The sequence below is a fragment of the Biomphalaria glabrata genome, chromosome 2 (genome assembly GCF_947242115.1).
Source record: "Biomphalaria glabrata chromosome 2, xgBioGlab47.1, whole genome shotgun sequence".
NCBI classification, from domain to species: Eukaryota; Metazoa; Mollusca; class Gastropoda; family Planorbidae; genus Biomphalaria; species Biomphalaria glabrata.
This window is the reverse complement of record NC_074712.1, coordinates 47,090,351-47,294,535: the sequence shown is the minus strand read 5'-3', so window position 1 is coordinate 47,294,535 and position 204,185 is coordinate 47,090,351. Positions and strand designations below refer to the sequence as shown.

Sequence of the window (204,185 nt, the reverse complement as noted above, 5' to 3'; positions counted from 1 at the left end):
TACAAATACTCCTTCTTCCTTAGTGCTATCAGAGCATGGAATGGGTTGCCTGAGCTAGCCAGGAAAACCAGTGTCTTGGCAGAGTTTATGTCATTGGTTAACGCATGACTAAATGAATGACGCGTAGGACGTAATCATCTTCTTTTTTTTGAAGTAACGTCTGTATTATATAAGATAAGATAATTAAGTCCAATCGCTGTTTGTCACTGAGCGCAATTTCTAGTTTTAAAAAAATATTTTTTTTTGTTTCCTTTTATAATGAACTTTTTTACATTTCATTTGTTATAGACCGGAACTTACGTCAACTGACTCTAGAGGAAATTCGGTGTAGTTGTGCTGTAGAAGGCTAGTCTATTATCTTATCTTATATATGAAATCTAAATCGTTGGATCAATGCAAATACACAATAATACTGATATGAAGTTCTACATCAAACACAATTAATTATAAACACATTTCACTAGGATAACTGTACAAACAATAAAAATTGTGACAAATGTACTTAAAACTAAATAGTTGATTCAGATCTATTATTTCTTTTAGGTAAGTTACTAAGTAAATAGGTAAATAATAATATATATTAGACCTAGATCTAGAATTCTAAATAATCTAGATTAGAATCAGAGTCTACTTTTTATACAGTTTACTTCGTCGTTTGGCAAGGAAGGAAGTAGCGAAAAACGAAACATGTCTTTCACACCAAGAGGATCAGACGGTAGAAAGAGCGGGATATTTGACCCAAGGTTTCCTCCGATGGACGACTGCTGCGTCTTCAATGATAGAAGGTGTGCAAGCATCCCTTTTCTTTTGCAAGTTGAAGATCCACCATGGTAAGACCTACCGTACCACGAATTAGATAACTTTCATAACGCCTTTTTGTCGTGTGCAAACCTAACTAAATAAATAAAAATACAAATAGAGTTTGTGTTTTCACATAAACTCGAATGCGGCCCAACGCAGGGTCCACCCTTGCGTCATGTATTTGGTAAGCAACGTAGGTAAATTTCAGGTATATTAAAAAGTATGAACTTTGCCACAGCTAACTTCCTACCTCCTTTAATACAAAATAGCCGAAAGTTTTTATGATAATCTGGTAATATTGTATTGGTAATGTTGTATTAGGGTTAGGTTTAAATTGGGAATGTGGTCATTGTGTTTTGAAACAAATAAACATAGGCATATATGGTAACTTATTAGTAATACTTACACAGAAAATACACCATTTAGAAATCTCTCTCTCTCTCTCTCTCGCTCGTCTTTCTTAGATAGATAGATAGATAGATAGATAGATAGATAGATAGATAGATAGATAGATAGATAGATAGATTGATAGATAGATAGATAGATAGATAGATAGATAGATAGATACGGTCCGCCTGTGAGATACGGCCAGCGGACGTGGTTCTATCAGGCCCGCCGAAAAGTTGGCACAAAGTGTAGTTACCCCCCCCCCCCCCCCAAATCCCTTACCCTTTAAAAAAACAGTTTATCTTTCAACTACGTTAGGGCCCTCACTATTTCTCTGATGGATTGGTACCATGACCTTTAACATTTTTGTTCTTATGAAATGGTACTCTGAATGTAGAATTTACTAGGAAAAGTGAACGGATCTTTAAGTTTGTTTGTGGAACATGATAATAAGCCAGCATATTTGTTTGAAAAAAGAAAGTGTAGCTGTTTAAAAACAAACAAACAATATATGAATGGCATGGGCGTAGCTAGGATTTTTTTTTCGGGGGGGGGGGCGGTTTGGGGGGGTGGAATTCCCGCGAATTTTTTTTTATATGTATTTATGTGTGTGTGTGTGTGTGTACATATTCTTTATTGCATTCTGACCCTTCATTCTTTCGGAAGACGTTTATTGTGCCCTAGAATAGGTTCTTCATGAGTTAGTGGGAAAATTGTAGATTCCCCGCCATTACTAGCAAGGGCCCCGCCGCCAAGCACTATTTCTGGTATTGAAAGCCAATAAAATGCATATTCTGAGGTATCTACACTGCATTTTCCTGCTATTAAAAAGTTTTATTTCAAAAACCTAATGTGCTATTCTTACTGACTTAGACCCTCCCGCGCCGTTCGGAGCATTTGACGTCAAGCTGTTTCCATAAAAATCTGTCACTGGTAATGTCTAAAGCCTCTTCCCACCTGTCATGAGGACCTCAATGAATGAGTGGCGTCAAGTTGTACTAGGATATTATTGCAACTCTTCTTATGCGTAATTCATTTTGTCGGAGAACATGTCCCGCAAACCTCATGCGTCGCTCTCTCACAATCTTACTATGGGGTCGACTCCCAGTTCGGCATGGGATTTCCTTGATTTAACCCCGATCTCTATAACTGACTCCTAAAATCTGTCTTAGCCATCTTTGTTGAGCCACATTTAGTGTTTTTCAATTTCGGCAGATGACTATTCACTGCAGTTTATTAAGGGAGCCCTGCCACTGGTAAAAATGTGTAACCTCTCTTGAATACGCTCTTGGAATTAAGTGACTGTAGTTTGCTTTAGATTTTATATCGAAAAGAGAAGTGTTATCGTCAAAATCATCTAAAGGGGTTTTAAAAAAACGCCATCTGTAGAAGAGGGGTTTAAACTCAAAACCCCCGATAGTATTGGCTACGCTCAAATAATTTTAGTGTGTAATTTGCTTTTTTTATATATATTGAAGAGGTCTTTTTTAGCATCAAACCCCTCTGAATGGGGGTTTAAACTCAAAACCCCTTTTGGCAACGCTCATAGCATTTTGAGTGCGTAATTTGCTTTTTTCTTACACTGAAGATTTTTTTTTAGCCTCAAACCCCCCTGGCGGGGGGTTTAAACTCAAAACACCTTTGGCTACGCTCATAGATTTTAGAGTGAGTAATTTGCTTTTATTTATATTGAAGAGGTACTTTTTAGCTTCAAATTCCACTGGAGGGAGTTTAAACTCAAAACCCCTTTGACTACACTCGTAACATTTTGAATGTATAATTTGCTTTGTTTTTATTATTAAAGAGGTATTTTTTACCTTCGAACCCCGCTGAAGTGGGGTTTAAACTCAAAACTACGCTCATAACATTTTGAGTGCGTAATTAGCTTTTTTTTATATTGAAGAGGGGGTTTATCGTAAATTTTGGAGGGGGTTTTAAAATCAAAATCTTTCTTAACTGTGCTCTTGGAATTAGGGGATTTTCGTTTGCATTTTTTTTTTATTTTGTTTTATAGTAGAGGGGGAGTTAACTGCAAAAACCCCAAGTAGGGGGTTTAAAACTCAAAACCCCTGGTAGGGGTTTTTAAACTCGAACCCCCCTGGTAGGGGGTTTTAAACTCAAAACCCCATTGGTTGTGCTGGGGCAAGTGATGGTTTAGTATTAAAATCTCACCTAAAATAAACAAAATCAAAGCAAAAAATCATTCACTAAATTCCGATCCCCCCCAGGGGGGGGGATTCATTTTGGGCTACGCCCATGATGAATGGTGTTATGTAATGTGTGTGTGTGTGTGTTTATGTGGTGACGGTGGTACGAGATTAGCGACTGGTTGTGAATGATGCAACATAGGTGGCAGTGTCGTCATTTCGCCTTTGTTAGGGGAGACGACTCTAGAACGTAAGACTGAAAGGTTGTGTTATTGTAATGATTTCGATTTTGTTAAAAGATATTCCATAAGCCTACTAGTTATTTAATCTCATTTCAACTTGATTTTGTTATAAATAAAGTGTTATATAGTTTCTCACATTATAGAAATTATTCAAGTTATTTGAAGTTTTATTACTTAAAATAGATTACGCCTAATTGCCTACTAGCAGTTTGGTGCTACAAGTCAACAACCTGTACAACAAATGACATTCCGAAACAAATATGGCGGCATTCTTGATTGAAGTCGAGAATAAAAGATTGTTAAACTACGCCTAGACATTGGAGGATTTATGAGACATCCACTTTCAGTAGAACACTTAATCCGACGCATAAAAAAAAAAATCTTCCAATATTGTGATAATCTAAGGTGTTTCTAATTAAGTAGTTTCAGGTTAATTAAATTTCTTTTTTGTACCTTTTCGTTGGTGTGGCCCGCGAAAGGAGTGTCGGAAATTAAAAAGCCCTCAGGTCAAATTAGGTTGGGAATCACTGCTATAAACTATTATTTCCCTTCCGGAGAATACATTTGTCAATTTGAGAGAGAGAATAGCAATTGTATCTTTTTTTTTTTAATTGGCGCGTAAACAAGGTCAAGGAATATTCAATAGAAGTTGATTATATTGGCGACGCAATGCCAATATTGCCATGTTCCCACACACACACACACAAATGTGTCACACTTAACCCCTAAAACGCGTGTGGTACTTTAGCCTCTAAACATCAGCATTGTAATTCCATTTTGTAGGCACTCATTGTAAAGCAGCTCAGCACTTTAAGGGTTAAAGGAAGGCAATAGACTAAGTTCAACTAAGCAGGGCACAGAGGTTGCATTTTTAGAACTTAAAGTGTCAGCACTCTCATCTCTTGAAAACCAAAAAGTGTCAAGAAAGTAGTTCACATTTCACGACAACTAGTTTCTGTTTTACGACTACAATAACAAAACAAGGAACACAAAAAGGTCTGACCTGAAATACCAAAGTGACAGTGTACAGTTGTTGTCCTGGTGTTTTATTGGAAGGACTTACGTATCTAACACGACCTAAGGTACCAAATGTTCTGTCACGTGATAACTCATTTCTTGTTGGCATCTAAGTTCGAGTAAATTAAAACTGAAACTCACCCAAGAGGACTCTCAAGTGTAAGCCCTCCAAGCATTCATCCAAAAGGACTATCCAGTGCAAGCGCACCAAACATTCACCCAAATTCACACTCAACCAGTCCGACTCAATTTTTTAAAATAAAGTACTACTGCATGCTTTGCATATCACGTGACTGTAGTATGCCAATTTTTGTTGAAGTTCTCTGGTTCTCACACTTAACCTAGTTTCCCAGTTTACATGTTGCAGGTTAACAACGAGTTTTTAAATGTACCGCCAGGTGGCATTAAATATGGAGACAGTGGCCAATCAGACAACTCACTGACTTAGATTATAAAAAAAATACACTCACCTTTTTTTTGTTGAGGGCTTATCCATTTATGACGTCTGTACGTAAACTTTGCGTAAATATTGGCCTGACCAAAGATCTACTTTCCTAACTAAATTAGAAAAAAATAGAATAGACTTCCAAACTAGGTTTCCCCAGCCATTTGTTTTCTTTTTCCCTCTGTATTCATGCATTTCTTGGTACCCTCTCATCATTTCCGAGCAGACGTCATAACTGGATGGTCCATTAAGTGAGCTGTAGTTCTGATTTACTCGGTCGTTAGAAGTCGTTCAACTGCTAGCATTGCTAAGTATTTGAAACAACAACTCTAAGAATTACTGCTGCAAAGAATTATCCTCCTTGCTGAAACCCGTGGGTGCTAACATTCAAGGCACTTGCTCAAAGGACTGATGGTAAACATGGCAGTTAACTCAATTCTTTAATAGTTTCGAGGTTTCTTTTCAAAATAGAGACTTTTTGCGAAGGCTCTCGAAATAACAATTTATTTCGGGGAAAATATTTGGCTAAATATATTAGGAATGTGTGATTTATATGATAGTACTATTTTCAAATAGTTTAAACTTTTATCTTTGCATAAACTCAACTACGTCTAAAAGCGCTAAGGAATTTTGTTATTGGGCTATTAGGTTTAGATCGCATCTTCTGCTAAGTATGCGACAGTATGAGTTGTCATTTTTTTTTGTTTCTCTGTTGAGAAATAGGGGAGGTTTTGGGGCTACCTTAAAGCACTCAGTCAACACAATTCAACTCAAGCTAAATCTCAGATTCAAAACTTCAAGGATTTGAACTCATGCCCTTCAGCCACACTCCCCATAATAGTCATATGCTACTTATACTACTAAATTCCCTTTTCTGCGCTCAGTTGGTAAGTAGTTTTAAATAAAGTAGGAAATACAGATCAATTTATTAAGTTGGGTTGATGTCTTGGCATAGGCTAGTACAGGTCTGGGCCACAGAAGTTGGGTTGATGTCTTGGCATAGGTTAGTACAGGTCTGGGCCACAGAAGTTGGGTTGATGTCTTGGCATAGGTTAGTACAGGTCTGGGCCACAGAAGTTGGGTTGATGTCTTGGCATAGGTTGTACAGGTCTGGGCCACAGAAGTTGGGTTGATGTCTTGGCATAGGTTAGTACAGGTCTGGGCCACAGAAGTTGTGTTGATGTCTTGGCATAGGCTAGTACAGGTCTGGGCCACAGAAGTTGGGTTGATGTCTTGGCATAGGCTAGTACAGGTCTGGGCCACAGAAGTTGGGTTGATGTCTTGGCATGGGATAGTACAGGTTTGGGCCACAGAAGTTGGGTTGATGTCTTGGCATAGGTTAGTACAGGTCTGGGCCACAGAAGTTGTGTTGATGTCTTGGCATAGGCTAGTACAGGTCTGGGCCACAGAAGTTGGGTTGATGTCTTGGCATAGGCTAGTACAGGTCTGGGCCACAGAAGTTGGGTTGATGTCTTGGCATAGGTTAGTACAGGTCTGGGCCACAGAAGTTGGGTTAATGTCTTGGCATAGGCTAGTACAGGTCTGGGCCACAGAAGTTGGGTTGATGTCTTGGCATAGGCTAGTACAGGTCTGGGCCACAGAAGTTGGGTTGATGTCTTGGCATAGGCTAGTACAGGTCTGGGCCACAGAAGTTGGGTTGATGTCTTGGCATAGGCTAGTACAGGTCTGGGCCACAGAAGTTGGGTTAATGTCTTGGCATAGGCTAGTACAGGTCTGGGCCACAGAAAAGAAAAAGCGCAAACTTAAGATTTCCAAAGGCCCCTTGACCCGCAGTTAAACATCTTTTGAATCAAGCTCCATTCCTTTGTCAGATATCAACTTGTAACAAGAGGGCGAGACTTAGATTATTCAATAGGATTAAAGTTTGCTTACTGTGCGATCTGCACAATGAGCTGAACTCTCAAAAACGAAACAAATAATAATTCCGAATCTTCGTATGACGGTTTCGTGTTAAACAAGAAAGACGTCCTCTTAGGGGGGGGGGGGTCCACGCAAACAGAACAATCTACGACAGTCGGAAATTCGATCGTTCAAAAAATAGTAATTCGAGAAATCGCGTTAGAGGGGATGTCTTGAAAATGTCTTGGAAAAACTCGCGAAAACGGTACATTCTAGACGCTCCAATCTAGAAAATTAAATGGCAATTTTATAAAGCGTGAATCAACTCACTCTGTCTGTCTGGTAAAAAGTTTGTATGCGTTATTTCTCGCACACGCCATCTCGGATCACGATGATATTTTGCACAATTATTTCTTGTACCTGACAAAACAAGAATTAAAAAATACCTTTTAGGTAATTAAGAATAGGTAATTAGTTATTTTCTTTGGCATCGAACAAGGGAAAGAAATTGTATTTGACAGATGTTGTGGTATACGATGGATGAGTCCCCTTGAGGAGGCTTGAGCCCTAGAGTTCAAATTCAAGTCGTACAACTTTTTTGTTTACTGCCTTTAAAAAGCGATCACGGTACCGTACACCCAAAATACCCACTTCTTGATAGACCCCCTCCTTTTTTCCCCACCTGATCCAGCCTAGCATTGAGAACGATAAAAACTTGAACTAGTGCTAAACAAAAACCATTTGGTAGAAATATTTCTAATCGCACAGATGTATTATTGCTAGTCTAGATCATGACTAGATCTATTACAAATTTAATTACATTTCTGATTCTAAATATTTGATACTATTAAACTTAATATGAGCTTTGTTTTTTTTTGTCTTTTAAAGTATTTTTATGTTTTTCTTGTAAAAATTTTAAGTTTTGAAACATCTCTAATATTGTCACATGTACTGTTTATTATGTACAAATTTAAAAACTACAAGGCAAATAAATCAGACTCTTTTTTATTTTTCATTAAAAATAAATTTAATGCCTTCGCATCCCCTTGTCAGAACAGTATAAAGTTAATAATGTTACATATCTTCCGTTCATAAGATTTTATCTTATTGCAGGCTTACATATTGCCTGTGTTTACATTCTTCAGGTATTGCTGCCCGCCAAAGTGTCCCCCATTCAGGAAGCCGTTAATAAAGCGAGCCGAGTACACCAATTTGTTAAGGTGAGATTTCATTTCTTTCCTGAATGTCCCAAGTGTTTTAAAAAATGACTCCGAGAGGGCGTCGTGCTTATCGCCCCAGGCGCGGGCAGACACGACCCAACGTTCATTCTTTACCTTCTGACATGTATCTCACCAATGCACGCGACCGCTTCCCGTCATGAATGGTAGACTTAAGTAGGTCAAGCATGCCAGTCTCAGCATCCTATCTTTTTTTTTTTCTTAAAGGAAGAAATTTACAGACGACGAGTCTCGCTTCAGTGAACTATAACAGGAAGCTGGTGGAATTTTAAAATAATGAATGTTAGGAGAAAGTTCTAGACTGTAGTAATACAACATTACAATATCCGGAAGTTGTTACTATAAGTAAGAGAGTCTTTTTTGTGTCATCAACTAATTTCAGTCAGAAACCTAATTCCTCTATTTAATCTGTGTCATTATAACATAGCTTAAAATTTTGTCTTTTTTTTTTAAAAAATGACTTATAAGTCTATGTAATGGTATCTATACTATAAAGTATAAAGTAAGGCGTATGTATGTATGTATGTATGTATGTATGTATGTATGTGACGAATAGAAATCAAAACCGCTTGATAAAACTTGGCAGGAATGTTCCTTGGGTACTAACTTAGACCGTAGTGTATGTATTGTAGCCCTAAAACAAACTTAAGACCCTAAAAAAAAATAAAGTTGTCCGACTCTATTACAGCTATAGTATTTATATGGATCTAGGCCATGTTTACAATGTTGACATAAGAAAAGATCGGAAGGATTTAAATCTAGATCTAATTTTAAGAAATACACTTTGCGCAGATAGTTTTTTACTTTGACACATGAAAATACAAAAGAAGGTCCACTGATTTCATTATATAATAAAAATAACCTTCAAATTTGTGTTTCAAAACCATTTTTACATCAATTAGTTCCTTATATCTGTGACTACAGATTTCCTGACGAACATACTTCCATTAGACAATACCGTAATGAATCGCGTACTAAAAATTAATTCGTTTAATTGTTTACTTTATAATCCCATCCCTAGATCTAAAACTCTAATTCAACTCTAAGATGATAAAACTTCTCTTCGCACAGATAGTTTTATACTTTAACACATGAACATACTAATTATAGTCCATTCATTTCATATTTTGATCAAATTAACATTCCAATTTGGTTTTCTAAAGCATTTTTAATACACTACATTCGTTTACGAAAGCTGCGAAGCCGAGTTGAAATAGGCCTATATATTCATTCATGAAAGGCGTACTAAAAATTATTTCGTTTAATTGTTTACTTTATAATCCCATTCATTTAACAAAGCTATCGCTCTTTTCGTTTTTAATAGATATGAATGTATCGTCCTCGGGTAAACCCATTTTCGCAAAACTAATTTTATTTTCGTAGCGAAAGAGAAAAAACTTGAAAGGATCATTAGCTACGTTTAACATAAATCTAAATCCAATCCACTAGATTAGAAAACACAAACTTAGACCCGCAGGCCGCGGGAAATGTCAGGCTAGTGTAATTATAAATTAAAGAGTTTGAACTTCATGTTTGACTACTAGCCTACTATTTATCATACTATGGGTTTGCTATAAAACTTGCGGGGTTCTCTATAGAAAAAGATAGAAAAAAAAGGTGTTTACATAGCGACTGAAATTCATTCACGAAGTCAATTGTCTTCTATCTTTGCATTTTGTTTTTTATTTGTGTTCTCTCGACGTACATTAAGTGTTACAACTTATACAATTCTTCTAATAAGCTTGCAAATTCATGGGAGGACGAAAACTGCCTGGAATCTGGACATGGATTTCAAATACGACTCTAACGATTTTCCTATAAAAGTGACAGTTTATGTTCTATATCTTTGTGAAAAGGGGGAAAAAATTAGCTAATTGGCCAATCAAGGAAATCTCTGGTTTGACCGTAATATTTTTTTCAATACTGGATCCTAATCTCTCGCTAGATCAATTATTCTAGTCTAGACTAATATTTTCAAATCTGGATCTATAAATTGTCTATGAGTAAATTTATACATCAGCGTAAACAGGATTTTTCCGGGAGGAGGGGGATTAGGTTGGGGTTTTAAACAATTCATTTTTCATTTAATCTATTAGTTATGAACAGTGAAACAAATAGTCATCAGTTTCATGAAAGAGGAATTGTTGATTTATGTTACTTGTTTGTAAATGAACTTTTCACTAGAGAACATTTGTCAAGTTACCGCTCTTGTTTCATTGCTATGGATATTTCAACAGATGTAATGACGCAGCTGCTCTTGTTTCATTGCTATGGATATTTGAAAATATTTTTGCTTAAATAGTACCAAATCTAATCCTCCGAGTTCCTGGACATTTCAGATGTGATAGTAATTACTTTTTAAAAGTTAACTTTTGTTTTGAAGTATTTCCGAGGACAATGACCGAGAAAAACAAAATAGTTTCCTTGTTTGTCAACTTTTTTTTTTATTTTTTTTATTTTTTTTTTTTACAAATATTTACAATGTTATCTACACTACAATCGTGCAAATAAAGAGGTCTCCATTTTTTTCTACAAGCGACGTTAGAAAATTGTGTTTGACACAACATGTGGACAGAGTGAATGTAGATCACAATTATGAGTATCGTTCAAATCTAAAAATGATAATTAAATCATAATAAAGGTTTAAAAAGCTTTGAGTTTGAATTACATCTTTCTTTTTTATTTTCTCCAAACAATTAGTATGCCACAATTTGAGAACCCCTGATCGAAAACTTAAGTGTGTGGTAACATTACGTAAACATGGAATGTCACATGACGTCATTAAAACTAAAGGTCGTGCAGGTGAAGACCGTCACACGACAGAGAAAAAATATCAGTCAGTTATGATTTAAGAGCTATGTACTAATGAACCGAGTTGACAGATTTTTTAAATTGTGTAGTTTGTTCTAGTATACAATGATTGATAAATACAGATATCTTCTAAATGTCAAAAAAAAAAAAATTCAACAAATGGGGATCTTGTGTTAGGAAGTATCGCAAGTAACTTATAAGATAAGAGCTGTGTTGATGACGTAACAGCGAGCGTGACATTGATATGGAGATGTGTTGACAACTAGAAAGATGTTTTATAGTGTTGTGGCCATCGCGTTCGTGTGTTTTTTTTTAAATATATTTACAATGTGAATACTTTAACGTTGTAAATGTCATGATACAATTTAAGTCTTGCCAACTTTAATAACGAGATACTTTATATCCGTTGATTCCTAGCTCACGTTCATTCGCCGATAGGCCTGGTAATTTGATACTGAATGATGTATTAAAAGGGTCATAGTCAAATGGTATAATGAGACGTCTAAGGCATCTTTTCTTGTGTTAGTTAATAAAAATATTGTTAGGATTCTCTATCAACCCTTGACAAAACAATGTGGCTAATTCAAGAACCAGACAACTTGGGCTCTGATATAACAAGGCACTTTAATGGGTGAAATAAATAATGAAGAGAAATCAAATACTTTACAAATGGGCAGAAGTCAATGTCTGAATAGAACAGCTAGACACAACTTGTCAAAACAAAATATCGTTCTTGTTTCTCTCTCAGTCCGACTGACTTGACCCAAAGTCTTTTAAAAACACCCTATAGTTCATAGTCCTATCGAGATAGTACCATATAGTTCACAGTCCTATCGAGATAGTACCATATAGTTCATAGTCCTATCGAGACAGTACCATATAGTTCATAGTCCTATCGAGATAGTACCATATAGTTCATAGTCCTATCGAGATAGTACGAAACAAGTGACAGAGTCAATGCTCCAACTTAAAAGATGATTGATACAATGTGACCTCTGTGGAGAGACAGACTTGCACAGTGAGAGATTATTGATAGGGCTTGACCGCTAGTCGGTCACATCAGCTGGTCACACCATTCGGTCACACTAGTCAGTTTTCATTTTTTAAAAACATTTACAGCAAATGACATCAATAAATTGTGGGATATTTAGATACGGCACGGAGGAATCTCGTCCAATGTGAAAGATACAACAACACGGTACAAAAATGTTCCGATTTATTTTTTAGACGTACGATCAAAACAAAATAGTGTGCAAGCAGCCTGATGGCGTGAACGCTTTGGAGAGCCAGTCTTCTACCCTGAGGTCTGATAATCTGTAAAGATAAAAATGGGACATGGTGTTAAAATATATTGTTAAAAAAGGAAATCCCTGAGAGTCAAAGTAACTAAAACTAACTAACTAGGTAAAACAAAAAATGAAGACACCTTTTTTAGTGCTTTGTTAATAATACACAGATCTAGTGAGAACTACCTAGTGATTGTGACACTGCTAGGCTTGCTGAGTTAATCTTTACTTAGCCTAACTTTCTTACATATCCTTTAAAAAATATTGTTTCAATATATGAAATAAAGATTAAAAACCACGTGATCACCAACTTATGTCTTTGACCTTTCAGCTATGACAATCAATATGAGTATCTAGCTCCACATCTAGAAGACATGGTCCTGCCATCGATGGCTTTCTGGTTGTAAGTAGAAATAGAGGTTTCAAAAATCAAAATAGCTTTAAAAAATAAACGGTGGCCAAGTGGTTAGGCGCTTGGCTTCCGAAGCTGGGGTCCTGGGTTCGAATCTCGGTGAAGACTGGGATTTCGAATTTCGGGATTTTTAGGGCGCCCCTGAGTCCACCCAACTCTAATGGGTACCTGACTTAAGTTGGAGAAAAGTAAAGGCGGTTGGTCGTTGTGCTGGCCACCCTCGTCAACCGTGGGCCACAGAAACAGATGACCCTAACATCAAATGCCCCATAGATTGCAAGGGAAGGGAAACTTTCTATAATGTTTTCGCAAGAATACTATAAGAACTACAAAAGAGAAATCTCAGTAAAAAAACTTAGGTAAAGAAATGGAAGGATTGTCACAGGTATGCAATATGTTCAAAGATTAAAATACACCAGCTTAAGAGGCTTATTTTAATTGCTGACACCAAACTGTATTGGCGTTTGCTGTTCCTTTGTGTACATCAGTTGTATAGAGAGGGGGGGGCTGCTGTGTGTGACGATGATACAGTAGTTTGAAGGTCAGGGTTGCATTGGTTGACAGCCTTCATGGAATGACTCCGAAATGTGCACTGGCTGACATCCTTAATGGAATAATGACACAGAAATGTGCACTGGGTGACACCCTTCATGGAATGACACCGAAATGTGCACTGGGTGACACCCTTTATGGAATGACACCAAAATGTGCACTGGTTGAGACCCTTCATAGAATGACACCAAAATGTGCACTGGGTGACACCCTTCATGGAATGACACCGAAATGTGCACTGGTTGAGACCCTTTATGGAATGACACCGAAATGTGCACTGGGTGACACCCTTCATGGAATGACACCAAAATGTGCACTGGTTGACATCCTTAATGGAATGACAACAAAATTTGCACTGGGTGACACCCTTCATGGAATGACACCGAAATGTGCACTGGTTGACACCCTTTATGGAATGACACCGAAATGTGCACTGGTTGACACCCATCATGGAAGACACCGAAATGTGCACTGGGTGACACCCTTCATGGAATGACACCAAAATGTGCACTGGGTGAGATCCTTAATGGAATGACACCGAAATATGCACTGGGTGACACCCTTCATGGAATGACAACAAAATATGCATTGGGTGACACCCTTTATGGAATGACACCAAAATGTGCAGTGGTTGACATCCTTAATGGAATAATGACACCGAAATGTGCACTGGGTGACACCCTTCATGGAATGACACCAAAATGTGCACTGGTTGACATCCTTAATGGAATGACACCAAAATTTGCACTGGGTGACACCCTTCATGGAATGACACCGAAATGTGCACTGGTTGACACCCTTTATGGAATGACACCGAAATGTGCACTGGTTGACACCCATCATGGAAGACACCGAAATGTGCACTGGGTGACACCCTTCATGGAATGACACCAAAATGTGCACTGGGTGAGATCCTTAATGGAATGATACCGAAATATGCACTGGGTGACACCCTTCATGGAATGACAACAAAATATGCATTGGGTGACACCCTTTATGGAATGACACCAAAATGTGCAGTGGTTGACATCCTTAATGGAATAATGACACCGAAATTTGCACTGGTTGACATCCTTCATGGAATGACACCAAAATGTGCACTGGGTGACACCCTTCATGGAATGACACCGAAATGTGCACTGGTTGACATCCTTCATGGAATGACACCAAAATGTGCACTCGGTGACACCCTTCATGGAATGACACCGAAATGTGCACTGGTTGACACCCTTCATGGAATGACACCGAAATGTGCACTGGGTGACACCCTTCATGGAATGACACCGAAATGTGCACTGGGTGACACCCTTCATGGAATGACACAGAAATGTGCACTGGGTGACACCCTTCATGGAATGACAACGAAATGTGCTCTGGGTGACACCCTTCATGGAATGACACCGAAATGTGCACTGGTTGACACCCTTCATGGAATGACAACAAAATGTGCACTGGTTGACACCCTTCATGGAATGACAACGAAATGTGCACTGGTTGACACCCTTCATGGAATGACAACGAAATGTACACTGGGTGACATACTTGGTCTTGATGGCATGACACCAAAATGTGCACTGGGTGACACCCTTCATGGAATGACACCGAAATGTGCACTCGTTGACACCCATCATGGAAGATTTCAGCTGACACCATTAGTTAATGGCTCAGGGTGACACCAGCCTTAGTCACGCCTCTGCTAGAGACTAAGTAAATATGTAAATATAATTATTTACACGATTTAACGTCCATCTTCTCTCGTGTAGCGGCGCTGTTGTCTCTCTTTACCCCTTTACAAATCTCCTATATCGAGGTAGCTTCCCCTTCCGTTCACAGCATAGGACACACACACACACATACACAAAGTACAAGGTCTGTTGCAATTATATCTTTCACAAACGGAGGGGGAGTGACTGTAACCGTTTGTAACCCTAACATAGCAGGGCATTACGTCTGCCTTCTATGGTCCCTAACACTGAAAGAACAGAGCTAATTCGTTTCTTTCGACGATACAAGACACAATCTTTGGCCATTTTTAGACATTGCTTAAGTGAAAAAAAGAAAGTTAACTATGTAGACATTCAAGTACGTGTCTCTTACCTCCCTTTAAATCTCTAATAAATGTAACAGATCAATATCATCATCATGTCCTCCTCAGTTACTGTGACCACGTGCCCGACCTCCATGACACGGGCGTGAAGTACAGTAGGATACTTACAAGAGGTAACCAAACACTGGCCTTGAATTCCGTCTGTTCCTCTCCTCTCCCAATACTAATACACAAACATTGAAGGTGTTCATAGATAATCTAGGAGTCCTATACGCCGGAAGTGTTGGTAACTTGGTATCTAGAAGATTGATCTTATAATGTCAATTAAATTATCTTGTGATTTTATTTTTCCCTTTAATATTTGAGACACAGCACGGGATGGTCTGGTCATAAAGTATGCACTGGAACTGTCATCACGCCCTGCTGAAGGTTTGGACTAGGGCGTAATAATCTGTAGGACTGACCGAACCTAGTGGCAAATAACTCAACAAATTAGTTGACATCTCCATAACACCCCATAGCCGCCACCACTAATACTGTCCACTCACAAATGGCGTGTTTGAATGCACGCATTGAGTGAGCAATGTCTTGATTTCTATTTACTTGTACTGACAGTTAACGAGCAGGCGTGAAATAAGTCACTACCTGGTTATTGGTAAATCTGCACCTGCCCACTGAGCGGCCACTGCCCTCATAAATTTGCTCTGATCGGGCGCAGTCAGACACATAATCTGCCAGTCAACACGCATTAATCATTGGTTGATCATCGCTGGCCAAGTTAAGCTTCGGGGGCTGCAGTAACTATATGTGCCCTTTAGTCACTCGCTGTCATTGATTAGCATAAAGAGATAGTATTTGTGTGTAGCATTAAGTCTCAAAACAGAGACTATGTTCTGACATACCTGACATACATAGTAAGAAAATGTGTGGGGAAAATGTAATTAGTCAATTAATTACTGATAATATTTTGTTGAAACCTAAAAGGGAAATTTATCTAGTCCATATATGTGTGAGCCATCAAACTCTACAAAAGTTCTTCAAGTTTCAATGTTGTTTGTAAAGAATCTGGTGGACAATTTAATGCATTTGCTTTTCTGTCGATTTTCTTTAACTACTTTAAAATTTAAAGTTTGTTTTTATTTGCGTACATTTTGTGGAACATTTATTGTTTAGCGAATTTTTTGTCATGTAATTATGCTAATTTACAAATTAAAATCTAAGTGACACAATGGTAGAAAAATTGAAACAATTATTTTTACCACAACAAAAAATACGAAAATAATACAAATAATTCTACAGTGGAAAAATAATATCAGCTTTTAAAGAGGATCATTTACATTCTAAGAATTAAGGTTTAATTTCTGCTATAATTATTTGGCAGTATAAATGCGATTCTTTTTCTGTTTTTCTCGTTTTGAAGTTGTCTGGTCTCCTGTTATAAACTGTTTATTGAAAAGAAAAAACAAATAGTAAAAAATGTCATGTTTTTTGTTTTACTGAAACATCAACAGAAGTAGCACAAAAACAGCCATCACGAAAAGGGCCGTCTGAAAACGTTGTGCACCTGGAGTGGGTACCCCACTTACAACTTTATTCGCTACACCTCTGTACATAGTGATCTTCAATTTTGTATCATACTGCATGCTGAATAAATATTGAGGATTTTTTGGGGGTTTAATTTGAGAAAATATAGAGATCATACATAACTAGTGTCCAGTGTTACGATGTATTAAACTCGAGATTATTATTAATTGGTAAATTATGATGTAATTATCTGGTTCAACAAAAGTTTTGCTATTTCATGTGTTACTTCCACTTCAGTGGAGTGTGCGTGCTTTGTTGTAGTTCTGTTTTTTAACAGTGAATAAATTTTTTTTTGTAATTTCATGTTTTAAAAATACTTTATAGGCAACCGATGAATTTCTTTATCTGAACTCAGATGCAGCTAAATTCTTTTATTTGCTTTAATCCGGAATGAAAGGAATCAAGACGAAGTAGAAGAATGTGTATGTGTTATTGGTTATATATATTGGTTATCGTTCTTTTGTTGTTGTTTGTTGTTTTCCAATTAAGTAATGTCCCACGTATCCGTGTAAATATGTATTAAACTATAGAGTCAATTATATACTTTATAAATTTTATAAACTTGTACACATGATTTATTTATAATCATAATTAGTTTTACTTTGTGTAAAGGACTGCTTGAGAAATTAGATGAAGTAGTTTGTAAGTCACATTCAAACACAAAGGCTTTGTTACTTACCTAAGACTTACACATAGATCCTTCCGCACTATTGGTGCATGACATATGAGACTGTCTCTATAGAGATCTGTCACTGGCCACGTCTGAAGCCTCTTTCCACCTGGTGTCCACTGCTCTGAAGTCCTCCATAAAAATGTGGCGCCTAGTTGCACGAGGACATCCCTGTTTGTGCTTCCCTTGTATTGGCGTCCATGTCATTGCAGCTCTTGGTATGCGTAATTCATTCTGTCGGAGGACATGTCCAGCAAACCTCATGAGTCGCATGAGTTAACACATTTACTCTAGTCTCTAGCAGATGCATGACTTGGGCTGATGCCAACCGGAGCTCATGAAGTGTTCGAGTCCCTGTTCGGCTTTAGATTTCTTTTTTGTGACCCGATCTCTGTAACTGATTCCTGAAATCCGTCTTAGCCATTTTTTGCTAAGCCACATTTAGTCTTTTCTCCATGTTGGCAGATGACTTCCTTGTCTCGCATGGTTACATCTTGTGTTTCATCTAAATCTGTATTCCAAACCAAAGTCCATGCTTCCACATAGTCATAGTCTCTATTATCTCTTTTCATCCTCTAAATCTCTCTCTCTCTCTCTCATGTTCATAATATAAACTGAGACAATCATTCAATTTTCGGTTCTCAAACTAAGAACAAGCTAAAATAAAAATTAACTAAAATTTTTTAAAAATACCTTAACTGATTCAAATAATAATGATTATAATAAATAAATGAAACTATTTCCAAACGTCTCTAACAAGCGACTCTTGTTTACTCTCGTGACCATCTATGTCAGTGATATCCAGCCTTTTAAGATTTGGGGCCAAATACATTTCCAACACGCGTGTCTCTAGCCAAATCATCGCAAAAAAATTGTTTCCAGTGGAAGCAAGTCTCTGGGCTGAACTTTCGATGGCCGCATCACGTATTGGCCCGCGGGCAGTTCGTTAGTCATCATTTGTCTAGTCCATCTTGCTCACTAACTTATAGTAATTCATACTTGTGTAATCGCACATGGTCCTTGGTCCTAGATGATTATCAAGAACTGCACACTACACTTTCAAATGTTTAACTAGAAGCAGGGATACGTCTATTCAATTTTAGTAGAGAAAAGAGAAATTTTACTAGCGACACAAAGGCGACATTATCCATTAGGCCAGGGATCGCGGTGTGGGTCTAGATTTCTTTCTACTTAATGATAAAACATACAAGACTTTCTAGGCATTTTGTTTTCTTAAAGTTTGCCAAGAAAAACTTTTCTTTCAATTATTTTGTTTGTTTGTTTTCTTAATTTGTAAAGTGCATAGCTCAATAATGTTTGTAAGGAAGAGTGCAAAGTTGAACTTACTACCCACTCCCCTGCCCTTGTAGAATGGGCCAGACGGAGATAACTAGCTTGGACAGTTTATATATGTATAGAATACTCATGTTTTATTGTTTTCTAAAACTGGCAGACAATTTTAAAGTTATGTTTTTGCTGTGTATTCGTTTCCTTGCAGAATCTGAAAGACCACTTCACACTTGGCCTCCCTTAGCTGCCAATGTCTGCCCCCCACCCAGAGAATGTGAGCCCTGTGGCCCAGGTCCATGGGCCAACCCTGCGCTAAGACGTTTCTTCTACATGGATTGTCAATGATCAAAAACTGATTGCGATGCCAACGTATGGTGTCGGAAAACACGAGGACACTAACTCCATCAAGTGATATGTATTCGAGGTTTAGTTTAGAATTAAAAGCAACTAAATTGTTTCTCAAGAGTTCTCTATGACTTTATAATGAAAGTATTACGACAGGGGAAAAAAAGCGAAACACAAAACTATATTTACAGGTGCATATGTTGATGTATAGGCCTACGTCAAATTGAAATGTACATCCCATATGTTACTTGTAAGATTGTATCATTTGATGTATGAAATCATATCACGAGAAACATTATGGGAGTTATTTTATATAGTTTAATAGACATGAAATAAAAAGGTGACCGTATTATTACATAATTATCCTTGCCGTATTTAAGTGAAACATTGTCGTGATGTAGGAAGTAAATTCTTTAAATAGAATGAAATAGCTAAAGAGACATAACTCGTTATATAAAGACTAACTTTTTGTAACAATATATTCTCATTACTTCCCTTGTTTATTATAACTGTAAAGAGACATAATCCGATGCATTATTAATTTTTTACCTTTCTAATATCTCATTACATCCCTTATCTTCTAATAAAGGTAAATCTATTTTTAGAAATAGTTCTACTCAACCGAATGTGTAATTTAATTTATTTGGTCTGTTTAACACAGAAGATTTGTAATTCATTTAGATATAAATGTCTTAAATTATGCACATGAAGTCAAATAACATTATGTACAAGAGATATTTTGATGGAAATGGAATCCAACTGTCTATAAATAAGGCGCTGTCCCCGCCACAGTCCGGAATAAATACGGTAAATCTTATATGGAAGCCTCTCTTGTATACATATGATGGATTTTTAACTCCATTTAATTGATAAATCACACTCAGCCAGATCATTCTTTAAATTTTCGACTAATTCAGGTGTCAGGTCGACTACAGGCAGACGAACAGGTCCAAGTGGAAGACCTAGACATTTCATCACGGCCTTCCCAAAGGCAGGACTTGTCCCTGTGGAAACAGTGGGGAAATGTTTGCAGATTTTCATTTCAAACAAACAAACAAATGTTTATTTTGGTTAGAGGTTTACATGTACATGCGCAAGTAAACAAATGTCCACTCAATCACATGACTAGTCACATGACATGATTAAATGAGATTAAATATCAAGAATACACACCCTCTGAAGAGATAGGAGGAAATAAGAAAGTGATAAAAGAGAATTGTAGAAGAAAGAAGGAAGTGATAGAAAAGAATTGTAGAAGAAAGAAAGAAGAGAACCTGTTCATCAGATAGTCGCCTCACACCTAGTAGTTGAACGTAACGTTTAGTGCTACTAGATAAATACTGAGTGCTATAGCGAAGTTTTAAAGTGTTTGCGGATGATTAAACGAATTCTTATTGTATTTTTGTTCGCCTAATGAGAACTTTTAAAATGTCTATAATAGACAGTTGTCATTTAGAAAATTTCTTATCATTATAAAATTCATTATAAATGCTAAGATTCAAAAAGTGTATATCCTATAAGGGTAAAAAATAGTAAAAAAAAGTAAAGCATAACACAAGATAAGCAACACTATATACTAAACCTAATTATCTAGATACTTAAAAGAAGCACTGCCATAGAAAATGCAATGAAGCGGTCCCAAAAAATAAGATATTTCAGAAAGCCATTCTAAAAAGCACATTGTGCGAGCCTACATTGCACCGTCCAGGTAGCGGGTGACTGGAATGTCCCTTGACACTATAACAGTACAAGGATGCTGTTCAGCCAACACAATGGCCAGTTAAACGTTTACTTCCACCAACATATTACAACGATACAATTTCTCTGTGGCATTCATTTTCGTTCAAAGTATTATGAGTATTAACATAGGAAAGCTGTGACACTAGCATTGCAACAGTTATGTTGGTCAAATATAAATTACCATATTTATGGCTAATCAACATGATCTTCCTGGCCAAAGTCTGTTCAGTTCTAGCTGTTTCCCAGTCTCCAACATCAAATGCTTCCCGCAGTCTTTGAACTATGTTTCCCATGTAACTGCTGACTATTGGAGTTCGTACACCCAGTACAACGGAGGTCAACAGTTGCTGTAATAAAATCAAGACATGTTGAAACTAAGGAATATTTAATGTGTCTTGTTGAGATAGTTGACCACTTAATTATGTGCACTCTCAGGGGAGCATAGGGCCGCAACCACACTTGTCCACCTAACTCGGCTCTGAGCAGCTTTCTTCATCTGCTCCCTTGTCATTCCAATATCCTCAGCTTCACTGATGACTGACCTCTTCCAAGTTTGCTTGCGTCTGCCTACTTTCCTCTTTCCGTGAGATAACTGTGGTGGAATAAGTCCGCCGATCGGTCCGTTTGCACTTCCCGATGGGGACGATGGCCTGCGACTCCTAGGGGTAAAGTCTTAGAGCCACAACGTGGTAAATATTTTGTTGGTATTATATAGGCACATAGACAGGCACAAGCAAAACGTAAAGCTTAATGATTTCGTAAAGGAACAAATATTTAATAAAGATTAATTGAGAGGAAATACAATCAGTGAGTGAGGGGGGGGGGATGTACAGGAAGATTTATGATAACGTTTAAGATAATATCATCACTGGGATATTGCTCATAAAGATTCGTGTATGGTTTGCTTATTCGGCTGTCTCTCACTTATCTGCTATGCAAGGTTCTCCTTCGGGGTGGGGTAAGTTGAAGCTCCGTTGTGTTGTAGCCAGTTGCTGGTGCCCTGCAGGTAGGCAGGCGCTAGTGTGAGGAATATGAGGATGCCACGCGGTGGGCTTACTCCTGCGGTAGTTGCAGACCGGTCCTGGGACGTCAGCCTGGAATGCCTTCGGTTCGGTTTGAGGGTGATGAGTGACTCACCCTCAACGGGAATGTGTGGAGAGCTGCTGAGGTCTGCCTTCAGGCAACAAAACACGCCAGCCCTGGTGTAGGAGGCTATGAAACGAGACATGAGAGGAGCCTGAATTATTAAACCATACAGGCTGGTTGGCGAGGGGCGCATCCTTGATAGGAGCGTCTCCCTCAGACTAACTAAGATACATGTTAATGGCAGTTCACAAGGACTGATAATAATTGCTATACAAATGATATAATAACAATGTTACGGATACACATATAAATGTACAAGGCAGGGGCATAAATGAGGAGGGAAACAGGGAGACCATATTACAGGGTTGTAGCCCCTGTGACCTCATTGACCCACAGGTAAACAAATCCGCGGTCACTCGTGACCAGAGGACCGTGACAAGAAGAAAGGGGGAGGGGGTAGAAAAGGGCACATAATTATGCAGGTCGACAAGCTGAAAATAGTGGGGTAGACACGCGAGACTGATTCTCGGGCCTAAGGATGCATGGTGACAGCACAGTATGTGCATAACCAAAACAAACATAATCGTAATGTATATATATGTGCACATATACAGGTACATATGCACAGGTAAGAAAATGATCTAGACGCGAGTAGGTCCAGATGAATATGGATATGAATAAGTAACAAATGCATAAATAAATATTAGGATTAACTAAATTGTAAGGTGGATGTCCACCGTTGGGAATACAGTCAACATTGACGAGTTATTAAGGAACACATGTTCATAGAGATTTACAAATATAATATTTGGAAGCAAACAAGTATTAACATGGTAATGATACATGAACCTAAATGTTACAGGCGAAGACACACTAAATAATAATGATAAAGTTTTTCCAACTCACCCGCTTTGCCTTACACAAGTTCCCAAGTGAATCGTTGACTTGAGAGTCTTCTGACTTCTCAGTGATTCTGATCTAGAATGGCATTAACCTGAAACTTTCGTCTCCGGCTTTTATAGGTTACCGAACGGTATGTTAAGAGTAGTGATGATCCTATGGCCAGCGAGTCTTTTGAGTTTAGAATTGTTAAATTGGACCAATCTTTTCATTTGGGGCTCATTCACCTGACTTCTTTAACCCGCGACCCGGGGGGGGGGGGGCGAAGGAGGATGAAAGCGGAACCATACCATAATTATCGGGCTGGACAATTGCTCGACGGTACAGCGGACGGAAACGATTTGAATAGCCCTGGGCGTTAGGATTGTCGACTCAAAGGGATGTACGTGGACACCAAATTTTAATGTCCCTGGACTTTACGGTTGCGTGCTTTTGTTTCGGCGTTTGGGGCGTAACTTTCAATTTTAATGTTCCTGAACTTAACGGCTGCGTACGTTTGTTTCGACGTCTGGGTGTAACTTGGGATGTGTGTTTATGGCCTATAATTTGGGGGTTGGATCTAACCTTGGTGTAATAGATTGTTTGTGTTCTACCCTGGTCAGTTTAGTGTAAAAAGGGCTATACAATGCTAACTAGTGGTTAAGAGGGGGGGGTTAGTTCCGCACTGGTCAGTTCTGTATTGAGAAGGGACGCGTTTCGTCACACACCCCTCCGCCAAAGATAATGCATTGTAAAGGCATTATTAATTTCGAAATTCTGAACTGACCTGTGAGAGGTTGCCTAGATGATAGAGGGACAAGCGGGGCCCCTACGTAGGAGCGTGCATTCATTGATCACGTCATCAAGTCCAGCGTGAGCTGGGATGCTATGGTGGACATCAAACTCCACCACAGGATCTGGGGTTGATGTATTTGCAGATACACTTGTGCACCAATCAAGGAAGGCGGGAGTTACTCCCTCTTTGTGACTGCCATTACGGGCAAGAGAGTGGCTAAATAGTAGTAGCCGGGACTGGGTGTTCAGCTTGTTTTCATTGTGTTGAAGCTGCGGAAGGCCCTTCGAGAACTTAGGCGTGGTGAGAAATACCTTACGCCGGCTGCAAAAGTGTGGCCACCCTATTCTATCAGACAGATAGCCTAGCAAGAATGTAGTGAGCATAAGTGTTACCACCAGTACTGGTTTGGGAAGCACATGGAGAGTTGAACCATCGTGTGAGGGCCCTTGTGATGCTTTAGGGTTGAACCAGTAGTATTGCGCAAGAAACATCAACGAGACTACTAGACATAGAAACTTTAGACATATTTTGCGGTCTTCTCGTTTATTAGCCGAGCTAACTTGCAAGTTGGATAGTCGGCTGGGTGGCGGGTCGCTTTCACTTAGAATGACCTCAGCGTAGTTAGAGGGTAGCTCATCTATGTGGCTTAAGGGCGGATGCGGTTTTAGGCCCTCGGCGTTGAGGAGGGGTGCAGAAATGTGTAAAGTGGGGGACAGAGATGCCTTACCAGGCGGCTCGAGGGGGAGACATTGTCTTGTCTCATAACTGTTTGTACAGGCGCTTCTCGTGTTGAGTGGCCTGGGGTGGGTTTCGGTGGACCGTGAGTTGAAGGCGGCACCAAGGGGTTTGATGCCTCGCACGATATCAGGAGCAATCATGGTGGCGCTGGATGCGATGTCCATTACGCTGTCGATGCCAGTGTCCTGCAGAAGGACGATGGCGGCAGTGCCGGTGCCCTGTGCATTGATGGGTGCGCTGGCAGAATGGGTGCTTCGCTCGATGGCGAGAGCGTTGAGATTGGCGGCCTGCATGACAACATTCGTGCCGCTAGAGTCAGCGTTCTTCGTGATAGAACTGCTGGTGGGATTCTCGGCCTTTACTCCTCGGCTCTGTTTAGAGTTCTGGGAGTTGGGTTGGCCAGTTTGCTGGGTTTGAGGGCCGAAGCGCTGGGATCGGGCCGCGTGACTTCGTGCGCCTCCCTCCCCGCCCGAATGGTGCTGTGGGAGGCCCGGTTTGTGAGCTATTGGGCGCCTATGGATTTTCGACTTATCCCTTTTCACAGGAACGAAAATCTTTGCAGACGATAGGTAGCTTCGTGGGTATTCCTTGTATCCTCTGCGGAGAGAGTTAAGGGTTTCCCTTGCGCCATCCTGTGGAGCCTGGGCTCCAGTAATCACAGGGAATGCGCTGATGTGGTCCGTTTCAGGGACCGAGGGGTTATTTGTATTGGGGTTCACCGGAGTGACCTCTGAGGTAGTGAACCTTGGGCCTGTAGGAGTTCCCAGGAACACGTATTTATCACCAAGCGTTAGATCAAAGCATGGATTGTCCATGACGGCCGCCTCTATCCTACCGTTGACATATCTAGATCTCACCTTTATTCGGGCGATCGGAAGGGTGAATGGGGGAGAGTTCAAGTCTGCGCCTTGTATGGTGACCCATTTGTTGCTAATGTAGCGGGGCTTTACCAATGATTTCCTGACGATTGCCGAAAAGGAACACCCGGAATCGTATAGACAATTAGAGGATATTCCGTTCACTAATACCTTTTCGACCGTAGGGGGATGGTTACTCGGTGATGAGTCTAGGACGGGAGTTGCTTGCGTTATCACCATCAGTGGTTGGGCTGAGTAAGGGCGACTTCTATTGTGACACTCGCTGGAGTCATGGGTAGGAGAGTTATGGAAGCTGCACCACTTCTTTTGCGGCCTCGGCGGGTTGGGAGGAATGGGGTGGCGGGGTGCTTGGTTGTTGGGCTGGCGTGTTTGTTTGTTGTTATTGTTATTGCTGCTACTTGGAGGGTCGGGCTGCTTATCTACCTTCGCTATCGATGGGCTTTGGTCTGATGTTTTAGTTTTCTGCTCCCTGTGGGCTGCTAGAAATCTATCAGAGTAACTGACTATTTCTTGTGGTGTAGTGACACCGCTTTCATCTATGAAGATGCGAAGGTCAGGGGTCATACATTCGCGGAGCTGTTCTACCAGAATAAGGTCTTTTAGACCTTCATAATTTTGAGTGAAGGGACTTAAGGATAACCATTTATCCAAGTATTTCTCTAGTCTAGTAAAGAGACTGGAATACATCTCGCGTCTCTCAAGGCGAGAGTTCCTAAATTTCTTGTGGTAGGAGCTGGCGGTCAAGTCGAACTGGACTAGCAGTGCGTTCTTGAGCGCTGAGTAGTCGTTTTGACTAGATGAGGGGAGCTTAGCATACACCTCGTAGGCCTTACCCCGAAGAGCTTGTGACACTCTAAATGACCATTTGCCCATTGGTAACTGGTTGTTGGTAGCCACGTCTTGAAACCTTTCTAAGAAAGTCTCTATACTTTCTTTGGTTTCATCGAAAGGTTCTAAGTTGAAGTGAGGGGTTTGACAATTAAGGGAGTTTTGATCGGCAGCAATTGTGATGCGGGATTCGTCGTTAGCTTTTAATTTTTCTAACTCTATTTCCTTTTCTTTCATACGGAACGCGTGAGCTTCCTTTTCCCTCTCTCTATCTATTTTTTCTTTTTCCCTCTCTCTATCTATTTTTTCTTTTTCCCTCTCTCTATTTTCCCACTCCTCGAACTTAGCCAGGACGAACGTTGGTCGATCATCAGGTCTGATACCTATTTGCTCTGCTAGCTCGTTGAGCTCGCGAATTTTGATAGATTTAGCTGATTCGGCTTTTGATCTAGTGCCTTCAGCCATGTTTGTGGGATAGAAGTGATGGGGAAGTATGCTCAGAAGCTGAAGCGGGTGAGAGGCTAACTGAGTATTTATTTAATTATGTCTTCACCTGTGTTATTATCTAAATATGATACAACAAGTATATAATTAATATAATATACTATACAGCATTGACATAATCAAACCATACTGAGCAATATGTGGTTATATGTTATCAATATATATATGTATATAGGGTCTAGTGGGTGGAAATTTTTAAACGTTCTGCTTATTGCCTTGTGCCTATACTGAATGAGTTAGGGTTTTGTGATCCCGGACTAGGCGTCACAGTTTACCCCCGTTGTGGTGGAATAAGTCCGCCGATCGGTCCGTTTGCACTTCCCGATGGGGACGATGGCCTGCGACTCCTAGGGGTAAAGTCTTAGAGCCACAACGTGGTAAATATTTTGTTGGTATTATATAGGCACATAGACAGGCACAAGCAAAACGTAAAGCTTAATGATTTCGTAAAGGAACAAATATTTAATAAAGATTAATTGAGAGGAAATACAATCAGTGAGTGAGGGGGGGGGGGATGTACAGGAAGATTTATGATAACGTTTAAGATAATATCATCACTGGGATATTGCTCATAAAGATTCGTGTATGGTTTGCTTATTCGGCTGTCTCTCACTTATCTGCTATGCAAGGTTCTCCTTCGGGGTGGGGTAAGTTGAAGCTCCGTTGTGTTGTAGCCAGTTGCTGGTGCCCTGCAGGTAGGCAGGCGCTAGTGTGAGGAATATGAGGATGCCACGCGGTGGGCTTACTCCTGCGGTAGTTGCAGACCGGTCCTGGGACGTCAGCCTGGAATGCCTTCGGTTCGGTTTGAGGGTGATGAGTGACTCACCCTCAACGGGAATGTGTGGAGAGCTGCTGAGGTCTGCCTTCAGGCAACAAAACACGCCAGCCCTGGTGTAGGAGGCTATGAAACGAGACATGAGAGGAGCCTGAATTATTAAACCATACAGGCTGGTTGGCGAGGGGCGCATCCTTGATAGGAGCGTCTCCCTCAGACTAACTAAGATACATGTTAATGGCAGTTCACAAGGACTGATAATAATTGCTATACAAATGATATAATAACAATGTTACGGATACACATATAAATGTACAAGGCAGGGGCATAAATGAGGAGGGAAACAGGGAGACCATATTACAGGGTTGTAGCCCCTGTGACCTCATTGACCCACAGGTAAACAAATCCGCGGTCACTCGTGACCAGAGGACCGTGACAAGAAGAAAGGGGGAGGGGGTAGAAAAGGGCACATAATTATGCAGGTCGACAAGCTGAAAATAGTGGGGTAGACACGCGAGACTGATTCTCGGGCCTAAGGATGCATGGTGACAGCACAGTATGTGCATAACCAAAACAAACATAATCGTAATGTATATATATGTGCACATATACAGGTACATATGCACAGGTAAGAAAATGATCTAGACGCGAGTAGGTCCAGATGAATATGGATATGAATAAGTAACAAATGCATAAATAAATATTAGGATTAACTAAATTGTAAGGTGGATGTCCACCGTTGGGAATACAGTCAACATTGACGAGTTATTAAGGAACACATGTTCATAGAGATTTACAAATATAATATTTGGAAGCAAACAAGTATTAACATGGTAATGATACATGAACCTAAATGTTACAGGCGAAGACACACTAAATAATAATGATAAAGTTTTTCCAACTCACCCGCTTTGCCTTACACAAGTTCCCAAGTGAATCGTTGACTTGAGAGTCTTCTGACTTCTCAGTGATTCTGATCTAGAATGGCATTAACCTGAAACTTTCGTCTCCGGCTTTTATAGGTTACCGAACGGTATGTTAAGAGTAGTGATGATCCTATGGCCAGCGAGTCTTTTGAGTTTAGAATTGTTAAATTGGACCAATCTTTTCATTTGGGGCTCATTCACCTGACTTCTTTAACCCGCGACCCGGGGGGGGGGGGGGCGAAGGAGGATGAAAGCGGAACCATACCATAATTATCGGGCTGGACAATTGCTCGACGGTACAGCGGACGGAAACGATTTGAATAGCCCTGGGCGTTAGGATTGTCGACTCAAAGGGATGTACGTGGACACCAAATTTTAATGTCCCTGGACTTTACGGTTGCGTGCTTTTGTTTCGGCGTTTGGGGCGTAACTTTCAATTTTAATGTTCCTGAACTTAACGGCTGCGTACGTTTGTTTCGACGTCTGGGTGTAACTTGGGATGTGTGTTTATGGCCTATAATTTGGGGGTTGGATCTAACCTTGGTGTAATAGATTGTTTGTGTTCTACCCTGGTCAGTTTAGTGTAAAAAGGGCTATACAATGCTAACTAGTGGTTAAGAGGGGGGGGTTAGTTCCGCACTGGTCAGTTCTGTATTGAGAAGGGACGCGTTTCGTCACAATAACTAGACATAGGATTTTAATTATTGTGCATTTGTATGTTAAGTGTCTAAAGATACGTGGGAGCTGGAGTTGTCTTTAAAATATTATTACTGCGAGTGGTTTTACATCTGAGAGCAGGGCCGGCTTAGGCATAGGCAAACTAGGCAGCCGCCTATGGCCTACGATTGGTGGGAGACCTCGCACAGGACTCCAGATCTACATTTTTAGAGAAGAAATAGCGAAGCTTGTGTCCACTGTTATTTTTGGAGTACACTAGGTTTTAAATAAATTGTATTATTTTATTTTTTCTCTGTTTATTTTTTTATTTCTGTTTCATTTGGGGCCACCAAATTCACTAGGGCCTCCAGTTATCTAAGGCCGGCATTGCTGAGAGCAGTGAAGCTCATCTATGATTTCGTAAGAAATTGTGCGTCTAGCATGAAAATTGACATGGCTTAAGAAAAGAAATAGTTGGGCACTTTACAGTCAGTTTTACTTTTATGCGCTTAATTCAGAACAATTGGCTTAAAATGCGGCACTTCTACACTCTGTAAAAATGTCTATACAACGTGCAGGCACACTATCTGAACTTATCAGAATGCAATGACAATGCCTCTGAACCACTCAGAAAGCAAAGACGATGCCCCTGAACCTATCAAAATGCATGCACTTCCCTCTTGTTGAGCCTATCACAGCTGTCTGGACTGAGTTCTGGTCAGCCTGGGTCTCCTGTTTACTGTAGAGGAGAAGGGGGGGCAATTCAGGTTGTTGACTTCAAAACTGTTATTGTTTTGGGTTGTTTTTACTTGGTGAGATGTTTTTGTTGAATATAATGTAACTCATAATAAGGTAGTGTGGTTTTGTTCCTAGTCCAGGACAGTTGGACTTTTGGATATAGATAGAGTCGAAGTGTAGACTCTAATCATTTTTCTGTGTTGTCACTAATCAGTCTATGGAATATTAAGCTGGTCTATTTTTAATCGATACTGGATATTTCAAATGTCTGAACTGATTCTGTATTATAGTGCAGATAATGTAATAAACATGTTATATGTCGGTGAATTGGCATTCTGAATCTTATTTTGTCGTTGTATGTGTCGTTATGGTATTGCCCAGGACTTGGGTACATTTTGTATTACACATACGTATATTAGAGAAGAAATGAGTAGTGACAACAGCACAGACTCTTACCTCGTCAGAACCAATCATGACGTCAAATTTTCCGCCACAAACACTTGTGCAATCCAACAGTGACGGAAGTTCTCTAGAGGACATTTTGACGCCTCGTAAATGTGGAATTCTCCCATCCGCTAGTTCGAGTATTTTAGCGGTGTTTACTGAAATGGAGTTGCAAATGATTTCAAATACTAGGAAAGATAACTCTTTTCTAGCTAACGTTACATTGATGAAAGACTATCTCCCTTTATTGCGGAGGACACATTAATGTTGTTTCAAACATCATTAAGTGCCTCTATAAGTTGACCATCCAACAATCATCACAGCCACCAGCTGCAGCATACATTATAGGTCTCTATCTCATAAGAAAAGAAGTATCGAATCTATTGAAATGTGTGATTATAGACCTATATCTTACTTAAGCTGGGGAAGATCAGAAAACGAAATGTATGGCCCATAAACCTACATATATATTATAAGTCTATGGTATGGCCTACTATCGAGAGGTTTGAGACATGTATTTAAAGACAAAAGAAGCCAACTACTTCTGACAGATACCCCATGAATGTCCAAAGATGTTAAGTGAAGCATTAAGCAAGCTTTAAATATAAACATATAAAGCAAAACAAAACTATTTATCATCGCAGTTCTAAGCCTCTAAATGTTTTGCTTTGGTTGGAATGATAAGTCAACGAGTTGGCTAAACAGATGCTCTTCAGTTTGAGTCCCCAATGAGGGTAAACTTTCATTTTGAGGGCAGTGGTTGTACAACATGTCATTTTCGTTAGTAGTAGTCGGTCGTAAACTGTAGTCAACAAATACAGAAATACGAGAATATGTTCATGCTGTAATGATGGTTTGTATGTACACAATAATTAACTGATTTAATGCAGGCCTAAGATGATACTCTATTATACGACATGCAATAGAAAAAGAATACTTTTTAAAACTAAAGCTTATCTAAGGGGAAATAACCGATAATTACAATCAGTTATCTGAAAATTTCGGGGTTTAGCTCCTTTTGCTATATAAAATAAAATAATTTAATTAGTACTAAATGATTAACTAATATGGTTTGTTGCTGAACATAAAAATTATATATGTGTCAGACGCAAGAAATTACAAAAGTCATTTCTCTATAGAAGAAGTTACGAAGGCTATATAAAATACAACCACAGACCTATATATACTACAATAAATATAGGTTTTTTATTGCTAGTTACGATTTATTTAGGTAGGTGCTGTTTTACTATTACATACCAAGTATTAGAGTTTAGAAAAACCTAGGTTTGTTTCTTGTGCAACGCTATTAGCTAACACCTCATATCATCTCTCCATTAGTATATTTAGATCTATAATCTAAATCTAGTCTAGATCTATATATAAAAATCGAATAGATCTAGTAATAGTATAGATTCTATCTTGAGACTAGATTGCCGAGTCTAGCCTATGCTATGCCTATAGTCAGTTTTTATTAGAAAAAAGTCTAGATATTAATAAAGACTAAAGTTTTTTAATTATTAGATATAGACATAAGACATAGATCTAATAATACTGTTATACGTTTACTATACTCTATACTTAATCTACTAAACTAGAGATCTATCTATAGATCTATCTCTAATCTAGTCAATCTAGATCTATACAATATTCATTATAATACTTCTACTTAAAATGACTTATTTAATAAGTTAGTACTTAGACTTAGATATATTATAGTTTATTAATAGATTTACTTTTCAATGCATGGACCTAATAATAAAATTGCGAATGATATCTATAATGAATGATTTTTTTTATATAGTAATAGGCCTACTAGATCTAGGTCTAGACTCTACTTAAATCTAGTCTAAAATAATGACTGTCTAAAACTCTAGATGATTGAGAAGTTCACATAGAGGTGTTTTTAATAATACGGCATGTCGGCTGAAGGTATATAAAGTGCTTTTTTTTTTTTTTTTGTAAAAATAAAAAAGAAGCTCCGGTACTCAGTGATAGATTGCCTAACTTTCAACTAATAATAAATTAACAATTAACGTTGAATTACAAGAAAAGTAATCATTTTTCCCGACATTGAAAAAAGGTGCCGGTACCCCGTACCTGTGCGTACCGTCACAAATATATATATATATATCTCAATCTTCTTTCATTTAATTTTTTTGCGGGGTTATTGCTACTTAATACATTGATACCGGATCGATTTAAATAGGGCCTAAGTATACAAGCAGGATTTCGAGCATTGGATAAATTTATTTTGTAAGTACAAAGTTTTATGGAAGAGGCAATATATTAGTTGTTTGAAGTTTGTAACTTCTTAAATTCAGGCTAAAAATATTGAAGCCTACATTTTTACACTCATTTCTAAAAAATTGGAAGAGATGGACTGACTCATAGTGTAGCTTGTGTACATCTGCAAAAACACAAACTCAGACTTTCAAAACTATTAAAAGAAAAACTTAGTGATTATTTTTACTGTATAATTCTATTATTATTCCTTTTTAGAATTAGGATATAAACAAAAATTTGCCATATGACTTTATCTAACAGAAAAAAAAATAAACTTACGTCTATTTATGCGGTTATTTATAGTTACCTAGTAATATAGAATATTGAACTAACACGTACATTCATCATAATGCAGCCATCGATTTTTCGTTTATAAACATAGCATTATTTAGGACCAATATTTTACAAAGGCTGCTTGGAGAAATCAAGTATACCCACTAGGAGAAAAACGACCCCTTTACTCAAGCAAAATTTAAGAACAGACACAAAATAAATAGTGACATTCATAACAAAATAATATTCAAAATTGATTAGAGTAACACCTTTTTAAGTAATCATTTAAAGTTTAAAATCACTACAATTTTTTCAACAATTATTTTGTGTATAAAATTGTGTATCGGAAAATGCCGGGTACTTGAAATAAGCTAGTCCTAAAAAAACAACACAGATCTTGGGTAAAATACTCATCAAATAAAGTACTGTAAATATGTAGTTTTACGCGCTAGTTTCAGGTCTTTTCTTTTTATAGCCTCTATCGGGTTTGATCACAACTACCCGTATTTTTGTGCAGAATTTTTTTCTCTATCAGGTACACTTAAAATTATAGCATAATAATGTCAGTTTAATTTAAAGAGAGAACTGAAAAATGCAAAGATATATAAGGAAAAAAGCCACTTCCGGCCCAATACTTTTTAATCAAAGAAACGAAACGGACTAGTCCAACAAACCCTATTGGTTAATTTTTGGATTGATTCGTGTATTGTTATCGACTATGAATAATTATGCAAAACTTGATCCGAGAATGGGAAACGGGAGAAAAAAAATGTCAAAACGAAATAAGGGGACTAAATCCATATATGTATTTATGTACGTAAACCAATCAATCTTTTCTGTAATGATCTTTAGTTTTCAAAGTTTAGAAATAACGCAAAATCATTTCTCGGATTTTCTTTAGAATGGGCTATTAATCACAGAACTATATATTCACGCTAACAAATGATACAAAGCCATTTCCTGTTACTTTCCATTGAGATAATGTTCAAAAATCATAGATCGAAATAATCATGTCTGTTCATTTTAATAATCTTATGTACATTTAATGTAGACGTACATGTAGATTGATTACCTAGATCTTTCTAGATTATGTATCTAAAAATTGCAAAATAATAATTATGAGACCAGAGTACTCTAATTTTTTATGTTCAATTACTAGATCTAGATCTAAAAATTAAATTATATGTTACATAGGATAGGGTTGAAAAAAAACAACTCTACGTCTTATAACTACTTTACAAAATAAAGCCTTGTTTCAATTTTCAAAATAAATTTCACGACATTTTTTGTAGTTTTAATAGATCTCCATGTCCAGTCTAGATACAATATATATATATATACGTCTATAGTTCAAACTTTTACCAGACAGACAGACAGAGTTGGTAGAAGTTTTGTAAAATTGTAGATAGGCATGTATTTATTGATGAAGGCCCTAATCTTAGTAATGAAAGAAAAAAGAAAGGCCTGGTATTCCCACTCACAGTTGACGCCGGTCATGAAGTTAATGCAGTAGTAATAAAATGGTGTGTCTGGTGCTGCAGCGGCTACTTGCTCGAGATAGTCGACCATTATAGCTGTGGTTGAACAAGTAAATAAAGAACGCTTAAACAAAAAGTAATAAAACACTGAACCATAATCTTCAAATACAAAAACAAAATTTAATAAAATACTCTGAAAGACACAAAGATAAAGGCACATTCCTCGTCCCATATGCTAGGACAAATTTGTACAAATACTCCTTCTTCCCTAGTGCTATTAGAGCATGGAATGGGTTGCCTGAGCTAGCCAGGAAAACCAGTGACTTGGCAGAATTTAAGTCATTGGTTAATATGCGTGACTAAATGCATGAGGCGTAGGACGTAATCATCTTCTTTTTTGAAGTAACGTCTGTATTATATAAGATAAGATAAAATAACAGAGTGTTTTAAGTGCAATACTGAATCGAAAAACAAAATCGTGGGTTGCTTTGAGAATGGCGTAGAGTAACCCTCACCTTCATTGGCTGGGCGGAAGTAGGATGGAGACATGCAGGCTAGTGCTGTCACACCAACTTGCTGGGCGTGTCTACTCTACACCATGTTGACATGGAGGCAACAAAAATAACAAGAAAGTATCATCTTTCAAGGAAGTATTTATATAAAAAACACAGGTTATTTGTTTAGCTTATTTATACTACAGAGACAAGGAAAGTATTTCTTAAGCTTAATAGAAATCGATTGCGCTCTTCAAATAGAAATTTAGAGATGTATATACAGTGCTGGTTAGACATTTTTATATACAGTGCTGGTTAGACATTTTTATATACAGTGCTGGTTAGACATTTTTATATACGAAGTTTCTTCAACCTTTTTTTCTTACATTTTTTAGCTTTGCATTTGCATGTAAAACAAATTAACAATAGTTTGATATCTTTTTAAATTATGTAGCGGATAATTCGGAAATTGTTAAAAAATACAACCAATAAACACCAAGAGAAGCAACTCAAGGTGCACTCAGATGACTATAACACCAAGAGAAGCATCTCAAGGTGCACTCAGATGACTATAACACCAAGAGAAGCATCTCAAGGTGCACTCAGATGACTATAACACCAAGAGAAGCATCTCAAGGTGCACTCAGAGGACTATTTCAATCAGTAAACGAAAATTTTAGACAAAATTATGTTGTCCATGCTCTGATGTTATATTGAGAGACCTGGCCCAACAATGGTGACGTTTATAGCCATACGTTTTGTCCTAATCTAACAGACTAGATAAATAGTTTACCAGATCAATTGAGTCCCTCAGATTCCCAGCTCCAATGTGTGCTATCACTTGTAACCTAAGTGTGGAGTGGACATAAATATCTAATATAAACTTGAGTTCAAGTGTTTTCTTTAGCTCATAGACAATACAAGTTTCTTATTGTCAACTGAAAATAATTGAAGGTTCCAATTTGTATGTTGACAAAAATCGCACTCCTTAACATTACCTATTGATTCCCAAACATTACTTTAGTGATTCCCAAACATTACTTTAGTGATTCCCAAACATTACTTCAGTGATAGAAAATTACCTGTCAATGCCATATTTGACCCAGGCCTGTGTCACTTGTTTTCTTTCGCTCACTGTCAAAGACATGCCTTCTCCTAGTGTTCCTAGGACTGGATCACAGAAATGTAGTTATGACCGTAACATTTTAATTCCAAGGTGTGCATTGAATACATTTATATTAAACGCTTTTATATTCTAGACTTAAAGCATGTCACCTATTGCAAGCAATAAGTCATTTCAATCTAAAGTTAGTTCTAGCTGGAGTAAAGTCACTCACTAAAGACTCCAGTGATACTGTTAGCAACCAAAAAATCCACGTAGTCCTTGACACGCTCCAGGTCTAAATCACTAGTAAAATACAAAAGTAGAAGTAACTCATGAGATGTTGAACATCATTGTACAATTAAATTTAAAAATATCGCCTATTGAAACTGAACAAAAGTTGACAACTAGAAAGTTATGATTGGTCCATGTAACTATATTATGATTGGTCTCTGTGGCATTTTACGTCTCAAGAGACAATCTTTTCCCTTTACAACTTCTTGTGTGGCTAAAGAGGCCAATCCTTGATACACAGCTGCGGTCACAGGTTGGGCATATGTAATCACCAGGCGCCATTGCATGTTCACCTTTCTGTCTGCAGCTGTTGATTGGTAGGTGAACTAAATAGCGTTAAGACGGAAGCTTGTCGTGGAAACATTGGCTGAAGACACAAAGCAGCTTCTCAACTTACCCATTGTCTTTGAGTGGTGTCGCAGGAGCGGCCACAATGCCTTCAATCTTAAAATTCGCGTTCACCTGAAATGAAAACAAAAGTGCAATTACAATTTTCTTGGAACTTAATTCAGTAATTCACTGTGGTGGAGTCAGGTGGATCGCTATTTGAAAAATTGAGACGATTTGCAAAGTCTCCATTTAAACAAGTGCCTCTTTAGACTCCCTCGCCCTCACTTGAAGATCGGAGGGTCTGGGGAAGAGCATTGAACCAATTGATTTCTTGTATTCTGTGGAGCAACCTGTAAAATATACTTGATTTTTATTTTGAAAGCAATCTAAAATATTTCTTTTCAATGAAATAGACCGCCAAGTTTTAAATTAAATATTAATAATATATTTAGACACCGACACAGCGGTAGACGTCGTTTTTGTAGGTTCACAAAGATTAACTTTAGCGGTGGACGTCGTATGTGTAGGATCACAATATCTAACTACAGTGGTAGACGACGTATGTGTAGGCTTACAGTAGCCAACTACAGCGGTGGACATCATATGTGTAGGCTTACAGTAGCCAACTACAGCGGTGGACATCATATGTGTAGGCTTACAGTAGCCAACTACAGCGGTGGACGTCATATGTGTAGGATTACAGTAGCCAACTACAGCGGTGGACGTCATATGTGTAGGAATACAGTAGCCAACTACAGCGGTGGACGTCATATGTGTAGGCTTACAGTAGCCAACTACAGCGGTGGATGTCATATGTGTAGGATTACAGTAGCCAACTACAGCGGTGGACGTCATATGTGTAGGAATACAGTAGCCAACTACAGCGGTGGACGTCATATGTGTAGGCTTACAGTAGCCAACTACAGCGGTGGACATCATATGTGTAGGCTTACAGTAGCCAACTACAGCGGTGGACGTCATATGTGTAGGCTTACAGTAGCCAACTTCAGCGGTGGACATCATATGTGTAGGATTACAGTAGCCAACTTCAGCGGTGGACATCATATGTGTAGGATTACAGTAGCCAACTACAGCGGTGGACATCATATGTGTAGGCTTACAGTAGCCAACTACAGCGGTGGACATCATATGTGTAGGCTTACAGTAGCCAACTACAGCGGTGGACATCATATGTGTAGGCTTACAGTAACCAACTACAGCGGTGGACATCATATGTGTAGGATTACAGTAGCCAACTACAGCGGTGGACATCATATGTGTAGGCTTACAGTAGCCAACTACAGCGGTGGACATCATATGTGTAGGAATACAGTAGCCAACTACAGCGGTGGACATCATATGTGTAGGATTACAGTAGCCAACTACAGCGGTGAACGTCGTATGTGTAGGCTTACAATGGCTTACCACAGTTGTGATTTTGAATAAATTACATAATTTTATTATGTGATGTTTATTATTTTTTTTTTTTACAAAGCTTATATCAAGTCACTCTGTCTGTCTGTCTGGTAAAAAGTTTGTACACGTTATCTCTCCAACACCCAATTTCGGATCAAGCTGAAATTTTGCTTAATTATTTCCTTTACCTGGAAATACAAGAATTAATTTTAAAAATTAACCAAATAGCTAATTAACTATTGGTAATTAATTATGCTTTTTGATATCTCGAATAAGGAAAAGAATTTGTACCTAAATGATTTGGTGGTATAAGTTGAATTAGCCCCTTTTATACTTTTTGGGTCGCCGTTTTGAAGTTAGAATGTAACATTAGATAAATATAAAACCTTCTATTTCATAAGTGATTTGCAGGCAGAGTGGTTCGTGTATTGGCTTGAAAAGGCTGAGGAAGTCTTAGCTCTCAAAGTCGATTTCAGGTCGTTCACCTTTTTTAAATAAATGCACTCAGATCTTTCTCCTCCTACCCGTTTCCAACTGGTCCATAACCTGATACAAGTGATGGGCTCATAGCGTAGTGGGAAAGCTAAAAGCATGAAATTGCGCTAAACAAAAACAATTGGTTAAAATATTTGCAAACGCGCTGATTTTTAGCGGCAACTGAGAAAGGGGAAAAGACGCTATTAGTTTTGTGTGAAATGTCTGTCCGTCCGTTTAGATCTCGTAAACTAGAAAAGATATTGAAAATCCGACATCACAATATTTTAGACCATTCAAAGTTCTGATGCAACGGCTACTTTTTTTTTCTGAAAGCGAAAAATCTAATTTTTAAAATCAGTTATGCAAGCGTTTTTTAAAGAGAAAAAGCTAATTAGTATGCATTATAAGTTAGACCTAATTTAAAACGAATAGTAATATTGTAAATTTCATTTTCCTAAATGAATTTTATTGAGATACAAAGACGAAACAATTACATCAGAATTACATCAGTTATAAGACTTCAGTTAGACCAGGAGAGTCGCGGTAGCTGAGCGGTAAAGCGCTTGGCTTCCGAACCGGGGGTCCCGAATTCCAATCCTGGTGAAGACTGGGATTTTCAACTTCGGAATCCCTGGGCGCCTCTGAGTCCACCCAGCTCTAATGGGTACCTGACATTAGTTGGGGGGAAAAGTAAAGGCGGTTGGTCGTTGTGCTGGCTACATGACACCCTCGTTAACTGTAGGCCACAAAAACAGATGAACTTTACATCATCTGCCCTATAGACCACAAGGTCTGAAAGGGGAACTAGTTAGGCCAGTTCACATCTAACTTTGCATTCATTGTTGCACCTATCCTTTGATCTGCTGGACCGATGGGGCACTACACAAGATCTGTCAACCTTCTTTCTCCATTCTTATCTCTCATTTGTCTTTGATATAATTTCATTCGGATGTTCTTTCTGAAACTATTGAAGCCTGCCTGGGTGGACCACTTCGGGGGCCGATTTTGAGTTTGTGTTTCCACACAAACTGTCTTTGTAACCTTGTTTGTTCTTAGTTTAGATCTATTACAAGTTAAATTACATGACTGATTCAAACTACGCTTGATATAAGCTTTGTTTTTTTTTTAAAGTTTTTTTTTTTTCATTTGGGGCAGCAAAATTCGTTTCGCCTGAGGCCTTCAGTTAATTAAGCCCGGTCCTGCCATTTTCCTGCGGGAGATTAGAGCTAGGATGTAATTTTCTTCTAACCTGAAAGAGCATTCGAAACATGTAGAACATTTAACGAAAACAACAATCATTTCCCTTACCTTACTCATTATGAGTCTAGTCAGAGAAACCTCTCTGATTACTTCTGAAGTGTCCTTGTTCTAATTGTTTCGCTTCAGTTTCAAATGTGTCAATCCCTTTTTTATGTTCCAGTCTCCGACCCGAACAATTGAATTCTCTTCACGTCTGCTCCTGTGTAAGTCAGAGATAAGAAGTCAACATTGTTACACGACTTTTTAACTTTTCTTTAACGATAAGAAGCAATACACACACACACATATGTATAAACACACATTTATAAAGAGAGAGAGAGAGAGAGAAAGGATATAATGGTATGTTTAAAATTAATTACTGTGCTTTAATTTTAAGTAGATATAAAGTAGGTATAAATGGAAAACATTTTAACCGACTAGTCAAGGCCGGCCTTAGGAATAGCGAGACCCAATTTAACAGATGCTTTACAATAATAAATAACTATTTCTACTAACTAGATCATTTTACCAACATTTACTGTACAATATGCATAGGAAGCAACTCAAAACATCACCTCCAGGTGAACTGTTGTACATCTAAGCTATAATAACGAATTTTTCCAAAACATCAGTTACCATTAAAAATAAAGTGACAGAATAATTTAAAAGAGAAGATAATTACGTCCAACGGGGAAAAGACGCTATTAGTTTTGTGTGGAAAGTCTGTCAGTCCGTCCGTCCGTCCAGTTTGGATCTTGTAAACTAGAAAAGATAGTGAAAATCCTACATCATAATAGTTTAGACCATTCAAAGTTCTGATGTGTAGTAACCAAATAAAACATGTCTTGATCCTAGGCTTTATTGAATAAAAATGACAAAACAGTTCACAATAACACAGTACACACACACACACACACACAAGCTGACCTGGACACCAAGACATTTTGACACACTAGAACAGATCAGTTCACAACAAGAAACATAAATACACAACATTCACCCCCCGTTTAGTTTCTTTTCGCTCTACTTCTGAGATTATACGAGTGCTGTACGGGCGTATCTCTGGCGAGTATTTTTGTCCGTTTTCAACGGTGTTTTCCTCTGCTCTTAACCCTTAAAACGCGTGTGGTAGTTTAGCCTCTAACATCAGAATTGTAATTGTATTTTGTATGCACTCACTGTAAAACAGCTCAGCACTTTAAGGGTTAAAGCAGGTGGAACCATGTTTTCTGCAGATGTCTCCATGTCACCCCTAGAAGCTATTGAGTGTTGGGAGATACCCGGCGAAGTCTCAGTGTTACCAGGAGCCAATTGATGTTGAGACCTCAGACCTCAAAAGATGTCTTAAAGTCTCTCGGAGCGAAATCATGTCATACGGACTCAGAAGATGAGCTATTTACAGTCAGGTGTAATTGGAGGGTTCTTAATTTCCATTTCTAATTATTCATTTATATATTTATTATTTTGCAGGGCGATGTGAATGCTTATATCACGGACAAGGTCCAGTGGCTGATTCGGACAGTATGGCGATCTATTTCATGTTAGATTCCAAATTGTTTTGCAAGAACTGGAGTAGCTCAAAAAAATTGTTTCGCTGGTACTGACCACTGACCAGTATCTAAATTCAATTACATGTAAGAGTGTCAAATGACTTACCCCTACCAAACCCTCTGGCTACTCTCACTTTAAATTCACTTGGTGTATACACCTTGAGGGAGCTGGTTGGTGGCCCATGCCCAAAACAAGACCACAGGCAGAAACTATATGAGATATCCTGGACTTAATACATGAAACATCAATAGCACCCGATGGGGTGTAATCATACCATTATGCTGGCTCTGGAAGGGGTCGGGGGTAGAAGTAATTTTTTAAAAGACAGAATGAAGAGTGAACTTTTAGTGCTACACAATAGTCCTGTGTTCATCCGTTATAAAGGTCCTGAAGGTGTGACGTCCTGAAGGACTCGTGTGACGTTTTGAAGGACTCAATGTGACGTCCTGCAGGACTCAGTGTGACATCCTGAAGAGCTGAGTGTGACGTCTGTACTTTTCTTGATCTTTCTTTTATCTCTTTATTTTAAATTGTTCCTTTTGACACTATTCCAAAAATAGATTTAACCAAAGTAAGAACACAACAATGTATGGCCATAGTCACATGTTCAGATGATCTTCACTTGTTCAAATTATGCTCACATTTTCAGATATTAATTGTTCAGATGATGTTCACCTGTCACAGAGGACATTCCATTGCTTCCTGTTCAAATAATGTTTACATGTCCAGTAACATTTTTAGTTTAGATCATTTTGACATGTCCAGATGATGTATACGTGTTCACATGATGTTCACATTTCCAGATGATACTCACCTGTTTATAGATTTATTTGTTCAGGTGATGTCCAGCTGTTACAGATGAAAATTATTTGTTCCAATGATGTCAATATGTTACATAGGATGTTCGATTATTCAGATGTTCACATGGTCAGAGGATTCTTCCAGATAACGTTCCCTTGTTCAGATGATATTCATCAGCAGAAATGATGTTCACTTGTTCAGGCATGGTCAAGTCTGATCATAACTAATTATGAAGATGTTTAAAAACGTTCATATATTCTAATGATATTCACATGAACAGATGATGTTCACTTGTTAAAATAATGTACACATATTTACAAATGAGTAAAAAGTAAACAGTAAAGTTTCCCCTTTCAGACCATGGGAAAGGCTTTGGGAGTCAACCCTGAGGAAAAATCAGGAGCTGGTGACCCTAAGGCAGTTTGCAGCACCCAGTGCTACACTCTGGCAGAACCTGCGACGTCGCTGACTCCAAACTGTATCGACACTGCCGTTCCTCTGGATACATCAGCTGCGTGGAGTGGGGGGAACTGATGTGTGAACGACATCGTTCCGACCACAGCTAATGCCCAGACATTCATCTCATTTCCAATGAGATGATCCATAGTCACTTCGCGACTGAAGGAGGCCATAGAGATATACTTGTTCACATTATCCAGATGAAATTTCCTTGTTCAGAAGATGTACAAATGTTTTGATGAAGTTCATATGCTTAGGAGATATTCGCTTGTTTAGATGATGTGCATATTTAGAGATGATGTTCGCGTGTTCACATGCCATCCATAAGTACAGGTAATAATTATTTTATCGGATGATTTCAATATGATACTAATAATATTCGCTTAAATGAGTATGTTTAACGTTCAGATGATGTTCACATGTTCAGGTGATGTTCTCGTGTTCAGATGATGTTCTTGTGTTCAGATGATGCTCACATATTCAGATGATGTTCTTGTGTTCAGATGATGTTCACATGCTCAGATGATGTTCTTGTGTTCAGATGATGTTCTTGTGTTCAGATGATGTTCTTGTGTTCAGATGATGTTCTTGTGTTCAGATGATGTTCTTGTGTTCAGATGATGTTCTTGTGTTCAGATGATGTTCTTGTGTTCAGATGATGTTCTTGTGTTCAGATGATGTTCGCTTGTTTATGTAACATTTGCTTGTTCTCATAATTTTTTTCAGATGATGTCTACTTATTTGGATAATGTTGGCTTGTAGCAGATGCTATTCCAATGTTAAAGTACCCAACGATTATCTTATAAATGTCTGATCAGTTTAAGGATCATCAGAAATCAGGTGCCTTCACCGGGACAAGAACCCGAAATCATCAGATCCGCAGCTGAACCATTATCCACGCTACCACCCAGTAGTAAAATATAAACGTATAAAGCATCTTGGCCCATATAGCTAGTGTGACTAATCAAAATGTCGAATCCTTTTGTTAGCTCGTTTAAATCAGTCCACTCAGCATTAACCTGGATCTCGTAGATACTACAAATCTAGTAGACCTTTACTCTTTCTGAGAGTCTTTCACCGTAACTCATAAACTTGATTTCAATCTAGATAAATCTCTTTTTATTTAGTTTTACAAAATGTAAGTAAATGGTAACGAAGATAAGAAGACATAACTTCGCCTATCCATTTCAAACTAGTTTAAGGTGACAGGGAAGAAGATAGGGTTTAAACTCGAGGCCTCTTAACGGCAGTTCGAAACACCTACCAAATGACCAGCAGCCCTTCCATTTAAAAAGAAATTCAAAGAAACTAGAACTAAACGTATAGCCATTGTCTAGTGTTTAGATCTAGTTATAAGATTTGTTCCTTTTTTTGTTCCTTCGGACCATTGTGCGGTTATAGTAACAACAAGGTTACAAAGACAGTTTGTGTGGAAACACAACTCAAAATCGGCCCCCGAAGTGGTCCACCTAGACTGTCCTATTCCAAGTGCTTTACCCCTCAGCCACAGCATCTCCATATAGGCCTATTCATTTAGCGTAGACTTATATTTTTCAAAATAATAATTATTAACATTTTCAATGCATTCAAAATTAATAACGTTACATGTAACAAACAAGAAACTAAAAAAGATGTATTCTTTACATAAAACATAAATCTGCACCCCTAAGTCAGAAGATAAATTATTGCCTTAATAATTAAAATTTTGTTCAAATTATCAATATATGAATAATATATATATATTTTTAAAATAAATCTAGATTTGGGCTCTATTTAGTCATATTTAGACTTTCAAGTGTAGGCTCCTATTATGAGGATATATCAAAAGTGCACGCTATTTGTTATTTTTGAAACTTATAACCTTTAAAAACAACATTTGAATCAGTATTCTATTCAACGAGTTAGTTAATAAATGGAAAATATATTTTATAATGATCCATTGACACTTTTACCAATGTGACCTTAGATGCAAATTTTTTTTTTACCAATTCGCGAATCTATGAATGAAGCTTGAGTTATTAATGAAAAAGTCCATGACCTTTTTTAAAAAAAAGGTTACCTCCCCTGAAGTTTTTCATTGAAAAGTGGTGTAATTTTTTTAAAAATCTGCTTGCATATATAATTTAAAAAATTAGATGGTTCACTTTCGGAAAGTAAAAGGGTAGCGTTGCATCAGAACTTTGAATGATTTAAAATATCATGATATCCTATTTTCATTTTCTTTTCTAGTTTCTGAGATCTAAGCGTGGCACACGGACAGACAGGCCACGCAAAACTAATAGCTTCTTTTTCCTTTTTGAAGACAGTAATAAAAAAAATTTGATGCCTATTTCTCTTATTTCCATCAATCAATGAAATAAAACGGGTATGTAGTTTCTTCTGTTGGACAAAAACGCAAAGTGCTCCTTTCTCCATAGTGTCATTAGAGTAAGAGCATAAAGCGGATTGCCTGAATTAACCAGGAAAACCAATGACTTTTTTAGAAGCAGACTTTGTCTCTAATTAACACATGGATACGAGAAGAACGTAATAACATTCAGACTCATTCAGTTTTGGAGAGAGTCTGTAATTTCTAAGATAAGACACTGTGAAGCAACATGATATGACAATAAACATTTTATAAGCTAATATTGATTGTTACGTAAGGGGGAAAGCCGCTATTAGGTTTGTGCAAAAATGTCCGTCTGTCACACTAAGATCTCGAAAACTAGAATAGAAATGAAAAATATTTTTTCACCATGCAATGCAGCTTGAAAAGTTTAAGTGCAAGGGCTACTTTTGGTTTTCTAAAAGCAAACCGTTTAATTTATAAAATTAATTATGCAAGCGATTTTTTCATTGAAATACACCAGCGACTTTCGTACAGTAGCGTAACAGGTAGCGGCAAAACATAGTACCACTCAGTTTCCTCAAAATTTTTTAAATAATTAGATTTTATTTTTTTTTTTTGTTTAGTGCCCACATCAGGATAAAAGACTCTTATTTTTGTGCGTTTTGTTTGCCGGTCGGTCTGTCTGTCACGTTTAGATAACAAAAACAACAATTTAAAAAGCCATTGAAAATCTTATTTAACCTTTTATGTTCCTTCCGAAACATCTCAAAAGTTTTAGGTACATATAATAGATTGTTCCGGATGTTTTTGTGAAAAAAAAATCAATGCCAACCAATGTTTGTTTGCTCTTATAACTTACATTATATTTAATTTCCATACTTAAACGTTGCAAAAACATATGATCAATAAAATGTTGTTCCGGTTTTTTTAATGTAAATAGCATATTAATGCTAAATGAAAATCTCTATAGTGACTTATTTTTCATTAACTATAAAGTTGTTCCGGATATTGTTTTATAAAAAATAAATTATGTCAAATGATTTTTTGAAATCGCATAATTGACTAATATTACACTTATATTCTTTGACAATACGTCACTATAGTTTAATTATCGATATCAAATTGTTCCGTATTTTCAACTTTAAACACATTTATGTCAAATGACTTTATTTTTTCAAAAATATTGACAATAGGTTGTTCTGGATTTTAAAATAAGAAAGTAATTTAGTAGAAGCGATTATTGAAAATCACTTTTTTGACTTATTTAATAGTTAATTTTCTTGCTGAAACATAACAAAAGTTGTTTAATCGGTAAAGAATGTTCCGGATTTTGTTTTGAAAAAGAAATCAACCTACATTACTTTACTTTAATTTTCTTACAAATAGTCGCCAAAAATGTTCCGAATTTTATATGAAAAATCAACTAACGACAAAATAACTGTTTGAAATCCCTCTTGTAATAAATTAACATTTACGAAAAATGGTTGTTTCGGATTTTTTATGAAAATTTTTTAAACTTTAGTTATGTAAAGTCGTACTTCTCTCTTACACTACATTTAATTTTCTAGCTAAAATGTTAGAAAATCTATTATCGTTAATATTATATTGCAATTTCTAAGGAAAACAACTTCCTTCCACAAGGCTATGGTACATCTAATTTTCATACGAGACCATCCCAAAAAAAAAATTAATTTACGCTATTTGATTAATCTGGAATTTTCATTTTCTCTCTCTAAATATACATACATACATCGGCGACGTAATGGATTTTTTCCATTGACGTATTATGTAGTTAATTCTTTAAATAAAATGCTAAAATAACTCGGTGCACCAAGGTCTATGAACCCTCGAGAGCCTGCTCGTATTGATAAAGACATTTTTAGTCTAACTAAGCAGTGTGACGTAGTGGATTTTTTTTCCCTTTGACTTCATATGGAGTTAATTCTTTAAATGAAATGCAAAGAGAACTCACTCGGTGCACCAATGTCTATGAACCCTCGACAACCTGCTAGTATTGATGACATTTTTTAGACTAGCTAGGCCATGTGACGTATTGGATTTTTTTCCTTTGATGTCATATGGAATAAATTCTTCAAATGAATTGTTAAAACTACTCGGTATAGTAATATTTATTAAACCTCGTAATCTGACTCGTATTTTAAAAAAGACATAATAGCTAGATATAGATCTAATCTAGATTTTTTACACTAAATCTAGATTTTTTTACACTAGAGCCAGATTTTTTTTACACTGGATCTAGATTTATATTCTAATTAAAATAATTGTAGATTCTAGATCTAGAATTTCTTGGTCTAGTTTAGAATATTTGTTGTTTTACATGTTTCGGATGTTCCTTCGGAGTTGAAGATGTTTACTTCTAGTTCAAACTTCCCTCAGGACGACGGGGGATGGGAGCGGGCAAGGTTTTGAACCTAGGGGACCATTGATAAATCCAAACGACACTCCAGCGCGCAAACCGCAGGACCAGGCAGCCATGATTTAGAATAGATCAAGATCTATAATTTCAATTTCTAGACTTAAAAGTGTAGATTTTTATTTCCAGATGTCTAGATCAATATTACAATGTTATAAAATACTAAAACTAATTTACTATTTTTTGAATTTAATATTGCATTTAGTCTATTAATACATTATCTAGGCTTTTTTTTTTTTTATATAAATCTTATCTAAATTACGTCTACATTATTCCACATTTATATTTTAGATCTAGATCTAGTAGATAGGTTAAGAGTGCTAAATCAGAAGTTTAATTTAGGTAGATCTACATCCTCATTCTAGTTCCATTTAAATGAAAATGCCAATAACTGTTGGTAACTGTGCTGGGACATCGAGCAGACGTTGCCGAAGTACAAGCTCGATGCCTTGTTCTTTTCTTTTTTTTTTTATTACAAATCAATACCAAAAGATTATCTAAAATCGCTCGTCTGACATATTGTACATATCTGGTAGTTGTCATGCCGTAATGTGTAATATCTCTCTTTATCAATAATAGGCTATTAGTTTGTTATTAAGTTAACAGCAATTCCTGGTCGTGCAGTTAGCGCGCTGGACTGATTATCTCGACGGTCCTGGTTTCATACCCTGCTCGCTGTCATCCCCTGTCGTCCAGGTGGAGATTTTGATAAGGAAGTAAATTATCTGTAACTTTGAAGGAACATCCAAAACATGTAAACCATTTTAAAGAAAAAAAATTTACAAGCTAAATGAATCTTTGAAAGATTATTACTTTTGACAATGAAAATAAAATCACGTCTTGAATATTCCTTGCGAAAGGCGGATACGACAGGTATCCGACTTCGACGGGGCCGCCTCTGAGTTTGTGTTGTACACAAACTCTCTTTGTAATCTTGTATAAGCTAATATTAATTGTAAAACAACTAATCAATGATATGACAATAAACATTTTATCAGCTAATATTGATTGTAAAAACAACTATTTAACACTCCTATAACCTAAAGAGAAAAATCTGAACCAATCAAAATGTTGGTTGGGTTCAAGTAAGAAGGAAGTAAAATTCCCAAGTCCAGGTCACAGTCTTCTGTTGACCTACTTTCCATGTTGTAAAATACTGTGCTGGCCCAGTAGCTGTGTTATATCATAACACACTCTTTCGGCACTTTGATCATACACTGGGACCAGCCATATTATACGTTTACAAATGTAGGTACTGTTCTTACGAGCCGTCACAAGTTTCGTGTGTCAATATTGTGTGTTGGATTAGCACTTGGTCTAAGACAGGTAAACTTTGTATTGACGATTTGCAAACTATTTCAAACTAAGTTAAATCTTGTTGTTTTCTCCCGGGTTTTTATTTTTTTTTTCAACTTAAAAAAAGTAGCTGTGACATTTGTGTTCGTTCTTCATATGTTTATATATAAGTCTAACTTAAAGTTAAAGTTCTGCTTCGAATTAAAGTAAAAAAAATATTCATCTGTATATATGTGTGTTTTGATGGAGCACAGTGCTACATATAATCTAGATGAAATGACAATCTAGTCAGTATCTGGCAGCCTGGCAAACAATGAAACAAATTTGTTACATATGCACACTTTTTTTTTTGTAAACGTAAAAGACATTTATATTCTAAAAAGAAAAAGAAAAGCTGTGTATCTAGAATTACATGGTACTGAACCAGATTTACAACTCTATTACTTCGTTCCTATGTAGGGTACGGTGGCTGAGTGGTAAGGTGAATGGCTTCCGAACTAAACTCCCGGGTTCAAAACCTGGTGATGATTTCGGGATCTTAAGGGCGCTTCTGAGTCCATCCAGCTCTAACGGAACCTGAAATTATTTGAGGGGGGAAAGGGCGGTTGGTCGATGTGTTGGTACCATGGCGACACCTTCTTTAACTGTGAGACGCAGAAACTGATGACCTTTACATCATCTGCCCTTAAGATCGCTAGAGGAAAAGGGGAACTTTACTTTCCCTCTAGTAAATGTAGGTCTAATCATTGCCCTGCACTCAAGGAGACACGGGTGTATGAAATAAGAGTAGCATACTGGCTAATTCCAGATTGTAGATTGTGGTTAAAAAAAAATTGTTTCACTCTTAGGTAGGTCTGTACAGACTCCACTGAGAATTCAATTAAATCTGAATTACAGTGTTTGCATTGTAAGTGTTTGTTTTTTCTTCTAATTTCTTCTCCGTAGCTCTCTTTGTCTGTATGAATCATTTGACATGTTTAAGTTGTGTCGTTAGGGCATCAGTTAACTTAGGTCTTTTGGAAGGTTTCTTTTGGAGAATTAGTTATTCATTTAAACATCTGCATTGACCTATTTTAGTTTTATTTTGAATTAGTGTCTAGAGAAGTTTGAAGAGTGTCACGTTTCACTTCCAATACGACTCTCTCCTGCGACACTTCAACTCTCTTGCGGAGCCCTTTGCACGTCTGCACAATCTGCATTACAATGTTCTAGTCTATAGGAGGCTTTCATAACTGATCATTGTGCTTGCTGTAATATTAATTAGATGAGGACAGTCATATCATTATTTAGTAGCTATTGTGACATGTATTGAAAATAATACAAAGAATCACACACATTCAAATAAAGGCTTACAAGGACATAGCGTGATATCAACATTTGATCTACCCCTGATCTACCCATGAGGTGCCTCAAAAGTTTGGTGAACCTTGAAGGACGTTTGCCTTAATATTCAACAAAGCAAATAGTTGTATGCCCCAGACATTTGAGCTACTCCTGTAGTATCACCGACATAAAGAGTATTATCTAATATTTAAGTGGGCTTCTTACTTTTGTGCCTATAATTTGGCTCCTTGTAACATGTTAATGTTTATGAGGGGAAACAAAGTAAGATAGTAAATATTTGATAAAGAAAGTAAGGGGCCATGTATAGCAAGTGATTGTCAGATTCTCTCCAGGTATAATCCGTTTCTTTGTTTAAAAAAAAAAAACAAGTATAAAACAAAAGGTCTACAATATCCAGGTCATGACTCTCTTGCATGTCACTCTGACTTGTCTCTCTCTCGCATGTCTCTCTTGCAGGTCTCTGAATGTTACCGCTTCTGAAGTGACACGAGCAATATATTGTTACATGTGGGACATTTTAGTTTAGGCTGTTTTTACCGAACACCAAATATACATGTCAGTTTCTATTACGTCTTGGTGATAAAATTGCAGGATTCGCACAGTCCCTCGCCTCTAAGGTTTGTACCTCCCATAACACATTGCCGCTTTGAATCCACAGTTTTTAAAACTCATTTATTGCTACACATGTGATCAGTGCCGGTTACTTTTTTAGCTGCATGTTTGTAATTTGTTAAATGTAAAAATTAAAAAAAAAAAACAACAGCAATACAGGTGTATGACTATATCCAACAACAACTTCCGGTCTTTCGAAAGCGTGAAATTTTGTCTTTAAAAACTTAGTGTATACACATACGTAGGCCTATGGACATTATAACAGCATTTAGAAGCACTTTCTGTTAATACTGTCTACTTGATTTAAGTGCAATTTTATTTGTAACGTAATGTGTTAGCGAAATTGACCCTCACGGGCAGGGGCCGCCTACGAGATTACGAGTACCACTTAACTCCCTTTATCTTTATTTATATATTTTTTAAATTAATGTGAAAATTCGTTGTATTTATTATTTAATTATTTCCATATAATTTGAAAATAAGGTATTTTAATGTTCGGACTTGGCAGAATTTTTTCAAGGTGGTTAATCTATTTTATGTATCGAAGCAACATTTCCCTCCCCGTCTTTCAAGCCGTGCTATTAATTAAGCCGTGAGTTAATAGATCAAGTTCATGAACACTATCTCCTTACACACACACACACACAGCTGCTACTGCACACACATTTGTGAAGAGCGCTTTGAGGAGGATAGAAGTCTTAAACAAATGTCTGAAGTACTTCTTTAATTGTTCTCTGTGATCAACCAATTGTACAAAACTTATTGGCTAACGAGAGCAGTCAGATTTTCACTTTCATTTTTTCGTTTTCTAAAGAGGCTAAACATGTATACATTTTTTTAGTGATGAACGTATTCTTTATATTTACTACAAGTGATGAATCGATGAGTTGACAAGAAATGGGTAGGTAGGTAGGTAGGTAGATAGGTAGGTAGGTAGGTAGGTAGGTAGGTAGGTGGGTAGGTAGGTAGGTGGGTGGGTAGTTAGATAGGTGGGTAGGTCGATTAGACATATACACTTGTATTATAGAATTTTGTTTTCTTCTTTTAAAGAACCTAAAATTCCTCTGGTCAAATCACTTTTCTGTTGTATTATTCATTAAAACCAAGACGTTTCCTGCATGTAGATTGTGCTCTAGTTTCAATTATTGATCAGTTGAATTTTTCTTCTGTGAGCTTTATGTAAGCCCCTTCTACCCCCTTCTAGAGCCAGTGGCAAAAAAATAGTTACATGACATCAAAATTCTTATATTAGATCAAAAATTTTGGCCCATATTGTAGCCTGTTATTTGTGTCTATGACAAGTTTTGAATTCATAAAGAAATAGAACAAAACAGAAAGGACTTCCCCAAGACATTTTATTTCCTTCTTCTACTTCGTCTACTTTTGAACAATCCCTTTGACTCTCTGGGGGATGTCTTGCTGTCGTTTATGTACCTGACACACCGGGACATTTACTTCCCTCCCACACACGCACATGTATACAATACATGAAGAAACGCACATAAAATAGTTTTATGTAATAAAGCGATTCTCAAACTGTTGGACGCGGCCCAGTAAAGTCTAGAAGTGCTGTAAAAAGGGATGATCAATTTATTTTTAATGGACAAATATGTTTTTTATTTCCATAATACTTTGTCTACAAATCAATATTTGAATATGTAAAATATTACAATATCACCAATGTTTATCACCAATGTTTATTACTAATATTTATCACCATTTTTTTGGAAAAATTAATATAATTTAATTAAGAGACTTTGTTTTATTTTCTAACCAAGAACGTTTTAATAAATGTCTGCAAAATAATCGACTATTTTCTTCAACGAAGAAGACTGTTCAATGTCTACTTGTTTTTCTCATGTCAGAACGGTCGGATTTCTTCCCAGTGTCGTAAATCGTTTTGTTAACGACAAAACCAAGCCCGCTAGAAGAAGTATTCTCTTATCTTATAAAATAAAGACGTTACTTCAAGTATTGCTTCATACGAAAATGTTTTGACGACGATCTCGTCCATGAACCATGAATGCCCCTCGTTTCCTACTTCTTTATTTGACCTTTGACCTGCGCTCTTTTTTTCTTTGATGAGCATCACGGGTTAAAGTTTGAGAAACAAATGTTCTAATATATCCACAGTGGAGTGGTGGGGGGGGATAGGATGGCGGCATCTCGAAGTTCTGGCGGGATAGTACAGACTGCCTCAATTACCATGGCATTATCTTATTGTCAGTATCGGAAAATCCTTGCCAAGATACTCCTTGACATGTTGACTAACTCCATAATAGTGTGGTTTCTGAAAGTCAGTGTGGTTTCTGAAAGTCAGTGTCCTTTCTGAAAGTCAGTGTGGTTTCCGGGACGGTAGAGTCACATCGGGCATGATTTTTGTCGTGTGACCTATGCAAGGAAAATGCAGGAGTCAGTAACTAGACTTGAACGATAAATTCATCGATCTCACCAAAGAATTTGACGTTGGCTTGTTGATGATTCTATCTCGGCTCGGATGCCCTCCAAGATTCAGCGCTATTCTGAAGTAACTGCATGAAGGTCAGAAAGGTAAAATCAGATACAACCGTGAACTACCAGCTCAATTCTGTGTAGAGATTGGTGTGAAGCAGGGTTGTGTGCTTGCTCTAACACTATTTGCAATATTTTTCTGAGCAATGCAAAATAAAATAAGGCGACGCCTTCATTAGGACATATACATCAAGTTCCGCACCCATGGCAGCATATTTAACATTATAGTCTCGCTCTCCCGTACCAAAATCAAAGAAATGATTTCTACTGAGCTGCTCTATGTGGACAATCGCGCCCTTCTTGCAAACTTCAATATGCCAACCATGAATTTGCCGAGGCTGCTGTCTCGTTTAGTCTGTCCATCAACCTAAACAAAAAAGCAGGTCATGCTTCAAAAGTCCCCAATCGGAATTAACCCAGCTCCACTAGTCAATGTGAATGGTCATCTCGTAAATGCTGTTGACAAATGTACCTACCTGGGCAGCACAGTGTCCAGCGATGCGTCACAGTCTAGAGATGCAGAAAAATCGACAACCGTCTGGCAAAGGCCAACAGCGCTTTTGGTCGCCTCAAACTGAGAGTAAGGCGGAATATGTCTCTTCACCTAGCAACAAAAATCAATGTTTTTGAAACAGTGGTTCTCACAATACTTTTGTATGGCTCTGATATTGTGTTCTCGATCGGAAACATTTAAGGCTTCTCGAACGCCTCCAACAAATGTGACTTCACTCCATAATGGGCATACGCAGGAACAATTGCATTTCAAATAACAATGTTCTGCTGTAAGCCGGTATGGTCTGTAAAGAAGCACCAATTACCATTTGACAGCTACGCTGGGTCGGATACTTATCCCACCTGGGAGACGACCGAATACCATAACGCGAAGAAGACGAAGAGAAAACTTAAATAGACCACCAGCGGACAACTGCTTTGTCTGCACAAGATGAACAATATGCAGGTCGCAACTGGGTTTATGTAGTCACGTGAAACATTGCATTCACCCTTAATCTTCGGAATCAAAGACATTGCCATTATTATATCATCATTGTCCGAAATGATTGGGACCTGATCCAGTTCGGATTAACGAATAATTCGGATTTAGTCAAATTATGACTAAAATAAACATAATTGTGAAAAACCACGTGTAATGACATAAACTGGTACAGGATAAGAAGAGTTTATTTGATGTCATCTCTCTAAAACCTAGTCTGTTGTATATAGTGCGTGAGAAGAGAGCGAAATATTTCTTATACAGTAGTCAAAGTAGCTTTTTGATGACTGTATTGGAGTTTAAAATACTTGTATCGTACTGTAACAGCCATGCATCGCCTCGACCCAGCGGACGCTTTGTTTCTGATGTGTTGGCGTAATTTTGCTTCAAAAGAAAGGTCTTCTTTTCGACCAAAACAATGTAACAGACATTTTAAATAAAAACAACTTTGTTTTGAACCACATATAATATTAATATGTTTTGTTCATTCAGCTTTGTATCTTTAAAATTTACTTTAATTTTTAGTACTTTTTATTCACTGTTCTTTCTTAGTTTGTTTTTTCCTAAAAATATAAAGTTATTGTTTCAGATTAAGCGGACTTTCGGATTACCGAAGTTTGGATCATCTAGAATTTAGTGGGTATTATCTTGTGCGTGGGGGGAGGAGAGTAGGCATATTTGAGACACCGTGACAGATAGACGGATAGACAGATAGACGGATAGATAGATAGATAGATAGATAGATAGATAGATAGATAGATAGATAGATAGATAGATAGATTGATAGATAGATAGATAGATAGATAGATAGATAGATAGATAGATAGATAGAAACCCATTAGATTAGTAACAAAAATATTTGTGTGTACTCAACAAGGTAAGACACAGAGTTTTTCTTTTCATCATCTTCCCCCCCCCTCCTCTTTCGCAGCTTAAGCTCCTATTATAACACTAGGTGACTAGAGCCAACTAATGATCTAGAAACAAGGAAGTATCTGTTCAGTTGAAGTTCAGTACTTTATATCTGATAGTGTCTGTAAACTGTTTTGTCTGACCTGTTGGTGCAAAGTAGTATAGCTTCCTGGTTAGTGTCATCCCTTTGGAGACTTACGCAGATAGCGGAAACCATTACGTGGGAGAATTTCGGGCTTTTAGGGGCTTTTAGGGGCTTTTATCTGACACGAGAATGTTGCGATGATTGTTACACTGAAACAGTCTAAGACTAACTTTGACGTTTATTTCTTGTAATTCTCAAATTAATATCAAATCACTATGAAGACTATTGCGTTAAAGATATTTCTAACACAAAACATAGGCTATTCAATTTATTTATGAAATGAAAATATAGATGACCAGAGTCCATTTGATTTAAGACATAGTGTATATCAAAGGTCTAATGAATTTTCCCCAAACTTTTGACCTATCTGTACCCCTTGTATAATTTTGTAATGCTCATTTTAATTCATTAACAGAACAAAATAAATGGGTATTTTAATAAATCAGCAAGGTTAATGAGGTGCAACACGTACCCCCTCCAAAGTCTTCCCGTACCCCTTGGGGGTACGCGTACCCCACTTTGGGAAGCACTGGTGTAATGAATAAAGTTATTCTTTAAAGTTATAATTGTTTAATAAATATTTCCACTTCGTTTTCGGCAATATGTAACCCTAAAGCTCTCTAGTATCTTCTCGTATAGAATACACAGACGTGACTTCAACAAAGAAGATAATTACATATATAACTATACCTCTATGACGTAATAGAACTTTAGACGAAAGCATTGTATTTCTTGAGTTCCTCTAATTTCTAGGTTAATGTGTAATTCGGTCTTTCTGTTGGATCTTGTTTCCAAGTTTCGGAAACTCCCAACGGAATGTCCTTGTTCCTTGATGAAACTCAAAACCGATAAACCAAAAAGTTTCAAAGAGTTAATGCCTCTTTTGTCACACTCATCACTGTAGACTTTAATTACTATCTTACATCCAAGGTCTAGTAGCCCAGAGGCCCCAGACTGTTTACAATCCACTCGTGCATGACTTGTTTACATTTTTTTGTTTTGTTCTGAGTTGAACCTAAGATGGGGTTTGTGTTTCATTGATTGCAATGTACGTTTACTTTCATGATTTCTATAATGCACCAACTTTTAAATAATGTCACTTCAAACTATTGTTTAGCATCTAATATTTTCGCTTACAAGTATTTGCTCCTAGTTTTGGGGGTCTTTGTTCTACTGAAGCCTTTATTAGCTTAGTTGCAGGGCCGTACGGTTATAATATTGTGTGTAATGAAAATATTGTTTGTAAACAAAAAAAATGAAAAAAATAAAATGGGCATCAGTCGCGTTTAAGAAACGTATTAGAAGTCAGAAACATTAAAAGTATTTCTTGTGAAGTTATAAGAATAACGATAGTTTCTATTAACTAAATTGAGAAGAATGTATTGTATAGTTAAAGGATATAGATTCTAGTAACGTCTAGTAGATTCTCTTACTAAGAAAGAAAACATTGAAGCACATACTTCAAAATATTGAACGGTATTAATCCTGTCCCTTGAAGTGCGCTATCGTCATCACAACTGACTCGCCCATTTCCTCCCAAAGATACTTGTATTCAATATCTTCAATGCCCATTGATTATGAAAAAGAAACCTACATGAAATAGTCTCAGTAGATACAAGAAATGAGATACGAATTAAAAAGAAAACAAAAGCTGTACATTTGAAACGTTCTAGTCTTAATGAACGCCGACACTTCTACCATTACATTCTGTATACCATCTCTGTATTATGCTGAGGCTATCAAGCACAGTGTTTGACGTCATTCCATGCCTCTCGAAGCTCACAAGCGAGTCCAGTTATTTGTTTGAATCACGTGACACTAGTTCAGTGCATTGACAGAAAGGAAGAAATAAACTGAAACAAACAAAACTGTAGGGTGTGGGAGAGGAGACAATGAGTCATTGCATCCCGGAGGTTTATTGGGAACTAGTTGACCAAAGTGACTATTTTCCAAGAAACTGAACTTTTGAGTCAGAACATTAAGTTAGATGTACCCATTATTTTTGGCTCCATTTGCCACTATACAAAATATGTTTTTGTTAAGACAAGTGGTAAATAATTTTAGTAGCCGTTAGTCATAGTAAGTAAGGCAGTGCGCTACATGATTCGCCCATTCCTTACATCAAGTTTTCAATATCACTTTAAGTCAGTTTAGTTTATCAAAGATGTGACACCTGACAGATAGACAGCTTGAAAGCAAACTGCCTTTTCCCTACAGGTGCAGCTTTAAAAATGCTATCTGCTACTAAATAATCTGACATATCATTATTACTACCCATACTTCTTATAGGCCTATATTTGCTTACCAGCCATTCTATATCTGCGAAATTTTAGTTTGAAATAAATGAGTCAATTTTTCACCCTCTACTTTTTGACTTGTGTCTTTTAACCACCTTCCACCTTTTGACTTGTATCTCTTGACCACCTTCCACCTTTTGAATTGTGTCTCTTGACCACCGTCCACCTTTGACCACCTCCGACCTTTGGACGTGTCTCTTCGATCACCTTCCACCTTATGACTTGTGTCTCTTCAACTTCTTGACCACCGTCCACCTTTGACCACCGCGGTCTCTTCAACTTCTTGACCAACTTCTTCCTTTTGACTATGAAACAATGGTGAACTAAAATTAAGAACTGAAAACAAAGCTTAGTCACTAAAATGTCTCTTGTTAAAAGATTATTGCTTTATATTTTTGGTTGAAGTGATAAAGATAAAACAATTCTCTACGTTGTTTGCAGACACTTGGTCTTGACCTGCAGTTTTAAGTACCGCCATTACTAGTGTACAAAAAAGACAATTCTTAATAATTCAATAATTGATATTATTGAATTCTTATTCTGAAGTGATTAAAAGGTTAAAAGTGATCAAGTCATTATTAAATTGCATTGAAAATGTTATAATTCAAAAACATTTTCAACTTGCATAAACTATCCTTTAATAATGTAAAATCTATGGTTTGTGGTTATAACTGTTGGCAAATCCGATCCTGTCGGACAGTGACTAATCTTTATGGACACGCTATTCAGATAGTCATTATCAGGTTGAAGTTCCATTGCAGCGGTGCCCAACAATGTGTCGGCAAGGGGCCGTAATGCATTTCCATTTCCGACAAGCCTGTCATGGATAGCATCATGGGAAGCATCATGGAAACAAAATGGAGTTCACTGGAACCAATCGTCTGCTGCTTTAGAACACATTGAAGCAAAAATTTCGAAGGTCCAGAAAGGCGTCACGAGTCGGCCCGCGATCAGAAGGTTGTGCATCGCTGGTCTCTGAGTACTGAGATTAACCATTTTCACTCGCACAAGCCTAGGGCCACTTAACATGTAGCACCTTGTGTCAGCCTTGTCGTTGATAAGATAGCAGATACTGTTGACGCGTATGTGCGTCCGTTATCTATCACTTCCTGTTGAAACATAGAATAGCATTCATCACATTTTAACCAATGGATGCAAAACTTTTTTTTTCCATTAATTTTTTTTTTTGAAGATTAAAAATCATATGATGCAGGCTTCGAACTAGAGACCATCAACAGAAGGCCTACCAAACGTTCTTTACATGACCAGGCAGGGATCTCTTATGATCTCTAGGCATTTACATCACATTATTTTTGTTCAGGATTGGATTGAAAAACAACCCTCCCAATGTTTGATACAACAATGCTAGAGTTAGGGCAGAGTTCAACAATGTACAGACAAGTCAATACTAGTCTACGACATTCATAATAAGATCTCTCATTTTCAGGACTAAAGATAAGGCTCAAAACAAAAATTTGACTCCATTTTGTTCAGAGGCATTTACTATTAACCTGAACTTGGGACTAGAGATTGATGCAGGCTGCCGAGGACCCCTAAGAAGGCCATCTTGTTCACTCTGAACACCACTGTCTTGCCGGTTAATCCTAAACTCGACCAATTCCTGCCTAATTTTTGGTTTATTCTTGCCTCGTACCGTTTTGTTTGGTGGAAACCTACCGCTGACATTGTTTCCAATTAGGTCTAATATCGGGGAGGTCGACTTTAATGTTAAAGTTGTATTTTATTCTTTCTAATGTTAGGTCATTTATGTTACATCCATTTTACACCCGCCCCTTGTATGTATTAAATAAATAGTTTGTTCTTGGTTCGGTATTTTGCATGTGTACTTGTGTGTGTGTGTTGTTGCTTGTTTACTTGTTGTGTGTCTGTGTGCATTTAGTTTTCATTTCCCGTGATTGAAATGTGAAACTTTAAAAATATTTGTTATGTTTTTATATTTTTAGTCTTCTAGAAATGTTTTAATGCCTGGAATATATGAAGCCCGTAGAAAACATCAATCTTTAGGTTCTTTGGTGCGAAATTAAAGTTTATATCATAGACTTATATTAAACAAAAGTGTGCATGTGGACCAGTGGCTTTTGATTTCTAAATATAGAACTTTATGATATCAAAAGTTAGAATGTATTGATCGTCGTATTCTTAGTTTATGAATCACAGTTACATGGTCTACAAGGAAGCTTAAAACAAGAAATTCTCTGAGACACATTACAATGGATAGAGGATCCGGGTAGAAGTAGATCTATGTTTGTTTATATTTGCTGTTTTAACGTAGGTAGGCTATGCAAGTTGTCAAATTGTGTTTTGATATAAGGTAACATTGTTTGTGACTTGTTCTCAATTTCTCTTTTTCTTTCTCCCTTTTGCTCTTTCACATCTCATCTTTATCTCTTTTTCTCTCTCACTCTCTCATCTTTATCTCTTTTTCTCTCTCACTCTCTCATCTTTATCTCTTTTTCTCTCTCACTCTCTCATCTTTATCTCTTTTTCTCTCACTCTCTCATCTTTATCTCTTTTTCTCTCTCACTCTCTCATCTTTATCTCTTTTTCTCTCACTCTCTCATCTTTATCTCTTTTTCTCTCTCACTCTCTCATCTTTATCTCTTTTTCACTCTCATCTTTATTTCTTTTTTTTCTCTTTTACTTTCTCACTTTTTCTCTCTTTTTTTTCCTCTGTAATGTTCGACCTGAACATCTCTCCCTGTCTTTAACTAACGTAGTTTTGTCCTTGTTACGTAACACCGTCCATGCAATCCAATATTTATTAATAGGCCTACTTATATAGACCTTCCATCAACCATACATAGACCTAAAGACATAGACCTGTTTGATCAATGGGGCACAGAGAGAGATATGTGTTCCTTATAAACTTCCAACGGGAATTTTTTTTCTGAACGACATTCCAGATCTAGGCTACATCTAGTGCAGTGTGGAAATCCCCTAGTCCAGGAGTTTTATATTCATTCATGAGTCAACATTAGGCGAACGTCAATTAAAAACACTTGATCCGCCGACACATCTACTTAGACTAGCCACGTGATCATCCTTGCGTGAACCGGCGTGGTCGTTTGTTGTGTGATCCACGAAAAACAAAACGACACACTCGTCAGTGTAAGTAGAACAGGATGAGAAGACGTGTGTTCCCAGTATTCGGAGTGACCAATTCTATACGTAGAATAAAATAACCTCGAATGTTTTTGTTTCCTTATTAAGAGGAATATTATTTTTGTAAATGAAATATCACGTATGTAACGATATATATATATATATTATGTAATAAAGCTAGTCTTCGAATTCGAAGATTAGTGAGGAATGCAGTATTTCCCGTGGCTGCGCAGCCCCAGCTGTGACCTACATAGTTTGCCACATCCAGGGCAAGCATAACCATTGTCCGCAGGTGGTCGATTTAGATTTTCTTTTCGCCGTCTGCCTTTGTCCTCGGCAGCGGATTTTCATTTTGTCTCAAATGTGTATCCTGGGGCCTTCGTAATGACCTCTAGCTGTCTCGTTCTGAGACCGCATACAACCAGGTGCTCTCTTCTATGTCAGCCAAAAATAGTTGACGCCTAAGCTGGTCTTTGAAGCGTTTCCGTGGGGCGCCTCTGTTACGTCCACCACCTTTCAGCTCACCAAAAAGGACTGCCTTTGGCATACGTTCGTCTCCCATACGGGATACGTGCCCTGCCCAGCGTAACTGTCGGACCATAAGAAGTCCCTCTATACTGTCCATACCGGTGTTCGCAAGAACATCGCTGTTTGTAGTGCGGTCTTGCCACCGTATGTCCATGATGGAGCGCAAACATCTTTGGTAAAAGCGCTCAAGTAGTCTTAGTTGTTTTCTGTATAGTGTCCATGTCTCAGAGCCATATAGAAGGGCTGAGAGAACACGGCTTGGTAGACATTGATTTTGACACCTATATATATTGTAAATAAGGAGGCAGTGTAGTTTTGTTTATTCTCTAAGAATGAAGATCATGCAATTTTTCATAATTCGGAAATCCGAATACAATAGATATATAGTAAAGTCACTATTGCGGAACAGCTTGCTGCTACTTTTAGTTTTGAATTTTTTGCTCCGTAATTGTTAGACCTATGGAAAAACTAAAAGTACCTAGGCGTTGCCCATCCATTTTCCGATCAAATGGACACATTGTTTCGTTTTTCAACACATATTTAAATTTAAAAATTCAACTCGACTGAGATATGGTCAGTCACAATTACGGAACAGGATTTTTTAAGAAGTCACAATTGCGGAACACGGTAAAAATGTCGGAACAAAGCCTATATAAAGTCTTAAATAATACTTGAACTCCTTATTCTTTACATTTAAAAAAAAAATTAATGCTAAAGACACACATTAGATCTAAGACTCACATTTTAGATTATTTACCTCTTCTTTAATTGTAATTGACGTCACACTACTCTGATTTTCCTTACAAGGTTTATTTTCCACATTTTTTTTGTTATATTAATATTATATAGGTCTATATGATATTTGATATTATGATTTGTCTACTTTTTTCTGGACGTCTGGTAATCATAAATCTATATTATATCTAATATTATTCACTAAATGTTTTTAAATGTATGTATACTAATGCAAACTCATATTTAAATTCCGAAAATCCAAATCACTATGTAAATATTAAGCTAAATGCGCAGGTCAAATGAATAACATCTATAGTGTTCCACAATTGTGACTATCTTTAAAAAGGTAAGACCTGGGTAAACACCTCCCAATTTTTTTAAAATTGAATTCCAGAAGAATAGCTATGAAATTACGTTTTTTCACATCCATTTATAAACCGAAAATTAGGTGTATCATGCAGGTGATGGGTCATTATCATTTTTAAAAAGTCTTAAGCCTTGACCTATGCGGTTCTCCTGGTACGTGAAAAATAATGGACGATTCCACACCTGTCAACTTTAACCTGGAGTCAAAATTAATTTTCTGCTGTTAAAGGAAAACCTGTATATTGAAAATGTAGAGAAATGGACCATGCGCAGTACCGTTATAGTAGTTTAGCAGAAAATTTCAAAATAAAGTAGATTTTAACTAATTTCGACGAGCTGTTCCGCAAACATGCCTGTTCCGCAATAGTGACTCTACTCTACTCTCTACATGTTTTCAAGTTACATGAAGTTACTTCCTTCGGCCAGTCTGTTTTTATTTATGTCTATGAATACAACATAATGTGCAGAAATGGGAGATCTATACAAAGTATGGAACGGAAAAGGAGGTGGTACAAATAATGTTAGCGCTACAGAGAGATGTGTGGTTAGACAAGGAATACATTGAGGAGTTGATTAGTTGTGTGGTAGTGGGTTTGTAGGGAAATAATACAATCTAAAGTGATATTGAAAGAAACATTCGGGTTTGGATAGTGAGAAAATGAAAGTATAAAATTGTTGAACCACGGAGGGTTAAATCAATAGTTTGAGTGATGCTTTCTTTTTAAGGGTTAATGCACAAGGTGCATGTAATAATTCGGATAAAGGGAACATGATATGATAGCGGTACTATCATCATATCATTGATTGAAATCTAAATAGTTATCATGGCCCTTTTTTAATTATAAATTTTTGTGCATTGTCAATGAAGATTTACTATTATTTTTAAACGAACATTTTTTTGAATGTTTATATATATATATATATGAAGCCCCTGCGTGTGTATATATAATAGACAGACAGACAGACTGAGAAACTGCTAACTTATTGATTGATAAACGGTTTGTTTGTTCATATTATGAAATCTGAAGTTTCAGTTCAATTATTGAAAGCCTACTTGAGCCCGCTATTACGTTTCTTTAAAGTGGAATTGAATAGATTGTTCATAATTGCGTTACGTTCTAAGCAGGCTACAAATAGCTTCATTGAACTGACACAAAACTTTGTGTACTATTTGGTCAAGTGTTCGCTATGTAGCGCCTCTATTCGCAGATCTCAGGTAGTAAATCTAGATATGATCTACTTCCTTCTTGAAGTATTATGGAGCAGAAATTAAGTCTCTGGACTTGACTATTAAGTTTTATGACATTTATCTATTTATGTTTACTTTGACAAAGGTTAAAGAGAAGATTTTCGTGAGACAGAAAGAAAAAGACTAAAAGTAATAAAGAAAGGAATAGGTCCACATTGTGCAGGTTATATATATACAGTGACAATGAGACATTTAATATATATGATAAAGGTACCTCTTTCAAACATAATGCGGCGGATGATGTAAAGCTCATCTGTTACTCTTACCGACAGTTAACATATAGTTGGGTGAACTCAAGGCCTACTAAAAATCCTGAATTTAAAAAACTTATAAGTTAAAAAACCAAGTCTTCATCGGGGTTCGAGCCTGAGACCCTCGGATCGGAAGCCGAGGCCCTTGATTCGGAAGCCGAGACCCTTGGTTCGGAAGCCGAGGCCCTTGATTCGGAAGCCGAGACCCTTGATTCGGAAGCCGAGGCCCTTGATTCGGAAGCCGAGGCCCTTGATTCGGAAGCCGAGAGTTGTGCCACTCGCCCATCACACTCCTGCTTTTTTAAAAGGCTGATTTCTTTAAAGTGTAGGCCTTTACATAATTTTTGAATATTTTTACGGCGCGACTATACAAAATCTGCTAACATACGGAATAACTTGTTGGCAAGGCAACGCTTCATCTAAACTGTTGCGACGTCTAGAAACCAATATAGAAAGGGCATCAAAATTATACTCACAACATTACCATATTTAAAGGAACTTTTTGTACAAAAGTGTCTAAGAAAAATCGAAAAAATCTTGGAAGACAACGGCCACCCCCTCCATCAGAACTACGTCAGGTCATCGCAAAGTGGGCGACTGCTGTCAATCAAAACAAGAACATAGCGGTACAAAAACTCGTTCGTACTTCACTCGGTCAGACTAAATCAACGCCACTCGTTGATCAGGAAACATGTAAAGGACCAAGATGCCTGTGTGTAGTCGCTGAATGAACTCTTTATGTTGTGTCTGTTCTATTTATGTGTATGTTTCTTTTGTGTTGTACTTATGTGAGAAAAGAGTCCTTGTAATCACAACAAATTTCCGTAAGGATCAATAAAGCAGTCTTAGTCTTAGTTTTAGTCTAAGAAAGTATTTTCTCTCTTGCGTAATTAGACTGCAAAATAATCTTTTTTTTTCTTTTCTTTACAGTTTCATCTCCGGAAGAAAAAAAAAGTAAAACCTAGACTCTGCTTCTCTTTAGCTGAAAATCTCCATCGCAATATTTGCTAGCAATTCAGCCAGTGAAACAGTCAGCAAGGAAACAACGCTCTTACCCTGGACCATAGAGATTTAATATTCACATTGTACTTCTGTAGGCAAACATCAAAAGTTCTAGCACTGTAACAAAAACAAGAGGACGTCATTCTAAAACAGGAGGACGTCATTCTAAAACAGGAGGACGTAATTCTAAAATAGGAGGACGTCATTCTAAAACAGGAGGACGTCATTCTAAAACAGGAGGACTGTAATTCTATTAAAAAAAAACAGCAGGATTGCAAGGGAGACTTACTGTATCAATGATTCGCCTAGACTGTTCTCCCAAATACCCAGAGAACGTCTAAATGAACTAATGCCTAAAGTGACATTTCTGTTAGTACTAAATGTCACGTTTTGTTGCATCGAAAGACGCAAAGATGTAGATCTAAAAGATTAAAAGAAACTTCTCGTCTCATTGTACATGAGTGTGGCTAGGCATGGCAGAGGTGTGCTTTAGAGATGTGACTATTCTCCATACTGACCAGGATAAGGAGTGGTGTCAGTACTTACATAAACATTTTCTGCTGGACAAACTCAGCATACATACATTAAATGTGACCACCCTGGATTATAAACACCCCCCAGGTAAATAGCCTATATAGCTTTTTTATTTGCTGAGAGAGTGAGAGAGAGAGGGGGCTGGCAAGGTGGTTTTGAGGACTTAAGAGAATCTGTATTCAATGTTTACTATATATTTAAGTTTTTCTTATAATAAATATGTATTATATATTGTTAAGACGTGGGATTGAACTAAAGAAAATAGCTCATCGATTCTTAGATTGCTGGTATCTCTCTGATTGCAGAAGCACAATCCAACTATGATCAATCAATATCCCCGGTAAAAAGAAATAATGTCACAATCTCCAAATCAAATTTACATATCCCGATTCACTAACACAATAGAAAACAATCCTCAATCCTCAGTCAAGAAATACAAAATCATCACTAAAGTTTCTTAACATATTTACACACTAGTTGAGGTCATTTACGCCCAACAGCATAAACAAAATTCGCCCTATTTCGTACGTGGAAAAAATGGTTAGTCGGGGAGGAATAGGAGGCGGTAAAGCGCTTGGCTTTCGTACCGGGGTCCGGGGTTCGAATCTTGGTGAAGACTGGGATTTTTAATTTCGGAATCTTTGGGCGCCTCTGAGTCCACCCAGCTCTAATGGGAACCAGGCATTAGTTGGGGGAAAGTAAAGGCGGTTGGTCGTTGTGCTAGCCACATGACACATGTAAATGACCTTTACATCATCTGCCCTATGGATCGCAAGGTCTGAAATGTGAACTTTACTTTTTTAGGGAGGAACGGGGTTTACGCTCAAAATTTATTTTTATAATTCCTCTCTTTAGTTTGTAAACTTTGGGTGGAGAATCAATCAAGGAGATAAAAACCCATTCAAGCTTGGCATCCGCTGCCTTGAGCAAACTGGAAATCTTGGAAGAGTAACATCAACTTCTTAATCAAATTAAAATTGTGTTCTTCGCTAGTGTAGTCGTAACTATACATGGTAGTGAAAATTGGACACTGAACGCTAAGGCTGAACGAAAAATTCAAACCTTTGAGCGTAAATGCTACAGAAAAATTCTGGGCATCGGATACCAGAAAAAGAAGACAAATTGAGATTTTACTTTTACAAGTCAACACTATGGCTCAATACTGCGAAGAGACCAAAGCTGAGCTGGTTTGGTCATATTGTAAGGCATGATTCATTTTCATAAGTCATCCTTCAAGGTACGTTGCAGGGAGCACGAAGCAAGGGTTGTCCAAAGAAAAGCTGGCTGGACAACGTAAAAGAAGGGAACAGCCTCTCTCTTGATAGCCTGCAGCTGACCGGGAAACGTGATTTAGTTACGCGAAGTGTCACAGCACCTTTATTTTTAATACTTTTTGAATTGAAATGTATTGTTGCCTCTCGGAATATATACATGTCTTTGGGCCTATTGTTTCGTGTAAAGTACAAGTATAAAGTGCTCGTGTTCACCAAACTTGATTTCTATTGCTGCACTAAACAGATCTACGTTGGTAGAATCCCAGATTCACATAAGCATTAGTTCATTAAAGGAGTGAAATCCATCTACAGCAAACTTTTTTGTATACAATACTAAAGTCTTGATAAGCAAAGTATTTTAATAAACCATGTAATTATTATTATTTATTTTGCATTTTTCAGCACTTTAAAATCACGTTTCTAAACCTTTAGTCTACTCTTGTAACAAAGTTGTTTTTTTTCATTTAGTTGGCCACAGTAATCTTTCAGAATGACATCCTTGACATTATTTATGTTTTCTATTTATTTCAAAATTTCACAAAAAAAATTTTATTCTTTATTTTCTTACTTTTTCTTTAGGCCCATTATATCGCCATCACATTTCTTCACATCGCGTTCTCTTCTTTTTCTCTCTTACTGAATTTCGTTGCTTAAAGAACGGAATCTTAAAAATCAAAGTGTTAACATAGACCAGATTGCTGCAAAGACGGCGTTTTTTTTGGGTGGCGAGTGGGGTAATCGCCCCAGGTCACAAGCCTTAGGGACCCTATGATAAAGAGAATCCCCGTCAGCCCATTGTACAGATATTCGTGGCGCAGATCCCAGCCACCTAGGAGGCATTTAAATTTTTGTATACATTGTCTGATAATGCTCAATGAAAATACAGATAGATGTAGTCCAGATCGATGCTATTTGTCAGTGCTCCCAGACGTATGCAAACAGCAAACTGGGGCCAAGTAGAGTGTCAACACTGGACCATCGTTTCAACATGCTGAAGTGCATAGCAGTTAACCAGAACATGCACATTTAGGCCCACCAATGCAATGATAGTAAGATTAGTAAGCATTAACATTGTATGAGCTCTCAAGCTGTCTCAATCAGAGATTTGTTGCCAGTAGTTTCCTCTATGCCAGTGAGGAGGAAAAAATGGCACCGAGCTATATTGGTCTCCATTGCCCACAGGTTGCGAAGGTCATTGTTCATGCCTTCTATGACGGTTGGTCTCGGTCAGAGCCACTTTATGTCTGATGAGTTTCACATTTCCGACTTAAGTTCAATAAGAGTTGGGAAGAAAACAGACGCTGGAGACACGCGCTCTTTTTTTTTTTGAGTCGCTTCGTTCTACGACCTAACATATCAGACTATGGCGCCTTTAAGAACTGGTGACAGCATCATCTTATTAACCAGGAAAATCTGATATAATCAACCATCGACAAAGCACTAGGTAGCAACCAAAGGATTGTCTATGCCCATGAAATTCTGCAGGAAGTGAACAGAATGACTAGTGACGCAATATAACTGAAAGATTCTATAAGAAGCAAGTTGTATAACATCTATACTGGAACTGCTTAATTATTACGAATTTTTACTTAGGCTTAGTTGTTTCGTATGTTCCTTTAGAAATGAAGATTATTACATCTAGTCCAAACCTTCTGCAGTGATACTTTGTATGGTGGCGGGCAGGGTTCGAACATGGGACCATCGAACTGACAGTTGTAGAGCACATACCACAATGCAGTTGTACTAGAAAAGTAAGACACTGAGCACTGTTGAATATCTAGGTTAGGTAACAAAACTGAAGTTATTCATGAAGCAATCTTTCAAACACAATCTCTATTGGCTTCATTTAGTGACGAAGAAATTGTTAAAAATGTCAAAGTGACAAAAATGTTGGCTATGTCGCGTCTGTGTGGATATATTGTAGGCTACATAATTGTGTGATTTTTTTTTTGTTTGGTAAATGAGCTAGTTGTGTGTATTGCACGATTTGTTGTCATGAATCTTGTGTGTGTAAGACGCCATCCGTTAGTTTCTTGTAGGCCTACTTCCTCTTGTGAAGAAGATGGTCTGGCTGTGGGTTTTTTCTGTTCTTCTGTGTCCACTGTTTCTTTGTTGTAACGGGTACATAAGTACACAGGTGTTTTAGTCAGGTTCGATATTCTGGTTTGTGCGTCGTTGATGAAGTTTCTTGGTTTATCGGCATCGTTAGATCTCCGCTTACTCTATGTTTTAGGGCGCTAGATATGGGGACTGTATTGAGCCAGACTTTGTGCCGTGTGTGAGCCAGGCTTTGGACCGTGTTTGAGCCAGGCTTTGGGCCGTGTTTGAGCCAGACTTTAGACCATTATTGAGCCAGGCTTTGGGTCGTGTTTGAGCCAGGCTTTGGGTCGTGTTTGAGGCAGGCTTTGGGTCGTGTTTGAACCAGGCTTTGGACCATTATTGAGCCAGGCTTTGGGTCGTGTTTGAGGCAGGCTTTGGGTCGTGTTTGAACCAGGCTTTGGACCATTATTGAGCCAGGCTTTGGGTCGTGTTTGAGCCAGGCTTTGGACCGTGTTTGAGCCAGGCTTTGGACCGTGTTTGAGCCAGGCTTTGGACCGTGTTTGAGCCAGGCTTTGGGTCGTGTTTGAACCAGGCTTTGGACCATTATTGAGCCAGGCTTTGGGCCGTGTTTGAGCCAGGCTTTGGGCCGTGTTTGAGCCAGGCTTTGGACCGTGTTTGAGCCAGGCTTTGGGCCGTGTTTGAGCCAGGCTTTGGACCGTGTTTGAGCCAGGCTTTGGGTCGTGTTTGAGCCATGCTTTAGGTCGTGTTTTAACCAGGCTTTGGACCATTATTGAGCCAGGCTTTGGGTCGTGTTTGAGCCAGGCTTTGAACCGTGTTCGAGCTAGGTCTTAATTAGCACAGATACACGTTTCCGCTTATTAGTTGTTGGAGTTATGACCGGAATTAAGTGTTTGTGCGAGGTGTGTCACAGTTATGATTAAGCCTACTTGAATTGTCAGTCCAATCAGTAAAATAGCATAATGCCTTTAAATACTTATCATTCATTCATAGTTCGTTATTAAATGTTAAATGGTTAAATGAGGATTGACCATTTATTTAATATTCAAAGTTACTTTGTTTAACACTTGTAGGGCCTACGTTGTTTGTTTAACAAATTTGTACAAATGCCCCTTCTTCCCTAGTGCTATTAGAGCATGGAATGGGTTGCCTAAGCTAGCCAGGAAAACCAATGACTAGGAAGAATTTAAGTCATTTGTTAACATGCATGACTAGATGCATGGCGTGTATTACGTAATCATCTACTTTTTTGAAGTAACGTCTGTATTAAAAAGATAACACATGTACGTTGTTTGTTTAACACATGTCCGTTGTTTGTTGCAGTCATTGATTAATACTTAGCCTGCTGAGGTGGGTAACCCGGTTAAGTTAAAACATCCCCTAGCTAATAGCTAAACCTGTGAAACCCACCTCGATAGGCTCTACATTTTTATTTAAATTCTGAAATGTTTTATAACTTAATTTTTATATATATTCATTATCAATATTCATACTCATATACACTTTTTTAAAATGTATTTTTCAGAAATCGAAGTAGCAATTAGAGAATCCCATGTTGTGGTCCTAGTTGCCACAGCACACATGATGGATTATATGGAGGCCCAAGCTGATTGGTTCGCCAATATGATTAGGGAGAAACGAAATTCAAATTTAACAACTGTAATGGCAGCACTGATAGCACTTTCACCAGACGAATGTACCAGTGTATTAAAAGGATCATCATATGTAACAGACCCCAGTGAAGAGTACAAAATGGTAGATGTAAGTAGCTAGTCTTCTACTTAATCAGTGGTGTCTGAACTCTCTCGCCTGGGAGTGCAAGTCTCATGGGCCACATCATCGCGACAAATTGTCCAGTTCAATGGAACCAAACTTCTAAAACAACATTATGCACTGTGTGCAGAGGTTTTCCATAACCACAAGGGGAACTACTTCAGGAGAGAAAATATGGGTCCACAACCAACAGGGATGATATACAGCCAACCTCTACAATACCTTGCTTATGCCGATGACATTGCCTTATTGGGTAAAGAAACCTCTGACATTGCTAGAGCTTTCACACAAGTGGAAGAAGTATCTCAACCAGCAGAACTTGAGGTCAATGACAGTAAAACCATGTACATCGCAATGACAAGAAACAAACAGAGGGACAATATATTAAAATCAAATACCACAAATTTGAAAATGTCCAAACTTTCAAATATCTAGGAAGTACAATTTATTTAAAAAATGACCTACTAACAGAAACAAAGGAAAGAATAGCAGCAGGCAACAGAGCATTTTATGGCACCCATCATTTACTTAAGAGCAAAACAATATCAAGGAAAATCAAGAAAATAATGTACAAAAGCATAATAAGCAGCAATGTATGCAAGTGAGACCTGGACACTGACAAAGATAACCGAAAATATACTAAATACGTTTAAACAAAAAATTCTTTGGAAAATCTAATGTGCTATACAAGATGAAACAGGGTGGAGGACACGCACTAACCATGAGATATATCAATTGTATGAAGACCCACTGATAGTGACTGAAATAAATAAGAACAAACTATGTTGGGCAGGTCACCTTGAAAGAATGTCAGATAACAGAGGAGCGAAAATTGTATACAGGCAAAAACCAAAAGGCAGGCGACCCAAAGGCAGACCCCGAATAAAATGGATTGATGATGTGGAGGCAGATCTGCAACAGCTTGGGATTAGGGCATGGAGATGAAAGGCCCAGGAGAGATCTAAATGGAAGGATGTGTTGAAGCAGGCCAGAGCCCTGTGGCTGTAGCGCCACTGGGATGGATGGATGGTGCAGAAGTTTTCAGGTGCCAGATAAAACAGCAAGACAGGCCAGATAGTACTGTGAAACAGGCCAGATATGGCTCACAGGCCTTAGTTTGGGCATCACTGTACCATATCATAAACTAAACTATTACTCTAAAAATATATATATATATATATATATATATATATATATATATATATATATATTACCAACTTCAAGTAGTGTACACAGCTCAAATCTGTAGTTAATCAGTTTACCTTTTTTTTCAATTTTGGTGAACAAGAGTATCTATATCTGAAAAGAACATTTATTCAAAAATTAATTTATATCTATACATTTAAGAACTAATTTATCAAAACTGAATGATTATAGGTTGATGTCACAGGAGCTAACATCAAACAAGTCATAGAAGAAATACTAGAACACAGGGATAAAAATTATGCTAAAAGGCCAAGAAAATTGTCACCGACTGTGACTGTGTTGCCAACATCCATTAATGGAGTAAGATGAAAGCCTAATACCTAATTTATATTGTTTACATAGACAATAATTTTGATGAGTGTCAATTTAAATATGCTATTACTTCCATTTCAAGTGGAAACTTGTGCACAATTATTTATTGTTCCTAACAAAACATGAATCAATAAGAAAAATTAACCAATTAGTTAATTAATTAAGTTTTGTATGGTATCAAAAAGGGGGGAAATCTTACAGTATTTAGATGTATGGTGGAAATGTGGAATTATTCTCATTAGATATGCTTTTTTTTTGTTTTTTATGTATTTTTTTAATATATTGCTTGTTTTCTTTTTCACTCATACTTGTTGAATTTAATGTGAATCTTTTCATAATGACGGCAGCCATTGTTTGCATTCCAACTAATAGATATCAGCTTGGGTTGATATTCCAACAATTTTATTTTATTTGACAACATTTTTAAAAGATTAATACTTTGCTCTCAGCTCTAATTATCATGGCTGAGAAAGTGAACCTACCCACACATGAATTATCAGTGTGAGATAAAATTCAAATGATACGAAGTTCTTTTCACTCATCATTGGTGTAAACATGGAGGTTTTTTTTGTGAGCCAACAGGTTATGAGCTTGATGGTAAATATGTAAATTATTACATTTTCCCCGTCATTTGTAAGGTTGTCTACAAATTGAAAGGGCTTTCAAAATATTAATTTATAGCATATAAAACCTAGAAATGCTAATTCAAAACCCAGACCATTATTACACAACCACCAGTTAAAAAAAAAAAAAAAAAAAAGCTTATCTAAGGGGAAGAACTCTGCCCCTAAAACTATATCTCTCAATAATGTAGAAATAATTTTTCCTTTATTTGATATCAAACAAATGATTAATAACCAATAATTTAATGACTAATTGGTTAGTTTGTTAATTGATTCATATTTTATTAGGTTAAAAAATAATTGTTCTAAGTATCAACTTGATCCGATATTGTGTGTGGGAGAAATAGCATTAACAATTATCTGAGGGGATGAAACCCTACAAATGTAGCCATATCTGTGCCTACTGAAGGATTTATTTCCCTTGTTGGTATCAGACAATTTAATTAATTACCAGTAATTAATTCAGTAGTTGGTTAATTTTTTTTATTGATTCATGTCTTTTATATATGGAAATTAATAATTGTGCAAAGTTTCATATTGATCTGAGAATGGATTGGGAGAAATAACATGAAAAAACGTTTTATCAAACAGACAGAGTGAGTTTATATAAGCTTTGTAATAAATCTCTATCTGTATTTTGAAATTAACAATTAATAAATGAGAGGCTTTGGGCGTCTCAGTAATACATAGTACAACACAGTTGTAGTTAGCTCTTAGCCTTAATGTGAAACATCAATAGAAATAGTGAATCTCATTTGACATTTTTTGTCATTCAGAGTGGAGATAAGGTAGCTCTTCTGTTTCCTGAGGAACTCAAAGGGGTTGTGACTGTCAATTTCAAAGGCATAAAAGAAGAAGTCAGTACCAAAAAAGTCAATCCTTACAGTGTCACATTTGTTGTTCCAGGTAATGGCTTAATTGATCTTGTAATAAGTAAATGCATTTTTTTAATATAAAAAACAACAGCTGTTGTTAAAAAATGTTATTTAAATTTTACAGATGTGGTTGGGGAGAAAGTTGGTATGCAAGTAAATGTTGATGGAAACAGAGTCAAACGGTGTCATCTATATAATAGGGCAATGGGACTTAACACAACAAGGTTTTTCCTCATTGAATCTATTTTTGTCTTATATAAAAATATTTTTAGTTAATAACAATATTGTTTTAAAAATTGTAGTCTTAATATTTGAAATTCAAGGTTATAGGTTAAATAATAAATTCTTATTTTGTATAACTATTTTCTATTAAATAATCTTTAATCAAGCACTACAACTATTTCAAATAACCTCTAATCCATAGTGTTGAATTCATGTGCCAGAGCTTTGGGGTGAGCAGTAAAGAGGAGCTAGACAAGAAGCTAGCAAATAATTTTAACACAAGTATATGTGGTGATAGCAAAGCTAACAAAATTTTTGATGAAGTCATGAGCAGCTCCTTAACAGGTTAGAATTAAGAAATTATATAAGTGTAAATATTTTATTTTTTTATTGGCTAAAGTGCTTTGATTTTCTGAGTAAATATGAAAAAAATTGTGGGATATAGCATTCTTGTTTAAAATTTATAAGACTAGATTTGCACATATGACATAATTATCTTCTCTTTTGAATAATTTATGAGATAATTGATTATGAAGATTTTGCATTTTTTGTTATCTCTTCTAAGTCTCATTGCCCCATCACTGTTTCTTTACTCTCATCATGTCTTCTACTTAAATCAGTGGGGGAAAAAAAGTTGATTCCATGTATAAAAGCTATGACAACTCTATACACATTTGTCAATCATGTGATATTCAATTCAAACTCTATTCTCTTTCTGACAGTAGTTAGTTCTATATATATCACAACTTGGTCTCAGTACAATCGTCATCTTTGTTTTGTAATAGTTGTGTGTTTAAATCTATATTTACATAGATAATAGAGCTTTTTCTTTGATCAAAATTACAGATTGTCGTATAGCCTCCAGTAATAAGTATCCCACCATACTCCACTGGGCAGCAGCCAATGGGCTCAGCGAGTTATGCTCTGCACTTTTGTCCTCTGTGTCAGCAAGTGCTGCTGCATGTAACATAGACAACTGTGAGGGTCGTGACCCTGCTGAGCTTGCCAGGGTCAATGGGCATCAAGACCTTTATGATCTTCTATTTGATTTTGCTGTAAGTATTGCTGTTGTTTTTGTAGCTAACATTTTTAGAATGATATTCATATAGATATTTCTATTGAATGAAGTTGAGTATTATTAGAAATATATTTCTAATGCCTGCTCAAGTGTCTTGTAACAACCAACAGAAACTAACTTCTCTAATCACAATATCTGTTTAATGTTTTGAAAAGAGCTGGTACAGCTGATCGAGCCCTTGAAAAAGGTGTTCCACACTAAATACTTGTGTGATTCTAAATTCAGCAATGTGTCTTTTTTTCCCCTCAATTAAGCATGGATTTCCTAATAAATAGGATCTGGTTGTCAAAAACAGTTTGTCTAGCTAATTTTTATTTTTAAGTTGGCAATAAAGTGTTGTTGTTTTTTTTTTTGCTATTTCTAGCTAAAGCATTAATTTAAAATCTGAAACATTTTTATTTTTAAGGCGAATTTATAAATAAAACAAGAAAACTACTGATAGCATTTGGATATTTTAAAAAATGTATTAGAACTTTTGAATTTCTTTTTATTTAGATAATTTTTTATGTTTACACTTATTAAAAAATATTAGCTTCCACAAAGAATAACTGAGGTGAGCTTGTTTTAGCTTTATCCAATCACACACACTTAACTTATGTAATCCTTTTGACTGAAGCATAGGGCCACAACAGTCCTTCATCTTCAGAATGTGTTCTTGGTGATTCCTCTCATACTGTCATTTTTGCTTCTTGGTCATCCATCACACATATTCAAAACAATATCAAATAAAATGAAATAAGCTTAACTTTTGCAGCACAATGCATGTGTATCTGTTAAAGGCACCTTATCTAGATCTGTGTTTTAATTGTATTAGTGACTAGGACTAATTGCTCATTATGCTGCAGGTGCAAACTGTCCATGTTTGTTGATTTTATTTAATGCCAACCACTTCTGTCATATTGGGTGATGAAGGTTTGGCTCTGCATTTTTTGTGCCTCTGCATGTGGCTGGTTATGCTTCTCTCAGCCAGAAATTTTCATCTTCAAACTAAGCATGCTATTGTAATTGGAACCTGAGTGAATTGTCTTTTTTTGTTTTTAAAAGTTTAGACATTATTTTTTTAAATATTAAATATAGTCAATTAATAGCATTTCTTCAGGGTTTAAATGTTGTTGTATTTTATGTGTTTTGAGTTTGATAGTTATTTTTAAAAAGACTTTGTAAATTACACTAAGGAATGAAACAAAGTATATTAAACATTTTTTTTTATTTAAATTAAATCCATACAGTATTTTATTAATAATTTTAAAAGAAATAATTTTTAAGACATTCATTAGTACTGTATTTTCTTAATAATAATTAAAATGATGTAGCCTATTAGATATTTTTTAAATTGGGTTTAGTTGTTTTCAAACTGTTTTGATAGATATCACTTAAAATACCTAAATTTCTTCTGTTTAGTAGGAATGTCTATATTTTATGAAATAATTCATATGTATTTTTAGATCTTGATATTTAAATAAAATTTATACTTCCATGTAGACATAATAATTGAAGGTCTAAAAAAATATTTACTTTTTTATTTTAATATCTAGTTTTTATTTCCTTACTTTACAGGAAACCAAAGAAATTGCTGACACATGGGATTTATATGTTCAATGTATTAGTACAAAACCAGGTAACATTTTTAAAAATTAAATATTACTTGTTAAAAAAAATGGACTAGCTGAGTAAAGCCTAATAGCAGAATATAATCGTTGCACTAAAGCTAATTTCTTAAAATGAAAAGCTCAATGATTCTCTACATTAACAGTGGTTATAAAAAGTGAATTCCTGAAATGATGAGAAGTAGAAGCATTGGCATGTGATATACTATCTCAATAAGGAAAAAAAAAATTTCATAAACTTCTTAAAACCTTTTTCTCTTGTCAAGTTGGAGAGCACAAAATGTTTTATTCTCATACTTAATTTATACATTTAATAGACATTTTAATGCTGTATATTGGAAAACATTAAGTGGGTCAACGCTAGATAGACTTGAGATCATTCTAGGAATGAGGAACGGACACTTATGATGGGAAATGGGGAAATAATAACCCATGATCCTCTTCATGTTTAAGAAACGATCACCCAGATACCTTGTTCTTTCTCCCCCACCACTTTCCAACTGGTCCAGACAAATGATAGGATCATAGTGTATTGAGAAAACTAAAAGCATTATTTGCGCTAAACAAAAACAATTGGTAAAATAAAAACATTTCTAATCACACAGAGTTATTATTGTTAGTCTAGATCTATTACAAATTTAATTACATGACTAGTCCAAACTAATAAATACACTTAATATAATCTTTGTTTTTTTTTTAAGTATTTTTTTATATTTTGCTTGTTTTAATTTTACTTTTTATTGAAATAATAATTGTGTAAAATATTATCCTTTATTTATTTTTTTTATTTCACTTCTTATAATCCATCAGAGCTAGCATCAAACAGTTCAGATGTTTATGAAATTATGCATCCAAAACAATCAAGCCCATTGACATCTATACAGCCAGTAAAACCATCTAAACCTCCATTACCAGCAACACCACCTCCTGCTGTTAAAAAGCCCATTGGTAAATGTGATTTTTTTTTCTAGGAAATGTAGCAAAAGCTTGTTTGCACATGTTTATTCTCAAACAATATGCACTGCCTCAACAGACATTGTTTTATTATGTAGACCTTGTCATTGTAAATTAGCTTTCACTTTAGATTTAGACTTAACTTAGGCATTGTAAACCTTTAACTAGATTTAGACTAGACTCCTTTAAAAACTAAAATCAACAACAGTCATCATGAAATTGCTCTGGCTATTTATCCTAATAATTACTAAATACACACTAGCTGAACACAGAACTAGATCTACCTTAGTCAACACTAAACTTAAAAAAGGAAACAACAGTCATAATCAATCATCACACTTTAGAACAATGCAACTTCAAAAATAACCTAACATACACATCCATAACATTAAAGAAGATTACCCATCACAAATGGAAGTTCTCAATCAGACACAGCAGAAATAAATACCTATCACTGTTAATATTAATAGCAGGAGATGTAGAGTCAAATCCAGGGCCTAGATCTAAAGATAGATGCAACATCTGCAAAAAAATATGCACCATGAAACAGAAAGCCATTCAATGTGACACCTGCGATGAATGGTACCATGCATCATGTCTCCATATGAATACACCTGTGTATTATGCCTTAGGCAACAAAGACGCATCATGGCACTGTGTACCATGTGGGTTACCTCAGTTTACATCAGGACTGTTTGATTCCTTTGATGCAGACACTTCTAAACCATACAACATCCTAAACACCATCCCAAACCCAACTCACAAACCACTAGCCAGATCCACTCCTGTTAAACCTAAATCTACTAAAATTAATACAACAGCCTCACTAAACAAACCTACTAAAGAAGAAATACCAAAATACCTTAAAACCTTAGTAATAAATTTTCAAAGCATTAGGAACAAAACAGAAGACTTAGAAATTTTATTAGAATGTGAGAAACCAGACATAATTGCAGGAACAGAAACTTGGCTACATCCTGAAATTTATAATGCAGAATTTTTCAATAGTAATTATGAAATTTTTAGAAAAGATAGGGCTGATAATCATGGAGGAGTTCTTTTAGCAATAAAAAACACTCTTATAGCAGAAGAAATTACCTTACCTAACTCAAAAAATATAGAATCAACATTTTGTAAAATTAATACCACCTCAACATCCCTAATAATAGGCAGCATTTACAGACCACCAAATTCTAGTTTAGAATACATGCAGGAACTATGTATTCAGATTACTACACTTAAAGAGACAAATAAAAATGCAGTTTTTTGGATTATGGGTGATTTCAACCTACCTGATATAAATTGGAAAACACTAACCATAGATAAACACCAAAACCTTAAGGACATAAATGAGCTTTTTATAGAAACTTTACACAACCTACGTTTAGATCAAATCATTAAAAAGGCAACTAGATTAAACAACACATTAGATCTCTTCTTAACCAACAGACCTGGATTAGTAATTGATTATGAAATTATCCCTGGTCTATCAGACCATGAGATCATAAAAAAACACAGTCAGATAAAAGCAGTAGCCAATACAAAACCCAAAAGAAAAATCTTACTCTGGAATAAATGTAACCTAACACAACTACACCAAGCTGCATTAAACTTTCAACAAACATTCTTATTAGAAAAAGACATTAACCAACCAGTCGAAGACCTCTGAATTTCATTAAAAAACATCTTAAAAAGCATTATAGAAAATCATATACCAACTAAATACACATCAAACAAAATAAATAAATGCTGGTTTAAATATAGACTAAAGAAGCTTTGTAAACAGAAGGAAAACCTATATAGAAAATTTAAAGAAACTAATGCAGAAAGAGTTTACAAAAGTATATAAAAATTAAACACTTAACCCAAAAAGTAAGCAAACAGCTGCAGAGTGAATACATAAACAATGTAATATCTAAAGATAACAACAAAAACCTATGGTCATACATTAAGTCTAAGAAAATGGAAACAACAGGCATAGCGCCATTAAAAGATGAACATAACATAATACATAATGATAATGAAACTAAAGCAAACATCCTAAACAAATACTTTGCATCAGCATTCTCAGCCCCAGGAGACAAAGACATATTACTGAATTTGAACCAAGTAGACAACATAGAAGATATAGTAGTACAAGAAAATGGAATTAAAAAACTATTAGCCAACACCAAACCAAATAAAGCTTCTGGACCTGATGGTATTCCAGCTAGATTACTCAAAGAACTAAGCAATGAGCTAGCCCCAGTGTTCAAAATACTCTTTCAGGCTTCACTTAACCAGGGCAGAGTACCAAAGGACTGAAAAGAAGCTAATGTCACCCCCTTATTTAAAAAAGGAGAAAAATCTGACCCAGGAAACTACAGACCAGTATCACTTACCAGCATCACACGTAAAATCCTAGAACACATAATATGTAGCAACATCATAAACCACTTAGACAAACATAATGTCCTCACACCATACCAACATGGCTTTAGGAAATATAGATCATGTGAAACACAACTAATAGGACTAATTGATGATTTTTCAAAAGGTTTAGATAATAGTGAACAAATAGATGCTATCTTACTAGATTTTTCTAAGGCTTTTGACAAAGTTCACCCCCATAGTTTGCTTAAAAAATTAAAATATTTCGGCATTAATGGTCCACTGCATCAGTGGATTAAAGATTTTCTGATAGGGAGAGAACAAACTGGAATAATAAATGGCTCTAAATCAACACCGATAACAGTTAACTCAGGTGTACCTCAAGGAACAGTCTTGGGTCCACTACTATTTTTAATTTACATAAATGATTTACCAAATTGCATTACTTCAGGAACAAAAGTCAGATTATTTGCAGATGACTGCATAATATATAGAACAATAAAAACAACACAAAACACAGATATTTTACAAAGAGAATTAGATGAATTACAGAGTTAAGAGTAACAAAAAAACTAAAACAAATTAATTCCACTTATCTTATTTATGGCAAACCAGTAACACAGACTAAAAACGCAAAATACCTAGGTGTTATAATAAATGAAAAACTGTCATGGAATCCACATATTGATGAAACTACAAAAAAATCAAACAAAGCATTAGGATTTATTAAAAGAAGTTTCTATAAATCAAATAAGAACATAACATGAAAGACACAAAGATAAAGGCACATTCCTCATCCCATATGCTAGGACAAATTTGTACAAATACTCCTTCTTCCCTAGTGCTATTAGAGCATGGAATGGGTTGCCTGAGCTAGCCAGGAAAAACAGTGACTTGGCTGAATTTAAGTCATTGGTTAATATGCATGACTAAATGCATGACGCGTAGGACGTGATCATCTTCTTTTTTGAAGTAACGTCTGTATTATATAAGATAAGATAAAACCTAGTATTGAAAAACAAATATATAGTGATGCTATTTAGCTGTAAGATTTGTAGTCTTACAATAAATAAAATAATCCATAAGGAGATCTAAAAGCTGTTTTTGAGTATACTTTCTAATATATCCTTATTGGATATTATTTTGAAGCTATGTTTTAGTAAGGAGGCATGGTGGCGGAATGGTAAAGCAATTTGTTTCTGAGCCAGAGGTCCCAGGTTCAAATCCTGGTGAAGCATGGGAATTTTACCTTTCGGGATCTTTGGGTGCCTCTGAGTCCACCCAGCTCTAGTGGGTACCTGACATTAATAAGGGAAAAGTAAAGGTGGTAGATTGTTGTGCTGGCCACATATCTTTGTTAACCATGGGCTACAGAAACAGATGACCTTAACATCATCTGCCCTATAGATTGCAAGGTCTGAAAGGGGAAATTCACTTACTTTTGCAATGTATTAGAACAAGAAAATAAAACACAAATTCTTACTCTAATTGTTGGGGAAAATTTGTACCAAGTGTTAATACACTATGGAACAGGTTAGAATAGAATAAATCATGATAATTAACATGAGTAGGACATAATATAATAGTCTTTTTTTTTAAGAAATGTCTGTAATTTATAAAAAAGAAAAATGTAATTTTGTAACAATATATTTCAAAAAATTCATTAAATATTAAAGTTGTAAGTTAATTAGCATTTTACTTGATGATTATTTCATTGTATTATTCATACTTGCAATAAATATATATTGCATAGGCATGTGTATTCGCCCTTAATCTTTAGAATGAAAGACATTGCCATTTATTTTGCCAATATGCACACACTAAATATATATATGTATTTACATTTTGCATTTTATTTTGCATTTAAAAAAATTTTCAATGTTAGTTTACAAAACTAACATTTAAAATCAATTGCTTAATTGTATTTCTCGTGTTCCTAGTAATTTTATAAACTTTTAACTTCAAGTTCTAAAAAAATAACAGGAAATATCATAAAGTCAATGTCTCTGTTGCTTCAATTACACAAAAGATTATAGAATTATAAACATTTCGTTCTGTTTGCAATGCATGACAATCTTGTCTCAATGTTATTACATTTGGTTTAATTGTGTGACTTGATTGCAGTGTGTCACATACTTGCAACCTAAAGTTTGCCTCATGCTCTGCCGCTTAGATTGCTTGCTTTTTAAATGTCTTTACAGAACAAGCTTCTACAAATGAAGATCTTTACATTCAACCAGGTTAATTTTATGATGACCCATCTTTAAGAAATAGATGTGAACTGAAGCTAGCTTGTTGTTTTTTTTTTAAATATTTGCAATAAGATGATCAAGAAATGTCTAGTAAAAAATTTTTTTTACAAAATTTGTATTTTAAAAATGTAAGCTCCTTTTCAATATAATGGTCTATACCATTAAATTTGTTAGATTCAAAGTTATATACATGATATCAAGCAGGTATTCTTATAGGTACTTATTAAGAGTTGTTTTTACACCAACATGTAGCAGGTATTCTAATAGGTGCTCATTTGAAGTTGTTTGTACTACCAACATCTATCAGTTATTCTCATTTAGAGTTATTTTATTAATGTAGAAACTAAATTATGAATAAAGGCCTAGTGCCTCCATTAAAACTCAGATCCACAAATTCAGATTGGTAACAAAGCAATAAACCATGTTGTCTCTTTTGGAAATAAAAGACTTAAAAATAAATTTAAATATTAAGGGCACTAACAGGAGAGGTTATCAAACTAATCAACTAAACTTGATATTAGTAATGGCCCTTTTAACACTGTATGTTTCTTTTCTTTTTCAAATAATGTAGATAGTTATGAAAGCACCATATAGGATTAAAAGTTAGGTTACAAATACTTCTAGATTGTTATGGAAGTACTTATTTGTTATAAATGCGCCACATATGATTAATTTTAAAGTATGGTTATAAATTAGTTTTTGTGTGTGTGATAAACTTTTTACAAAATTTTAATTTACATAATGTATCAAAGCCTCTTTTACACAGTTAAATACTAATGCTATTTAGCATGAATGTACATACACATTTCTATGCATTTTGTACATATATTTATTACACTGCTTTTTTAGAGGCTTAAAGCTGTTTTAAATATATAATAGCTATATTCTTATCTTAAATATCATTTTTTTATCTTGCTCAGAAGGGTTAATTAAAAACATAAAATGCAAGTAGATTTATAATGCGATTAATTCTATTGTTTTTGCACATAGATGACTTTTACCCTTTGCCAGCATCCCCTGCTGAAAACAAAGGTAGATAACTTTTTTTTTTAAATAAGGTAGAGATAATAAATTAAAAGTAAAAAGTAAAGTTCCCCTTTCAGACCTTGTGATCTAGAGGGCAGATGATGTAATAATAATGTCAGTTAACCCAGTAAGTCCTATTGCATTAGAATGCAGTGTTTGTACACTACTAATGTGATCTATGTGATAAGAGGTAACAAGCAGTTTTTAAAACTTTTGTATAATAAGAGCTCTTCATGTTGTAATCAGAACCTTAATATTGATTTTAAACTTTTTTTGTGTTAACAGTTGTGTATAGCTCTTTAGGTTACTTCTTTATTTAAAAAATTTACTATAAAAAAAACACTACCACAGTTGTAAAATGTTTTACATGTTTTGGATGTTCCTTCAGAGTTGAAGATAATTACTTCCTAGTCCAAATCTCCCGTAGGATGATGGGGGATGGGAGCGGGCAGGGTTTGAACCCCGGACCATGGATAAATCTGAATGACAGTCCAGCGCGCAAACTGCACAACCTGGCAGCCATCTGTCAGTTTAAAAGGCCAACCCATGCTTATGGCGCTCTTTTGCACCAAGGGTATAATAAACTTTACTAAACATATTACTCTATTTTCAATGGAGTCATTTCTATTTTTTGATATCATAATAAGTTGGGTTTTTTTAATAATTTTTTTTATTTTCTAGAATTACCTTTTAACTGCCTAGGTTTTTAGTGGGTATTTTTCAAAACTGGAAATAGGACTTACTGGGTTACAGTCTCTAAAGATTTATATACAAGTTAGATGTTAGTTAGTTAGATCTAATTGATATATATCTAGCCCATAAGCTAAACTTTTTTTCTTTATATGCATGCTTCTAATTTCACTTTATTCTCATTGCTTTATCAAAATGTTAAAAAATGAATGTCAGCATTTTGCATCATCTTAAAAGATTATTGCTTCAGACTCATTAGTTTACTTTCATTTTTTTATGATTGCTCTGGCAATTTACATTAGATTACTGGACACTTAGATCTATATTTGCAAAATTAATTAAATTAAAATGTAATGCATCTATGGTGCATCATTATGTCATTTAATAAAAGAATTTTATTGAAATAATATGAAAATCAGCATCAAATTATGAGTTTTTAAGTTTAAAAAAAGTCATTTTTATAGTCGAATTTCAAAATTGTAACTTGGCTCTAGAAAGCGTCATCAAGGCTGGCTCAATGCAGGTTGTTGCCCAGAGGGATGTTAGGGTTTATTTATACTTGTCTTGAAAAGTTAATGTTAATGGAAGACACAAACACAGCCCATCTCTAAACAAATCCCAATTTAAAATTCCTGGTGTAAATCTGGATTTGAGCTTGTTAGTCAAGCTACTTATTCACTAACCCTATTGAAGAAAAACTTTTGAAGAGCTGCCTGACCTGGAAACCACTTCATAGTTCATCTCAGGTATAGGACTACAGATCTGAACCCTTTGACATAAAAATGAGAACAAATAATAAGAAGAAAATCCATAAATCCTACATTTTTACTGTTTCACTGGTAGCTGAATGATAAAGCGCTTGGCTTCCAAACCGGGGTCCCAGGTTCGAATTCTGGTGAAGACTGGGATATTTAATTACAGGATCTTTGGGCGCCTCTGAGTCTACCTAGCTCTAATGAGTACCTGACATTATTTGGGAAAAAGTAAAGGCGGTTGGTCATTGTGCTGGCCACATATGACACCCTTGTTAACCGCAGGCCACAGAAACATGACCTTTACTTCATCTGCCCTATAGGCCACAAGGTCTGAAAGGAAAACTTCACTTTACTATTACATTCTTAATTAGTCATTAAGGAAGTATTTTTATTATTCATAGGTTTCCTAATTATTTAGTAATATTTGAAGTTGTTACAAATATATACATATATACATTTTATTTCTGACTTTCTTTTATAACTTTGTGTTTTGGTAGTGACTCTCTCAAGAGGAGCTGTTGGAAGTCGGAGTCAGACAGAACTGATTAGAATACAGGAAGAGGTCAAAAATGGAACTTTCAGTATTGATGATGCAGAAAGATTATTTAGATCCTGGAAAGAGAGATATGAAACTGGGAATGCTGTCAGTTTCAAAGACAGACAGGTAGTGAGTGCTGAAGAGAATAGTCATTTTAATCATATTTATCAAATTACCAATAGACATGACTGTTAGAAACAGCTGCTGAGTGATACTTAAATTAAAAAAACAATGAATACACTAGTCAGCAGTTGTTGTTTTTTCAGAGATGAGTATATTAAGGTTAAGTTATAGACATACATGCATTGACTATGTATTAAAAGTTTATATTCCTTATAATAACCCTTTTCGGTGTCCTTTTAAACCATATATAATGTGGAATCATTGTGTCTCAACGGTTTTTCAGAAAAGTATTTCTGAAAATTTTTTTTCCCAAGAGGAGCTCAGGTTTGATAAAAATAAAATGTTAAAATATTTTCTCTCTGCAGAATGCTCTACAAGCTCTTAGATCAGATCATAACAAAACTCTGCAAGCATTAAAACCAATGCAACCTAAAAAAACTAAAAAGCTGGAGCATGAAGACTCATTCAATGCTGATATTTCAGTAAGCTAAATATACTACAACTATCTTAAACTCTTGTGTGAATCTCAATTAACATGAAAACTAAACACTAACCGATTACTTTATGACATGTAACACACAAAGCACTGTCGTATACTATTTAGCGCAGATTATATTTTTTAAACATTTTAATGAATTTAGTAAAAGACTGCTAAAATTTTTTTTGAAAAAATTACAAAACAATTAAAAAGCAAATGGGAACAAAGTAAAGTACCCATTTCACACCTTGTTATCTATAGGGCAGAGGATAAAGGTCATCTGTTTCTATGGCTAATGGTAAATGAGGTTGTCATATGGCCAGCACAACAACCAACCATATTTACTTTACTCAATTAATGCCAGATAACCATTAAGTGTTGGATGGACTTGGGGGTGTCTGAATTCTGAAATTCAAAGTCCTAGTCCTCACAAACGGGACCCTAAATCAGTGAACATCAATACTGACAATTGTGGAAGACATAGCTCTAGACCGCACCAGATGGAGAGAGACAGTGACCAAGAAAGCTATGGACAGTGAATGAACATTGGTCTCATCTTAGGAAGAAAAACGTACAATCCAATAAATTGCCAGCTCCTCTACCACAGAAGCAAAAGCCACCTTAATCTGCGCTATTTGTAGATGGGAGTGTTTCTCCAAAATAGGGCTCCTCAGCCACATGAGGAAGTGTGCTCTGAGATGAACCATAGTCATTTTACGACTGAAGGAAGCCAATTATTATTATTAATTATTATTAGTCCTCACAAAGGTCTGAGCCTGAGACCTCCTTCATCAGAAACCAAGGGCTTTACCCTCAGCCACCTGGCCTTTAAATGAGAAAAAAGTTTTGTATCTCTGGAATGACCAAGAGAATATTTCATGCTTACTTAAGAAAGGAGTGTGTTATAAGGATGAAGAGAAAATACTTCATTTAACTTTTTTTTTTGCTCAAAATGTTCTATAATGCAGTAAAACTAATTATTAAGCTTTGCTTTTTTTGTCTGTAGCATTTGATATTTCATTTTTCACTGATTTGAAAAGCAGAATTCTTTTATGATGTTTTCCCACTAGCTTGAAACATAAGTAAAATATGTATTTAAAATGAAATTGAATTTTTTAAAAGTCAATGGCTTTCAATTTTTAAAGAAAAAAACATTTGCAATGTATATAATTATAATAAATATAAAAATCTATAATTTTATGTAATTTCACAAGGTACTGGTAGGGGCACTGAAGTTTTCTGCATGTGAAGAATGGAATGTTCAACCATATTTCTATATATTATTAAATCTGCTCTAAATGTTTTTCTCTAGGAACCATTTGCTTTGCGAACACCTAATAAATATCATCCTGTTGGTAGAGATAGTAATACTAGTAAGTGGGCTTTTTTTAAAATTAATATACTTGCATTCCCTATTGGCTATGCCCATTAATTTGTTACCATGCTTTATATTATTTATTTGGTTTAGAACCTCCTCTCCTTTTTTTTTTTTTTTTGTTTTTAACAATTCCAATAAAACAGCCCAAATTTTACCCCCCCCCCCAAGGTAATACTAATAGCCCTTGAATTCTAGTATCTCTTATATTGAATTTGGATGATCCACTTTACAATGACCCCTCACTGATACACACATGCATATTTTTAACCAGTAAACTCTAGTGTCACTTTTCTTCCCCCCCCCCCTCTAAAAAAAAGTCCTCCACACAATTGCTTCTCAATTTAATATCAAAATATCTGATAGCTCTATGTTATGATTTTCCTGGTATCCCCCCACCACTGTTTTATTTTTTTTTTTTACCTGCCCATCATAATGCTCTCTCACATAAATTTTGACTTTGTGAGTTTTCATTAAGCTTTTCTCCTCCTGTGGAGCAGTCTGAAAGAGAAACCACTCAAATGTTTGTTTGTAAAATGTTTTACATGTTTCAGATGTTCCTTCAGAGTTTAAGACATTTTATTTCCTAGTCCAAACATTCCACAGGACGTCATTGGATGGGAGGGGGTAGGGTTTGAACCCAGGACCATAGATAAATCCAAACGACAGTCCAGCACGCAAACCGCATGACTAGGCAGCCATCCACTATTTGCAATTTGATCCACTTTACACATGACTTTTAATTTTGTCAGATATAGTTCTAGACTTTACATGCACTTCTAACACACTGAAACTTATTGTTTGGGTTATTTCTAGTCTATAGAGATTCAATAGATAGCCCCTCCCACAATGATTTGTATTAGACAAAAAATCTTCCCCCAAAAAAACACACACACACTTTTAATAGGCCTTCACATTCAATATGAAAATTCTTAGTGTTTCTAATCCTAGATTTATAATTCATGTAGATTTAATTTTTCTTTAAAAAAAAGTGACATTCTCATTTGCTACAGATATAGGCCTAACCATATCAATCAAAATCATAGAAGGAAAATCTTAGCCCCACCCCCCTCCCCCAGCAAAACAAATAATAAACTACTAAAAATTGTGACAGAAGTGGAAATCTACTGTTTTTTTTTCAAGGTATTGCATCATCTTTAAGCACAGTATCTAGAACAAGTACAGATAGTGGTAGAGATAGTGCAGACTCTCGTTACTTTTCTTCCTCTGATGATTATGAAGTAAGTTGTTTCCCTTTGATCATTGATAAGTTTTAAAAGTGCACTAACTTTTCTTTCCAAAATGTTTTTTAATGTCCCACTCCAGTTTAGTGTGTTAGTGCTTTTATAGTACAAAACATTTGAGCTCTAAATTGCTTTGGATATATATATATATGTGTTAGGATAGCCTATGCTAAAGTTTAAAAGTTAAAAAAATAAATTAACTTGATAAGCAAAGACTTTATGACATTTAATGTTTTCTGTCACTTGATATATAAGTCAGTTACTTATTTGTGCAACAGGGTTGATTATTTATGTAGCCTACTACTTAATGAAGTCAAAGTAAATAGTCAATAAAGCCAATATTATATTCTTAGTATTTTTAAACATTATTTTTTCAATCAACTATATCATTAAGTTACACATGATACTCACTTATATAGTTTTTAGTATATCTTTTTGCACTTAGATTATTAGGAAATCTAGTAATCTAGTATTAATTTCATTACATTAATCAAGCTATAAAATATATGAGTATTATAAAAAATACACTTCAAAAAATTCATTCTTTACATTTCTATTTAAATAGAACTTTATTATTTTGTTGTTGTTGTGTTGCACTGTTAATCTTTTAGATTCTTTTATCATCTTTTAACTGCTAATACATTTTCCATTATGACTGACTAAAACAAATGTTCACCTGGTAATCAAATTTAGTCAGCACTGCTGTAACATTAAATACAGGCCCACCAAATATAATTGTTTGAGAAAGAAATTCTCAACTAAATGAATTTATAAAAACCTATCATGTGTATTGAAGGGTAATAAAAATGTCCTTACCAAAGGTCAGGTAGCAGATATGTAAATTGGTGTTAAAATTTCAGTTTAATGGAAATATTGGAAGGCCTCCTCTTGTACCGAGACGAAGTATAACTTCAGAAACATCCTTGACCCCCAATGAGGTATTTTTCTCTTCATTTCCCTACCTTCAAAATAAATAATTCCAATTTTGTAGTCAATTTTAATTCCAAGCAATACAATCTACTTTGTAGGCCTAATAGTGGCAAAGTATTATATGTGGAATGGTTTGCTTATTTTAATAATGCCTACTAATATTCTTTATAACTAACTCATGTATATATATCTTTAAGAACGAATCTAAAGGACTTCAGTTAAAATGTGTTTAGAACATTAAAATGTAGAGAGTTTTTGTTTTCCCTAAGATTATCTTAGTGTCAGTGATTTCAAGACTCAGATTTCAATTAGATGGATTTTAGACCAATAATATTTGCCTACACAACAAATCAGCATTTAAACATGTTTAATTTTTTTTGTTCAAGTTACATTTTGAAATGCTGGTCAAAAAAATAAAATAAGTATATATCTCAAAACCTTACAGGTTGGCCTGTCTTTAATCCTACTTTAAAAAATTATTAACCTGTATGATAATGTTTTTCTATTGCTTCTAGAAGGATTGCATACAATATTATTAAAGAGTATATGGTGTATCAAAGAATTTTTCTTTTAATTTATATCAGAGAAATTTTGTGTCTAAAGGGTGGGTAGAGGCTTGAGTTTTGGCCTGCATTTAAATATCTGCCAAGGTAGTGGTTTTATTTCTTGTCTATAAAGTTACATTATACTTTGCAAAACCTTGTTTCTCTACAACCAATTTAGAATAACGAGTTTCCAAAATAAGTATTTTGTAGATGCATAAAATTTTAAGCACATTTGACCTTACTATTGTAAGAATATTATATTTCACTTTCTTCTAAAGTGGCTTTTTAAAGTAGGAATTATTAAACTTTTTAAATATTTTTTTTAAATATTTGTTACTATTTAATAATATTTTTTTTTGCTAATAATTCATTATAGAATGTCACAGTAAAAGGTTAAAACTTTTCTATCTAAATTTTTCTCCTTCATAGTCATAAAGTCTGAAAAAAATACTATTGATTTACTACATTATTTCTGAGCTCACAAGACATTTTTTTACCAATTGAAAATTGTTTTGTTAAACTTTTTAAAAAATATATTTCTCCTATTTTTATTTTGTATCTATCTTCTCCATCATTACTTTTTGTTAATTTTTATCAGATTCTTTAAAGACACTTTTATTTCAGATTAATTTATTTAAATAAACTTGATAAAAATAAAATGTGATACCTTTTCAATTGATGAGTGAAAAATATTTTTTTTAAGAATTCTTATATTTTTCAATAAGACAATTTTATACATATCATTATAATGAATAAAGCTTCAAGAATTTCGGTCATTACAAAATTTGTACATTCGTATTACATATGATTACAGCTTACTACAAATGAATAAAAGTGAAGTTTTAAGAAAAATAGGGCCTACTTAACACAGTCCTTAAACTGTGACTGCAATGATTTTATGCTTTTCAAAAGCATGTCATATTTTGTGCTTTATCTTTGTATTAAAGTTATTGTTAAGGCATTATTATTTCAGACTAATATATTTAAAAAAAAAACTCAATGTATCTTTAATTCTTGATATCAACAGGGAAGCTTACTATATTAGCTTTTGCTTAAATTTACTAAATTCATACTCTAGAATTAATTTGTTCTAATTATGGAAGATTTCAACTTATAGACTTCAAACACATAAGAGATTAAGTGATGATGATTTTATTTAGTTATTTAAGTATAGGCCTACATAAACTTTATGTAATCTACTGCTGCAATAGCTAAAAGCATGAGAAAAACTTTAAAATGTAGTTGTGGTCAAAAATAAAAATATATTTTAACTAAGAAATTTCTTGACTGTTAATTCTTTATTTTTGTTGCAAGATAAATTTTGTTCATTTAGTTTTAAGTTGCTAACTCAATGACTTGTTATTTGTTTAGCAGTTAAAGTTATTTATTCCAGCCAATGCTTTATTATTTGGATTAAAGTAAAAATTATTTTAAGTATGTAAAAAGATATCCTATAATAAAAACCTCAAAACTTCAATTAATCAACATATGCCTTTAAGAAGAAAGCACATGTTTTACATGAAGATCAATGTTACTAAAATATGTCTCTTTAAAGATATGGATATACAATTTAGAATTATTCCATTTCTGCATACTATGATTATATTGGTAGTGCATAATTTCACAATTTTGTTTATTATGATTATCTTTAATCAATGTTGTTTTTTGTTTTAGTCAACATAATTTACATTATAAATAATTCATAACTGGATACTTATTACTGGAGCTTAAATGTGTTTATGATGATCTTTTTTTTTTTATTTCCAGGATAAACGAGCTTCAATGAGAGATATGTATATACAACTTGGAGATTATGGAGAAGTGGAGCAATTAGCACCTCCTCCTCTACCTCCACCTCGCATCACCCTAGAAAGACCAACTACCATCAAGGTTACAACAGGAAGACCTGCCCCTGAATCTAGCAAACCCCTTCCCCCACCAACAAAGCCTAAAAGCTTCAAAAGATGAAAATACTTAGCTTTTAGTATAAAGCTAAAAACAAAAAGGAGCAAATTTTTAAATACACTAGCAATATTTTGGGACAGAGCATTATCTGTGATATAATTTTTACTATCACTTTATTTAAAACAAGCAGAAGAAAAAGTTAATAGGAATTTTTAAAAAAGAATTATATAAAAATGCTTTAAAGATTGTTTTACTGAAATTAATTACATTTTAGATGGTTTTTTTTTAATTTTTAGCCTTAAAGCTCATGACCACCACATCTTTAATTTTATCATTTGGTAGGCATATTGTATTTTAAAAACATGAATTCTAATATTAATTTTATATACAGTCATGTAGCTTCAATTTAATAGATTAAATTTCAACAAATTGTGATATTAATGTCAAATGTATATGTATTATGTCTTTTTTCAATTTAAAGTTATGTAGTTTAAAAAGCAGAATGACTGACCATCCTAATGATCAATATTTATTTCAATTTGATCCCATAAGCAGTGTACATTGAATCAATGATCATAGCTGCAGCCATTGCTTATATATTCTCATACATCGTTTCAGAACTATACATTTTGTAAATAAATCAAAGAAAGAATTTCTCTGTTCATTTACTTTTTATCTGTTTGTCTTTTTTGTCCACATAAAATTCAGGGTTAGAAGTCATTCAAATCTTCTATAACATTTTTAAAAGTAGCATTCTTGCTTGGCTAAACAATTAATGAATTGAGTGTACTTGAAATCTTAAAGTCAATTACAACAAAATTGTATCTTTAACAAATGAATAGACAATGCAGTTATTAATTTAGCAAAATCATATAAAATTTCCATAGATGAAATATAATTTTGAGAAATAATTACCTTGTTAAAATTTAAAGAAATTCTAATGTGACTGTGAATCCTAAAACTTAGATCAGACTTCCTCATTTGTTGTTGTTTTTTTTATTCAAAAATTATTTAGGCTTTTTAGTAATATATAGAAAATACTATTGGTTAGTCAATAGAGAAAAGATGAAAAAAAAACTTAGGGTAGTTAATTGCATGACCAAATGTTATTTTATTTTCAATTTGAACATTTTTGACATAATAATCACATGCAATGCTTAAAAATATTAATCACAAAATTAATATGCAAAACTTTAACATCCAAATGTTAAACATTGTAAAAATATCTGGAACGTGAGTGTAATTTTAGAGACATAACATTCAAATATTAAAATCAAACCAGAACTTGTCATTAAAACACAAATTAAAACACAAACATTATTTTGTTCAAAGATTTTATTCAACTAATAGTTTGGCGGCAACAAAAATTTTAGTAGATTAATACTAATAGACTAAGCATATGGAATACATTTTTGCTATCGCAAAAGTTTCTAAGGAAACTATTTGGCATACAAAGTATATCACATAAGTTATCACAATGTTCACAGTTTTAGTTTGATTGAAAGCTTTAATTGAAATCACTAGGTTTACTTTTCTAATCACTTTGAAAGTGAAAATTTTGTACCAAAGAAATTCATTATTTGTAGGCAGCAGTTCCAAATAGAATTTCGATGGCTGCATGGTCCTCTGGACCGTCATGGTCCTGGGCTCAATCCTGCTCAGTCATCCCTGCTGTCCAACTGGAAATGTTGGCTAGGATGTAAAAGTGATGTTCAGAAGGAACTTCCAAAACGTGTAAAAAAAAAAAACAGAATTTATATGTAGCACACACCAATATTTAGTTGGGTTTTTTTTTTATTGCATAACATTAAATGAGCGATTTCAATGAAATTTCACTAATGTGTAAAACACTACGGAAAACATAACTGTCTATTTTATGAGTACAATATGATAGATTTGAAAGTTAGCATTGAAACATTAATCTCAGTTAATTAATATCAGCATATTGTAAGGCAACATTAATATCACAATATTTGTAGGACAATATGAAAAATACATAATAATAATAAGGCTTGTCTTCAAGTCCGAAGATTAATTAGGAATGCAGTATCTTCCGTGGCTATGCAGCCTCAGCTGTGACCTACATATTTTGCCACATCCAGGGCAAGCATAACCATTGTCCGCCGGTGTTCGATTAAGATCTTCTTTACGCCATTGGCGTCTGTCCTTGGGAGCGGATTTTCTTTTGGTCTCAAATGTCTATCCCACGGCCTTCTTGAAAACTACATAAAGATTATAATATAAAACTAACTGAAAAATTTTTATTTTATAAAAGAACATATAAATTGATACAAGTTTTTTCTTCTCTCTATTCAGACAAATTTCTATTGATAACTATTGACAACTATTGACACAAAGTTAATCTACATTTTACAAAAAAATGTCTAGAGTTATCTCCCCCTCTTTCAAAGATCAGGAAAATAGAAGTCAAAAAAAGTATTATCTGGGTAATAAACCCTTTTAAAGTTTTGAATCATGTTCACAGCTTCATCATGAACAGTAGGAAACTTGTGTAGATTTTTTCTACCTGAAATAGAAAAAAATAGAATATTCAGATCTTCAAATTGTTTGTATCTGTTTATATGCATTGCACATTTTGTTTTATTTGTACATATATGAATATATACCAACATAGCTTTAAGAAATGTAGGTCATGTGAAACTCAACTAATAGATCTAATTGATGATTTTTCAAAAGGCTTAGTTAATTAATAACCAAATGATGACATTTATTAGATTTTTCTAATTTTAAGGCATTTAATAAAGTTCACCGCCATAGCTGGCTTAAAAACTTATGATATTTCAGCATAACTGCACCAATTTTTTCAGTATTTCTTGACATGGAAAGAACAAACTGTAATAATGAATGGCTTCAAACTAACACCAATAAAGTAAACTCAAGTGTACCTCAAACAAGGCTGTCCTTAGATAATATAAAGCCCTAGGGAAAGTGAGTTTGGTGACCCCAAAAGGAATAGAAAATTAAAAGATAAACAGTTAAAAAACTAAAATTATGCAATTTTATAAAATTCTAGTGTACTCCAACAATAACGTTGACAACAAGTTTTGCTATTTATTCTTCAAAAAACATAGTAAGAGTGCAGTGCGATGCCCCCACTAAGGCAGCTGCCTAAGGCTGGTCCTGCCACTCAGAACAGTCTTTAGCCTGATACGCTTTACATAAATGACCTACCAAATTGCATTAGTTCAGGAAGAAAAGTCAGAGTTCACACAAATGTGTCTGCTCTACTTCTTGATCAACAATCACTTATTTTGGAGCAAAACAATTTGTAGCAATTATTATGTTCAAAAAGAAGTAAAACGTAACAGATTACAATTAGCCGTATCCATGATAAATTGAAGTTAACAGAATGAACCATAATGTTCTAAGCAGCTACTTATTGAGTTTTGCCTGGCCTATATTTTTTAAGTAGGCTACTGCTAATTTTTTGTAATAATAGACATGATCATCTCCACAACAATGAATGTCTCACTAAAGTGAGCACATGATACAGAGACGTGCCTTTAACAAAAATGAATGTATCACTAAAGTGAGCACATGATACAGAGACGTGCCTTTAACAAAATAATGGACAATTAAAAGTGGACGATTTTTTTTTTCCATTTTATTTGATCATGAAAAATCCACGATTAGTCCAATAGGTATTAGAATTTGGTGTCTACATTAAACTACTAATGGAATATGATGTCATATGAAGTTATAAGCAGTTTGTTTTTTGCTCTTGTATAAGAGACTCTTTATGTCTCCTTCAGAACAAAGAAGAGAAACTCAGCTTTTCTTTTGTAGTGAAAATATAAATGTGTCAATACTACAGTGTATGGGAAATTGACTATTTTATTTTAACTTGTTTTTGTTCTAAATTTATTTTTAAAAAGTATATACCTCGTATAATATAGACAAATTGTTCTTATTGTTTTTGTTTTTTTTTAAGTGCTTTTTCATTGTAGTAATTTTAAAAATAATAATATAATTTTTTAGGAGATCTAGTCATCTTTGGAATGAGACAAGATGTGCTATTCTTATGCCAAGGTTTTAAAAAAGCTGCTTATAACTTCCTATCATATTGCAATTAATAATAGGTTACTGTCAACACCACATTCTTCAATAAATAATAGGTTACTGTCAACACCACAGTCTTCAATAAATAATAGGTTACTGTCAACACCACATTCTTCAATAAATAATAGGTTACTGTCAACACCACATTCTTAAATAAATAATAGGTTACTGTCAACACCACATTCTTCAATAAATAATAGGTTACTGTCAACACCACATTCTTCAATAAATAATAGGTTACTGTCAACACCACATTCTTCAATAAATAATAGGTTACTGTCAACACCACATTCTTCAATAAATAAAAGGTTACCACATTCTTCTTCTCAGTCGTACTAACCAGTGCTTTTAAATCCCTGGAAGACGGAATATATATCCATAGCAGATCCGATGAAAGGCTCTTTAACCTGGCACGTCTTAAAGCCAAAACCAAAAGGCGTCGTATCTTGATAAGGGAGCTGCTGTTTGCCGATGACGCGGCACTTGTATCTCACTCACAAGGAGGTCTACAGAAGCTAGTGAACGCCTTAGCGGCTGCTTGTCAAGAGTTTAGCCTTACTATAAGTCTCTCCAAGACCAAAATTCTGGCACAAGACGTCGCAGAAATACCTATAATACATATTGGGAACCACACCCTTTCAGTCTTGCAGGAATTTACCTACTTGGGTTCAACAATTGTCAGTAACCTTGCGAAGCAGGACATTTTGGCGCCGCCGCCGTTTTGGCGCGAAGGTCGTTTTGGCGCAAGCCGTTTTGGCGACGGGACGTTTTGGCGCGAAATACATTATGTAAGTTTATTGTATTATTTCTTTTAAAAGAATTATTCATATCTATGTTTTGCATGAGTGTTTGTGTTAAGACATATTTTTCAAGTACTAAATGTAAATGTGTGTTTGTTTTTCACATCATTTTCTTTAATAAACATTTTGGCTAGTGTATGTGTGTTTATTAAGAGGCACCCTTTTTTTCAAAAAAGTTTTTTAAGATACTACTTTAAAATTAAAAACAAAATGAAACGATGATAGACTAAAAATTGATGCAATTATTTGTTTACATTAACATTGGTTTATTTAATGACTGTATGGTATCTCCAGCTATACATACCAAACACTTGCTAATAAAAGTAAAAATATAATACATGTACCATGTTTCTCAAAATACTTTAGGTTAAGTATACATGGACACCATGGTTATTTGCCTAAGTCGATGGAATTCAAGGGTTCATTAAAAATAGCTACGTGCTTATTAAATTTTCGTCAAATGATATCTCGCGCCAAAACGTCCCGTCGCCAAAACGGCTCGCGCCAAAACGTCCCGGCGCCAAAACGTCGGGGCCAAAAGGGCGGCGCCAAAACGGCGGCGCCAAAACGTCACGTACCGGTAACCTAGACTTAGATATCGAGCTGACAAAAAGGATAGGAAAAGCTACCACAACATTGGCAAAACTCTCCAAGCGCGTCTGGGAAAATGGTAAATTGACCACATCGACCAAAATCCTAGTCTACAACGCCTGTGTTGTAGCTGGTCAGCATACATGTACCAAGAGCACAGATTGAATAGTTTCCACTTGCGCTGCCTGAGACGCATAATGGGCATCTCTTGGAGGTACCATGTCTCCAATCAGGAAGTTTTGAGATTGGCCAATATGAACAGCATGTATGCTCTCCTGACACAAAGAAGATTACGCTGGCTCGGACATGTCACCCGCATGCCAGATGTAGAATCCCAAAAGATATCTTATATGCTGAGCTTGTGGAAGGAGTCAGACCCAAGGGCGCCCAAGACTAACATATAGAGATGTCTGCAAGCGAGACATGAGAGCCTCAGGCATCAGCGAAAGTATGTGGGAAAACATAGCCAAAGACCGGAGTGCATGGAGACAGACTGTGCGTGCTGGGACAACCCTTGCTGAGAACAAAAAAATTGAAGCGGCCTTAATCAAGAGGGAAAAAAAGAAAGCTGCCCTGTCCGCTAGCCCTAAATCAGAGGTATACACATGTATGAATTGTGGCAAAGTCTGCCGTTCTAGAATTGGCTTAATTTAGTTTGATTGAAAGCTTTAATTGAAATCACTAGGTTTACTTTTCTAATCACTTTGAAAGTGAAAATTTTGTACCAAAGAAATTCATTATTTGTAGGCAGCAGTTCCAAATAGAATTTCGATGGCTGCATGGTCCTCTGGACCGTCATGGTCCTGGGCTCAATCCTGCTCAGTCATCCCTGCTGTCCAACTGGAAATGTTGGCTAGGATGTAAAAGTGATGTTCAGAAGGAACTTCCAAAACGTGTAAAAAAAAAAAACAGAATTTATATGTAGCACACACCAATATTTAGTTGGGTTTTTTTTTTATTGCATAACATTAAATGAGCGATTTCAATGAAATTTCACTAATGTGTAAAACACTACGGAAAACATAACTGTCTATTTTATGAGTACAATATGATAGATTTGAAAGTTAGCATTGAAACATTAATCTCAGTTAATTAATATCAGCATATTGTAAGGCAACATTAATATCACAATATTTGTAGGACAATATGAAAAATACATAATAATAATAAGGCTTGTCTTCAAGTCCGAAGATTAATTAGGAATGCAGTATCTTCCGTGGCTATGCAGCCTCAGCTGTGACCTACATATTTTGCCACATCCAGGGCAAGCATAACCATTGTCCGCCGGTGTTCGATTAAGATCTTCTTTACGCCATTGGCGTCTGTCCTTGGGAGCGGATTTTCTTTTGGTCTCAAATGTCTATCCCACGGCCTTCTTGAAAACTACATAAAGATTATAATATAAAACTAACTGAAAAATTTTTATTTTATAAAAGAACATATAAATTGATACAAGTTTTTTCTTCTCTCTATTCAGACAAATTTCTATTGATAACTATTGACAACTATTGACACAAAGTTAATCTACATTTTACAAAAAAATGTCTAGAGTTATCTCCCCCTCTTTCAAAGATCAGGAAAATAGAAGTCAAAAAAAGTATTATCTGGGTAATAAACCCTTTTAAAGTTTTGAATCATGTTCACAGCTTCATCATGAACAGTAGGAAACTTGTGTAGATTTTTTCTACCTGAAATAGAAAAAAATAGAATATTCAGATCTTCAAATTGTTTGTATCTGTTTATATGCATTGCACATTTTGTTTTATTTGTACATATATGAATATATACCAACATAGCTTTAAGAAATGTAGGTCATGTGAAACTCAACTAATAGATCTAATTGATGATTTTTCAAAAGGCTTAGTTAATTAATAACCAAATGATGACATTTATTAGATTTTTCTAATTTTAAGGCATTTAATAAAGTTCACCGCCATAGCTGGCTTAAAAACTTATGATATTTCAGCATAACTGCACCAATTTTTTCAGTATTTCTTGACATGGAAAGAACAAACTGTAATAATGAATGGCTTCAAACTAACACCAATAAAGTAAACTCAAGTGTACCTCAAACAAGGCTGTCCTTAGATAATATAAAGCCCTAGGGAAAGTGAGTTTGGTGACCCCAAAAGGAATAGAAAATTAAAAGATAAACAGTTAAAAAACTAAAATTATGCAATTTTATAAAATTCTAGTGTACTCCAACAATAACGTTGACAACAAGTTTTGCTATTTATTCTTCAAAAAACATAGTAAGAGTGCAGTGCGATGCCCCCACTAAGGCAGCTGCCTAAGGCTGGTCCTGCCACTCAGAACAGTCTTTAGCCTGATACGCTTTACATAAATGACCTACCAAATTGCATTAGTTCAGGAAGAAAAGTCAGAGTTCACACAAATGTGTCTGCTCTACTTCTTGATCAACAATCACTTATTTTGGAGCAAAACAATTTGTAGCAATTATTATGTTCAAAAAGAAGTAAAACGTAACAGATTACAATTAGCCGTATCCATGATAAATTGAAGTTAACAGAATGAACCATAATGTTCTAAGCAGCTACTTATTGAGTTTTGCCTGGCCTATATTTTTTAAGTAGGCTACTGCTAATTTTTTGTAATAATAGACATGATCATCTCCACAACAATGAATGTCTCACTAAAGTGAGCACATGATACAGAGACGTGCCTTTAACAAAAATGAATGTATCACTAAAGTGAGCACATGATACAGAGACGTGCCTTTAACAAAATAATGGACAATTAAAAGTGGACGATTTTTTTTTTCCATTTTATTTGATCATGAAAAATCCACGATTAGTCCAATAGGTATTAGAATTTGGTGTCTACATTAAACTACTAATGGAATATGATGTCATATGAAGTTATAAGCAGTTTGTTTTTTGCTCTTGTATAAGAGACTCTTTATGTCTCCTTCAGAACAAAGAAGAGAAACTCAGCTTTTCTTTTGTAGTGAAAATATAAATGTGTCAATACTACAGTGTATGGGAAATTGACTATTTTATTTTAACTTGTTTTTGTTCTAAATTTATTTTTAAAAAGTATATACCTCGTATAATATAGACAAATTGTTCTTATTGTTTTTGTTTTTTTTTAAGTGCTTTTTCATTGTAGTAATTTTAAAAATAATAATATAATTTTTTAGGAGATCTAGTCATCTTTGGAATGAGACAAGATGTGCTATTCTTATGCCAAGGTTTTAAAAAAGCTGCTTATAACTTCCTATCATATTGCAATTAATAATAGGTTACTGTCAACACCACATTCTTCAATAAATAATAGGTTACTGTCAACACCACAGTCTTCAATAAATAATAGGTTACTGTCAACACCACATTCTTCAATAAATAATAGGTTACTGTCAACACCACATTCTTAAATAAATAATAGGTTACTGTCAACACCACATTCTTCAATAAATAATAGGTTACTGTCAACACCACATTCTTCAATAAATAATAGGTTACTGTCAACACCACATTCTTCAATAAATAATAGGTTACTGTCAACACCACATTCTTCAATAAATAAAAGGTTACCACATTCTTCTTCTCAGTCGTACTAACCAGTGCTTTTAAATCCCTGGAAGACGGAATATATATCCATAGCAGATCCGATGAAAGGCTCTTTAACCTGGCACGTCTTAAAGCCAAAACCAAAAGGCGTCGTATCTTGATAAGGGAGCTGCTGTTTGCCGATGACGCGGCACTTGTATCTCACTCACAAGGAGGTCTACAGAAGCTAGTGAACGCCTTAGCGGCTGCTTGTCAAGAGTTTAGCCTTACTATAAGTCTCTCCAAGACCAAAATTCTGGCACAAGACGTCGCAGAAATACCTATAATACATATTGGGAACCACACCCTTTCAGTCTTGCAGGAATTTACCTACTTGGGTTCAACAATTGTCAGTAACCTTGCGAAGCAGGACATTTTGGCGCCGCCGCCGTTTTGGCGCGAAGGTCGTTTTGGCGCAAGCCGTTTTGGCGACGGGACGTTTTGGCGCGAAATACATTATGTAAGTTTATTGTATTATTTCTTTTAAAAGAATTATTCATATCTATGTTTTGCATGAGTGTTTGTGTTAAGACATATTTTTCAAGTACTAAATGTAAATGTGTGTTTGTTTTTCACATCATTTTCTTTAATAAACATTTTGGCTAGTGTATGTGTGTTTATTAAGAGGCACCCTTTTTTTCAAAAAAGTTTTTTAAGATACTACTTTAAAATTAAAAACAAAATGAAACGATGATAGACTAAAAATTGATGCAATTATTTGTTTACATTAACATTGGTTTATTTAATGACTGTATGGTATCTCCAGCTATACATACCAAACACTTGCTAATAAAAGTAAAAATATAATACATGTACCATGTTTCTCAAAATACTTTAGGTTAAGTATACATGGACACCATGGTTATTTGCCTAAGTCGATGGAATTCAAGGGTTCATTAAAAATAGCTACGTGCTTATTAAATTTTCGTCAAATGATATCTCGCGCCAAAACGTCCCGTCGCCAAAACGGCTCGCGCCAAAACGTCCCGGCGCCAAAACGTCGGGGCCAAAAGGGCGGCGCCAAAACGGCGGCGCCAAAACGTCACGTACCGGTAACCTAGACTTAGATATCGAGCTGACAAAAAGGATAGGAAAAGCTACCACAACATTGGCAAAACTCTCCAAGCGCGTCTGGGAAAATGGTAAATTGACCACATCGACCAAAATCCTAGTCTACAACGCCTGTGTTGTAGCTGGTCAGCATACATGTACCAAGAGCACAGATTGAATAGTTTCCACTTGCGCTGCCTGAGACGCATAATGGGCATCTCTTGGAGGTACCATGTCTCCAATCAGGAAGTTTTGAGATTGGCCAATATGAACAGCATGTATGCTCTCCTGACACAAAGAAGATTACGCTGGCTCGGACATGTCACCCGCATGCCAGATGTAGAATCCCAAAAGATATCTTATATGCTGAGCTTGTGGAAGGAGTCAGACCCAAGGGCGCCCAAGACTAACATATAGAGATGTCTGCAAGCGAGACATGAGAGCCTCAGGCATCAGCGAAAGTATGTGGGAAAACATAGCCAAAGACCGGAGTGCATGGAGACAGACTGTGCGTGCTGGGACAACCCTTGCTGAGAACAAAAAAATTGAAGCGGCCTTAATCAAGAGGGAAAAAAAGAAAGCTGCCCTGTCCGCTAGCCCTAAATCAGAGGTATACACATGTATGAATTGTGGCAAAGTCTGCCGTTCTAGAATTGGCTTGATTAGCCACACCAGATTCTGCCCCGTCTCAAGATTAAGCCAAAACCAGTGACTCATTTGGGCGCATCCATTGCCTTTCGAGACAAAAGGAGCCATATATACCACATTCTATCAAAAAAGTAGTTATTGGGTTAATTAAAGATTGGTTAAAACTACTTACTTTCATTCACAAAAAAGTCAGACATATACTGACTGACTTTCACTGCATCTCTATTATGATTTATAACATAGTTAGGGTTCCAGTTAAAATTGTTCTTTTCTGGATGCCACTGAACTCCATAGATAGGATAGTTTTTAGCTAAGTAAAGAAAAAATACAACATAAGATATAACTAGGATAATCTAAAGCTTTACATTTTCATTGTATATCTTCACTCTATTAATAGTTTACCTTCTACTGTGGAGATAAATTCTTTTCCTTTTCTATCTAGGTTTGTGGAAAGTTTAGAAAAAAACTTGGACAATTTTGAATTTTCAAAATCCTAGGAAAAAATATTTTTAATGATTATTAATGAGATGAACTAAGCCATATTATTATTTTAATGAATTCATATACAATTTTATTTCTAAAAATAGAAATGAAGCTTACTGGCAATAGAATGCTGTAGCTGTGCTCATTCTGTGTAACTGGTTGCTGGGCTAAAATTTGAATGATTTCTTCAGGAGCATAGCCAAACATTCTACTCTTCCGAAACCCTGTAATATAATGAAAGAGATCTATTATAGCTGGATGCTATATAAATCATGATCAACTTCATGGAGATATTTGGATCTACTTCAATCAAGATTATGGTTTTTGGCAAATATTTTTTCACAATACAGTATGTACTTGGAACTACTGATATAAAGATATAGTATTAGGGCACATTTATATAAGGAAACTGTAAAAAAAAAAAAAGCACCCCATTCAGATCTTGTGATCTATAGGGCAAATGATGTTAAGGTCATCTGTTTATTTGGCCGACGGTTAACGAGCAGGGTGTTATGTGGCCAGCACAATAACCAACCGGCTTTACTTTCCCCAACTAAACTAAGGTACCCATTAGAGTTGGGTGGACTCAGTGGCACCCAAAAAATCCCGGAATTCTAAATCACAGTCTTCACCGAGGTTCAAACCCAGGACCCCAGGTTCAGAAGCCATAAGCTAAACCACTCAGCCACCATGCCCGCAAGAAAAATGTAGACCTGTGTATTTAGGTCTACTCATATAAACTGACTCACATCAGGTTATTGTAACAATCTGTTATGACAAACAGTAGTGATATGTATTTTTTTTAGGTTTTCGGGAGACAATTATTTCATAATCCACAAGCCAACTGCTTTTAAAACAAAAGTACTCATACTTTACCTGATGTAAAATTTAAGGGCCAAGAGGCATTGTTCGAATCAGTTCCTTTTAAGAGATTTTCTCCTTGAGTTAAAAAGCATAGGACCTGAAAGCCCATGCAGGTACCCCACAGCGGGTAGTAGTCTCCCCTATCATTAGCCTGGGAAAATATTTGTCATTATCTTGATATAAATAAGAATGGTGGGACTTAACAAATGACTATTAATTACATAGAATTTCACCATTCATCAAGGAAAAGGATATACAAGACTCTAAAAAAAAATTTTAAAAAAGATATTTTAAAGGTCACAATAACCTCACAGATATACACCAAGCATGAGATATATTTTACTAAATTTAACACTGAGAGAGCCAAACTAATTTGTCTATATTAGAAAATCAAATGTACCTGATAGGAGAGTTGCTAAATGTGTTGTGTGTCTGTATGTCACATTAATATTTTGAAAATCAAATGCACTATTTAAAATCACCATTCTGTAGATCATGGTATAGGAGCTAATGATCAGAAATGTGCCCTTTTAAAAGTTGACACATTATTTTGTCTTTCAAAAGCATAAAAAGAATTTGCCTTTAGAATCTTGTTTAAGACAATATGAGTCATAAAAAGCAAAGTATATAAATGAGTTGGTTCTTAAATAAAAGATTATATAGGTGTATGATTGTGAAAGTAGTGCTCTTCTAAAAATCCATACATTTAGATATATGCTAGACAAACTTAAGATACTGAGGAGAAACTAGGTCCTACTTTTTTTACTTCAAAATAAAATCCCAATTTTATTGCAATAATTTTATGCATATGAAACTAAGAGGAATGATTTGTCCTCACAAAAAGCATACTATTTAAAATACAACAAGGCTATGGAATATTTCTACTAGCATTGAGATCTTTTAATGAATTAATTTCTTAAATATAAATGGGTAAACCAAATAATAATCATCCAACATTTATCATTGAGAAGCATTGGTACATTGTTACCTGTATAACTAAGTCATAAATAATTCTTGCTGACCTCCCCAGAAGACTAGTATTTAAGTTCACACTTCCACCAGGAATTAATATGCTGTTGATATAAAACAAAAAATTAATATACAATACAAAGGGAGACCACAAAAGTCAAATGTTAGTAAGATCAATCTTTAATATAATTGAGAACCACATTAGTATGTATTCGTATAAATATAATTTGATAGCATGAAATACCCAAAGGCTGGATGTATGCTTCGCCTTTCACTTTTTATTGTGAATAAACCCACCTTAGGGCTAACTGGTATGATAGAGTGCTTCAACCTGTTGACCTACATGTACTATTCATTTGTTTATATGAGTTACTATACTTCAGCCAGGACATATTGTAAGCAGAATTAACAGCAGAAAAAGAATCTAGATCTAGTTATTAGTTATAAAATTAAACCTAGAAATGACACTTTTTGTTTACTTCACTCTTAACAATATTTAATATTAATGAAATGATGTCAAGTTTAAATTAAGCAAAACTATTTTGTAAGCATTAGTTACCCATTAGTATAGTTAACCATTTGTCCATAGTATTCTAAAGGCTGGCCACCTCTTATTGGCACCACTCTAGCACCTGCCTGCTCCATAAATTTCACATAGGTTGCTGAGATGTAGGTCTTACCATAGGGTGAATTAGTATCTTGTGCTAAGATTCCTAGAAGTGAAAGAATTATAACTTTTATTATGGATAGTGATTCTTATAATAAAGATAAAGATGTATACACTTGATGAGAAGAGTAGGTTATATTCAAATAGATGCAGTAGACAAGTGGGCACAAAATTAATGGTTAAAGGTTATCATCAGCCAAGCTCAAAATATAATTTCTTCACTTATCAAATCTGTTGCCTGCACAACTCTGCAGTCTGTGCAGTCACAAAAGTTACTGCAGCAATATATTCCATCCATCCATCCCAGTGGTGCTACAGCCCATGAAGGGCTCTGGCCTGCTTCAACACATCCTTCCATTCAGATCTCTCCTGGGCCTTTCGTCTCCATGCCCTAATGCCAAGCTGTTGCAGATCTGCTTCCACATCATCAATCCATCGCATTCAGAGTATGCCTTTGGGTTGCCTGCCTTTTGGTTTTTGCCTGTATATGATTTTCGCTCCCCTGTTATGTGACATTCTTTCAAGGTGACCTGCCCAACATAGTCTGTTCTTTTTTATTTCTGTCACTATTGTTGGGTCTTCATACAATTGATATATCTCATGGTTAGTGTGTGTCCTCCACCCTGTTTCATCCTGTATGGCACCACAGATTTTTCTAAGAATTTTTCATTCCCAAGTATTAAGTAAATTTTCAGATGTCTTAGTCAGTGCCCAGGTCTCACTTGCATACATTGCTGCTGGTCTTATTATGGTTTTGTATATTATTTCCATGGTTTCCTTGAGATTGTTTTGTTCTTAAATAAATGATAGGTGCTATAAAATGCTCTGTTGCCTCCTGCTATTCTATCCTTTATTTCTGTTAGTAGGTCATTTTTTAAAATCAATTGCACTTTCTAGATATATACAATTTTGGACGGTTTCAAATTCGTGGTCTTTGATTTTGATATATTATCCCTCTGTTTGATTGTCTCTTGTCATTGTGATGTACTTGGTTTTCCTGTCATTGACCTCAAGTCCTGCTGGTCGAGATGCTTCTTCTAGTTGTGTGAAGGCTCTAGCAATGTCAGAGGTTTCTTTACCCAATAAGGCAATGTCATCGGCATAAGCAAGGTATTGTAGAGGTTGGCTGTATATCATCCCTGTATGTTGTGGACCCATGTTTTCTCTCCTGAAGTAGTTAGTAATAGTTCCCCTTGTGTTAATGTCTATATTTCTGATAACTCTCTCCAGTGTCAAATTGAAAAGCATGCAAGAAAGTGAGTCTTAATCCTTGTTTAATCCTAAATTCCAGTGAGTGTTCTCCTTGTATTATGACTTTACTTTTTGAGTTGTTTAATGTCATATGTATAAGTCTTGTCAGCTTGTTAGGTATTCCAAAATCCTATAGAGTATCATACAGATATTTCCTTCTGATACTGACATAAGTCATTTTATAGTCTATAAAGAATTGGTGGATTGGTATGTTGTATTCATGACATTTTTTTAGTATACATCTTAGTGTGAAGATGTGATCGGTTGTGGATTTATTGGGTCTGAAACCACATTGGTAGTCACCTAAGATTTCTTCTGAATTTTTTCCAAGCCTCTTAGTTATAAGCCTAGACAGGATCTTATAAGTCACATTTAGTAGAGAGAGTCCTCTGTAATTACAGCACTTTAGCCTGGATCCTTTTTTGTGTGTTGGGGTTATAAGAGCTGTTTCCAATTCTGTTGGCATTACTTTTTCTTCCCAAATTCTTGATATTAGCAACAATATACTAGAGACACTTTAATGTAAGAACAACAATTCAATGAAATCTCTTAAAATTAAAAGATGCTTAATATTACTGATAATAAGTTAAATTGAACTCTTTTGTTTCAGAATATGACAATGTTTTCCCATTGATGCTATCTTTTTACAAATTTCTTATGGTAAAAAAGTGAAAAAAAAAAAAGACCTCCAATTAAAAAAATAAATGTGATGCTATGAACAATGATAATGATAAAAAGTAAAATAACTTAATTAGAATGCAAAATAAAGCTGGAATATTACAAATGGAATGCAACAACACCATATAGTGTCTGAGAGCAGATTAATGGTAAGGGATACAACCTTTTTTAAAACGTGACATTAGAACTAGCATAATGCTGCTTCCATGTGAATCTTATAAGATACAGACATTATTTCAAAATAAGATGATTAGGTATATTACCTTTTAAAAATGTCAAATCTCAAATAGTAGCCTATATATTTGATCTTACAACTGCACTACCAAAATAAATAGAATGTTAAAATTTTAAAGCTATAAATATTATCATATTTTCAAACCTAGAATATTCAATTTGTACAAATGCTCCATCTTCCCTAGTGCTATTAGAGCATGGAATGGGTTGCCTGAGCCAGCCAGGAAAACCAGTGCCTTGGCAGAATTTAAGTCATTGATTAACATGCATGACTTGATGCATGACGCATAGTACGTAATCAACTTCTTTTTTGAAGTAATGTCTGTATTATATAATATAAAATAAGAATCATATTTAGTGAAAAACACAACAACAAAATTAATCTGTTATTACTCTAATGAAAGAAGAAAGGGTGGGGGCCGGTTGTTGCTGCTTCATTGAAAACCTGCTGGAAAAAAACAAATAATTACATTACCATACTGTGGCTAGTGACTACAAACAAAATGAAACAAATCTAGTTGATTATTATAGTTGATGGTTATATTATATTATATACGTGTACTCTACCTATTATTGGCCTGTCATTGAATGTGGCTGCTGTCTTCACAGTGGCACAGCCCCAAAACAAAAGGATAAGTTCAATAAAGGCTCCAAGTGTTGATTTTAAGTAAAACATTTTTGGTGTGTGTGTGTGAGCAGATCGATCACTCATATGCTTCAAATTAAATTTAGCCCACTAGATCAAATAAAAACAATCTATTATTATGCACTGATATAAAAGGGCCTATTGAAATAATAAGAATAATATAACAAAAAAAAATAAGAATATAGATTTAGATCATCTAAAAGAAATTTCATTTCGATCTATATAAATATGTAACAACAATAATTTTAAAAGTTCAGCTGTGTATCAAAAGATTGATCTCTTTAATTTTATAGACTTTAATCACACAAGACTGTGACAAGACGTACCGCAGGGAGATCTAGATCTGATCTAATCATCTATATAAAATAGTAGTCCTAGGCCTAAATACCTATACATCTAGATCCAATCTTGATGTTAATTTCTATGTCGAAACGACATAATAGCTGGATAGCTACCTAGTCGAGCTATAATATTGCGCTCTCGACCGTCGACTCAATTGTTCCGGGTTCGAATCCTGCCATCTGAAGGAACATCCGAAAAAATGTAAACAGAGAAAAACACGAGCATACATTATCTATCTTTAGTTTCTGGAAATTTCCGCTCCTGTCTTGAGCTTTTGTTATAGTACAGTTATAGGCTATATGCATAAGCATAAGTAGTGTATGACATTATAATTATAATCATATAATGCATTTTTGGGCGTCTTGTTTTCGTAGATGTAAACTAATACCATATAAACTAATACCATATAAACTAATACCATATAAACTAATACCATATATATGTCTATATTCTATATATCATGGAAAGATCACTCTTTTTTATTTCTACCCCTCTTAGTTTTAGCGGCGAAAAAAAGAGGGGGGGGGGGGAGAACAAGTAATCTACTCTGTATTCACCCGTCACTAAATAGCTGGACCGGAAACGGATTTGTCGGGGACAAGTTTGGGCATGGATGTGAAAATTAAGAATTTGTATTAGAAAATAATTTCGTCTTAGCATTTTATTCATTCTTTACTACCTACAGAATTACTTTACGAGCATTTCGTGTTGCGAAGCCATACAGTATATCATAAAAATTATGTTTCCTACATAGATCACGCTCAATAGCAAGAGTTACCAAATGTTTCAATCTATCTTCGAGAATTGTTGACCTCAAGTAATTCTTCATTAGTTTGAGGCGTAAGAAGCTTCATTCACCAGATTCCACAATTACGGGTATTGCATAATGCCGTTGTTTTTTTTTTCACCGCGCGTAGGATTAGCGTTTTCCATTTTGAATGACACCCCAAAATGACAATTTTTTGTCTATATATTTTAGGAATTTTTTTTTATTTGAGTTTTCAAAAGATTTTAATAATTTCCGGAGATTTCCATGACTTTTTCGGTACATTTTGCAATTTCATTAGATTTCAAGGAGTATGAGTAAAGGAGTAAAAAATGGCTCTAAATCAACACCGATAACAGTAACTCAGGTGTACCTCAAGGAACTGTCTTAGGTCCACAAAATAGAGCAGTGAGATTCATAACAAACGAATATTCACAATTAACCAGAGTAACACCTTTAGTAAAATCACTAAATTTAGAAAGCCTTCAGGACAGAAGACTCAAAAATAAAGTAGCAGCTATACATAAAACACTGAACCATAATCTTCAAATACAAAAACAAAATTTAAATAAAATACTCTGAAAGACACAAAGATAAAGGCACATTCCTCGTCCCATATGCTAGGACAAATTTGTACAAATACTCCTTCTTCCCTAGTGCTATTAGAGCATGGAATGGGTTGCCTGAGCTAGCCAGGAAAACCAGTGACTTGGCAGAATTTAAGTCATTGGTTAATATGCATGACTAAATGCATGACGCGTAGGACGTAATCATCTTCTTTTTTGAAGTAACGTCTGTATTATATAAGATAAGATGAGATAAATCAGGAGGCTGCGGGAATTCTGTTTTAAGTTATAAAATGGTTTAATTTAATAATTTATACACCTAGGATTAGCGCTGGTCCTATGAAAATGCGGAGCACACTGGCCGGCCCTGCAAAATAGCGGCATATGCTACGCCGCCGGTCGACTAGTAGTTTATATTAAGTTTACAATATATGGATTATGGCCTATCGGTTTCGTGCTTTCTAAATCGGAAGTGATTCATTTGACTTAACAAATGTAGAGCTAGCTATATTTAGGTCACAACATTCTATATAGGCTTATTATATGCTACTTAACGCTCTGCTGAAATCGGCCTACCCAAGCTGTTTATTGTGTTAAATTATTAAGAAGAAAATGCTAACAAAACTTTCACGTATGTCTCTCGTGCAGCAAATATTGGCAAATGATTTCTCTATCGATCTGGAAAACCATATTTAGGCCTACCTATCATTTTTCGGTAACAATGCTGTATACGAAACATTTCGGAAAAAAGTCATGTATTTTGTAGATATCTTTGCCTGTATCTTATCTATAAGCCTAATCTAGATCTAGATTCAGGGCTAATTTTATGTAGGCTAAATTTGTTTTTGGTATAACGGGAAATAGAGTGTAGGGTTCTACAACATTTTGAACCGGCCTTATAAATAGGGCTTATAGTTTTAAAAGACCTGTTATGTACCATAGGTATAATCCAACTAGAGTCTACTTTACAATGAAGATTATTAAAGCATTTGCATGATGTCCTCAAACTTGACTAACTTAAAATAAAAGTTGTTTTTAATAGCTTTATATGGCGTAACTTTCATGCTTATAACACGCTCAGTGTTCAATCTCTTTTGTGGACAAGTGGAGGGAGGGAATATCTGGGAGAACTCTGCATGCTTTAGTCGGTTTTCGAACTCGAGCTCCCTTGAAAGGTAGCCAAGCGGTTTAAGCTTCTCATCCACACATCCCACGAAGACAAGACAATGAATATACAGACGTGATACCTCAGACAAAGAAAAAGGTGAGACCATGAAGCATTAAATCCTGGTCGTTATCCACCTTCATCGTGTCTCTCACGGAGTTTGTTTGGAATCAGTGGCGTCACTAGGGGGTGCATGCCGCACTGGGTGACACCCAAGTCGGAAAAATGCACTTTTCCAAAATTCAACCTTTAAAAAAAAAACTTACTACCTTGAATGTCTCTCAGTTTAGTATCAACATGTCCCAGACTTTCGTAATTGAATTCTGTTTGACTTGTAATCTTCCTAGTAGGAGAACAAGTATACGTTGTAGACGCCACGAGAAAAAGTTTCTGAAGCTCAGAAATGTAAACAAAACAAAAGATTGAGCTAAGGTTCTCCCCATACATCTTGTTCTGATCAGTTGAGTGGCGAACGAAACATTTTTTTGTTATTATAACATCTTGAGAAACACAGAGAAATAAGCCCTTCGCGCGCCATTCGACGCATAGGGCTGCAAGCTCTCTCCACAGAAATCAGTCTTAGGAGACTTTACCAGCCACATTCCTTCTAAAAAGTTGTGATGCCATGATAAAACGTGGACGGCCATGTTTTTGCGTTCCTCTTTTCGGCTTTCGTGTTCAGGCTTACTTTGATAAACGTGTTTCGTCTTGTCTAATGATATGACTCACAAATGTCAATCGACGCTCAGTCGCCACTTTCCTTAAACGGCGTGTGCCTGTGCGGGAAAAGATTTCTCTGTTGGTAACATTATCTCAGTAAGTTATTCGTAGGATCCTTCTCAGCCATCCCTGGTCACCATCTTTTCAACCTTCCACGTCCGAAGCTAAGGTGGTCGTTGGGACATTGGTTGTATTGAGTAAGTGGATTTTAATCTCCAGGCTAATTGATTTTTATGTTCAGATAGGCCGTACTTTCCAATCTGACATGCAACACCATGATATGCAACTTCATTGCTTGTGATAAAAGTGCATAAATAGGTTAACATTTCTATTTGTTCAAGATCTGTATGACCATTTTTGATGGGGGTACTGAGTAACATGCACCCAATATGCATAACTTTGAGGGCGTCTTTATCCGTCATATCATGTATACATTTAATTGTATTTCATAGTAATGCTATGTCGTCTGCAAAATCCAGTTCGGTTTTATATACGCCATGAAAACCCGAAGGCAGCCTGTTTAATGTATTTCTATGACATCGTCGATGGCTACAATAAAGAGAAATGGGGATAAGATAAACCCTAATCTCATATCCGTCTGGCCGTTGAAGAATTCCATCGTCTGTTGTGACACAACAGTTTGATTTGTTTTAGACATGTCGCTGAATCTGGACAAATTGTTGCGAGATGCCTTATTCTCTTATTATTTTCCAGAGCTATCAACATTCTTTTTTTAATTACATAAAACTGATCACATCCTTTGTTGGTATTTCAGGCTTTGCTCGACGATGTTACGCAGGACGTAAACTTGTTCAGTGCTTGAGTTGCCTTGATTTGACTTTTTCGGAAGCAGTTGAGAAACACGAGTATAATTTAAAAGCTTTTCCTTAAGGAACTATTAAATAATCTCTAATAAAAATGTTCAACTCATTGTTTCTCAAATAATTGTACATTTTAAATTTATGTAATCACTTTTGATAAAATGTAAAAAAAAAACAAAAAAAAAAACATTTTAAAATACAATCGAAAACCATTTTCGGGTGTAACCAATCAATTAATTAGCTTACTGTTTTATTATTCAACATAAACAAACACTAGTTGTTTTTTTTTTAGGGGGAGATTATTTTTTCCTTGGGAAGGGGGTGACACCCTGAGCTTACCGCACCGGTCGACACCGACCCTAGTGACGCCACTGTTTGGAATCATGCTTCTCATGGAAATCTAACTAGGGCCTAGATGTAATCTGTCTCATTATATTGGCCAAAGATGGGAGAATGAATAAAGAATTGAAAATTCATCTCTACCGTGAAGAAATGAGGAAAACAGACTAAAATAAACGTTTCCCCATTACAGGAGTAACAAACAGTCAGACACAACAAACATATAGCCTAATATTTCGTCTCTGAACAGGTCAGGTTACAACAGAATGAGACAACACATGTTCCGGAAGCTAAAAATTGGGACTATTAAAATTTACCCTAGTAGAATATCATCAGAGAATGCCGACCATGTCCAGCAAAGCTGCATCATGATCCTCTATCGAGAACCCCGAACAAGGCACTGCCCCCCCCCCCCACCTTGATCTGATCAAACGCTTATAACAATGTAATCTACTCGTTTAACTTTAAAATAATTAAAGGGTTCGTGTTCTGATAAAATAATAGCCTACATTGCCTTACATTCATAAAACGACCAAGAAGTTTTATAATAGACATATTATTATATTAATAAGACAAAATTACCAGTTTTCTTTAGATGGAAAGATAAATCTAGAGGTCAGGGTTAATCACTAAAAGTATATTATATATTATAGAGCTTTCGACAGATATAGGCTAGTAGTTACAAAAGTAGTCCCCCTTTCAGACCATGTGATCTTATCTTATCTTATCTTATATAATACAGACGTTATTTCAAAAAAGAATATGATTACGTCCTACGCGTCATGCATTTAGTCATGCATATTAACCATAGGGTAGGTGATGATCATCTTTTTCTGTGGTCCACGGCTAACGAGGGTGACCAACCGCCTTTGACAGGTACTCATTATAGATACGGGGACTCAGAGACCCCCCCCCTCCCATTGAAGATCACAAAATGTAAAATCCATGTCTTACCAGGAATCGAACCACGTAATCCTCGGTTCGGAAGCCAAGCGCTTTAATTACCACTTGGTCAATCAAGCGACATAGACATATATATAAATAGAATATACATAGAAAACCGTAATGACACATAAATAAAATTCTAGTTCTATCATCTATGGCATTCTATACGATATCAACATTAACTTTAGATACACACATAATTTAACCTTACAAGAAGATTTGTGTAATAGGCCTACAAGCTCGTTAGGCAGCCAATGCGGCTTGAGATCAGTCGATCGGCGTAGCCTCTTCAAATCACGTACATTGCACAACACAATATAAACTTTGTCTTTACAACAGCTAGACTATCTCTGGTGAAGATGAATCAACAGAATTCGTGCGGAAATGAAAGGATATAGGCCTATGTGTTGACTCATTTATAGTTGGATTAAATTACTTCCTGGTAGGCTACATCTATATTTATATACAAAGTAGCCTACATTCCACTATATTCCCTATTGGTCTATACTATAGGCCCTATACAGTGCGCGTAGCTGTTGTATTTGATGCCCTGTGTGGCAGTTCCTCATGATGCCCTCCAAAAAATAAAATTTAAAAACAGTGAAAAGTTTATAATTTCGAAATAAAGTTTATTCATTATTTAAGCATTGCTATTTCGCAAATTATTGTTTTTTACGAAGAAAAAAAAGATAATACAAGTGAATCTCGCGTGTTTTCTCTCCCTCAAACTATTGATAATTTTAACGAAATCAGTTTTTTTTCCCACTAGGTATTGTTCAATAGACGAAATGGCCAAATTAGTGATTCGTAAATTCATCATCGTTGATTGTAAGTATTTTTCTTCATCAAAGTAAGTTTGGAAAAACTTCGCTTGCATGTAGTCACACTTACCACAACAGTAAAACAAAATATGCGAATCAAGATGGCAATTAAGAGACTGACATTTTTTTTTAAATCCAAAACTCAATATTTTCTTGTTTTGGAAGTTCGGAGACTTCTGGAGAAACTGCAACAATTACCTGAAGCCTCCAGACGAAATTCGTTTTTGTCTATGTCGCTAGGAGAAACATCGAGATTAATTTCCTTCAATAAAGGCGACTAAAATTCATATTTATCATGACGTTGTTCTTATGGGGTTATTATTTCTTGAACAACACGTTCCAAGTAAGGTATTTCCAACAGTAGCTCTTTCTTTTGTGTCGATAGAAAATCTATCTTCATCTTTTTTCGCCTGGCAATTTTTTTCTAGTGGCTAATACGGCTTTGACGCTCTGCGTGACAATGTGCCATAACATTTTGATCCAGATTTTAGATATAAGGTGAACTGTGGAAAATAATCGAGAATTATTTTCTTTTTAACTTTCTGTAAGATTTTTGTTTTGTTTTCGAGAGCTTTTATATTTTGTTTTTTTATTTTGTTGGGACATGTATATAGCTCCTCCTTCGTGATCGAAGATGAGCACATTTCTCATTTCCCATGGACTCGAAGATGACTGTAAAGTCCAATCCTAGCTTTAAAAAAGCCGGCCGCATACGTGGCATGGGTGGGTTTAGTCAGTTGCAGACAGGCTTGCTTCTTCTCTTAGCTTTTTGTTTGTTCGGCGCTCTTTCACCCTGGCCACTCTTCCTGATTCAAATCTTGAGACTCCTAGACTGTGACCTCCGTGTCGAAGGCGCCGCCTAGACTCACAGCTTCACGCTACTCCAGGATATTTCTTTGATTTTGTACTGCCAATTCATATTGTTGCATAGTCACAGACAACTTCACGTTCCTTCCAAGCAAGAGATGTGTGGCTGAGAGGCTAAAACCGCTTTGTTATGCTTGACCACCTTACAAGGGGGCTCGAGTTCAAATCCCGACTCTAGCAAGGTTGTGTTTGCTAAGCGGTTGGAAAACCTTCTCCCAGATACCCCCTCCCCCACTGGTCCACAAAAGAGATTGGACCATTACTAATTTATAATTTAAAAAAAAAAACACCATAACTAGTGCATTGAACAATGAAGTAACATCATGTAAAGCTTAAAATAATATGTAAAAGTGCATAGCCTTTAGAGAGTTAAACAAATCTGGTAAAATTTGATTCAAGCTGGTCTACAGCTTTATTTAATTTAAGAATGAATATAGGACATAACAAATTACGAAAACAAATAAATGTGTTTTATTTATTATCAGATATATATATATATATATATATATATATATATATATATATATATATATATATATATATATATCATGGGCGTAGCCAGGGGGGGGTTCTTGGGGTTCAAACCCCCCCCCGAAATGAAATCCCCCCCCCCGCAGGGGGGGGGGACGGAATTAAGTGACTGATTTTTGCTTTCATTTTGTTTATTTTAGGTGAGATTTTAATACTAAATCATCACTTACCACAGCACAGCCGAGGGGGGTTTGAGTTAAAAACCCTCTACCAGGGGGTTTTGAGTTTAAACCCCCCTACCAGGGGGTTTTGAAATTTAAAAAAAAACTATCAGGGGGTTTTGAGATACAAATCCCTCTACCAGGGGGTTTTGAGTTTAAAACCCCCTACCAGGGGCTTTGAGTTTAAAACCCCCTACAGGGGGTTTTGAGTTTTAAACCCCCTACCAGAGGTTTTTGCAGTTAAATCCCCCTCTTCTATAAAACAAAACAAAAAAAATGCAAACAACAATCCCCAAATTCCAACAGCACAATTAAGGAAGATTTTGATTTTAAAACCCCCTCCAAAATTTACGATAAACCCCCTCTTCAATATAAAAAAAACAAATTACACATTTAAAATTCTATGAGCGTAGCCAAAGGGGTTTTGAGTTTAACCCCCCCCCCCCCCAGTTGAGATTTGAAGCTAAAAAGTACCTCTTCAATATAAAAAAAAAGCAAATTACACACTATAAAATCTATGAGCGTAGCCAAAGGGGTTTTGAGTTGATGTTTTTTTCTTTAAAGTTTAAAACCCCTCCAGATGGTTTTGAGTTTAAAATTCCCCTACGGAGCGTTTAGAGTTGAAAACCTCTCTCTTCAATATTATTTTAAAGCAAACTACAGTCACCAAATTCTATGATCGTAGCTAAATGGGGTTTTGAATTAAAAAAACAACAAAAAAACTCCAAGATTTTTTATTTTAAAACCCCTCAACAGATGATTTGACGAAAAAACTTTCCTTTTCGATATAAAATCTAAAGCGAAATACAGGCATGTAATTCCAAGAGCGTAGTCAAGAAAGGTTACAAATTTCTACCAGTGGCTTGGGCTCCATTAATAGGCCTAAAGTGTGAATAGTCTTCTGACGAAATTGAAAAACATTAAATGTGGCTCAACAAAGACAGATTTTAGGAGTCAGTTATAGAGATCGGGTCTAAATCAAAGAAATCATATGCCGAACTGTGAGTCGAATCCTTAGTAAGGTTGTGACAGAGCGTCGCATGAGGTTTTGCGGGACATGTTCTCCGACAAAATGAATTACGTAAAATAAGAGTTGCGGAAACAGCTTGCCGGAAAATGCGCCGAACGGCGCGAGAGGGTCTAAGTCAGTAAGAATAGCACATTAGGTTTTTGAAATAAAACTTTTTAATAGCAGGAAAATGCACTGTAGATACCTCAGAATATGCATTTTGTTGGCTTTCCATACCAGAAATAGTGCTCGGCGGCGGGGCTTCGCCCCGCGAAGGGGGAGCGCTGCGAGCTCCCCCAGAGCCCTTGCTGGCAAGGGCGGGGAGTCTACAATAGACAATAAACGTCTTCCGAAATGGTCAGAATGTAATAAAGATTAATTATGTACACACACACATATATATGTAATTTTTTTCCGCGGGGGGGGGGGGAGGGGGAATCCCCCCCAAAACCCTCCCCGAAAAAAATCCTGGCTACGCCCATGATATATATATTCATGGGCGTAGCCAGGATTTCTTTTCGGGGGGGGGGGTGATTCCCCCCCCCCCCCCCCGCGGAAAAAAAATATATGTGTGTGTTTCCATAATTAATCTTTATTGCATTCTAACCCTTTCTGAAGACGCTTATTGTGCCCTAGAATAGGTTCTTCCTGGAATTAGTGGAAAACTTGTAGACTCCTCGCCCTTGCTAGTAAGGGGGTCTGGGGGAGCTCGCAGGGCTCCCCCAGCGCGGGGTGAAGCCCCGCCGCCGAGCACTATTTCTGGTATTGAAAGCCAACAAAATGCATATTCTGAGGTATTTAGGCATTATATTATCTTGCTATTAAAAAGTTTTATTTCAAAAACTAATGTGCTATTCTCGCTGACTTAGACCCTCTCGCGCCGTTCGGCGCATTTTCCGGCAAGCTGTTTCCGCAACTCTTATTATGCGTAATTCATTTTGTCGGAGAACATGTCCCGCAAAACTTCATGCGACGCTCTGTCACAACCTTACTAAGGGCTCGACTCCCAGTTCGACATATGATTTCTTTGATTTAGACCCGATCTCTATAACTGACTCCTAAAATCTGTCTTAGCCATCTTTGTTGAGCCACATTTAGTGTTTTTCAATTTCGGCAGATGACTATTCACACTTTATTAATGGAACCCAGCCACTGATAGAAATTTGTAACCTCTCTTGACTACGCTCTTGGAATTATATGTCTGTATTTCGCTTTAGATTTTATATCGAAAAGGAAAGTTTTATCGTCAAAATCATCTATTGAGGGGTTTTTTTTTAATTCAAAACCCCATTTAGCTACGGTCATAGAATTTGGTGACTGTAGTTTGCTTTAAAATAATACTGAAGAGAGAGATTTTCAACTGAAAACGCTCTGTATGGGGAATTTTAAAATCAAAACCATCTGGAGGGGTTTTGAATAAAAAAAAAAGCCATCTGGAGGAGGGGGATTTTAGCTCAAAACCCCTCATTAGCTTAGCTACGCTCAAAGAATTTTAATGTGTAATTTGCTTTTTTTTTATTGAAGAGATATTTTTTATTTTTTAGCATCAAAAACCTCTGAAGGGGGATTTAAACTCAAACCTCCCTTTGGCTACGCTCATAGCATTTTGAGTGAGTAATTTGCTTTTTTTTTATATTGAAGAGGTACTTTTTAGCTTTAAACCCCAGCTGGAGGAGGTGGGGGTTAAACTCAAAACCCCTTTGGCTACGCTCATATAATTTTGAGTGTTTAATTTGCTTTTTTTATATTGAGAGGGGGTTTATCGTAATTTTTGGAGGCGGCTTTAAAGTCAAAATCTTCCTTAGCTGTTTTCTTGGAATTTGGGGATTGTCGTTTGCATTTTTTTAGTTTTGTTTATAGAAGAGTGGGATTTAACAGTAAAACCCCTGGTAGGGGGTTTTAAACTCAAAACCGCCCTGGTAGAGGGGATTTTTATATCAAAACCCCCTGATATTTTTTTTTACTCAAAACCCTCTAGTAGGGGGTTTTAAACTCAAAAACCCCTGGTAGAGGGTTTTAAACTCAAAACCCCCTCGGCTGTGCTGTGGTAAGTGATGATTTAGTATTAAAATCTCACCTAAAATAAACAAAATAAAAGCAAAAAATTAGTCACTAATGAATTCCGTCCCCCCCCCCCTTTACGGGGGGATTTCATTTCGGGTGGGGGGGGGGTCAATCTGGCTACGCCCATGATATATATATATATATATATATATATATATATATATATATATTATGGTCCGGATTTAAGGGAGGGTAAGCGGGGCTACGGTGCAGCCAAGGGGCCTCCACAAAAGAGAACAAAAATCAAGCCAGAAAGTTCACGTTTTATTTTAATTTTTGTAACATTTTTTTCGCATTTTTACCAACAATACCCTCTTACATTGCGCAAATACTACAATTTTATTTTTACTAAACATGCCTATTAAATAATTTTATTTTTTAAAACGAAGGAAAATTTAATTTAATTTAGAAGTTCTTTCTTTTATAATATGGCATTCTTTTAGATATTTGAAACTTTTCGTTACTGAAAAAACAACAACACTAGCACTTCACTAGATTGTCTAGATTCTATAATATTTCATTAAAAAAAACAACAGAATTCTTTGTAGATCTAGACATAATCAAGATTGTAGATCTATATATATATATATAATCTATATTGTAGATCTAGACATAATCTAGATCTATAATTTATATCTAATATATTCTAGATCTAAATCTAGATGTCTAAGTTACCCAGAACGCAGATGGCCATAACCGTAGCCGTAGACATAACCAACAGGTGGATGTACTGACTATACAGTTCAGTGCATTTCATCATGCTTGTTTGGAATTTCTAAAAAAAGAAGAACTTCAAAAGCGTGATATCTTAACAACCTTCAGCGACTTTAGAAAGCAGGTCTCTCTAGACTAGTTCTAGACTCTATATATCTAGACCTAAATCTATAACTTCTAGACGTCTATATAGATCTAGATATAATAATGTATAGTCATAGTGCAAAGCAAATTATTTCAAATGCCTGTAGATCACAGAAACTTCTTGCCGCTATCGAAAGTAAATGGATAATTTTTAGACAAATTGCATCTACTCCATCCAGTAGTTTTGAAGGGTAAGTAAGTAAATACTAGATAAGTACTAAGTTATTAAGTAACTGACACTAATAAGTTTAATTTAATTTAAATATAGAGTACTAGTCGACTGGCGGCGTAGTTTACGCCGTTATTTTGCAGGGCCAACCTTATCATCCTTATGCTAGGCCACTGAAACCTGTCCTATGCAACCGCAGCGCAGTGGGCCCAGCACTTTTATGGGACCCGCGCTAATTTTAGGTGTAGATATCTATAAATTATTAAATTAATTAAACCATTTTATAACTTAATTTCCCGCAGCCTCCTGTCGATTTAACAGGAGGTCCTGGAAATCTCTGAAATTGCAAAATATACGAAAAAGTCCTGGAAATATCCGGAAATTATTAAAATCTTTTAAAAACTCGTACCAATCTCCTGAAATATACAGACGAAAATTGTCTTTTTTTTCACTCTTAAATTACCTCTAGAGGATAACTCCCTCCGTCCAAGTTGCAAAAATAAAAGAGTGATCTTTCCATTGTGATTGTGTCCAAACTCTTGAGTGTGCTCTGTCGTTTCGATAGTTACTACAGAGTAGATTACTCCCCCCCCCTCCTTTTTTATGTGAGGTATAAATAAAAAAAAAACCCAGTGATATTGCAACGATCCTGCCCTGCTATTTTGTGACTATGTGTTCCCCCCCCCCCCCCTCTTGTTTTCTTGTGGACTATCCGCAGAGTGATCTTTCCTTTACTCCTTACTACTCGTTTAAACTGTTGAGGGAAGAAAAGAATACTTAATATACAGTGTTCCCGCGGCCTTCTGATTTTCCAGGAGCTCCTGGAAATCTCCTGAAATTGCAAAATATACTAAAAGTCCTGGAAATCTCCTGAAATTATAAAAAATCTCCTGAAAAGTCATAAGAATCTCCTGAAAAATAGATAAAATTGTCATTTTTGGTGTCATTCAACATGAAAAATGGCGATCATACGGGCGATTAAAAAAAATGGCATTGTCGGCTTTCATTAAATAAAAATGTAATAATATGATGAATTCAAACCTAAAACGGAAGTTTTAATACTTTGTTTACTTTAATCGTCACTGGCATATAATATATAGATTAAACTATTCTATCTAAGTCTATAGATTAAACTATTCTAAGTCTATCTCGATCTCTTTAAAAAAAAAATGAAAGTGATTTTTTTTTTTTTTTTTTTTTTTTTTTTTTTTTTTTTTTGACAAATCTAGTAGATCTAGATCTAAAGTCTACATAGATAGATCTAGGATTAGGATGAAAATGCTAGATCTATTTTATATAGATCTAGGTCTAGATCTAAATCTAGAAAGACTTGATTGTCTTGATATTAAAATTAAGACTAGACCGTAGATCTAGGATTTTTTTAGAATTTCTTCGGTCTAAACAAGTCTATTTAGAGTTTATAGTGACTATAGAGTCTGAGATTATTAATATTATTATTATAGTATAGATCTAATAAAAATCTAATTTTATTAGCATTGCCCTAGCCCCGCCCTTAGGCTTTAGGACATACTGACTAAGTCTAAGTAGATCTGACTAGATCTAGATAAAAGTAAAGTTGTCTTAGACTAAATCAAGAAAATTCAAGTTATTATTTAAATTTAGACTGTAATCTGTTGCATGACTCACAATCACATTGTCACTAGATTTGACTAGATCTAGCAGTGATTAGCTAGTTAGTTACCTTAGGCCTTAGTAAGTGACTTAACTTAAATTTAGTTATTGTCATTAGAATCTAGATTTAGATCTGTATAATAAGACTTATAAGTATAAGAGAAAGATTTTACTGGATCTAGATCTAATATTTTATACTATACCACTAAATACAAGTCTAATAGAGATTGATTCTATCTATGAATCTAGTACTACTCTAGTCAGTTTATAGTCCATAGATCGAGATCTAGTTAAATCTAGTAAACTCTAGTAGCCTATATACTAGCCTTGCCCTATACTATAGTTACACTATATGACTATTATAGAACTATAGTAAAAATTAGTATATATCTAGATTGAAATCGAGGACTAGATCTAGCTACAAAGCTAGTTTTATATATATCTATATTTTATAGTTTACATATATATATATATATATATAATATGATTTCACAATAATAATAATAATAATAGTCAGTAGATTTAAAGCTAAGAGGCTAACCCCTGCCTGCCCTAACTAAGTTTTAATAGAAGACTAAGTTAGACTTTTACTGAGGTGTGTGATGTGTCACATTGTGTGTGTACACTTGTTTACTGTACATTATAATATTATATCATTATATTATCATTATTAACAATTTTTGGTACCGTAGTGCACAGCTATCAGTCCTCGAAGTGTCAACGAATGAATCTTTGAAATAAAATTACATTCAGATTCTCTCTACTCATACTCCTATTGTAGACTAGACAGTCTAGTCAACTCTAGTCCTAGCCATTCATTGTCACTCATCACATACTTCACAAGTGTATCCCTCCTCCTATTGATTTACCTGTACCTGGTCCTGATCGCCCCATCCCTTGTGTATGTATACTTATTTTCTTGTTACCATAATGATAAATTATCTAATTCTTGAAAATTGATTTGTGAATGTTTACATGGGGTTCTTTGGTGTCAGTTATTTGTAGAATTTTTATTCTGAACATTGTACTTTAAAATTATACCAGTGGTACATATGTTGAATGCCATTGATGGACTATCCTCTTTGTACAAAAATGTTACACATCCTGTATTTATTGGGAGGAATGGAAAATATTATTTCTTACTGTGGGGAGATACTTAGAATACATGATTGACAAATATTTGCTTAAAAAATTAAAATATTTCGGCATTAATGGTCCACTGCATCAGTGGATTAAAGACTTTCTGATAGGGAGAGAACAAACTGTAATAATAAATGGCTCTAAATCAACACCGATAACAGTAAACTCAGGTGTACCTCAAGGTACAGTCTTGGGTCCACTACTATTTTTAATTTACATAAATGATTTACCAAATTGCATTAGTTCAGGAACAAAAGTCAGATTATTTGCAGACGATTGCATAATATATAGAACAATAAAAACAACACAAGACACAGATATTTTACAAAGAGAATTAGATGAATTACAGAAATGGGAATCAAATTGGAGCATGTCTTTCCACCCAGAAAAATGTCAGTTGTTAAGAGTAACAAAAAAACTAAAACAAATTAATTCCACTTATCTTATTCATGGCAAACCAGTATCACAGACTAAAAACGCAAAATACCTAGGTGTTATAATAAATGAAAAACTATCATGGAATCCACATATTGATGAAACTACAAAAAAATCAAACAAAGCATTAGGATTTATTAAAAGAAATTTCTATAAATCAAATAAGAACATAAAACTAAAATGTTACTTAACCTTGGTTAGGCCAATAATAGAATATGCATCCTCCGTTTGGGACCCCTCAACTCAAGAAAACATTAAGAAACTGGAACAGACACAAAATAGAGCAGTGAGATTCATAACAAACGAATATTCACATTTGACTAGAGTAACACCTTTAGTAAAATCACTAAATTTAGAAAGCCTTCAGGACAGAAGGCTCAAAAGTAAAGTAGCAATCATACACAAAACACTGAACCATAATCTTCAAATACAAAAACAAAATTTAATAAAATACTCTGAAAGACACAAAGATAAAGGCACATTCCTCGTCCCATATGCTAGGACAAATTTGTACAAATACTCCTTCTTCCCTAGTGCTATTAGAGCATGGAATGGGTTGCCTGAGCTAGCCAGGAAAACCAGTGACTTGGCAGAATTTAAGTCATTGGTTAATATGCATGACGCGTAGGACGTAATCATCTTCTTTTTTGAAGTAACGTCTGTATTATATAAGATATTTCAGATAAATGTTGTTGTGTTTTTAGTTACTGATATCTTTAAAATGTTAAGAAATCCTCTAAAAGTATTGGTCTGTGCTTTAGGAAATTGAAAATACAGTCACAGTGTAATCATTGCTCACTCAATTAACAATGGTTTGAGGACTATAATATTTATAGAATGTATAATATACTAGTTAAAACATTATGCCAGCTTATCTGCAGTTTCTTGATCAAAGCATGGCACATGTCAATGATTGTTAGGCAACCAAGGCTTTTTTTTTCCTAATTTAGATCAATAGTTTCATAACTCATTCTTGTTTGTTTTTTAATAGGTCCAAAACTGTTGAAAGCAAAGAAGATGATGAAAATAGAGATTTTCACTTTAAAAAGAATAGATCTACACACTTGAAATTTGCCAAGCCCCCAGAAGAATTCACTGATTTTACCCCCAGAAAAAGTTCATATTTTAAATCTAGACATGCAAGGACTCATAATAAAAGTTTTGAAAATGATATTTATGATGATGGATACTCTCCTAGATTTTCTCAGAGAAGAGATGCTGAAGAGTTGGGTGCAAATATTAAAGAAAAAGAGTGGGACATTGAAAAGCTTACACCTCTGGAGAAAAATTTCTTTGTTGAAAACAAAGTGTCAGAGGTAAATAACATATATATATAAATGTGTTTCGATGTAATTTATGTTCATTTTATGAATTTTTAGTAATACGATTAAAAAATACATTTAAAAAAAAGTTTTTCTTGTTTTCATTATAATTATTTAGTCTTGTAATTAAAACTAGCATTACCCACCAGTTACTTCCATTTATTTGTTCCCATGGTAATTATATGGTTTATTTTGAAATGGACCCTCTTCCTTTTTATTCTTACTTATAATAATATTAAGGACAAGCTGTCACACTCTCTTCTGACCTGTGATTTTTATATCACTTTTTTCTCTCCCCTTTCCCCTTCCCTTTAAAAAAACTGAATTTTAGTTTCTGTTACACCTAATTAGCATTTTAAAATGCTAACCCTCCCAAACACATGTATTACGTTTTGCCTGTGAATTTGATTACCAGTATCACTTATCACACACACACACACACACACCCTATGACTTTTAACAAAAATAGTCCTACATATAATCTTTGAGTATTCTTTGACTATTGAGCTTATTATCAAATTATTTGAAATGCTCAAACACTATCAATTTTTAATCCAGTGTTAAAATCATCTTAACCATGTCAGGATAAATGTTACGAATTCCATTTTAACTTTTATGTAGATCAAATTATTAAAATTAAATTGTGAAAGAAAAAATACCATTTTAAAAAAAAGTTAATCTGTGATTAGGGACTTGAACCCTCGACCCTCAGATTATAAGTCTGATGCTCCAACAAGTGAGCTAACAGAGTATTATTTATAGACAAGGACATTACACATAAAAAGTAAAGTGCTTAAGAACTGAAGTATAATTTTCTACTTTTCAATATATATGTCAGCTCCCAAAAAAACATATTGGGTCAAAATTGTGAATAAAAAAAAATCATTTTTAGTAAATTTAACCTCTGCAGTTTGGAATCATTAAATATCTTAGTTGTCAAAGATCAAAGGTAAGTGATAACACTAAACAGGTTTAATTTTTTCATCTACAGCAAGTGGAAGAATTAGGTATAAGTGAGGGCTTTTCAAATTATATGAGTATAAGATTTTTTTTTTAAATAGGCATAGGATTTTTCATATTTTTTTTTCTAATTCCATTTCAGCAAGATATAGAATCATTCTACAAATCACACAATATTACAGTTAAGAGAGGAAATAGACCAACACCTATTTTAGATTTTCATGATGCTAATTTTCCAGGTAAAAAAAAAGTTAATTTGAGTTGTTATAATGGGGTATATTTTTACTATATTATCTTCTTTTGAAAAGTTTTTGAGTCAAAAATCTGTTTTTCCTTGTATGTTCTATGCATTATAAAAATCTACTGTTAAATTAACGGCTCAACATAAGGTGTAAATCTCAATGTAACTTATTGAGAAAAATTTTTTTTTCTCAAAGATATGACAAGTTTTGACCAAAACTGATATAGGTTATAATTCCAGAAGACGTGAAACACAGCAGATGGAAAGAACACATTAGCAGTACTTTATTTATCATGCATTTTACCAGAGATGTGTACATTTTTTTAGGCTCTGAACTTGTTCCTGCTTTTGCTGGGAAATAGTTGCATAAATTAATGTATGCTTATAAATATGTAAAATTAACCCTTTTAATATACATTTTATTTTTGTATGAAGTTTAACAGTTACAATGTCATATTTAAAATTAAATAATATTGAAATTTCGTAGTCTACAACTAGATCAGTATTTAAATTGTTCACACAAACTAGGTAAATCTGCTAGCTTAATGGTTGACACTTACAAAAAAAGTTTTGTTTTAGGTACAAACTTGATTCTTTCTCAATATTTTCTCTGCTTTTAGCTATTCACTGCGATTAGACAGAATCAAAGATCACAGACCTATAAAAAATATATATAAATACTGTCTAAAATTTGACCTAGATCTAGATTTAGACTAGTAGAGTATGACTCTATCCGTAATTATTTCCACATTCTGAAGGAATTATTAATTTTGCTCATTTGTGTTTGTGTTAAACTTCAATAACTTTGTTTGTAATGAGGAAATGTTATATAAGGTATATAAATATAGAAGAATACATGCTTTTCTTATATAACACAAATTAAAGTTTATAAAATAAAAAATTAATTTTACTTAATGGGGTCAAATCAACATTAATATTGTCAGGAGAGAAAGAGTTAAGTCTTGAAACAATATTTTCTCAGAGTTCTACAATGAATAGAAATAAAAATAATGAATTAGAGTTTGTTGGCTTGAAATGTATTAATATATAGATATGTTTGCCAAATTATTAATTATTAGCTTCAATTTTAGAAATTAAAGTAAAAAGAAATCAGCTGACTTGGTAGACAATGTTCACATTTAATGTAACTAATTTTAGTGCTTTGGTACTTATGATACTAAATATATATTTTTTTTCTTATTTAATTGAGTAATTTTTATAAAGCTTATATCAACTCACTCTGTCTGTCTGTCTGGTAAAAAGTTTGTTTATGGTATTTCTCTGACACCCAATTTCATACAATTATTTCTTTTACCTGACAACACAAGAATAGAAAAAAAATAACCAATTAGTTAATTGACTATTGGTAATTAATTATTTTGTTTGGTATCTTGAACAAAGGAAAGAACTTGTACTTGACTGCGGTGGTGGTGTAAGCTGAATTAGTCACCTTTATACGTTGCCGCTTTGAAGCAAGTTTGAAACAAACAATAGATAACTATACGCTCATTTATTTTTATACACCCCTCACTAGCAGAGTAGTTAGAATGTCGGCTTGAGGGGGCTTGAGTCATGAGTTTGAAATTCAGGTCACCCCCCCCCCCCCCCTCTTTGTTAAAAAAGATTATGGTAAAATTTCTAATGGCACAAATTTATTATTGTTAGTTTAGATCTATTAATTACATGACTGATCCAAACTAATTGATGCAACTACATATAAGCTTTGTTTTTTTTGTTGTTTTTTTTAAAGTATTTTAAAATATTTTTCTTGTTTAAATACTAAATTACATTAATAGTTAAAAAAAAATTAATCCAATTCTGAGTTACAATAACAAATGTAGACACATAAATTACATAACCTTTGTATATTCCTACTGGGTATTAGATTTTGTTTGAATTTCTTTTAATTGTCAAGTATGTCATTTAGTAGTTGTTGTTTTGTTTTTTTACAGATGAAGTTAACAAACAGCTTGAAAGAAATGGTTGGACTAATCCTACGCCTATCCAAAGTGTTGGTTGGTCACTTGCCTTGTCAGGTCAAAACATGGTTGGCATAGCACAGACTGGATCTGGGAAAACACTAGGAGTAAGTATTTTCAACCAAAAAAATGGCCAGTACTAAGCTATTTATTCATGCTCTGTTTCTGTTAATGTATTAATTTGTATTACTTTCACCAGTTTATATTGCCAGCCTTGGTACATATAAAACACCAGAGCCGAGTCAAACGTGGGGAAGGACCTGTGGTGAGTATAATTACTGTAACCATTTTTCAGTATGAAAGAATATTAGTCTAAAAAAAAGTAAATACTTAAATTGACTTTAGATATTTGGGTTTTACTATTTTAACATGGTCTTTATCAAATAAAAATTATATAGCAATAATTTATGTTTACTGTAATTCAACTTTGTTTTTGGTAGTTAATTAACAGTTTAACACACTAGATCCCCCAAAAATGTTATGAAGGGAAAATCTCTTACCTTTCTTTTCCAACTCAAAACATATTTAAAAAACAGGCTCATTAAAGCTGTTAACAATTTTTATGAAACTATGCAAGATGTGACTATTGCTCCATTAATTCTGATTAATCTTGCATATTTAACTAGGTTCTTGTATTAGCCCCAACCAGAGAGTTGGCACAGCAAATAAGAAGTGTTGCATCTATCTATGGGCAGTTGCTTGGCATTAAATCCTGCTGTATATTTGGTGGCCAGTCAAAACTGATTCAGTCTAGACACATATCTGAAGGTATGGGTATTCTGTATTAACATATCAATCACAATATTGATGCAAAGTGAAGTCTTAGTTTGTTGTTTGTGTATAATGTTGTTTTTTTTAATAGTGTCATATAGAATAGTTAGTTAAGATCTTTGTAATTTACAACTTCTCTGAACTTTGTATTTACAATTTTTTCCCCCTTATCTTAATCGGAAGAGGTTTGAAAACAATTTTGGTTGAAACCTTGGGGCTGTTAGATTTTTAAAATCAATTTTTTTTTATCTGTCAGACTTAGATTTTTTAACCCATTAGCTCCTTCTGCAGTCATAAACGTTTTCTCGTTTTTGTCCTAAACCGTTGTAGAATGTTTCTAAAATCCCCTTTTCAATATACTTGCTTTAAACTTTTAAAAGATCTCCTTGATTGTCCTGGAATTTTGCCGATCGAAAACAAAAAAGGCATTTAAAAAAATTTCTGCACCATTGCAGGTGGAAATAAATTCGTAATTAGCGTTTCCGAGTTTGCACAGAATGTGTTTACTGCTCATTGACAATAGATAGATCTAATCTATATATAGTATCATTATCGTATTGATTTTTCAATGAATCTACGTTATGCATCTTCAGTTCAGACCTTATAATTTTTTAGATTTAATTTTTTCCTGTTTCATTTTGTGCCTTTATATTTTCATCGGACTACATTATCAGATCATATTAATATTACTTCTGTGCACTGAGAATTTAATACATTAATTTACTCTTGTGGCCTTGATCTGTGCCCTAATTCCAGATCTATATATAATCAATTTCTAGTCTAGGTATTAAAAGTATATATTTTTTTAAACTAGACATATTATTCTGTTTTTAAAGTTATTTGTTTATTTATTAGTATTAGATCTTAAATTTGATTTTTGTTTTCAAAATATTTTTTTTAATGATTTTTAAATTCAGGGTTATCCCTCTTTGCTTAGGGTCTGGGAAGGGTTTTTCTAACCTGAAATACAAGCTATTGGTGGGTTAAACATAAATCTTAGTAATTAAATGTTTATACAGTGAGTATTTTATTCCGTTGAGATAAAGACTGACTGAAGCTCATCTTACCAAATTTATATTTATTGGGTTGTTCATGGCATCGTCATCATTTTAATGGCAATTTAAAAACAATTACCTGGCTATATTTATTTATTATTAATCAATATAATTAGTTCATTGGGATTTCTGAAAAATTTCTTTTTGTTTGCTATGACAGGTCCAGAGATTGTTGTAGCAACACCTGGCAGATTGCTTGATTTCATAGAAATGGGAGTTATAAATTTAGACAGAACTTCCTATGTTGTTTTGGATGAGGCAGATCGCATGCTAGATATGGGCTTTGAACCACAGATTAGAAAAGTGTTGAGTCAGATTAGAGTAAGTTTGCTCAATTTTCTTATATAATAAATAGTTGCTCCATGCATTCTAGAATTAATGATTTGAGCACTAGTGGGGCTGTTTACAAATATTGTTTTTTTTTTACAATTTCTTACAAAGCCTGATAGACAAATCCTGATGTGGAGTGCTACATGGCCTGAGGAAATCAGACAATTGGCTCATGACTTTCTGAAAGACTTTGTTCAAGTGAATATAGGCTCTGCTGAACTCATGGCTAATCCAAATATTGAACAAGTGGTGAAAGTTTGTAACCCTGCAGAAAAACTGACCATGTAAGATAGGAAATGAATAGTGGATATAATACCATTACTTTTTTTTAGTTGAATTATAAATATGTGTTGTCTTTTTGTTGTTGTTGTTAAATACTTCACATTTAGATCTATTTGTACATCTGTACATTTTTTCATATTTAGAAATTGCTATAAACCATAAACTAAAATGTAAATGTCTAATATTAATAATTATAAATATTGCATATTATTTTTTATCTTAAGACAAAAATTAGAAAAAAATAACCCCACTATAATTGAATTATATTATATATTAATAATTTTTTTTTGAAATAGTCATTAATTGTTTGTTTTTTTTATTACCAAACCCAAAGTTTATCGCAGGAATTACAAAAAGCCTTTTCAGAAAGTGAGAACCACAAAGTTTTGATATTTGTACAGACCAAAACTCAGGCTGAATTTTTAACTCACAGACTTCGGAAACTTGGGTATTTGTTATATTTATTTACCAAAAGCTACCTCAACCCATTTTGATTTGATATTACTATAGTATCCATATTTCTTTGGAAAAAATTTAAGTAAAACCATCTTTTTCCTAAAAGATACCAGAATATATCAAGCATTTCTATGTAACTTAGTTAACCGCATTAAAACAATACAAAGAGTTTATACATAGAGAAGTTACAACGTCTCTAGACAATTGCAAACTATATAATCCTTATAATGGAAAAGATAAATGCACAATACTATTTCATTAAGTAAAGAAAACATTGCTAAGAGACACATTAATATTTGCTTTTCCCACTTTCCAAAGATATGCTTTTTTTAAAAATGTTTTACATTCTTTTTTTAATGTCATTTGTACTATAAAATCACCTTATTAAATCAGTATATATGTATAAGATATTAATCCTATGGCACTTTCTACTTCCAGCTTACAAGCTTTGGCCATCCATGGGGATAAATCACAATTAGTTCGAGACAAAACATTGAGGAGTAAGTAATGTATCTTTCATTATTTAAAGTTTGTGTATGCTATCTTTCAATAACTAGTGACACATACTTAATACATATAGTGAAAGTACATTTGTTATTTTATTTTCATACCATGTCAAACAAATATATCTTTATTTGTATTGCCTAGGTTTTAGAAATGGGGAAACAAACATTTTAGTTGCAACCGATGTCGCATCAAGAGGATTAGGTAAGTATTCATTTTCAATATCTTTATAGATAAGAAATAATAAAAAGAAATCATTGGTCTAAATGTGATTTTCATGAGTTCTGATATTATCAAAGACCTTTATATATTGCCATTAATAACAGAGATCTAGAGAGCGATTGGACAAGGCTTATACATAATCATTGGAAGATTTTCATTTTAGGACAAGAAGTTTAAAATCTAGTCATATAAGATGTAAACTAAAATCTAGATCTAACAATTAATTTTACACTTAACCACAAAAATTCAAAGATGCAACAGAATTTAGAGCGCCTGCTCTTTGATATTTGGGTGCAAAATCTTCGTAATAATGGAATGTTTTTTTTTATTTTTAAAGCTGAAAATCACGTTTTATTATGGGTGAAGAGCAAACTTAAAGATTCTTTAATGATCATTGTGTTTTGTGCTAACAGAATAAATATCATTTAAAAAAAGGGGGGGGGATTAATATTGTCTCGATGACCAGTATATAAATTCTTTCTACTTAATATGGGATTTACACTACCTGTGGTGAAATTGTACATGGAATGCAAATATTTCATTATGTGATGGTGTTAACAGATGAATCATTCTTAAGAGCAGACATCATTCATCCCATTATTTTTACTCAATGGTTATTTTGGATTAAAATTTTGAAGTATACTAGTTGTTGTTTTTTTTTCTTTCTTTTCAAAATGAACATAGTTGATACATCACAGGTCAAATATTAATATTATCAGTTATCACAACTACAGTCTTTCTAATTTTTTAAAAATTTAATTTCCATACAGCTGTATTCTGCTTTGCTTTTTGGTAATTAAAAAACTGCACATGTTAGAACAATTTTAAATCTTTAAAGAGGCAGATAAACTATCAAAGGCAGGATCATTTATAGAACAACCTGTTAACTACCTCACCCTAAAGTAAATGTTAGTCAACAATCACAAAGAGGAATGGCTCAACCAATGGGCATCAGAAAACACAGGCAGAGCCATATACAAAGAAATGACTATGCCTAACAAACTGGACAGTATTAATTTCATCCCCCGCAAAGAGCAATCTACAATTTTCCAGCTAAGAACATGACACACACCTCTGTTAAATTACTATCTGAACAAAATAAATTCCAGACAACTCTCCCTTTGTAGACACTGCGCTGACCCTTATGAAACCGTAAACCATATCCTCTTTGAAAGACCATTTCTAATCCACCTTAGGCAGACCCTACTACCACTCCAGCCCAACATAACCAACAGCTTGTACAGCAGCGCTGAACAACTGAAGAAAACAGCACACTATATTTACTTGACACAGTCTGCAAAAAAAGCTCACAGCTAGAAGAAGAAGAAAACCTTTACAGAATTAAGAATTTAATGCAAAAATTAATACATTTTTTTTTAAATGCTACTACTTCTACATTTCAGATGTGAATGACATAACCCTTGTAGTCAACTATGATTATCCAAACACAGCAGATGATTACATTCACCGCATTGGTAGAACTGCCAGAGCTTCAAAAAAAGGAAAAGCACTTTCTTTAATTACAGAAGCAGATGCTGGCAAGGTCACACTTTTTTGTAGTATATAGATACTTTTTTTTATTGATTAATTATTGGACCAAGATAGGTTTGATGATGATTATTTGTTTATTTATACTATGCTTAGAATCCTTTATCTTAATGAGGATTTATGCTTTATTATGTTTGATGCTGTATGAAAATTTAAAAAAATATTAAATACTGTTTCGAATATCTAAGTCACCCTTATTAAATACAAATTAATCAGCATTTACTGACAAGTAGACATATAAATATCTTTTTTAATGCATTCTTGGTGAAATGCAAACATTTTGGAAGAAGACTTTTTTTTTTTTAATTTTCATATTTCTTTTTAAAAGTATCTCAATTTTTAACATAACTATTGAGGATGTGGAGGGTACTATACCAAAAGTTGCAATTTAATACTAAGCTCATTTTATGTTTTACACAAACAGCTAGAATAATGATGTTCTTACTCCCATTATTTACAATGGTTAGAATTATTTTTAAGTAATGTTGCTAGGTATGCTCTTGACAAAGACAAAAAAACGTTTCTTTTTATTATTTGTCCTTCTTATAAGAAACATTCTGCTAAGAGAAAAACTTGCTTTAAAAATATTTTTTGCTTAGGTCTGTATCTAACATGTATATTTCACAATGAAATGTTTTTCATACTCATTTATCAATCAACTTTATTGTTATCTTAATAGGATTAAGAGCAATTCTATTTACACATGGCTATAATTTATTTGCACACATTTCTTGTATGGTCTTTTCATTTGTTTTTCTCCAAACCTATTCGATTTTATAGATTGATGATCTGGCTAAAGTTTTAATTGAAGCTGGCCAAGATGTTCCCAGTGAGCTGAGCAGTTTAGCTTATGGGAAAGCTAAACTAAAATCTAAAGGTATCATCATTTGAGTTTGAGATATTTTTTCTTAAGTTCTGAAATATAAAGAGAACAATCGATCTTTCTAAATCAATCTCTCAATTACTAACCTGTTTTGGTTCTCTTGCTTCTACTAGGGACTGATGTGGGAAATTATATATTGCTAATTGCTTTTTTAATATCTTGTCAATGAAACAATGCAAAAGACAAGTGTGTCAATCTTTAGTCATTCAATTTTCAATTTACCTAATGACTCTGCTATTGGCTTTGGCTCATCTATGCATAATTTCTTTCTGTCTGAACTGCATTACAAACAAATAGACTTTCACCTACTTTTATATCAGTGATAAAATTACTTTGTGAACTATATTGTGACTGTTCCTCAACATTTTTAATCCTTAACATCTTTTATGTAATCACAAATCTCATATTTTTATCCTTGATAATTTAAATATTGAAAGAAATAGTTTATTTCTAGCCAAATTTAACTTGTATTCAAACAAAAAGTTGTTTGTTTGTTTGTTTTTCAGGCTATTCCAAATTTTCTTACCACAAATCAAGTAAGTAATGCCCTCTTTTTTTTGTGTGTGTCAATATTAAAATGCTCATCTTTATCAAAAGCAAATTATTTTTTTATTTTGTCAGAGCATAGAAATCAAATAACTAAATATAGGCATTCTGCATCTTACAAACCTTCATTGAAAAAGAAAAAAACACAATTACTAACACTGCAACACCAACATTGAATGTTTGCATTGGTATCCATGGAAACAAAACCACAGTTAATATCACTGCAACACTAACATTGAATGTTAGCATCAGTAGCCATGGAAACAAAAATTCTATATATTGCCTAATATCAAAAGGAATAGAGTACTTAAGCACTAGACTGCTGTAATAAAAGGTCTTATTCTAGTGGAGATACCAGAAAACTTTTCCATAGTGTTTAGGTCATAACTAATGTAATTGAGCTAACTTTAGGTTTTCTCACATCAAGATGATTAGTCTAAATAAATATGGGTAGTCCTTGTGCTGACCTCATAAATATGGGCTCTACATTCTCTATGGAAGTATTTTACTTTTAGATCTTTTCCTATTGAAAACTGTTTCAAAAAGTATTTTGTAGGCTGTAAAGTCACTGTGAAATTGAATCTTATTGTAAAGAAGATACATATACATTCTCATTTCTTTGTGCACTTATCTCCCCCTTACCTTTTTGTTCCCATCCTTCCATTAATTTTGATTGGTTTTGCTAATTAACATTCCATTTTTATTTTCCTAATAATTTATAGGTTCATGTTAAAAGCTAACAAATCTGTTTAATAATTTCACTGTATTCTTCTTGACCCAATATTAATATTGACAAGACACATATTCATATAATGTGTGTACCATATATCATTTGAGATTACAACTGTGCCATTTTGCAAAGAGAACAATAGTTTTGAAACCAAAACTGGCTCCAGTTTCTACTTTTTTATTATGTATTTTTTAATATCGTTAGTTAATGTTTCATATTTTTTATTTCAGGATTTGACAGAAGAAATAGTTGGTGATAAGACAGTCATGTGTGATTCAAAATAGCAACTCAGTGAAGGTGTTTGAACTAAATGTTACAGCTGTCAATGTAGTCCTGCAAGATGATGTAGTATTTGTAATATACCATAAAAATCATTTCATTTTATGACCTTGTTTGTTGTTTGAGATTGTATATGGCCAAAAGGAAATTTGAAAAGAAAGTAAAATTTTCCATTGTTAAAATACAAAGTTTATGGGCATCAACTGATCTTTTGCTTTAAGTTTTAGACCCAATGTGTATGTTTTCACAGCCACATGAAAAAGTGTGCAAGATGAACCATAGTCGTTCTACGACTGAAGGAGTCCAACAACAATATGTTAGGAAATCATGTCCTACTATACTAGTCATGATTTTGTATGTTCATGTGTATTATGTGTGTAACTTAAGTTTCTGAAAGAAAAATTTAATTCACTATCATTAAAAAAAAATGGGTGTAGATAGAACATTCTTATTTTCAAGTAATGAACATTCCAATTAGCCACCGCAATCTCCTTAAGTTCATAAAGATATAATACAAGACTCTTCATATTTAATTAAAGTCCTATTAAAATTTTGACATGTTCTGTCTCATTGTACTAAGTTCAATATTATTATTTTGTTGTTGTTTTTTTAAAGAGCTTTACTTAGTTTAGTTAGTTAAATTGTTTCTTTTTTTATATTAATGAATGTTCTTGTAACTCAGTTTCTATTTTAAATATACCTATTCATAAATAATTGAGAAAAAAAAATCTTTTTCTTCTGTAATCAGGTCCATGAAAGAGAATCTCTCCATACCAGTCCGGCCCAAACTATTTTGCTATTATTTTACTAATGATTTGGATAGGATTACAAACAACTCACTTTTCACAGGTGCTCCCGCATGACTATATATATATATCATAATGTTAGCTGCTTAATAGAAACACTTGCCCAGCTGCATGTCAAATCTAAATGCATGTATTAGTACCAGTATTTCAAACATAGTTGTGTGTGGAGAGGTGGCTGAAACTTCAGTTTTTATAAATTTTTGGATGTGTGCTAGAAAGTTTTTTTAAGCAGTAAAACAAAGGTGATAGAGGAGAACATTGAGCTGATGTCTTGTTTAACTGTTTCTACACTGGCCAATACACAACACTCTAGTTTCTTCAGTTGGGTTTTTAACAATGTCAATGGCATTTTACATTGAAGTGTGTACATTAAGGGAAAAAAAAAGGAATATTTTAATTTGCAAATGAATAACACTTTAATTTGCAAATGAATAACACTTATTAGTTTTATGTTTTCATTATGAAAAATAAACTTCATCTGTAAATATCTAATAAGACTTGTGTGATATTTTTACGAATATTATTTTATTGGCGATTTTGCATTCTAACTAAAAAAAAAAGGTTCACTTGTTGGTGTATCTTGTGTACAGAAAATAGGCTATATATTTTATTAAGTATTGTCTAGCACTAGAAAGTCAGAGCTCTTTGCCATTCACTGGCCTGCTTCAACACATCCTTCCATTCAGATCTCTCCTGGGCCTTTCGTCTCCACGCCCCCTGACCCCAAGCTGCTTCAGATCTGCTTCTACATCATCAATCCATCGCATTCGGGGTCTGCCTTTTGGTTTTTGCCTGTATACGATTTTCGCTCCTCTGTTATCTGACATTCTTTCAAGGTGACCTGCCCAACGTATTCTGTTCTTTTTTATTTCCGTCACTATTGGTGGGTCTTCGTACAATTGATATACCTCATGGTTAGTGCGTGTCCTCCACCCTGTTTCATCCTGTATGGCACCATAGATTTTCTAAGAATTTTTCTTTCCCAAGTATTGAGTAAATTTTCAGATGTCTTAGTCAGTGTCCAGGTCTCACTTCCATACATTGCTACTGGTCTTATTAGGGTTTTGTATATTATTTCCATGGTTTTCCTTGAAATTGTTTAGCTCTTAAGTAAATGGTGGGTGCTATAAAATGCCCTGTTGCCTCCTGCTATTCTTTCCTTTATTTCTGTTAGTAGGTCATTTTTTAAATCAATTGTACTTCCTAGATATTTGGAAGTTTTCAAATTCGTGGTCTTTGATTTTGATATGCTGTCTCTCTGTTTGATTGTCTCTTGTCATTGCGATGTACTTGGTTTTACTTTGGGTACAGTCAATCTTGTCATTGCGATGTACTTGGTTTTACTTTGGGTACAGTCAATCTTGTCATTGCGATGTACTTGGTTTTACTTTGGGTACAGTCAATCTTGTCATTGCGATGTACTTGGTTTTACTTTGGGTACAGTCAATCTTGTCATTGCGATGTACTTGGTTTTACTTTGGGTACAGTCAATCTTGTCATTGCGATGTACTTGGTTTTACTTTGGGTACAGTCAATCTTGTCATTGCGATGTTCTTGGTTTTACTTTGGGTACAGTCAATCTTGTCATTGCGATGTACTTGGTTTTACTTTGGGTACAGTCAATCTTGTCATTGCGATGTTCTTGGTTTTACTTTGGGTACAGTCAATCTTGTCATTGCGATGTACTTGGTTTTACTTTGGGTACAGTCAATCTTGTCATTGCGATGTTCTTGGTTTTACTTTGGGTACAGTCAATCTTGTCATTGCGATGTTCTTGGTTTTACTTTGGGTACAGTCAATCTTGTCATTGCGATGTTCTTGGTTTTACTTTGGGTACAGTCAATCTTGTCATTGCGATGTTCTTGGTTTTACTTTGGGTACAGTCAATCTTGTCATTGCGATGTACTTGGTTTTACTTTGGGTACAGTCAATCTTGTCATTGCGATGTACTTGGTTTTACTTTGGGTACAGTCAATCTTGTCATTGCGATGTACTTGGTTTTACTTTGGGTACAGTCAATCTTGTCATTGCGATGTACTTGGTTTTACTTTGGGTACAGTCAATCTTGTCATTGCGATGTACTTGGTTTTACTTTGGGTACAGTCAATCTTGTCATTGCGATGTACTTGGTTTTACTTTGGGTACAGTCAATCTTGTCATTGCGATGTACTTGGTTTTACTTTGGGTACAGTCAATCTTGTCATTGCGATGTACTTGGTTTTACTTTGGGTACAGTCAATCTTGTCATTGCGATGTTCTTGGTTTTACTTTGGGTACAGTCAATCTTGTCATTGCGATGTTCTTGGTTTTACTTTGGGTACAGTCAATCTTGTCATTGCGATGTTCTTGGTTTTACTTTGGGTACAGTCAATCTTGTCATTGCGATGTACTTGGTTTTACTTTGGGTACAGTCAATCTTGTCATTGCGATGTACTTGGTTTTACTTTGGGTACAGTCAATCTTGTCATTGCGATGTACTTGGTTTTACTTTGGGTACAGTCACCTAACGGAAATAGAGATGTCGAGTTGTCAGTTTTTCTTGTGTCGTGCAAGTCACCCCTAGATGATGAGGGATTCATCCGTCCTCCACACGGCAAACTTATATAATACCCAGCCAACACAGACGCTTGGTAAATGTACTAGGAGAAACCTACGAGGAAGTATCTCAGTCTTGCCAAATAGCTTACAAGAGACTACAAAGAGATCGCAAGCGGAACGTGTTGAAGAAAGTATCACGTTCATTTAGGAAACCAACCTTTATATCACTAGGTTTGGTAAAGATAGCGAGAGAAGAGAAAAAAAAGCTACACGGGTGTTTGCATGATGGTACTAGATCTATAGTTGCAATAAAGGTTGATGGGGACGTTGTCTAATGGCAAAGATGTAAACTGGACACAGCCTCTGTGGAAATGTAGGGGGAAAAAGATATAAAAGCAACAAATAGAAATAATCTCATATAATTGGGGGCATAAGAAATGTAGAATGTTACAAATTGTGTTATAGGCCCTACACGTAGGCTACGTCGTAACTGTACAGCATGAGATCCTTGCTACGTCATGACAATAAAAGACAACAAATGTTCACAACACATGCTCAAGGATTCTGTCTGCTGTAGTAGTTCAGACAGTGTATTAAACTCTGATTTATAACCATATAAAACGGACATTTTTTTTGTCCTAGTTTATTATGGCTACAAACATGGGCAGATCCAGAACTTTGGAAAGGGGGGGGGGGGCGATTTTTTTTCCAAACCCTAATCCTATTCATAAACGTGCGTGCAACATAAATATATATGGGGGAGCGCTGTAAGTCTTCCGTGTGGGCGACGCCAAAATCGTTTTCTTGCATTCTTCACTACAGAAATGCCTTCTCCTGACATCTACAGCTCACTATTCATCAGTGAGGTTCGGGGCAAAGCCCCGACGCTAAAAGCTTTTTCTTAGATTCTTCACTGAAGAAACGCATTCTCCTTACCTAAAGCTCATTATTCATATTATTAAAAAAAAATGACCTTTTGAATAATGTTGTAGGGTTCCTCGAAAAGATCAGATACCCCACACTTATCTTATCTTCTTATCTTATATAATACAGACGTTACTTAAAAAAAGAAGATGATTACGTCCTACGCGTCATGCATTTAGTCATGCATATTAACCAATGACTTAAATTCTGCCAAGTCACTGGTTTTCCTGGCTAGCTCAGGCAACCCATTCCATGCTCTAATAGCACTAGGGAAGAAGGAGTATTTGTACAAATTTGTCCTAGCATATGGGATGAGGAATGTGCCTTTATCTTTGTGTCTTTCAGAGTATTTTATTAGATTAAGGCTTTGAGGATCGCCGCCGAAAAAAAAAATTCAATAAATAATATTAAATAAAATTAAAGCATAAATTGTGAGTTATGGTCCCAAATTCAACTAGAAATATATCAGATTGAGTAAAGGTTGGAAAAATGCGACTAGAAAAACAATATTTGGGTTTAAAACTCATGTCAATCGTGACTCTTATATTGAAAATTTTCGTTTGAATTCTAACTTTTCCAAAGCAAAGTTTTTCTTAAAATTATTATGATAAATTCATGTGAAATTACACAAACTCTTTCTGGAAAGGGGAGGGGCGGTAGAATGAAAACGATTAATCCTCGCTCCTTTTAAAATTTCTGCTAATGATTGCATTTGGCATTAAAGAATAGGGGTGGGGCGACTCGATATAAGAATTTAATTTATAGCATAAATAAATTATATTAGTGGCAGATTTTTTTTTTAATTTTGTAATTTCTTAACTATAATACAAAAAGAAAAGTATTGCTTTGTCCAATGAGGGAAAGGAGATGGCATGTATCGCCCCTCCCACCTTTTTTCTTTTATATTTAATGATTATAAAATTTGAGATTATAGTGTGGTGCGACATAATATACAAATGGATTCACATATCATTACGTAGTTTATATTATATAGATATTCAACTAATTTTGTTCACCAACTATGATTCCTTCATAAAAATAGGACCCCCCCCCCTCAGAGGGCTAGAGTGGAGTACATGCAATATATATCGCTCCCCCTTACCCCAGTCGGCCAACAGGGGAAGGACATAATATAAAGATCGGTTAAAATATCAATAACCAATGTTTAATCATATAGATATTTAATTAATTCTGTTAGCAAGCTGTGATTTCTACAAATAAATTGTACCGCCCCCCCCACTCAAAAGTTTATGGTGGGGGGGGGCGGATTGATGCCATCGCACCCTCCCGACCCCACCAAATCAGCCAACATACTAGAGGGGGGGGGGCGAAATAATCTAAAAATAGTTTGAAATATAAATAATTAGTATATATTATTAACATAAGTAATAAATTTGTATACAAATTGTGTGATTTCTATACTAAAATTCGTCCGCCGAGTGGGGGGGGGGGCGGATCCGCCAGTGGCTACAACATACGTATATCAGACAAACACTTATAAGAAAGGAACTGATATCCAGGGTGCGGAGCTCCCGGGGCAGCAAGACCTATTGTAAGTCGCCAGTAAAAAGCAGCACAAAGCTTACATATATATGTTAACATATGTAACGGTCGAACAATCTGTAGCAGCAGAACTGTATTTGTTGTAGTGTTTTGATAGGCGTACCCACACTTCTGCGCTTTTGGTGCCCCCCCCCCCCTGCCCTGACTCTTATATTGAAAATTTTCGTTTGAATTCTAACTTTTCCAAAGCAAAGTTTTTCTTAAAATTATTATGATAAATTCATGTGAAATTACACAAACTCTTTCTGGAAAGGGGAGGGGCGGTAGAATGAAAACGATTAATCCTCGCTCCTTTTAAAATTTCTGCTAATGATTGCATTTGGCATTAAAGAATAGGGGTGGGGCGACTCGATATAAGAATTTAATTTATAGCATAAATAAATTATATTAGTGGCAGATTTTTTTTTTAATTTTGTAATTTCTTAACTATAATACAAAAAGAAAAGTATTGCTTTGTCCAATGAGGGAAAGGAGATGGCATGTATCGCCCCTCCCACCTTTTTTCTTTTATATTTAATGATTATAAAATTTGACATTATAGTGTGGTGCGACATAATATACAAATGGATTCACATATCATTACGTAGTTTATATTATATAGATATTCAACTAATTTTGTTCACCAACTATGATTCCTTCATAAAAATAGGACCCCCCCCCTCAGAGGGCTAGAGTGGAGTACATGCAATATATATCGCTCCCCCTTACCCCAGTCGGCCAACAGGGGAAGGACATAATATAAAGATCGGTTAAAATATCAATAACCAATGTTTAATCATATAGATATTTAATTAATTCTGTTAGCAAGCTGTGATTTCTACAAATAAATTGTACCGCCCCCCCCCACTCAAAAGTTTATGGTTGGGGGGGGGCGGATTGATGCCATCGCACCCTCCCGACCCCACCAAATCAGCCAACATACTAGAGGGGGGGGGCGAAATAATCTAAAAATAGTTTGAAATATAAATAATTAGTATATATTATTAACATAAGTAATAAATTTGTATACAAATTGTGTGATTTCTATACTAAAATTCGTCCGCCGAGTGGGGGGGGGGGGGCGGATCCGCCAGTGGCTACAACATACGTATATCAGACAAACACTTATAAGAAAGGAACTGATATCCAGGGTGCGGAGCTCCCGGGGCAGCAAGACCTATTGTAAGTCGCCAGTAAAAAGCAGCACAAAGCTTACATATATATGTTAACATATGTAACGGTCGAACAATCTGTAGCAGCAGAACTGTATTTGTTGTAGTGTTTTGATAGGCGTACCCACACTTCTGCGCTTTTGGTGCCCCCCCCCCCTGCCTTCTTCGGTATACAACTTCTAGGCTGCGTCCTCATTATTAGGCCTACGTTGCTATTATAGTTCAGATAACCTCCAACCTTCCAATATCTGAGTTAAATTGCGCAGTAGTTCCATATATAGGTTACATTCTATAATTTTTCTCCTATAGGCCTATGAGTGTTTTGGGGTCACCTTGTTCGAGTCTCTCGAAAGAGTATGCATGCAGCCTTTAAGGACAAGATCAGCTATTTCTGCTGACTCTCCTCAAGGCAAATTTCACTAGTCACAATTTTCAGCTTCGAATCTGTTGTATCCGGAACTGAAGCGAAAAAAATATATAAAAAAATAGGCCATTAATGGTATAGTCGAGATTGCTTAAAATTCTCTTGAAATTTGGAAGAGATTAAAGGCATATTCCTCGTCCCATATGCTAGGACAAATTTGTACAAATACTCCTTCTTCCCTAGTGCTATTAGAGCATGGAATGGGTTGCCTGAGCTAGGCAGAATTTAAGTCATTGGTTAATATGCATGACTAAATGCATGACGCGTAGGACGTAATCATCTTCTTTTTTGAAGTAACGTCTGTATTATATAAGATTCGAGCTTGTCCATTATTCGTTAATGTATATATACTCTCTCTCTCTCTCTCTTTCTTATTTTATAGCATATATTTATAGACCTATCACATATAGACCCATTATGTAGCTTAAATTGAGATATAGACATTAAATTAACTCGATATTGTTTTATTCAATCTTCACGAAGATAAAAAAAAAATACAACCACTATATATGCCTATAAATCGAGTATAAACTACATAGGCCATAATATTACGTAATAAATAGGAATGAAGAGGCTTCTATTATAATCATGTAGATATCAATCAACAGTCTTCAACAAATTAACCTAGTATTTTTTTTATTTTATTTATAACTCTGGCTGTAGGCCTATTTGAACCCGGTCCAATATATGCGTTTACGTACATTCCTTGACAGCTGATGTTAATTAATTAATTGACCTCACCGTCCACCATTTAGTAAGCCAAACTAATATATTTACATATACTATGGTTCTCGTCTGCTAGACTCTATATTTTTTTTTTTTTTTTATAGATTTTTCATACTATAATATTCAAACTCGCGTGAAATTATTGCCTACATCATTCCATCTGGATCTGTTTATATTGCAGAAGAGATAACCATGAACAAAAAAATTAGGAGAGAGAGAGAGAGAGAGAGAGAGAAAGAGATGGGTTTGTTTAACTTATTTAGGGTTAGGCTAAAACTAAGCCATATAGTCTGTGAGCTAGCCGAAGAGAGCAACCATTGTTATAGAAATTGCCCCCGATTTCTTCCTGTCTGAAAAAAAAAAGGGTATTTTTCGGTGCTTTGAGGGTTTCATTTTTTACATCGAGTGTTTGGAAACATGGCGGGCCTGTGTTCATCGCCGCTATGGGTAAGTTTAGAGATATAGAATAGATCTAGAATCTAGATCTGTACTATAGAATAGATTTAGATTCTATAGCAATTGAATAAGTAGATCTTGACCTTTATAATAGTCAATAGATCTAGTAGATAGATTAGTGATAAATTAGATCTATAGTATGACTCTTGTGTTGTGTAACACTGACTCAGTGACTGAGAGTGAGACTGTCACTGAGTAACAATCTTATTTAGATCTATCATAATCTATGCCAAGTGAGTAGACGTAGTCCAGCTAGATCATGCTTTGTCATTGTGATTTTGACATTGTCATGTTACATGCCTCTTCTTGCTTTTTTTCCTATAAAAATGATCAACATTGCAATAACAAATGATCATGATCATGATGCAATATAAATTAATTATAGTATCTAGATCTAACAATAATTCCTAGATCTAGAAATCTAGAACTAGATCTATAACTATTAGATATTAGTTAATAAGTATAATTTAATAATTTATAATTCTATAATTAGAGTAAATCAGAGTAGACTTTATTAAACTTTATTACTAAATTACTTTATTACACTTAATTAGAGTCTATATTATATATACTAAGACTTACTAAGAATATACTATATATATTGTATATTTAAAATAATATTTCTATATTAGTATATTTATAATTTATATATTAGATCAAGATATTTTTATTTTTATATTATTATTTATAAGTTATAACTTTGAATAAGTAAATTATAAGTTAATAGACTAACTTCTTATTATTCTAGATCTAGAATTCTAGATTCTATATAGATCTAGCCAGTATTTTCCTCCTAATTCTAGAATCTAGACTATAATTATAATCAATATAGATCTAGATAGTAGATCAGATATTATATATTAAATATAGATCTATAATCTATATCTTTAGAACTAATTCTAAGAGATCTTAATCTTATATATTTTACCAAGTTCTAAATATAGACCTAATATTTATATATTCTATATTTATAATTATTTTGATATTTAATACAAATAAATATTAAACAAGAGAAACATAATAAATACTTAAAAAAACAAAGCTTATAAGTGTAATAAAGTGTACTTGTGTATCAATTAGTTTGGAGTAGTCATGTATATGATTGACTTCAACATTAATAAATTAATAAATCTGATCAATTAGAAATATTTTTACCAATTTTTTTTTGTTTAACTTTTAGCTTTTCTCAATGTGCCATGATCCTATCACTTGTCTGGACAAGTTGTGAAATAGGATGGAAGAAGGGGGTATCTTTGTGAATGTTTACACAATTGTTTTTTTAAATGCAAAAAAAAAAATTAAAAATGTTTACTCCAGGCTCAAGTCTTCAACGGGACTAATTCAACTTATACCACCACATCTGTACAATTTCTTTCCCTTGTTCAAGATACCAAACAAAATAATTAGCTACCAATAGCTAATTAACTAATTGGTTAATTTTTAAAAATGATTCTTATGTTGTCAGGTAAAAGAAATAATTGCGCAAAATTTCAGCTTAATCCGAGATAGGGTGTTGGAGAAATAAGGTGTACAAACCTTTTACCATACAGGCAGAGAATTGATATAGGCTTTGTAAATATAGATCTAGATTTAGTATTTATATCTATAATTATAATAATATGACTATTATAGATTCAAAATATAGACACTATAATAGACTAATAAAGTAATAAATAGCCCCACCATTGGCATATATATATATATATATATATATATATATATATATATATATATATATATATATATATATATATATATATATATATATATACAGTGCTTTTTTTGTGATGGTACGCCGTACCGGCACCTTTTTCAATATGGGTAAAATTATTACTTTTCTTGTATTTTATTATTAACTAGCTGGATATTGCCTGCGGGCCTTAGTTAGTGTATTATTAATCTAGTGGATTGGATTTATATATATGTCAAACTAAGATAATGTTTCTTTCAAGTTTTTCTCTTTCGCGAAAATGGGTTTACCCGTTAAGCCTGTACACCCATATCTATTAAAAACAAAAGGAGATGAATGAAAAATAAAGTACAATTAAAATGGGTTTACCCGATTTTTTAAATAAATGGGATTGTAAAAATACCAGATTTTTTAATTAAATGGGATTGTAAAGTACGTCAGGACTTCTAAATTCGCAGATATAAGGAACGAATTTATGTAAAAATGCTTCTAGATCTAAATCCTTTCAATCTTCTCTCATGTAAACATGGCCTAGATCCATGAAATAGTAATACTTTCATAGAGTTGGGCAACTTTTTTTTGTTTTGAGTGTCTTAAGCTTGTTTTAGGGCTACTTTACCTACGCTATGGTTCCAGTTAGTAAACAAGGAACATTTATGCCAAGTTTTATCAAGATTGGTGATATGGTTTTGATTTTTCTATCCGTAACATTCATTATACATACATACCCCTTACTTTCTGCTTTATAGAATAGATTTATTAGTAGTTAAAAGTTAGGCGATCCATTACTGAGTGCCAGCACCTACTTTTTTTACAAAAAAAAAAAAAGCACTATATATATATAATGTTAAGCAATCAAATAGAATGGCAGTTTAAAGCTATTTGTGGGGCCAAGAAAATTCCATTAGGATGATTTCTAGGTTATGATTGTTGTGCTTTTATTTGCAATTAGAAAACTTTATTTATAAATGAATGTTAAATAAGAATATAAATTCTTGATGTTAAATCCCTTTTAAATATATATGTAAAAAAATCCATGAAGATTTTTTATTAGTTCTTCAATAACTAAATGTCTGTAAAACCTCAGTGTTGCAAAATGCAAGTACACAGTGGATAGCAAGGTTGCTTAATAACATAGGTATCTGTTTTTAATCCCGTGCCACTATTTACTTTTGTTTCTTTTTTTCTTTCTTTGTAAATGTATTTGTCCACAAGATTTTAATCAGCACTATTTATGTCATAATGAAAGTGTTAAACTGTTTAAAATGTTGCAAGCTAATGTATCAGTGTCCACATACATTGGATTTATACATTAAAGCTGAGGGACAAGGTTAAAGAGGCTTGCCTTCTGCGTATCTACCTTGGTTTGACCTAGTCTTAATTTTTCACATGGGATTTTATGTTAAGATTTTTTTTAGTTAGTGCATTTTAATAAGATTCTGACATTGGATGAGTAACGTAAAGACAGATGTTAATTGTGATTTGGGTGTACTACAGTGCCTTTTAGGAAACCTTACATCTTAAATCCAAGTTATTACGTTTCAAATTTTAATAGAGCTTTTTTCTTATTTTCTTAGGATACCAATTTGACGTGGAACACACCAGATCCAGATTTCACCCATTGCTTCCAGAAGTCTTTCCTTGCTTTGGTGCCATGTTACTTTTTCCTGTTCCTTGCTCCTTTGAGGATATGTCATCTATGGAGACAAAAGTTGCACATTATTAAATGGAGTTGGCAGAGTGTTTTAAAAGTGGTAGTGTAGATATACAATTTTAAAATTTATTGTAATTAATTTGTTTATAATTTTTTAGCTTATAATTTTTTAAATTGTTAATTAGATTGATACAAAAAGTTGTGTTATCATAACCAATTTACAATTATTTTTTTTAAATGCAGGTTGTTATAAGTATATTAATGTTGTTTGCTATCTATGAAGCAATCTTTGGCATTATCAAAATTTCAAATGATAGCAGCAAGCCTATAATAGACATCCTTTCACCGCTTTGTGTTTTTCTTACAATGGTAATATGCTTTTTACATTTGAAATAAGTTACTTTTATTCAATATTTAGAGGATATATCTATTCAACATCTGACATTCTAATAATTCTTATGATGGTATATAAACAATCACTTAATTTATATATTTTTTAATTCATGAATTTCTACAGATTGTGGTTTTGATTGTCTTGGTAATGGAGCGCAAGCGAGGAGTGAGATCTTCTAGTCTTATGGTGTTGTTCTGGTTATTGTATCTTATTTGTGAAATCATTCGGATAAGATCAGTCATCAGAGTTGCTATAGATAAAGTAAGTTTAATTATTTGATGGCTTAGCTGCTCTATCATTACATACATACATACTAAAATAAATGTGTGATTAATTTATAACCTGCAAAAGGATGATCATTATTATCAAACTCTGAGTGGGATGGAGGTGCTGGGGCCAAGTGGTAAAGTGCTTGGCTTTCAAACTGAAGGGTCCCTAGTTCAAATCTGGGTGAAGACTGGGATTTTAATTTTGGGATCTTAAGGGCCTCTCTGATTCTACCCAACTCTAATGGGTACCTGACATTAGTTAGGGAAAAGTAAAGGCTTTTGGATGTTGTGCTGGCCACATGACACCTTCGTTAACCTGTGGTTTGGGTTAATGCGAGCATGTTTTCATTCAGGTCCATAGTGTCTTCCTTGACCTGTTTAATTAGAATTTGTAAAATCTGGACAATAGGATGATCAGAAGTGGAAGATGTCTTGAAATTAAGAATTGTTGAGTTAATAGCTCTTTCAAAATCTACATTTATGACAACTCTGTTTTGAAAATCTTTGAATATATGTTTTGACATAATTCAAGTGTCTTGTTTCTGTCCAGAGTAAAAGTTTAGAACTTGCACAAATATATACATATGTTGATCTGATGAAAACCTTTGACATGGTCACCAGAAGTGGCCTTTTCAAACTCCTGAGAAAAATATGATGCCTTACCAAACTACTAAAGTTCATAAGGAAACAAAATGTACATTGAAATTTAATGGAGCTCAATCAGCAGTGGTGTCAAGCAGGGATGTGTGCTGGCACCTATTCTGTTTGGCATATTCTTATCCTGCCTACTGCATTATGCTTACTGCAACATCAATGAAGGTGTATTTCTCCATACAAGATCCTCTGGAAAACTCTTCAATGTGTCAAGGTTGAGGTTAAAAACCAAAGTTAGGAAGGTCCTAATCAGGGAATCCTCTACGCTGTTGATGCAGCTATAATTGCTAATTATTCTTCCCAGCTTCAGACCCTTGTTGACAATCTATCTGCCATCTGCTATATGCCAGAAGTTTGACTTAAATATTAGTCAAAGCAAGACTAAAATACTAGTTCAGAACACAAGTACTGCACCTCTCGTGACCATTTGGGGCCAACCACTGGAAATTGTTGGCCATTTTTGTCATCTTGGTTCCATCTCTCCAACGATGTGCTACTGGATAAGGACATCAACAACAGGATAGTCAAGGCTATGGGCACCAAGTTATGGCTGCAGAAAAGTGTGTGCTAAAAATTATTGTATGCTCTGGTTCACATTGCATATATATATGGGCATTTGAATTAAGACTATAACCTTTTAAATTATTACAATTTGAGCATGTTTTTGTAGTATGATTTTCCACTTGAATTTTCACAATAAATATAATTTAATCTCTGTTTTGTTAATCACATTTGATTTATTGTATTTAATATATTTAGTACTAGTCAGAGAGGTTATAGCTATTGGTTGATGGAAATTTCAATTTCATTCCATTAAGTATCATTTTATAAATGATTAGATATATATTTTAGTTAATATTTTTTCGATGTCTGAATTATAATTCTACTTTACTAGAGATTGCTTCTTTTTTTTCACTGCAGATTTTGAAATGTTTTCTTAATTAGCTATATATATATGTATTGTTATGATATAAGGATTGTTGCATAATTTCTTTGGTTATTGGACTGAAATATTTGTTTTTCTTTACTAGGGCTATGTCTCCCCTTCACTTTTCATCCATTACCCTTGTGTTTTGTTTGCCTTTATACTGTCTGCTATTGTAGACGCTAAACCAGTAGATGCTGCATTAAAAGATGAGGTAAGTGTTATTGAGCTTCCAGTTTATATTTAAATACCTTTATATATTAATTTCTAAACATTTTGATTGGTTGCCAGAATGCTTTTTTTTTTAAAGGTTTTGATTTGAATTAACATTTTTTGTTTGTTTATAAATCGTAGAAGAATTTTAAAAGCAATTTTTCCTCTTTAAAGAATGTTTCTTCAGTTTGACTGTCATAATTTGTTTCACAAAAAGAATTAAATCAAAATGAACAGCAATCAAATTACAGCACATCTTTTGACCCACAAAAAAAGCCAATTTTTGAACTATTTTTATATTTTCTTTGATTATTTGTGGCTACTTAAAAGAAGACACAATATTTGCATAGAGTTTTTGTTAAGCTTTACATTAATTGAATGCCTTTGTATATTGTAAAAAAAAAAATGGTTGCAAATACTTGAAAATTATTTTTCTTTGAGTACAAATTCTTGTTAACATTGTCAGGAATGCATCAAATACACTTGAAAACTTTAGGCTATAATAATTTGAGAAAATTATTTATGCATTTTTGGACATAATAGGTTTTGGAAGAACTCATTTCCTTAGTTGTTTTTTTTAATTGAAGGTGACTTGTCTCTTTCTTTTTTGTTTTTTCTTTTTAAAGCATCAATGTCCAGAGAAAGATTCATCATTTTTATCTCAAATCACATTCTGGTGGTTTTCTGGGTAAGTTTTCATTAAATTTTTAATAGCCTAATTACTTAAAAAAATAATTTAAGAAACAAAACAAAAAATACATGTGAGCTGAACTGTGGCTCTCTGTCACAATGAAAGTTACGTGGGGTAACTCTAGTCCAACGTGCAGAAATAAAATAGTTATCTTTCCATGACTTTTTCATCGTGGTGACCTGCATGGTTAGGCCAAGAAGAGAATTATATATTTTATATTTTTTGTTTCAGAATGGTAATTCAGGGCTATAAACGTGCTTTAACAGAGAAAGATTTATGGTCCCTTAATAAAGAGGACACATCAGAATATGTATCTGCACAATTTTATCGCAAGTGGAACTTGACTAAAGAAGTGTAAGCTGGGCTATAGCTTAAAAAAAAACTTTGTTTAGAGTTTTCTATGGTCTTAGATAATTGTAAAATATTTTATATGACATGGGCATACTTATGCATTTATATCATATCTATGTATATATCCATAAACTTCAGGCCTTTACCCATTGCTGCCAATGGTGATGTTCATGAGACCAGTTTCATGTACAAGGAAGGAAGTGCTATCCTGGTCCCATACAATGCTGCTATGGAGGATTCCAAACACAAGCGAAGTCTGTTCTCAGCATTAGTCAGAAATTACTTTGGATTTTTTCTTGTGGCAGCCATTTTTAAACTAATTCATGACATTCTTATGTTCATTAGTCCACAGTTGCTCAGGTGAGTTGTTGGTTACTTACAATATGGTCCAGCATAGTTTAGTTTAGTTTAGTAGGTATAGTACTATCTTGATATTATAAAGACATTGTCTTCAATTCTGAAGATTTAGAAGGATTGCAGTATTTCACCCAGGAAGAGTACTATCTTGATGTAATGATGGCTATATAATTAGCTATACAGCTTGATATAATCCTGCATTGGTTGTTGAAGTTATTTCATTATATTTTTTTTTATGCCTACTTTTTTGTCCCATACTTCAGCAAATCAGAATACTGGTAATATTGGTTTGTCAGCATTTAACTTGAACCATATTATAATAACTTAAAATTTTCTTTACAAATGTGAAATATTAAACGCTTATTATTATTTTTTTATTTATCTTTTCAGGCTCTTGATTAAGTTCACCAGTTCTGATGAGTATATGTGGCGTGGCTTTTTCTATGCAAGCATGCTTCTTCTGGTCGCCCTGGTTCAGTCAATTTTGTTACATCAGTATTTCCATGCCACATTTCTGTTGGGCATGAGGATTAGATCAACCATCATAGCTGTCATTTATAGAAAAGTAATGGAAGCCTTTTTTTTTTTTAATTTTCACTTCTTTGTCCAAAGTACCTCTTGTGTTCTATAGGGCAGATAATGTAAAGATCATCTGTTTGTATGGCTGACAGTCTAATTAAGTTAGTCATCTTAGAAAACAAAATCCCTTTTGGCTAGTTACTTGCTTTATTAACACAATTAATTATCTTATCTTATAAAATACAGACATTTCCTCATTCTGTGATAATTTGATTTAAACTTTATAATTGCTTTAAGCACAGAACTTATTTATGAAAACCGAGTTCTATACCAAAAAAGCCATCACATAGTAAAAGAATAATTGATTTCCCTGTGCCATTTATTTCAGACCTTGAAATTATCCAGCTCTGCCAAAAGGTCCTCAACTGTTGGTGAAATAGTCAATCTCATGTCAGTGGATGCTCAAAGATTTATGGATTTGACCACCTACTTGCATACCATATGGTCTGGACCTTTTCAGATATCAGTGGCATTGTACTTCTTGTTTCAAACTTTAGGACCTTCTGCTCTTGCTGGAGTGGGAGTTATGGTGTTGTTGATACCACTGAATGCAGTTATTGCTAATAAATCTAGACAATACCAGGTAATGTGTTTTAAACTACACTGTTTTGGCTTAATGCTAATTTGTTTGTCTCTAGGTTGTCATGTGTCCACCCAGTCCTGTGCATGTATTTATTCTGATCAGTAGTCTATTCCTTCTTTGTGGCCATCAAAGTGAGATAATGTACATTATTGTCTTCTGAAATATTTGATAATCTTAACACCATTTCTGTGCATTTTTTTTAGGTAGCACAAATGTCTTTGAAAGATGCAAGAATTAAACTCATGAATGAAATTTTGAATGGAATTAAGGTACAGACACTTTTGTATAGGATCCTTTGGTTTACTTTAAAAAGATATTGTCTTGAAATGAACTTAAAGCTAAAAAGATGATCTAATTTTCTTTTACCACTTGACTTAGGTTCTCAAACTCTATGCATGGGAAGGCTCTTTTGAGGAGAAGGTGCTTGACATAAGAAACAAGGAACTAAAAGTGTTGAGAAAATCAGCTTACCTGAACGCTGTCAGCTCATTTTTCTGGACATGTGCACCAGTCTTGGTAAGGATTCAGGCATTGGAAATTTTTCTTTTGTTTTCATTTATCACACTATATACTGTTTTTGTATTTTTAATGTTGTTTTTTATAGCGTTGTGAATTCTAAAATTGTATACACACATTTATTTATATCCCCAGGTTTCCTTGACAACATTTGCTGTGTATGTCCTCTCCTCCACTGACAATGTTTTAAATGCAGAGAAAGCCTTTGTCTCATTGGCACTCTTTAACATCTTGAGGTTTCCATTGTCCATGGTACCTAATGTGATCACCAACATAGTCCAGGTAGACAGACCTTCATTGGGTTAATGGGGTCCAGATAGACAGACCTTCATTGGGTTGATGGGGTTGGTTTCATTTCATCTCAAGCAATCTATAAACAGTGGTCACTAAGCTTAAAGGCCAAAGTATTTGTTTTTGTCATGTGTAAAAGTTTAGAACTTGCACAAGGCTTGAAGGTTCCTTCCACATGCTTAAGACCCCCGTGGCCAGTATAAACATGCAGGTGCTTAAAATGTTACTACTTAAAAATGGTCAATGGATCAGGCTAGTAACTTTACTGATAAATAATATGGCCCCAATGAAACATTCTTATTGTACACATTTGTAATTAATTTTAAAATAGTTGTTGCCTAAAATGTTTTAATGTTTATATGTAGTTTATTTTTTTTATATATATTTGTATACATTTAATAAAAATAACATTTGCTTTTATAGTCTAAGATCTACTAGGGTCTCCTAACTTTTTGACCACTTCAAAAAAAAGTGGCGTTGATTTATAAATGTAACAAACTTCTTTCAAAGCAAGAATGAATGCCTTGTTATATACATTTATTGATCAAAAATTTAAAAAGAAAATCCAAACTTGGATTAGTTTGATATGAATGTTATTACTTTTCTCAGGCAAATGTTTCATTAAAAAGGCTTCAAAAGTTTGTTGATAATCCTGAGTTAGATCCGTATAGTGTGGACAGACAAGATTCTGATGGTAAGTTTTTAAAATGTTGACAGTATTCCAATGTAATATTTTTGTGGTCTTAGATAGCTATTATAGGAAATTAAGTTATGCTAACTTAAGCGATTATCATTTCCCAGATATAGCAGCTATAAGAATTGAAGATGCAAGTTTTGCATGGGAATCAGGCAATACCGTTTTGTCTCAGTAAGTCAAAATTTATCCTTTTAATTTTATTATTGCTAATCATGGTACTTTATTAATGATTCTTTACTAAACTTGTTATATGGAATGATGACCAAGGTCATAAAACTTGATCTTTTGGACAGTCATTTAGATTATCAGGGTTTAAAGTCTTGCAACAATGGCTACCATTTTTCATTCCATCTGATTTATGGTCCACCAGACAATTATTCCAGTAAAAAAAAAGCATGAGAGGCTTTTTCTAAAGTTGGAATTAAATAGTCTATACTGACTCTATTTACAATACTGACAATACAGTATCAAAATGACTTTATTTTGTCTTTTCCTATGTAGCATCAACCTGACCATTGAGGAAGGATCACTGGTGGCCATAGTTGGGGCTGTGGGAGCTGGAAAGTCTTCATTGTTGGCAGCCATGTTGGGAGAGATGGAGAAAGAAGCTGGGTCAGTGAGTGTTAAGGTATGTACAGCCCAGTTCGAAACTAGAATGATGAAAGTACCACAGCATAGGTTAAAAACTTCAGACCCCTTGGTGCCAAGTGCTTTACCTCTTGACCACCATGCCCCCTCAACATGTGCAAGTACTTTTATTGAATTCAAAATTGAAAAGCCATATTTTGTCTAAATCTAGTTAAATGCTTTATTTTTTCCTGTTCAGTCTATCCTGTCTGATTATTCTAATGGTCAACAGTTTGAAATCTGTGATCTAGTTGAGTTTGCATTACAACATGTCCGCCATTATTTTTTCCTATCTTTCTCATAACTACTTACAGTTTAAAAAAGTTTTTAGTAATAAACTTGAACAATGTCAGACATCAGGTAACTAATGGGATTTGATACTTTGCTCATACTAGGGTTCAGTTTCCTATGTAGCTCAGCAAGCATGGATACAGAATGCAACATTAAAAGACAATATATTATTCAACAAGCCTTTAAATGAAAACTATGAAGCAGTGATAGAGGCATGCGCTCTTCGGACTGATCTTCAGATCCTACCTGCTGGTGACCAAACTGAAATTGGAGAAAAGGTACTAACTAAACAATGGGGGTTGTTTTTAGATCTTAAACTTGGAAAATAGAACTGATTTAAACATCTATTTAATATCATTTATTTTAACATTCATATGATTATTATTATTATTATTATTATTATTATAATTAACAAAAAATGTATTCTTTGTATTTTAAATTTTAAGCCCTTACATTTTATATAATTTTTTTTAGGTCTCCTGATAAAAAAAAATGTTTATTGGTTATGGAAATTTTCAATTTAATACAAAAGTGTCTCAACATTTAAACTAAAATCAGTCTGCCTGAAAAATATAAAATTTACAAAATGTTTAGGTAGTTTCTGTGAAAGAAAAAAAACTTTACATTTAGACTCTGAAATGGGAGAGAATCAATGCATTCTTCACTTCAATTTACTTTCCTTAAGGGAATTAACCTCTCTGGTGGACAAAAGCAGCGTGTAGCCTTGGCTCGAGCTGTGTATCAAAACAGTGATGTGTACTTGTTGGATGACCCACTTTCTGCTGTTGATTCTCATGTCGGCAAACATTTGTTTACAGAAGTGATTGGACCAAAAGGAATGTTAAAGGACAAGGTCAGTGTAGCTATATAATAATTTATAGTGACATATTTTATATCTGTAAAGATATATCCCTTAGTAAAACTATTGGTTTATAAGTTTTGACAAAACTATTGGTTTTCTTTGAAGAGAACGTATAATTGTTTTTGAGACACATTAATCCACAAAGTGTGTACCCATCATTGCAGACAATTGACTTGTACATTTTAGACATGACTGGAGTCAAAGTTTAACTAGAGACAGGAGGCACCAGCAGGAGGAAGTTCAAGTTAAACTTTTTGTTACATTTAAAAAGCTTTTTTAAAATTGTTGTCATTTTTTAAAACCAAATTGCTTGCTTTTTGGACAAGCTACATCTTTTTTAAAATGGATTTTTCATAATTATAATTACTGTTAGCCTTAATATTTATCATTGAATTCAACAAGTTTTGTTAAGTAGCTACACAAATGTTAATGTTTCAACTTTATGTTCCAAGTACTCTCATTATTTCACATTGTAGACACGTGTACTTGTCACTCATGGCATTGGCTTCTTGCCCCAAGTCGACAAGATTATTGTGCTAGTGCATGGGAAGATCTCTGAAGTTGGTTCTTTTACTGAATTGATGCATCACAATGGGGCATTTGCTGAGTTTTTGCGCAATTATCTGACAGAAGAGTTGAAAGATGACACATTAGCAGACGGTGATAGTAAGTATTAATTCAGTTGGTATAATCTAATGAGACTTTAATTTAAATTGATGACCTCAGGTAGTGAGACTCTGAGAAAGGTTGTTTTGCTGAACTGATAAACATTTATAAATGATTTGTGATGATGTGCTTGTTGTTGGATGGTGAGGTAAGAAAGGACTTTCCATTTTAGGGTCAATAGAAACAAGGCAAAGACAAACAAAAAGGATTGTTGAGCTCATTTTGTGTTTTGATGGATTATTTATGGCAATTCTCATCTTAAAATGTATAGATGAAAAATAGGTTTCAAACTAGCTGTAAAATATTTTAATAAATGTCTTTATGCCATGATTAATTAAGAAAGTTTTTGTTATGAAGATTTTCAGATAATGTTTAGAAACAGTGAAAATTGTTTTCTATAATGTTGTTTTTTTTTTCTTGTTTTTGTTTTCATTTTGCTCTTTTTTAACCATAAAATGGTGGTAGCTAGAGAGATTAAGGTTTTAGTATAACTTTATATACAACCTTTTTTTTTTCTTAACACTAAATAGGTTTATTGTAAATCCTATTTCAGTCTGAAATTATTTTTTTTTGTCACTTTTTGGTCTATGTAAAAATGTAAATTTATTGCTTCATTTTGTAATTGTTTCTTTTGTTTTCTTTTGAATAGTATTGAGCAGTAGAGCAGAAATTTTGTCCAGATTGGGCTCCATGGCAGAGGATGCCAGTGAGTTCATTCAAAGGTAACACTCTACATGCCATGAAGCAAGCAACACATACCCATTATGTAGTGTCACTGTGGACACTACACATGTGTAAAAAAATTCAAGTTGTTTTATCTATTTGTTTAGACAAGTGTCCAGATTAAGTGAAGCCCATCCTGATAGCTCTGAGGTCTCAAAAGCTGTCGATGATGACACTGACATTGATGCTTTCAAAGACACCTCAGAGCTAAGGGGAAGTGATATGTCTCTGCCAGCTAGCATCCACAAGTCAACAGTGCTCACATCTAAATCTACACAGGACAAATCAGACTTGATTGTGAATGAGGAAGAAGAGAAATTGCTTAAAAAGGAGAAGAAGGGAGATAAACTTGTACAGGCAGAGACGGCTGAAACAGGCAGAGTAAGATGTCTTTTTTTTATGAGTTGTTATTATATAATAATAAATTTAAAATTTGTTGTTATTTTTATTTGTTTACATTTTTCTGTAATCTCAACATATAATTTACAACCTTCTTTCCAAAACATTGATAATTACATCCTTACTTTATCCATTTGTCAGTCTAGTCGTGCATGTTAATTAGAGACTTAAACTCTGCTAAGCTATTGGCTTTCCTGGCTGATTCAGGCAACTCTGCTCTAATGGCATTAGGCAAGAAGGAGCACATGTTCATATTTGTATTAGCATTTAGTATAAGAATCTATATACTTTTTTGTGTGTCTTTCAGAGTATTTTATTAGGATGTGTTTTTGTATTTTTAAGTTGTGGTTCAGTGTTTTATGCATATTTATGCATATAATGAATTATATCATTATGCTACTTGACTTATTTTTATTTTTAGTCTTTTAACTTCAAGGGTCTCTTAATTTAGTGATTTTACTAATGGTGTTACTCTAGTAAACTTTGAATATTCATGTGTTATAAATCTCATTGCTCTATTTTCGCATTTTGTTCTAGTTTCTTTTTTCTTGTTGTTTTGGACCTATATATAATGTTTCTAAGTTGAAACCAGTCATAGCATGGCAACATAGGTCAAAGTAAAGATCAAAAGTAGCACTGACTTCTGCCATGTTTAAGATTCTCTCTTATGATTTCTAGAGTGATGGTCCTTGGGGTGCAAGAGAATGAGAGGAAGTAAAAAAAAAAAAGCTTATGAAGTTCAAAATTTTTCTTTTGTTACCTGTACAGGTCAAGTTGTCAGTTTTCATGGTTTACGTGAAAGCTGTGGGAGCTCTCCTGACTGTGGTCATTCTGTTTTTCTATGTACTGTACCACTCTGCCAGTATCTACTCCAACATTTGGTTGAGTGAGTGGAGCAATGATGCTAGAAACCCAAATATATCTTCAGACACCGCCAACAGAGATATGAGGCTAGGAGTCTATGGTGCCCTTGGTATTATACAAGGTCAGTTCTGTTTGTGCTTCTATATATTTATACATATGTTAATATATATATATATTTGTGTGTTTGTGTTTGTTTGTATTTTATTGATGTGTTGGTATGCTTGTAAGAGATAACATTTGCTTTTATTGTCTTAAGATTTACTAGGGCTTCCATTGTTTTGTCCACCCTAATAAAAAAAAAAGGTGGCATTGATTTATAATTGTAACAAACTTCACATGAATGCATTGTCATATAAATTAAAAAACTTGCTTGGGATACAAATATTGGATTTCTTTCTACATGGGCTGCCTAGTAAGTCTTGACATTTTCTCTAACCAGTTCTATAACATATATAAATCTTTATAAAAAAAACAACAACAACAAAATACTACTTCCTGCTAGGATGCAATATCTTTACTCTTGAACGTTTCTTCTCAGAATTGTTTCTGCTCAGATGTTATACTTTATTCTTTTAGTTCGTCTCTCCAGAATTATCTTTCTCATTCTGAGGGGGGGGGGGGGGACTCTCTGACTTTCACAGTGCACTATGTCACGATTAAACAACTTTTTTTGTTTATCTGAAAATGTTAAATTACATCTATACTTTAAAGGAAATGCATGCCTTTTTAAAGTAATAGTTAAAATACATGTAGCAAAATTTTTATTTCATTTTAGATAAAATGGTCTCTTACTGTTCCTTTTATTGGTTGAAAGTAGAGAATGATTTTAAAGATCATCACTACTAAGAATCTCTTGTTTTCTCATAATGGAAATTTCACAACTATGGTTCTCAAATTTTTTCTTCTATGTAACTGCCAAAGTATTTTGTAAAAATATTCAAAAAATTTTTTTTAATTGACAAAATTCCAGTTGTCTTCTAGGTTTTTAAAAAATGAATCAGTGAAAGTCAGGTTACCTAGGGTTTAACTATTTCTGTGACTTTTAACTTACATCACTTTATGATCATGTAGAAAAAGAATGACATATTGTCGACTATAAAGTCATATTAATCACAGATTCATTTAAGTTCTAATTTGATAGTTAAAAACTTCCATTCATATCTACATATATTGTGGTATTTTGTGTCATGTTAAACTCAGTGCAATATTTAATGAAATGTGGTTTTTAATATATTTTTAAAGCAACTATCAAACTTGTATTTGTGTGACTGTGTTTACGTTGATGCATTATTTCATCCCATAACTTTCATATGTGTTACATTGTGATTGTAGGTGTACTCATCTCAGCCTGTTCTTTCCTAACTGCTCTGGGTGGACTTGTGGCATCTCGTAGACTGTTTGCCCAGTTTCTTAACCATCTGTTGAGAAATAAGCTCAGCTTTTTTGAGCAAACCTCACAAGGCACCATTTTGAACCGCTGTTCTGATGACATTGCAGATTTAGACTATGCAATCCATTTTAGTGTCAGATCTATGTTGATGGTTATCTTATCCAGCTTAGGGACAGCTTTCGTCATCATTTACAGCACGCCTTGGGCCCTGGCCTTGTTTCCTTTCATAGTACCAGTGTACTGGGCTGTGCAGGTAGTTAACATATAATATCTGATTCAGAGGTACATATCCCTGGTGTTAATGCTTCTTAAAAACTGCTTCAATAAAATGCTTTTATATGAATATATAGCCAATGTTCACCACACCCTCATTTTTGGTTAGATGTGATAAAGCAAATTTTGTTAAATACTTTTTCTTTTTAAATTCCTTCAGCTATTAAATAAGTAGGTGTATATTAAACAAAAACAAAACAAAAAATAAATACCTCTTGGTGTCATGGTAGAGAACTGCAAATGTGTTTTTAGGCCAAATGGGTTTAACACTTGTGCGTTTTGTTGCGACTTACAATATTTGTCTTATTGTAGATTTGAGTTTATGCTTAAGTCTAAAATATTTGGATCTTCCTTGATCTAATTAACTACAAAATTATTTCTTTATTAAAAAACAGTTCTGGCTTATACTAGTCAATTTCTGAAGTACTTTTTTGCATTCCATATGATTTATATATTTAAAAAAAACATAAGAAAATAAACATTTTTTTTTCCAAATTATATTTAAAAACAAACAAAACAAAAAAATCATTTTATCAGCCTACCAGCAATGTAGCACCACAGGCATGCACTTTTCAGTTGATTACTAAGGAAATGTCTAGCACACTATCCAAGTGTAGTCCTGTTTGACCAGACAAATATATACATTTTAATAGTTTTTGCCTTGCTTAATTTGTATATCCCCCAATCTTATTTGTGTCATATTTCTGTTTTGAAAATATTTCACAAGTAGACTATGCTTTAAATTTGACCAATGAAGAAAGTAATAATTTGGAGACATATATGTTTGCTTAGTTTCATTTTTAAATCTAATTTTGCTTGAAGTTTTATAATTTAAACTATGCACAAGTGATTGATCATAAAACAGGTATTATTGGTTAGGATAGCCTTGATACAAATTTTACTTGAAACATCATTGAATGCTATTCAATCTATAATTAAATATTCTTTTTTCTCCACAATCAACATTTGATTTATTTTGTAAGTTAAAATGGTTGCTGAAATTTGTTAAAGATTTTGTTTTTTTTCATTTCATTTACTAACAAAAATATGTTTCATTCAGTCACATCTCATTTCTAGTGTGTACTATTTCAATCATGTACAATTTTAATGAAATTTGTCTTTTAGATGTGTAATTTCTAAATGATATATATAACTATAGGCATCTTCGTGCTCATTACTGCCTTGATGAGGTTGCTGGGTGGGGTTAGAGCCACAAAGATCCTTCACCGTGCACTGCTGGGTAATATTGTTAGAAATCCCATGAGTTTCTTCGACACGACACCCTCTGGGCGCATTGTCAACCGATTCAGCAAGGACATTGACACACTGGACACTGTCATCCCCATGCTAGTGGGCATGTTCTTGATGTGTGTGTTCCAGACATTATCCACCATTTTGGTCATCTCCGTCTCCACACCGATGTTCTTGGCCTGTATTGTGCCGCTACTCATTTTCTACTACTTTGTACAGGTATTGTTGTTTGTGCTAATAGTCTTATTCTGAGTTCTTTGGCTTCACAAAGTAATGCTTTAATCCAGTGGTTCCCAACTTATAATCTATAGCTACAAAGAACTTATAAGTTGCATGAATTTCTACCTTTTTTTAATAGAAAATAAATGAGTTAGGAACCATTGCTCTGCACAAAGTTTACTTTAAGACTTGTGGAATTTATTGTGTTGTAGGGAATGTCTATATGTTTTGGGAAATGTTTTTATGTTGTAGGGAATGTCTATATGTTGTGCTTAAAATCCTATTAAGCTTGGGTTTTTATTATATTTAGTTGTTAAATAATTTCTTTCATGTATTGTCTGACTAAGGGGAAGTTCTTGATTGTGTATGTGTGGTCTTGGCTTACTTTATGCTTTCTAGGAATTCAGTTTGCTTTTAGATTGTTTTGAATAGATAGATTGTATACGAGCTGACTAGAAAATGTCACAAGCTTATACTGACACTTTTTTTTCTATCTAGTAACAACATCCAACTTAATCCCTTGTAATTCAATTTAAAATTATAAGTAATTGTTAAGGTTTTGGTTGGTCACATGTCATCTAAATCTATTAATACAAAAATATAACATAAACTATTTAGAAAGATTCAAGGAATGACATATTTCTTGATCCTCACCATGTGGTAGGATAAATGAACGAAATTATTAACTATGAAACTAAAGTTTAGAATCTAATAGGAATGTTTGTAAATTATAGGAAGATAAATATATGGTATATAGAGTTAAATACAAAGAAAGTTTTTCGATCTAATGAGAAACTAATTAGAGTGTACCTTATTTAAGTACCAATGGACCATTATGACAGTCAACTGCTGTGAAATAGTTTTAAATTAGGATCGCTAAATATTTAGAAATTGTTAGGCCTGGTAATCAATGCACCAATCTACAAAACAGTTTAAATCAACACATTGACATTTTTTAATAATCATGTTTCATGTATCCAGTTTGTCTGTTAGGGTTTTTTTTTAAATATAATTTTTCTTTTGTGAAGGTTGAAAAATTTTAAATTGATCAAATATCATCAGTATCTAATGGTAGATCAAATATCATCAGTATCTAATGGTAGATGTAGATGGAGGCATTTGTTTATTTTTAGAATGTATAACTTAGATCTTATCTACAATATTTGTTTTCGAGTTGGTCTTCACTAGAATACTTTTCACAGAAATTATATATTTTTTTTATTCGATGTATTACTTTAATTTTCTTTTAGTTATTTTTAATTTTTTTTTTCCACATAGTCATTTTATGTATTTTAATTGTGTTGAATATGTTTTGTTTTTTCAAGAAAGAATAGCTCCTGACGACATTTTTTTAGTTGTTATATTGTTAACCAACTTGTCTAGATGAGATTGGCATCTTTTGAGGTTGCTTGTTTTAATTTCTGGAGAAAATGTTTGAAACTTTCATGCTTAAAAGTTATTTTCATCAATTACAATAAGTTGTAGGAATTTTTGTTCAAATGCATCTATTAAATCTTTGAGATTGGTTTTTAAAAGTCACAATGTAAGAATTATTTTACAAGCAAATCAAATTATTTCTGATATCGGTAATCTACATTTCCTTATCATTATTATTATCTCAATTTCCTGTTCACATTTTTAAAATTTCAATTTCTGGTCACAATTCTTAGTTTCTGTTTATTAAAAGAAAAAAATTAACACCTTCATTAATAAAAATTGGATTATTGATGTGCTAGTATATTAAACTTCTCACTTTACTTAATATAGAAACAAACATTGATTCACTATTTCTTAGATAAAATAGTAACTTTTTTCTTTTAATAAAATCTCTAAAATCTTTTATCAATTTTTTTTACACAACAAACTTTATCTATCCTTTTTTTGTTTGGCTTTGCTTTTAATTACTTAGCTGTGCATGCCTTTCACTTCTGCTTGTATGTGTGTTGATTTTGTATAACATTCTCATACAAAATTAGTCTTAATTTATAAAGAAATCTTTTCTTTTAATTAAAAAAATCCATTCTTAATTTTTTTGTACATTATGGATTTGAAAACTTTTCCTTAAAAAGAAAACAACAGTGTTAATCCTTACATTTTATTTTAGCAGTTTTTTTAAAATGCCAGTGGATCTATTAGACATTCAAATATTGAAAACTTATAAAAATGTTTTAGGCATGCTAATATTTAATGTTAATATTTGAAAATCAAATGATAATTTTAAAGCTTTCATGAGTTTTTTTTTTTTTAAATTTTTTATTAATGTTTTCAGTAATCTGAAAAATAATATAGACTATATTAAGACATTAAAAATACAATGAAATATTTTTTCATCAGAGATTTTATGTAGCAACTTCCAGACAACTGAAGCGACTTGAATCCATCAGTCGCTCACCTATTTATTCTCACTTTGGAGAAACTATCACAGGTGCCATGACAATCAGAGCTTTTGGTCTAGAAGAACACTTCATCAAGGAATCTCAGACCAAAGTTGATCATAATCAGAGTAGCTATTACCCTGGGATAGTGGCCAACAGGTGAGAATAGTAGTTCTAGGTGCTTATGTGGATATTATTTTGTGTTTTAATGCCAACTTTTCTATTTTTCATCATTTTTTTTACTTTGATGATGAGCCATTACATTTAACCAGTGATGTTCATTTGACAGGTGGTTGGCTATTCGTTTAGAAATAGTGGGCAACCTCATCATATTCTTTGCTTCATTGTTTGCTGTTATTGGTCGAAATGATCTGAGTCCAGGCATTGTGGGTCTTTCTATCACCTATGCCATGAATGTAAGAACATTTGTTTTCTTTCATATCACACAAATATTTCTATTTCAATCAAGCAAAAATCTTCTTGCCCTTATTATGTATTAGTGGAAAGAGAATGAAACAACAGATACAACTATAAATAAAACACTAATTGTTGTAACACACAAACATTAAGGATTGTAATGAACTCTATGTACCTATGAATGGAAACATGTTTCCATTGTTTGATCTCAGGTCACCCAAACCTTGAACTGGTTAGTACGTATGACTTGTGATCTAGAGTCTAACATTGTGTCTGTAGAGAGAATCAAGGAATACACAGAGACACCAACAGAGGTAAAGGAGCCATTGGTTATTCTAAAAATGAGACAAATTATCATTAGTAAATGTATCATAATTCTAGACATTTGCATGACCATTCTTTTAAAGCTAATATAGCTAGTTTTACATTAGAACTTTTTAGTTAGAACCATGTTTTCTTTATTTATTCTTTTTCAACAATAGAAGGCAGAAAACAAACTTCCATAGTTTAGACCTGATGTTAGATGATTATATTTGTTTATGAATATATTTATTGTATCTTTATTTATTAATATTTTTACTTATGAACTGAAGCTTAGGATTGAGGATAAAAAACAATTATCTCCTTAAACTGTTATTTCAATCCCCCAGGCTGCTTGGATAATTGAAAACCATCGTCCTAATCCAGAATGGCCTGAACAGGGTGTGGTTGAGTTTAAAGATTATCAGTTCCGTTACCGAGAGGGATTAGATTTAGTTCTTAAAGGAATCAACTGTCGAATAGAGTCTGGTGAAAAGGTCAGTCATACATGTCTGATTATATCATTTACGTGTTCAAGCTTACTATCAAAATAAATAAAAATAAAATATATATTTTCAATCCATACTATCTTATTCAGTTTATCAATAAAATTTTATATTACTTTTGATTAATCATTGACTTCAAAAAATAATGTTTGTTTCTTTTTTTTTTTTTAGATTGGCATAGTTGGCCGCACTGGTGCTGGTAAATCCTCCCTTACTTTAGGTTTGTTCCGCATCATAGAAGCAGCTGGGGGCTGCATTACAGTTGATGGAATAGATATTTCTACAATTGGCCTTCACGACCTCAGGTCAAAGCTTACAATCATACCTCAGGTAAAGACCTCACTAATTAGTAACTTTTTTGGTCAATATCTAAAATCAAATTACTGGTGTCTTTTAGAAGTCTGTTACATTTTACACTTGTTTTTTTATGGTTACACTAATTTAGATATGTTACTACTTTTAGGTCAAGGGCATAGTTTAAGCTGGTGTAGGTTGTTGTGTATGTATTATTTGAGCATTGTTTAATAGAAAATTTCTGTTTAGGACCCAGTTCTGTTTTCTGGCACACTGAGAATGAATCTGGACCCATTTGACAAACACCCAGATGAGCAAATCTGGTCTGCTCTTGAACATGCTCACCTGAAGTCCTTTGTCTCTGGCTTGGAGAAAGGTCTTTTATTTGAATGTTCTGAAGGAGGAGAAAATCTCAGGTCACTTTTTTTTTTTTTATTCATTTCATATTTCCAGTGATATGTAGAAAATATTAACTATTTTCTCAAAACAAAAAAACTTTTATACGGATTTAAACAATCTATGAATTTATTTGTCATATTTTGATAATAATAAAATGTGCCGTTAATGTTGGTATTATAAATAAAGTTGAAGTGTGAGTTAAAAAGGATTTTCTTTCCATTCAGTGTTGGCCAACGTCAGCTGGTTTGTCTTGCCCGTGCTCTGCTGCGTAAAACTCAGGTGTTGATTTTGGATGAGGCAACAGCAGCTGTAGATCTGGAAACAGATGATTTGATCCAGGCAACAATACGAAGTGAATTTGAAAGGTGTACTGTGCTAACCATAGCTCACAGATTAAATACAATCATGGACTACTCAAGGTGATTATTGCTATTCTTTATTTCACAAACCAAGGGAGGGTGATTGGGTAACTACATCCATCCCACAGGCTACATACAGCTCATTAAATATCCCCCAAAAACCTTTCAGAAATTAAGTGCAAGTTCTAATCAAACAAAATTAACGTGTGTACTGTTGAAGTATATTGTTGTTTGTTTTCTTCAGTCCTAGAATGACTATGGTTCATCTTGTCTAAGTAGAATAGTAAATACAAATTCTCACTAGATTTCTAAAATGATATAAATATATCTCTAAAGCATTCACACCTTCATAAGTTACACCTCACAACCTGACAAAGTATAGCTATTTCAAAATTCAATTAAATCAAACTGTTCATTTTTTAAAGGTTTTTAAATGCACTTCTATAGGTTCTCTAATGTCTAATGATGAAATCTGATTGGATAGAATGTTTGAAAGAGGCTATTAGGATGAAACATTTGAATCATTTTGTCTTCTCACTTTAAGAGTTTTTGTTCTTGTGCTTCCTACAGGATTCTGGTTTTGGATGCTGGGAACATAAAAGAATTTGATGATCCCAAAGTTCTTCTGAACAACCACAAAAGTATATTTTACAGCATGGCCAAAGATGCTGGACTCGTGTAGGTGAAAAGTCAAAGGATGTCATGAGTGACCATTATTTATAATGTGAAATCTATCCTTACTAATATTATTTATTACATTCAAGATTGCATCGTGTAAAGAATTATGACATCTTTTGATAATATTGAAAGCATTCATTTTTTTTTAGATTCATTAACCATCTGACATGGCAGCAGGCAAAAACATTATTTGACACATATCTGTGGGTACTTAACATAAAGTGTTTTTTTTTATGAGTCAAACTTCTTTCTGCTAATTGACATCGACTTTCATATTTGTATATTTAGATATTATTCATTTGTAATTTACTTAAGTTGTACTAGTCATAAATATACACTTATATCTCAGGATATTTTTGTGTACATCTTCTAGTTAACTAGATATGGACAAGACAAAATACACACATGTCTATCAGTACCCTGTACATTTTTATGTTGTTGCACATATTATATTGACTAAATATCATACGTTTATTTTGTGTATGTATATAAATCCTTATATTTCAGCTTTGTAGACAATTCTTTTATTCATAAGTTTTTTTAAAAGACAAGCTTTACAATACTTGAGCCTTTTAGTGTTAAACGTGTTAACAGTGACAGAATTTCTTTATCAAAGTAAATATTTGGCAATGAATGTAGTTCTGGAGATGTTTGAGTCTTGTCTGGTGTTTCCGTATCAGAACTTTGTTTTTTAAAAGAGAAACCTTTTTTGGTGGTGGAGTTATTACTAGCTTAAACTAGCATAGATTTGATGTTGAAATTTTACATAACATTACAAATCCTGCTAATAAATGTATTTTTTTTAGTACATATAAAAAATTTGGATGTTTAAACTTGCTTCAAATAATTGCTGAAAGTTATAGAAATATGTCACAGTTGTAGAGTTGCATTGCAGTAGTTTTATTGTTACATTGTTCAGCTTATTGAAGACTTGTGTGGCTTGTTTTATTCACCAAACTGATGAGGTTAATGATGTGTATACAATAGAGGATTGCTAAAACTACTTCCTGCATTTTTCCTTGAATGCTAAATTAGAATATTTGAGTGTTGTCACCAGCTGTCTCTACAAAGTCATGAATGTACTTGTATTTTGTAATATATACTTTGACATTGAAATGGATGCTTTAGTTTTCAATTACTTACAAGTGGTTTTCTTTTTCTTTACTACTTTTAGAGTTTACTATTTCTTTTTTAATTCTTTACATTTTAGGATTTATTTGGATAGCTGCTTTAAACAATCTGACTTAAATCCAGATTCCCTTTTACATTTTTGTTGGCTTTTATGTGGAAATACCTGGTAACATTTTTTTTTAGATTTTAGTAAACATGTTATCTTACATTTTGTTTTGTGCTTAGTCAATGCAATCAGTTCAACTTTCTTTAACTGTACATCAGCATAAGATTTGAATATTGATATTTCAGTTTTTAAAGATTATCTTCGCTGGTTATTGTATGACCAAAATTTGGTTTTCTTATGTTGAAATCATAATTTTGAAAAGCCAAAATATACTTGTTTTAAGTCTGTGTAGATATACATATGGACTAACGGTGTTGCCTGATTTTCAGGTCATCTAATTTATCTTGTGAAATAACAAGACACAGTCCTTGCCTCCCAAACAAAAAACAGACATTTGTAGCTGTTGACTTTGAAATATTCATTATTGCCTACACAATGCATTGTTATTTATAAACCCTTCTGACATTTAAATAAAACTATCAGATTTTATTTATAAAATAAGGAAAGTTCAGAATACAAATATTTATTCCTAGTTTTAATTTTATACTCAACAATTAAAGTAGCTACTTGGCCCAACATGTCTGAATGATATTATCTAATCTTTGTCTCATAAAAATGTGTTCATTATTGTCAATTTTTTTTATTTGTCCTAACTCATAAGACTTCACTATTATATTTCGAGAAGTTTATCTCCCCTCTATACTGCCAAACTAGAAGTTTACATCTTCATTACATTATGAATTGGTCACAAGGTGAGCTCATTGGCTTTGTACCTTGTCAAACTTTTTTCACCATTAATTTGCATAATCTTTTATCTCATGACAGTCTTTGACATTTATCACATAACGGTATCTGACATTTATCTCATGACAGTATGTGACATCTCATGACAGATCTGGCACTGTATAATGACTAGTTTTCCTCTTGTAACCCTCAGCAATTTACTTATATAATAACCACCTGTTGATTTTTTGATTTTGCTTTTTATCATATGCAATGCGTAGACTTTACTAAAGTGGGGACATTGATTAAAATGTGTCATTTATTTGTTAAATAACAGGTTGCAGACATTTTTTATTTTTGCATAAAAATGAATCTGCAGTGGTTTCCCATCTTGTAACAACAATCTTCCTACCTTATAAATTATAGATATTTAAGAACAATCTTCTTATCTTATAAATTATAGATATTCCTTCAAAAAAAGTTGACGCCCTATGCATCTCTTGAATAATATGGACACCCTACAATGTTGTCAATCAATGAAGAATATAAATCTTGAACTTCAGTCTTGAGATAATGAGATGACTTTAAAAAAAAATTTTGTAGTATTGGAAATAAAAGTCTTCTACTTGGATGCAAGCTTGTAGTGTCCATGGAACATTACAACTGTTAGGTTTGACAAAGTTTTGTAGCCATGATAACATTTGTTACAGCCATAGAACAATTCAGCAACACTCAACCATGGCACTGCCTCTTAGTTTTCTCATGATAACTCTGGTCTATATGCATTCAATCCAAGTAAAGATAACTAACTGGGTATTTCTAGGTATTTTTGAACAAATATTCTTACTAGTGCTTAGAGAACAAGAGCTTTTTCAATTGAGTGAAGTCCAATGGATTCCTGATACAGACGCTTATGTTTCTTGCTTTTTGTGTGAGCTCATTTAGGATGAAACTTGTTTTAGTATTTATATGCACGTCATATCCCTTTGAACACATGTATCTTATTCTTTGTTTCCCTTGGTTGTTTTAATTTCAAAGTGTTGTGCTCATTGACAGTGATAGAGTTTCCATTCCATTTGGTTTTTGTTAACATAACATTAATCTAAAAATCTAGAATTTAGGGATATTTATATAGTTAAAATTATGAATTTATTTTATCTAAAAAATTAAAAGTGTGCTTATTTTTTTAAAACAAAGAATTTAAATGTCAAAAAAAATAAATGTGTGGACCTGTTAATTCCTATCCGTTTATTTTCTTATTGGTATGTAGTAGATTAGTGTTTTTTTTTATGTGTGGACTTTGTTGTGGTGAACCCAGATCTTCTTAGTTTTGTGAGTGTGTCCTGTCTAAAGAATCACATTTATAATAAACATTTCTTAGGAATATTTCTTTTTTTTTTGTTCTTAACTTCAGTGTTTGGTGATATTGTTTTGTTCTTGACTTCATTGTTTGTTGATATTGTTTTGTTCTTGACTTCAGTGTTTGTTGATATTGTTTTGTTCTTGACTTCAGTGTTTGTTGATATTGTTTTGTTCTTGACTTCAGTGTTTGTTGATATTGTTTTGTTCTTGACTTCAGTGTTTGTTGATATTGTTTTGTTCTTGACTTCAGTGTTTGTTGATATTGTTTTGTTCTTGACTTCAGTGTTTGTTGATATTGTTTTGTTCTTGACTTCAGTGTTTGTTGATATTGTTTTGTTCTTGACTTCAGTGTTTAGTTACATCATTGTTTTGTTCTTGACTTCAGTGTTTAGTGACATCATTGTTTTGTTCTTGACTTCAGTGTTTGTTGATATTGTTTTGTTCTTGACTTCAGTGTTTAGTGACATCATTGTTTTGTTCTTGACTTCAGTGTTTAGTGACATCATTGTTTTGTTCTTGACTTCAGTGTTAAGTGACATCATTGTTTTGTTCTTGACTTCAGTGTTAAGTGACATCATTGTTTTGTTCTTGACTTCAGTGTTAAGTGACATCATTGTTTTGTTCTTGACTTCAGTGTTAAGTGACATCATTGTTTTGTTCTTGACTTCAGTGTTAAGTGACATCATTGTTTTGTTCTTGACTTCAGTGTTTAGTGACATCATTGTTTTGTTCTTGACTTCAGTGTTAAGTGACATCATTGTTTTGTTCTTGACTTCAGTGTTAAGTGACATCATTGTTTTGTTCTTGACTTCAGTGTTTGTTGATATTGTTTTGTTCTTGACTTCAGTGTTTAGTTACATCATTGTTTTGTTCTTGACTTCAGTGTTAAGTGACATCATTGTTTTGTTCTTGACTTCAGTGTTTAGTGACATCATTGTTTTGTTCTTGACTTCAGTGTTTAGTTACATCATTGTTTTGTTCTTGACTTCAGTGTTAAGTGACATCATTGTTTTGTTCTTGACTTCAGTGTTAAGTGACATCATTGTTTTGTTCTTGACTTCAGTGTTTAGTGACATCATTGTTTTGTTCTTGACTTCAGTGTTTAGTGACATCATTGTTTTGTTCTTGACTTCAGTGTTTAGTTACATCATTGTTTTGTTCTTGACTTCAGTGTTTAGTTACATCATTGTTTTGTTCTTGACTTCAGTGTTTAGTTACATCATTGTTTTGTTCTTGACTTCAGTGTTAAGTGACATCATTGTTTTGTTCTTGACTTCAGTGTTAAGTGACATCATTGTTTTGTTCTTGACTTCAGTGTTAAGTGACATCATTGTTTTGTTCTTGACTTCAGTGTTTAGTGACATCATTGTTTTGTTCTTGACTTCAGTGTTAAGTGACATCATTGTTTTGTTCTTGACTTCAGTGTTTTGTGATATCATTGTTTTGTTCTTGACTTCAGTGTTTTGTGATATCATTGTTTTGTTCTTGACTTCAGTGTTTAGTTACATCATTGTTTTGTTCTTGACTTCAGTGTTTAGTGACATCATTGTTTTGTTCTTGACTTCAGTGTTTAGTGACATCATTGTTTTGTTCTTGACTTCAGTGTTTTGTGATATCATTGTTTTGTTCTTCTGTTTTCTGTTTTGTGTAATTGTTATAGAATCCTCTTACTTTAGAAAACAGTTTCAAGACTTTGGCTTCCATATATAAAATGCACATGGTGGGCTGAGAGGCTAAACCCGCTTGGCTATCAAGGGATGGGGGGGGGCTCTAGCAGAGTTGTGGTTACTAAGCCTCTAATGGCAGCACGGAAAACCATGCAGATATCTCCCCCCCCCCCCCCCCAACTGGTCCGCTCAAAGAGATAAAACCATAGCGCTCTGAGCATGCTATAAACATGAAAGTTTGGACCATAGCGCTCTGAGCATGTTATAATCATGAAAGTTTGGACCATAGGGCTCTGAGCATGCTATAAACATGAAAGTTTGGACCATAGAGCTCTGAGCATGCTATAAGCATGAAAGTTTGGACCATAGCGCTCTGAGCATGTTATAAACATGAAAGTTTGGACCATAGAGCTCTGAGCATGCTATAAGCATGAAAGTTTGGACCATAGAGCTCTGAGCATGCTATAAGCATGAAAGTTTGGACCATAGCGCTCTGAGCATGCTATAAACATGAAAGTTTGGACCATAGGGCTCTGAGCATGCTATAAGCATGAAAGTTTGGACCATAGGGCTCTGAGCATGCTATAAGCATGAAAGTTTGGACCATAGGGCTCTGAGCATGCTATAAGCATGAAAGTTTGCTATCAAGGGATGGGGGGGGGGGGCTCTAGCAGAGTTGTGGTTACTAAGCCTCTAATGGCAGCACGGAAAACCATGCAGATATCTCCCCCCCCCCCAACTGGTCCGCTCAAAGAGATAAAACCATAGCGCTCTGAGCATGCTATAAACATGAAAGTTTGGACCATAGCGCTCTGAGCATGTTATAATCATGAAAGTTTGGACCATAGAGCTCTGAGCATGCTATAAGCATGAAAGTTTGGACCATAGGGCTCTGAGCATGCTATAAACATGAAAGTTTGGACCATAGAGCTCTGAGCATGCTATAAGCATGAAAGTTTGGACCATAGCTCTCTGAGCATGTTATAAACATGAAAGTTTGGACCATAGAGCTCTGAGCATACTATAAGCATGAAAGTTTGGACCATAGAGCTCTGAGCATGCTATAAGCATGAAAGTTTGGACCATAGGGCTCTGAGCATGCTATAAACATGAAAGTTTGGACCATAGGGCTCTGAGCATGCTATAAGCATGAAAGTTTGGACCATAGGGCTCTGAGCATGCTATAAGCATGAAAGTTTGGACCATAGCGCTCTGAGCATGCTATAAACAGGAAAGTTTGGACCATAGGGCTCTGAGCATGCTATAAGCATGAAAGTTTGGACCATAGGGCTCTGAGCATGCTATAAACAGGAAAGTTTGGACCATAGGGCTCTGAGCATGCTATAAACAGGAAAGTTTGGACCATAGGGCTCTGAGCATGCTATAAACAGGAAAGTTTGGACCATAGCGCTCTGAGCATGCTATAAACAGGAAAGTTTGGACCATAGGGCTCTGAGCATGCTATAAACAGGAAAGTTTGGACCATAGGGCTCTGAGCATGCTATAAACATGAAAGTTTGGACCATAGCGCTCTGAGCATGCTATAAACATGAAAGTTTGGACCATAGCGCTCTGAGTATGCTATAAACATGAAAGTTTGGACCATAGCGCTCTGAGCATGCTATAAACATGAAAGTTTGGACCATAGCGCTCTGAGCATGCTATAAACAGGAAAGTTTGGACCATAGGGCTCTGAGCATGCTATAAACAGGAAAGTTTGGACCATAGGGCTCTGAGCATGCTATAAACAGGAAAGTTTGGACCATAGGGCTCTGAGCATGCTATAAACAGGAAAGTTTGGACCATAGCGCTCTGAGCATGCTATAAACATGAAAGTTTGGACCATAGGGCTCTGAGCATGCTATAAACAGGAAAGTTTGGACCATAGGGCTCTGAGCATGCTAAAAACAGGAAAGTTTGGACCATAGCGCTCTGAGCATGCTAAAAACATGAAAGTTTGGACCATAGGGCTCTGAGCATGCTATAAACATGAAAGTTTGGACCATAGCGCTCTGAGCATGCTATAAGCATGAAAGTTTCCCCTAAATTCACTAAAATATATTAAAATGTGACGTCAGTCATCCTGAACTGAGGCTGAACGGCAGATATCCGGACTGCTTTTTGTTTTGTACAGTAGACCTACAGTAGCTACGTCTTTTTGCTGGTGTGTCACTTCATCTATTTCTCTGCTTCTTGATCTTGATCTAGTCCTGCTGTCTCGTAGCACGTGAGTCTGAAACGTGTCCATGTATTTCAAGCTTACAAAGTTATTGAGGAGAAATGTTGGCTAGCTGTCTAGTGAATTGTCATGCAAGCTGGGAAACAGGGCTTTATCCACCTTGTTACAACCTAACGGGCTTACAATCCAATCGAAGTTGTAAATCTTAAATCGCCTTGATAAGAGAGATTTATAACGAACCCCCTTTTCTCGTGAATCATTGCTATTGATTCTATTTATAACGTCGTTACTTCCACAATTTCGGACATGAAAAAAAAATCGAGACACTATTGCGATATTTGTCTACTCTGACCCTAGTGAAGGTTCAAGGACAAGGCAAACAACGAGAGAAGCTAATGACATCACTCTTGATGCTGCGCTTTACCTGTGGTTTACGCAACGGCGGAGCCAAGGCGATCGATATTGGGAACTTTGGTGTGTAAAAAGGCGCAACCTCCATATGAATGTTCTTTATATTGTTGAAGAAAAGGACTGTTTACAATATTCAGCATTTGGTTATCCTAACAATTGAGTATCTGGACAGACCTCGTGTCCAATTAGTCTGGATAATTGACATTACTGTAATGCAGTGATTCCCAGACTTTATCCTTAACGGAACACTTCGCACATTCTGAGTATTTAGCTGAACACTTCGCACATTCTGAGTATTTAGCGGAACACTTCGCACATTCTGAGCATTTAGCGGAACACTTCGCACATTCTGAGTATTTAGCGGAACACTTCGCACATTCTGAGTATTTAGCGGAACATTTAGCACATTCTGAGTATTTAGCTGAACACTTCGCACATTCTGAGTATTTAGCGGAACACTTCGCACATTCTGAGTATTTAGCGGAACACTTCGCACATTCTGAGTATTTAGCGGAACACTTCGCACATTCTGAGTATTTAGCGGAACACTTCGCACATTCTGAGTATTTAGCGGAACACTTCGCTTACTTTTTAGAGAGATTTATTCACACTGTGTCCTATTAGTTAACTATTCCAGTATTTCGTGGAACACCTATTCAGACCTAGGGTTCCGCCGAACACAGTTTGGGAAACACTGCAGTACTGTATTACCAAATGTAAGCCTATCTGTAGTGTAACTAAACTATCAATATTAGATCACCAAATGTAGGCCTATCTGTAGTGTAACTAAACTATCAATATTAGATCACCAAATGTAGGCATATCTGTAGTGTAACTAAACTATTAAATTAGATCACCAAATGTAGGCCTATCTGTAGTGTAACTATTACTATTAGATCACCAAACGTATCTATTTACTTCATTCACCGTCCTCTTCATGTAGTTTGTATGTTCATCGAGGTTGTCACCACCAACACGCAGTATGATGTAGGCTAGCCACCATAACACTAAAACATGATGAAAGCATGGTTCACAGACTCAAGCTGGAAACACAAGTTAACATTTGGAAGTTAATATAAAGTTTATGATATTTTGAGGAACTTTTTTTTAAAATCGGCATTTACAAAAAGTGCGACTGTTTGTTTTTCCACTTTGGAGTCATCCCCAATGGCTCATGTGGGCCCCTATTGGTCATGAGTCAAGGGCAATTAATTATCCCCTTCGCGACATGCTTGCTACGCCAAAGGAAGTGGGCCTCTATTGGTCATGGGCCCGGGTTCATTGAACTATGGATGCTACGTCAATTGTTTATATAATGAACGTCTGTAATCTTGAAATGTTTGAAATGATGTGGGGAGTTATCTTCTGCTTGTCATTTGAAATAACCATTGGAGAAGTTTACCTTGAATAAATAAAGACCTATTTGAAAACTACTGCCCCCCTCCCCCTTTCAAAGTTATGTTCCATTGACTTCTCCTCAGTGATGGGAGATTTTATTGATTGCAACTGGTGCACAGTGATTTGTTTACACTCAATCTATAAGTGAGTAGTTTCAGGAATATGGCCGACTTTGTAGTCCTATTGGGAATTAGCTCGAAGTTCTTTGGTAAGATTTTTAAAAATAGAATAATGTTTAAATTTTGACAACATTAAATTACAATGTATAATAAATACCTAGTTAGTTATGTTAATTATAAATGCACTTTAATTAGATTCATGGGTCTACTGACTAGAATATAACTTTAATTAGATTCATGGGTCTACTGACTAGAATATAACTTTAATTAGATTCATGGGTCTACTGACTAGAATATAACTTTAATTAGATTCATGGGTCTACTGACTAGAATATAACTTTAATTAGATTCATGGGTCTACTGACTAGAATATAACTTTAATTAGATTCATGGGTCTACTGACTAGAATATAACTTTAATTAGATTCATGGGTCTACTGACTAGAATATAACTTTAATTAGATTCATGGGTCTACTGACTAGAATATAACTTTAATTAGATTCATGGGTCTACTGACTAGAATATAACTTTAATTAGATTCATGGGTCTACTGACTAGAATATAACTTTAATTAGATTCATGGGTCTACTGACTAGAATATAACTTTGGGATCCAGGCTTTGTTTTTAGAATTTGGAATAAGAACTTCAAGTTCAGGCATTTATGAACGTTTTGTTTGAGATTATTTCTCTGAATCTGCACATTTCGATTTGCTTTGCTGTTTAATCTTTTGTCATGGTAATTTTACAATTTTACAGTCGGTTAGTAGAATTTCGTTTTGCTTTTTTTATGTTGAACAACATAGACGGGAGTTGCATTTTCTAGTAATGGTCCACTAAAGGTAGAAAATACGACACTTTATAAATACGTATAATAATGTTATCTTTAGGAATACTTACAGTTCTTTTTTCTATATTTTTAGATTACCTAATCAATAATTTTGATTGATATTTACACCAAATTATATTGGCCTAGAGGCTTAAAGTTAAGATAAAGAAGTCCTATTTTTTAAAAAAGAAATTATCTTAATTTGCTCCTTCTTCCCTAGTGCTATTAGAGCATGGAATAGGTTGCCTGAGCCAGCCAGGAAAACCAGTGACTTAGCATAATTAAAGTCATTGGTTAACACTTAACATGCATGACTAGATACATGACGCGTAGGCCGTAATCATCTTCTTTTTTGAAGTAATGTCTGCATTATATAAGATAAGAAGATAAGACAATTTATAGTTCCCCTTTCAGACCATGTGGTCTATATAAGAAATATGCGTGATTAGAAATTCATTGGCATTGTCAATTGTAAAAAGAATTGTCATTAATTAACTTGTTCTACTGTTTATTTCACATTCAGCCATCTCACTGTAAGCGACAGCCTTGAAAGAAATAGTACGGAAATACTATAGAGAGAGTATTCTGTAGCCGCACACATAAGCCCTCAATTTCATATGCGTGTAGTCTGTCAGCTAACTCATCTAGATCATAAGTCTATACGAATATAATGATGACCTTGCTTCAAGTCACCTGGTGACAACTACAGGAGCATGCTGTCTTATCCAATGTTCTTCTCATTGCTAGTAATTCTATTTATAGGTAAGTGATAATCCCTCATATATCTTCATATATATCATGGATGCCAAATACCATTGCAGGGTCCTTAATAACTGTGATATTTATACCTAATTATGTCAAGGCCATTACAAATCTCCCATCAAGCATTTCGTTAACCTATGTAAGATTGCATTATTTGTGTGTCTTTATTTGTGTGTCTTTAAGAGTTAAAATGTAACTTGTCAATTTGAAAAAAAAATTGACAAGATGGTAGGCCTATTTAAAAAAAAAAATGTCAATGTTTTGATGTTTCGATGTTTCTTGTCTAGAAAAGGGAAGTTATTCGGTCAGAAATAAATCTTCTTTCAAACTTGATCAAAATAAGTTCTAATTATAAAGTGTTTTTTAAATATAAAATACAAACACATCACCAGAGGAAATTTTGAGTAAAAACACATCTTCAAGGTCATATACAAATATAAGCACATCTTCAAGGTTAAATATAAAATATAAGTACAACCGCAGGGTCTAAGTTATAGTAGGATATAAGCAATTTAAGATGAAACATATGGTATAGGTGAAATCTCAAGGTTTGGATCAGTCATGTAAGTCAACTTGTAATAGATCTAGATTAACAATAATAAATCTGTGCGATTAGAAATATTTTTAACCAAATATTTGTAATGTTTTTAGCTTTCTCAGTACGCTATGAACCTACCACTTGTCTGGACCAGTTGGTCTAGAAGTCTAGATCTATTACAAATTTAAGTACATGACTATTCCAAACTAATTGATACACGTTAATATAAACTTTGTATATTTTTTTAAAAAGTATTTTTTTGTTGTATTTTGCTTGTTTTAAATTTGAGTTTAGCTACTCGAAAAATTGTGGAGTAGACGGTGTAGAGGTCAATGAAACAATTATTTGATTTCCACACAAATATTTGGAGCCTTCTGTATCTTCATTGTTTTTATTTCGATGTTTTGAACCTAATGTGTAGTCTGTACAGACATGGTCGTCAATAAAATCTTATCTTATCTTATCTTACAACAACTTATCAGGGAATGATCTAAACGTGACTAATCTAAACTAATCAAACAAAGCGATTTCATCGTATGTGACTAGAGCCTACAAAGGAATCGATGTGAACCCTTTCCGTCTGTGTTAATGATTTCAGGCCAACCATGTGAACTGCTGCATTGCTATGAATGTCAAGACGCATTCACTACACTATGGCTGCCACAGACTTGCCAGTTCAATGCTACGGGGGCACCGGTCAGAGAATGTAACGATCAACAAAGCTTCTGCTTCGTACGTAGCATTTGTTTCTTTCTTAGATAGATCTAGACCTAGGCACAACCAGTGCAAGGGGGATTAACGTTTTTAAGACTAAGGGCCGCGTGTCACGGGCGGGCCTCATGTCTCCAAATATCTTCAATAGAAATGAATCCCTTCGGCTTCTTTATGGAACGTGGACAGGTGTTTTGAAGGATCGTCAAACAAATGACGAGAACTATTTAATAAGCATGGTGTTTAATAAAGCGTTTCTTTTGAGTCCGAAGATTAATGAGGAGTACATTCGCAGTCCCAGCTGCGACCTACATATTTTGCCACATCCAGCGCAGACATAACCGTTGTCCTCGACAGTGTATTTTCTTTTGGTCTCTAATGATGTTCTTGTGAATAGAATATTGTAATATCGTAATCTTGTAATTGTAAACTAAATAATTGGACAGAATCTCATCTCTCTCATCTGTTCCTTGACTTTCGTCGTAGGAGTGATGTGGCAATTCGTGTCACCAAATCCCTTCATTTTCTCCGGTCAGCATCTGTTCTAAGCCTAATATGAAGAGAGAGGCCGGTCCCTTCTTTTACGCTGTCCAGGCCACTTTTGGACGACCCTTCCTTCGTGTTCTTGTTCTGTACCTTGTAGGATAACTTTGGACAATTAGTGCACATAATACTTCGGGTAAAAAAGTACAATATAATTTCAATGAAATAGTGCATTTACTGTGAATGTATTGTAATCAAGAAAAATTAATAACTGACCTCCTCATTGTACTATCTTTCCTTTATATATAAAGACTACTCTAAATTTAATTTCTCCACTAGCAATGAAAGAACCAGAATTTGCGAATGAAAAATAATTCCTGTTCTTTGAATGCCGAAACTTCAATCGTGTCTTTTGTTTTGTTAGGTGACCAAAGTGACGGTGGTCAAGCGAGTCACGAACATACAGAGAGGATGTACGGACGACTGTGAATATGGCTGTCAAATGTCAGACTTCGGGTTAACGTCTTTGACCTGTACAACATGCTGTACCACAGAACTTTGTAACACTGGTGACGGTGCGGACCAGATCAAACAATATTCAGGTCTTCTGCTGATCAGTGTCATGTGGAGCATTCTGTTGTTCAGGGACACTTATGTATAGAATGCGTAGCTTCATTGAGGATTTTAACACCAAAAGTTAATCAGAGTAATCTGTTCTTGGTTACATTTTGATTTGTTTCAGATCCTGTGTACGGTTTTTAATCGAGCAATAAAATTCAGGAGGAGAGAAAAGAAAAAAGAAAGCGATATGAAAAATGCAGGAACCATGGTAGAAACTAAAGAAAAGATTGTAAAAAATTATGAAAAGATGAAAATTGGGAGAGATTTGGAATTAAATAGAGAAAAAATAATGCCAAAAGTCGCCAATTCAAAAGGTCACTGTTGCCAACAGGTCCGGCCTTAGGCCACTGCAACCTATGCAGCCGCAGTGGGCCCCGCACTGTAATAGGCCCGCGTTAATTGTAGGTGTACATTATTAAATTAAACCATTATAACGTATAACACGGTTCCCGCGGCATCCTTATTTTCCAGGAACTGCTGGAAATCTCCTGAAATTATTAAAATCTCCTGAAATTATTAAAATCTCCTGAAATTATTAAAATCTCCTGAAATTATTAAAATCTCCTGAAATTATTAAAATCTCCTGAAATTATTAAAATCTCCTGAAATTATTAAAATCTCCTGAAATTATTAAAATCTCCTGAAATTATTAAAATCTCCTGAAATTATTAAAATCTCCTGAAATTATTAAAATCTCCTGAAATTATTAAAATCTCCTGAAATTATTAAAATCTCCTGAAATTATTAAAATCTCCTGAAAACTCATTAAATCTCCTGAAATTATTAAAATCTCCTGAAAACTCATTAAATCTCCTGAAATTATTAAAATCTCCTGAAAACTCATTAAATCTCCTGAAAAAAAAAAAACTTTTTCATTTTGGGGTGTCATTCAATATGGAAAACGCCATTCCCACGCGCAATTGAAAAAAGACGGCATTGTCAACTTTCATTTTACAAAAAATATAAATCAAAGACGAATTTATTTTCTACTACAAAATCTTAATTTTCACTTATTATCCTTATGTCTACACAGGCTAGGTCCCGCTCTATCCGTTTCGCATAGGGACCCGCAATTGTTAGGGCCGGCAATAGTTGCCAACTACACTTTGTTGTCTTTTGAAAAAAACAAAATATTATATGGTTTACTAAAATAATACGCTTATTAATTTTTCTGTGTTCTGTAATTCGGATACACCAAATGACTTTAAGGATTTTCCTCCATGTATGAAAAAACTCCAATAGGACAAATATTCATTCGTTTTGTAATTCTTTCTCTTTATTTCTAAGAACTATCATTTCATGTATTTTTGTTTGTCCTCATTAGAAAAAATGTTGACTCTAACCACTTAACACGTGTCTACTAACAGTACCAATTAAAACACAATAAACCATTGAATGTCCTCAGAACGACCTGTTTGTTTTGTTATACCGGACACGCTAGACTAAACTTGGATTTTGAATCATATATACATATATATATATATATATATATATATATATATATATATATATATATATATATATATATATATATATATATGACACAGAGAGAGAGAGAGGAATAGATAGATAGATAGATAGATAGATAGATAGATAGATAGATAGATAGATAGATAGATAGATAGATAGATAGATAGGGTATCATTTCGTCCCTGGTCATTTCATCCAGACTAGTGTATGTAATCTGTATTCGATAAAGCCAATGAAGTTTCTGTTTATAAAGTTAGGCTACATATGTAGGTTAGGCCAGACCTGATCTGTTTATTAAGTTAGGCTACAAGTGTTGATTATGTCAGACCTGGTCTGTTTACCCACTCGTAACGCATGGATGGTGATAATATTGATCAGAGAGAATTAACGCATTGATGTTTTCGATCTCTGATCAATACTGCCTTAGTTACTCGCACCTCTTAAAGAGACTTTTCACTATGTACACCTTATGACAAGAGACTACCTTAGGCTACTACAGATGGTTCTACAGGTAAGGTTGTCACTAAATAGTGTTGATTATTATAAGTGATTATGCCAAAGGTTAGTGAACTACAAACGAGACTCGATATTATTTTATTCATTGCCCATTTAGCATGTTTAAAATAGTGAAACTAAGAACTATGGCAATGTTTGATTTTCTTATACAAAATAGAAGATAGGTTGCATTTTATTGTATGATTCTGTTTTTACTGCAGGAACAGTCTTTTGAAAGTAATAAGAAACACTAAGAATGATCTCTAGAGGAGACTGCTCTCTTCCTGTACTTTTGTGCTTGGCTTTTACACTTCTTGTGGGTAAGCATTTTCTAGCTACTCCCGTTAGGGTAAAAGCCGATGTTTGTGTTGTCTGTCTGTCCGTGTGTCTATCTGCCTTTCGGTCACTTGAGATCTCAAAATTAGAAAAGCTATTGAAAATCAAATGTCACCATATTTCTGGTTAAGTTTTGACTTTAAAACGTTTTGATCTAGATTAAGTGTTAATAAATTAATTACGTTTGTTTTTTCAGAAAAATTCACCAGTATTAAAACAAGTTTTGAAAAAATTAAACAGTAGGTTATTACTTAGAAAAGACAAATGTCATATTGACATAACTAGGAGTAAATGAAAAAGACTGTTTTGCGTTGTACCGATGACAATATCCCTTAGTAAATAGCGCACGTGGAACCTCCCTCTAAACTGACCCATTCATTTGAAGCTTCTGTAGAGTTCCTGTTGAGAAAGTAGTCAGTTAGCTGTATTCAATTTTGGTACAAGTTACACATTGAAGTCTTCGTGTCTTGTCATTGACAATAAATCCGGTTTGAACTTGATTCGAGAATGGAAGTGGGAGAAAGAGCGTGTTTCAGACTTATATTTAGATTTAGACCAGACAGCTCGACGGAGCTTGGTAAAACAACAATTAAACTCATTCTAATACTTTCTTCTGCCAGTGCAGCCGTGTTCCACACTCCAGTGCTACAGCTGTTCCCAGACAACCTTGTCTGTCCTTGCAACTCGGACATGTGAGATGAATGTCACCGCAGAGCCCGTCATTGAGTGCAGTGGACAGGGGTCATCTTGCTATGTATGTAATCTGAATACAGAAATATATAGATTGCTATAAAGAATGTTTGAAGAATTAGAATGATGAAGGTAAAGTTCATGCATACATTTGTAAGAAAAAGGGGGGGGGGGGCAAATCTATAATTAGCAATCGTTGTGGTGTATCTGGTGTACAGAATAGTAACGTAGTGATGAACTAGTTTCAAAGTCAAGGCATACATTTACTGTAACGTAGTGATGAACTAGTTTCAAAGTCAAGGCATACATTTACTGTAACGTAGTGATGAACTAGTTTCAAAGTCAAGGCATACATTTACTGTAACGTAGTGATGAACTAGTTTCAAAGTCAAGGCATACATTTACTGTAACGTAGTGATGAACTACAGTTTCAAAGTCGAGGCATACATTTACTGTAACGTAGTGATGAACTAAAGTTTCAAAGTCAAGGCATACATTTACTGTATAGTTTTTTTGTTACAACTCCTCCTATTAGCTTGCACACTCTCTATGGGTTCAAAAAGTCAAGGAAACTGGATGGGTGGAAACTGGTAGGATATTTTGAAAACGGCTCTAACGATTTTCGTAGACATTTTACAGTTTTTGTATATCTTAGGAAGCAAAATTAGTTCCTAATTGGCCACACAGTGAAAACTATCGTTTAAGAAGAGATACAGTTCAAGAAAAGATACACTTTAAGAAGAGATACACTTTAAGAAGAGATTCACTTGAAGAAAAGATACACTTTAAGAAGAGATACACTTGAAGAAAAGATACACTTTAAGAAGAGATACACTTGAAGAAGAGACACACTTGAAGAAGAGATACACTTTAAGAAGAGATACACTTTAAGAAGAGGTACACTTTAAGAAGAGATACACTTGAAGAAAAGATACACTTTAAGGAGAGATACACTTGAAGAAAAGATACACTTTAAGAAGAGATTCACTTGAAGAAAAGATACACTTTAAGAAGAGATACACTTGAAGAAAAGATACACTTTAAGAAGAGATACACTTCAAGAAGAGATACACTTTAAGAAGAGATACACTTCAAGAAGAGATACACTTTAAGAAGAGATACACTTTAAGAAAAGATACACTTTAAGAAGAGATACACTTGAAGAAAAGATACACTTTAAGAAGAGATACACCTTAAGAAGAGATACACTTTAAGAAGAGATACACTTGAAGAAAAGATACCTTTAAGGAGAGATATACTTGAAGAAAAGATACACTTTAAGAAGAGATTCACTTGAAGAAAAGATACACTTGAAGAAAAGATACACTTTAAGAAGAGATACACTTGAAGAAGAGATACACTTCAAGAAGAGATACACTTGAAGAAGCACTGGCGGATCCAGAACTTTGGAGGGGGTGGGCGATTTTTTTCCAAACCCTAACCCTAACGCCCAGTAAACCCTAACCCTATGCATAAACGTGCGCACAGCATATATATATATATATATATATATTCGACATATGAGAATAAAATAAGACTGTTTCTCAATCTTCGGCGAAAAAAACAGAAAAAGAAAACAGTCTTTTTCGCCCCGACGCCAAAAGCGTTTTCTTGCATTTTTTCACGGCTTAAACGCATTCTCCTGACATCTACAGCTCATTATTTATTAGTGGTGTTCGGGGGAAGCCCCGACGCCAAAAGCGTTTTCTTGCATTTTTCACTGCAGAAACGCATTCTCCTGACATCTACAGCTCATTACTTATTAGTGGTGTTCGGGGCAAAGCCCCGACGCCAAAAGCGTTTTCTTGCATTTCTCACAGCAGAAACGCATTCTCCTGACATCTACAGCTTATTATTCATCAGTGAGGTTCGGGGCGAAGCCTCGACGCTAAAAGCGTTTTCTGGCATTCTTCACTGCAGTAACGCATTCTCCTGACCTACAGCTCATTATTCATGCTATTATGAAGTGCCTTTTGAATAATGAGAAAAATATTCTAATATGAATTTATAGTCCCTTAATACATTGCAAATACAACTGATTTGTTCTTTGAAAAGATAAGATACCCCACATATTTAGATTAAGGTTTTGAGGATCGCCGCCGAAAAAAAAAATTCGATTAATAATATTCAATAAAATTCTAGCATAAATTGTGAGTTATGGTCCTAAATTTATTTAACTAGAAAAATATGAGATAGAGTAAAGGTTGGAAAAAGTCGACTAGGAAAAGATTATCTGGCTTTTGAACTCATCTCAACCGTGACTGTTATATTGAAAAATTTCGTTTGAATTATAATTTTTTTAAAGCAAAGTCTTTCTTAAAATAGTTATGATAAATTCATGTCAAATTACACAAACTCTGTCTGGAAAGGGGAAGGGCGGTAAAATGAAAACGATTAATTCTCGCTCCTTTTTATAATTTCTGCTAATGATTGCATTTTGCATTAAAGAATAGGGGTTGGGCGACTCGATATAAGAATTTACTTTATAGCATATATAAATTATATTAGTGACAGATTTTTTTAAATTTTGTAATTTCTTACTATAATACAAAAAGAAAAAATATTGATTCGTCCGATGGGGGAAGGGGATGGCATGTATCGCACTTCCACCTGTTTATATTATATAGATATTAGACTAATTTTGTTCACATACTATGATTTCTCCATAAAAGTAGGACCGCCCCCCCCCCACTCAAAGGGTTTAGATGGGAAGGGCGGTGGAAGTATTCGCTCTTCCCCTTCCAATCGGCCAACAGTTGAACGAAATTATACAAAGACCGGTTAAAATGCCAATAACAAGTTTTAATCATATAGATATTTAATTGATTCTGTTAGCAAGCTGTGATTTCTACAAATAAATAGGACCGCCCCCCCCACTCGAAAGTTTATGGTGGGGGGGGGCGGATTGATGCCATCGCCCCCTCCCGACCCTACCAAATCGTCCAAAATACTAGAAAGGGGGGGGGCGAATTAATCTAAAAATAGGTTGAAATATAAATAATTAGTATATATTATTAACATAAGTAATAAATTCGCATACAAATTGTGTGAATTCTATACTATAATTCGGCCGAGTGGGGCGGGGGGCGATCGCCCCTACCGCCCCCCCCCCCTGGATCCGCCAGTGTGAAGAAGAGATACACTTTAAGAAGAGATACACTTGAAGAAGAGATACACTTGAAGAAGAGATACACTTGAAGAAGAGATACACTTTAAGAAGAGATACACTTGAAGAAGAGATTCACTTTAACCGTTATAACATTTCAAAATATAATCATCATAAAATTAACTTTAGCTTGAACGTTGTTTTTTTTTTCTTTATTATGTCTTCATCTGAAGTACCACACTCCAGGCAAATAGTTCTTTGCATTTAGTCAATAGTTGAATCAAGTCAAGCATGGTTGAATGAATGACCACACTCCAGGCAAATAGTTCTTTGCATTTAGTCAATAGTTGAATCAAGTCAACCATGGTTGAATGAATAAATAGATGCACATGAACATTTGTCGCACCGTCTTATTAGCTTGCTTCTAAAAAGCTCATCGGAAAGATTCGTTGCACTAATGAAGCGCTGTAAGAAATAAATAAAATGTGAACTTCTAGACCGCCATCAGATTCATTCAAGAATTAATTTTTATAAAAAAATGTTACTTGTTTACCGCTACATAATTCAATTAGAAAAACAAAAATGTCAGCTAAAAAGATTGCAGGGAATGGCCAAGTCTTTAGTATCCATCTCTCCAACATAAGATATGAACAGCAATTCTTTATGGATATAATATTTTTGTTCTTTAACCATTGTTTCTCTATGGTGACTGGTGGCGGAGTACAGAGCATGGGGAAAGTTGAAGGATGAATATTTCAAGTTGAAGGACGACTGTTTCAAGCTGAAGGACGAATGTTTCAAGTTGAAGGACGACTGTTTCAAGCTGAAGGACGACTGTTTCAAGTTGAAGGACGACTGTTTCAAGTTGAAGGACGACTGTTTCAAGTTGAAGGACGAATGTTTCAAGTTGAAGGACGAATGTTTCAAGTTGAAAGACGACTGTTTCAAGTTGAAGGACGACTGTTTCAAGCTTAGAGAATATTTTATTTCTTCTAGCTTGCTTTTATTAATTTTTCTCATTCGGTATTCTATTAGTTTTAGTTTAAATGTGATAACACTAGTACATTAAGAACTAATTGTACAAAAACGTTCAAATCATAATGTTAACAGTTTTAAATTTGATCGTGATATAAACGCATTGGTTGAAAATTCTTATCGAAGAAAGGTCACCAAGAACATTTAGGAAGACATTTCTTTAATGGTGCGCAAACAAAAGCCTCTTTTGGGAGAAAATGAATGGAAGGAAAATGTCTTTCAGACTTGGGTGCTGTAACTTGGGCTAGTTAGAAGATTAAACACAAGTGAACTGTAAATCAATAGTCTATTTATAGTAACTTAATAGTAAGACTTACATAGAAGACTAGCCTATGTATTAGAGCAGTGCTTTTGCTTATCAAAGTTATTTGAAACACTACCACTCGGAGAGGGCCTGTAAATTGAAGTACCACTCAGTGATTTCAGATTTTAGAAAGCCTAAAGACCCTATCGCAGATCTTTAGATCAACAATTACAGAGTAGACCAAGTGCAAGAATATAAATACCTAGAGGCACAACCATAAACAACAAGTTAACATGGAATGAACACTGGAAAAAAAATCTTTGCATATCAAAATTGGTCTCTCTTAGGAAGCTAGACAAATTGACAAGACAATTATTTTTTTTATACAGCTACCGTCAATGGTCTAATTACCTTTGCCATCACCTGCTGGTATAGTAATACTTCAAAGACATCTACTAAACATACTAACTATATAATCATCTTACATCACTCAAAAGCAGTTACCATCTTTAAAAACTATTCTATGGAAGATGCCCCTCAGAAACATATTAAATCCTTAAAGACGATCTGCACCCATTAAACCACTGTTAATTAAAGGCTATCTGGACGAAGTGGTCAGCTCCTCTCCATCGGACTCGTGATTTTGCTTAGATTCATTTGGCTCTTTCCTGAATCCAGAATTCCTTCACACATTTTCCTTTTACCATCTCTTAGAAATGCTGATTATCTGCCATCTGTCTCTTTAACTAAATTTTACTGCTGGATTGAAATATTGACATTCATATTATTTTTAATACTAAATGGCCTATAAGGCCTATTTAGCGCCTTCCAATGTCGCTTGCCTACGTCAAGAATGGAAAAATATAGAATATCCGCAAACAGCTTCTTCAGACCTTTCAAAAAGAGATACACTTTAATGAAGAGATACACTTTAAGAAGAAATACATTTTAAGAACTTTAAGAAGAGATACACTTCAAGAGGATATACACTTTAAGAAGAGATACACTTCAAGAGGATATACACTTTAAGAAGAGATACAGTTTAAGAAGATATACACTTCATCAGATTTTTTTCACCTGAAAGCCATCGAACTTCTGCGAGCTTTCGGATGTAATTAATTCTCTCTCTAACTAGGGGTGATAATTAAAAATAAGGTTCAATTATATTTCAATTTCCAGAATGCTCACATATACCCCAGAGATAAACTTCCATGGACAATTATAAAAAGAGGGAAAAAACTGAAAGATGAAAACTTCGATTCTAGGAAAATACGGGACCACACACGTAACATTTAGCATAGCTTGTAGTATCACCCGAGGTACGTTTTCACCATTTGAAAAAGCCTGCAGAAGAGTATACAATAACTTATACTCAATAGATTGCCATTCAGTACATACACTGGACATACACGGTAGGCTATACACAGCAGACCGACTGCCCCGTTTGTCAGTCAACTGACCCAGCACAATTATTTATTATTTTCGGAACTTTAAGGTGTGTCTTTGGGCCAATATCTCGCGTTGATTGATTGACATTAATTGTGTTTATATTGCACACTAAACCGATTCATTTTACTCTTCAGGTCCAGAGTGTCAAAATAGGTGACCAAATATCCTCTCTGGTCAGGGGATGTAACTACCAATGCGAAGAAAGCTGTGTCAAATTCAATTTTCTCATTTCGACCTTGACCTGCACATCGTGCTGTGCAACAGATTTATGTAACACCGGAAGTGGCGCCGCACAGATCAGACATCTTTTCACATTCTTGTTCGGCACAGCTGCTTTAGGTATATTGTGGGCGAGATCAATTATTTTATAGCAAAGATAACTGCATATCATTGATTTACATACTTTTAATATATTATTTCACAAAGGGATTTATATTTATTCAGATGACAAGTTTTAATAATAGTTGGGCCTAATTTTGTAAAAATGTATTGGAATATATATTGAATTAGATGCTCATATTATGTTAATACATTAAATTTTAATGTCCCTTAAAAATTTGTTATGAACAAAACATTTTAAAAAACTATCAATGCTGTGCTACAATACACACTATACTGTGACTATACTCATCTTATCTTACAAATTAGAGAGCTAATAATGTGAGTATCTATTGCCTCCTGTTTCAGTCGTGAAGCGACTGTGGGTCATCTCAAAGAAATGAGATGAAAGCCAGGACATTAGCTAAGGTCCGATGAATTTCTTCACTAAGCTCAAATTGGCTACTGGTCACAGTGGTCAATTTATATTGAATGTCAGAGTTAGAATATGAGTTTACACTCACAGCATTATCATCGAAACTATCTGCTGTTTCAATTTTAGAACTCTGTGGCCCATTAGCTGTACTCCTATTGACAAATAGAGTCAGTCCTAGAAGATGTTGCAAACATGTTGGTTCTGGGCATCGTTCTCTACAAGTGATTGTCTTTCTGATTCCTTCTCAGCTCCTCCTGTTCGTTTAGTCATGTTTCTGTGGGCTAGAGTATGTATGCTGGAAATAAAATATAATTATTTGAAAAATGTGTTTAAACACAAAAAATTATGCGTAGGCTAAATGTTGTTACACTGCTGAACTAATTATAAATGATAATCCAGTATCAGCACCACCAAAACCACCCTATTTGTTTAGACGAACAATTTAAATGAAATCATTAAAAATATTTAACTAAACTTTTCTTTTATATATTTTTTTGGTACAAAGTATGGTAAAAATGTTTATATTGATTATTGAATAATAACATTTAAGTATTACAAAATATTTAAGCAGAAGGAAAACAAATATGTCTGAAACGGAAACAGAATAAATCGGAACGAATGAAATATAGTTGCTGCGACGCTGTCGGGTTAAAACCTCGTAACGTAAAGTAATGATTTTGCTGTTTCAGTTTGGTTATTTTCAATAAAAACTATTATTTGAAGCTATCCTATAATCAACGGTAATTTCCCGGCGGCCCAGTCCAAGCCTGGCTGCAAGCTGCCTCTAAGGGTCGACAGCTCGTATTTCCTCAAGGTTGACTCAATTTCCCAAATTTCCGTAATCAGTATACTGCAATGCATCAGAGGTTTTCCTTCTTCTAGCTGGGTAGCCATGTTTTAACAAATCGTGGTTTGCCGATGTGTGTATGTGTGTGTGTGTGTGTGCTAGCGTATACGTGACCTTATCTAAATATAAATTATAAAGTTTTCATTCATTATCTTTCTTAAGTCAATACAAAACATTCATATTAAATCGCTTCTGACTGAAAGGTTTTAAAAAGTCCTGAAAAAAAAATCAATATAATCTCATATACTTAGTGATAAATCAATTCCACAGTTTTAGTTTTTTTGGTCAGTTTATATTAAATTCCCAAAACGCAATTATTGTTATTGAAGAGAATATGAACAAGCAAATTAAAAAAATACTTTAAAAAAAAACAAAGCTTATATTAAGTGTAGATGTGTCAATTAGTTTGAACCAGTCATGTCATTTAATTTATAAAATTATTGACAATAATAATCAATGCGATTAGAAATATTTTTTTACCATTTATTTTTGTTTAGCGCATTTCGTACTTATAGCTTTCTCGATGCGCTCTGATCCTATCCCTTGTCTGAACTAGTTGGAAAGGGGTCGAGGTGACCAAGAAAGAGGTATCGCTTTTAAAATGTTATTTAAATAAAAAGTGAGCGTTCTGAATACGAACTCGACTTCCTCAACCAATACGGTTACCACTGTGCCAGGGAGCTAAGACTTCCTCAACCAATACGGTTACCACTGTGCCAGGGAGCTAAGACTTCCTCAACCAATACGGTTACCACTGTGCCAGGGAGCTAAGACTTCCTCAACCAATACGGTTACCACTGTGCCAGGGAGCTAAGACTTCCTCAACCAATACGGTTACCACTGTGCCAGGGAGCTAAGACTTCCTCAACCAATACGGTTACCACTGTGCCAGGGAGCTAAGACTTCCTCAACCAATACGGTTACCACTGTGCCAGGGAGCTAAGACTTCCTCAACCAATACGGTTACCACTGTGCCAGGGAGCTAAGACTTCCTCAACCAATACGGTTACCACTGTGCAAGGGAGCTAAGACTTCCTCAACCAATACGGTTACCACTGTGCCAGGGAGCTAAGACCTCCTCAACCAATACGGTTACCGCTGTGCCAGGGAGCTAAGACTTCCTCAACCAACACAGTTACCACTGTGCCAGGGAGCTAAGACCTCCTCAACCAACACAGTTACCACTGTGCCAGGGAGCTAAGACCTCCTCAACCAACACGGTTACCGCTGTGCTAGGGAGCTAAGACGTCCTCAACCAATACGGTTACCACTGCGCCAGGGAGCTAAGACTTTCTCAACCAACACGGTTATGTATAGTTACTTGTAGATTTTTTCCAACAGACAAAGAAAGGGGACTAATCCAACTAACACCACTTTATCAGTCAAGGAAATTTTCCTTCCCTTGTTCGAGTTACAAAACAAAACAATTAAGTTATTTAATTAATTTGTAAATTTTTTAAGATTAGCTCTGGTGTTGGCATGTAAACGAAATAATTGTGCGAAATTGCATCTTGATAAGAAACGTGTACAAACTTTTACCTGACAGACTGACAGAGTGACTTGATATAAGCTTTGTTTTCCTTTGTTATCCTACTGTCAGCAAACAACGCATGACTAACCATGGAGAAAGACATTTATGGATTACATTTTTTCTTCCTTCTTATAGCACCATTATTTAAATGAACAAATCAACAACTTAGCACATGAATATAAAATAATTAAAACAACGCAACGTGTAAGCGTAGGACGTAATCATTTTATCTTTTTAAGTAAGGTCTGTAATTTATAATATAAGCAGGGCCGCTACCTATTGTGCAATGTGTGCATTGCACGCAGGCGGCCGACTTTAGGGGGCGGCCAAATCATTATTTCAAGGTTCCTTTTTTTAAAATTAGTTAAATGAAAAAAATATTTATTAAATATTTTATATAAATTATAATTATTCCATTATCCTTTGAAAATATAAATGATAGTCGTACATAAGAAATTATTTCGAAAACTAGAACAAAAAAATAGAGCAGTGTACAAGGGATTCCCACGGGTTTCTCCATAGGCGCCTACTCATTTCTGGCCTTCCGCGGGTTGTTTGTAACATTTGTTTGAGTCGAATAGCCTGCACTCTATTACCGTAATTAAAAAGTCAATTTTAAAATCATTTTCACTGGAGGGTGGAGGGCGCTAATTCCTCTCATAATGGACTGGTGAGGGCGCAACGTTCTAACCAAAAGGGATGTTACGGAATGTGTGTTTCCTAGGCGACGGTAAGATTAGGTTAATCTATGATTGGTGGTTATGCAGTGACGATGATAAAATTAGCGTACTTAGTGTAAATGTGAGACGATCTTAAGACATGAAAGAGTAAAGACTATGTTTTTGTTATGAGCTAGATTTTGTTAAATATCAGTTTGTTTCATTACTATTAGATCTATTTTATCTCAAATTAAATCGTAAATAATAAAACAGTTATATTGAAGTTTTCTTCACAAAGAACTTGTTTAAGTTATTTAAAGTTTAGTTATTAATAAATGTATACCGCCTACATGATCCTACATCGGTTTAGTTGTACTAGCTGTCTTGAGCTACAAGCCAACAACCGATCAACAACAAAGGGGGGGGGGGGGGACTGGGGGATAGATGGTCAGACAATTTCTGAAAAAAACAACAACTTTTTTTGTAAAATTTCATGACCTTAATTTGGTTTCTATCATTTCTTTACACAGTGTTAAATTAAAGAAGGTTAAATGAAAAATAAAACCTAAAAAGTGTGACTATGTTTCTTTTCGTTTTTACTTCATTCTAAAAAAAAAAAAAAAACTCACTTTCCTAACTGTGTGAGCCTATATCGCTCCTCTGGGCTCCAGCTTCTAAAAGGGGGCTCAAATGAAAATGTTATCTAGGGAGTCGCCACCCGGGAATGTGAGAAACACTGCCTTACTATGTTTTATTTTAAGTCAATTTATAAGTGACTTGCACTTTGGATTATTTACTTTGTATCAAACTCAAGAAAAATATTCAGCGCTGAGTTGCTTCATTTGTTGGATAAATTTGTAGGCACCTCTGAATCAGTGTATGTCAGGTGATAGTGGATCACTGGCGGATCCAGGGGGGGGGGGCGGTAGGGGCGATCACCCCCCCCCCACACTCGGCCGACCCCCCCCCCAGGGGGGAGGCGGACGAATTTTAGTATATAATTCACACAATTTGTATACGAATTTATTACTTATGTTAATAATATATACTAATTATTTATATTTCAACCTATTTTTAAATTATTTCGCCCCCCCTCTAGTATTTTGGCCGATTTGGTAGGGTCGGGAGGGGGCGATGGCATCAATCTGCCCCCCCCCCAAAAAAAAAATTTTCGAGTGGGGGGGGGGCGGTCCTATTTATTTGTAGAAATCACAGCTTGCTAACAGAATCAATAAAAAATCTATATGATTAAAACTTGTTATTGGTATTTTAACCGGTCTTGATATTATGTCGTTCATCTTTGGTCGATTGGAAGTGGAGGAGCAAATACCTCTACTGTCCTTCCCATCTAAACCCTTTGTGTGTGTGTGGGGGGGGGGGGTCGGTACTTTTTGTATGGAGAAATCATAGTATGTGAACAAAATTAGTCGAATATCTATATAATATAAACAGGTGGAAGTGCGATACATGCAATCACCTTCCCCCCATCGGACAAACCAATACTTTTTCTTTTTGTATTATAGTAAGAAATTACAAAGTTAAAAAAAATCTGTCACTAATATAATTTATATATGCTATAAAGTAAATTCTTATATCGAGTCGCCCAACCCCTATTCTTTAATGCAAAATGCAATTATTAGCAGAAATTATATTACCGCCCTTCCCCTTTCCAGACAGAGTTTATGTAATTTCACATGAATTTATCATAACTATTTTAAGAAAGACTTTGCTTTGGAAAAGTTATAATTCAAACGAAATTTTTCAATATAACAGTCACGGTTGAGATGAGTTCAAAAGCCAGATAATCTTTTCCTAGTCGACTTTTTCCAACCTTTACTCTATCTCATATTTTTCTTTAAATAAATTTAGGACTATAACTCACAATTTATGCTTGAATTTTACTGAATATTATTAATCGAATTTTTTTTTCCGGCGGCGATCCTCAAAGCCTTAATCTAAATATGTGGGGTATCTTATCTTTTCAAAGAACAAATTGGTTGTATTTGCAATGTAGGGACCGTAAATTCATATTAGAATATTTTTCCACATTATTCAAAAGGTCCTTTATAATAGAATGAATAATGAGCTGTAGGTCAGGAGAATGCGTTACTGCAGTGAAGAATGCCAGAAAACGCTTTTAGCGTCGAGGCTTCGCCCCGAAACTCATTGATGAATAATAAGCTGTAGATGTCAGGAGAATGCGTTTCTGCAGTGAAGAATGCAAGAAAACGCTTTTGGAGTCGGGGCTTCGCCCCGAACACCACTAATAAATAATGAGCTGTAGATATCAGGAGAAAGCGTTTCAGCCGTGAAAAATGCAAGAAAACGCTTTAGGCCCCCACCCCCCACTCCGAAGTTCTGGATCCGCCAGTGTAGTGGATACAATGCACATCTCCCCAAAATACAATCGTGATAATTATTATGGAAGTTTACGGAACGTTGAAAAAGTTCCACTGTCAATGGCTTTTGTATTTCAAGCTTTTTTTATTATTATTATTATACTGTAATGTACAATAACAAACAAGTGAACATCTCCACGTCCAGACCATGTAACACTGTTGAACAATCAAAGTTATCGAGAAATTGTATATAGATCATGATCATTTACACTCTTCATTGTAATATACCCGCCGCAGCTCATCAATTATAATCGTCGCAAATACAGGAGCATAAGCCAGTAGTCAGAAAGAGATAAGTTTTGAATATTAAACACAAAGACCCAAGATGTCAGATTTCTGTAGGCACTGTATCCAAAATTGTTCCTAGTGCATGGTTCATAGTTGTACTTCAGGGATAGTGGTGCGAATAAGCAAGGAAAAAATGGAATAGTCTACACAAAAAAAAATGGATTTAAATCAAAGGCCACTTTTGGAACACTGTCCAACTCAGTCTTAATGGAATTATTTCTTAGAGAAAAAAAAAGGGGGGCGACAGTTTTAATTTCGCACGCAGGCGGCCACAACCCTCGCGGCGGCCATGAATATAAGATATAAATAATATTATATTGGCAATAATATTCCTTAATCCAAACTTAAAATCATCCAGATTGAGTAGACCTACTAGACCTAGTATTTTTATATATTTATTTATCAACAACTTTAAAAGTGACTCAGACTGGACCGAAGAAGATAATCCCTAGTGTCTTTATAACGTCTAGTGGTCTGAGATATTGAACCTAGATAATAAAAAATGGGAGCACACTCGCCTCATAATAATACATTTTGCCATTTTTAGATCCAGAATCTAAATCAAGAGATGATTAGAATCAACAGGCTTAAAGTATTAAGATATAGGACTGTTGAAACAGCGGCTTGTTATTATCACTATGGAAACTAGAAGTAAATAAGCTTTATATCATACATTTGCGTAAATATATTGTTCTGTTTTTAATAGTCCATTCTATTTAAAATCCGCAAAATAGGATTGTATTATCTCTAAACTTTGGAAACTAAAGATCATTACTTTTCTGAGACTTTCCAAGATTTTATAGCAAATTCGCAAGATCTGTCGACCGTCTTTATCCATTCCTCACAGTCTTTAGTCTTGAACTGACATGCCCGTCCATTTATTTTGTCCTCCTATTGCTTTCTCTCTATATCACATTATATCAGAAACCGTATATATAACCAATCTGTTGATATGATGGTTAAACTTGGATTTTAGAGAACCTGATCTGCTATCCAACAATGTAGGCCTATAGGTGTTCGATGTTCCTTTTACATTCATGGAAAAAAAATTAAGCATTGAATGAACTTTTAACTCAACTCTCAACAGTCGTAATTTCCATGTGTATATGTTCAAAATAAAATCATAATATTTCAAGTCAACTCATGTATTAATGTTAAAAGTTCCATTTTCATTTTTCACATTAATTAAGCTCAAATGGAAGTTGAAGAAAGTTGTCTCCTTTCATGTCTTTTTCGTAATTACTTCCCTTGCCGCCAGTCCACAATGTAATTTCCTCCAGCTGTTAAGTCATTGACCAAATGAGGACCGTGGAATCAGAGAGGGAATACTTTGATCTTGTGGTTATAAAAACATAGAATGGAAGACTAATAGGGTAAAAGAAAAGTGAAGAAGTTGGGAAAGGGAAGTAATGTAACTCTTCATTTCCTCTCAGATGAAGGTAAAAAACAATTCAAGACTTTCAAACTTGATCCACGAGCTGAGAATTAGATTTCTAGTCATGGTTCATATTCCGGTAAGTTTGAACTAATATCAAACTAATATCAAACTTTTATACAGCGTTATTCTTATCAAAACTCAAGACTTTCACTGTATCCTACCACAGAGTCTAGTGGGCGAGCTCAGTTATTTGATACTAACATATAATTGATTTCAACAAATGTCAGTAGCCATTTAGTCAGGTCAGAGTCTGAGTTGACACCATGTATGGACAAATGTCCAGGTTTCCTTAAAGTTCTGATCACTCCATTCATCATCGACCTCTTGTGGGTTTTGTCTTTTTGCCACATGTGCTCATTTCTCTCAATTCGTCTCGCCTTTTGTCTCTTTTCTGTTGTCGTTCTGGTTCTGTACCCTGTAGGAAGATATTTTTAGAAAGTAAATCAAATTTTAAGACAACGAAATTAGCACCGGCATCAAGATCAGTCTCATCAACATCATTTTTAGGCTAATTGTTAGGCTAATTGTTAGACTAATCCTTCTCTGTGGAGCAGAGATCTCGAGAACCAACGTCATCCCCATGAAGAAAATCCAGGAAATTGCCTGCCTCAGAAACATTTGTATGACCCACTGGCCGAACAAGATCAACGATGAGAAACTGTGGCCAAGAAAAAGCAGCAGCCCGTTGAAGCAGATATCATTCAGAGACACTGGAGATAATACGCCACACCCTTTACTAGCCTGCATCCAACATCACAGGACATGCCCTCACCTTAAACCCTCAAGGCAAGAGGAAGGTCCAGAAATACATGGCGCCAACATTTGTGTGTGTCGTAAACACTCAAGGCATTACGTTGTGTCTTATCTTCTATTGTGTATGTGTGTGTGTATGTGTCATTGTATTCTTACTGTAATGAACTGTAATGATCTTGTTTAAATTAAGTCAAGCAAAATTAATTTTTTTTTTTTTTTTTTAAAAAAAGCTTATCTTAGCCGTAAAAATCTTACTGCAAGGCTTAACTCCCTTTTTCTGTACACTATAAGATTGATTTATTACCACTAATTGATTAACTAATTACTTTTTTTTTTGAATTGATTCCTGTTCTGTCATCGACTATAAGTAATTGTGTACAGTTTCAACTTGATTCGAGACTAAGGAAGTGGGAGGACAACAAAACGTGTTTAAAGTTTGTATCAGAACTACGTACAGACACAGTGAGCTCATAGAAGCTTTGTACAAAGTCTACGTTATTATAATACACTTTCAATGGACCTCATTCACCAATCGTAAACAAACAACATTTAGCCACGTTGTGCTTTATCTCTTCTATATAATTTTCGATCTCATGTTTAATTCATGATGGTTGTCACGTGACAGTTTTTCCATTGTTTTATCAATAAGATCACGTGAATAAATGTTGTTTGTTTACGATTGGTGAATGAGGTCCATTAGAGTAAATAAAGTATTATTAGTCTTACCCTTAACGGAATCAACTTTTTGACATTAATATAATGGACCTCATTCACGAATCGTAAACAAATAACATTTAGCCACGTGATAATATTGATAAAACAATGAAAATTACGTATCACGTGACAGCCTTTAAGTATTACGTAATTTGTATAGAAGAGATAGAGAATCACGTTGCTAAATGTTGTTTGTTTATGATTGGTGAATGAGGTCCATTAGCAACAAATACAAAATATGTAATATAAACACAAACAACCTCATCAAAAAAAAAAAACAAAAAAAAACAGAAAACTGTTTGTGGTGTTTTCAATGTTTTCATTGTTTATTTCAAAAGCAAAATAGTCGAATAAAACTTGTAGTGCATGTAAACAAATCAAAACTATGGATCAAGATTAGCAATAAGACACTAGGCCAATGTAGTGATCCACTTTAAGATCACATTCGCACATACGGACACAAGAAGCCAAACAATGCCAGCAGAGTGATGAAGATAAAACAAGTAACAAAATGTTCAAACAAATATCACGCACTGAATCTCAACTAGACTAATATATATCGTATTGTACAACACCTGATTGCTATCCTGGATAAGGTTGGGACTACGGACATATATTATGCCAGTGGTTGGGACAACAATTATCAAAAGTTTGAAACTGATTGATCGCGAATGAGTTTTGATGTAAATCACAAGAGGGATAACTCTTGTTGTCATAGTCTTGACTTATTAGCAAATGGATCTAATGTCAGAAAAGAGTTTAATTTATTGTCAAAAAAAATTTAAACTGTTCAAGAGTTGTCCGAGTCTTTAGATAACAATCTGTGATTGAAATGGACAACTGTGTTTAATGTTAATATATTTTCAAATGCTCTATTATGATCATGAGTTATAGGCCTATATACAGATCTCTAGTTTTACACTAGCACTAAAGACAAAGTTGGTACAGCTGCCCCACACCAAATATATACAATCTACAAGTTGTCTTTTATAAAACAAAATGATTGAGTTTTGTTTTTAGTTCTACAATCAAGATTTTTTCTTCTTCTTTTAATGGTAATAAAACCAAATGCCCACATGATCTAAACAAATTAAAATTATTGTCAGTCTTTCTATCAGTAAGTCTATCTGCATGTCTATGTAACGTCTTTCTGCATGTCTATGTAACGTCTATCTGCATGTCTATGTAACGTCTATCTGCATGTCTATGTAACGTCTATCAGTATGTCTATGTAACGTCTATCAGTATGTCTATGTAACGTCTATCTGCATGTCTATGTAACGTCTATCAGTATGTCTATGTAACGTCTATCAGTATGTCTATGTAACGTCTATCTGCATGTCTATGTAACGTCTATCTGTTTTTTTTTCTGTTTTCTCTTGCTTACACAAACACACACCCACTCATCAAATAAAAGAAATACTTTAGTTTTCGATTGAGTTATCACCCTCCAATCAATACAAAATAAACTGAGGAAAATCAAGAGAGACAATCTAAAGTTCTAGCCTACGCACCTTTCTTAAATGTCAGAACCCACGTCCATGTATGAACACACACACACACACACACACACAATTACACATCGTAACATACAAGAAGCATCATGGAGAGAACCGACACACTCACACACAGGAGAACTAGACACGAGAACGTCAATGGATAAATGGTATTAAAAGTCAATGAATATCAGAAAAGGCGCCAATACAGAATAAAACAATGGCAATGTATTCGTCTGCTTGACATCGTAAAGATGAAGCAGGTTCTACATTAAGAATCAAGAATTATTGTAAATGGCTTTGAACTGGCTCTTAAAAAAATGTATTTGAACAGGCTACCGCCATGTCCGTTCAAGTCTGAAACACTCCGTCAAAACATTGACTGTTGGAACATGACAACTTTTTTTTTCCATGTTTGAACTGAAGACTGTTAGAATTCCAATTTGAAAACATCTTAATTTTATTAGAGAGAAAAGAGAGACTCGTTTTTAAATGTAAAAGACAATTTGTTTTCATTCAAGAAATAGTTGCCAAGAACAATTAAAAATAAAAGTGAACATAAACATGTTGTGATTTATACAACAAAGTGTCTAGACGAGTGCATGTAATATTTTCAGTGCATATATGTCAGTGGTATATCAACCATTCCAATTAAAGTTTTGACATTCAACATCATTCTATAAATAAAGCTAATTAGAACATCAAGACATAGAAATGTGGATGTAAAAGTAGATTTAAGTGTAGATGTAAAAGTAGATATAAATGTAGGTGTAAATGTAGGTGTAATGTAAATGCAGCTGTTAATTCATTAACTAATTGGTAGAATCGAAATATCTTTAGTTAAATTATATATTTCCTTTCAAATGGATAAGATCAGTTGTGTATGTAGACAAATACTTTCCTTTACGATTAAATTCTTAGTTATAAAACTTGGTTCAAACCAATCCACATCCAACACACCAATCCATATCCAAAACAAAACAGCTAGAGTGAAATTTCCAGCCGCCCCTCAATCTCTCTCTCTTGATTAATCTCTATATCACAACTCACACACCATTATCACTCATGATTCCTCTTTCACACACACATACTAGTTTTCTGTTTCACACACACACACAACTATTATTTCTCTCACTCACTTCTTGGGGCTATGCACTCATCAGCTTCCTTGAGCTATTACTGCAACCATTAGTGCCAGGGTGGTGCATATGAAAATAGAATGTTTTATAGTTATCTCTTGCTAGTTTCAAACGGTTCTCTCAAAAAAGTTGAGGACTAATTAAACGTTCACCACCTTATCCGTGAAGTACAATTTCTATCCCTTGTTCGAGATACCAAACAAAATAAATAATTACCAACAGTTAATTAACTAGCTGGTTATGTTTTTTTTTTTTTTGTGCAAAATTTCAGTTTGATCTGAGATTGGATGTGGGAGAAATAATGTGTACAAACTTTGTACCAGGTAGACAGACAGTGAGTTGATAAAAGCTTTGTAAAAATACAATCAAATGTCTCTATCATGGGCTCGTGTGGCTAAAGACAACTAGGCCTACATGTTCAAGGTTAGACTGTAATGAAAACAGTTAATAAACACTCAATCTTTTGTACAGGTGCCCAAAGACCTATGGGAATACTCAGATTCCACGCAGCTTAACATCTTAAAATAATCACAAACACACACACACACACACACACACACACACACACACACCATTTGATTAGCTCCAGGCACAAGTAGCATGCAATCAGAGCTACAAAAAAAAAAAAATGTCAACACACTAAACTTTTTTTTTACTCGTAAAACAGGCAAATGTTAAAATAAACACGGTTTTATGTTCAGCTACCAAGGATAATGTTACATTTAATTGCCAATTTTAATTGGGATTAGAATAGCAGTCAACACTCTATAATTATATTTATGAAAATAACCTTCAGCTATTAATATTAACAGGGGCGTAGTATACTTTCAAGGATTGAAGGTGGAAAGAGAAAGAAAGATGTCATTTCGCCTTCAACCTTTTTTGCCACTTTTTCATTAAATGAATTTTTTTTTCGAGTCGTTGTAATTGTATTTACTCCCACACCAGTCTAAAACTAAAAACTTGAAATGTATCCGTCAACAACAGGTAGGCTTATTCAATATCAACCAGGATACAAATTAACACATTAGACAATTCAATATCAACCAAAGGGATGATTCATTAACCTACCAGACAGGGGCGGCCTTAGAAGTGCGCGGGGCCCTGGGCGAGTGTCATATGCGGGGCCCTATATTTATCGTACCACATCACACTAACGGGCTCGTGCAACTGTAACGCTGTTGGCGAAAATGTTGCTTCTCTCTACTCTCTTAATCACAGAAAACCATTTCCTGTTGCTTTGTCAACATCTAGAAATTCAATGAAGTGTTCTCCACCTTAACTTTTGTATCTGGTAGTCCACAAAACGTAATAGAAGGGACATCTGCTCCTTGATTGATTTCATTCATAACTTTCTCTACTACTTCTGTTGCCATCAGGTCCATAAGCTCGTTTTGAATCATTTGCTCGAAGTAATGGTCGTGAGCCTCGGGGTTCTTAATTAGTCAAAGATGGTTGATTCGAATTTGGCCAGCATCTCAACCGAATAAAGTTGATCTGTTTTCCCACGAAATGCTTGTTGTTAAGACTGCGCGCATATGCAGTTTTTCTTTTTGTAATTTGTTCTAGAAGCCTGTTATCCATTGTGCTATCAGTGGACAGAGCTAAATCCAACCACGTCGACAGCGCTAAATCCAACCACGTCGACAGAGCTAAATCCAACCACGTCGACAGAGCTAAATCCAACCACGTCGACAGAGATAAATCCAACCACGTCGACAGAGATAAATCCAACCACGTCGACAGAGCTAAATCCAACCACGTCGACAGAGATAAATCCAACCACGTCGACAGAGCTAAATCCAACCACGTCGACAGAGCTAAATCCAACCACGCTGACACACACTGTACGTGAGGTTCACAAAAACATCGTAGGCCTACTGCCCAAGATACTGCCCAAGATGCTTCCAGTGGCAGTAGCCTTTGTTTGTTAATTGGCTTCCAGTAGCTATCGTACCAAATAATTTGGTCTTTGGTATAAGAACAAAGTGTGAGAAAGGAGCTGCAGTAGTTAATTGACTTTCACGGAAGGGTTTTAAAACAATCTATGACAAAAATGCTCCCGCGTTTTTATTTGTATAGCCTCTTAGAATCGTCAGGTCATAAGATGTTGTCTTTACCGAGACTGAACCAAAATATCAAGTCAAGTGCTTACATAGGAATTTGTATCATATCAAATCATGTCGTATAAAATGTCCTAGTTTAAGAGAACTGATCTGGTTTTTGAAGCTGACGATGACAATGGAATCTCCGATCGCGGGGCCCCCCTAAGGTCGCTACTGCTACCAGACAACTTAACCACCTAGATATTCAATATTAATCAATCAGACAACTTAACATTAACCAACAAGGCTACTCAGTATTTACTAACCAGCTAACCCAAACAGGTTATGCACAAAATTAATCTAAAATTACATTTACTGAGATACTATTGTGTAGATATTTATAGGAGAAAAAAAATCTTTCTGTGGAACTTTCTTCTGGTCTTGGCCTACTTCTGTTAGCTGTCCTCAGTAATCCAGAGATCAATAGTTTCACTAGTACCTGCACTGAGTACACCCAGAATCAATGGGGAAAGAACTTCTTTTTTTCATCAGCACCAGCTTAGTTCAACTTTTGAAATGTCTTGTTCATAATGTCACTAGCTTCATTAGCTTTAGACGCATCTTGTTCTACCAACACGTCTGCTCGATAGTTTTAAGTGGGCACTGTGCAGACTGTTTTGTCATTCAAGGTCGTTGCATTCCATTGAGGAACACACACACACGCACAAACACACACGCACACACTCCCTAACACACGCATACGAAACATCGCTTCAAGATTTTTTTTATTTTTTTTTTACATTTTTGTTTAAGCTTCGATGTTTTGAACACAATGTAAGCAATACAGAAAAAGAAATCCAAATGGCGACATATTTAACAAAGTGGTCGTTGGTGGAAAAATATTGAAAGCTTGCTTTTTAATTATTTTGGAACACAATTGAAAGTTTCTATCTAAACGGAAATGGCGATTTAAACAACAAACGCAGGATACAGTTACCCCTGACGATCATTTTCGGTTGCAACGACCAAAATCGTCTGTAGTAACGCTTAAAATAACGCCTTTCTAATTAATATTACCTATATGTATTCTTTTCAAAACATATATAACCAAAGCGAGGACTATTTAAGTCCTTACTAACGCATGAACCGTATTGATTGATGAAATCCTGCTTGCCTATGCCTGAATTTTGTTGTTGTCAGGCCAGAAAGGGGGGTGGTGGCCAAGGGGGGGGGCAGGAGTGCCCAGCAGTGAGTGGAGAAAGACAAAGAAACGAATAATAAAGATGCCCATAAATAGAGATTTAGTAAAAATCTAAGATAAAGCCAATGTATCACGTGATTAAGGCAAGACTAGAGAAAATCGTGCAGCAACTACATAAACAGTGCAGGGTGGAGGCTGACATATTTACACGCTTCGTTTCTGCCCATCGCACGAGGTGTTTATTATTAGAAAGTGTTGGGGAAACTCCGACCTGTTTGGTATTACCTGTAGAGCATTCTTTAGTCAGAGTTTGTATTATCACAGAGATGCTAAAATAATTGTAATTATCAAAAGCCACTATACAATTGTCGAGTCGAGATTGAATTGTTTTCAGTAATTTCAAGAAAAGATCAAATTTCATAATCACCGAAAATATTAACTTCCTGAAGTGACCTTTACATACGGTTCTTGTTGAAACAGAAAATAATAATATATAAGGTCTTGTGTAATATAATTATACTAATAATTC

At 34.7% G+C, this 204,185-nt stretch overlaps 6 protein-coding genes and 3 long non-coding RNA genes across 31 annotated transcripts; 7 read left to right on the top strand and 2 right to left on the bottom strand.

Moving 5' to 3' along the window:
- The first annotated feature begins 291 nt into the window (after positions 1-291).
- Positions 292-19,247, top strand: LOC106066008 (uncharacterized). Its single transcript, XM_013224963.2, has 6 exons — positions 292-543; positions 643-830; positions 8,045-8,119; positions 12,566-12,637; positions 15,354-15,418; positions 18,998-19,247. The coding sequence occupies exons 2-6, from the start codon at positions 688-690 to the stop codon at positions 19,132-19,134; spliced, it is 492 nt and encodes a 163-aa protein (XP_013080417.2). The 5' UTR covers positions 292-543; positions 643-687; the 3' UTR covers positions 19,135-19,247.
- A 511-nt stretch (positions 19,248-19,758) lies between these two features.
- On the bottom strand, positions 19,759-39,723 carry LOC106066007 (N-acetylneuraminate lyase-like). Of its 2 annotated transcripts, XM_013224962.2 has the most exons (10): positions 39,579-39,723; positions 36,445-36,509; positions 35,989-36,059; positions 35,734-35,821; positions 35,445-35,499; positions 34,673-34,748; positions 34,161-34,253; positions 30,136-30,281; positions 21,056-21,221; positions 19,759-20,138 (listed from the first exon to the last, which is right to left on the bottom strand). In XM_013224962.2, exons 1-10 carry the CDS (start codon positions 39,585-39,587, stop codon positions 19,987-19,989), a joined length of 921 nt encoding a protein of 306 aa, XP_013080416.2. In that variant the 5' UTR covers positions 39,588-39,723; the 3' UTR covers positions 19,759-19,986. The 2 variants fall into 2 exon arrangements, with proteins under 2 accessions (XP_013080416.2, XP_055876921.1); XM_056020946.1 differs by lacking the exons at positions 19,759-20,138; positions 21,056-21,221 and adding an exon at positions 29,563-29,680.
- Positions 39,724-39,728: 5 nt separating this feature from the next.
- Positions 39,729-46,139, top strand: LOC129924633 (uncharacterized). Its single transcript, XR_008776647.1, has 3 exons — positions 39,729-39,869; positions 40,980-42,653; positions 43,047-46,139. It is a non-coding gene; the product is annotated as an uncharacterized LOC129924633 (long non-coding RNA).
- A 2,059-nt stretch (positions 46,140-48,198) lies between these two features.
- On the top strand, positions 48,199-91,847 carry LOC106066005 (B-cell scaffold protein with ankyrin repeats-like). Of its 11 annotated transcripts, XM_056020928.1 has the most exons (20): positions 48,200-48,412; positions 50,183-50,343; positions 64,377-65,069; positions 69,840-70,075; positions 71,465-71,593; positions 73,005-73,134; positions 73,228-73,327; positions 73,528-73,670; positions 74,172-74,380; positions 74,936-74,956; positions 75,961-76,021; positions 76,821-76,958; positions 81,536-81,574; positions 82,577-82,618; positions 84,555-84,721; positions 85,084-85,200; positions 86,509-86,569; positions 87,715-87,812; positions 88,676-88,753; positions 91,058-91,847. In XM_056020928.1, exons 3-20 carry the CDS (start codon positions 64,922-64,924, stop codon positions 91,256-91,258), a joined length of 2,118 nt encoding a protein of 705 aa, XP_055876903.1. In that variant the 5' UTR covers positions 48,200-48,412; positions 50,183-50,343; positions 64,377-64,921; the 3' UTR covers positions 91,259-91,847. The 11 variants fall into 11 exon arrangements, with proteins under 11 accessions (XP_055876907.1, XP_055876903.1, XP_055876899.1 ...); XM_056020924.1 differs by lacking the exon at positions 50,183-50,343; XM_056020926.1 differs by lacking the exons at positions 48,200-48,412; positions 50,183-50,343 and adding an exon at positions 59,019-59,487.
- A 439-nt stretch (positions 91,848-92,286) lies between these two features.
- On the bottom strand, positions 92,287-113,789 carry LOC106066004 (gamma-glutamyl hydrolase A-like). Of its 10 annotated transcripts, none has more exons than XM_056020942.1 (10): positions 113,601-113,789; positions 110,831-110,907; positions 107,647-107,815; positions 104,809-104,962; positions 104,269-104,353; positions 103,293-103,431; positions 102,534-102,640; positions 102,336-102,426; positions 102,106-102,243; positions 92,287-98,354 (listed from the first exon to the last, which is right to left on the bottom strand). In XM_056020942.1, the coding sequence occupies exons 3-10, from the start codon at positions 107,789-107,791 to the stop codon at positions 98,233-98,235; spliced, it is 981 nt and encodes a 326-aa protein (XP_055876917.1). In that variant the 5' UTR covers positions 107,792-107,815; positions 110,831-110,907; positions 113,601-113,789; the 3' UTR covers positions 92,287-98,232. The 10 variants fall into 10 exon arrangements, with proteins under 10 accessions (XP_055876917.1, XP_055876915.1, XP_055876920.1 ...); XM_056020940.1 differs by having other exon boundaries at positions 110,834-110,907; XM_056020945.1 differs by having other exon boundaries at positions 110,834-110,907; positions 113,626-113,786.
- Positions 113,790-119,618: 5,829 nt separating this feature from the next.
- Positions 119,619-136,089, top strand: LOC106058873 (uncharacterized). Its single transcript, XM_056020923.1, has 15 exons — positions 119,619-119,891; positions 124,068-124,392; positions 125,501-125,597; positions 127,552-127,685; positions 127,778-127,843; positions 128,205-128,346; positions 129,565-129,725; positions 129,846-130,018; positions 130,351-130,464; positions 130,911-130,972; positions 131,121-131,180; positions 132,602-132,741; positions 133,527-133,623; positions 134,136-134,165; positions 135,136-136,089. The coding sequence occupies exons 1-15, from the start codon at positions 119,764-119,766 to the stop codon at positions 135,159-135,161; spliced, it is 1,755 nt and encodes a 584-aa protein (XP_055876898.1). The 5' UTR covers positions 119,619-119,763; the 3' UTR covers positions 135,162-136,089.
- Positions 136,090-143,620: 7,531 nt separating this feature from the next.
- Positions 143,621-169,878, top strand: LOC106058874 (multidrug resistance-associated protein 1-like). 3 transcript variants are annotated; one of them, XM_056020922.1, is made up of 31 exons: positions 143,621-143,763; positions 147,040-147,216; positions 147,360-147,485; positions 147,634-147,771; positions 149,465-149,572; positions 150,198-150,259; positions 150,494-150,616; positions 150,752-150,973; positions 151,361-151,535; positions 151,878-152,132; positions 152,336-152,401; positions 152,511-152,648; positions 152,784-152,930; positions 153,549-153,633; positions 153,741-153,807; positions 154,138-154,264; positions 154,659-154,832; positions 155,240-155,407; positions 155,893-156,082; positions 156,732-156,804; positions 156,913-157,186; positions 157,973-158,189; positions 160,891-161,201; positions 163,536-163,735; positions 163,866-163,992; positions 164,206-164,307; positions 164,644-164,790; positions 164,971-165,129; positions 165,343-165,509; positions 165,717-165,911; positions 166,422-169,878. In XM_056020922.1, exons 1-31 carry the CDS (start codon positions 143,734-143,736, stop codon positions 166,531-166,533), a joined length of 4,662 nt encoding a protein of 1,553 aa, XP_055876897.1. In that variant the 5' UTR covers positions 143,621-143,733; the 3' UTR covers positions 166,534-169,878. The 3 variants fall into 3 exon arrangements, with proteins under 3 accessions (XP_055876897.1, XP_055876895.1, XP_055876896.1); XM_056020920.1 differs by having other exon boundaries at positions 156,892-157,186; XM_056020921.1 differs by lacking the exon at positions 160,891-161,201 and adding an exon at positions 159,401-159,711 and having other exon boundaries at positions 156,892-157,186.
- Positions 169,879-175,517: 5,639 nt separating this feature from the next.
- On the top strand, positions 175,518-180,967 carry LOC106074592 (uncharacterized). The gene is made up of 4 exons (XR_008776646.1): positions 175,518-175,714; positions 176,976-177,214; positions 178,351-178,484; positions 179,371-180,967. It is a non-coding gene; the product is annotated as an uncharacterized LOC106074592 (long non-coding RNA).
- Positions 180,968-181,290: 323 nt separating this feature from the next.
- LOC106074593 (uncharacterized) lies at positions 181,291-192,604 on the top strand. Its single transcript, XR_008776645.1, has 4 exons — positions 181,291-181,548; positions 181,754-181,852; positions 182,489-182,622; positions 188,527-192,604. It is a non-coding gene; the product is annotated as an uncharacterized LOC106074593 (long non-coding RNA).
- The last annotated feature ends 11,581 nt before the right edge of the window (positions 192,605-204,185 follow it).

Bases quoted from the DNA above. Each gene is read 5' to 3' on its own strand.
- LOC106066008 (XM_013224963.2), top strand. From the start codon at position 688: ATGTCTTTCACACCAAGAGGATCAGACGGTAGAAAGAGCGGGATATTT. The intron at 12,638-15,353 runs GTAAGTAGAAAT...TGTCCTCCTCAG, and splicing joins CCATCGATGGCTTTCTGGTT to TTACTGTGACCACGTGCCCG. The intron at 15,419-18,997 runs GTAACCAAACAC...GTTTCCTTGCAG, and splicing joins CAGTAGGATACTTACAAGAG to AATCTGAAAGACCACTTCAC.
- LOC106066007 (XM_013224962.2), bottom strand. The intron at 35,822-35,988 runs GTGAGTGACTTT...TCTGTGATCCAG, and splicing joins CAGTATCACTGGAGTCTTTA to TCCTAGGAACACTAGGAGAA. The intron at 34,749-35,444 runs GTAAACTATTTA...AACATGGTGTAG, and splicing joins TGAGGGACTCAATTGATCTG to AGTAGACACGCCCAGCAAGT.
- LOC106066005 (XM_056020924.1), top strand. From the start codon at position 64,922: ATGGCAGAGGTGTGCTTTAGAGATGTGACTATTCTCCATACTGACCAG. The intron at 76,022-76,820 runs GTAACATTTTTA...ATAATCCATCAG, and splicing joins ATGTATTAGTACAAAACCAG to AGCTAGCATCAAACAGTTCA. The intron at 81,575-82,576 runs GTTAATTTTATG...TTTTGCACATAG, and splicing joins AGATCTTTACATTCAACCAG to ATGACTTTTACCCTTTGCCA.
- LOC106066004 (XM_056020935.1), bottom strand. From the start codon at position 108,081: ATGATTAGATCAGATCTAGATCTCCCTGCG. The intron at 104,963-107,646 runs GTAGAGTACACG...TTTCACTTCTAG, and splicing joins CAATGACAGGCCAATAATAG to GAATCTTAGCACAAGATACT. The intron at 102,244-102,335 runs GTAAACTATTAA...TTCTTTACTTAG, and splicing joins ATTTATCTCCACAGTAGAAG to CTAAAAACTATCCTATCTAT.
- LOC106058873 (XM_056020923.1), top strand. From the start codon at position 119,764: ATGTATAGTCATAGTGCAAAGCAAATTATTTCAAATGCCTGTAGATCA. The intron at 129,726-129,845 runs GTAAGTTTGCTC...TTTCTTACAAAG, and splicing joins AAGTGTTGAGTCAGATTAGA to CCTGATAGACAAATCCTGAT. The intron at 130,019-130,350 runs GTAAGATAGGAA...CCAAACCCAAAG, and splicing joins CCTGCAGAAAAACTGACCAT to TTTATCGCAGGAATTACAAA.
- LOC106058874 (XM_056020920.1), top strand. From the start codon at position 143,734: ATGGCGGGCCTGTGTTCATCGCCGCTATGG. The intron at 149,573-150,197 runs GTAAGTGTTATT...TTCTTTTTAAAG, and splicing joins ATGCTGCATTAAAAGATGAG to CATCAATGTCCAGAGAAAGA. The intron at 163,736-163,865 runs GTGAGAATAGTA...TTCATTTGACAG, and splicing joins CCTGGGATAGTGGCCAACAG to GTGGTTGGCTATTCGTTTAG.